The following is a 243,793-nucleotide window of genomic DNA, read 5'->3' on the forward strand; positions in this document are numbered from 1 at the left end:
GTGACACCTGGAGTAAGCCCTCAGAGGCCATGGTAAGTCTAGCAAGGCAAAGGACTGAAGTGCGCAGCAGCAGGTGCAGAAGAGAGGGAAATGAGAAATTTGTCAGGAAGAGAGCTCATAACTGCGGCGGGGAGCAGATGCAGGAACCAGTGATGGGGGAGAGGGTAGGCAGGCAGAAGCCCAGGCCAAGAGCTGAGAACACAGACTGGGTGTCCCAGAACCCACTACAGAGACTCTAGTACAGACCATGGGAGTTTTCTGGAAGCTGGAAGCTCATTGGTGACTTGTCAGCTGCCATGTCATAAGTTAACGGTGAGCCACTTTGGCCCTCCTGTCTGGATCAATCATCATGCTCCTCAGTTCCCAAGGAGTCTTAATTATGTTAAGGTTGCATGCAGCTTTGTCTTTCTGGCTCAGGTCATTGTCACCCAATAGGCCATCTCTTCTGAACCTCAGACACAGATGCTGTTTTTCACAATGTGTCATAATGTGTCTCCTCCAAACTCCCTCTCCAGTCCTGATGAGTTGAGCTGCAGCTGCCTTCCAGCTTCTGGCTCCTGCTGGTCCTACCAGTGTCCTGTAAACTCCCCAGGTCTCTATTGTCCTCTCTTCATCAGCTCTGCCCATCCCCCACCCCATCCCACCTGCTCCTATCATCTGTTCTTGAGCAATGTCGATTCTCTTATTTCAGACAAACATTCAGAGGGTTCAAAAACTGTGGGGTGTTTGTTCATTTTGGATCTATAGATTAAGATTCCAGCAATGAAGATCCAGGAGGTAATAAAAACTTCTAGCTTATCTCCAGAATGTTTAACTGTGTATGGATAGCTGCCCTCCTGACCACTTCTACAGGTTCATGCTGCAAATGCTAAAGAAAGCAAGGGGGAAATTCATCAGCCACCATCTGACTGCTGCTTGTACAACCACCCCAGACTCTGGGTACTCAGGGGAGCAAGAAAGTGCCAGAGATGATGTTGGGATCTCTTTCTGAACAATAACCTGCCAGCAGGGTAATTCACAGATTAATTATAATAAAATCTGTTATACACATGCTAAAATATTTTATCAAAAATTCTAAAAGCTGGAAGGACAGATCACTTGCCTAGCATACAGAAGGCCTTGAATCCTGTCTACAGTACTGAAAAACATATCCTGTGATGGCCTGTCATTGAGATGTATAATCGCAGCATGCAGAAAGGTGTGGCTATTTTCCATTGGGCAGGCCATGACTGTACCTGGAGCCCTTACCCCCAAGTCATAGACAGCCCTGTTGTCACTGAAGTGAGAGTCAAATCTTATTTTCTTTTTTCAAGTTTTTTTTTCTAAACCCCCTCCCCAGCAAGCCAGTGTGGCCTTCGTTCCCATCACTTTTTATCACATCATTATGGTTCATCTATCTTTCTAAAATCAATAGATGATAGACACACAGACAGATGAGAGAAAGATAAATGATAGGTAGGTTGCCTGATAGGTAGGCAGGCAGGAAGACAGGCAGACAGACAGACAAATAAAAGGCAGGTAGATATGTAGGTAGCTAGATAGGCAGGCAGGAAGACAGGCAGACGCAAAGATAGATCTTCTGACTTCACATGTTTGGTTTCTCCCTAGAACTGATCATCCCACAAGACCCAAGATTAGATTTTTTTTCTCCTATGTTCCCAGAACTGGGCTTTCACACATGTTCCACGAATGTTTGCTGGGGGAAGAGTTTGATTACCATAAGGACATAGTCTTAGCATTGGATTATGAAAATAAGAAAGAGAAGATATTTATTTGGCTCCCAGTTTGGCAGTTCAGGAATCTAAGGTCATGCACTAGCATCTAGTGAGGGTCTCCTGTTGCATCATAGCACAGCACAGAGAGAGCCAGTAGCCAGCTTGGGTCTCTCCTGTTAATAGCCAATAATGTCATCTCCCTCTTTGCAAATGAAATGACCCAGTAATTTGAGCATCCTAGAGACTCTCCCAGAAGACTCTTCCATATCATACATAAATTCAGCAAAGTAGCAGAATACAAAAACCAACATACAAAACTCAGTAGCTTTCCCATAAACCAAAAATAAAGGCCCAGAGGAAGGAACCAGGAAAACAATCCCATTCACAATAGCGTCAAACCGTAACAGGAAACAGAAGCAAGGACAGTCAAATGAGACTGTATCACTGTATCAGATGGAGCGCAGCCTTTTGGTTATATGGAGTGGACACTGGAATGTGCCATCTCTAGCATCTCCTCGAGCACACAAGTTCTGCCTCTGTGGTACCTGTGGGAGAGAGTGCTATGGATTCATTTGTTCCCCTGAAAGTTAAGGTGCTGGAACATCCATGAAGATCTTGGAGCCAAGTTTAATGAATACCCTTGAGTTGTGCATGGCTCAGCTATTTGAGTTTGACCCTCTTTTTTTCTTTTTTATGTACCTTGCTGCTCTTCCATTGAGTTGAAGCATCTCAAGGCCCCCACAAGAAGTCAAGCAGATGCCAGTGGCATTTTTCTTGTACTCCCCAGCCTCCAGAACCATGAGCCAAAACATCAAAACATTTTTTCTTCATAAATTATTCACCCTCAAGTAATTTGTTGTAGCAACAGGAAATGACCTAAGACAGACAAATCGTAGCATTTTTACTCCAATGCTCCATTCAAAAGCTCTGTCTCCCACAGGAGTCATACAGAGATCGCAATGGCAGCACAGCCAAGGAAGCCGCGTTTTAAAACCACACAGCTTTTTCCCTGTTGTGGCTGCTGAGTCAGGGAAATTTCTTTGCAGCACGCCACCAACAAACAGCAAAAAGCTGTGTTAATCTCTGTTTTTTCTGTGTTTAAAGTTAAGCTCTCTCAGGTTTTACATGGAACCAGTTCACAACGTTGAGGTGCCAATTGGAGTGATGAGGCGAGCAGGCCTGCTTTTCATCCCACCCAACTCCCACACAGCTAGCTTAGCCCCGGAAATAATAACAAAGAAACTGTATTCATTTAAACACTGCCTGGCCCATTAGCTCTAGCCTCTTATTGGCTAACTATCACATCTTAATTAACCCACTTCCATTAAATCTATATAGCACCACGAGGTAGTGGCTTACTGGGAAGATTCTAACCTACATCCATCTCGGGCTAGAGCTTCATGGCATCTGCCTGACTCTGCTTCTTCCTCCCAGCATTCTGTTCGGTCTACTCTGCCTAAGCTGCTGTGCTATCAAAAGGCCAAGGCAGTCCCTTTATTTAACCAATGAAATTAACACATAGACAGAAGACCCTCCTACATCAAGTAGGAACCTCAAAAAGTATTTGCTAATGTTGATCAGAAATACCAATTTGTTATCAGCTAGAATTAATGTATTCCATCCTGACAAAGAGAAGAGATGAGACAGTCACTATTCTGTGTGTGTTAAAGTTAAGAAATCTCACATTTAAAAGGCAATGTCCTTAACCAGAGGTTATGGGAACTTGTCCAGAGCCTGTCCCCAATGATATTCTTTGGCCTCCTGTGGCCTGTGCATCTCATGTAACACAAAACTTGTACCAGGTGCTGTCTACCCATGTGGCTTTGGGAGAGCCTTACCCATGTTTTCACTCTAATCCTCAGCCAACGTGGACCAAGCAGAGGTTGAGGCTGGAGGTAGAAACCGATCCCAGATCTCTTTTGTTTAAACAGAGTTGTTTTACTTGCATTTTAATGCTCTTGGCTAAATAAAAACGCTAAAAATTTAAAACTTCCTAGCTCACCCAACTGCCCACTTAGAATTTTCTGGACCTACAGAACTCTGTAGACATTCTTGTCCTTGCCCAGCCACACACACACACACACACACACACACACACAGAGAGAGAGAGAGAGAGAGAGAGAGAGAGAGAGAGAGAGAGAGAGAGAGAGAGAGAGAGAGAGAGAGAGATTGAGTTCTGTATGCATCAGCATCTTCCAGGCCTGGTCCCTAGACCCAACAAATTCCATGTTATAGTAGGAAGGTCTCATTAGCTGTGTCACTGTATGCAAAGTGTATTCTCAGTATTTTTAGGATAAGCATTCAAACATGTGTGGAGACCCTCAGGAAAAAAGGGGATAGATGCCTACAAAATAGCTCATATATTCGGGAAAAAAATTTAAACCATATGTTTCTGTTTCTTTTACTGATTTTTTTACAAGTAAACCATTAAAGTGTAGTCCTCTCAGAGCTGTTTGATGTCCCAAGAGCTCCCAAATATTTTACAAGCTGTTTTCCTTAGAACCAAGAGGATGTGTTTAAACTTACCTAAGAGGTATGGAAGGAGCCCAAATCTGGAGGATTCTTTCATGGCCTTTGAATTGGACCCAACAAATATTTGGCCTCTCGCTCTCCATGGTGGGTGAAATCTGTAACTGCCATGCTGAAATCAGGCTGACTTGGTTTCTGGACACTTGGGAAAGAATGCTTGTGAATGGGTTCAGGTTTGGGGAAGGTGTCATGTCTGTAAATGTGGCTTTTCTGTTGCTTGGCCTCATTCTCTGCACTAAGGGCCAAGAGAGAAACAATCGAAGGTTCCCAAAGAATGGTCTAGGCCCCATCTCAAGTTTTCTACTACAATTGCTATTGCAAAAAAACTGACATCTCTCTCATCCTTCTGACCCACAGGGAAGAGTCATCTCATCTCACTGTGTGGACCACTTCCTCCCGAAAGCATGGCCGCTCTGCAGTCCCTTGCCTGCACTATCATGGATATGCATGCATGATGTCAAGTCAGCTTGGGCAGCAGTGCTTCCCAGCTTCCCATCTCAGTTTGTGCTGCTCATAACAGATGGGCTTTCCTTCTGCCTTGTTATCTTTTTATTTTTGAGAAACTAAATAAGTGCACTTGTTTTTTTTAATATCTCTGTTTTGACATTAGCACACTCGTCACAAATTTAGACACAAACAATCTTGCTTAGGTCTGATTATTCTTAGGGAATCCTGGGAACAGCCTGCCCACCATCTTTGCCACCCAAAGACCAGTGATATTAGGGGGAGTAGGTAATGATGGACCTGGCATGGGTTCCTTGATTTAAAATTTAAAATAAAATTAATTAAGGCAATTTCCTTGCAGGGAGTTTCACTTTAGTGAACACCACAAGACAGTATATCCACTCCATGTGCTAGTGTGGCTGCCTTTCAGTGAACACCGCAGGACAGTATATCTACCCCGTATGCTAGTGTAGGAGCATGAACACGATAGGACAGTATATGCACCCCACATGCTAGTGTGGCAGCATTTCAGTGAACACCACAGGACAGCATTTCCACCCTGTGGGCTAGTGTGGTGATATTGTGGTAGGAACAAGTCGTCTCTAACCCTAAGAAAGATGAGGAGCAGTGTGAGCCTCCTGTGCTCACCAATCAGCTCCAAAGGCAGAAGCAACCTTCCCAGTGAGTTGATGGGAACTTTCTAGGTTGAGGACAACAGGGAGGGTCGGCCAGACTCACCATACTTTAAGAAAAACAAGCTAGTCAAATTAAGAGCCTTCTAGAACTCGGCTCTTATCCAGGGTGAAAATCACCTCAGGCACCTGGATCTTCTCAGAATGAAAGCACACAGCTCGGACAAAAACCAGGGCTTTGCCTAATTACCTGGAAAACTGATACTTTGTTAAGGGCCATGGAGTACCTGCTGAGCCGTCAGCACACACACACAGCACACGCTGTCCTTGTCTGACTCCAGGGACACTTCCAGCCTTCTCCTGTCTACAGAAAGCAGGTAACGCCACAGACTCCTCTAAGCCCTGAGAACCGGTCCTTCAGAGCCCAGAGCAAGAGCACACTAGAGCAGGGCTTTTAGCATTGGCTGTCCAGTGTCTCTTGACCAAGAGAGAGAATCCTTCCAGAGGCAAACCTGCCTTTCCTCTGTCACCCATCACAATCACTCTGGGACGCTGTAGCAGGCCTGTTGAAACAACTCATTTGTAGCCTGCTACTTTAGAAACAAATGGGAAGGACTTGGGCATCCTTAACATGGCCAGCACCTTGTCTGGTCAGAGTCTAATACTGTGGACACGGTTTGCACAGGTTGCCGTGCACATCACTCCTGTGACCGGCTCTAACTGGAAGATCTCCCGTGTTCACTCCTAGCCTCAACCTGGATGTCTCACCGTCATCACTTGACACTGTACTTCTCAACCAGCTGCTGTCTCATCATCCAATCACCAGCTTCCCCATATCTGATCTCTTCTGTGCCTTCACACCTAACATCCTGTATGCCCGCATCCCCATGCATAGGGCCCTGCCTGTACGCAACCCCATGCATAGGGTCCTGCCTGTATTTATGCATCCCCATGCATAGCTTCCTGCCTGTATGCACATATCCCCATGCCTAGTGTCCTGCTTGTATGCATGCATCCCCATGCATAGGCTCCTGCCTATATGCATACATCCCCACACATAGGTTTCTGCCTTATTCATGCATCCATATGCATAGGCTCCTGCCTGTATGCATGCATCTCTATGCATAGGGTCCTGTCCATATACATGCATCCCCATTCATAGGGTTCTACCTGTATTTATGCACCCCATGCATAGCATCCTGCCTGGATTTATGCACTCCCATGCATAGGGTCCTGCCTGGATTTATGCATCCCCATTCATAGAGTTCTGTCTATATGCACATATCCCCATGTATAACATCCTGCCTGGATTTATGCATCCCCATGCATAGGGTCCTGCCTGTATGCACGCACCCCATTCATAGGTAGCTTCCTGTGCCTTTTTCCTCTATGTTATCCTGATGACATTGACACTTGACACCTACTGACGAGAGGAAGTTATCAAAACTTCATTCTGACCTCAGATGCAAATCTTGGTCAGCGTGGTCATCTTGGTCAGGGCCTCTTTCTCCTGGGCTGTGTGCTCTTGAGGTTCCCCTTCTCCTTATCAGAGCTCTACCCTAAACTCTAAATGGTGCATGCTAATTGTTAAGTATGAGAGTCAGATAAATCTGTCTTCCAATCATTGGTCCGCCATCTAGAATCTGATAGACCTTGTTCAGGTTCTCAGTCACCTGGTCCACTTTTGACCTCACAGGGAAAACAGCATACTTACTTAAAATGATTTCTGATAAGGCTTGAATGAGAAGATCCATGTCAAGGCTTGACATTTCTTAGGCAGTGAGCAGCCTGTCTCTAGTTATTGTGTTTGCCATGTCTGTGTATTTAACCTTTCTTCTTATTGAAGGCTTTTAAACATCAGACAGGTCTGGGGCCGCTCCGCTTGCTACAGGCAAGGTAGTCCCATGTAATGCTGGACCACGTTAGAATCCACTCGTCACAGGCTATAGCTTGCAGAAACTAGTTCCTGATTCAGCCCCTTCTTCTTCCTCATGCCTTAGAGGTGTTCAAGGTAAACATATCTGCATTAGGTTTTCTGTCTGTCTGCCTGGAATTGCACCATGTGAAGCTCTCTGGGTCACACGGCCTAACTTTGGGTTCTGAAATGAACCCACGCTCAACCTGCCGTCACCACTTTAACTTTTGTGTGCAGAGACAAATAAAAGGACATTTCTAAAGTAGCTCAGAAAGCCATGCCTACTGATGGTGCCCAAGACAAAGCAAATATGTGAATCCTGCTAACTCGATTAAATTCTGTCACTTTACCTCCTATTACATGGCAGAGGAGGAGCCTGGACTTCTGTTAATTATTCAGTGTATTCCTGATTGCACACTCCCCTTCTCTGCTGGTACACTGGGCCTCTGGGACAGAGTGCTGCAGACGGAGAAATAGAGAAGCCTTGCAGCCTACATCAAGGTGATAGCAGACATGGCTCCTCCCAAGCCCTCTTGCCTTGTCACACAGATGGAGTCCCTCTGGGTCTCCATAAGTTCACCATTCTATGATTGTCTTTTTACGTGCAAAATCTCTCCTGTTTATAAGCAAGCTAGTAATATTGGGCTGTGTAACACCCAAATGACTTCTCTTATAAAATCCCTTCCTACAAATAAGTCCACAGCATGAAGTATTTGAGGTTAGAAGCCGGCCTAGCTCTTCTTCCAGTCAACTCATGCCTCCAGCGTAGCTCTGGAAAAGTTTATCCCATCTCTCAATCCGCACTTCCCGCTTCTCATTTTAGCACTTCCTACCCCATTTTCTACGTCATGCTCTATGTCACTAAAAGGCTAGAAGCAAGCCTTTAACAAAGATCAGGTCAAATCCATGCACGCAGACAGAGCCTGGCACAGAGGATTCTCGATGGAGCTGAGTTTGCAGATGCAGAGAGTACCCAAAGATGGTTTCATGGGCCTAGAGGTTGACTGTGTAGACTGGTTTTCTTGCCATTACAACCCCTAAACAATAAGTCAGACGCCATTTGCATAGAATTTACACTATATTGAGCATAAGTAGGCAAGGATGATTTAGAGTAAAAGGGCATGTGTGTTATTATGTAAACATTACTTTACATATGGACTCGAGTATCCACAAATTCTACCATCCTTCGGCGTCCTGGAGCCAGTCTCCATGAATATCAAGGACTGGCAGTATTGGAAAATTAAAGCGCTGCATTTCTAGTCAGAGCCTTGCCTCGAGAATATTCCAAAGTTGGAACCAAATAGGAACTTAGCACAATCTATGGTGGGAAACCTCTTCCTCTAAGATAACAGGGTGGCTGTCAGCTCATTTGCTGGACATAAGCCTCCTGCTTGGCCTTGACAAGGAGTGGAGAAGCCGGACTCACCAGAACTTTGTAGACCAGGCCAGCCTCTGGGTACCCGCCCCATTCAGTGTTCATCAGTATTGCTTCAGAAAGTTAAGGCTTCTGAAAACAAAGTATCAAAAGTGTTTGCTTTTTGGTTCCTGAGTCATTCCTCTGAATACACACACACACACACACACACACACACACACACACACACACAAAGAGAGAGAGAGAGAGAGAGAGAGAGAGAGAGAGAGAGAGAGAGAGAGAGAGAGAGAGAGAGAGAGAGAGAGGACCAAAGGAGAAAATATCAGCTTAATGCTGAAGACTTAACAGCAAACTAGTCCTCATCCAGCCAATGGGTAGATAAGAACTTGGCTTTAAGCTTATCCTGCAGAGTCCATTGTTGTCCCTAAACCAAGCAGAATTTCATGAACTCTCTGGGCAGGGCTATGGGGACACTATTTACATTTAATTCTCCCTCTGTCTCCAACCTTCAAGCTTCCTCACATTTTCTTCTTTCCAGGCTCCTCATCATCATTTCTGGGTCTATTCCCAAGACGCCCTCTGGCTTTTATCAATCTCTCCTAACAGGCTCCCTCTTACTAAATAAAAGGCAAGCTAAAACAGTCCCTGGCCCCAGAAGGCGCTGGCTTGGGATCACCTGCAATTTTTCAAGAATGGAAATAATAATAATAATAAAGCTTAGAACATTTTTTGAGAAATGAGTCAGAGCCATGAGCACAGCTCCCTGCACAGCGGCTGCGTCTCTGAGGACTTGATACCCTGGCTCTGCTTAAGACATTTTACACACCCAGGAAAAGTCTGAAACGTAAATGCCTGGAGACCCCGTGCAGTTTGTAGAACATACCTTCTCTTCAAAAGCTTCTGTGTTAATCAAAACTGATTAAAGCCAGGCCCTAGTGGGGGCAATCTTTCACAGTCAGAAACCAGTAGGGAATGACAGAGATGGTTATCTGACAGCTCAGCAGAGATTCACTCCTTTCTATAAAAATACACAGCCTGACAAAAGCTGGGCTACAGGTTTACAATTTGTCTGATCTCATCACCTTTTAGCCCAGGGAAGCCTGGCTTGTGTATTCAAACACGGGGGCTGCTGTGGGCTTCTTTATAGCAGGCCCTGCCCTGCCCAGACCCCAGATGAGAAACTTTGCTCTCAGAGCTGCCACCAAAGTTTCAGACCCGTGAAATAGTGCCCCCTGGTCTCAGTGAAATAGTGTCCCCTGTTCTCAGTGAAATAGTGTCCCCTGGTCTCAGTACTCCTGTAACCGCTGAGTTGTTTCCTCCTACACAGGCTTTGATGTGTTGTATGTACCTATTCTAGAACATGAGGTTCTGGAATCTTCACTGGGAGTCTGTGATGTCCACCCTGCATGCTGTGACCGTCTCCCTGGAAAGGGGGAACACCGCTTCTTCTAGAGAGATGTGAAGAATGAGGGTCATCATTTATGTCCAGGCAGCAGTCCCTGACAAGGTAACTCATTGTAAGACAGGTTCAACGGATGCTGTTTTCAGCCTATAACAAAATTAGAAATGTGTTAGGATGACTTTGGTAAAGCCTCACATGACAGTTGTTCTCAAATGCTATTTTATGTGTGTCTGAGGATGTTCACACAAAGATATGCATTTCAGGGTCAGGTAAAAACCTGCCACAGGGGAATCTCCCAGGAATCTCCAAGGATGACCACAACTAAGACTCCTAGCAGTAGGGGATATGTAGCCTGAACTGGCCATCTCCTCTATCAGGCAAGACTTCAAATGAGGGAGTGGGAAACCAACCAAACCACATCACCTTCGGCCTACAGTATGCCCTGCTGTAGTCAGGGTGCTGGGGTTAGGGTGGCCTAGAGATTGAAGGAGTGGCCAACCATGACTGGTCTAGCCTGAAACCCATGCCAGGAGAGTAAGCCCACCCCTGACACTGCCTGGAGCACCAGGACCCATAGACCTAGGATGGAACCAAACTCAACTGGAGGAAAAATTATGATACCTGATGATATTCTGCTTGGTGTCTAGCCCAATTGTTGTCAGAGAGGCTTCATCCAGACTGATGGAAGAAGACACAGACCAACAGCCAAACGTTAAGGCAGAGCTTGTGAAATTGTGCAGAGACTGAATGAAAGGATTATAGGAGCCAGAGAGGTCAACCACAAGAAAACTCACAGAATCAGCTAACCAGGGTTTGTAGAGGCTCACAGGGGCTGAACTGTCAACCAGGGTGTCTGCATGAGTCTCACCTAAGCCCTCTGCATGCATGTTAGTTGTGCACTTGGCCTTGTGGGTCTCCTAACAGTGTGAACAGGGGCTGTCTCTGACTCTTTTCCTGGCGTTTGGGACCCTACTCCTCATACTGGGTCACCTTGTTGAACCTTAACACATGGGGAGGTGCTTAGTCTTAATGCAACTCGATAAGCCATGCTTTGTTGATATTCATGGGAGACCTGCCCTTTCCTAAACAGAAACAGAGGAGGAATGGATTGGGGGTGGAAATAGAGGGGGTTGGGGGGAGGTACTCAGAGGAGAGGAGGGAGGGAACTGCCACTGGGATGTAAAGTAAAATTATTTTTGTTTAAAAAATAAAAGCAGAGAAAGTCGTTGACTGAAAGTGTGATCGGTGCTGATCTACCCGTGACAGCGAGACAAGCGATGAGGAGGTGTCTAGGAGACAGCTAGGGCTGTAAGTCCTTGTGCGGCAGACCTTAGACCAGAGTCCGAGGGCTTCGCAGAGGTGTCCGAGGCCCCCGAGAAGCCCTGCTGTTGTTATGGATGACAGTGTGTGTTTGTGGGACCGAGAAGTTTCAGAACGGACTGAGAGCTTGGTATCCAGGCCTGGAGTTGAACGCGTGTGCAAAACCCTGCTTCCAGAATGTGCTCGGAAGCTATCCAGTGATTAAAAGCAGCCCACACTCTGGGAATGAGCTGGACTAAGTCAAGATAAGCAGACTTTTTTATTGTCGGACTGATTTGAGCGGCAAATACACTAATATGTCACTTCAGTCTCAGAATCAGTTACAATCTGTAACACGCTCCACATGACTCCACCATCTAACTCCATAACCAGGGACATCCTGTAAGACCAGAACACTGCTAAGCAGCGTGGGAAAATGTCTGTTCACTGGGCTCTTTAATGAAAGACGTCTACAATTAAATCAGCTTTAGCCAAGCTCTGCTAGCTTGCATTGTTGGAGGTACTGCACAGCACTAGAAGGTCACATGACAGAGTCTCTGCTTTGTCCATTCTGTGATTTGGCCTCAGCATATCTAGAAGACTATGGAGATGGGTTGTTAAGGACATCTTCATGAAAGGTCATGGATCCTTCTGGAATAGCCTCATCCTAAGGAACAGATTGGGCACTAACAGGTAGGAGTGATCCAGAAAACACTACCTCCATCACTCTAAATGTTTCCATGATCTGGCTTGTCATTACCCGCAACCTGGCAGGTCACCACATCTTCTCCTGGGTTCACAGAGTAGCTTCTCTCCCAGACATCACCAGAATAAAACTTGCTAAAACCCAAATGAGTCATGTGGACCTCCGTATCACCAGAGTAAATTTGCTGAAACCCCGAGTGAGTTGTGGCACACCTCACTCGAGAGATTTCTGTGGCTCCGCACGAGGCCCTGTGTCAAGGCCCTCTCAATTCCTCATGAGGTCTCTGAAACCAGCTTGTTACACCACCCAGCCCCAAACCCCTACTGACCATTTCCCTGGCCATTTCCTTCTATGTGTTCCTGGCTCATGTTGCTCCATCCACTTTGGCCCTGTGTTAGTTACTTGTATGTGATAAGATACCACAACCAAGGCAACTCAGAGAAGAAAGAGTCTGCTTCTGGTTCTAGATAGGTAATAGCCCAATGATGGCAGGAAGAATAGCAACGAGCAGTAGGTGTGGTGACCGGAGCAGGATGCTGAGAGTTCATATCCTTTACTGTAAGCACAGAGCAGAGAGAGCAACCTGGAAGTAAGGAGGGGGTTAAGCTCGCAGAAGCAACTCCCGGTGACATTTGTCTTCCAGTACCATCTAACAACAGTGCCAACAACTGGGGACTAAGTGTTCAGATATTTGAGACCACAAGGGACACTTCTCATTCAGACCACCGCTCTCGGCTCCCTTGCCTCCACAGCCTCCTGGTTACATCATCATGCACAACACACTAAATCCAAGTTCAGAAGTCCCTAGTCTTTCAGACATAACGCTGTTTAAAAGTCCCAAGTCCTGAATTTCCTCTGAGACTCACGGCCATGTCTTAATTGTAATCCCCTGTAATCAAAAGCAAATTACACATTTCCAACATATAATAGCACAGAATGTACATTGCCGTTCCAAAAGGGAGAAATGGGGGCACAGTGAGGACAGACTATACCAAAGCGGGCCAGAAACTAACAGGACAGATTCCAAATCCTGTAGTCCTATAGCCCATGTCTGGGAGTTTAATTTCAAAGGGCTTTAAATGGCACTATCCCTCCAGGTTTGCTGCCTGCAACACACATCTCTATCCTGGGTGAGTCCTCTCCATCTATGCAGTTCTTCTTGGCAGATGTTCCATGGTTCTGGCATCTCCAACATCTTGGGGTCTCCACTGAAACCTGGGTTTTACTCTCACAGCTTCACACAATGGTCTTTCGTGGCCTCTTGCCCTGCCATGGCCTTATTCAGGAATTCCCTTGCTGCACACAGACTGTCTTGATTGAGTCTCCGAAACGGTGAGAGGAGAATCCAGAACCCTTCACAGTTGAATCTTTCCCGCTTCTAAAACCAGTGTACATGACACTGCCAAGCTCAACAGCCAGGTGGGATGGCCCTGCCTCCTTGGACCACATCAGCAGCCCCGTTTCCATTCCAATGTCCTCTGTATTCCTCCCCAAACCAACATGGCAAGGTTTTTCACAGCAGCAGCCACCAACCTTTCTGTTAATTGTTTTTGTGTTGCTGTGGCAACATAAAATAGATGAGTTTATTTGGGCTTATGGTTCCAGGGGATAAGAGTACACCATGGTGGGAAACCTTGTCAGCAAGCAGCAGGCGTGGTGGCTGGAGAAGGATGCTGAGGGCTCATACCCGATGTCCTATACATAAACACAGAGAGCAAAGTGAGCATTTGGGGAATTCTAAAGTTTCCCGAAAATCCGCCACAGTGACATACTTCTTCCAGCAAGGCTGCACCACCTAAACCTGCCCAGATAGCACTGGGACTGAGTGTTTAAATGTCCAAGACAATAGGGACATTTCTCATTGGAACCACACAGCCCCATTGCTGAGCCTATGGCATTCTCAGAGATTTCCAGCTCAAATTTAACACTTAGTGTTTCCCCAGCATGGACGCCTAGCCACTTTGTGATTTCTTCCAGGTTTAGATGTCATCTTCTCTATGAAGACGTCTGTGAGTACCCTATTTAAAATAACAGAGCCTCCATTGCTCCTTCTCCTATCTTCTTTCCTAAGTTACTTTTTTCTGCATCATTCTGCACTACTGGGCATACTTCACATCTCCTTTTTTTTTTTTTTTTTTTTTTTTTTTGCTCCTTGTCTCCCTAAATGGGAATCAATGAGCATTGGTATTGCTTCAGCCCTTGGAAACTAAAAATGACTTGAAGAAGGGAAAAAAATGAATGACCAGATGTTCAACAGGGTTTACAGAATTTCTGTAAAATGGGACAATGCATAAAGTTCTGCATAGACAAGCCATATTCTAAAATGAAGCTCAAAGGTGAAAGTGTAAGCAAAGAAAGCTAACTTTACTTTTCCAGATATGAAACATTTTCCTCATCCCCATCATGATTTTCCCTTTCGCAGATCTTTAACCAGCCAGATGGCATCAGAAGGCCAGAGCTCTCTGGTTGTAGAGGAAGGAGCTCTAGGCTGTAATTATATCTTTTTTGAACCCTCCTTGCTTGTTCTCCCTCATTGATTTTTTTTTGTTTCTGTAGACTGAAAATGATACTCACTGAATCAGTCACAGCAATGCTGCAGTTTAGATTTCCTTATACTATGCAGGTAAGTAGAATCTTACAATTGTTAGAAAACAGTTCTATCAGTAGTTAAAGTCAAATGTTAATGGGATGAATTGTCTTACTCAAAAGTGAAATCCAATAAACAGAACAAAAGTAAAATTGAGCAATAAGATGCTTAGAAAGAGTAGATTAAAAATCAAACGATAAAAGCTGTATACAGTGGTGCATACTTGTCGTCCCAGTATTCAGGAAGCTGAGACAAGAGGACTGGGAGTCAAAGCCAGCAAGTGGTACATTGACTTCTTGCCAACCAATCAACAATCAAGAAAGAAAAAGTCTGAGGCTCCAGAAAGATGTAATGGATGTACTGGAGACAAGTGGGGATGGGAACATGAGGGATCAGATTGTGTGTGGGAGAGTGGATGGAGGGGGAGAGTATTGAAAGAGATGACTGAAAGGGGGTACTTTTCAGGGTCAGGTAGAAACCTGGCGCAAGAGAAACTCCCAGGAATTTGCAAGGATGACCCCAGCTAAGACTCCTAGCAACAACAGATATGTAGCATAAACTGGTCATCTCCTGTGATAAGGCAAGACTTCCAGTGGACAGGTCGGAACACCAACCAAGCCACATAAAGTTTGCCCTGCCTATGGAATATCTTGTGGATAAGGGTGGTGTAGAGATTGTGGGAGTGACCAACGGATGACTGGTCCAGCCTGAGATCCATGCCACCAGATACTGTGCTATACTCATAGATTGTGGACAACTCCAATTGTCATCAGAGAGGCTTCATCTAGTAACTGTTAGAAACAGATGTAGAGACTCATAGCCAAAACTACACTGAGCTTGGGGAATCCTGCTGAAGAGAGAGGAAGGAGTGTAAGATCCAGAGGAGTCAAGGACATCATTAAAAAAATCCACAGAGTCAACTAACCTGGCACACAGGAACTTAAAAGTCTGAAATGATGTGGGATTCCCCTCTGTATGCTGTGAATATGTTTTATTACCATTGGTTAATAAAGAAGGGGCTTTGATCTATGGCAGGGCAGAATAGAGCTAGACAGGAAAACTAAACAGAATGCAGGGAGAAAGAGGGCAAAGTCAGGAAAATGCCATGTAGCTTCCCAACTAGAAGGATGCCAGAAACTTACCAGTAAGCAATGGCCTGTGGCAATACACAGACTAATAGAAATGGGTTAATTTGAGATGTAAAAGCTAGCTAGGAATATTCCTGAGTCATTGGCCAAGCATGTTGTAATTAATAAAGCTTCTGTGTGGAAAAAAAAAACGAGAAAGAAAGAAAGGGCCTCTAGATTCACAAAAAAAGAAGTCAAGTACAACTTTTGGTAGCCACATTTTTTCAGATAGGCTCTATTGGCTTCTTTTAGAGAAGGCTTTCTCGTTTGTACTAGTGGCACAGATGACTCTGATTCTTTTGGGAGTTTTTGCTACGGAGCATTTAAAAGGGGTTTGTGAGCAGAGTGCTACAAGCGACTTAATGGTGACATAGACCCACTGCGTCCCTGGAGTGGTGAGAATGGTTAGCAGAGCTGGCAGTGAACGTACCTCTACCATGTTGAACAAGGCAGAGCCAAAAGGCAACAAGACAGCATTAGTCCTCACCACACTGCTTAGCATTTTGAGAAGCACTCCTGATCAGAAAATGATTGCAGATACACAATATGACAGATTCAGACAGAAATGACCTCTAAATGGGTCACAGTGTTGGTTAAATATACATGGCTAAGGAAAGAGAGAAGAAAGAATACAAACAATCATAGAATAAAGGAGTAAAGATAATAAAATAAATATTAAAAACCAATAGAGTAATAAAAAGCCACATAAATATGGAAAATACATAGTCTGGATTATGTGCATTATTGTGCTTTCTTTGAATGTTTTGACTGTAGAGAGACATTTGATTCTGAGGGATGCTAAGCTAAACCAACACAAAAGTATCCCGACTTCAAAATTTGGGTCTAAGAATATGTTACTTTAGAAAAGGGGTTCTGTTTTTGTTTCTACAGAAGTTGAGAACCTGTAGATTTCTTCCAGGCTAATGTGGTTTGATGGAACAAGACCCTCTGAAAGGTCTCCATGAACCCTAAAAATACTCTATCCAATAAAAATTGGAAGCAGTTTGGAGAAACTACACCCAAATTCTCAAAATGATTGTTTATAAAAGTTTATTTTCATTTAAAACGGGTTGAGTATAAATGGTTAAATGGGCACAATCAGTCCCATAGATGATAGAATATTGTCTTTAATTTTGCCAGATACAAATAGACTAAATGTCATAACTGTAATTTTTGCTTGATACCTCTTTTGTTATATGTGATTTTACTATGTTAAAGTTAAAACTTTTTTTATTTAGTCAGAAAGGGGGAGATGATATGGGATTCCTCTCTGAATGTTGTAAATATGTTTTATTACCCCTGGTTAATAAAGAAGCTGCTTTGGCCTATAGTAGGGCAGAATAGATATAGGCAGAAAAACTGAACTGAATGCATGGGGAATGAGGGTGGAGTCGGGAGACATCACATAGCTGCTGAATGAGAAGGATGCCAGAACTTTATCAGTAAGCTATAGCCTCATGGCAATACACAGACTAATAGAAATGGGTTAATTTAAGACATAAAAGCTACCTAGGAATATGACTGAGTCATTGGCTAAGCAAGTGTTGTAATTAATATAGCTTTTGTGTGGTTAGTCAGGTCTGGGTGGCTAGGAAACAAAGGGCAGTCTCTGCCTACAACTGATGAAAACAGATGCAGAGACCCACAGTCAAATGTTAGGCCAAGTTTGGGGAATCCTGCTGAAGAGAGGAAGGAAGGAGTGTAGGAGCCAGAGTGGTTAAGGATATTATATAAAAAAAAAATTCCACAGAGTCAACTAACCTGGAACAAAGGAACTCAGAGTCTGAACTGACAACCAAGGATTCTCCATGGAACTGATATAGACCCTGTACATATATGTGACAGCTGTGTGCTTGGTCTACTTGGGGGACTCTTAACAGCAGGAGCAGGAACTGTCCCTAATGCTTTGACTGGCTGTTGGAAACCTAATCCTCATACTGGGTCACCTTGCCCAGCCTTAATTCAAGGGGAGGTACTTAGTCTTACTGCAACTTGATATGTTTTATTGATATACGTGGGAGACCTGCTCTTTCTGAACAGAAATGGAGGAGTGGATTGTGGAGGCAGAAGGGAGGTGGGGGAGGCAATGGTAGGAGAGGAGGGAGGAGAAACTGCAGTAGGGATGTAAAATAAATAAACTTAAAGAAAAAAGAAATCAAAGCACACACACAAAAGATGTAATGAATGTTTATGCTTTAATACTTGTGCTGAGTACAATTTAAAATGTGGAAATTAGATAACATACTTTAGAAGACTGAAAAGTAGAGACATTGGGGTAAATTGTCTAAGAAATGTACATCCCAACAGTTATTACAGTAATGAGCTCGTTTCCTTTTGATTTAATAGATACCAGCGTGGGAACTAGAAAAGTAATGAACCTAGAAATGCCAATAAGGACAGGTAATAGATTTTTAAAAAAATTCTCTTTCCAAAGCAAAAGCCAGAAAGAAGGACATAAAATTCCATTTTTTCCTAGCCTAGGGAACAAGAATGGAGCAATGTGCTCTAGCGGAAGTCCATAGAAGAAAACCACACCCACCTTCCTCCCAACAGCAAGGGCTAAAGGGGAAGCCTATATTGTCATTCTTTCAAAAGTACAGTGAGATCTCTCCAAACTCAAGGAAAGAGCAGCGAAGACGAGAGGGAAGCCTGAGTCTTCACCTTTGGCAAGCACCACCAGTGTGTCCCCACCTTCTCACAGGCTCTCAGAAGCATCAGTGGCCAGCAGTGGCCAGCAGTGGACACACCAGTGGCCAGCAATGGGCACATCAGTGGCCAGCAGTGGCCAGCAGTGGCCAGCAGTGGACACATCAGTGGCCAGCAGTGGGCATAGCAGTGGCCAGCAGTGGCCAGCAGTGGACACACCAGTGGCCAGCAGTGGCCAGCAGCGGGCACATCAGTGGCCAGCAGCGGGCACATCAGTGGCCAGCAGTGGGCACATCAGTGGCCAGCAGTGGGCATATCAGTGGCCAGCAGTGGCCAGCAGTGGACACACCAGTGGCCAGCAGTGGGCACATCAGTGGCCAGCAGCGGACAGCAGTGGACAGCAGCGGACGCATCAGTGGCCAGCAGTGGACAGCAGTGGCCAGGTCTCTGTCCATCTGAAGACAGAAGACTGTCAGAGGACAATGGCTAAAAGGCAAAAGTAGATTAGTACCCCGAGCCTCCAACATGGTGTCTAAAGTGCCCAGAGATCAATTAGATGCATTAAGACTAAGACCACTTTAGTGTGAACCAGAAAAGACAATCAACAAATGGTAAGGAGAGAGCACAGCAGTTGGAATAGTCTCCCAGGGTTTTAAAGCAGCCATTATAAAACTTCTTCAGTGAGCCGGGCAGTGGTGGCACACACCTTTAATCCCAGCACTCAGGAGGCAGAGGCAGGCGGATCTCTGAGTTCGAGGCCAGCCTGGTCTACAAGAGCTAGTTCCAGGAAAGGCTCTAGAAACTACAGGGAAACCCTGTCTCAAAAAACCAAAACAAACAAACAAACAAAAAAGTCTTCAGTGAGCAAATGTGAAAATAATTGAAACAAATTAAAAAATAGAATCTCAAAAAAACATTAGAAGGAACAAAACAGAAACATTACTATTTAAGAATGTGCAAAACTAGAAACAGATCGAATGAATGAATGGAGAAAAAAATGAAAGAACTCAAAATAGCAACTATGCAACTAAACAGCTGAGAGGAAAATATATCTGAACTGAGGGCTTGGCCTTTCCCAAACTTGGGAAATATCAACCTACATAATCTAAAAGCTGAGCAAACCCAAAATGGAATTAAAAAAAAGTAACACTGAAATTCCCTTATACACCAGCTTCCAAAGCTAAAGACAGCCAGAAAGAGCAGCTGATCCTGTAAGGAGAAAGAGTTCAAACCTACACAGACTTTCTCAAAACATGGGAGTCAGAGGAAAGTGACATGTTTTCTCAAATGCCAAAAGAAAATGACTCCCATCTCTGGATTCCACACTCAGTAAAATCTCTTTCCGGAAATGAGGACAAATGTAGGAACCCACAGATACCATTGCCTTCTTTTCTCAGAGTTCTTAAATTATGTTTGACAACAGAAGCAAGATTTCTACGTTTTTAATACTCTCAGTGTATGCAGAGGAACAGGACACTCACACTGTGAACAGGGAGAGACGGAGTAGGGAAAGGAAAACCATGGTGTGTGTATACGTGATGTCATGTCTAAGCAATTACTTTGGGTGCCTTGTACAAAATGAAACGCTAAAGAAAAATGTAGCTACATCTTGATGTAATTTGGAAATATGTTCAAATCAAGAAGTAAACACATAAAGAATTAAAAGCATGCCTTGTATTTAGGTATTTAGGAATATATACATATGTAACAATAATTGAAGACAAACAGGCCATGAATTTGAAAGAAAGCAAGAGGGGTTTAATGGTAGGGTTGGGAGCAAGAAGAGGGAAGAGGGAAATTATATTATAATATAAAAACTACTTTAAAAAGAAAAAAACATACTTAAGTGAGAAAATAAAATAAAATAGATATCAATTAATGTATAGATGAAATATGTTCATAATTATTGTGAACATAAATGGCTTCAATATGCCAAATAAAAACAGATATTAGCAAGTAGATTAAACAGAAACTGTGATCCAGCTTCAGTTATCTTCAAAAATTCACTGCTGATAATACCTCAAACATAGATAGGCAACCTGAGAGTAAAGAGATGGAAAGACATAACATTGTAAAATCTTAACAAAGTAAAATCAAGAATGATTCTGACAACAACATCACACAAATAATGATCAATGAAAATCCTCAGGTCAATGCAGATGCAAACATTCTCAAAATGTAAGTGCAGAGAATTTAGTAAGACATAGGAAAAGTTATATGCCATGACCAAGAACGTGCTTTGCCCAGGGAAATATTCAAAATCAAATTCATGTAACCTATCATATTAATAGACCAATGAGTAAAACTATGTTGTAATATTTTCAAATGCAGAAAAATCATTTGGAAAAACCACAATGTTCATTATTTATTAAAAACAAAACTATTGGTTAAGCATGAATATACAGTTCATTAAAAAATGCCTGCATGTTCTGTCCATCACAACAGAGTGTGAAAGGGTTAACAGATGATTCACAGCCAAGTCTAAATCCAACTCTGGGAGTCAGACACCCTCTTCTGATCACTGTGGGCACCCATACATGCACACACACAAATACAGGTAAATAATTATAATAAAAATTGCGAAAACCCAAATGAATACATTCCAGAATCCCCCAAAGCTATTCGGCAATAGAAAACAATGAACTGCTAATATATACCATTCAGAAGAATCTCAGGGGCTTTATGGAAAAAAACAATAAAAATACATGTGCGTGACTTCATATTTATGCTGAAATAGAAGCAGATTGGTAGTTGTCAGTTGCTGGAGATGTCATGAGAATGACGGTTATGGTGATAAGTCAGCTCTCACCTTGAACCTGGTGGCTTCATGAATCCACACATGAGGTAAAAGACATAGACAAAGAATAAACAAACACGCTTCTTTTCTAGTCTTCATTAAATAAGCAGTTACCTCTATGGGAAACTGGGTGAAATGTACTGTATTTGCAACTTCCAGTGTAACTAAAATTATTTAAAAATAAAATATTAAAATGCAGTAGCAGCAACAGTAAAATAAACAGATGAACTGAATTGCAAACATTTTAAAATATATTAGCACAAATTCCATGTAATATGACTGACAACATATAAAATAATTAATTTGTTTACACTAAGCACTCTAGGTGTAAAGTAAATAATAAAAAAAACTCTAGAAATATTCAGAATCCTTTAAAAGCAGCTCAATTATAGTAAATGTTAATGTGGTCTTTTTCTGCTCAAGTATAGAAAATTTTGTTTAATAAAGTGACCAATGAGTTTGATTTCACAAATAGAAAATTGATGTTTACTATAACCCTGAAGACTATTTGGGTACATTAATATAAAATTGATTACAAGAATATAACCATGAACTTTGACAAGGAAAATCCACGAATTTTCACAAGACTTTAACAAATTTAATTTATAATTATTGTTCAATAAAATCAAACACATCAAGAAAAGATTAAATATCCATTTTAAAGTACAAAAGTAGTCTATACACATTTTCAAAGCAGGAATTACATATAGACTAAAACCAACTTTAGCTCAGTGTCCATTGGGGCAGTAGTGGCAACTCTGTTAAGGGTAACCCAGCATTTTCTAAGTGTATTTGACACCTGACTCACAGAAAGGAACATAAATGGTACCACAAACCTGATCAGAAAGGTCGTAATACCTAGTGGTGAAGCTATGACAGTAGTTTCCTAAATTGACATGATGTGTTCATCAAATTCCCTTCTAAATAGTTATGTTGATGACATAGATCAGGGCTGCTTTCAGCACTGAGCAGAAAAGTTTCGTTGTGCAGTGGGCAGCAGTAACTACAGACACTCATAACTCATCAATGCTGGGGATAAATAACCACCGAGTAATTTACCTGTAAGTAGGAAATCTATTTTACCCCCTCCAAGGCTCAGGGAACATTTTTGAAGAGAAGGAAATAAAGCCCTATCACAGGAGAACACTAGACATTAGCAGTGATGTCTTGAAATCTCTGCCTGTTTGGGACAGACGTACCAAATGCTCACATCTTAACCGACCTGACAGTCTTCCTCTCCCTCTAGTCCCTATAGGCCACCTCCGTTGGAGGCAGAAGTACTCTGTGAGGCTGCGCTGCTCATAAGTCATCTCTTCAAATAAGCCCTAAGATTTTTTAATGCATCAATGTTCGGTCTTCCAACAGTGGTGAACCTGGTCCCTCTGGTCGTCCTCTGGACTGTAGTACCTCAGAGGATTGTGGGAATGCTCTCTCTGGTCTTCTTGTGTCCTCTGGACTGTAGTACCCCAGAGGATTGTGGGAATGCTCTCTCTGGTCTTCCCGTGTCCTCTGGACTGTAGTACCCTAGAGGATTGTGGGAATGCTCTCTCTGGTCTTCCTGTGTCCTCTGGACTGTAGTACCTCAGACCCTTCGAAATTCCAAGAAGTCACCCCTGTAGTCATCCTGCAATTGAGTCAGAGATGGTCTACATGTGAAGACACACTCTTGGGTCAGGACCAGGTGAGTAATATTGAGCTTGACACTGAGAATTGGCTTGTAAGATGTGGTGCATTTTGTTTCCCATAGCTGGTGCTTAGCCAGAGGCATTCATACTGCACTTTCTAAATACCTCAAAGACAGGCTGGGGCTGCAGCCAAATCAGGCAAGCTGTTGGCTTGATGCCAGTCGCCTGGGGTAATCCTGAGACCTCTGGCTGAGTGCTTAGAGCTGAGTATCCCTTGTGGTCCAGAACAAGAAAGGCACTACTGCCTTCCAATCCCCTGTTCCAACACAATCAGGAGTACGAAGAGGCTGAAGGAGATGCAAGGGGAGGGCAGCTGAGATCAGGTCCTCTGTAACCTTAAAACAAAAGCCACTTGTCTTTTTTGTATTCCCAGGGTCTAGCCCCTAACCCCCACTAGGGATCGCTTGTGATACAAGTAACACATGACTAAAATGCTCGTTATCGAGGCTTTTACATCAAATGCTCTTCAGTGGAGTGTAAATATCCCATGAAGAATTTAAGGACTCTTTTAGGCTACAGTGACGTAACAAGCAGACTGGTTGTGACACCTGAGAGACACACGGAGCTATAAGAGTCATGGATGGAGACCTGGAAATTTGTTCCTCAAAATATAGACTAGCAGGAAGCAAGACTCAGCCTTCTGCACAGCTGTCAGGGATGAACCATCATATGGCGAAATCTAGTCCTCCTTCCACAGTGATGGCAAATTATTGACATGAATACCCTATAAAAAGGAAGGGTTTACTAGGGCTTTGTGCTGCAGAGGGTTTGCTGTATAGGCAGCCATGTCTGTCGCTTTGGACCTGTGGTATAGCAGTACATAATGACAGGAATACATGACAGAGGAAAAGCTGCTTATTTCATGGAGACTGAAAGCAAAGAAATTAAGAAGGGGAAAGTCCCTACAGCTCCTTCAAAAGCACACCCCCAATGTGTAGGCCCTGCCTATCAGGTTCTTCTACAGCTGCTGGCATTATAGCTTAGGGCTCAGATCTTTAACATGTGGTACTAAGGGAGCATTCAAGACTTATAATCTATAGCACAAAGGTACATCTATAAGGCAACATCTGTATGGTAAAATCCACATAGACATTGGAAACCCACGTGAACTTGGAATAATCATCCTCCAAGGGTGTGTGTATCAGTGTCTGCCTGAGTCTGTGAGCATCTACATGCTTGGATATGTCTGCATACATATGTGTACAGTGTGTAAACATCATGTTTATGGCTCATTATTAGTGAGACTTTGTTCACCTTATCCACATGGACTCAGCCCCTCTCTCTTCTGCTGCTGGGGAAATTTGGGGTTTCTTCAATGCTAATCCAGCAGGGCTGGTTTTCTGCATTTCACTGAGACAGCTGTGGTTTGCTGTGCTCAGAACTATGGAGTACTTCTCAGCACAGAGACTGAACAATGGGTGTTACCACCATTCCCCAAGCCCCTCTGTCCAGGGTCCAGGCCCTCTCCAAGTGCCCCCAGCTTTGATGCTTCCAGTAAGGGATGGTTACAGAAGCCCTGGAAAAGCTCATCTTTCCCATTGCAGTGTGGAATCCTAGAAGTCGTTAGGTCTGATGTCATTGACATTTTGACCAAAACTCCTTTATGTCTCAAGACAACATTTAAGCCGTTTCGTCTTTGACTTATTCTTTTGTAGAATAATTTTAATTTTTTTAAGTTTACCATGAAACTGGAAAGTTGGGGGGCAGTAAAGAGAGTTCAAAGATGGAGACTGAGAGTAGAACATAATGTAATCAGAATCTTAAGAATCTAAGTAACAGCACTTCAGAGGCAGGGGCAGGCAGATCTCAGTGAGTTCGAGGCCAGCCCGGTCTACCAAGTGAGTTTCAGGATGACTAGAACTGTTACACAGAGAAACCTTGTCTCAAAAAAAAAAGAAAAGAAAAGAAAAGAAAAGAGAGTATAAGCAAAAGAAAGAGCAGAGCAATGGGGAAATGGGGATGGTGTCAGCAAGCATTCACAGGGCACTTCCAGACATCAGGAGAACACTGAGCTCTGGCTGCATGATGCCTCTTCTGTTTATGTAGAGTTCTGGAGCTATATGGCATGGTATTGGTCACATGACCATCTATGTTGCTGAGCAGAGCCACAGCAGTACTGGCAGTAGCTGCCACCCTCGCCTGGCTCCTCGGAGCTGATGGATTGGCCAGAGTGCGTAGCAGAAGAAAGAGCTCAGACAAACACAGACTTTCAGCAAGACTCGATCTTTAAATATGGCTATCAAATCAAAAGTCCAAACAGAGAGTACTTAAGAGCCAGAAGGTGCATAAAGGAAGAAAGTGCTATTCAGTGCTTTCTATCTGCATGGGTAAGAGTTGTGATCATTTGCTTTTAATGCCTAGCAATGGCTATAAATAGTGATGGAGCAGGGGACCTTTCAAGGTTTTTCCAGTCTGTTCCTTCATGTTTATATCCTCCTCCTCCCTTTTTTAAGTCCATATCCCCTCCTTCTCTCTTGAATTGTCAACTCTTTCCAAATCTACCAACAGGAGTTACTCAGACCAAAGGATTGAAGGTGCCAAATTTTCCTCAGCACTGATACAGCGCAGGAACTCAAGGCACAAAATTCAGAAACAACTTCAGGATACAAGCCACAGTTCTGAGCCTCAGAAAAGCCCTTTCCCCAGCATCCAAGAATCAAGAGCATGAGAAGAGAAAAGAAAAGAAAAAAAGAAAAGAAAAAGAAAAGAAAAGAAAGGAAAAGAAAAGAAAAGAAAAGAAAAGAAAAGAAAAGAAGAAACAGGAGACAAACAAATACACACTTAAGCAAGGCAGTGACAGGCGACAATGTAGATGTTATGTGGGAGAGGGAGAGCTATGGGTATGACAGTCACAAGGTTACAGAACCATCATAACATACGGAACTCTCCTTGTCTTCTTGGATACAGAGTGCCACTGTCCCCCGAGGCACCAAGAGGAGGCTACTAGACCCTCTTGGTCTCCAAACACAATTTGCCTTCTGAGGGCTTCCAGAACTCATGTCCAGCAACATGGCAGCCTTATGCTACTCTACACACGGAACTGCTGAGAAGCCCATGGTATGAAACTGGAGCATGCTTGATTTCCATCCAGAAAAAAATGCAGAATAGGTGTCCTTTCCAGTCAGCTGGTAAAATATCTGTGTTCAAAAGGTTAATTAAGTTGACTTTAAAATAGTCTTTAATAACTAGAATACAACTAAAGGGCTTCATTGTGGCATTTTTACAAGCACTTTGTTGGTTATCCTCCCCATCCACTCACCTCTCCCATCCCTGTCCCTTGGCTAGAATATTTCCCCCACAGTCCCCAGTCTGCTTTCACATCACATATATGCCATGGCCTCACTTTCCCTACTCCTCCCTTGAGGACTTTTCTGCCTCTCATGATATGCTCTAGCGTCAAGATCTGTAAGCACATCTCTCTATATACATATACAAAAATCAATCCAGGATCTACACGTAAAATAGGGAATAAAAAATAGTAAAATAAAATAGGGAATACTCTTTCCAAGTATGAATTACTTCCATCCATTTTCCTGCAAATTCAATGTTTTATTTTTCTTTATGGTTAAAGAAAATTACATTCTGTATCTGTGTTATATTCTTTTCATTCATCTCTTGGTGGACATCTTGGCCAGTCCACTGCCTAGCTAGTTGATAGTGCTACAGCAGCAAGCAGAAATGCAAGCATCTCATGGTAGGATCCAGAGAGCTTTGGGTCTATACTAAGGAGTGGTACAGGAGTCACATCTTAGTTCTTACAGTTAAGAGGCTCATCTCCGAGGATTATTTCTCCTTCTATTGATAGTCTAGAGTTAGATCTGTGTGATTTTCCCCTATCCCCATTGCCATATTATCCAGTGTTAGCTCCGTTCATGTCTTGTTTAGATGATGATACTGTTCAGAGTTCAAGGGGGCATCTACCCTGTCATACGTAAGTGACATAATCTCACAGACGATGTCTTGGTCCTATGGCTCTTAGAGCCTCTCCAGCATGTCTTCTGAGAGGATCCCTGAGCCCTAGGGGTGGGGTTGTGTAGATGCAGCAGCTGGAACTGGGCACTCCATGATCAGGGTTTCTCTGTGTTCTGACTGGTTGTGGCTTTCCGTAGTATTCTCCGTCTTCTACATTTGTATTAAGAGCGAGAGCTCCACTTAGCTAGGGGTCTAAGGATAAGTAAGTACTGACAATGCAGTGAAGGGTCTGCTGATTTGGGGAGTGGAAGGAGGAGGTTTTCCTAGGTTCCACGGTGAACCTGATGGAACCATTCCCACTTCTCCCCTGCGCTTCCCCTCCTCTCGTGGAAGGAATTTTCTCAGTTTTTGTAGATAAGACTTTTTCTTGTTCCTCTCTCTATGTATGGTATCCATTTAGGAACTGTCTGGAGTGCTGGCTTAGGTATCAACAAGTGTTTTGATTTTTGTTTAGCTCTCTTAATTTTAACACAAAACTTTTCTAGACACATCAGTCTTGATCAGCTTATGGCTGCTGAGAGATCTGCTGTTATTCTTATGTTCCTGACTTTGTAGATGAGTTGGCATTTTCCTCTACAATCTTTAATATTGATCTTTTGTCTTATATTCTTATACTAAAACTATGATATGTCATGGCAAGGTTCTTCTTTTGTCTACTTAAATTCTAGGGAACTAAGTGTCCTTAGTGTTTAGCTGTCCATTTCCTTCTCTGGGATTGGTATTTTTCTGTGGTGGTTTCATTCAATAAACTGTGCCCTTGGACTTTGTCTCACATCTTCTTAGAGCCCATAGATTTGTAGGTTTGTTCTGGTGAACATATCTTAGAGTTCCTGGAAGCTTTTGACATGTTCTTTATTCTTTCTTTATGCATTTCTGAATGTATTATCATCTCAACCCTTCCCCTCCATCCTGAAATTCATTCTTCTGCTTGGTCTTGGCCATCGATTTTATGTCTCACTGCATTCTTAAGCTATCCAATAACCATTTATCTAAGCCAAGGAAAATCATGATGCCTTGATACAAAAAGCCATTGCTATGTCGCAACAGCAAGAACAGATGTCAACATGGTAGGAACTCTCTGATATGAAGATCAAGTTCTACGTTACACTGTAACAGAAGGAAAATTTGAATAGACTCATTTTATAACAAAAACATAGGCTCATTTTTTAAATTTGGGATTCTAGGTCTAGTGAGTCTTATGCCTCCTGTGGTTTTATGCCTGCCAAAGCCATGATTTTTGGCGTGAAATGGTATTCTATGTTTTGTTGTGGAACTGGCACTCTGAGGCAGGCTCCTCAATCATCCTGACCCTACATTTATACTAGCTAAATTTGAAAATCTGAGGGACAAAAGAAGGAAGGGTTTAAAAGAATTTTTCTCAAGTTCCCATCCCCACCTTCCCCCAGCCCACCTAGGAGATCTCTTCTATTTTCCTTTCCCTGGGAGAGACAAGGGTCCTCCTTGGGCCCTCCTTGTTACCTAGCCTCTCTGGGTCTGTGGAGTATAGTATGGTTATCTTTAATTTACAGCTAATAGTCACCTATGAGTGGTTATACACCATGTTTGTCTTTCTGAGTCTGTGCTACCTCACTCAGGATGATTTGGGAGTGGGTTGAGGGGAGAGAACTAAAAGAGATGCCTGGAAAGGGGGGCATTTGGGAGCCAGGTAGAAACCTGGTACAAGGGAAAATCCCATGAATCTACCTTGTAGACCATGAATCTACCTTGATGACCTCAACTAAGACTCCTAGCAGTGGACACATAACCTGGACAGGCCATCTCCTGTGACTACCCCAACTGTCATCAGAGAGCCTTCATCCAGCCACTGATGCAAACAGATGCAGAGACCCACAGTCAAGCATTAGGCCAAGCTCTGGGAATCCTGCTGAAGACAGGGAGAAAAGATTGTACGAGCCCAATAGGTCAAAGGCATCACAAGAAAACCCACTGAAACAACCAAGCTGGCAAATAGGAACTCACAGAGTCTGAGCGAATAACCAGGGATCCTGCATGGGAACAATCTAGGCCCTCTACATATATGTGACAGTTGCATAGCTTGGCCTACTTGTGGAACTCCTAACTATGGGAAAAGGGGCTGGCCCTAACATTTCTTTCGTTGGTTCTTAGGAACCTATTCCTCATACTGGGTTGCCTTGTCCAGCCGTAATATAAGGGGAGGTGCATAGTCTTCTAGGCTTCCTGCAACTTGATGTGCCACGCTTTGTTGATACCCATGGGAGACCTGACCCTTTATGAACAGCAACAGAGAAGGAATGGACTGGGGGGGCAGAAGGGAGGTAGGGGAAAGGAATGGAAGGAAAGGAAGGGGGAACTTCAGTCGAGATGTAAAATAAATAAAAAATAAAATTTGAAAGCTATAATCTTATCTTTTAAATGCAACCTCTAAGTGCCCATGTTTTTCTTGCTACCTAAAGTACCTTATAACAGCAACCTATTCTTTCAAGCTTCATCATGATGATAGCAAGCCTGTCCTGCATGAGTGCCAAGTGTCATCAAGTATCATCAAGTACCTGCCTGCAGCATGACTCCTGACAGCCATTTTTGGATGGACTATTTTCAGCAGAATTGAAAACTTACCACACCATCGATTCCAAACTATAGGATGAGAATACATCTCCTTCCCAAAATAAATCACAGCCTGGACATTAGAAGTCAGTATCAGAAGCACCTCTCATCTCCCTCCCCCATATTTATTTTATGTGTATTGATCTTTTGCCTGCAGGTTTGAAAGCGTACTGCGTATATGCCTGGTGCCTGTAGAGGCCAGAAGGGGGCACCAGATCCCCTGAAACTGGAGTTACAGACAGCTGTGAGCTGCCATGTGGGTACTGGAAACTGAACCCGAGTCCTCTGCAAGAGTTGTCAGTGCTCATAACCACTGAGCCATATCTCCAGCCCCTTAAAAGCAGTTCTTAAAAATCAAAGAAAATATAAAGCTTTAAGAGCTGTAAAAGAGACAGTAAGAAGTGACAATAGATAGACGAGATGTCTATCCCTACCCCAAAAAGTGTGCCTACCACATTGAGATATGTGTGTCCCTAATATTTGCAGAATCTGCAACAGATAAAAAAGAAATGTACTTAAACAGTCAAAAGCAGCTGAACATTGAAAGAGTAGATAGCAACTGATCACACCTAGAAAAATAACATTTTAGAAACATTTTCAAAGATGCCTCCCTTACACAAGAGCTAGGTTTAGAGTGGTCAGTCAAAGATTCAGAGATGACAAAGGTGGTTAACACAGAGCCGTGGAAACCCACATGTAGCACCCTTAATGCCAACTGACATTCCAAGAACGTGGTCAAGCTTTGGAACATAGGTAAAATCGCTTAATAATGCTCATTAACTTATTTCAATGTGTGCTGTTTCAATTTCCCAAGTTAGACAGACTGAAAGACAAACGCCATTGCTACTGAGCCAATCTCCCTCACGTACCAAGAAAAGGGTGTTTTTCATATCAGTTAGCAGTTCCTGTAAAATTAAATAAATATGGAAATATATAAGATCGGTTTTAAAAGTCTATACATGAAAAGATAGGCTGGAATGCTCTACAAAAGTTTCCTTCCTCAGAAAGTCAAGTTTCCATCATTGTATATTCAGAGTCAGACTGGCTGAAGGGCTGTGTACAGTCGAGCGCCCCAGAGAGTCTGAACACACACTCAGGTGTCACCATGAGTCCTATGAAAGGGAATTCTGCTAATCTCCCTGGTGGCCAGTGTCAGGGCTGTAGTTGGACTTGGGATTGTGGTGTGCCAAGTCTTCCATTTGTTTATGAGTATTTATTTTGTGCTTCTTACAATCTAATCATTCTCTAAACATAGTCATGACACAAAAATTCCCATGTGGAGTTCATCTAGAAGGACATTAATGATACATGTGAACGTTTCCAGCAGATAACCCAACAATGAAAACAGAAAACCCTAGCGTACGAAGAATGGAATCCTCCATCGATTCCCAAGGGGGCTTGGTTCCAGGACCTCCCACGGACAGCAAGGTCCCAGGATGCTCATGCTCCCTATTTAACATGCCATAACCACGTATTGGCTTAGAACCCACGTACATTTTCCCATACATTTTAAACAATACCTTCTATAATGTAAGTGCATACATAAATGGCTGTTTTAATGCACTTGAAGACATAATGGCACTCCAGTTCTTCCCGCATTTTCTGAAATCCTGGAAGTGCAGCAGCAGGAGGAGATCTCTGTGAAGCATGCAGGAGAGGCTGCTAAGTTCTGTGGAGGCAGGCCCTGTCTGGTGGAGCACAAAACGTCTCGAACAGTTTTTATTTCTCTATCCTCAGATTTATCTTGAAAGAGAATTTGAGTTGTTCAAGTTACAGACTTGCTCTCTTAAAACAAAACAAAACAAAACAAACCTTATGTCTAATCACCATCGTTCTAGGTAGGAGCACTAACTTTGTTCTACCTGTGCTGAAGAAAAGAAAAAAGAAAAATCTAACATCAGTTAAATTGACCAAAATTTTCCTGAACAAAATGGTTCCAAAACCTGGTAGCACTCAGAGACCAAAGCCGGTTCTGACTGCCTCCACAAAGATGGGGATAAGCAAAATCATATCATTCAACATCTGTCTTATTGGGGTATAACTGGGCAGCCTTCACCCTAGGATTTGGGTGAGAATCCAGCTTTTATTGTGGGTTGAGTTTCAGTTGCTTGGTTACCAGAGATTATACATATATTGTATTTCCACATGCTTGCTTACCAAGCCAATTGTGGTATGTTATGTGGAGAGTGTTTTAGGGCAAATCTATCACTTGCATATCAATACTGGGTTATTTTAAATGTAACACCCAGTCTGGAACAATATTCCACATCCACACATCTCCACCACCACCCCATCCACCACACACATTTCCGTGAGGCTGAATGGCTCTATAGAACTCACACTTTACAACATGGATGAGGCTACGTATGGAGTTTGGATGAAGCCATGGGTGAATGTGTATTGTTGACATACAGTCATGTTATACACACAATCATATCGATGACCCCAGTGCCTCAGAACGGCAAAAACCGTTCCCTGGTTCAAGTACAAATGTTTACCAACAATTGACCAGTATATGCAGAAACCATCAACCACAGCATCGTCATCCTGGACGGCCACCTGAGACTACTCCCCTGCAGGGACCCGCTACTGAGGTGAGCTAACCTGTCTTCTTTTCCAGCTGTGTAGCAGAAGCCCCACCCCACCCCACACCTTTATCCAGCTGTATACAATAACTCTGCATCCTCAATTCAGATGTCTAAAAGCGAAAAAGTCTTTCCAGGTTGCTGTTGTTGGCACATCTCCAGCTCACCGTTTCTGTATGTGTCTGTGTGTCTGTCCTTTCTTCATTCCATCCATTCATTTCTTCCATCTCTCCAGTCAGGGTCCCAGGACCAAGCCCTGCAGTACTCAGCAGTATAGAACAGGCTCTTAACAGTCCTTTGACAGTGGCCAGTGAAACAGGTACCCAAAGCCAACAGGCATCTGCCACGGATTCCATCGTACTTAGTGGTTCTTAGGACATATTGGTTACTATGGCAATTGCTGCTTAGAAGTGGGAATCTCTCAAGTGGAAAAGGTGATGATGGTGGATGAAATAAAACCTGCGAACGTGACGTCGCTTGCTTGTTATTGCCTAGAGACAGGAAATGGAAACAAAGGGCTTATTTCTTTCTGTAAACCGTTTCTTACAATAATCAACCTGAATGAGCAGAGCCAGGTACAAATGCATGCGGCTCTCTGAGGGTACACAGACACCTGGGAGAAAGCCAAGGTCAGCTCCTATGTGACTGGAAACAGGCCTCCCCAAAAGTCCTAAAGAACTTCTCGGAATCCCTCCTCCGGCCTCAGCTGCTGTTCTTCGACCCTCGGCCTTTCTGTAATCCTTTGGCTGGAGATTCTGGAGGGAAAGCCCTTCCTTCTCTCAGCCCTGGAAACGCTCGAAGTCTGGTTCCTGTCATTCCCACAGCCCGACCTTTGCCCTAGAAGCTCCTGATTAAAGAGGGTGCCCAAGAGATTTATCTCGGGGCTGAAACCAGATAGGACAGGAGGGTCTAGAAAGGCCATGGAGCACAAGGAGCCACACAGCCGAGCTGAAAGTCACGTGTGTGCTTGGGAGGATGTTAACCCGTTTATCCCTGCTTCCCTCCAGCTGGGAAACCACACTGCATCCAGCCTGCCTGACTCCCCGGTGCTCGCGGGATATTCACTGCGCATCCAGGGACTCGGTAGCGTATTTCAGCCGTGAAACTAGTGGCATACGATCGCCAGCCATCTTAGCATCTGCTTTCTCTAAGTGTTTTCCAGAATCAGTACTTCTGTTCATAATCGTGGAGTCTATCTACCCAGTCCTGCCGAACTCAGATAAACTTGCCCAGGAAAGTGTCAAACGAGGTTTGGAGAGTAACAGAGGACAAGGCAGAGACGGCCTCTGCCTTCGGGAGCTCACAACCGAGAGAGAGCAGGCACGACCAGCTTAACGAGTCAGTGACAGCAAAATGCAGCGGTTCCTTGGAATCTGCACAGGGTTATTTAATACCCAATGGGTCAAATAAACAAGTCCTCAGATCCTGAAGTCCCTTATATGACGCAGTGTGGTATCTGCATGTAACTTATATGTATGCCACATGTATCTACGGTATCTCTGGATCGCTTATGAGCATGCAGTGCAAATGCCGTGTAGTTTTATATTGTATTATTTATTCAGAGAATAATGGCAAAGAAAATGCATGTGTTCGGTACAATTGCAGAAGTTGTTGGATTTTTTTTACTTGCTTAATTATCATTTGTCAGTGAAGTGGGGCTTATTTTTCAAAAGAATTGTGAACATAAAATATTGAGAGGAATAAAAATGCAACTGTCTTAGTGTTTCGATCTGAGTCTGGTGGAATCCATATATTTGGAACATGTGTCTGTGGAGGGCCAACCATAACCACATACTGTAATAAGTATCTTGAAGTAAATGTGTTAGATCTGAGATGGAAGAGACTATGCTAATAATTATATACTAAAAAACAACTGGATACAGCGTTCAAGTTAAAGGGCGAGAGAAGATATGAGGATGACCACTAAGTTCAAGGTTGAAAAGAGTGCAGAATGGGATAAAAGTGATAAAAATTATTTGGACAATTTTGTGAATGTTCTCAGTGCCGCTGAGTTTTTCCTTTTAGAAGGGCTAATTTCACATTATGGTTCTCTGTCCACAGGACTGAAGTCACCCATTAAACCATGTTCAAGTGTATTTACCTAAGCTTACAAACATATTTGTTACTGTAAGATCTATGTATACTGGACATTAACTTGAAATCTTCTACATAGATCATACGTTGTTCCCTTTGTCCCTGAAGGTATCTGTCAGCCCCGTGTGGGGACACACTGGCTCAAGTCTGGCCCCTCCTATAAGGTTACCTTACCTGATTCCTCTGGCACCCTGTATAGCATCCCTCCTATAAGGTTACCCTACCATATACATCTGTCTTCCTGTATAGCACCCCTCCTATAAAGTTACCCTACCTGATACCTCTGGCGCCCTGTATAGCATCCCTCCTATAAGGTTACCCTACCTGATACCTCTGGTGCCCCGTATAGCATCCCCACTTTGTGAATATGCTGCCTCGTGTCAGTCCTGCTTAAGCACAGCCGACTCCATGCTGAGCCTATTGTCCTGGCTCCTCCACCTCTAATGCCCACTCCTCTTCACTTGGCCAGATCTTGACATTGGTACTATGTTCCATTCAGATCCTCCAGGCCAGCCTAACACTTGGCTCTTAAGGACCTATAATCATGTTTTGTTTGTGTCTTTTTAAGCTGGATTATTTCTATCTTGTAGAAATGAATATTTTACTCAAACAGGTTTAGTCCATTTTTTTTTTTTTTGCTACCACAAAATCCCAAAGACTGGATACTTTGCAAAGCAAAGAGGTAACATCTGATTTGGTTCAATGTTCTGGAGGTCCATGAGCTTGGCGCTAGCATCTGCTCTGCTCTTGTGAGAGCCTCATGACAGATGGCTTTGCAATAGGAACACATGCAAGAGTGATGTGTGTCACACACAGTGAGGAGGTTTAGGGAAGATCCTCTTAGGACAAGTTCTCAAACAAATTAGCAAACTGGTGACCTTTATTAGTTCCTTTTAAGATTGGTTCCATGTAGCCATTCAAGCCTCCTGTCTTCCCATGGGGCAGCTCACTTGTGCACCATACTGCCTGGAGCTGGTCCCCAGCAGAAGCCCATGACTTAGACACCTACCCTGAGCCACCCTAGAGACCACCTTCCCTCTTGATGTCTCATCTCTCATCATCTTGGTTCCTGATATTTGCCCGGCTTGTGACTCACTGGCAATTTTCCCTGGCTGAAGGAATCTCCTTTCTACTTTGCACAGCCTGGGGGTCACCTGCTCCTCTAGTGTAGTAAGCCCTGTTCTTTTTTGGAACACGAGAAGTTAATGACTGGAATTTCCTCCCACAGGATGCTTTGCCTGACTGAAGAGAGGAAGCAAGCCAAGAAGTCAGTACTCTGTTCCAAGTGTGCGTCTACTTTCCTAGAAAACTGAGTTCCCAAAGGACAGGGATCTTGCAGAGCGTGAACTGCAATCTGACGTCCTACCTGGAATTTTAGTGCTCTTGTACCACTTGAATTTGCTGATGGCCTCAGATTCCCACAGGTGTGAGCTCTGCCTTGGCACACAGGATGCATCTGGATCATCCTAGAACCCCTCAGTCATGAACATTCTCATATGACCATCCTTTTTCACCGAGAAGAAACAAAAGTCTGAGGACGGAATACCGTGCCCTCTGCTACATAGAAATGTACTGTTCCCATGTGAACCCATGAGCTAAAAATGATTTTTCATACATGCAAAGCAGTTCCCCATTGGTCTCCAACTTCCACTGCTACACCCAAGCCATGACCCTGATAACCCTGAGTGTGAGCCACATCCTCTCTTTAAAACATTGTGATGATACCATTGATGGGTGTCTCCATCTTTTGTCTTGGTCTGGATTTGTGGTACTGTCTTCACCGAGAGCCATCTGAGCTCCCAAACCCACTGGACCTGAGGACTGATTCTTTTTTATGTACTTTTCTCAGCCTATTTTGTGGTCAGATGAGTGTTTCTGTGGGGTGACCCTGTATGAATCACCACTGCACCCTCTCATTCTCCACTCTGTTCTTCTGGATCTTTAACTCCTGCCTCTTGCTAAAATTTAAATGTACTTCTAATCACTATTCTTTTTAATTTCCAGAGTTTTTCTTATTTTCTCATTTGTCATTTTTTTAGCAATTTGACTGTTAAAAAAGGCGTGACCAAATTTCCTGAGAAACCGCCACACTGGTTTCCAAAGTGGTTGCACAAGTTTGCATTCCCACCAGCAATGGATGAGTGTGCCCCTTACCCCACAACCTCTCCAGCAAAGGTTATTATTGGTGTTTTGGATTTTAGCCAATCTGACAGGTGTAAGATGATATCTCAAAGTTGTTTTGATTTGCATTTCCCTGATAGCTAGGGAGGTTGAGCATGACCTTAAGTGTCTTTTTCGGGATCAACCTACCCCAGGACCCAGCAATTCCACTATTGGGAATCTACCCAAGAGATGCCCAATCATACAACAAAAGCATATGCTCATCTATGTTCATAGCAGCATTATTTGTAATAGCCAGATCCTGGAGACAGCCTAGATGCCCTTCAGTGGAAGAATGGATGAAGAAACTGTGGAATATATACATGCTAGAATACTACTCAGCGGTAAAAAACAATGACATCTTGAATTTTGCAGGCAAATGGATGGAAATAGAAAACACTATTCTGAGTGAGGTAACCCAGACCCATAAAGATGAACATGGGATGTACTCACTCATATTCGGTTTCTAGCCATGATTAAAGGACATCGAGCCTATAAGTTTGGGATCCTTGAGAAGATAATAAGAAGGTGAACTCCCAAAAAAGATATAGTAATCCTCCTGGATATTGGAAGTAGACACGATCGCCAGGCAAAATTGGGAACTTGAGGGTTGGGCAAGACTGGGCCAAGGGAAGATGGGGAGAGAAAAGTGTGAAGGGGAGAGCGGGGGGAGCTCGGAGGAATGGGGTGCTTGGGATATAGGAAGGGTGGATATGAGAGCAGGGAAGCATATATCTTAATTTAAGGAGCTACCTGAGGGTTGTCAAGAGACTTGACCCTAGAGGGGTTCCCAGGTTTCCAGGGAGACGCCCCCAGTTAGTTCCTTGGGCAGCTGAGGAGAGGGAGCCTGAAAAGGCCAGTTCCTATAGCCATACTGATGAATTTCTTGCATATCACCATAGAACCTCCATCTGACGATAGATGAAGAAAATGACAGAGCCCCACCTTGGAGCACCGGACTGAGCTCCCAAGGTCCTGATGAGGAGCAGAAGGAGAGAGAACATGAGAAAGAAAGTCAGGACCGTGAGGGAACCTCCAGCTGGCGACAGATGGGGAAGGTGACTGAGCCCCACATTGGAGCACTGGACTGAGCTCCCAAGGTCCCGATGAGGAGCAGAAGGAGCGAGAACATGAGGGAGAAAGTCAGGAACGAGAGGGGTGCGTTCACTCATGGAAACGGTGGGACAGAACTAATGGGAGATCACCAACTCCAGTTGGAATGGGACTGATGGATCATGCGACCAAACCCGTCTCTCTGAGTGTGGCCAACAGCGGGGGCTGACTGAGAAGCAAAGGACAATGGCTCTGGGCTCTGATTGTTCTTCATGGACGGGCTCTGTGGGAGCCTTCTCAGCTTGGTCGATCACCTTCCTGGACCTGGGGGGAGTTGGGAGGACCTTGGTCTTAGCATAGAGTGGGGAACCCTGATGGCTCCTTGGCCTTGAGAGGGAGGGAGGGGAGGTATGGGTGGAGGGGAGGGGAGGGAAGGGGGAGAAGGAGGGGAGAGAAGGGGGAGAAGGAGGGGAGAGAAGGGGGAGGAGGAGGGAAGGAGATGGAAATTTTTAAATATAAAAAAAATTAAAAAAAAAAAGGTGTGACCATTGGCCAAGAAGAATGCGCCCTCATTGTGTCTCAAGTCTCTAAATGGCCCACTGAGACCCTTGACCAAGAGGAAGGTGCCCTCATTGTGTCTCAAGTTTCTAAATGGTCCATTGAGACCTTTGACCAAGGGGATGAACCCTCATCGTGTCTCAAGTCTCTAAGTGGCCCATTCATCAGACTGGACAGCAAGGAGACCTGTGTCAGCAAAAACTGTTTTTAGATATGAAAACTAAAACCAAGTATTCAAGAACAATGTTTGAGACCACTGTTCTAGCATCTTTAGATCCATTTTTCATTTTATTCATTTCAAAAATAAACACCCACTTCTAATAAGAACTGTTTATTTAGCTAACCACTGTTTCTTATATACAAGTTTTCCTCACTTTTCAATATTTGGGCTTCATTTTGCTGGAACGGATTCTCCAGAAATTTCTTATATGACTTATGATTGTTAAACTTTCAAAGTACTCAGAATTTACATTGTTATTTTTTATATTGTATCTTTTGGCTTGATCTGGAATTCTAATTCAAAATCACATACCACAAACTTTAAGGATACAGTTGCCTCCATCATCCCTGCTAAGGTCCCCAGTGGACCCAAGAAAGCATGGGCTGACTGAACTCCATAACTCAATGCATGTAAACATCTATCAGGTGATGATAGCTTTGGCATTTTGAGGAGCAATGACACCACTAACATGAACTCTGTCTGCCTTTTTTCTTGATTCACAGACAGACTTGTTCTCGTAATGCATCTTAGGAACTGGAGCACAAATTTTATCCTATGGCTTCCGTTCCATAACTTGAGAGCCAGCAGCACCGCTCTGCACCCAGGACCGTGATTAGTGGAATAAAGGTCACTGAACACAATCGCTGTGGTATCACGCTTCAGTCACCAAGATAGCTAAGTTAGTAGTGGTCAGGGAGCACACACATGTGGATGTGCTGTGCGGAAGGTTGGAGCAAAACCCACGTGGTGTGAAGAGGGCTCTCAGAAGACACCGTGCAGGTTAGCCCTTAACATTCAGTTTGGGGACTTTCCTACTTTTAGGCCATGGTTGTAAAACTAAAACTATGAAAAGTTGAAGCACCAAAAAGGGGGGACCTCACAGAATCACCCCACTGCTTTCAGAAATCTCCTGTGTTCTTTAGTACTTGGTGCTTCTTTGTCTTTTGTGATTGTGTTTGGGAAGTTTGGTCACCACATGGCGGCCCACAGATTCAATCCTCAGCTCTAGCAATTATGCTCTTCAACTGCTGCTTCGACTCTGCTTGTCTTTTCTCTGACTCTCTTACTTTACAGAACATCCTCTCCCTCTGTGTGATAATATTCTACCACATGCTGACAACGCTTCCTCTGAAGAATTTCCTGTTGCTACAACCTGCGTCCTAAAGCAGGATCCGATTTGTGATTTGTAATTTCGGTAGATTTGCCTTGTCGCTCTGGTGAAGGGTTTTCCTCCTGTGTTTGAAGGTTTTTGGTTACATGTGTATTTTCATGTTTGTTTTATTGCTTTGGTTGGGAGGAGGTTGCAGAGGTGGATTTACATTTCTCACAGACAAGTTTGCCTGAAGTATCTATCTGCATGTTTATGTGCTGATGTGTTTCTATCTACAGTTATACATGCTGTGTGGGTAAAAAGTTGGTCCCTGCCCTTTCACTAAGTGATCATAACCTGTAGTATTAATTCATCTTTTCACTAAGTGATCATAACCTACAGTATTAGCTTGCCCAAGATGCCAGTCTATTCTGTCTGGTATTTAAATTATTTTTAGAGGTAGAATAAAAAGCACGGCAATTGCTAGTTTTTTGCTTTGGAAAAATTATTGAGCCCTTCTGAGCCTAATATTTCTAATCTGTTAAATGAACACAGAGGGAAGATTAAGGGTATCCTTGCACAACTGAGCACTAGCCCCTGGCACACAGAGCAACAGTACAGGTGTTAGCCGTGATCTTCGAGGTTCAGATCAGGATCCAGCAATGGAGAAAATAACACTCAAAGGAAGATCACTTGGGGTAGAATGGGCAATGTGTCCCATCACAGGAAATTTGCCAGTCTACCTGGATCCCACATCCTGAATGGTCAGATGGGAGGAAGCCTGAAAACCTGCCATGTAGCCCTGCCATGGGATTAGTACAAGAGATCAGGTCTGGACATGTTGTACCTCTCAGTAGGTAACTTGGTACTGAAGATGGGCACTCACAGTACCCCAGGGGAGGGGACACGTTTCATCTTGCAGACTCGTCTGTTCTGGTTTTGTTTTGTTTTTTATTTTAATTTCCCCTGATAACTCTTGAAAACAGCTAAACATTTTCTCTTTTCCCAAGAACCAAGCCAGGCTAACTGTAGCCAAAACCAAGACCTATTCATTTAATAAGTTTAAAAAAAAAAAACAAGAAGAAAAGCAGAAGATGAAAGAGAAATAAGAAGAAAAGAAGAAAAAGGAAGAAGAAGAAGAAGAAGAAGAAGAAGAAGAAGAAGAAGAAGAAGAAGAAGAAGAAGAAGAAGAAGAAGAATCTCATAGAACCACCAAGGCTACAAGATGCTCTAGGCTCTTTTAGGACACACGTGCACACATAAAATGTCTACACCACTCACAGGTCCTGAAAAACCCTAACTGGTTTTTCAGAGATGCCACCCACAAGCCTCAGACATTAGAATACTTGATCTCCATGGTTTGAATGGCATGTCTCCACAAATCTCAGGCATTAGAATACTTGGTTTTCAGTTGGTGTCTATTTGGAGGACAAGGAGATGTAGTGGTGCTGAAGGAAACATGTCACTGGGGCCAGCTTTAAGATTTCAAAGCTGAAAGCAAGAAGACCAGCTCTCGGCCTGGGCTATGTCCCTCCTAGTCTGGACATTATCCCTGCCTTTCCAGGCAGAACTGTGTTTTCCCAGCCTGGGACTTCTAGGGCTTCCAAACAAACAGAGGGGGGACCAGTTTGTGGTGCTGTTTTGGGAGAGATGCAGCCTTGCTGGAGGAAGCACATCACTGCGGTGGGGGTTTTGGGAGTTTATAAACTCTCACCCCCTTCTAGTTCACCCTGTGCTTTGAATTTGCATTTGAAGATATGATCTCTCAGTTTCCTTCCCCATGTCCCCGCTCCCAACCCCACCATTATGGACCCTCCCTCTGGAACCATATTCCAAAATAAATTCTTTTTTTATGAGTTGCTTTTGGCTACAGCTGTTATATCACAGCAAGAGAAAAGTAATTAATACAGTGCCTGCCTAATACTAAGGTGGTCCTTGCCTGTAGGCTCTCCATAGGAAGAACCGAGGACTGTGTGTCTGCATTATACCTTCTTGCTGTTTTGCAAACCCTCTGCTAGGTCACAGCAGTTAGAAGCATGATGCAAAGACAACAGCCCAGACTGGGTGTCAGGAGGAACCTTGCTCCACACACCAACTTTACTGAGTACCTATCATAATTAGCTTGACTTGCAAACTTGATACGACCTAGAACTACCTTGGAAGAGAGCCTCTCAGGGAGGGATTGTCAACACTGGGGCATGTCTGGATTAATGAATGGAACTGACATGGAAACATCTATCCCATTGTGGATGGTAGCATTTCCTAGGCAGGGAGTCCTTAACTATGAAAGAGTGGAGATATTGATATTGATTTGAGTACAAGCAAGCAAGTCAGTGTGCATGCTTTCATTTCTTCTATCCTTGACTCTGGATGTGATGTGACAACAAGCTTCCAGATCCCTCCACTCTGACTTCTTTGCTATGGCATATGAGATACAGAATTGTAGTCTCAAACAAACCCTGTCTACTCTAAGTTGATTTTTTGGTGAGGCTATTTTATCACAATGGCAGAAGCAAAGCTACAACAGTGCCCAAATGTGTCAGCATAAAAATAGCTTCAAAAATATTTTTCCTATTGCATCTTCTACCTTGGAGAATGGCACCAGCTTCTACCTGGCTCCAAACCCTGGCTTTCATCTGTCCTACTCTCCCATGTCATCATTTCCATCATCCTCTCCCTCTCCCTCCCCATCATCCTCGCCATCACCTTATTCTTTTCCCTCTCCATCATCCTCGCCATTACCATCTCGTTCATCCTCTCCATCAACTTCTCCAATACCCTCTCCACTGCCTTCTCCCTTCCCCTCTCCATCACCTTTTCCCTTCCCCTCTCCATCATCCTCTCCACCACCTTCTCCCTTTCCCTCTCCATCATCCTCCCCATCACCATCTCCAACACCTTCTCCCTTTCCCTCTCCATCGCCCTCTCCATCACCATCTCTTTCACCCTCCGCTCCATCAACTTCTCCCTTTTTCTCTCCATTATCGTCTTCCCCTTCCTCTCCATCTCTTCTCTGTTACTTTATCCATCATCTTCACTATCACTCTGTCCATCACCCTCTCCCTCAAACCCATCCACTATGTTGCTTCCACTTCCTCTATCAAGGGCCTGTCCACTTCCCTCCACACTCAACATAGTTGGGTCAACATAGTTTCTTGTGTGAATTTTTCTAATTAGTAATCTTGTCTCTGGGAATCCCCTATCTCCGAATCTCCACTTCCATGGTAAGACTTCAGCTAGAGACATTTTCTGAAAACACCGACCATCTAAAAATACTGGGTGGTTTTAAAAACACCCAGCGTCTTTCTCTGCAGTGTGCAGTGTGCCCTTGCTAGATGTCATAGCCATGTACAGTCCTCCGATCCCTGCCTGCCTCTCGCTTCGTGTCTCATTCCCAGTCAGGTGTGTGTTTCAGTTTGGTAGCCGAGCATGAGCTTTCATCCGCCATGGAGCTTTCATCGCTGCCGTCACTAGCAGCTGCATGACCTCGTGCCATCAGAGTCCAGAGACAATCATGGAACACTGGTGGGACGCCCGTAGTCTAGACTAGTGTTGTGTCTTGCTGGGTACATGATTTTGTTCACTGATGACCTAAAAATTAACATCCAGGAAATATAGTTTTTGGTAAGCTTAAATGTATATAAAATAAAAGTTTAAAAGGAAAAATATTAAAACGCATATTAATTTAAAAAATGTAAACTAATTTCAGAATTCCCAGGGAATGTGATGTTCTCAGCAAATTAAACAGCAGTTTTCCTTTGCTTGGGTCTTTTATTTTATATATAAATCAAGGTCTACAGAGTCTGTGGGCTAAGAGGTGGGGAAATATCCTCACACTGAGCGCCTGTACCAGACGGGTGCAGGATGTGAGGCCGCGCCTCTGGCATTCCACACAGCAGCATCAACCAATTGGCAGACAGGTTCCCTGTGGACCTGAATCAAAGCAGGCGGGCACTGGCCCAACCCCACAAGTCCAATCACCCCAGCCGACAGGCTGAAGCCAAAACACTCTGCCAAGCCTGGAAGAGAGCCGGAACTAATTCCTGCCATGTCTGTTTAGCTTCTTACTTTCTGAGGCCAGTGCTCGGATGCCCAGTAGAATAGATCAGATACAGAGGAAAGTGCCCCAAGAAGGTTGAGCTCAAACCAGACCTCAACCCCTGCTTTTCCTCCTTAGTCATTGGGGGTCAACCCTCACCTTGTCCTTGGGGTACTGACATGATTGGCTGAGTTCCAAGGCTAAGTCTTTCCTTCACATATCAGCAGTGTATACATGGAACTTGAGTCTAACTCATCAACTAAAGACACCGGCCATAATGTGGCTGAACCTTCTGCTCTCCTGCTAAATCTTGGAAGCTGTGAAAGTTACTATGTTCCTTGTTCCTTTGTTCTCAGAAGCAAGAGACCCAGAAGTGACCAATGCAAGCTCCGAAGAAGGGGGACTTAGCTTGGCCATTTAGGTCAACACAGTGACCATTTCCCACATAGTAGCCCCAATCATTGATAACAGTCTCTTTTTAGAATGAAATGAAATCCTCCCCGCTGCTGTGACTTCCTCCTAAGATCAAAGCTCTTCCCAAAGTGATGACAGAGAGTGCACTTGTTCTCGCTTGGTGTTGTAACCCTCGAACACCTGGAGACAACGCTCTCCTCCATCTCTTTCTGCCCCTGCGCTAGACAGGCCTTTTGATGATATTTCACCCATCTTCATAGATGACATGCTTTCCAGAACTATCCAGATGTAATCACTATCTCAAAGACTCACATTCCAAGTTCCTTCTGTAACACCACATACTGAATCCAAAGGTCAGTAGGAAGCCCCCAACCCGGGTGGCAGCAGAGCACCATGTTTTCCCCAGCACTCCTCCTTCCCAACACTCCTCCCCAGTACTCCTCCCCAGCACTGCCCCTCAGTACACCTCCCCAGCACTCCTACCCAGCACTCCTCCCCAGCACTCCTCCCCAGTACTCCTCACCAGTACTCTTCCCCAGGACTCCTCCACAGTACTCCTCCCCAGTACACCTCCCCAGCACTCCTCCACAGTACTCCTCCCCAGCACTCCTCCACAGTACTCCTCCCATTTCCTTAGTAACAAAGCCCAAGGTGCCTTATAATGTAATACATGACATTGTCGACCTCCACTAGAGCCAATGGGTATCAAAAACACTCTGACGTTTGTACAATTAACTGTCAGATGGCAAATGTTTGGTGTGGATCACTGATTATTCTTCACAATTAAGTTTGTCTCGGTGGGTAAATACACAGCTTAATAACTAATATTTGGTCCCCCCAATAACATTGCAACCCCTTTTAATGAAATGCACTGGCTTACTCTGGTCTGTGCTGCTGTGACTAGATACCAGCATATCTATGAAGAACAGAGATTTATTTCCCAGTTTAGGAGTTTGGAAAGAGACACGGCATTAAAACATTAAAATCACAGGTACCATGGGGCGGGGCAGGCACACTGCCTGGGATGGGAGGCAGGCGGAACACTCATAGGATTCCACTCACCTGAGAGGGTCTCTCCAGCTCCCGTGAAACAGTAAAGACTCTCAAAGCGCTGCAGAGTGGAGTCAGTAGAAATGAAGGCAGTGCCTGCCTGAAAGAAAACCTAAGGGGATGTGTGCGCCATGGAGACAGGCAGCCCGGGACACTTGACCTTGGAGGCAGTTTGGGACTATACATTTTTTTGGCCTTAAGGAGGGAGGTCAGCAACCAGACTTCCTTCCATCTCTGTGTACACTGAGTAAGACAAAGGAGCTACTTAGGCTCAGTCACGTCTAGAGGAAAGAGAGGCAGAGATTGAAGGATCCCTTCATGGAGAATCTGATCCACTGCTGCTAAAGAGCCTCTCCTAACTTTCAGACTCCCAGAAGACACCTCTTCACTTCAGCGAATACGACAGTCCCACTCTGAGACTGCCAAATCAAAGACCCCAAGCAGAAACTCCTCTTAGGGAATGAGCGCCGGGCAGGCACTTCTTACAAAGAATGCGGTCAGCTAACTACCCCGACATCTCACCTGGAGACACCATTGCCTCAGCACTCCATCAGAAGGAAGACAGTATGGTGCATTTTCATTCATCCTCTAAAGAAAGGCAGCAGTGATGAGAACTAGGGTTTTCCTAGCTAATGCAGCAGCAGCAGCTGGCACACAGACAACCTTGATTTGGGGAGGGTTCCATAGATTTCAGAGCGTGTGTATGAGCTGGGTTAGCTGTGGCCCGGTGCTTCCACAGTTAAGCCACGCGTGGATTAAACTATCAGCAGACTCAGGTTCACGGTAGGCAGTCTCTAGGCGACAGCACAGTCAGCTGAAGGGCTTGAGGAGTGACCTGTGTACGGACTTAGTCACTCTGCTGACTTGGGTCCAAAGGCACAGTGTTTGGCAACTGTTTTACATCATGTGTGCTTGGGAGTGGTAGCCATGTGTTGTTTCCTTTAAGATTTCCATGTCCTTCCTCTTTTCTGTTATGCTGAGTTGTTTGCCGTGCTGCTCACAGTTTCTGTGATTGCATCTCAGGGCCTTCACGTTAGTTTTCATTTAACAAAAGTCCCATAACACTTAACATAAAACAATTGCACTTTAATTAAAACTCAAAGCAGCCTAATTAGAAAGCTAAACTTTCAAATAAAACCACTCATAAAAAAATAAAAATTTCAGAAGTTGGCAACATTTAGAAAAAATGTAAACAACAATAATAGCAGTCTAAACACCATACATAGAAAATCACTTAAATTTTGCATAATTCCACGAGTTATGTATTCTAAAGATAGGAGAACTTGGGTGCAGAAAAATTAAATAGCTTTTTAAAACATCTCAAAATTTTAAATGTTTTCCTCTTTTTTATTTAATTTTCATACACTATATCTGAATATTATTCTTATACTTTCAGTGTCTTTAAAAGCCTGGTTATATAAGGCTCTACATGTTTCTCAGACTAATTCTTTGGACAAAATTTAAGATTTTATTTTATGTAGGCTTTTATGATCCTCTTTCAAGTTAATTAAAATTCTATTGTGAGTGAAGTAGACAGTGGATGTTTGTAAAATTTCAGTTCGTGTTTGAAAGTGGTGCTCCTTTTGCAGTGGTGGCATTTCTATACACTTGTTTTATACTCAACTCTACAAACTAATTTGTGAGTTTTGATTGAAAATCCTCTGACTTGTTTCCCAATCCTGCAGTGTCTTAATTAAGGTTTTTACATTCCCACTCTCTCTTTGCCTCGTAGAGAGAAGTAAACCAATCCCACTGGACCCTGATCAACTAAGGGCAGAGCTGCGGGAGTCTGGAGTTTGATGGTGGCTCTATGATGGAGACCCAGTCTCTCGAGCCATGCTGTCCCTTCCCTTCTTACCTGAGTTGGGGAATTGAGGTCCTGTAGACTGGGATGACCAGAGACTCAACCGACTAGAGACCAGAAAGCCGGTGACAAAAGAGTAGGGCATAATCCTGACTTCTCAGTAGTGGGAATGTGCCAAGCCCTGCAGACATACAGTGTAGGCTGACCCTGGAAGCCACAAGGGAAAGCAGAGCATGCCCTCCCTGGTTACACTCAAGTGCAGGGACTCATGAACACAGCCACTGAGGCACACCAGGAAGCATCCTCCTGCATTCCAGTGGTCAGAAAACCCCTCCTGGATAGAGACCTGCACATGGGAGGAACAACCAGGTGATGGGCACCACAGTCTCTAGGGATATGAGATGCAAGACTGCCAGGCCTCTGTGACAGCTTTGACACTGCTGTCCACCTTAAACTTAATCTTTTACATATATGCAAGTATATTTTTGTATTAAATAAACTAATAAAAGCCCATGAGTGATGGCAAGAACAGGGACATAGAATGTGGGATGTATGAATGGTAAATGAGGATAACGGGATAGGGTGGGGTAGGGGATGAGAAGGTCAGGTTAAGGAGGAAGTATGAAAAGAGGTAAGAACATTACAGATTTTTGAAAAAGCCATATGAAAAGCTAGTAACATATGCATAAACATAATATGAAATTAGTTTAGGAACTGGAGAGACGGCTCAATGGTTAAGAACACTGACTGCTCTTGCAGAGGACCTGGATTCAATTCCCAGCATTCACACGCAGTTCACAGCTACTTGTAATTTCAGTTCCAGGGAACCGACACACATGGCAAAACACCAATACACATAAAATAAAAATAAATAATTTTTTAAAAACTGCAATTTAAAAAAAAAGAAATTAATTTAAATGAAGTTGGCCTATAATGGGGACATTGACTCTCCCAGACTCTGTGGGCCATCAAATAAGAAGCTCAGGGTGAGGTAGGGTTCACTTCTTTTTGATTCGTTGGCCTGTAAGTTTCCATACCCTCTCCCCAACATCACAAGCTATTGCTATTGCTCCTAGGTAATCTGCAGAACTTGATGGTTAGACAGTGTTGCTTACAATGCGTCATGAGACACAGTGAAAGCAAGCTGATTCACACTTGGAAGCTTCAACCTTCCTAGCCAGATTTCAAAGTCCTGGAAGCTGTGCATATATGCTACCAGGAGAGAAAAGTAATCAGCAGCCTTACCCAGTGGCGTGTGCTTCAGGCTACAGTAGTGAGCTGTCTAGCAAGATGTGTTCACTGGGGCAATAGTGGCATGAATGTCACGGGACTAACTACTTTCTGCCGGGATTTAAACCCTACTCCATAAGACTGAACTCATGCCTGGTACCATTAACTGGGCCCAAAATTCTGGCTGACTAGGTTATTGGCCCTAGGGGAGAATCTAATGTTTTTATAATTACAAATGCTGTAGATGGTTATTAATACAGAGACCTACAACTGTTCAAGGTGCACCAGATGAGTCTGAGCCTTTTAACTTTTAAGAATTCTCAGGGGTGCCAGGTGGGTCTGAGGCCTCCAGAAAAGAGAGGACTCGTGTCATTTTATTACAGTTTTAATTGTCTTTCATTTTTATTTCATTTTATGTCATGTTATTCTTGTATTAACTTACATTCTAACTTCATGAACTGCTTCCATGGTCTTTATTAGTTTCTTGCTGTCTATGCGTACTCTAATTTAAACACACATAACCACAGAGTCAAAGCTAGCATCCACACAGATAGAATATGTAATATTTGTCTTTCCTAGTCTGAGCTACCTCACTCAAAATGGTTATTTTGGGTTCCATCCATTTCCCTGTGACTATCTTACTGCTTTGAGCACTTTATTGAACAGAAGTGGATGGAGTGGGCATCCTTGCCTTGTTAATTTTAGTGGAAAATCGCCATTCTTTTCTACATTTAGCAGAATGTTGGTTGTGTGCTCGCTGAATACTGCCTTTAGTTCATAGAAATAGTCCTCTGTGTTCTTAGATTCGCTAGGACTTTTATCACAAAGGAATGTTGGATTTTTCTCAACAACCTTTTCTGCATCGAATGAGATGATCAAGTAACTTCTGTCCTTGTGTCTACTTATATGAATTACATTTGATTTATGCATGCTCAGTCATCCCTACACTCCTGGGATGAAGCTAGGCTTAGTGTAGTGGATGAGCTTTTTGATGTGTTCTTGAATTCTGTTCTAAAGTATTTTATTGAGATGTTTGGCATGTACGTTCATCAGAGAGACTTAAAATTGGGTCTTTGTCTGATTTTAATATCAGAGTAATACAACTGGTTTCATATGGATATGTAAGTATTCCTTTCGTTGCTAGTGTATGGAATATTTTGAGGAGTGGGGGTGTTAGTTTTCCTTCGGAGGTCTGGTAGAATTCTGTGCTGAAACCATCTGGCCCTGAGCTTCTGTAGTTGGGAGATCTTAAATTACTACTGTTATCTCATTGGTTGTTATGGGTCTGTTTAAATTATTTACTGCACTATGTTTCAACTTTGAGGGCTCACATACATCTAGAAATGTATGCCTTTTAGGTTTTCTAGTTTAATAGAATAGGCATTATTAAAGTATGTCCTCTGATGCTCTGAATTTATTAACATCCTTCATAATGTCTTACTTGTTGTTTTTTTATCTTATTAATTTGTGTTTCTCGCTACCTCTTCTGGTTAAATTGGCTAAAGGTTTGTCTATCTCATTAATCTTTTTAAATCACCAACTCATTTGCACCAGAAGACGGACTGACGAAACAAAGGTTGAGTTTGGAAAGAGTGACCAGACATGGCTGTGAGCAAGGCTCAGAGGCCTGCGGGTGGAGCCTCTGACATCATTGCTATGTTAGTGGTCATAGGGCCCCTATAAAGAGGCTAAGACATGCTACGAAGGCTGAGTCCTTCTTCTAGAAGGAAAGCTGGCTTGGAGATCTACAGAGGAAATCCTGGTGAGGCTGCCTTCCCTTTGCGTGGTGGGAATGGCAGGTCTACTTGTTGAATGCAGTCTTGTGCATGCGCATAGACTCCCTAAAAGAAGCTAAAGGTTTAAAACAAATGTTCCTGCTATGAGAGGATAAGGACAAGGACAAGCACGTCATCAGGAGTTGCACAGCCGCTGCTAAGTGTAGTCAAAAGCACATCTAAGGCCGCAGGGCCATGTTTCCCATTTTGCTTTCACTCTGTCCTAATATTTTTAAATGTTTTTCCTCTTGACTTCTTCCTTGACCCAATTATTATTCAATAGTGTGCTTATGTAGTCTCCGTGATGCCTGCACTTCTGGAGTTCTATTGCTGTTGCTGTAGTTTTAGTGCATTGTGGTCACATAGAATACAGGATGCTATTTCAGTTTTCTCATATTTGCTGAGGTTTTGTGTCCTACTATGTGGTCAGTTTTGGAGAAAGTTCCATAGAATGCTGAGAATAATGTGTATTCTTTAATGTTTGGGGCAAATTTTCTATAGGTCTCTTTTAGGATCATTTGATCTATAATGCCATTTAACTCCGATGTTTCTGTTCATTTTGTTAATTTCATGCAGTCCCAAGACAGTGGGTGTGCGGTTCCACCATGGATGAGAACACGTGGGAGGGTGGGGTATGCAGGACTCTATATAGTTCTCAGGTAGCCAGGACTTCCATCCTCAATTTTTATTGATTAGTTCATTCAACAAGTGTTTGAGTTTGGCTGGGCAGTTATCTGATGGAAACTCTTGTGAAATGTATAAAAAATAAACACCAGGTGTGGGTCCCTTGAAACTGTGATATATAGAGATGATAGAGATAGAGATAGAGATAGAGAGATAGATAGAGAGATAGATAGATAGATAGATAGATAGATAGATAGATAGATAGATAGATTATAGATATAGATAGATATAGACATAGACATAGACAGATAGAGATAGAGATAGAGATAGAGATAGAGCATACATACAGAAAATCCACTGTGTTAATATTCAAAGACGCAGCAGTTCGTGTACTAAATTGTTAATGGGCTTATTTCCACAGAGCTGGGGAGGATGTGTAGACATAGAGGATGACAGTAACGACGGGTGTCCATCCCTCCAGAAGGGAAGCGAGGCTGCCAGGAGCTGGGATCCTGCAGTTCCTATGATCCCGCTGTCCCACCTGCTCTGCAGTCCTCTAGACAGCACCAAGGGGGCCGCAGACTTCTGTGAATCTCTGCTTTCCCTGCTCACCATCTCCACGGTGGGGCCGGGGCTGCACGCAGTGGCCGGAGCCTCTTCCTCTGTGAACTGAATATTAAAAGATGAAGTCCAGCTAGATAAATAAACCATGTCCCTGTGCCAGAGACGCTTGTCAGTGTCCACAGCCAAGAGAATTTTCCCATATACAACACCCTGCTGGGCAGCTGAGGGGGCTCCTCATGTTTCAGACTGGAGAGAAGGAGGGGACAAAGGGACAAAAGGCAATAGTCCGTCCTGTATCTCTCCCAAATCACCATTCCTGGCTGGGTTAAAACTGCTGAAGACCTGGGGATTTTCATTTGAAGGGGAGGACAGTAGTTTGTTCACAGCTGGCCGCATCCTGGCAAACAGCAGACGGAGAAGCAGGAGACCCATGAGGAGACTCTGGGAGGCTCCGGGAGGAGACACTGGAGGGCCAAAGCTCGGTCCTCTCATTAATGCTCTTGCAGAGCCACTTAGAGGAGACAGGCCTGTCTCACGAGGGACAGCATCTCAGCAAAGACAGAAATGCACTGTCTTTTCTGGCTCCTAACAGTCTGTGTGGGAATGGGACAGCAAGGGGAAGGGGCGGGTCATATCTTGATAAAAAGTTATGTCCACGTGGTTTTGTTATTGTCTGTGAAGATACCCATATTGTGGAGGCAGGTTTACAAGCATGAAGGTTTTTGTTTAATAGATTTACTTATAGTGTAAATGTGTGTGTGTGTATGTATGTGTCACAAAGCCATCCATGTGTGTGTGTGTTTGTATGCATGTTTCACAAAATTTTGTGTTCATGCATGTGTCACAAAGCTAGCCCTGTGTGTGTATGCATGTTTCACAAAGCTATGTGTGTTCGTGCATGTGTCACAAAGCCAGTTGTGTGTTCATATGCATGCTTCAAAAAGCTGTATGTGTCCATGCATGTGTCACAAAGCTGTGTGAGTTTGTGCATGTGTCATAAAGCCATACAGAGGTAAGAGAACAACTTACATGAGCCATTCCTCTCCTTCCCCCCATGTGTGACCTGGAAATCAAACTCAGGCTTCAGGTGTGGTAGTGCTTTTAACCCGCTAAGCCACTTGCTGATTCTACATGAAGTGTTTATTGGTGAGCCTCAAGCCGGGTTCTCACTGCTCTGCGGAGGGAGGTGGGGGGAGTGCTTGCCCTCTGTCCAGGGGCTAGCATAACAGGATTAAGCCACGGACCCCTGGGAAGGAGGCGATCTCTGGGCTTCCTAAGGACAGAAGAAAGCAAAAGAGCAGTGTCCCCACCTGTTAAAAATGATGGAGACTTCGATTTTATTTTAATTATGTGTTTAAGCATGAGCTGATCCCAATCTCTTTCACACATGACATTCTCATGGTAAGAGAGCCTCTGCATGGGGCAGCACTACCATGGTCATGATGTACACACACTAAGAGCTCCCTGTGAACCTGTGTTCTGGTGATACACAGGGGAGCGTATGCCAAAAGGAGTCGGTATTAGCTTCGGGCTCCTCAGAGGAGTCACCTGCTGTCCCAATGAGCTGCTTTGCCTTGTAGCACTGGTGGCCAGAGGCCGAGAGCCCTGGAGAAAGAACCTGACAAGAAACACGTGACCTGTGTGTAGCGCGCCTTCTCCAGAGGTCTACAATGTGAAAAGGGGTACACGGAGAGACGGTAAATTCTACAGCACTTCCTAGGACCCGGGACAACTCACAAATCAGGCAACTCAAAATCAGAGGTGGTGCGGAAGCTCCACTAGGAAGCCTTCTGAGGGAAGCAGCGGCGTGCCTGATCTTGCACTGGTGCACTGCTGTGTCATCTGTTCTCCCTCACTGAAAAGTCCGTACTCACACAGCTACGCCTTAGTTGGCTGCTACTGATGGGCGGGACTTTCATTCTGCTTTTCTTTAGCATGGGAAACAGCTCAAATGAAGTTTTGCTAATGTTTGTAAAGCAAGCAAGATTGAGATCACCTAACCTGACGTCATCGGCTAAGGGGTGCTTCAGGCCTGCTCCCTGTCTTCATTTCCTTTAACAAGAGGCTGTGAACTGTTCCGCTACCAACACCACTTTGAGGTAATCCACCTCCTGGCAATGGTTAGCTGAGCTTCCTCAGCTGGCAGGGAGGAGCCTACAGGAATAGGGCAGGGATAGTGAGCCTGGGCATGGAGTTACTCCTGTAAACCGACAGAGGGCACTAGGCCAGGTCACTGAAATTTGTTAGCCCAAAAAAACTCACTGTCCACTTCAGGTGAGAATATTCAGCAGCATAAGGCACACCGCTGCTTTGCCAGGAGAAGCAGAGGGTACAGAAGTGTGGGCAAGGCCAGCCCCACGCGCTGGTTATGGAAATAGATCCACCGTGCTGAAGGGAAATTCCCCCACTGGGGCACGTGTTAAGCAGAGGGAGCTGAACCTCGAAGGACCGTCACTATGTCACCCAGTGGGCTATACAGTCAGTGCTCTGAGTCTCAGCTGTTTGATTCTCAATGAGCTATCTCCTGTCATGATACCTTCAGCAGGTCACTCTGCCTCCTGATGCATCGAAGGTCACTGTAGCTTCCAGAGCATTTGTTTTGGCCATCTACCAAGTGAAAGCAAGGAAACTGAGTATATCCAAGCACCTAAATGCCGTTTACCACATGGCCCAGATCCTCTGAGGTCACCGTCCACATGACCCAGACCCTCTGAGGTCACTGTTCACATGGCCCAGATCCTCTGAGATCACTGCCCATGGCCCAGGTCCTCTGAGATCACTGCCCATGGCCCAGGTCCTCTGAGGTCACCGCCCACAGGGCCCAGGTTCTCTGAGTCCACTACCTATTGCGTTTTGAATTTCTCTCCATCTTCACTAAAACGCCATTCCTTTGCATTCCTTCTCCCACCTCTGGCTCTCACCCTCGGTCTTCTGGGCCGCCTTCTTTTTATTTCTTTCTCTAAACAAAGGTATAAATTACCACTTAGCTTGAGCAGCTCTGTGGATCCCTGCTCTTTACGCAGGCAGTGTGCTCTGTAATGGATCGCCTCTCAGCAAAGGCGCAGGCCCTGCAATCGGGGGTCTTTGATGGAGAGCCCTGGCTCCATAACTCAGGAGATCAGAAGCTTTTCTTCTCTGATGAAGTTCAGTTTAATGCAAAAGAAACATGTGTTTCCTGTCCATTTTCTAAATCGATTGAGTCATTTGTCTAATTTAAACACTCTATAAATTACACACATCTTCCCAAGACAGGGATGCGGCTGAGGTGCGTGATATATGTCTTTTCATATGGCTTGAATCCATCACTGTCTCCCTCAAGGCCCCTTGGCTTTCTCCTGAGTGGATGGAGGCCCCGTAACTCTCTGATCTACTCCATTTCCCTGTCACCCCTTAGTATCCTTGTTCAGACAATTTGCTCTGAGAATTATGGCTGACTTCTGAAGACACAGACTGAAGGCTAAATTGGTACTACATCATTCACTCCCTTAGTTTGTTAGCACAGCCATCAAACTCTGCAGCCTCCCACCATAGCCTGTCCGCTCTTGCATAAGTTCGTGGATATGCAAAAAAGGCAATGGAGGCCAATGGGTATGGGTATCTGAGGAAAGAGACTAAGTCACCAGACTTGCCAAGTTAGCACACTGAAAATTAGAGGACAGAAACTCACATTCTGCTCGTCAATTTGTCTGGTACATGAGCCTTCCAGAAGTGTAAAGGTCTCTCAAGATTTAGCATCTACAGATGGTAGGTTATTTGACTTCTCAAAGCTTGCTGGGAAATTGTAACTTAGCTTTCAATTAGACGTTGCTTTATTATCATTTAATTAGACTCCATTTTGTTTTTTAAAGCTACTCTTTGTCCTCATGTCCATTCATTAAATCACATCCTTAGAAATAGTTAACCTGCAAAGAAAAATAAGGGCTCGTGGATTTAAGCCTCTTATTTTATACACAGGATGAAAATGGCAAAGGGTACCAGTTAAGAGAAAAAGAGAACTAAGATTCTCAAATATTGGTTCTGACTTTAGAAAGTATAAAATTAAGAAGGACACAAGTCTCTAATCACTGTTATCAAGTGGTATTGCAGGTAAGTTTCATCTAAGGCAACAAGAGATGTTCAAAACTGATTTTGAAAGCAAAAGAGAAAACTTTGCATAGTTTCAAACTAAAAGTATAATGTACCTAGAATATAAATGTATAACTACATAGTTTTAAAATATGTGAGAAAACAGGAGAGGTGGCTTAGTTGTTTAAGAGCATTTTTTCCTTGCAAAAGTGAGAGGGCTTAGCTCAAAGAATAAAGTGTAAGAGCAATCAAGGAAGATTCCTGACATCAACCTCAGGTTATACACACACACACACACACACACGCACGCACGCACACACACACGCACGCACACACACACACACAATCATGTGAGCTGGCAAACACATAAATGAACACCACACATATACATTCATGAAACAGAAGAAAAAGAAAAAAAAGATAGACTCACGAAAATTTTATTTTAAAACGATTCACTAGATTTCTAAGAATTACTAAAAATAGATTCTTAGAAATGTGTAAGATTAGCTACAGTCCCCATAAGATTTCTAAAAGTTACAAGAATCATACACAGACTAGATAAATGAAACAATTGTGCGGCACTGGAAGCTGTTTATAGAAGTCCTAATCCCAGAAAGACTAAGCATGTTCCTGTTGCCACACTGCAGGAGCACATGCGAGCCTGCTTCAGTCTGCAGCTCTCATAGGTCCACTTGCCTGGGACTCCAACCCTGGCATCTGAGTGCCTAGACTTGGGCACCTCTTGTCTGAGGATTATTTGTTGCTAGTTAAATTCCAACTCTGGCTCTTCTTCTCCATTCTCTCAAGATGACATAGCGCTATCCTCCACCAGCCAATTTTCTAGGCCTGGAGCTTTGCTGCTTGTCCTGCTGAGCAATGCTCCAGATTTATTTTACAGTTTTATTAGTTCTTCAAGGATTTTATACAGTGTGTTTTGATTATATTTATCCTCTCATACAGCTCCTCCCAGGTTGAACCCCGCAATCTCTATCAATACAACTTTGTGTCTTTTGTTTTTTTTACGCCCATCAAGTTCAATTTGTACTCCACATAAACTAGTGGCTGTGTGGTCTTCTGTTAGAGCATTGTGGCCTTCCGTAGAGCGTTGCTGAGTTACTGGGGCCACACTCAGGAAACCAGCTCTCCCTCTACTGGCAGCTATCAATTACCAATAGCTCCTTGGCTAGGGCTGGGACCTCATGCCTACCTCCCTTCTCTGTGCTACAACTCGTCTGGCTTGAGTTCGCACATGCCTTGTGCATGCTGTGAATTCATATGTGCAGCTGCCTTGCTGTGTATTTGTGGTCATTCATCACTTCTGATTCTTGTACTCTTCCCATCCCTGATGAGGGACTCTCCTTTGTATGTGCATTGCTTTAATTGGTTCATGAATAAAGCTATTTGGGCCAATGGCTTAGCAGAGTACAGCCAGACAGGAAATCTGAAGAGAGAGAGAGAGAGAGAGAGAGAGAGAGAGAGAGAGTAGGAGTCAAGCAGACACCAACCAGTCACTGAGGAAACAAGACATGTAGAAAATGAGGTAATGTCATGGCCACATGGCAATACATACACTAATCAAAATGGGTTAATTTAAGGTGTAAGAGTTAGCTAAAAATATGCCTGAGTCTTCGGCCAAACAGTGTTGTGATTAATATAGTTTTTGTGTGACTCCTGCATTGCTGGTAGGAGTGAAAGATGGTACAACCCCTTTGGATATCAGTGTAGCGATTTCTCAGAAAATTAGGAAACAACCTTCCTCAAGACCCAGTAATACCACTTTTGGGTATATATCCAAAGGATGCTCAACCATGTCACAAGGACATGTGCTCAACTATGTTCACAATAGCATTATTTGTCATAGCCAGAACCTGGAAAGAGCCAAAATGCCCCTTTGCTGAAGAATGGATAAGAAAAATGTGGTACATTTACACAACAGAGTACTACACAGCAGAAAAAAAAAATAACGATATCTTGAATTTTGCAGGCAAATGGATGGAGCTAGAAAACATCATTTTGAGTGAGGTAACCCAGACTCAGAAAGGCAATTATCATATAAACTCAGTCATAAATGGTTTTTAAACATAAAGCAAAGAAAACCAGTCTACAAATCACAATCCCAGAGAAACCCACAATGTGGGCAATTGCATATGATGTTTGAGGTTCTCTGACAGTCATTCTCACCCTTCCTAATTCTGTGGCTCTTTAATAAGTTCCTCATGTTGTGATGACCCTCAACAATAAAATTATTTTTATTGCTACTTTAAACTGCATTTTTTTACTTTTATGAATAATAATTAAAATATCTAATATGCAGGAAATCTGTTGTGTGACCCCTGTGAAAGTCTTTTGGAGACTAGGTCAGTAAAAGCCTATAGAACAGAAGTTATCAACCTGTGAGCCACACCCCTTTGGTAGCTATTCAGTTTGATCAAAACCATTTGTTGAAGATGCTATCTTTTCTCTGACAAGTATTGTTGGTCATTTCATGGAGAGAGAGAGAGAGAGAGAAAGAGAGAGAGAGAGAGAGAGAGAGAGAGAGAGAGAGAGAGAGAGAGAGAGAGAGAGAGAGAAAAAATAGAAATGTGGGCTTACACATGGGTCCTCAGTTCTGGATTACTACATCTGTTTTTATGCTTTGTGCCATGCTGTTTTTATTACTATAATTCTATAGTATAACTTGACAACTTGCATGGTGATAACCTCCAACAGGTTGCTGTTGTTTTTTGCTTTATCATAAAAAACTTGCAAATAAATAAAAATATCACACACCAAAATTAACCAGGCCCAAATTCTATATAAATTAATCAACTTATATCCAATTATATAAACAGAAGTTGTGATGCTTCACAATGAATCTTACACTTTCAGTATCAAATGTATTGTATGCATTTGTTCACAACCAAAACAAGCAAAGAAAATCCATGTTAGACTAGCACTAGAGAAACAATCAGCTTTATATACTACTTCATAATTCATATTCATTACCTGTCCTCAGTCGTTACTTGCTCCTTAGCCTTTCTTGTTCCCCTTTCTTCATGTTACACATGCACATTGTTTATATATAAATATAGTATTGAATAGATTCTGTACATGAGAGAGATGTGTGGTTTCCTTCTAAGATTGTATGATTTTGTAAATAATATATGTCTAAAATACATCCATTTTCTGCAAATCTTTTATTAAACTTTATTTTCTTTAAAGCTAAATAGTGTTCCATTTACACATATACACCAAATTTTCATTATCCATTTATCTGTTGGTGGTCAATTAGGTTGAGTCCAATTCCTTATATAGTGAATAAAGCAGCAATAAACATGAGGGTGAAGATAACTCTCTTATAGGGTGTGAAGTTCTCTGGTTATGAGCTCAGCAGTGAAATAGCGGGGTCATATGGTAGTTCCAATTCCACATTTTTGAGAGGTCTCCACATTGATTTATACAATGACTATATTAACTTTCACCTCCACCAAGAGGGAGTGGGGATCCCATCCTCTCTATGTCACCTCTAACATTTGTTGTCAGATTTCTTATGGCGGCCATTCTGATGGGAGGGAAATGGCATTGCAAAGTAGTTTAATTTGCATTCCCTTGATGGCCAGGGATATCAAACACTTTTAAATATAGTGATTTGATATGGGATTTCCCCTCTGTATGCTGTGAATATGTTTTATTACCATTGCTGAATAAAGATTCTGCTTTGGCCTGTGGTAGGGCAGAACAGAGCTAGGCAGGAACACTAAACTGAAGGCAAGGATAAAGAAGGCAGAGTCAGGCAGATGCCATGTAGCTGCCAAAGGAGAAAGATGCCAGAACCTTATCAGTAAGCCACAAGCCTCATGATAAAATATAAAATAATAGAAATGGGTTAATTTAAGATGTAAGAGCTAGCTAGGAATATGCCTAAGCCATTGGCTAAGCAGCGTTGTAATTAATACAGTTTTGTGTGATTATTTGGGTCTGAGTGACCAGGAAATGCAAGCACAGTCTCTCTTTACAGTTATTGGCTCTTTGTGTTTCTTTTTCTAAAAATTGTTAATTCAGATCATTTGCCCATTTGTTGATTAGCAGTTTTACTTCATTGGTATTTAATTTCTGCAATTCTTTTAAATTTTGGACATGAGCCCCTTGTCTGAGGGGTAGCTGGTAAAGACTTCCTACCATTCTGTGGGATGTTTTTAATGCTCAGGATTGATTTAACTACCCTGTGTCATTTGTTTCCACGTGAAATTATGTGGATGAGGTAGTTGAGTGTTTAAGGCTACAGATTGCTTTGGAGTTCTCTGCCAAGTCTTCCTAGCTATGAGGCTAGCGACCGTCCACAGATGTACATTAGAACTGTTGCCTGCTAGAGAAAGAACCAACTTGAGAGTCAACTCTCTGGGCATCTCTCCATCTGAATTTGTCACTAGTACCACAAACTTAAAATTCTCAGAACTTTTCAGTATTGAATATTAACAAATGGATTTTTTCCTGTGCTTCTTTACTTTTACCTAAAAGGCAAAATGTGCCCCCAACCAATGGGGAACTAATAAAAGACTAATTTATCAGTCCTCCAAACCTCTGTGTATGGATGTTGTATTACCAAAGTACACCAATGATGAAAGCAGTGACAGTGGAGAAATGAACGACCACTGCAACAAAAGCCACCCACAATAGACATCTTTAAAGGCATTCAACACCATTACCCATCTGGGAAATGCAAATTAAAACTACCTTGAGATTCTGTCTCACCCAACCGGAATGGGTATTATCAAGAAGAGAAATGACAACAAATTCTGGCAAGGATGTGGGGAAGAGAGGGTCCTCACGAGCGGTTTGTTCAAAGGCATCAACATGCAAAACTGGTGTATCCACTGTGGAAGTTAGTGTGGAGGTTTCTCAAGAAGTTAACAATAGATCTACATATGGCCAGCTACAGTACTCCTGGGCATATACCCAGAGAACTCTGTACCCCCACAAAAAAAAGACCTGCATAGCCATGTTTATGGCTGCTGTTCACAATAGATAAGAAATGGACTTTGTATAAATGTCCATTAGCAATTGATGTTTGGATTATGAAAATATGGTACACACCCAATAGACATCCATTCAGTATCCAAGAAAAATGAAATTTGCAGGGAAATAGTTGACATGGGAAAAATATTATGTTAAGTTAGGTAGCAGAAAGGTCCAGAAAGACAGCTGCCATATGTTCTTTGTCATATGCAGATCCTAGCTTTGAATTTCAGATCTCTGTGTTTAAGTTTGGGTGAGCGTTTGCAGAGGCCAGGAAGCAAGAAGGGAACCATGAGAGGTGTTCAGGTGGGCGGAGGCAGGGAAGTAGAGCTGGGAAAGTCTTAAAATATGTAAAAATGGTAAAATACATGATATGAAGATAGAGTGGAAAGTATAAACAAAGATAAGGTGTGGGAGGAGGAAAAGTTGAGGAGGGTCAACTATAGCAAGATGTATGGAAAAGCTGCGTAGAAACCTAGTACTGCTTTATAAGTTAAGTAAAAAAATAACATTGTTGTTGTTTTTAGAGAGAGGCTAGAACGGTTTAATAAGCAAGGGCTCTTACTTTGCTAGCTTGAGAACCCCAGCAGCCATGTAAAAATCCAAGCATGGTTGGCTACACTGTTGGCACACATCTGTAACTCTGGAGCTCTGGAGACAGAGGCAGATAGGTCTCTCTTTGAGGCCAGCCTGATCTACACAGTGAGCTACAGGCCACCCAACTGTTTAGTGAGACTCTGGGTGGAGCTGTGCATGTAGCTTCAACATTGTAGGACAAATAGGCAAATCCCCAGAGCTCACTGGCCAGCCAGCCTGGTCGCAAAGGGAGCTTCCAGCTCAGTGAAAGACCCTGCCTTAGGCAAAACAGCAGAGAGTAATGAACACACCTGGTGTCCTGATCTGGTCTCTGTACACACACACACACACACACACACACACACACACACACACACACCCTGTGTGGATGATTAATGATGCTCTCAAAAATAAGAATAATTTTTCTCCAAAATCCCAATGCTAGACATGGAAAGCTTCAGGGAGCTCCATTCACATACCCCCAAGACTTCTGGAACAATCGGGTCATTGCCATTGCTCTTGTTTCCAGAATTTGATGGTAGGACTCCCTTGCTCGAGAGGATGGTAAGACTCTCTTGCTGAAGATACTGTATACTTTGGATAGGACACAGAAAAACCAAGCTATGCCTGATATAAAAATATGTTCTCTGTCTGATGCACATGGCGCCTGAAAGAGCCATGCATCTACTCCTGGAGAAGTCACCAATGTCTCACCCAGCTGTGGCGCATTCATGCTACAGTACCGATTTACCAGTCAGTGTGTGCCCACTGATGCAACTTTGGCATGACTCTTTTGAGAGTATCTGTCTTAGGGTTTCATTGCTATGAAAAGGCACCATGATCGTGGCAACTCTTACAAAAGAAAACACTTGATTGGGTGGCTTACAGTTCAGAGGTTTAGGCCAATATCATCCACAGTGAGATACGGCAACATGCAGGCAGACATGATGCTGGAGAGGGAGCTGAGAAGTCTACATTTTGATCTGAAGACAACAGGAAGTAGACTGGGACACTGGGCATGACATGATCATGAATGAGACCTCAAAGTCCACCCCCACAGTGACACACTTCCTCCAACTAGGCCATACCTACTGCAACAACGTCACACCTCTAATAGTGCCATGCCTTATGGGGGCCATTTTCTTTCAAACCACCACAGAGAATCCAAGTACTTTCTGACAGAAGTTAAAGCCCCTCTCTGAGAGAGGATCCATGCCTGGTACTGTGAATCTAGTCAAAAGCCTATTATTGGGTAGGTAACAGGTCTTAGTGGGGAATTTACTGTTTTACTAAATGGACATGTGGTCAAATTGCCTTCTAAATATTTATGTTCTCCTTTCAGCCTCCCTTGTCAGAGAAGTTTCTTTTTGGTGTACTCCTAACTGGTCACAGTGCTGAGAACAGACAGCTGTGGTGTTTTCTGCCATAAATGAGACACCCACATCACCTCCTTCAAGGCCCAGAACAAATTAAGGAAGGGGGTATGGAAAGATTGTGACGGTCAGAGGGCAGGGAGAAGTGCTCTGAAATGTTGTCTTCTGGATGTGATATGACTACTACAACTGTGAACACACAGTAGCGCACACTCCACATGCACGCACACACATGCATACACACACACACACATACACACACACGTGCATGCACACACACATACTCACACAGAGACACACTAGCAGGGGACTAGTTGGGGAAAAGAACAGGATGAGCAAGACGAAGAGGGGAAACAAGAGGATGTGTGAGGGGAACAAAATCACAATTCATCATATACACGTGTGAAAATGCCAAAATTCAAACAAAAAATCTAGTTGGAAAGGCAATAGGAAAAAAGAAAAGAAAGGCAGACTGACTCCCCAGAGGGAAACTGGGAAAGGTGACTAAGAAGAATTTAAGTGCCCAAGCTGAGGCCAACCAGGCATCCCTGAGCAGGAGGGGGATCGCCCCCAAACATGAGCAGATGTATTACTCGGCTGCCGTTTTCACTTTGCACACACCCGATTAGAAAGCAGATGTGTTCGTATCTGACACAAACATTCATCAAGAAAGCAAAAGTAAACTTCAGATAAAAATAATTATCAGTAATTGTCAAGATGACAATGACCATAGCTGTCAAATGGTAAAGAGCCGATCTCCCGAGAATGCAAACAGCACAGGATCCAGACAACATAGCTAGAGAACAGGGAAGGAAAGGCGTTGATAGAGGCAGGAATATAAAGCAGCCCTCTTTGAGTAACTGGGAGAAGCAGCTAGTCGTTATCAGCAGGGCAGTTTACCGTGCTTGTGTCAATAGAGAGGTCTCCAAGGAAATGTGCTGAGTGGAATCAGACAATCTCTAAATATTCTGTGCTACCCCATTTATACAGCAATATCAAAATTATAGACTAGGAAATTTACTGAATATGACTACAGTAGCCAAGAAAATAACAGCAAGAATTAAAAGATTGGGGTGATATGAAATTAAAAGGCTTCTGCACAACACAGAAAGCAACAGTGAAGAATGGGAGAAACTATTGACAGCTATCTATCTGACAGGATATTAATATTCAAAACTAAAAATACTAGACAGGCATGGTAGTACATACCTGTACTCTGAGCATTTGGGAGTTAGAGTCAGGAGGATCAGTCCTTCATGGCATTCTTAAAGAGTTTGATACCAGACTGAGCTTGAAACCCTGTCTCAAAAACAAACAAACAAAAACATTGAATCCCCCAAATCCTAAATTTTCCAATCAATAAATAGGAGGCAAATGAGTTGAACAAATAGCTTTCAAAATAAGTAAATATTGTTGAATATTATTTTAAGATGTGTTACATTTGTTTATACTGTGGAATATTTGTTTAATGATGCAGAAATGTGTTGTATTCTTTTATGTGGCATTTACTTAACTCTGAAGCTGTGTTACTGTGCCTGCCTTAACATCTGACTGTCTAATAAAGAGCGGAATGGCCAATAGCAGGGCAGGAGAAAGGATAAGCACGGTTGGCAGGCAGAGAGAATAAATAGGAGGAGAAATCTGGAAAGAAAAGATCAAAGAATGAGAGAAAGAGGAGGAGGAGCAGACTCCAGGAGCCAGCCATCCAGTTACACAGCAAGTCCCAGAGTAAGAAGTAAAGGAAGGTATGCAGAAACAGAGACGGGTAAAAACCCAGAGGCAAAAGATAGATGGGATAGTTTAAGAAAAGCAAGCTAAGTTCAGGCATTCAGAAGTAAGAATAAGACTCCATATCATTTATTTAGGAGTTGGGTGGGGGCCCCCAAAGAACAAAAGATTCAAAAGAGCTAATAAAACAACTACAGGTTAAAGTGTCCAAAGAATACATTAAAAACTGATCAACCATCTTACCCGTAAAAGGGAACTGCAAATAAAAACTGCTGTGAGATACTATCTCATCTCAGACTGTCACCACCACCCCCTCCCCGCCAAGAAAGAATGACAAGAAATGACAATAGAGATATGGAGATTGGTGTGGGGAGGAACCATGTGATGTCCGGCTAGTGGGGATAAACATTAATGTGGTCACTGTGGAAATTATTGTGGAGGTTCTTCAATAAACTACAGTCAGAACTACCAAATCGTACAGCTCTACCATTCCTGGGAGGACACCTGTGTTGGTTAGTTTTGGGCCAACTTAACACAAACTAGAGTCATTTGGGAAGCTGAGAAAACGGCTCTGGAAGGTTGGCCTATAGGTAACTCTGTTAGGCATTTTCGTAATTGACGATCGATGTGGGAAAGCTCAGCCCTCTGTGGATGGTGTCCAGGTTGGGCAAGCAGTCCTGAGTTCTATAAGAAAGTAGAGTGAGCAACCTGTGTGGAGCATGCCAGTGTGTAATGTTTCCCCATGCGCTGTGCTGGAGTTCCTGCCCTGACTTCCTTTAATGAGGGATTGTAGTTTGGGAGGAAAACCTTTTCTTTCCCAAGGTTTTTTTTTTTTTTTTTTTGGTTTTTTATTTGTTTGTTTTTTGCTTTTGTTGTTGTTTTTTTAATTTATTAATTAAAATTTTCCACCTCCTCCTCCCATCCTCCCATTTCCCTCCCACTCCCCCCACTTCCCCTCCCCCTCGCTCTCCAGTCCTAAGAGAAGTCAGAGTGCCCTGCCCCGTGGAAAGTCCAAGGCCCTCCCCCTCCACCCAGGGCTATTGTAGTGTTTTATTACAGCAACAGAAACCCTAACTAAGACAATACCTGGAGGAATCCAAGTCAGCTGTCAATGGTGCCACCTTCACACCCATGCATATTACAGAGTTCCACAGCAGTAAGCTGTAATGCCAGCCCAAGCGCCTGTGAACAGACAAGCAATGAAGAAAATACTCTCTCTTCTCTCTCTCCTCTCGTTTCTCTCTGTGAGAGACAGTGACAGAGGGATGCAGTTTTACTTAGTCATAAAGAAGAAATTATTTGCAATAAAAGTGAATGAAACTGAAGATCATCATGTGCAATGAAAACACGAGACTCATAAAGATCACATTTTTTCTCACATGTGGAGTTTGTGTGTGCATGCATGCGCGTGTGTGTACATGCGTGTGTGTCTGTGTATGCATATGTGCATTTGTGCATGCGTGTGTGCATTTGTGTGTGTGTGTGTGTGTGTGTGTGTGTGTGTGTGTGTGTGTGCCATGAAAGAAGAACAGGACTACTGGGTAGAGAATAGGGACCGACAGAAAGGGGACAGGGACACAAAAGAGAGAAATGGGGTAAATGTGGTGAAACTGAATATGCAAACATAAGTGAAAATATCAATATGAGAGCCATTATTGTAGAGCAAACATGGGATAATAAAACTGCAGAGTGGAGGAACAGAACAGTAGATTCCAAGGGGTAAGGCAGGATGGGGGCAAGAGAAAAAGTAAGGGTGGCAACCCTAGGGACCCCATGGTAAAGGAATGACTGAGTCTGTTGAATTATTGCCTTTTTCCTGATATTGATACAGTGCCCAAGTGACATTCTGAATATATCAGAACTTATTCAACTATAATAGTACCTGGCCACAGAATATATGAGATCTCAGTGTATTGTTCTTAACAATTGTATGTAAATCTCTATCAAATTTTTTTTTAAAGCTTGAACAGGAAAAACTATTCTAATGCAATTCTTTTTAGTGATTTAGACAGATGGAAATAGGAAAAACATGAATTCATGAATATTTTTATTACAAAATGTTTTCATAAACTTTTCAGAGTATATTCTAAAGGGAGAATTCTAATTCTCCCCAATAGTTAACTTTTTACCCTGAAAATAGAATCAAGGTGGAGTTGTCAGTCTCTGTGGCTTACACATTATCCAGCTCACCTACATCTACACCAAGGAGCTCAATGTTTATCTTAAACAATCTACGTCAACTTGAATCCAATAATTTCACTATTCTTTCGCAAAATAATCTGATTAAGCTCCGTGAAAATTGTATTAGAAAAATATTCATTATTTGGCAACGAGTGTTGAAATGTTTTACACCACATTGCCACATGATATTGAAAGGGAACGCCCTCTAGGCAACTTAGTTTTTAAATCTAAACTTAGAACTAGCCACTTCATTTCATTTGTGTGTAAACACAATGAGCTCAAAACCATTCAAAAAATCTCCCTCTGTGCTAAATATGTTCACCTGTGCTCCTTCCATCATTGTTCCCCAAACAGGAGCACATGACAGCCAACTACATGCCATTTACACTAAGAAGTATTGTAGGTCATTTAATAGATGTACTTCAGTCATACACAAATACAACTTAATCGATGTACTTTGGTCATACACAAATACTTCAGCACTCAGGTTTTTGTTGCTGTTGTTTTGTTTGTTTTGTTTGTTTTCTTTTTTATCTGTTTTTAATAAATAGTGCACCCTGCTGACAATCTTCCATGTCGCTGGGGCCAGGCCACTGATCAATGTGACTTATTTGGGGGCTGTTTAGGTTTTTAGCTATTGTCCTTATTTAGAGATTTTTTTGTTATTGTTTTGTGGTACAGGATATCAATTGTAAGCCTTTGAGAATACAAAGCAAGCTCCACACTACTGAGCTTCCTTTTCCTGCCCCATACAGGCTTTGGATAAGATGAATGTGTGCCATAGAAAACAGAAACCCTGGCCCTCGCCTCAGCTGATGACAGGATTGACATGCACAGTCCAGAAATTACAGAAACAGCTAGCCCCACACTAATAACGCTCGGAGGAAAGGGCAAGGAGGAAATCTGGCCAACCTTGTTATTACTCTTGGCAGACACAGCACAACATTTTCCTCAATGGATCAGTGAACTTCACAGCATCTACTTGGGGCACATCTGCAGTCCATATCACCTACCACAACCAGCCAAAGACAAAAAAAAAACAAATATCAGAAATCCTAGGGCCAAACAGCTGATGAATTAAATCTTAAAATTAAGGATTAACTTCATAGATTTTTCCATAATATCCATCGAATTCCTTGATCCTCACCTAAACTCTTGGCTGTCCTTTTGAGCTTGCCTCAGAGTGAGCTGCTAGGAATCAATCATCTTCCAGAATCTGGATGTCCGGCAATGGCCTGCTCCCCATGAAGAGATGGGTCCATCAGCTCTCATAATTTGTGTAATTAGACCAAAGAAGATGAAGACATCCAGTGTCTCCCTGGAGTCTGGCTCCAAGTCACTAGTGAGTATGCCCATTGACTCTGGGTTTCTGCTGACTCTGATTCAGTATTCTAGTTCTCTCTCGGGGGATGGTTCAGCTTTTCAGCCCTGTCCACACCTTCCTTTCTAGGCCCAAATCTGATCCCTTTACCTCCCAGATTCTGACAACTCAAGACGTTATCCCTCACCCTGGGCTCTGCCAGTTCTCAAAGATCTGAGATCGTGTTTCTAGGCTGCCGTGAGACAGAGACTCATGTTCATTTGTCCTTAATCAAATAACCAGACCCATCCAAAAGAGCAGGAGGGAGCAACTCTGATCAGACACATCTGGACAACCAGGATATTCAAGTCAATTCTGTTCAATGAAAAGGTCTCAAGCTCCTGCAAGTGTCTGGCACTCTTCAAGTTGTTGTAATTACAGATTAGTGTAACATGGTTCTTACTTGCCCAGAGCTTGCTGTCACACTGGAAAACACATGTAAATGTAGCTCTTCATTCGAACGCAATTGTAAGTGATATAGTTAGGAGCTAAGAAACAATGTAAATCTATGGCCCCCGAGAATAGCATATAGGTGGCCCCAGAGGAGGCAAGAAGAGGAGTGAAGGAGAGAAGGCAAGTAGCAGAGAAAGTCTCAACACTGGAGAGCACCTAGCAGGTAAGACAGGGCAGACTGCACCAACCTGCACTGCCCCTCCTGTGGCACCTGAGAAAATATAATGTCTTTAGGGGAGCTGTCTGCACCCAGGTACAGCAAGGAGTCTCCACCCAAGCCTAGGGTGGACACATAACTCTACCCACTAAGGGACACGCTAAAGCCCATGAAGAATTGGACAAATGAAACAAAGGTGATCAGTACAGCTATGGAAAGTGTCCTCTCATATAGCCTGTGCAAAGTAATACACACACACACACACACACACACACACACACTGAGCTGACAGACTCTTAGGCTAAGTGAGACACATGTCAGTGGTAGAAATGATGAATATTTCCCCAGCAGAGAGAAATATTTCTATCAGGAATGAGGCTCAATAGTAATTAGAGTTGACTTTTTTTCTCCTTCTAAAATATAAGTATTGTTACATGTCTGCATCCATATAAATACATTAACACAAGCCTGTTGACTCATATGTCTATGTTTTAGAGCAGATGAGTTGGTATTGGATAAGCAATTAGGGGGCTCATTCCTGGGGAAGGCTCTTCTCCCTCTCTTGGAGCCATTAATTGCCTATAACCCTTCACCTACGGTGGCCTTGTGAGATTGCCCCTATTCGTGCTGCCATTTCAACTGGTGCCGTTGCTCGGGTTTTGTTAGGCAGCCGTAAAATGGAGAGCTCATCCACGCAGCTTCCCTGTCATATGTAGAACACACATTTTCATAGGAGCTGTCCTGGCTCTTACAGTCATTCCATCCCCTTCTTCATGATGGTGGTCCCTGAGCCTTAGGTGTAGGTGCTGCATTGTATCAGTTTGGGTTTGGCACCCACGGTTGCTTGTTCTCTGCATTCTGATCAGTCGCTTTCTGCAAAACTCCATCTGCAGCAGAAAGAAGCTTCTGCAAGGATTCGATTTTTATGTATATCATAATTTTAGGCAAATAGAGTATGATTTCTTACTGCTTTTCCAAACATCCTTAATGTTCCTTACCCCCACCTCTGTATTGCTTTCCCTCCCCCCTTCCCAGTTAAAGCCTCCTCCCCATCTTTCCCATGTCCCCCTTCATAGTTCCTGTATCCTGTTTTCCCCTGTCCGAGCTCATCCTCCACATCCCTATTTCCTGATTTCTGTAATGACTCCAGGTTACATGTTTCAAAGTTAGGAGTCACAAATGAGAGAAGACATGTGATGTTTGTCTTTATGGGTCTGGCATAGTTCACTTCAGTGTGTTTTCTATTTATTTACCTGCAGGTTTCCTGATTTTATTTTTTTTTTTACAGCTGAATTGAATCCCCCGTGTACATATGTACCATAGTTTCTTGAGGAGTATCCCTTTACACTGTGTGAACATATGTCACTGTAATTGGTTTAATAAAGAAGCTGGCTGGCCAATAGCTGAACAGGATAAAGTTAAGCAGGAGGGCCAAACCAAGAATGATGGGACGCCGAATGGTAGGGTCTGGAGTCAGGAGCAAATACAGAGAGACAAGATAGGCATACCATACTGAAAAAAGGTACCAAGACACGTGGCAAAACATAGATAAAAAATATGGGTTAATTTAAAATGTAAGAGTTTACTCCTAACAAGCCTGAGCCATTGGTGGAGCATTTATAATTTTATTAATTCTCCATGTTGTTTATTTGGGAACTGGTGAATGGGGAGGAAATATTCTTCTACATTTTCTTTATCCATTCATCAATTAAAGGCCATTATGATTGTTTCCTCTTCCTAGTTATTGTGAATAAAAAGACAATGAACATGGCTGAGCAAGTATCTTTGTAGTAGAATCTCAAGGAAGATACCCAAGAGGCCAATGTGCCTTGGGCCTCCACATGCACATTCACGTGTACACACACACACACACACACACACATAGGTGTGCAAACACCAATGCAAATAGGCATACATGAGCACACACTGCACACATATGTATGGAGAACATACCTGACACTCCCGTCAGAAGGTGGAGTCTAGTTCTCCTCCCCTCCAGATGTAGTAACTTGATCCTGGTCAACAGAATGTACTGCAAGCATGGGAAGCCTGTACATGAAGCTGATAGATGTACTTTCCTGCTGCAGCCCCTTCTCCCATTCCCTTTCTCCCCTCCCTCTCCATGAATATGTAAGCACTTGACACTATGCCACCATCTTGTGAGAAAGGTTAGGGCCCGCTTAAATTACCTCATTTTGACTTAATTAGCCCTTTTAAGACCCTCACATTCAAAGAATCACATTCTTTGTTGATGAGTAAGAATCTGGGGAAAGACCAAAATCCAGCCTATACTTCCACTGCTCTGATGCCCGAACAGCGGGCTGGGGGAGACCTAGGAGCCAGAACATCAGGATCTGTCCGGTGATATCTACTGGGGCCGGGATCCTACTGACCACACAAGCCCAGCCGATTCAGAGCAGCTCTCCTGTCCCACCACATCTAGCCTGGATGCAGAGAATACAGTTGGGCCACGTCTGGGACATAAAAAGTCACGGACTAAAGTCCAGTGTCTTTCAGAAAGGTACCCTTGAGTTCCAGGCATAATGGGCAGGACAAAAGATGTGAGGGAATTGCTGAGTGAATTTCCTGGGATGTACCTGGACCTGTGTTCTCCTGTGTAACATGGCCAGCTCATCAAAAGTTGGTTCTGCACTTTTTCTTGGTTGGGGTTCCTAGAAGCCAAAAAAAAATAAAAAAAAAAATAAAAAAAAAGAAAAAAGAAAAAAAAATCCAGAAACCAGGCAGCCAGAGTACTGGGGCATAAATTACAGAAGAAGCTGTTAGCACCCCACTATGGAAGTCAAGTTTATCCCAGGAAACTCACAGAAGGGACAGCAGATAGGGAGTGGTCGAGCCCCCAGGCTGCAGCTGCTCTTACAAAGGGAGCATTGAAGCTTGTGTGGGCAGAAGAGAAGCAGAGAGAAGAGCTGGGAAGGGAAGCGCTGCAGGGAGTCAGTGCCAGCCAGAAAGCCTGAAGAGTAGTCTGACGTCCAGGACCAAGAGCTGGAAGGAGGAGCCTTGACTTTTGAACTGAGCCCTTAGTGCCAGGAAGAAGAAGCATATTGGCTGGGCTGCAGATAGAAGCCGGGGCTCAGGCTTCCCTCTCAGTACCTGCCCTGCCCCAGGCGCATGCTCAGATTCCCTGCCCTCCTGACTTTGCTGAAATGGTGAAAGAAGAGGCAAAGCCCGAGGGTACCCCACCTCTTCTTGCTTTGTCGGCTCTTCCTCACTTTCTCCACCCCTTCCAAGAGTCTTGGGTCTCCAACTTCACTAGAAACTGGAGATCTGGGAACTCTCCTCTCTTCTCTCCCGAGCAAGCCGCAGTACCCCTGAACTTGGCAGGCTGTCCACCAATGAGTGCTGTCCAGAGTGCACGCTGTGTTTTCTCCAATGTTCAGGACTACATCAGCATTGGAATGCGGGAGCCAATGAGAGGTCACTGGGCCTCTGAGATTGGGTTCGGATCCTTAATGAGGGATAGGATTGTTGCACAAACAAGTAGAAGTTTGGAAAGATGGTTAAGAGCACTGCTGCTTTTCCAGAAGATTTGGGGTCAATTCCCAGCACCCACATGGTGGCTCACAACTGTCTCCAACTCCAGGAGATAGACCCAGTGTCCTATGCTCTCCTTGCCTCAACAGGTACCAGACATACATGCGGTGCATATACATACATGCAGGCAAAACGCTCATACACATAGAATAAAAATAAACATTTTCAGCAAGCTGAGCCTCTCTTGTCCTCTCCCTTATGGAGTTCATCTCCTTCCGCTGCCTGTCAACAGATGACGCAGCAAGAAGCCACTCTTCTTTAGATGCCAAAATTTATGCTTTTGACTTTCCAGCCTTTGGAACCACAAGTCAAACAAATGATCATTGCTTATAAATTACCCACTTTAGCCTTCTGGTCTAAGAACACAAAAAGGAATAGGGGCAGGCCCCAGTGTTGTTCTCAAGAGGCCTAAGGAATCTTGGCTCTGCCTCTCATCATCCATGTTACCTGGCGTCTTCAGGACTCACTGGTGTAACGGCAGGGTTGGAATGAATGCCCAGAGCCAGCATAAGAGGCTGCTTATTCACACTCAGTGGGAAGTTGAACAGGTACTCTGAGGGACAGGTTTGCACCCTAGCCTCCAGGGCTGTCCTCCAGGGCTGTCCCCCAAGGGTCTTCTTCCAGGGGTCTCTGCCAGGGCTCTCCTCCAGGCTCCAGCCTTCAGGGTTTTCCTTTATCTGCCACTCTGTTCTCAACTTCACCATCTACATTTTATTGCTTTGATTACACTTGCCAGTATCAGCATCCTCCCTGCCTCCAGCCTCCATAAGCCTTCTAACTCATCCACTTGACAGCATAAGCAAGTCTCCGTTGTTTCCTAAAATCCCTTCCACAATGTTGCCAATGCTTTGGAATTGAAGCTCTGAGGCCAGAAGGCCTTGCCTGGCTTCACCCCATCTCTCGTGTCTTGGACCTGTTCTCAAAACAGACAGAAAGTTCCTAGGTCAAGGCCGTATCTGGGTTTGCTCCTCAGACCATCTTCAGTTTGGTCATCACCCTGGACTTAACCGATAGCACTGGATGGACAGATGGAGGCAGGACAAGCGAGCCAAAAAGAAAACTGTGTGATCCTCTGGGAGATGCAGAGGACAGCGTCCTCCCCCCATAGTCCCCTCGGCCTGTGTCTGGAGCTCCTGCCCCAGAAGGCAGACTACATCCCTAAGCCTCTCGGGTCCTTCAGCATTGAAGGCCCATGCATTCTCACACTGGCATTGTGATCCAGTTTCCTTTCATTCAATGTCTGGACCGCGACAAGCGCCCATGTGTGAGGCGGGTGTCCTTGAAAATTCATCTTCATGTCCAGGCATGCAGAACTGGGCAGCGGCCTGACTCCAAGCTGCCCAAGAACAACTGGGAATACGTAATTGTTTGTCTTGCGGTAAACAGAATTATAAGGAGTCTCAGGCTTTCAGATAAGATGGTCAGCAAGTTTCCTACAGCCAAGAAGAGAGTCAGCAGCTCATGTATGCCCAGTGAGTTCTTGGTGCCCCAACTGTAATGCTGAATCTGGGCAGCAGTCTGGGCATGTGGAACCTCCAAAGCTAATGCTGAAACCTAATTCTTCAGACTTAGAGGTATTTATGGATGGGTCGTAGGAGGATGGGTGGAACCTGGTAAATTCCTGAAGGTGGGGTCCTCTCTGACGGCATCAGTAGCTTGACAAGAAGCAGAGAGATCTGAGGTGAGACCCTTGCTCTGTCTTTCCCTCCCTAGGAAGCAGGAGGAGCCTTTGCCATCAGACCCAGAAAGATAAATAAACTTCCATCCTGTCTGCATTCTGCAGCATTCAGGTATCACGGAGGATAATAAAAACAAAGAGTGGAGTGCCTTAGTATACGAGAGCCCTTCTCTCTGGAGCCCATGCCAGTCATGGCCATTAGCAGGAGGGCAGGAGTTTATCTGTGGCCCCGTAGGAGAACAGTTCAAGTCCAAACACCTATGACCCTTGTCACAGTGAGCTAGGGGACCAGCCAGTACCCGCTCTGAGATGGGTAGACATGCTGGCTGGCACATGGTGGCATGCAAGAGCAGTTATAGGTGCCTCTCAGATAATCTCAGAGCCACATGCAGCATTGAAGACCAAGGCCCCACCACGGGTGTGTGCCAAAGCCCTTCCTCCATATGGATGAACTCTGATGCCCCCGGGCTAGACAAGCACAGACTAGGAAGTGATGGCACACTGTCTTAAGTGCACACTAAGTGAGAAGCAGTGCCTTTGTGTGTCCTTTCAAAGATAAACTGTCTTTATTCTCGAGAATGTCATACATGTGGCAATGAGATGTGATCACATCCACCCCCATTGCCCCTCTGACTCCTCCCATAGTCCCCACAACACATCCCCTCCCTCCTTCGTGGCTTCTTATTTGACAACCACTTAGTTCAATCAGTGGCTTACTGAGGAGTTATTGGCAGGGAACTGATAAGGAGGAAGAATTTATCTTTCTGAGAGTGCATGTATTTTTTTTTATTGATTTTTATTGAGCTCTACGGTTTTCTCTCAAAAGAGGAATCTAAAATGGCTGAAAGACACTTAAGGAAATGCTCAACATCCTTAGTCATCAGAGAAATGCATGTACTTTTTTTTATAGCCAGCTCCACGGCCACATCTTCGCAGCCTCTCAGTAGACAGGGCTGCTCCCTTGCTGATGAGAAGTCATGGGACAACAACAGACTCAGTCTCCTAAGCTGTGTTTGTTCAGCTCTCTGGGCCTTGACACATATTGACCCACATAATAGACTCATGAGTCAAATGTCCTGCCCTCATCCTGGAGCTAACCGTGTGGTCCTAATGTTACGGCTAATCTTCAAGACACCCTGGCTGGTTTTAAGTCACCTAGCAGATGTTAAGTACACCAATGGGTATACCTGTGAGGGTATTTCCAGAGAGGACTAACTTAAGGGAGAAGATGTGCCCTAGTGTAAGTGACACAGTCTTATTGGGGGCAGGGTGAGAAGGGAGAAAAGGGGAACAGAGGGAGCCAGTTGAGTGCTACTTTCTGTCCTTTCTGGCTTGTCATGAACTGCTCTTCTCTACTGTGATCTCCCCACCATGATGGTGTGAACCCTCTGAAACCATGAGCCAAAATAGATCCCCCCAAAAATTGTTTCTGTTAGCTATTCGGTCATCATCACATCCAAAAGTAACAAATGCTTTTCTATCTGAAATATATTTTCCTCTCCTGTGAAGTAGATAAAACTGCCCTCCCTAGGATTATTAGACGAAGTAGTCAGAGTCACAAGACAACCAGCATAGATAGGACTTACAAACAGCAGGTGACCAATAAATGCTCACCCTTCCCATGCCTCTGTCCTTGGGACACAGTCGACTTCTGTACAACAGTCCACTGGACTCGATGGTCTGTCTGAGCGCTTTTCATTCTGACCCTTCACACATTTGTAAGAAAGTCAGGCTGTGGCCCAACGGGGTACGGACAGTGAGGCCAATGTCCAGCCAGTGGGCACAGAAGCGTCTTTATTCAGGGGGACACTTGATCTCTTGCTCTGACTAGATCCATTGGTGCATCTGAGGCAAAGCAGGGGGGATAAGAAGAAAGGTCAGAAGGAATGAAGGGGAAGGAGGAGAAGCCAAATGTCTGGACCGCATGACCTCAGGCTGCAGCACGAAAGAGACTGCAAACATTCGCCTTGATCAGGAAATAGGAATGCGTCTCAGACACTGTGTCTGCCCTGGGGCTTCTCTGCTGACTTACGCTGCAAATTGCTCAGCTAATTAGGCTGCATTCTGACTTCAGACTCAGTTGTGAGCTGACCTTCTGCTTGGACCCCAGGACTGAGGTGGGATCTGAAGGGGCTACTGCCACCTAGAGTCAGGATTATGAACTGCAGAGGGCTGGCAAAGAGAAGGAAGACAAAGGGAAAGCTCCCACTGTCTCCTGGAGGGAAGAAAAGCTCATAACCATGAATAAAGAGTTATTGGTATCTCAGATCTGGAGGACCAACTACATGGGAAGCTAAGGCAAGAAGGTCCCCAAATTTGATAATTGTCTGGGCTACAGCATGAATTCAAGGCTAAGCTGGACCCTAGCTCAAAATAAAAAATACAAAGACTTCTGGGGGAATATGTCAGTGGTCGTGTGCTTGCCTAACATGGGCACAAACCTGGGTCAGTCCCAGCACTGTGCAAGTTACAAAGAACTTTTCATTGCCCTCTCTGGATTTTTGAAGGAGTCAGGGCAGTTCTGCAGAAGCTGACTCCTGGCTGTCTGTGCACTGATAACAGGTGACAGAACTGGGGACAGGGGCTACGGAATGGTGAACTCAGTGGTAGTGGGAGAAGTTTGGGACCGGTGGTAGGAGCATTAGTGGGAGCTTCTAAAAGCTGTAACTGGTCTAAGTTACTGGAATAATTTGAATGAGCAATGAGACCCACAGACTCAAGTATTCGAACACTTGGTCCGTGGTTAGCGGTGTTGTCTGGGAGGTTACTGGACCTTGAGGAGAGGGAGCTTTGCTGGAGGAAGTACATCACTGGTAGTTATCCCTGAAAGTTTACAGCATCCTGTCACTTCCAGGCTGCTTTCTCTACTTTGTATTCATGGTTGAAGATGTGATCTCTTAGCTTTTTGCTCTGGCTACCATTCATCCTGCCTCTTCCACCATCATGGTGTCTCCTTTTGGAACCATAAACCAAAACCAACTCCTTTTTCCATGAGTTGCTGTTGGTTGTGGTATCTTATCACAGTCATGGGACATATCTCATCAGTGAATTTGTAACTTCCCTGGGGAAGACGGGAAGCAGACAAGTTGTGGGGTTGTGAGCACTGAGCTCAGCTCACACTGAGACCAAATGAGGTCAGGGAATTAAGGCCTGATGCAGGGACACTGGTCAAGCCCCACCTTCCTCGAGCCAGCCTGTGATTGACAGCCTGTGAAAACGGTATGGAGGGAGGAAGGCAATCAACAAGAGGAGGGATATGGAGTAAGCAGTGGGTGTGAACAAGAAGAATGTGTGTGTGTGTGTGTGTGTGTGTGTGTGTGTGAGAGAGAGAGAGAGAGAGAGAGAGAGAGAGAGAGAGAGAGAGAGAGAGAGAGAGGGGAGGGGAGGGGAGGGAGGAAGGGAGGGGAGGAAGGGGAGGAAGGGAGAGAGACTCTAGTAACTAAACTCACTGCTTCCTCAGATGTGTGAGAAGGGCAGGGCGGGACGGGGGCTGGCCCATCTCCATAAGCAGCAGCTCATGTGCATCCCGCAGCCTTTGGGCTACCCTGATCCTCAACAGAGAAGGGTAACTCATTCTTACCTATGGCTTCAACACAGATCACTTCCAGACTCACCTCAGCAACATCACCCAGAAATCATAGTCCACCAATCTCTGGGTTGTATGTACAGACATGCATATAATAATAGTTAATGAAACGAGACCATGCATCTGAAGGGAAGAAGGGGAAGGTACGAGGGAAGGTTTGGAGAGAGGAAAGGGAAGGGAGAAATGTTGTAATTATAATATCAAAAATTAAAGTTAAATGTTAAAAAGCCAGAAAGACCCCAAAACTCCAAAGTCCTTTCTAAGTATCTTGCTTCAGGGACAGTGTTGCCTCTGTTATAACAGCTGAGACCAAATGAACAAGCAGTACAAATGTCTGTGTGTCTGTGTGTGCATACTTGACTTTTAGTCCCTGACAAAGGAGCTTGTCTTTCCCGGACGTGCACGCACACGTGCACACACAAGACAGCGTTTACTCAGCTAATTCTTTTCAATGGCATTCTTTCCTACTGAGCCATTCCCCCACACCCTTCAGGCTGATTATCTCCTGTGGTGTTGGATGGTTCAAGGCCCGCGACTTCTGAAGACAGACCTTTGTAGACAGACAGTGAGCTATCTATCACGCAACTGGCCTCGGATGAGATGCAGCGTGTGTGAATAAGAAATTGCCAGAAACACCTGCAGGACCTCCACGGATTTTGTTTTTTTAGGTACCAGCCCCCTGCATCACCAAGGATGCAGCCGTCTGCCCCCTTTCCTTGGGCAGGTGTCCTTTCTGGGCCTGCATTCTGACATTTGTTACTAACTAGAGCTAATGCTTCCTAGACTCGTGTGGAGAGTCGACAGCTCAGATGGGAACGGTGTTTAGAACAGCACCTTTGGCACTGGCAAGCCAGGAACTGTGGGCCCCATGGGACCCTCAGACCCTCAATGTGCAATCAGGTACAGTTCCCAGCTTCAGCCCCACCGTGGCCGCGCGGCGGGCTGGTCTATGCCCTGGAGCTTCCGTTTCCGTCCAGTCGGGCTCCAGGCACTGGTACCTTTTCCGGGTTTTCAAGTGACAGTTCTTGTCACATCTACTCCAAACTCTTGCCTTGTGTTCCTGACTCCAAACTGCTCAGGAGGAGTTGCCCTGCTATTTTTACCTTCACTGGGAAGTTGTTTTCCACCACACCCACACTCCCAGAATTTCTCTGTTACCATCTGCTTGACGAGGGGTACAAGCCATCAGAGGTCTCTGGGCCACACACCACCCCAAAGACTGAGAAAAGAGTAAAATGAGCCCAGTCACTTCCTGGACCAGCCAGAACCTGGCAGAATCCACCACTGCATCTGCATGAGGCACTCCCGCCCTCCAGGGAGGGGTCGGTCCCACTCTGCCCTGCTCTCTCCATGCGGCTGCTGGAATGGGTTGAGATTCACAAAAACTTGGTCAGGATCTTGAGGCTCATGGTCCCAGAAGGCTACCTCTGAGCATGACCCTGACCCTGTCCGGGTGGTCTCGGCCACAGAGCCAGTCAACTTGGTGCCACATGACTCTGTTCCTGGTGACACCCAATGCTACTGCAATTTGTTTAAGAGATGAGTACAATTATGTGTTTCCAAATCCTTTAATGAGTTTTCTGTTTATTTTTAATACATAACAAAAACATCACTACCCGTGTTATGACAACCAGAAATCATGGGACCTACGTAAAACAGACTGGTTAAGAATGCTGCCGATGTTCCTATGATCCTTGGGGCTTAGACTGTTGTCAGCCCTGCTTTGCAAGAGACAAAGCTGAGACCTGGAGGTAAGCTTGAACCAGGAAGCAGCTGCGACGAGACATAGTAACTTTCCCAAAGCATAATTGTCAAGACTGCCCGTTGTCACCATCACGCTGTCCCCTGCAACTCAGGGATGATCCTGAAGCACAAATCCACCACTTAGGGTCAAGTGAGATCCCTCTGTGATGACCCATCCTTGGATACAGAGGAAGTTAAAGGAGAAACTGCTACCTGTCTTGCCTCAGTGGCCATTGTGAGCTCTCTCTGGCCTCCTGAGAGCTGGTACTGCTACGGTTGAGTAGTGAGTGACCATCTTCCTTGGATTTCTGTCGCGAGTGTCCTGTCTCCCAGAGCAGTCATTCTTAGGCTTAAAAAAGGCCCCAGGCTCCCACATGAACACCAAGTCCCGACATCACAGCCCTGTAGCTTCGGCTCTCAGGTTCCTGAGAACCGCAGACTCTTCAGGCCACCACATGTCCCTCCACACTCTTCTGTGGGCATCTGCTCGCAGCAGGCTTCCATCTTCCCACTAAAAGCCCATTTCTCTAGAAAGGGTTTCCTGGCCCCACAACCCAGCTAAGTTTCCTGGCTTCTGCCCCTACATTTTGTGTACCAGTCTTTCTGAAAACATGGAGTTCTGTGAACAGAGTTGTGTCTGTTTTGTGCACTGTGGGACCTCACAAGGACCACAATATAATTTTTGCATAAATTGGATTTCCACACACAGAAGAGTGAAACTAGATCTCTATCTCTTACTCTGTGCAAAATAAAATCCAAATGGGTCAAAGATCTTAACATGCAACATAAAACTCAATTTTGAACTGTTTCTTTACTTTTTCCTCTAAGGGTTGCAGAGTTTTATATTTTATGCTAAAGCCATTTGGGAAATAATGCCAATAATTAATAAATGGAATTTCATAAAATTAAAAATCTTCTTGCATGGCAGAGGAAACGATTGCGCAAACAGGCAGCCTATAGTATGGGAGCAAACCTTTGCTAACTATAGAACTGACAGAAGATTAATATCCACAAATTAAATACTGTATCAAACAAAGCAATAAACAGTTGGTCCAGGGAAATGAGTGAACAATTCTCAACAAAAGTAAAACAGAAAATTGCCAATCAACACAAAGCGTTTGATATCACTAACTAGCAGTGAAATGCAGGCTAAAATACAGTGAGAGTCTACTAGACTCTCCTCCCACTGGGAATGGAACTCATTATGAAACCAGCTAACAAATGCTGGCAAGGATGCAGACATAGGGCTCCTCTTGGGCACTCCTGGTCAGAATGTAAATAATCTAGTCACAGTGGAAATCTGTACAGGAGATTCTCAAAAAGCTCAAAGTGGATCTTCCATGTGACTCTACCATCCCTTGGGGCTTCTCAGAGGACTGCAAGCAAGCACATCATAGAGACAGTGGCGTGTCAGCATCTGCTGTAGCTGTAGTCACAGTAGCTGAACTAGGAAGCCAAATTCTGGGTCCATCACCAGAGGAACAATTAAGGAAAATGTGGTGTGGTGTACACACTGGAATTATTTTAGCTCTGAAAAGGAATGAGGTTGCATTGTTGGCAAAATTGGATGGCACTGAAGATGATCTTATTAAGTGAAACAATTCAGGTTTAAGCAAATATTTTGCTTTTTCTCATCTATGATTTCTACATTTCAAACAGACACATGCAATAAGATATTAAAGTAGAACCAAAAGTGCCTATGGAGACAAAAAAGACTAATGGGAGGAGAGAGGGGGAGTAAAGGGAGGGCAGTGGGCTGCGGAGGAAAATATGCTCTGAGTGCATCGCATACTTAGGTGAGTATGCCCTTATGTAAATCGGAATTATATACAATAAGAAACAGAGCAGAGCAATAAAATACAGCTTTTCATAAATGAATGAATGAAAATAAGTGTTGGAAAGTGTTTGAGATCACAATGCCAGGGATGTAGAAGGAAAGAACATTCAATCCCCTTGGCATCCATGCAGGAGCCTCTCTAGGATGTCCGGGTGTCACAGGATTTCACACATCCTAGCAATCCTCGCATGCACTTTGCATCACCTTTGTATAACTTATAATCGCTAATGCAATGTAAATGCTATGTTATAGCTATTATATTCCATTGTTCACAAGATCATGATAAGGGAGAAGATCTACATATGCTCGGTACAGGTTCATTTTTTTCCCAAAATATTTTCAGTCTGTAGTAGTTGATTTCTTCAAAGGAACCCAAAGACACAAAAGATCAACTATATAAAGTTTAACTCACTAAGCGGAAACAAGAATATGCATCCATGATGGCTCCGAGCTAAACAGGCTCCATGGGACACAAAGAAGACCTCGGGTGTGCTCGTGAAGACAGCACATGTATCAGGACTCCGTTGTCCTCAGGCAGCTGCATTCCACGAGGGCTGCAGAGGTGCCATGGTCTGAGTCTGAAATGTCCCCACAGGCTGGTGTCTTGAACACTTGCTGCACAGTTTTTCTCACAATGGTGCCTTTAGACGGGTGTGGCTGACAGAGCAATCCACTGGACCCTTAGGACAGAGCTTTCGAAGGTTATAAGTGGTCCCTTTATTCAGTCCCATCCTCACTACCTCCTGGTGCACCCCAGTGTCGCCAGCTGTCCTCCACAGACAGTCCTGCTGGCATGCTGCTCTCCTCCAGTGCATGGGGCCAGGCATGGCGTGACTGTCAGTGCAGACTGCCATCTGCAACCATCAGCCAAAAGACCCGCCCTTCCTTAAGATGTTTCTATGGGATATTGTGGTCACGGCAACACCAAGGTAAATTATGTAGGTGGCTTCTACTGTGCTTTGGCCCTTGAGGGTCTGTCCTTGTGCTTGACCAAAAGCTGTGGCGAAAAGGAGGCAATTTTAGGAGCTCAGAGAGCTTGTCCCCGTGGGTGGCACTGCAGGAATCCCCCTGCAGGGGTCTCCCACCAAGCAGCCAGTCGATAAGTTCTCTGTGCCACTTAGAGACAGGGTTTATAACATGGAACCCTGTGCGTGTACTTCACTAGGCTGTGGAAACAATCTCCCACCTTTGTAGAACAACCGGTCTACCTTTAGAAGCCATGAACTTGGAATTCTGGGGAGCCAGAAATCATCCACCTGATTGCCAAGTCAGCAAAGGGAAACGGAGCTTTCCTGCAATGCTTGAGACATGCCGTTGCCCCACCCCACCCAACTCCATCCCACCCCACCCCACCCAACTCCATCCCACCCCACCCAACCCAACTCCATCCCCTGTGCCTGGGGACCCAGTATCTAAAGCCTTCATCAGAGACAGGGACGAGTCGGGGTTTTATTTGTTTCGGTTTTTTGTGAGTTTTAGAGAATTTCGTTTATTTGTTACCATTTCGGCATTTTAGGATTTGAAACTATCAAGTAACATCAATGAATCCATACATGTTTTAGAGACAAAGGACTTCCTCTTCCTGCCTTCCTGGTGTTTGGTTCAGATTTCCTCCAATCACTATCAGACCCTTTTTCCCATGCCTGATCCCTCAAATCATGAAGATGTGTTCTCTCTCTCTCTCTCTCTCTCTCTCTCTCTCTCTCTCTCTCTCTCCCTCCCTCCCTCTTTCTCTGTCACTTTGTGTTCCTTAAGTCTCCTGTGTTGTGTGTCTCTCCCACCGGCACTTTAATCCTGGGCTGTAACCATCGGCTTTCCTCCCTCCCTAGTAAACAGTACGTTCTCTGAAGACCTTTTGGAACTTCCTCAGTCTTAGCACTATGCCTGGTGGACAATTAATCTATTTTGAGACAGCACATGAACCAGACAACAAATAGGCCAGATCTCAGCCCCCACCTCACTGACTTTGCAGAACAGGAACTGCAACCCCCCTGCAGCTGTGCACTGCTTCTGCATCTGTGCAGTGTGCCCTGTGGTACAAGCTCACAGGGAGAATGCTTGTTAGGGTCTGGGGTCTGATCCTGACCTTCTGTGGACTCTGAGATCCTCCGCACTGAATATCTGTAAAAGCTCACGGGCCAGCTTCAGTTGTTCCTACAGTCTGCCACTGGTGTGCTTAGACAGGGTTAGCCTCCAATCCCAGCCCCTAAGACAGTTCTCATTAGCTTGAGATAATTGAGACTCATACACTGTTTGGCACAGACATTGACCATGGAACACATCTGACCCAAGACAAGGCTTGCTGCACTAAGTGGCTGTGGGCTGGGTTTGAGGGAAGTCTGTGTACCCCGTTGTTGATTTCATCAAGAAGAACCAAGACTTTTTGAAGGTATTTTTTCTTCTGCATGTTTGATGGGAGGATAGAACAGCAGCAGGCAGCTGGTATACTAAGAGGAATACAGTCTGAAAACAATCCAAGCCATAGAGAAGACAGCCAGAAAAGTAGAGAGCGCCCTGACCCAGCTGCCAGTCTTTGCACGTCTTCATTGCCAAGCCATCCTGACTTCTGTTCCCTGTTTACTTGCAGCAAAAAGCTGTGAGGAGTGTTATCAGCCCAAGTCCAAGAAGTGAAACTGTGGAGCCACCACGCTGAGCTTGGAAATCGCAGGAGTAATAGGCAACTTGTAAGAATTAGCATCAGAGGGAAAAGAAAAAACTGCAGGGACAAACCAGAGCACACTGAGCCTCTGCCGCCCCCTAGTGGACACTGTTGATGCCATCGGTTTGCAGCCCTGCCTCAAAAAAGGACCAAAGCCACGTCCCTGCCCAAGCTCATCAACTTTCCTAAGGAATTAGTAAAGCAGCCCGTTGGGGTATTTCCCATTTGTACAGCAGGAAAAATAACAGTCCTCGTCACCTGTAAGATTGTCATTAGACTAAAGAACCAAGATACGGTTAAAAAAAAAAAAAAGGACTTTCCCATATGAAAGGAGAAAAAAGAATTACTAAAATAAGAATTTTTGAATCATAACGCGGACAAAGAGCTGCGTTAGTGAGCCATGTCACTAACCAGAGACATATGATCCATGGCTCAGAGAGCGTGACTGTGACAGAGTTTATGTCTGCCTGCGACAGAGCACCCACCAGGGCAAGGCAGGGAACCTGGAGAGAGGGTTCCAAGCAAACACCTGGAGATGCAGAAACCCTGGTAAGTCCCAGCACAGGCTCCGTAGGTGCAGGAGAGGGGATGACCTGAAGGGCGACCAGAAAGAACTAGAGGGAAAGAGAATCCACGCTCAGACTCAGAAAGCCAGGGCAGAACGAAGACCATCGCCACCAACCTGGGCCCCTGGAGCATCCGGGAACTCGTGTTTCAGCCAAGGATGTAATTCATAAAGTAAACACAGGATTCTCTAATTCGGTGATTCTCAATCTTCTCAATGATATGACCTTTCAATATAGTTCCTCTTGTTGTGGTGACCATAAAATTATTTTTGTTGCCACTTCATAACTGTAATTTTGTTACTGTTATGGACCGTAACATAAATATCTGATATTCAGGATATCTGATATGTGACCCCTGTGAAATGATCGATCAACCCTAAAAGGGTCTTGACCTACAGGTTGAGAACCACTGCCCTAAGGAATCCTACAGACAGGACCTCAATGGAATTATCTGTGGCCAGGACATGAGTGAAGCTCACAGGGAGCTCAGAGGTATATATAAGAAAACAAAAACTGTCAAAAAATAAGGTAAAAAACCAATAATGTATAATACCCAATAAAAATCACCCATACCCTCCAAGGGGCAAAATGAGCAGAAAGCTCAGTAAACTGATTGCCAAAGCACAGAATAACAATTGTGTCAAGAACAAATCTTGGAAAGAAAACTATATTCCCTAATTAAAAGCAAGAGTGGTCTCCAGTCTATGATCTCCCCTTCATTCAACTGTAGAGTCTGGGACAAAGAGCAAATTAGGTAAAAAATCAGGAGGGAAAGAGGAAATGAAATCAGATCATAAATCAGAGGAGTATTGATATGGGATTCCCCTCTATATGCTGTGAATATCATTAGTTAATAAGAAGCTGTTTTGGGCCTGTGATAGGGTAAAGCAGAGGTAGATGGAGAAAACTAAACTGAATGCTGGGAGAAAGGAGGCAGAATCAGGAGAAACCATGTAGCCCCTCTGGAGACAGAAGCCTGAAAGAACATTACCGGTAAGCCACAGTCATGTGGTGATACACAGATTAATAGAAATGGGTTAAATTAAGATGTAAGAGCTAGCCAATAAGAAACTAGAGCTAATAGGCCAGTGACTTAATTAATACGGTTTCTGTGTGGTTATTTTGGGGCTGAGCAGCCAGGAACAAACAAGCAGCTTCCCACAACAGAGTATAAGACAGAAAAATGAGAAATTAATAACTGGAGGCTTGTTTTTAGACAGTCAATAAAATTAGACAGTCAATAAATACCACAGGTAACGGGGTGAATGCCCTTAATCCCAGTGTTTGGAAGGTAGAGGCAGGAGGATCTCTGTAAGACCAGGCCAGCCTGATCTACATAGCAAGTTTCAAGATATTCATGGCTACATAGGAAGACCATGTCTCAGAAAGAAAGAAAGAAAGAAAGAAAGAAAGAAAGAAAGAAAGAAAGAAAGAAAGAAAGAAGCAAACAAAACCTGATAACCTTCTGGTGAGATTGTTGGAGAGGGGGTGAAGGGTAGGAAGAGAAGGAAACGGAGGAAAAGGTAAGGAAAGGATGAGAGGGAAGAGTGGTCCAGTTGCTAACAGTAGGAAGAAGTAACTGTAGATGCTAGAGATGTACAAAGGAAAACAAGGGAATGCTACAAAAAACTTAATACATTGATAAATTAAACTGCCTAATACTTGAAAAAAATCTGTACTTAAAATAAAATACACCACATTAAATTATCCTCTCTCACTCACCTGGGATGGTGGTACATGTCTTTAATCCCAACACTCAGGAGGCGGAGGCAGGCAGATCTCCATGAGTTTGAGGTCGGAACCAAGTTCCAGTACAGCTAGAGCTGCTACACAGAGAAACTCTGTCTCAAAAATAAATAAATGAATGAATAAACAAATAAATAATCTTATCTCTATTCTTATACATTATACATTTTTAAAAGCCCCACAAAAAATTCTCAGCATCAGATGACCTAGCCACCTGACATTTAAAGGATTATTAATATTGAGTCCACACCAATTTTTCCAGGAATGTGTACAGGACAGACTACTTCTCAGATCATTAGAAGAGATCGTCTCATTGTAAATACAACCCAAAGCATTACAAGCAACAAAAACTGCTGACAGACATCCCTGCAAGCATAGACATAAATGCATGTGCACACACATATGCATGTAAAGCTTCACTGTAGCGAGTCAAATCCAACAAAAGACAGTGCATCATGACGAGGTAGGGTGCATTCAAAGAACGCAAGGCCGATCCGTTAATAACCTGAAAACCCACCTGCACTTTTCATTGTGTTCTTCTAATTAAAGAAAAATCACGGCTATCACAGTAACACAGGAGAGCATCTTCAAAATGCTAACGACTTTTCTGATGTGAAAAAAACAACTAGAACTAAAGCTTTCTGAACCTAATAAAAAGATTTCTAAAAAAGATTTACTCAAATTATAATTATTTGTAAAAACTTGAGTACTTTTGCTCTAAGTAAAAGAATAAGATGCGAATGTCACACATGATTTCTATTTAGTCTTGCTGAAGGTTCTAGGAAATCAGCTTGGACTCTTAGTCCAAATTTTTATATATTACACTTATATTTCAAATACATTAGAAATTACAGTAAGTCAGTGTTAAGTAGTTAGAAGGGGCCAGTGCCAGCGACTTTGTTAACCCTCTGCTCTGCTTACCTGAGTAGGAAGCTTTCTGCCCATCAGTTAACAGGAAACCACAGCTTGACCACTCTTTCTAATATCCCTAGAACTACACATAGCTACAAGACTCCAGCTGACTGTGAAGCCTCTATGTTCCCTTGACAGTCTTCCCTCCTTCCTCCCTTCCTCCTTCCCTCTCTTCCTCTCTTCCTTCTTTGCTTCCTCCCTCCCTCCCTTCCTTTCTTTCTTCTTTCTTCTCTGCCTCCCTCTCCTGCTTCCTCCCTTTCTTTTTCCCTCCCTCCCTTCTTTCCTTCCTTCCTTCCTTCCTTCCTTCCTTCCTTCCTTCCTTCCTCCTTCCTTTTCTTCCTCCTTTCCCTCCTTCCTTCTACCCTCCCTTCCTTTCTGGCTATCACCTGCAGTCTGTACTTAGCTCCACCCTAGAATAATCAAACTGACATATTGACTGCAGTTGATTGTGTTATCAGTTGGTTGTGTTATCTCTGTGACATTACCATAAATTCAAAGTAATCAGAAAGTAGCCATCCAAATAACAGTTAGCAATATTATCTTCCCTGCATACCCATGACTCAGTAGCACCTCAGTGATAATAGCTCCTACTTGCTCAGCACCTACCACAAGCCTCATGCGAATTGGCACTTCAGATGTGCCACCTAGAAATATGGGCATGGTGTCACACACCTGTGGTACCTGTACTCAGGAGGTAGAAGAAGGAAGATTCCAAGTTCAAGGCCAACCTGAACAAGCAGTAAGATGCTCTCTGAAGCAAAGCTGGGGGGAAAAAAATCACAGCTTCGGCAACAGGGGAAGTATAGTTTGTGAGGGCTAAGTGACTTCCCCGAAGTCATACAGAGGATAACAACACGAGGATTTACATTAAAGCCCACCTGGTTTCTCCCTGCCCACTGAAAGCTAGAAGTTTTCAATAAAGAGGCTTTCATGTAAAGAAATAATCTACATCCAAATGACTGCTGAAAATTAGTTGTATCTATAAGACGCCAAATCCCCCATTAATTCTCTAAGCCCTAGGCTGGGATTAATTTTCATGTGTGCACTAATACCCGCCTGTGCACAGCAGCCAGCTAAGGCCCAGTGGGAGTCAGGTCATGCAGCTAAGCTTAGGCAAGTGAGGAGACCTCAGAGACCAGAATCTCATGGTCCCCCCACGGGTCTCCAGGGAAACAGCTCCTGGGAAATATTTGTACACATGAGAAGGAAAAAGAAGGGTGGCTTAGACAGGGTGGGGACTGGCAAGTCCGACCTTGCAAAGCAGACTAGGGGACTGCGAGCTTTAGTAGGAAGTAATCCTGCAGTCTTGACCTTCAGGGCAATCTGAAGGCAGAAGCTCTCCCCAGAGGACCACCTCTCTTCAGTTAAGTCCTTCAATGGTCTAGATGAGGCCACCACATTATAAAAGTAGTCTGCTTTAATTCTTTAATACTATGCTTTCCAAACAACCTGTAGATCACTGTTTGGCCAATCACTAGCCCAAGCCTTGATCTCCTTAAAAGATTATATTTTTAAAAATATAGTCTTATACGTTTGTTATATCCCAATGTAGTGGAGGCATGGCACCCTGCTCTGCCTAGGAATGGATAAATATAGTGAACAACACTTGGAACTGGGCTATCTGGGTTGGGAGAGTTCACAATTCTCATAATTTGTACAAGATCCCTTCATTCCTGTATTCCCATCCTTCGGTCCTCAGTTCCACACCTGTGAGATGGGGGCATTGTCTTGGGTGGTTTCCTACTAGTTTCTCTTCTGCTCGGGTCTTTCTTCGCCTGATTCAGTTCCACACAGAACAGTAGACACTGCTTCCTAACTGTGCCATTAAAGTCATTTTGTAGCTTCAGAAAATAAATGAAGGGATAAATCAACAAACAATAAAATTGAATGTCTCTTCATCTTCAGCAAAACTGTGCCCATGTCAGTTAACCTAGAACTGAATGTCACCTTGAATCCTCCCAGGCCTGGCAGGGCCCCAGCAAGGGAATGGTTTGCATTCCATTGAGAAAAGCAGCTTTGAGTACTGGAGAATCAGTCATCTGAGAGCAGAGATCACATTCTGTGTGAGCTCAGATGGTGCAGGTGAGACGAGAGTCACCTGACCAGAAGCCCAAAAGCCCTGTTCTTCCTTCCCTCACTAGGAAATACCACCAGTTTGGTACCAAAGCAAATCACATTATTATGCCGTAAAACTGTGGTTTGCGTTGGACCAGTCAGGACCTAGAGATCAACATCAATACTCAGTTCTTATCCGAGAGTTAAAGAGCATAACCTTCAACTTGAAGCCAGGAAAGAAAAGTAGGGGAGACCTCTCTACTATACCACAAGGGCTCTATCATAGGGGATCTCTCTACTATATCCTGAGGACTCTGTGATAAGGTGGCAGTTTCTCTACTATACCCTGAGGACTCTATGCTGGGGCTGTCTCTCTACTATACCCTGTGAGATCTATGCTAAAGCAGTCTCTGTACTCTATCCTGAGGACTCTGTGGTGGGGGGAGTCTCTCTACTATACCCTGAGGTCTCTATGATTTGGACAGATCAAATTCTTTCCAGAATCTTGTCTCCTCCTCAGTAAATGAGATTAAAATTCCCAGCCTTGTGTCACAAAGAATGTTAACAGACAATTTCTCATGGTGTTCAACACTTTCAGCGCATACGGTCCAAATGGTGCTTTATGGACTTTGCGGTATGTACCAAAAACACTAAACACAGGACAAACCATTCATCACCTTTCTCCTACTTCATTTCAGTAGGAACTTGACCCTGAGTGTTTCTGACGCTCAAGGAGGTCTCCAAGCTAGGGTGGGAGCACGCAGAGGAGAGCTGTAAGAGGGAGGATGTGCTCATCAAACCAGCAGGCTTGGGAAGTTAAGAAAAGGGATGTTGTCCCTGAATTCAAGAGAACGAGGAGGCCATACCAATGAGAACCACAGTGGCCATTCCTAAGGAGGGTTGGAGAGCTTTCGTTGTGCGCTATGTTCCCTATATGCCAGCCTTCCAAAAGGCTTAATTAAAGTTCTGCATGAAGTATGGCAATTCTGCCACTGTAATTCTCCTTCCTTTTTATATCTCAGTGCTGAGACAGGTCTTAAAGCTGATGTAGTTAGGACCAGGTAAATTCTGATTACATGTACTTAGAGTGAGTACATTAAAAATGAAGGATAACGCACACGCACACACATAATCATATAATCAAAGTACAGCATTTTATACAATGAACCATTTTCAAAACATCTTCTTATGTTCAAAGCAATTTCAGGTGTTAAGCAAACAGAGCTTGTTTCACCCTCAGAATATTGAATGTGGAGGCCATTGTTTAAGCGGGCTGTGGTTGCTCTTATTGCAGTTTTATTTGTGGAGTTTTTCATACTTGAAGTCAATCATGGTTTGAAATAGTGCATGGAAGATTCTAAAAATATGCAAGTCATAAATTCCTCTGAGAAGCAGGATGAAACCATGTGCCACTATGACCATCCTAGCCATGATCATCACTTGATTCTGTGGATCCATCTACCCAGTAGGTCACTCAGTATCCATCTCAGATATTAGACTGACTACAATAGTATCACAGCATCTAATATCTATTTCCTCAAATTGAAGCATTCCTTCTTTGAGGGAATTGAGTATCTTATAGGGAGCTAATGAAACTCACAAGGCTTAGAAAGCTCATAAAACTTACAAGACATAGCAAGTTTCCAAAGAATACCAAAGGCAGTAGGTTTCCTTCTCCAGAAATAAACACTATTGTTGTAATATTTTCTGAGAAAAGCAACTTAGCTAATCCACAAGACAATTATTCCAAAACATCAATTATAAATATTTCAAAGTGACTCAAAGAGGATATGAACAAAGCCCTGAATGTGGACAGTGAAAACATAAACAACTGAATGAAATAATTAAAACAATTAAAGATGGAAAGATGGAAATTTTGATAAAGAGATGGATTCTCTGAAGAAAAGCCATAATGACATAAAACTTGAAATGAAAAACTCACTCAGGAAGTAAATAAAACAAAAACCTCAGAGGAAAGTCTCACCAAAAGACTGGATCAAAGGGAAGAAATATCAAGTGTTGTCTTGAAGGCATGTTAGAGATAGATCATCCCAAAAAAGAAAATGTTAAATGTAAAACAAAAATACTACAGGCATGCCCTCCCACAGCCTCCCAACAGTTTGACCTTGACCAAAGAGAACTTCTATCACAGCACTCCAGCCTGTTTCCTATTCAAGGGGATTCAGGATGCTTGTCATATGTGGTGGAGTTTTCCCAGTTGACTGCTGGCTTAAGGCAGTGTGGCCATTCTCTTCCTAAGACATCTCAACTTTCATTTCTTTGCAAAATGTAGGCAAGTGTGAGTGTTAAAGATCTGGAGCCGCAAAGCTGTCCTGACTGATAGGGAAGCCAGGCTATACCTAGATCTGCAACATGACAGCTCAGCCCCGGAGGGAACAGTGTCTTGTCGGGGAGCCAGGCTACTTGAAGTTGGGGTATGGTGGGGGATGGTCTTCCCGCAGGATATAGCAATCCTGCTTTTCTCCTAGAGAGCCACTACAGCTGAGCTCTGTCTGCTTCCCCAAGGAAATATCCTAACATGTAGCGAGGGGCGAGCAGGCAGGCCTGCTTTTCATCCCACCCGGATTCCACATGGCTAGCTTTACACCCGAAATAACAACACACAAACTGTATTCATTTAAACACTGCCTGGCCCATTAGTTTCAGCCTCTTACTCACATCTTGACTAACCCATATCTAATAATCTGTGTAACACCACGAGTGGTGTCTTACCGGGAAAGATTGGTTGATTGGCAGTTATGATTAACCAGACTAGCTTTAATATATAATATTCAGCTTTAATAAAGGAAAGAAAAGGGAACTTACAAAAGCCAAGGTTCCAGCAAGGAGCGCAGAAAAACAAAGAGAAGGCGGGCCGCACACCCGCAAGATTTTATAAGTAAATATTAGCCTAAGAGGGACACGCCTTGACAAACAAGGTGATTGGCTGGGTTTCCCCTTCACTAACAGAGCTACCAGCTGCTTGTTCTCCAGTTCAAGATGTCACTTCTTCTGCTAACACTCTGCTAAAGAGAAGCCCCTACGTAAGTGCAGCAATCTCCTCTGGCTCCACAAAAAGTTATTACTTTTTCTGCTCAGCCTTGCTCAGTCCCCCTAAGGAACATCTCATCAGGCTTTTCTTCTCTGTCCCCTAAGGGACAACCCAGGAAGGTTCTTCTATACTGCACCCAAGCCTCTTTTGGGAAAGAGGTTTATTTGGGAAGGGAAGAGTCCAGGAGAGTGGCTGCCTCTGCCAGGGTAGTGATGTCCCCAACTGAACAGACAGAGGATCTTATATAGTGCTTCTTAGAGGCAGAGTTTTCCCAGGGAGATGTTTTTTCTCTTCGGGGATTGGTTAGTTTTCCATGCTCAAGGATTGGTTAGTATAGTTGGTCAGGGGCAGAGATGGCTCTGATTTCAGGACCAAACTGTGTTTCTTTCACATGTCCTTTTTAGCCTTTTGACTCTAATCCTAGGACCAGGGCATATTTCTTTCACTGACTCTGATTCTAGAGACAAAGTATGTTTCTTTGGCACTGGTTTCAGGGTCAGGGCAAGTTTCTTTGATTCTGGGTTCATGGATAAAGTGTTTCTTTCCCTGGCTCAGTTCTCAGATCAAGGGTGTGTTTCTTTGACTGGCTCTGGGCTCAGGGTCAAGGTACTCAGTGATTGGTTGGTTTCCTGTCCAGGGATTGGTTGGTTTCATTGGTCAGTTGGTGATGTTTACACTACAGCTTTTGTCCCAGGTTGCAGCAAATCCTCAAGGAGATGTGGTTCTCATACTTCTACTGGAGATCAGGTTACCTTGTACAAGGACTTAAGCTAAAAACTCAGCCTCTCATCTGCCAAGAGGTGAGACAGATGGTGTGGAGAGACACTTCTTACAAATTCTGCAGAACTGGATGCCCAGCCTCTAGCACTTCCCAAGAGGTACTGGTATTTCTGAGCAGACTCAATGCACTGGAGTCCTCAATACTGCTTTCAGGGGCAGATAATTTGGGGGTGGGGGGGAGAAAGGATTGATAGCTCAGCGTCCCTGATAATGTCAGCTGGAGGTTCTGCCATTCATAGGCCTCAGGCCCAGCAACTCAGCACGGTGGAGGGAAACTGACATAACCCTAGAAAACATACGCAAAATTTCCACATGACCATAATGGATATGTTTATCCTGCCTAAATAATTAGACCAAAATAGAGACTCTGCTCTCGTTAGTCATATTTAGAATGTACAAACAAAACTCATTGAATGTCATCAATTATTGCTCCAGGAACATTCAGTATTGCTCATTTATGATATTTACATATCCACTAAAGTCTTTGTTCAGGACTTCTCCGATGTTATAGCTTTCTGCTCATAGTTGGCAACATGTATCTTCTGCTTTGGCTCATTGACTCTGTGACACATTTTGGAATGTAGACTCTGTACGTGTCCTAAGAAGATTTATAGAAGTTTTGGCAAACCCACAGACTCCGGGCTCACATCCTGAGGCTGTTACATTCACGCGAGCACCAGCACATCTCATGTAGTCTCTAAAGTTCTAATTCTGGTTGGTTTGGCTATGTAAAGGACAACTCAGTTATGGTCCCACAGGAACAAAATGGGAGAGGAACCTATAGCTCAGAGTCAATTCATGTGGTTTTCCCTGACACAAACACCAGTTCTCTGACACCGCATGAGTGTCTTTACAATTGCATGCTGACACTATTTGTCCAGGGACTGAACACAAATCATGAGATGAACAGGCAAGACTGCCCCCACTTCAGACACAAAGCCTGTTCCCAGGCTGCCTGCTCTTCTGCTCGGCTAACTACAAATTTAGGCGTTCACACTGTTACTAAGTTTCACAGTTTGCTAGAATGACTGACAAAATTATTCAATACATTAACTACAATTAATTATAATAGTTTTACTCTTGTGGATGCAAATTAACAAACAATTGGGAGAGGGCTCTTAGCCAGGCCCAGAGAAAACTCTGATAGGCAATCCAAATATGATGCAGAAATGAGCTCAACCTGGACCATAGAGGATTTCTGGTGGTGAAATAAAAGCCAGCATTCCTCAGGAACTTGTGAAACTGGTTCCCCTCTACTAAAAGAAGTCATTTCCCTTACTTTTGGCTACAGAAGTAGGAACATATGGCTACTTGTTGTGTCTATTAGCATATCAAAGCTCATTCTGGTCTCCAGTCACCCTCAGTATTAAACATTCAAAGTCCACACTAGCATCCTAGCCCTGCCCTCCACCTTCCCTACCCTTAACTACCTCTGATGGGGAAATTTTTGTCAGCCAATGATCTTTAAGAGGTGGGATCAGGTTAGGGTGTGACTTTTGGGTACCCAGAGAAAAACACCAGGCCAGGGTGTTCTCTTGCGCTCTCTCTCTCTCTCTCTCTCTCTCTCTCTCTCTCTCTCTCTCTCTCTCATTCCTGTGCTACACAGCTGAGCTTGGACTTCTCATCCCTGTTTTGTGAGTTTGTCCCTTATAATAAACAAAAATAGAATTAGTTTATTGTAGGAGGAGGGCCTGGGGTCGCTTGTTTGTCCTGACTGCCCAGAACTGAAATAACCACACAGAAACTATATTAATTAAAACACTGCTTGGTCCATTAGCTCTAGCTTCTTATTGGCTAACTCTTATATTAATTTAACCCATTTCCATTAATTTTTATATTGCCACGTGGCAGTGGCTTACCAGCAAAGATACTAACCAGCATCTGTCTCAGTCAGAGGATCCATGGCATTTCTCTGACTCCACCCTTCTTTCTCCCAGCATTCAGTTCTGTCTCCCTGCCTGCCTAAGTTCTGCCCTATCAACACGCCAAGGCAGTTTCTTTATTCATTAACCAAGAAAAGCAACACACAGACAGATGGACCTCCCAAACCAGTTTATCTTGTAGTTAGCCTAGTATTTTTCGACCCATATTAATTCAACATCCCTCCAGTTCATGGACTGCCCTCCCTCAGCTACTCATTCCCCTTTAAAACCCTGCTATTCTATGTTCGTTCTCCCCCTTCTGCTCTGCACCTGCTCCTCTCGCTATGCTTCTTTCATTCTCTGTCTCCTGCCATTCTCCCCTCTCTCACAGATAACCATGGCCATGTTCAGTGTACTTCTTCCTCTCTCAGATCTGGACTCTTCCAGATGTCTCTGGCTATTCTAGCTCTCCCATATCGTCAATAAGTGCCTTCAGTTTATATATACATAGTGAGTTATGAGAAATTGATCTTTTCACAGAGCTTTAATGCCCTCTATAGGCAGCACAGCCTTTCCAGGAAGGGCCTTCTACACATGGGTGTGTTCACCAACCCATATGCTCCATTGTCTCAGAGCTTTATGGCATAGACAAGGCTGATGAGATCACTGTGATTGATGAAATCACTATGATGGGTGAGATCACTATCTCATATGCTTGAAATATGCATTTCACAGTTGGTTTTTCTAAAATTCATTGACTCCTTGCTTGAGCCTGAAGTCACTGCATTTATTTTGTATCTTTCTGCCTCCTTTATTTTTAGCTAAAGGCACAGACATAAGTTATTGCCCTTAACCTTCCCTGTTGGGTCACTTTAAATTATTGGAACAGTACAATTGCAAAGGACATATCTTATTTTCCAGGTAAAGGCAATTAGCCATAAGGGTAAGGCTGTACCCTAGAAGAGAAGTGATAATCTCTGAGAACTATTTTGTCTCTTAAAGCAACAAGAACTTTTTCAGACCACCTTCAAAACCTTACAGGACCCAAATATGGTACAGCCATCAACAGACAGAAGGCAGGACAGGAATGCAATTATGGATGATCTCTTGCCCCTTTGCCCCAGTTCTCCCTTAAGTCCATGTTAGTGCCACAATGATGGATTTGAGGCACTAGACTGTTTTATTGGTTCCTCTTCCCAACATGGCCACATTGAATAAATCTCTCTGCTTCTCATCATTATTTGTTTCTGTAATTAGCATACTGGGGACGAATGGCTGAGCCTAACTCTTGGGAGCTGCTGTAGTACAAGCTTTTGCCTTGATAACTCTAGTTATGAAGAAGCCTCAAAGGTGCCAAGTACATGCTATTGTCATGTCTAGTCACTACCGACCAGAACTAGATGGTAAATGCTATTGTTTAAGATGCTACATACATTGGTAATAGAACACAAAGCAGTGAAGCTGTAACTGAGCTGAAAGTGTTGGCTAGTGTTCTTAGGGTCTGAAAATGCTATACAAGTAGCTGGAAGAAAGAAACTGTCAATGGTTCTGCCTAGCTATGAATCCTGCATGCTACCACCTAGAACTGCAGGATAAGATGTACTCTCTGCTGCAATCTTGACATGACTGCTTGGGAAAATAACAACCATTTTCTTATTGGATTTAAGGCCCACTTCCTAACCTCTTAGGATTCCTTGGTAAAGCAAACCTGACCAAAAGCCTACATCTGGAGATGTAACCAACCATGGAGGGAATTTCTCCTGATGCATGTAAGCGGAGATTGCTATTTCATTTCCCGACTGCCAAGACCCAAAGAATCATACAGAAACTGTATTAATTACAACACTGTTTGACCTATTAGCTCAGGCTTCCTATTAACTAACTCTTACATCTTAAACAAAACCATTTCTATTAATCTGTGCATCGTCACGAGGCTATGGCTTATTGGGTAAGGTTCTGGCATCTGTCTCCTTCAGCAGCTACATAGCATCTCCCTGATTCTGTCGACTATCTATATATATCCCTTCCAGTCTGGCTATATTCTGTCCTGCTATAGGCCAAAGCAGCTCCTTTATTAACCAATGGTAATAAAACATATTGATAGCATACATAGGGGAATCCCACATCAGATGCATTACAAAATGGACATGTAGTCAGCCAACCCATCTTTAAATGTTTATGTTTACATACATAGACTAGTGCCTCTCTCAGCCTTTATTCAATAAACTTCTTTTTATAGTGGGCAGTGGTTAATATAGAGACTCATAATTGGTCAAAGCACTAAAAATAAGTGACTGTTGAATGCTCAGTCCTAAATAGGACATATATAGCATATCTTCTAAGATCCAGGGAATATAGAGCAAGAAGGATTTGAAAAGAATGTAGTAAGAGACCAAGGAAGGAAAGGAGTGTTGCAAGATGCTGTTTTCTAGATATGAACACATAGCAGCTATGGATACCTGCACAAGATTGGGCCCCTAACATTCCATCCCATATAGGGGAGGGGATCACAAGACCACACCCACACTTCTCTAAGGAGTTTTTGACAGTTAATAGGTACCTGCAAGAGGAGTCATTTTGTGGCCACTGGTAAGTTGCCCATACCCTAATAAATGGCCCCTCACCCATACTCATGCAAACGCCACATTTAAGCTCAGTGGGTCATGAAGAAAAAGGAGGAAGAGGAGAAAGGAGAAGACATAAAAGTAAAAACGGATAACTGGGAAAGAAGAAGGGAGACAGCAGAAATGGGGAGAAAATAAGAGATAATGAAGGATGAATGTGTTCAAAAATGTGTATACACATATAACATTGTAAACATTTAAATTTATCATTTAAAAATTGTTAACCCCTTGGGTTATGTACCCACCTGAAAGGTCAGTGGGTAGGACAATATGGCCAGTTCCCATCTTGATGTTTTCTGGAGTCTACCTAGACACAACTCATTAGCATACCTGGAAAGGTGAAAGGGAGTTCCGAATGCATGATTAGGACAGTCCAGCACCCCAGGAAATTCCACAGGTGTCACCAAAAAGACAAAGACCAAGTGCACACCTTCTTTATAGCACAGCCACAGCCAGGTGCACACTGACGGACTATGCTGCCCACCTGACCCTGACCCTGACCCACGGCTGTCGCTCTGTAACATAAACAGCACACGGCATCAGCGAGTCCCAAACATGTGAAAGGCACTTGTGAGGTGCTAAACAAGTGTGAGTTTAAACTGGTTGAACAAACTGCTCTCAGAACAAACACTCATTCACACTCAAGATAGGACTCAGCTCCAAGTTCCATGGTTTTTCCATTTCAGAGCGTTGGGGTTAACTTCTGCGAAGTTGAGCACACATTTATCCAGCAACGTGTGTATGTGTGTGTATGTGTGTGTGTGTGTGTGTGTGTGTGTTTATCTGTAGGCACATACATGAGGGTTACACAAAAATTCAAGACAGGGTTCCCCACCAGAGTTCAAGGAGTAACAGAGGCCTGACTGAAGGAGAAGGTGGGGTGGGTGAGATAGTAAAGAACCACCTAGAAAGCTCCTAGGGGAATCTGGAGCAGCTGCAGGGCTACAGGACTAAGCTGGAGCCATGACACAAGGAACAGACCCACCGAGGGTGAAATCCAGGACTGGAACAGATAAACCAACACAGAAGTAGGTTATATCAGCAGCGGAGAGCAAGCTGTGCCGAAACCCTGAGGGAAACAAGAAGTCCTCCAACTGTCCTTCTCTCGACTGTACCCCAGGTAGTCAGGTGACAGATCACTGTGAGGATGTTGGTCTGCCTCAGTTTGCAATGCTCCCTGGCTTCTCACACCTGTTCATTTGTTTTCTGACATGTTTATAATATGCCCTTACATTTACTGACAGAATTACATGTGTGTTTTGTTTTGTTTCATTTTGTTTCCTTTGCGGAACTGGTTGTTGTCTGTCAGTGCCTAGTGGTTGGTACTCCCCAGGCAGTGGTGTTAACATATACAGTGAGATACAGCACCATCCTCTCTCCAAATTTATACTCAAAATGGGGCCAAGTGGTACTTTGTGAGATGGAGTTAACAAAGGCAGCACACAGCCTCAAAGCCACTGTCTTACACAATATGGGGTCATTGGGATATAGTCCGCATTCAGGTCTCCATGGACCTAAAACCTTGCCACCATAAATAACACTATACTTGGATACCCATAGTACCCTTTTTCATATTAGTAAACAAACAAAATATTCTAAAAGTGACCCTGAAATGATTGAACATATTTTTATGCCAAAATAAATAAATAAATAACTACCAAAATGAGCAAATCTTAAGTTTTTAAGAAGCCTGACACAGAAGTCCATCCCCATCCAGACACCTAATGAGTACACAATCTGCATCAGCTATGAGTCTATGGTTGATCTGTGGATACAGGAGTAAGATGATTGATTGTCTGGTGCCTCACTAGAAAGAGATGAAAGAGAGCTCTGCATCTCTCCTGAAACTTTAAGGTGTTTTATGCCTTGTTTCTAATAGAGCTTCTACAGATAAACGTGATTAGCAAGATTCTCCAAATGGATAGCTTAACCCTTTGATTTTACCAGTAGCAGAGGTATCTTAATTTAATCAGTCAGTTCAAACTTCTAGTCAGTGAAGATCATAGACCTTAGACCTACAGAGAGGGTGTAAGGACATTCCTGAGCTAAAACAAACCAAAAGCCGGGCGGTGGTGGCGCACGCCTTTAATCCCAGCACTTGGGAGGCAGAGGCAGGCGGATCTCTGTGAGTTCGAGACCAGCCTGGTCTACAAGAGCTAGTTCCAGGACAGGCTCTAAAGCTGCAGAGAAACCCTGTCTCGAAAAACCAAAAAAAAAAAAAAAAAACAACAACAACAACAAACCAAATACAACCCCTGTCCCAACCCTATAGGCTGATCCAGAACTCCTGAGTTGAGTTAGTTGCCTGTTACTTGTTGAGGGAGCTCTCAAACCTATGTGGGCACAGCTGTAACTTCAATTCTGAAGTCTGTCGGGGACTGTCTATGGACTACCTCCTCTAAACCATCACTCTCCCCTGCCTCTCATTAGTTCAGACTCACAAATGAACACTTCCCAGATAAAGCAAACCCCACCACACCTGGCCAAGGCAGACATACTGTGAGCACTCTACAAAGAAGTTCTACTGAGAACACCAAAGGCATCTGAAGATGACCCAGAAGACCCAATAAGCAGCAAGGCACTCCCGTGGTTAGTCAGCATGTGTTGACTACATGGAGCACATTATTATACAGTGGCGGTGTGAGAGAAAGGGATTTCTCTTATGACACACCAAAGAGAAAACATACCTAAAGCCCTCTCAGAGGATGTGACAATTATAGAAATGGGTAATATGGCAGAATGATCAATTCTGCCCCCCCCCCCTCTCTCCATCTCCATCTCTTCATCCCTCTCATTTTCCCCTTGTCCTTCTGTAAGAAATTACAATCATGTATAAAATTATTGAAATTCCTTACTTAAAAACCCACATAAAGGTCTCTATCATCCATCATTCTTTTGCTTTCTCCAAATTTCTCCAAAACTTCTTTCATAGTGAAGCCAGGGAAGAGAGAGAGATGGGAAGTTTGTAACTCCTGCTTCAAAGACATGTGTCCAAAGACTTGCTCAGCAGACCCTGTAAAGTCTCTAATATAGGTCAGAGCAGAAGACACCTGCGTGATTCCCAGCTGTTTTAACAACTTGAAGGTGACCCTTTGGGGGCGAGCAAAGCACCAATGACAGGCGTCCTCCAACTTTTTTTATGGTTTGAATGTGTTCCTTCCAACACTATTATGTTGGAAACGAGGCAAAATGTACTGGGAGGCGGGGCCTTTGAGGAGGAGCTTAGATCATCAGTGTTCCAGCCCCATGAAGGGCTTGTGAGACTGGATTCTACTCTGCCATGAGAACATGGCATCCCTCCTCCAGAGAACCCAGACACAAGGCACCACTGTGCAAGCAGAGACTGTGTTTTAACTTGCTGTCATATTTATCTTGGACTTCTCAATCTCTGTATGTACGAGAAATAAAGTTCTGCTCTTGATAACAGTCTGGAGTAATCTATAATAGCAGTACAAAGTGGCTCCGGCTCTCTGAGAATCGGAAACATACACGAGAACTTTGAAAACGTGATAGAGTTACTTAGAGCTGGAGGGGTTAGTGACAGGAGTGCATTTTCAGCCAGCAAGGGAAAGATTATTTCTTCCACATGGATTGTAAAGAAATATGGAAGTAATTTTTTAAAAAATTTGGATTTAAACTTAGTCTCTGCAGTTTGGGTACTTACTTATGACATCCAACAGTATGATATGAACGCTTGTATCCTTCCAATATCAGGTTGGAACTTAATGCTGAAGGCAATAAAATAAAGAAGGGAACTTGGGGGGTAATTGGATCACGAGATTGCCACCCTCATGAATGGGATTAAAAATATTATCGAGATATTTGAGGGACTTTGTTTGTACCCTTTGTTAACTTTGCCATGTGAGGAGACATGGTGCAGCCCTTCCTTTTTTCCATGTGAGGATGAAGACAAAAGGTATCATTTGGAAGCAGCCTTTTCCAGACAGCGAACCTGCCAGCATCTTGATATTGTACTTCACAGCTTGTGGGACTATGAGAAATAAAGTTGTGTTTTCTATTAATTGCCCGATCCAAGATATTTTGTTATGGCAATAGGAACAGATCAGATGACCACTTAACATAGTGATTATAGAAGGGTAATCTCTGGGCTTCTTGAAGAAGAGCCTATAGGAGCAGGAGAAAGACCCAAAGACAGTTAGTTCCCTGGGCCAGGAAGGTCACTGCACACAAAGGAGCTCTGGTCACAACTGTCCAGTATGTCCTCAAATCTTAGCCCAACAGAAAAGCAGAAACTGAGTTGAAGACCTAGCAAGTGTCCTATAGGTGCTTTTCATTTTTTCTGGGAGTGTAGAACTCCAGCAGAAAGATAAGCATGCAAAAGATAAACAACTAAAGCTTCTTAATCAAATAGTAATAAAAATGAAGTTGATTTTGTAAATATCATGATAACAGATTAATCGTGCAACTTCTTCTAACAAGTATTTTCAGAGCTCTAATTACAAATCAAACTTCTTCTGTTTACCTGAATGCAACAAACAATGAGATTAATGTATATTAAGCAGGGTTCCGGCCATGTGCTCAGAGAACAAAAGAAAGGCACTCCAAAGTCTGGACCTGTGCTCCTTGTATCTAGAGATATTAGTGTCTCTACTACTACTGCCCTATGGGAGACATCAGCTACTGTGCTAGTTTGTTTTCTATTGCTGTGCTAAATACAATAACTAGAAGAAATCTATGGAAGAAAGTCTTTATTTGGCTCGCATGTTACAGTCGCAGTTGATCACTGAGGGAAGTCAGTGCAGGAACTGAAGCAGGAGCAGGAGCCATGGAGGAACCCTGTTGATTGGTTTGCTCCCAGACCATGTGTAGTAATGAGCTGCGGGCTGAGTTCCTGCCGCCCGGCTCCTGGCCACCCGGCTAGCTTTACCCGAAATAATTACACAGAAACTGTATTCTTTTAAACACTGCCTGGCCCATTATTTTCAGCCTCTTATTCACATCTTGACTAACCCATATCTAATAATATATGTAACACCATGAGCGGTGTTTTACCGGGAAGTTTCTAGCGTACGTCCATCTAGGGCTGGAGCTTCATCGCATCTGGTTGCAGAGGCAGGGCAATTGTCTGAGCCATCTACCTCACTTCCTTCTTCCTGTTCTGTCTACTCCACCCACCTATTTTCTAACCTATTAGGCCAAGCAGTTTTCTTTATTAATTAACCAATGAAATCAACAGATTGATAGAAGACCCACCTCCATCAACCATGCTCAGATACCTTTCTTATAACGACCAAAAAGTGGCATCACCCACGGGGACTGGACCTCCCACATCAATCAACATTCCAGAAAATGCCATACAGACTTGCTTAAGGCCAATCTAATAGACATTTCCTCCACTGAGATCCCCTCCTCCTAGTTTGTGCCAAGTTGACCCAAAAAGCTAGCCAGCATACCTACCATGAGATATTGTAATCACATGACTCTGGACAAGGTCCTCTGGCAACACAGAAGATAAACATCCTTGCCTCTAGAGTGCCCTGGGAGGGCTTCAAAAGTGTGGGGATGTGTAAGTTAGTGGGCAAATATACAAAATACAGAGACAGTAGGGAAATGTGTACTAATGCGAAGAGCCTTCACAGTGTCCCAAGGTCAGAATCATTCTGGAGCACCGAGGGGATGTACCAAGGACTCAAGCCTGGCCCCAAGGTCAAGCCAAGTCACTGGCTTAAACTGGCATCCTCACTCTTAAAAAAAACTTTGCTCCAGCAAAATACTCTGTTCCCATTTCAACTCTATCTTTGAAATGAATAACAGAGACAGCCAATTGATTACATAGAAAAATTCTTTGGCAATGATCTTCATATTGTTTACCATAAATCCTGGCAATTCCTTGGATTTCTCATAATGGGAAACCAGAGAGCGATCATTGAGTGACATTTTATCAGACTCCAGGAGCTCTCTAAAGCCATCTGTGCTCTGATTTCCATAAATGAAAAAAGATGCCTGAGTCTAGGACTCAATGCTGAGTGCGTGATGCTCTGAATTTCAACTCCATGGATAGCTATCTTCACTCTGCTGTTAGATGGTCTCTTCCGAATTCTCAGACTCTGGGATGTTCCCCTGCTCTTTCTGTATCCTTAATCCACATTAGAGTGTGACTTTCCCGCTTGTGCACAAGTATGATATAGATCAAGAAGCCACGCGTTTGAGACTTTAATCTGCTTTACTTAAACAGGATAGGTGTCACTGGCACCTATCTATCCTAATTCCACAAATAAGTACTGCTTTCTTCCAAGAAACTGACAGTAGAAGCAGGTGCAGTGGTGGGAATGGACCTCTCCTTCCTTCTTCCTTTCTCCAGTCGTCCAACTTCCCAGCTTCCTGGATGGCATCCTGTCCTGTTGTGCCAAGCTCAGTGCTTCTATTCTTTGGGTAGGTTGGGCTTTGTTTCAGGTGTCCTTTTCCTGTTTCTTCTGAGAAATAAGTTCAGTGAGGTCAGGTTTTACATGTGCCACACTGCAAGATGCCTTGAGACACTGAGCGCAGGCCCCAGCTTTCCTGACCATGCCATGCTGCTGGATACAGGACAGAGCTCCTTCCCTCCAACTCTGAAGGAGCAGAAAGCAGGAGAGATGCTAGGTCGGGTGGGACAGAGCCCTGGATGTGTACATACATAGCGCTCCTTGCAGAAGCTTACTCACAACAATACCTCGTGCTGGGAAAGTGAGTGAGAAAGGGAGGTGAAATATGGGTCCCGGGCACGATGTATTTTGTATCTGGGGCCTTGAGTACCAGTCTCGGTATCCCTTCAGGGTTCAGAGTAAGGTGTCTATGGCAAGAGAAAATCTGAGGGTAAAATAATTAACTCAAGCACATTGCCTCTGCATGGTCTTTATTTTTCAGGTGAGGGGGAAAAGTGTAGTAAAGGGGATCAGATTAAGAGGAGGAGGAGGAGGAAGAGAAGGAGGAGGAGGAGGAGGAGGAGGAGGAGGAGGAGGAGGAGGAGGAGGAAGAGGAAGAGAAGGAGGAGGAGAAGGAGGAGGAGGAGAAGGAGGAGGAAGAGGAGGAGGAGGAGGAGGAGGAGGAGGAGGAGGAGGAGGAGGAGGAGGAGAAAGAAGGGGTGATCTCCATGAGGTTTCTAGTTTTTACAGTCATGGTTCGAAATTTTCATAGGCAAGGACAATGATAATGTTATGGGAAAAATAAAATGGCACCAGCCTGAGGTGCCCATGGGCCACAACGGACAGCAGGTTTCCTGGCAGGGTGTTGGTCACATCCTGGGGCAGCTGGTCTCTTTGCTCCTGTCTGGCAGGGTGCTGGTCATATCCTGGGGCAGCTGGTCTCTTTGCTCCTGTCTGGTGTTTGTGGTTGGGAATGTCTGGTGTCTCTTATATCTGTTTAAGGTATTGGCAGAACAGAGGATAAAATTATGTTTAGGAAAAAAATAGGACCAGGGAGCTTAGAGGGGCGTATGTGACCTGTTTAAGGTGTATCCTTCAATAAGGCTCCCTGGAACTCACAAGAATTTTTTGGGTTGATGAAAACATAAGTTTTAGCATATTTATGTCAGAATGATTGTGACAGGCTGTAGCTGGGAGCAATTCCCTGTTTTTAGGAAAACCAGAAGATTATTGGGAGCTTAACGGTCATGGCTATGGTTGAGCCCTTCACTGACATTCATCTGTGGCTGCTTCCCACAGCTAAAAATGTGATCAGACAACCCAGGATAGTTATCCATGCTAGCACTGAACACACTGAGCAATGTGAGGGGTTCCTCAGATTTTTCTTTTTCTTTTTCTTTTTTTCCCACCACTCATAAGTGGTCCATACCATGAGAGACTATCCAGAGTAGCCTTTAGCCTCTTTGGCTTCTGAGTCACCCAGACCAGAACCAGTCAGGCTTCAACACCCACAGATAAACAGGAAGCAGACTTGAGAATCTGCTGCCCCAAATCCTTTAACCTGTTGTGCCTTTTTATTATAAAAAAAGAGATGGGAATTAATGATCTATCCTGCCCCTTTAAGATACAAGCCCTGCCCACCCTACCCCACTCTCCCCCCGCCCACCCTGTCCACTGAGGCAAGCACATCTTCCTTCCGCTTCTATCCTAAGACCTTTTTTCTTTCCATCTGTCTTCTGAAGAGGTAGGTGCTGCCATAGCTCTTCTCCTCTCCCCCCTCCTCCCTCTCTCTCTCTCTCTCTCTCTCTGCCTCTTTCTTCTTGTCCCCCTTTTCCCTTCCTCTCCCCTTTCCCTTTCCCTTCCATAACCCACTAAATAAATATCCAATCTCATTCTTCATGGCGTGCCTATCCATCTCTGTCTCTCACCTACTGCTCAGCTCCCTGCCTGGGACCCACTGTCCCTCATGGCCAGCTGTGCTGCACATTGCTGCCCCTTGGGGATCTGCAGCATTTTATTTTTACCATAACAGATAATATGCATATCAAAATCACAGAAAGGGCAGGTAGAACCTGACAAAGCAGTACTCTGGAACAGGTGACACAACCCAGGAAAGAACCAGCATCCAAGGGGAAGCACCTGACATTCCAAACCATTAGATAAAGTTGCTAAATGTCCCTGAGTCCTGGATTCACCCATTCTCCTCATTCAATCTCTTTTGTGACAACCAGTTTTGGGGACACCCAGATTTGTTTGTTAGCAAAGGTGGGGCATGCTACCTTCTTGTTCAGTGCCTGTTTTCTTTAGACATTTCTATGTGATCTATTAGCAGGTGATTTTGTGGGACTGACTCTATGTAAATTTGACTGTTAGGACAAAGAGTGACCATTGTTGCTCTAAGACCTCATGGTGTGGGGGAATGAAAAGGTTATTCTGTTGCCCGTGCAAAAGTCACACTGCTGAGGCATTTTGGGAATGATTCCATTTTAAAAGTAGAATCATGGCCCGATAAGATTTCCACAGATATGACAGTGACTTTTCCAAAAGACAAGGGTTTCCCACAGCTCTGCAAAATGGGGAGCCCCATAGGTTGCACACTTGTGGGTCTGCCTTCACGAATTTGTCAACTATCAATTTACTGTATAGTCTTGTGGGCCCCAATACTTTTGGGGAAATCCTACATGCCCAGGTTTACCTGCTGTCTCTGTGGTAAGGGTTAAGACAGGGTAAGGTGAGATGCAGGTGAGATGCTTGGAGGAGTTCTGGCCAGAAACATAGGGTGACCTCTAGGAGCATGAAGGACCCTCCCATTCATGGGATTACCCACCCCTCTGAGCACTGATGAAGACACAGAGCAAGGGATGACTCAGAACAATATCTGCTCTTTGCCAGCTCAAAGACAAACTGGGTGAAGAAGGTCATCTGTTCTCAATCAGTATAAATATTTTGTGTGTGCCACTCCTTAGGAATACTGACAGGAATTGGCCCCCACAAGTCTTTGCCTTGAAAAAACTGTGTATGCCAATGGAAGATAAGTGATAGCAGACAAATTAAAGACAATTCTTATGTATACAACACAAAGAAAGTAATTGGGGGTGAGAGACTAAGGGGCAGAGTCCCTGTACCTTTATTTACCTATCTCTAAAATGAAGCCAATGTTATCACCAAGCATTATTTACCCAAAGATATCATGGGGAAGCCCAAATGAAATGAGCTAGAAAGAAGGCCGGGTGGATGATCCCATGCACTTTGACTTCTCATGTGTAAATTCAGTGGCAAACTTGCCATCTAATGTGTCATCTCAACTGCACAGTCAAGCAGCATTTAACATGTACAGTTGTGTGGCATGTACCTGTTCATACCGTGTGCAACCATCACACCACCTGTCTCCAAGACTCTCCTCACAGAGGATCTCTGCCCACTGAACACAAACTCTCAAATTTCCAGCACTCTTTCATTTCCTGTTTCTGCGGATGTCCCCGTTTAGATCTCTCCAGTGGCATTGTGCAGCGCTTGCCTCTCTGTATCCACAGCATTTCCCACCCAGCTCTTCCTGAAAGTAAAGCTGCTGGGGGACGTGGCAGTTCTACGGTTAGCTTTTGGGGGAGCAACCCTACCCCTCCATAGTGACTGTGCCACTTTCCAGTCCTACCCACAATTTACAAGAGCCCTGACTTCTCCGCATTCCCATTCACAATTATTTCCCATTTCTCTGATAGTAACCGTATTGCTGACTTACATCTTACACATGTATTCTTTTAATTTGTACTTCGCTGTGCTGGTTAGTTTTTTTGTCAACTTGACGCAAGCTTGAGTCATTAGGAAGAGGGAATCTCAACTGAGAAAAAATGCCTTCACCAGGTTGGTTTGAAGGCAAATTTGTGAGGCATTTTCTTGAATATTGTTGATATGAGAGGGCTCAACTTTCTATGGGTGATGCCACCTCTGGGAAGGTGGTCCTGATTCATAGAAAAAAAAAAAAGCCCAGTGTTCCTTCATGTCTCTACATCAGTTCCTGCCTCAAGGTTCCTGCTTCAGTTCCTGTCCTGACTTCCTTCACTGATGGACCATGACATGGAAATATAAGCCAAACAACAGCCAAACAAAACAACAGCCAAACAAAACAACAGCCAAACAAAACAACAGCCAAACAAAACAGCAGTCAAACAAAAGCCCAAGTTGCTTTTGGTCATGGTGTATCATCACAGCCATAGAAAACAACTAGGACAAGTGTCCTATGTCATTGTCGTACTTGAGACTTGTCATGAAGTAGAAAGGCCTGTCTCAGTATTCAGGTGGCTGGAATGCCCAACAGTACAGCACTGTCCTCCTGTTGAGAGTCCCTGGCTGTATCACAGAGATGCACTGGTAAAAACAGGCACATACAGGAGAGACAAGGCCTTGCAGTTTGATTACTGACTCTCTTCTTATTTATTTTCAAGACAGGGTTTCTCTTTGTAGCTCCCTGGCTGTCCTGGAATTCGCTCTGTAGCCCAGACTGGCTTCATCTGCTTCTGCCTCCCGAGTGCTGGGATTAAAGGCATGTGCCACAACTGCCTGGCTTATAACTAGCTCTTATAAGACCATATCAGGCGATTTAACGGGTAGAGCCCCATGATCTGACTGTTTGCTAGTGTTACTCACATACTAAAGTTCCACCACCTCAATGCCACATTGGAGACTCAGCTTCTCTAGCAAATGGACCTCTAGGGGGAAATCATATCCAAACCATAGCACTCTCTCCGTTGCCTAGGTATAATACACACTGTGTGCTGTGCATATTTCTGTACTGTACACCAGATTGTATTCTATATACATTATGGAAAATTGTAGACGTTGCCAAATATAGTGTCAACAAATCTTTTAATTGTTTATGGCTCCTTCCACAGAAACAGGACATGGAAAGCTACCAGCCCATCTACAAACCTTCATTATTATTTGCCAGTAAAGTCTGTCAGTGAGTTGCAACACTATGCCAACTACTATATCCCTGCCTATCCTAACCTATTATACTCATGCACCCAGACCAGAATGCCCTAACCAGAACAAAGGAGGATAGCAAGGCCAAGAACGCTGAGTTCTGTAAAATGTCCCCAACCAGACTCATAGTCCCCCACATCTGATCCTCCATGTAGCATAACCTCAAACTATAAATTACCCAACTCCTGGAGCAGGACATACTCAAAAGTGTAATTTACAACGTGAAATCCAAGCAAGGGCCAAACAGCGGTCAATGCTGTGGACATAAATCCCATGCTTGCTCTTATGTTGACAGTCTACCATCTGAGGAGAATAAGCAAGAAGGTGTTTTCCTTGGCTAATGAGTTACATGCCAACAGATCTCAAAACATTGTGAATAAGCTTCAGAGGCACTCCAGCAAAGGCTCAGAGGGGATTCAGGGAAGTTTCTAGAGCTTTGCTATAGGGTTATTTGTCCTTACCAGTGTGTTCACCTTAATTTTATAACTGAGAGGGGTCAGGGCTACAGGACACTTGGAAGCTCCACTGCACAGTGATCTCAGGGCCCCTGGATCTCACCTTTCCGTGCTCAGGACTGCACCTGCCCTTCCTCAGATGTGGGACTCTTGGGGGGATTTCAATTGACAAGTCTGCTCACAGCCTGCTATCTGAATCCCAGCTTATTGACTTGGCAGAAACAAAACAGCAGTCTGCCAATACAGGGGCTCATATGCAATAGCCCTCCAGCAGAAATAGGAAATATACCGTTGTGTCCCAGAAGTCTCAAAGAGGGAAACCAAACATGATGAACTCAACAGAAAGGCGAGCAGGATTAGCAAGGCATGAGAAACTTCTTTTGCAAAAGTCCTCCCAGCCAGAGCATACAAACCCTGCTCACCCACGCACACACATATGCACGCATAAACTTGTTTCACGTGGGAAGTGAAATGATCCCTGAGGAGGTCCACAGCAACACAAACATTCTGTCTCTGCTCCAAGTCCACTCCGTTTCACTCATGTTAGGAAAGTCTGAAGAGAGCTGCTGGTGAGGCCCATGGTCTTGGGGAACCAGGTCTGTCACTCCATGAAACTCTGCCACATATGAGGAAGTCAGGTGGGGCTAACTCACCATCACCCTAATACAAGGCCACTTAGACCCTATGATCTCCCCTTACCAAGCTGTGGGCTCCTAGAGGCAGCTCCACTTTCTGTGGTTTCAGTAACTGATAATCAATCACAGCCCAAAATAGTAAATGGAAAATTCCAGAAATGAATAGCTCCTAGCCAGTAAGTCGTGTGCTATTCTGAGTAACATCCTAAAGTCATAGCCATCCCTCTTAGTCCCCCTGAGGACATGAAACTCAACCTCTTGCCCTGTGTGGACACATTTATACACTACTGCCCATAAATCATTTAGCAGCCTTCTCAGTGATCAGATTGACTTTGTGGTATTAGGATTTTTGTTCAAGAAATTTTGCCTGCTAATACTTCCAGATCACAAAAAGATGCTGTGCTAGCAATTTTCTTACAGTATATTGCGATTAATGTTTTTTCTTTCACTGTTTATAATAATTGTAAATTAAACATGTATAAATAATTACGTGTTTATGAAAAAACATAGCGTGCATTGGAGTCAGTACTGTCTGAAGGTTGAGAGATAAGCTGGGGTCTTGATAGTCCCTCCACCCCCAATGAGAAGGGGTGCACTCCAGTTTGTCTAGAGGTGATAGAGAATTTTTTTGGAACCAGTGAGAATAGACAAGCGCTTAACTCCTGCAGAATCTAGGGACCCTCCTGTAGGGGGTAAATGTGGAGCTAGCCTCATTCCCCAGGTGGGCAGGAGTCCTTGAATCCTTCTCATTCTTATCAGTCTCTGCCACTGAGACATTAGGCAGGGTTTCTGGGAAATCTTGTGGGACAGAGCAATTGCAAGGAGGACAAAAGCCCAGTCACCCGCCACCCGCAGAATCACTCTGTACTCACCAATCCCAGACAGGCGCATGTCTTGCTTTATCTGTGGCAGCTGGGTATTATCTCACACAGTGGGGACTATAGAGTTTGAGCAATTAATGTCCCTTACCCTGAGAGGTACCCTGACAATGCAACAAAAAAGTTCCATTACATCCAGAACAAAGAGAGCTCCTCTCGACTCTAGTTTGGTAACAGCAGCCTAGACTGAGAGTGAACAAAGAGCCCTGGGAAGGAGAGAATAGGGGGTACTCCTGTTTCTGCAGGAAGATGGGCTTTCTCTCTAAAAGCTAGGAATCTTTCCTATGCAGAGACTGGAGAGGCAGGAGTCCTTGTGCCTGTCTGGCCTGAATAACAATCAATCTAAAGGTGATATGACTTAAAACACAGTTGTAATTAGTGGCCTGTATCCTCAGGTTCCACATTTTCACACTAAACAGAAGTATGCGTCCCTTCAGAGGACTGCAGTGTATGCTGAGCCCGTATCTTTCCTGCTGCTACTCCCTAAATGACAAAGTATAAGACTACATCATCTGTGAATTGCAAAGAACCTAGACATGATGTAAAAACACAGGCGGATGTGAGAGACAAACACGTCACCATGCTATATAGTACTTTAGCCTCCAGAGATTTGGAGATTGTTGGGCATTCTGAGTTTTAGAGCCAGTTCCCCACAGAAACCAAGGGACAATTTTGTTCACAATTCTGCAATTGATGACCTCAGCTGGGCACAGCTATGCCATGGCTCCTGAATATCTGCTGTTGTATCAGCATGGGTAGAAGCCTAGAGAGTCTTGGATAAGCTCACAGATGGGACAGGTCATGGCTTCCTCTTATGCTATATTTTGTGTATTAAATAAGCCTTCCAAATCCCACAGGTTTGAAGGCTTTGTCCCTATGCTATGTAAGTTTGGGAAGTAGTGGCATACTTCAGAGGCAGGGACTACTGGGAGAAAGTTAACTTATTTGGGCCATATCTTTAAAAGAGATCTTGAAACTCCAGCTTCCTCCACTCTCATTTTGTTTCCTGGATGCTGTGGGGGTAAACAGACTTCCTCCAACATACATCTCCACCATGATGCTCTGTGTTGCCACAGGAACAGGAGTCAAGTGACCATGGACTGAAATTTCTACAGTTGTGAACCAAAATAAACCTTCCTTCCTTTTAAGCTGCTATCTCAGGTATTTTGTTGCAGTGATAAAAGGGTATTTCCTCAAGCAGCCAAGCTGGGATTTACTACAGTAGCTGAGCAAAGCTTGAGAGTAAGAAAGCGCCAGGTATCTTCCATCAGCTTACAAGAGAACAAGGGGCCACTTTGCTATACCAGCATCATTCCTTACTACATTCTAAGCTGTATCCTTACGTCCACAGATAAATGTAGTTCTCGCCCCTCATCAAAGATGCCTGTCTTTATGGGAAGTGAAGACCATGACAGAAAACCACAACTGGACACAAGGCAGAGACCAGCAGATCATGAGGATCTAAGGCCCAATGGATACATCTATATCTCAGCTCCTGTATCCAAGGCTCAGGAGCATCAAGGAAGAAGGAGCAGAAAGATGCTAACAGCCAGATACCAGGAAGTCTGCTAGTATCATAGAAATGGCTGCATAATTAAGATCTGAACCATGGCAATATAAATAGACATGCTAAGTTCAGAGGAGGGAAATCTCATAGGGTTCCACCCCTAGACAAAGAACGACAAGTGTCTAATGATTTCAGAGAGAGGAGAAATAGAATCTCCCAGGGATGAATGCCTCATTGGATGTGCAATGAGGAGAAGTTGTCCACAATGTGTGGCCTTGTCACAGGGCCACGAGCAATGACTCCAGAGCAGAATAAAGCCTCCAGAACTGTGAGCAAAAACAAAGACTTCTGAGTTATTCTATCAGATTCTATCACTGCAATGATAGAAGGATGACTAGCAAAGCTACTCAGTAGAAAAAGTCATCTTTTAGGCCAGCCAAGGACTAACAACCCTTCAGGAAAGACATCCTACTATTTAAGCACAATTAACCAGAAACCTGCAAGCAGGGACTTTCTGCTGGGATGTTCTAAATGAAGCTACTGCTTCACTTCAAACAACCATGTCATTTCTTTGCCAGGTCTCCTCCTCCTCCCTTATCAGGACCCCTGGCTATTGTCAGCTTGGTGCTTGCCCAGTTCCTAAGTCGCTATTCACTTAGAGCCTTTAATATGTCAATCAATATGCCTCGGCTCCTCTCTAGACCCCTGGCCATCATTTCCTCTGTGTGGGCCATACAGAGCAACCTGAGTGGAAAGAGAAAAGGACACTGGGACAATCATTTTGCAATCTATTAAACTACGAGTGCTAGACTTTCCTCTTCAGGAGATCTCCAGGAATGCAGAGAGCACACAGCAGCTCAGTAGAACAGAGCACTTTCCTAGAGTGTACAAAGTCCTGGGGCTTGGCCTCCAGCATTGCAAGAAAAACAAAATAGAAAAACAAAACCTTCTTGTGGAATGTGGTGGCCCAGATCTAGGATACTAGCATGTGGGATTCTGATACCAGGAAACCTCAACTGTAAGGCCAGCCTAGACTTCACAGTAACTTCTGGGTGAACTGGGCTATATAACGAAATCTGTCTCAAATTAAATGTCCAGAGGCACGCTCAGCAACCAGGCCACCTGTGGGGTGACTCGTGGGGATTATACTGGGGGCCAACCCTTCTGTTTCAGGCTTCATTGCTGGATAAAATTTAAGATCCCATTTGTAGAGGGATAAGGCAAGTATTGCCCGGTATTGGAATTTAAAGCTGACTGGCCCACTCTGCATGGTGGGGGCTCTACCCAATCACGTGAGACAGCCTCTTATCCTCTTAGCCTGGGAGTTTCAAGGCTGTCTTGGCCTCAGTAGAAGCACCTGGGGGCAGGGCTGTAAGCTTCAGACCTCCTTCTTCTCGACTCTGACTCATGGACTGGGAAAGCTCCTCATTTTATTTTCTTTTTCAGTGTTTCCTGTTAACTTTAACATGTAGTCAGGATTAGGAACCATTGTTAGAAAAATCATTTGTGATGTTGCCTTGGCATTGCGTGTATCCCGAAACACCTAGAGAAAGTGAAAAATAGTCCCGAACTGGGCCCCACCCCAACACTGATTGAAATGTACGCCATGGGACCTGGACATCAGGATTTGTGAGAGGTCACCCAGGTGAGAGCAAAAGAATAAGAGCCATGTTTGAGGTGACATTTGAGGAAAGAGTGAGCCTCCAGAAGGTTAAAGGACCAAAGTGCTTGCTAGCCCAGCATAAGTCCGTGCATACCGTTCCAGAGTCAAGACTTCTGCCCTGCAGGATGGAGCCCATGAAGAGAGGTCCTGTATCTTACCCTGAAGAAATCTACTACTTGATCTCCACTGCAGCTGTCTTTGGTGCCTTCTCTTCATCCATGCTTTCCAGGGGCCCCCCGCCAGCTTCTCAGGGGGGCTAGCCTCTAGGCCGGTCAGTTCTTGCTCGACCCTTGGGTCCTGATTGCTGGGGGTGCTGGTCCTCTGAAGATTACCACAGACCAGGCATACAAGCAAAAGTCAAAATTCAGAGTCACTTATACTGAATGTGTGTCTGATTTTCACACCACTGCAGAGGTGGAAACCATAAATCAACATCTGAAGTAAGAGCGATTATCCAGACGCTCGGCCGTCACCCCTTTTAGCCCCCATGTGTCATCTTTGCTCCTGGCTTCTTGCCGTCCCTATTGCTGAACCCTGTGGGATGCATGCAGGCATGTTCAGCTTACGCGACTCACAGACACCACCCCTGCAGGCCAGGTGAAGGAACCTCCTGGGTTTTGCATAGTCTGGAGTTATTCTGCCATCCTCATTTTCCAGTATTACTTCCTCCATCTTTAGTGCCCCTTGAATGCACCTTGCTCCAACCCTCGCATACCTCTCCACTGAGGAGGGGCCAACATGCTTTCCAATCACCGGCCACATTTATCTAGACAGTCCTGCGGTTTCAAAAGATGCTTGATTTTGACTTTGTTTTTAGTTATGTTCGGAGGTATAGTTTCTCAGATGTGGGCTAGCAATGGACATTTGTGGCTGGATGAACTTAGAGGAACGTGCTTTTAACACTTATGCTGACTTCTTTCCAAAATTTCCTAACAGAATTCTCATTTTCCTTTAGATATAGCTTGAGAATTATTTTGGGGTTAATTTAAACCAAAAGTGAGACTAATCAGAATTACCATCGAGGAAATGTTGGCGTAGAATATCTGCTGCCTATCTTGACTTTCCATTAGTCCTCGAGTCCAGGGCACAAGCCTTCCTGGAGTCTACCCAAGACTCTCGTGCAGCACCCTGGGTTTTTTTCTGAGTCAGGATCCTGTACCCTTCAAGGCTCTGATGAATGAAGAGATTCATAGCAGCAACAGAGGGGCATCCTATCCAAAGTGACTTGCTATCTGTCGCTGAAACATTGCTTCCTCCCGATCTTGGAAGCTATTCCTGAGCTTTGAGGATTTAATTTACATGCTACAGACCTGTGTAGCTATTTAGTTTCGTATGTCCCCCTGAAGGCCCGTGTTCAGACACAAATTGCTAGATGCCTACCTTCATCCAAGGGTCAGGCCTTTAGAAAGCTGAAAATCTCCCATGGGCACACAGCGCAAATCTGTGCCTTGACACTCCTGGCAGGAGACTAAGCTGCTGGGCAGGAATGTCTGGTGGGGCTGGCTCAGCAAAGAGCTGGTCTCCTGCTGACCCCTGCGTTGCCTGGCCATCTCTCACCCTGTCTGTCTTCTCTGTCAAGACAGCTTAACTGAAATCTAATATATGGTGGTAGAGACCTCGGCTTCTGTGATTTGCATGGATACAACAGGTCCAACTGTCCTCTATAAACTCAGAAAGAGACACCTGAAAGCCGTGGTGGTCCAATCGCACGCTGACAGCTAGCATCAACTGGAACATGGCTAGATGACCGCTGTGCCATCAGTCTGCTGGCACCAAGGTGGCAAATGACAGCTCCATGGCTCTCCTGGCCCAGCTGAAGAACAGAATTTCATCAAATCCAACTCCATACAGACCAACACTGGGAGACATGGGGCGATCCCAATGCCCCGAGAAGCAGAGAGCGCTAATGGTCCAGTTATTGTTGTCACCACTTTTTCTGGGAACACAAGTCTTGTGCAAACCTTAGATTTAGCCTTCACTATATGAAGAAATGTGGATTGCATCTACCTCAGGCGAGGAGGAAAAGAGAGTTTAACTGAAATAGAGTATACGGTGACGAGGGACAAAGGCAATCAGCCTGGAAATGTGCCTTTTTCACCTGTCCCATTACTGAGCATATGGCCTGCCTACTCTGCAAATCAACTGAATTCATTCTATAGGCCTAAAATAGAAAAGGGTCCCAAGTTCCCTTCATTTATTCAATCATCCACAGTCCCTGGGCCTAGGAAGCCCAACAGCTGGTGGGAGACGCTAACACGAATGCAGGGAATTCAGATGTCATGAGCTGAATGCTGGAGGCTGGAGGGAGGGAACACGGGTATAAACAAATGATCAGAGAGAGAGAGAGAGTCTAAGCTGGATTTTGAATAATGAATAAAGCAAGAACGAGAAGAGACTATGAAAGATAAAAGATATAACCAAGAGAACCTGAACAAGAGCAGGAAGCCATGCTTGAGGCTGAGCGCTCTGAGGGTTGGAGCGGGAAGACAGTGAAGAGGTGACCTGCGCAGCGACTAAGGCCTGGAATTCTAGACTAAGAAATTTGAGCTTTATTCTGCAGGAAATGGAGATCATTCAAAAGAGTTCAGCTAAGAGGTAACTTACAAAGATCTGCATTCCGCAGTGTAGCTTGAGGTGGCGGGTGACGGGAGAGGAATGCCATCAGAGACTAGAGGACGATGGGCGTTTGCAAACAAAAGAAGATGGCCAACAAGAAATGGAACGGACAGAACCGGAAAAGATGAGGAGCTGCGATCCTGATTCAAGTGTTTCCAGATTATTAATGAGGCTGGGCTCTAAGAACAGAGAGGAAATAGAAAGGAATTGAGAGGGACAGCTGAGTTTGTTTGGTACATGCTGGTGTTGACACAGAAGTGACCAAAAGACAGGTGAAATTTTAGTGCCATAGAGAAGGAAAGGGAAGTCTGAGTCTTTCGCTGGAATTACCTTCATATTTGTAATGTTCACACTGTGGAAAAGGAAACCACCAGAGAGGAGAGCCGAAGGGAAAAGGGAGGATTGCCCACAATGTACTAGTCAGTAGCTGGTGTGTAACAGATCACTCTAAAACTTAGAAACTGGAACACCAAATATTTACTCTCTCACGATTTGGGGGGATTGGGTGTGTCTGTGAGCCACTTACCTGGCTGGCCCAGTCTCAGAGTCTTCAGAGAGATGGCTGTTGGCAAGGGTTGGACTCTCTGAGCCTTGACAAGGACCAGAGTTTTCATCTGAAGCTATTCAAGAGGCTTCTGTAGGCTTCTGTGGACAAAAGACTTCTAATTTTTCTCATGCTGTTACACTGCATCTGTCTTCCTTCTGAGAAGATAGCTCCTCCTTTCATCTCTACAGCTTATGAAAATAGCGGTGATGTGTGCTTGTTCAACATGGCCCACACTCCAGGGAGTCAGTACTGCGCACATATGCACCCTTATCCTTGCTCATGGGGTGAGGGGGTGAGGGCATTTCTAACCTATCAGAGTTCATGAACTATTACTTCTATCATACGGGTTACACAGCACAACCTTGATACAGTCTAAGAGAGGGGACTGCTGAAGGAAATTTAGAGATAACTAACTACAAAGCACCAGACAGGGACACAACAAAGAAAGAAGACGTCATAATAAACACAGATAAGACCAAATGCAAAACACAAAAGGACAGTACGCAGGGGTGACTTTCCAGAAAGAGAGGAAACATTTATATGCTAATAAGCCTAAAAGTGGGAGGAGCCAAATGAACTTGTGGTGGGCGCAGCCATTTTCTTCTACCGACACCCAGCTGAGGGTCACGGAAATAAAACCTAAGGAAGGACATAAAACAGCAAGGGGTCATCTAAATCAGCCCAGACACCACTCCAGGGACAGCTCTGGTTTTGAGTTATGCCCCTGCTCTTTCTACCGCTCTCTGGCATCTTCCTCAAGCCCAGTGGCTAAAGAGCGGCAGGTACTCACATTTCATGTTCTCCTCACTCGAGATCCCCAGAGCCGTCCCTGGCATCTGGGAAGTCTCTGCTCCTGTCAGTGATGTTCAATTTACATCCGCCCCCAGATGGCTGGGGTGTCTGAAAAACACCCCTGTACGGTAACAAACAGAAGCTCCAGACAAAGCCGAGAGGGAGCCCCAGCTTGACGGCTGGTGCACTACTAGTCCCGTGGACCATCTCCAGAGAAGACGCGCCTTAGCCTCCAGCCCCTCAGATCTAGAAGCACAGATGCTGATTTCAGAAAGAATCTTTCTAAATCATCTCCACAGTTCCTAGAAGAGTCTCTCTCACAGGGCAGCTTCTTGATGAAAGCGTCTATAAATCAAAACCTGAGAGAGCAGCAGAGGGTCTGAGCCAGAGGCTGGACCAGACTCACTGGCCCCTCGTTTCTTTCCTTTGTGATATTGAATCCGTTCACCTAGGTGGACCTGAGAGTAAGATCTGGGCTGTGTGTGTACACAGCACTGACTCAGGAACACAAGTGTGTTGAGCAAGCGTCAGCCCTCGCTGTGAAAGTCAACCCCACACCTGCTCTCACAAGCCCTGGAGGCAGAACAGCTGTTTGTTAAACGCTTCGATTTCAATACTAGGGTGACTTTAAATCTGTATCCACCCCTCAACTTCCCCACATCACTTTTTTGTGGCCTGGCATCCGGGCACCATTGCAGGTCAGAAGAGGAGTTAGTTAAGACAGACATCCCTAGATCTCTTTTCTGGAGTATTACAAGGGTCCTGGAAAAGTGTCTCCTGGAAGTCCTCCTCACAGCGTTCCCCTGGGTTCAGGAAACAGTCACTAAGAAGCCCAGATTTCTCCCTCTGATCCGGGGATTGTGAACCATCCAAATGCCCCTACCCCAGCATTCATGGGCTTCGGGCTGCTTATCACCTCCCAGTGCTTGTTCTCCCCGTTCTGATCTGGAACTAGAGCACGTTTCTCTACTGGGAGCTTAGTGCTTCCTGTTTCACCTTCCACTCTCTGCACTCCATGGGACAAAATCAAAATTGACTTTATCCACTTTTTTTAACCCACTTGCCACCACTGTCCTGAGCAATGAGGTCCCTGCCTGGTATACTCTATAAGTATACTCTATAAGACTTCCTGCTATAATGAGACTTTCTGTCACCTGAAGGACTTTTCCAGGCTCCACACGGGTTCCTGAATCCCTCTCTACTTCAGGTTCTGTCCTTCCTTCTGTCCCTCCCTCCTCTGCTTCTCACTGACCTATGAAAGTGAAACTCCCACCAGCAATGCAGGAGTGCTCCCTTTCCCCACAACATCTCCAGCATAAGTTGGCATCAGTATTTTTGATCTTGGCCATTCTTACAGGTATAAGATAGAATCTTAGAGTTGTTTTAATTTGCATTTCTCTGATGACTAAGGATGTTGAACATTTCCTTAAGTGTCTTTCAGCCATTTTAGATTCCTCTGCTGAGAGTTCTCTGTTTAGGTCTGTACTCCATTTTTTTATTGGATTATTTGATTTGTTTTGTTTTTGATGACCAATTTCTTGAGTTCTTTGTATATTTTGGAGATCAGACCTCTGTCTGATGTGGGGTTAGTGAAGATCTTTTCCCATTCTGTAGGCTGTCGTTTTGTCTTGTTGACCATGTCCTTTGCTTTACAGAAGTTTTCAGTTTCAAGAGGTCATTTATCAATTGTTTCAGTGTCTGTGCTGCTGGGGTTCTATTTAGCAAGTGGTCTTCTGTGCCAACGCGTTCAAGTGTACTTCCCACTTTCTCTTCTATAAAGTTCAGTGTGGCTGGCTTTATGTTGAGGTCTTTGGTCCATTTGGACTTGAGTTTTGTGCAAGAATGCAAGCTGGTATAGCCCCTTTGGATATCAGTGTGGCGATTTCTCAGAAAATTAGGAAACAACCTTCCTCAAGACCCAGTAATACCACTTTTGGGTATATATCCAAAGGATGCTCAATCGTGCCACAAGGACATGTGCTCAACTATGTTCATAGCAGCATTGTTTATCATAGCCAGAACCTGGAAACAACCTAAATGCCCCTCGACTGAAGAATAGATAAGGAGAATGTGGTACATTTACACAATGAAGTATTACACAGCAGGAAAAAAATAGTGACATCTTGAATTTTGCAGGAAAATGGGTGGAACTATAAAACATTATTTTGAGTGACACAGAAAGACAACTATCATATGTACTCACTCGTATAGGTGATTTTTAAACATAAAGCAAAGCCAGCCAGCCTACAAACCACAATCCCAGGGAATTTAGATAACAATGCAGACACTAAGAGAGACTTACATAGATCTAATCTACATGGAAAGTAGAAAAAGACAAGATCTTCTAAGTAAATTGGGAGCATGGGGAACTTGGGGGAGGGTTGAAGTGGGAGGAAAGAGGCAGGGAGGGGAGCAGAGGAAAAATGTAGAGCTCAATAAAAATCAATAAAAAAAACTAGTAATAAAAAAAAAAGAAAGTGAAACTCCCAGGCCTTCCGGTAAGTGCTCTATTTTCTCACCGGGTACATTAGTGTTGCAAGGTCAGACTTGCATGTCTAGGGCCTCACTTCCTTCCCATCCAAGTCCTATTTTAGGGTCTAGCCACTGCTTCCCTGAGACTTCACTTCCCAAGACTCCACTGCTTCTTCTAAAAGACTGTTAGAGTCTTTTCTCTGAACTGAAAGCGATCTGGGGAACTGTGCCAAGACAGACTTCTCTCCGCCCCAGGGGGCTCCACAAATGGATTACTGGTCTTATGCCCACTTTGTGGTTTCTTCTAACAGGCTCACACTGGGATTCCTCTTTGGTTTTGTTTCTGAAATGGCCTCTGCTTTTCTCACACCACCAGCTGGGTGCCGTTGTCCAGAGCACTGGAGGGGCATCTCAGTGAACAGGGCACCTCCGGGTTTTGAGGAATGCCTTAACTTCATAACCTTCAGTTTTCTACCTGTCCCACTGTGAGCTTAGAGCACCGAGAAAATCCTACTTAGGAAAAGCTGAGCTGAGCCAGTTCAGGAACAAGCCATCCTGTCAGGCAATGTGCATTGTGTGGGGACCTGACGCCTTCTGTGACTACTGGAAGCCTCCTGTCACCACGTGACAAAGCAGACCCCAAAGCCAGCCCGCTGCTATTTGTTGTCTCACGGGACAGACCCCCACCCTTGCCATGCCTTGTCCTGACTAGGAGATCCACAGAGGTATAGTGCAGCCTGACCTTGAGCCCCATGTTAGAAGTAAGTGACTTCCCCCAGAGCCCCAAAGCACGTGACCCTTCTCGGCCATTGGCCCAGAACTGGGTCACCTCCTCATTCCTAAAGTATTGACTGGGAAGGGGAGGCCATGGTCATGGTCAGTGGACGAAACTGTCCTCACCAACAGAGGCCAGGAAGAAATTCTTGTCTTCTGAGCATAGGGGCATGAGACCCAAAGCAAAATAAGCCATTATGGATGGTGGAAGGCAAGTGACAGCTGCTGTGTGACAAAGGCTTTCCAGTCCCCGTAGGGACAAGGAGTTCTGGAAGAAGACTGTAAGTCACAGATCTACTGTGGCCCAGGCCCCAGCTCCTTCCTCAGATCAGCTCAGTGTGTGCCACAGAGACACCCTACCCTGCATCTGACATAGAGCATGCTGGCTGATAAGATATACCACATTTCAAAAAGGTTGGAATAGAAAAATACTCAACTAATACACAAATAATCTGATAATAAACAGTCTGTTCAGAGGAGAAGCAAGCCATACACGGGAAGTGCTCCCCCACCTGTCTCTCTCTCCGTGTGTGTGTGTGTGTGTGTGTGTGTGTGTTACTAGAGATGGGACCCAGGGTCTCACACACGATGAGACTGAATGATAGATTTCTACACCTTCGTTTAAGCGTCATATGAGCACAGAGGTTCTTACAAGACAGGGTGGGTTGTGAAATGGAATACAAGTTAATGATCCAACTATAATAATCTTAATAATAAAATATGTCCATTCATTAAACAGCAGAGAAGGATGCAGAATCATACACCAAGGTTTCTGCTATTATTAGGGCCAGTTAGTTTGCCCGTTGGTTTTTGTCTTTCATCCCACATGAGCAGACAAAGAATAGGTTTCAGAAAACAGCTGGCCGGAAGATCAAAATATACCGTTCAATCCACTAGATCAATTACAAAGTAAGAACCAGCGAAGGCCACCAGGGGCCATTCTTAGAGGCTGAGCTTGTCAGTGGGGCTCTCGGGTCTTTTTTCTTTTGAGGACACCAGGTCAGTTATATTTCTTCTTTACTTTCTGCCGCAGTTACCAAGGCCACACCCAGTTAATTATTCACACAGAATACACAGTGATTTCTCACATCTCATATCCCAGATGCCTGTAAGAAATCGAAGAGGATCTCTACATGTTGTGGTCTGAGCTAAGAGGGTCTTATCAGAGTTCAAATCTACCAGATTAGGAAATATTATCAGCCCATCTACATATAGACGGAAAAACCTAGAATTCATTCCAAAACTTCTTCCCATTGGTGATTTAGAAACATATCCATTCTCTCTCATGTGTGCACCCCCAGATCTGCAGGTGCCCAGTCTCCTGGAGGACCCCAGCAGGTGTGAGGTGTGTGACTTTCTTGGCATGGCTGGATAAGGAAGGGCGAGGGCTCTAGCTCTCCTGTTCCCTCCTCCCAGCCAGAAACAGTTAATTGCTGCTCCGGGCTGCCTCCAGCCCAACCCTAATCGGCATGATCTCAGGCTTCTGCACTGGGGCTGAAGCAGCTCCAGGCCCATGCCAGGGCTGTGTGGAGCAAGCAGAGCATTCTTCCAAGATAATGATTAAGCTGAGCAGCACTTGGCAAGGGCACAGGCTGCTAAGCTAGGAAGGTGAGCCCTGTTCACACCTCAGCCAGGCTGAGGCAGCAAGAACTAGATCGGGAAGGCAGAAGCCAGAGGGCCAGAGGGCCAGAGGGCCCCAGATATCCCCTACAGCCTCCTGCTTGTGAGGGGAATCGGAGCATCTCCGATCCAGAGAAATCATTGCAGTCTGCCCTTCTGTGACTCTGCTCACGCCTCGAGTACCATGAAGCTCCAGGTGTTCTGGACTGGGCTGGAATATACCTGCCGGCTCTTGGGCATCACCACTGCTGCAGGTAAGATCCTACCTTATTTACCACCGCCTTGGTCAGAGAGGCACAACAGAGAAGGCTGCTGGAGAAGTGGTATCAAGCCAGGAGATGGTGGGCACATCTGGACACATCTGTCCTTCAGTTTCCCTTTTACCCCTGTACTGTGGATAAGCAGCTGCAGAGTAAGCCCTGGCAGGTGAAGAAGAGTGAGCCTGAGTTCTGGTACTGAGACTCAATGGCAGCCTACTCTCGTGAGACCTTGGGAACCTTCAGCATCCAGGAATGAGCTAAGGGGTCTGCTCCCTGCCCTCAGAGGATTTTGAGGATAGCAGGTTGAGGTCGGGACTGGAGGTGAAGGTATAAAGGGATAGGAAACTATGAGAATTGTGCCATTATGTAGTTATGAAAATGGTCACCTGAGTTCACCTTTCTGGGTCCCTATCCAATCAGAGAGTATCACATTGACAAGGCAGCTCTGTCCTTGGGAGATGCACAGGGCATGAATATGGCAGGCTTCCATGGGCCCTCCCACACCCTACTGGCATAGGCACTATTGAAAACCAGCCCCTTTGCTATGAGCCATCTACAGGAGCATTGATATGGAACTCGGGGGACCGGAAATCACCTGAGCTGCTCAGCTAACTGGGATGACAGGTGGTTAGCAAAGAACTGACTTCTGATCCTAACATTGATCCAGAAGAGGGAGAATCTATGCTGAGGAACTGAATAGCAGTGTTCTGAGCCCTTAGCTCAGTGTACCAAGTCCCTTGGGGAAAAAGAGGAGATACGCATTAAATCCTTCTTTGCATCTGGATGAAACCTTTCTCGAGATTCTCTCCCAATTGAAAGGCTCCTCCAGTTCAAACCAAAGCCACATGAGTAAGGCCTCAGGCCTCTCATGCATGTACATGAGCTTTGAAGCCTGCTTCCTGATCATGGTGATGGATGGATCTGCTGAGTTCTGGCAGATGCAGTGCTTAGCGAAACATGTGGACAGAGGTTCTGGGTAGATGCCCTTACGATATGTTGCGATATGTGGGGATTCAGATCATTCTTGGGGTACTAGGTTGGGCTCTTCTGGCACCAGAGCTATGAGTCAGAACAGGCAAGGTCAAATTCCTGCCCTCCTGCTATGTGATAGAGCAAATGAACTCAGATTGGAACTGTGACCTTGCTAAGGTCACACAAGAAGCTTGCATGTTGGTTCTTGGATTTTCCCAACAGCACTGGGCAGAGCTCTCCCTGAGTCCCTAGGCAAAAGAATTGATCTACCCAGACCTGTGTAGACAGGCCTGGTGGAAACGGCAGTTCTAGCCTCCCTCAGAACCACAACACATCTTACGTATAGGCAATGATCACAAAGACCCCCAGGTAACCCTAAATACATCTCTGTGATGAGAATGTGTGTTATCGTCTGCTGTGTTCCCTCTGCACCCTGAGTATTAAATACAGACACTGTACCCTTCAGGCTACCAGGAACCTCACAACTAAAACACAGCCATACCCCACACAGAGCTATCTCCATCCTTCCAGGAAGCTGCTTAAGATGCACATATCTGTCCTTCTAATGGACTACTGGGCCTAATGTGTCTCAACCTAAGGGCAGCCTTTCACCCCACAACCCCAGCCCACATGCACACCAAGGCATAGTGCACATCTTAACCGCAGCCTTCATCTCTGCAAAGAGACTGCTGCTAACGCTGAAGATGGACCTCCTGCTTGGCTTTGATGCAAGATCCAGGCTAAAAATAGGTTGCAGTTGCTTTTAGGGACATGCTTTCAAAGAATAGCCCTTGGACTCTCCAGAGTGCTGGAGCAAGTGAGACACTAGAGAGAGGCTCTGGGGCTCTCTGGCAGACCTCAGGTTTCTCCTGACATCCCTGGCCTTCGGGCCTCTGTCCAGTACATAAGATTTTCAAATTCTTTATTCCCTTAAGCCTCTTTTGCTGAAATCCTCTGTTGAAAAATCCAGGCCCCCATTGTAGGAACATTGCTGTTAAATTGGAAATGAGACTTGAAATAGAGACCTGAAATACGGACCAGCATTTTGCAGAACTCCAGGGGAGTGGGACATATGAAGTGCCTTTGTATATAGACAGCTTGGACTGCCCAGCTGTTAGGCAGGGATGTGAGTAAAAGCCTCCTGGGGTGTCACCTCCAGGGTCTGTGCAGATCTGGGAGTTGGCAGCCTCTGCCCCAGAAGCCTCTTCTGTGGATCCTGGAGAGGCTCCAGGTGCTCTCCCTATGCAGCAGTTTCCTGTGGCTCTGATTGAAGCATGCCCTGCAGAGAGGTCTGCTCACTACACGGCTTCCTCTACCCAACTCCCTTCATGAAACCTTGTGGGTTTTGCTGCTGACACGGAGCTCAAACCCCATACTCCAAGTGGTTTTCAAGACAGACACTTCAGCCAAGCCAGGGGCCACAGTAGACAGATGGTACCTACCAAGAGTATTTCCCAAATGAGAAAATCTTGCCCTTTGGCACAGTCACGTGTTTCTTGATCATCACACACACCCTACTCTAACACAATCTTACAAAGCCCTTCCCTGGCCTTTGAAGGCATAAGGGCTATATGCACAGTGTGTGAGTGTGACCTCAAAGTGTCCCTGTTGCTAAGATGTGCTGCAAGACCCTGCCCACAGAGCAGACACACTAAAAACTGTGCACAGGCCAAGAGGCCCTGCCCACCCTGTGCAGATGTGGGAACATCTGTGTATCCATCGGTGAAAGCGGACTCTCACTACATTCCCCTGAAACATGGCAAGCATGAGAACCTGAGACTCAGTGGAGGTGATATGCTATTAACAGGTGTTTTGCTTGGGTGAGTTTTTGTTCTGAGGCCGGCTCGACACTTAGCTTAGGCTGGCCTCAAATTTGTCACCTTCCTATCTGAGTCTCTGGGATTATAGACATGGACCTATCACACCCATTGTGTAACTGCTTTTAATACAATCTGGGCATCAGAAAAGACCTGGTAAATAGAGACCAAGTGGACAGGACCCAGCAGGGCAGGACACCCTTCTACCACACGAAAAACGGCTCATACGATTAGTCCCCTGCGTTTGGACAGAAAGGCAGTCCTATTCTCCTTTGAACTTCTGTAACACTTATTCTCAGGGGCATCTCCACTGACCCTTCACCAACTCCCAGCCCTGCACAGGCCAGAGAAGGAGAAGCGTTCCCAAGGCAACACACAGATGCTTTGCCCAGTCCCTAGGGCCTGGGATTCAGGGAAGGGGTGGGGAGGAATATGTCTTTGGGTCTTTGTCTGGGAAGGAAACCCTTTTCTTGACTGTCAGTACACACAAATAGGCACGGGCTTACCCAAGAATGATCTGTCCCCTAGGGGAGGGGAGACCAAGAGTGATCTGTCCCCTAGGGGAGGGGAGATGTCATCATCAATACTTGCTAGGGCCTTCCAGCCTAACTCAGAACAGAAGGTTTATGCTAAAAGTCTATCCACTGGCCCCCACCTCTATCCCCAACCATACCTCCCCACCCACCTTACCCCTCCCCACCCTGACCTCAAAGTGCACGTGTTCCCTCGTTCCTACTCCAATTGATTCCTCCAGTCTCTGGGTAGTGGCAACTGGGGTCTTCACCATGGTCAAGCCTTGTGCTACTTGTCTTTAATGCAAAATCTCTTTCTACCCTCTGGGGCCCCGCTGTGTTCATCACCACAGCCATCATACAGGTAGGGAAACTGAGGCATGGTCAACTGAAGCACTCTGCTCAAGGTCTCCTCCAAGAAAGCAGGGAGGCAGAGTCCAGCTGATGGGTTTCTATTCTTGAGACCCCACTTTTAATCAGGGTCCTCTGCCTAAACCAGGGTCAGAGTGTTATGTGGGAAATGGAATGGCACCTGAGATGGAGTGGAGAACCAGAAGAATGTGTGCAGACTGGCAGACTCAGGGGAGTGACCTCCAGAAAGCCCAGCTGTCCCGCTGCAGTTGCCTGGGATACAGCTAAGCTGCGCAGCACCTTTCCTGACTTCTCTCTTCATTGGTAGATCTGGGTTTTAGAAGTAGTTGCATTCTAGATAAGATACTGTGGCTTTATTCCCCAGCCAATTTCAGACTTATATCTAAAAGGGGCATGTTTCTTTGTATTTTAATGACTCTAAGAGGTAGGATTAAAAAAAAGAAAGAACAGTAGAGAGGCCCAGTCAGAGCCCCCCCCCCCACTTCACTATCTACCTTGGGTCAGTCCTGACTGCACGGACTCAGTCTGGGAGTAGGGCTGTGTTGCAGGCATGACTATATTGCAGCAAATAATACAGTCAAGTATACCAAGTACTCTCTGAAGCTGAAGATCCTGGTATTGAAGCTATCTCCTTGTTCTCTGCTCTGAATAACCTGCATGCCTAATTCATCTGGCTACCCCAAAGATCTCCAGCTGAGTCCATTCTTGGGCCCTGTGTGCACATCTTTCCAGAAAGGCAGATCACAGTAGAGCCTCCCCTTAGACATCCAGAGGAACACATTATCCGTATTTCAAGTTACTGTCTTGCCTACCCCCATGAATGCCTGAAGTCCATCATGCTGAATTTAGTGGGGAAACTGACACTTACTGTTCTGTTAGCTTGTCAGGGGTTCAGTCTACCCAGGCACACAGCAACAAAGCAGGGCCTGCTAAGGACTGGACACAGCAGACCAGCCTAAGGAACGAGATGATATCTAAGCAAAGCTGTTGTGGGCAACTTGCTTGTCAAATGAAAGTCCTGTTTCTCCCAAAATCAGGTGCTATGGGTCACTCTGGGGCTCACTTAAAGCTTGTTTTGATTGTTTGTTTGTTTGTTTGTTTTTGTTATGACCCATTAACCTGTTTCTCTATTTAGTAGACACAACCACATTCTAAGCAGCAACATTCCTTACTATATATTCTTCACATATACAAAAGACTCACAAATATAGATCAGGATAAAAGCAGCATTTAAGTCCCAGGTGGTCTCATCTCTTAATGGGTACAAAGTTTATGCTAAAAATCTATCTACCCAGTCTTGGTCAAAGCATTCAAAAAAAAGTAAATGTTTTCAAAGTATCTGTCTAGGGCCCTGCATATATTTTTGCTAATTTTGCATATTTATTTACTTTTATTGTATGAATATTGTGCTTTGCATGTATGTCTGGTCACCAAATGTGTGTCTGGTCCCTGTGGAGGTCAGAAGAGGGTTTCACATCCCTCGAACAGGAATTACAGAGGCTGAAGGCACTGTATGTGTGCTGAGAATCCGACCCCTGGTCCCCTGCAAGAGCTTCAGTGTTCCTGGCTGCTGAGCCATCTCTCCAGCCTCCCCACCTCCACCGCATACTAATTTCAAGCATCTTTAAAAGCAGATCCGCATGACCACCTCCTGCCATTGAAGAAATCATGTACTCCAACATGTCTGCAGGGGATTTTTGTCCCAGTGAGGTTAAAATGTGTTTCTGATTTTTTCCCAAATGAACCCCTTTCTTTTCTGGTCTGATTATCTTGATGAATATTCTCCCTGCCTCTTTTCCTCTCTCCTGCCTCACAACAGGACTTGGGTCAAATGTTTCTTTCTTTATTCTTCATACTTGGGTCTTCCTTTTTAGATTTAGAATTGGACTATGGAAAGCTGCTCATGATTCATTTCCTCTGCAAAAGTTTGCTCTTTTTCCATCTTATGCACATTGTACCCATACATGAAGGAGCCAAGACCTCCACCCCAGGGCACTGCATGTGATCTGACCAGGGAGGCAGCTAGTAAACACATTCCACCACCTCGTGCTTCTGTGACCTGCACCACCCGTCCCACGTAAACTCTTTAAACTCCAGTTCCCTGTCTACAGAACAGCGACAGTCATTGGCTCTACCCTGGGACTTCGGTGAAGCAATGACTCAGAAAGAAAACCGCTGCCATGGTCTGGAACTCAGAGAAGGCCACCTCCAGAAGCCTGCTCAGGAAACACGGTCTGTGAACAATGAGCCCCTCTTGACAGAGGAGGACGAATCAAAGGAAAGGAACAGGCAACAAGGGACCCAGGAGACTACGTCGGAGGGGTTGGATGGGCTTTAAAAGCCCTGGTCCAGCTGTATCCATCCCATAGTATGTGAGCTGAGGCGGTGGCTGGATTGGAGAAAGGATCTCACTCTGTAATCCTGAATGTCCTGAAACTCACTGTAGCTTGAACTGGACTTGAATTTCTGGCAATCACCTGACTCAGTCCTCCCCTCCCCTAGTGCTGGGATTACAGGCATGTGTGCCACCTGCTCCTTCCCCCTCCATAGCTATTTCTATTCCATGTGCAGTGCACACACCAGAAAGAAGAGGGTAGTTCTGATTCATGTTTCATGGGCTTACAGTTCTTTTTATCTCCTTTGTATATACTCATTGCAAAAAATGGTTGTTTCATCATAACATTTATACATACATACTTACATATATACACACATATTTATATATCATATACTTTGTCCATATCCATCTGCATATTAGTCTCTCTTGTTTTCTCTTCTCTGTCCTAGATCCCTACCTTTTCCCATATAGTCCTCTTTCTATTTTCATACTGTGCATGTACATATGAGTGCATGCATGTGTGTTCATGTGTGTGTGTCTATATTATCCCCATATGAAAGATAATCTAGTTCTCTTTTTAAGCCTGGCTTATTAAACTTAACATAACAGTCACCAACAAATGACACGTAATTCTTCTTTGAGACTAAAAAAAATCCATTGTGTATTTGTATCAAATTTTCTTTATTTCTTCATCTATGGTGGACATCTAGGTTGACTTCTTATCTTGGCTTCTGTGAATAGTTCAGTAATAAGCTTGTGTGGACACGAACTTCTGTGATATGTTAACTTAGTTTCTCTGAGTGTCCTAGCGTGTAGACCCAGCAGTGGTGTATCTGAATAGATCGTATGGTATTCTATTTTGTGTTTTAGAAGAACTTCCGCACTAATCTTGACAGTGGCTCTCCTGGGTTACATCCCTGTGGTAGTTTGAATAGCAATGACACCCATGGATTCATGTGCTTGAATGTTTGGCCCCTAGAAAGTGCACTGGTAGGAAGTATAGCCTTATTGGAGAAAGTGTATCACTGTGGGGGCAGGCTTTGAGGTCTCATATGCTCAAGCTATGCCCAGTGTGGTAGACTGGTCACTTCCTATTGCCTGCATACTAAGATGTAGAACTCTCAGCTCCTTCTCCAGCACCATGTCTGGCTACATGCTGCCATGTTTCCTGCCATGATGACAATGGACTAAACCACTGAAACTTTAAGCCAGCCCCAATTAAATGTTTTCCTTCATAAGAGCTGCTGTGCGCATGGCATTTCTTCACAGCAATATGAACCCTAACTAAGACAGTCCCCATTAGTAGTATGTAAACGTTCCTCTTTCCCCACATCCTCATCAACATTTACTTATTTCCTCGATGCTGGACATTCTCTCCGGGGTGAGATAGAATCTTCGTGTGGTTTGGATTTGCATTTGCTAAGTTGCCGGTTCTTTCAGCTGTATGAAGAAAACAGGTGTGCACCTACACGCCAGCACCCAAGGTGGAGGAGGGAGTGTAGAAAGCCTTATGATAGACAAGGCGAAGGTCAGATGAAGACGCATGGCATCTCTGCTGTGGACCCACGATCGTCGTTTTGTAGCACCGAGAGAATTGTCATTCAAGGGAGCAAATGGACACATTTAATTTTAACGCTGAGAATAAATGGGAAGTGTATATACCTTGGGTATTCCTAGCCAAGGCCAAGAAGAAAATGCCTTCTGAGTCCTCACAAGGAAGATGGTGTTCTAGCGGAAGACAGTTTCCTCAGGAGTACTGAGGAATCACAGGATCTCACACAGCAGTCTCATCTCCAAAAACCAATACATCAGCCCAGATACCTTCACGGGAGAACTCTGCCAACATTTAATGAAGACATACAGATTCCAGGTAAACTCCTACAGAAATTTGAAAGGCGGGAGTGATTTCCAACTCATATTATAGAATTGCCATTTACAATGTGACAACTAATCTCAGCTGTTATCGTGACACACCTGGAAAGAGGGAGTGAGACAGAGCCTCCGCCAGATGGGCCTGTGGACATATCTGCGGGGCCATTTTGGTTTGTTTACTTTGTTTTTTTTTGTTTGTTTGTTTGTCTTTTTTTTGAGGCAGGGTTTCTCTGTGTATCCTTGGTTGTCCTAGAACTCACTCTTTAAAGCAGGCTAGCTCGAACGTCACCTGTCTCTTCCTCCCTCCTGAGTGCTGCATTAGTTTTGTAATTAACTTTGCTGAATGTATTTTTCACTATAATGGACTTCTGGTGGAATATTTAGGGTCATTTATTTATAGAATCATGGCATTTGCAAATAAAGATTATTTAACTTCTTTTTTTCTAGTTATACCACTTTTATCTCCTTTATTTGTTCTTAATGCTTTTGCTAATGTTTCAAGTACTGTACTGAACAGAGCAGGGTGAGTGGACATCTATGTCTTTTCCTAATTTTGTGAAATACTTGAGATTTTTTTATTTAAGATAATGTTGATAGTGGGCTTCCTATATGTTGCCTTTGTTATGTTGAGACATGTCTCTTGTATCCTTGTTTTCTCCAAGACTTTTATCATGAAGGGTTGTTGGATTTCATCAGGGACATTTTCTGCATCAAAGAAGAGATCATGTGGTTACTATCCTTTAGTGTCTGTATGTGATGGGCTATATTTATTGATTTATGTATATTTATCCATCCCTGAGTGTTTGAAATTAGTCAGACTTGACCACTGTGGATAATCTTTTTTATGTGTACTTGACTTCAGTTTGCAAGCATTTTGTTGAGAATTTTTGCATCTATGCTCATCAAAAATACAGGCCTATAATTTTCTTGGCAGTTGTCTAATTTTGATATCAGGGTAATATTGGTTTCCTAAAAAGAATTTGGAAATTTTCCTTCTTTTTATATTTTGTGAGATAGTTTGCAAAATATTGGTGTTTGAAAGTCTGGTAGAATTCTACATTGAGTCCTTCTGGCCCTGGACATTTTTTTTTAATTTGGAAGGCTTTCAATTACTTCTTGTAGCTCACTGGATATTATAAATTCATTTAGATTATTAGCTTCATCTTGGTTTAATGTTTGAAGCACGATTAATAAAACCTCAAAGACTGAAATTGGGGTTCAACCTGAAGATCTGAAAAGAAAAACAGGCAGCCACTAGCTTTTACCTCCACCTCAGTCTGAAATGGTGATCCTGCCTCCAGGAACTTCAGAATGAGACTGTGTCTGAGAGCTGTCTCCTCTCATCTTGTAATCTTTTCTGGGGCTGGGATTAAAGGTGTGCACCACTGGGATTAAAGTCGTGCACCACCCGGTTTCTATAGCAACTAGTGTGGCTACTGGGATTAAATGTATATGTCATTGCTGGCTGGTCCCTAAGGCTGGTCAGCATGGCTGCTCTACCTTCCTGATCCCCAGGAAAGCTTTATGTATTAAAATACAAGTGAAATTCCACTACAAACTTTGGTGCATCATATATATCTAGAAACTCGTCCATTTTTAAAGATTTTGCTCAGTTTGGTAAAATATAAATTTTTAAAGTATGTCTTTTATAAGTGTTAATTTCCTCAGTTCTGTTGTAATATCTCCATTTTTCTCTAACTTGATTAATTTAGCCCTCCTCTTTCTTTTGGTTAGTTTTGTTAGTTTCTTTTCTTTTAGTTAGTTTGGCCAAAGATTTGTCAAACTCTTCATTTCATTGATTCTTTGTATTACTTTAATCATTTGTTATATTAATTTCATTCCTGGTTTTGATTATCTCTTCCAACCTATTGTTTTGGAATATTAATTGTTCTTGTTTTTCAAAGGCTTCAGGTGCATTATTAAGTTAATAATTTGAGATCCCTCTAAAATTGTTATGTAGACACATGATGCTATAAACGGTCTTATGATTGCCTGCATTGTGCCCCACAGATTTTTATATGTTGCTTTTTCATTTTCATTAAGTCCTAGGCATTTTTAATTTTCCTCTAGCTGCCTTCCTTAGCCCAGTTTTGATTCAGTAGTGTGTTATTTAGCTTAAACAAGTTTGTGTACTTCCTGTCATTTCTTCTCTTTTTAGTATCCAGCAACCATGGTTGTCAGATAATAACCAGGATGTAATTTCAGTTTTCCTGTATTTGTTGAGACTTGTTTTGTGGCCTAATGGGTAGTCTATTTTGTAGAAAATTCCTTGGTCTACTGAGGGGATTCTATAATGTTAAAGCTTTAGATGGGATCTTCTATAGAGAGAGATTATGTCCTTTTGGTTTATCAAGCCACTTGCTCCCCAAATTCTTTATTCTCTATTCTCTATTTATTATTTATTTAGTTTTTTTCCCAGATGACTTGTCTATTTGTGAAACTGAGATACTGAAATCACCTACTATCATTCTGTTGGAGTCAAATTGTGATTTTTAAATTGAATAGCCTTTCTTTTATGAAATTGAGAAAAATGTTATTCAGGGCATATTTGTTTCATATCATAATATCCTGTTGTTGGGGTTTTTCCTTTAAAAAGTATAAACTATCTATCCCTCCTTATCTCTTATGATTAGTTTGGGTTCAAAGTCCATTTTGTCAGATAGTGTAATAGCCTGCTTGTTTCTGAGTTCCGTTTCCTGGGAATGCCCTTTTCCATCCTTTAAAAATAAAGGGCTGCTTTTCTGTAGTCATAAGGTAGTTTCTTGAAGGCTGAACAAAAGGCATCTAAAAGCAGACACACAAAAGCCATGTAGTGCTCTGAAAGCTTTAGACTAGGAACTTTTCTCCCAAGGTCAGAACAAGCCAAGGATGTCCAGCCTCACTACACAGAGTAAGCGCTGGGACAGATTTCTAGCCAGCACAGTCAAGCCTTGAAGAGAAGCAGAGTGTGAGGCTTGCCAAGGACAAGTGAACAAACACAAAAGCAACTCGTATATTAGAGGTACCTCTTTAATGCATGATAAACAATTAAATACCCATTCTACAAAATCACCTATCTATACTTTATATCTAATTTTTTAAAGAGCGCAAAAAATTCATAGACTAAAGTGTACATCTTAAAACAATAAAACTCTTACTAGACAATAGGATAAAATCTCTGTATTGAGTTAGGCTGAGATTGTCTAGTTCAATATCAAAAGTTTAGTCCATAGTAAAAGAATTAATATAATTCTTCTGATTAGATCCTATCAAAATTTTAAAACATTTCCCTTTAAAATTTAGTATTGGAAGCCAACACAAAATACAACTGATATGAAACATGAAAAGACATTCCACATCATTAGTCCTTGGAGAAATGTAAATCCATATCGCAGTGAGAAACCATGCATGTATATTAGGTTGACTAGAATTAAAAAAGACTGGATCATTGGCAAGGCTGCCAAATTCTCATGCACTAGTGGGAATGCAAACAGTGCGCTCACTTTGAAACAGTTTGACAGTTTCTTCAAAACCTGTACATGCAGCTGCCATATGATCTGGTTATTCTGCTCCCAAGCATCCATCTACCCAAGAGAAGCAAAAGCACATAGCCATGCAAAGACTATATGGCAATGCTCATAGCAGCTCAGTTCATAATACCTAAAGACTAGAAGCAACCATATCGTCTATCGGTGTGTGAAGTATAAAGAAAGTGAGGTGTATCCCCACTCATCTGCAATACCAGTCAGGCATAGATTGGCCCGAACTGCCTATGCACACTACAACAAAAATGAATCTGGAAATAACTCTGGGAATGTAACAATAGCCAAACATGAGGACATACTATCCAATGTTATTTTTCTTAACTCATGGGAAATATAAATTTATCTCTAGTGATAGATCACTAGCTGCTTATGGGTGGACCAAGGAAAGAGAAGCTAAGATTTCATTGATGTGATACCTGGAGTCTTTCAGGAATAATGATGCCCATTTTCTTCATGTAGTAATGCTTTCATGAGTGGAGACATATGTCAGTGCTTATCAGACTGTACTATAAAAATGTGCGATTTGTTGGAGGCCAAGTATGAATCACTAGATCTGTCACTGAAAGTGCACATGTTGTCTTGCATAAATGATGTCCTCAAATATCTGAATATCTCAGCAGCATACAATAGTTAGCTTTAGGTGTTTTCACATCCTGGTGAGTAGGCTAGGCAGCTCTGTTAGTATTGGCTATCTGTGCTTGACTGCCTGGAGACCAGACAGCCAATGGCCTTATCTATTCTGGCCTTGACTGGGATGATAAGGCAGTTCTGTTCCCTAGGTCTCTCACATTCCATTGCTCAAAGAAAGTCACATTGTTAAGCTCAGAGTCAGAGAGACGCAACCCTCTGCTACAGACAAGAGATGGCTAAATCATGTAACGAGGGGTGTGGATACCAAGAGGTGCACAGGGCCAGGGGTATGACTGCCATCTGCTCACAGGAACTGTTAATGAGCCAAAACCAAAGCAGACTCCTCAAATGTGTCTTTCACCTGTGGGTCATATTTAAAGAATCTGCTAGGGATCTGGTACTTCAGGCCAGTTTCAGAGAGTTTGCCTAGCACATGCGAGGCCCTAGATTTACTCTAGAATTAATCAATAAATATCAAGGTTTCCTTGAAATCTCTTCCAACTGAGTGTCCAGAAGTTTCTACCACCAGAAACCATGCTGTTTCTCAATTCTGGCTCATCTGTGTCTATTGCATGGACCCGAGCCCACAGGAAACCTCCAGGTCATGCTTGGAATCTTTTGCAACTTCCTCTATGTTAGCAAACCTTATTATCTGGTTGAATGTATGCCAACTGGTTCAACACCTGTGCCCTGTTATGGAAAAAGCAAGCAGCAGGCGTCATGGTGGCGACAGAGTGTGGTGAGGACGTTGACAGTGGCTAATGGAACTATGATGAGGGCTAGGCTATCCTTATCAGCCCTCTTAAGAGGAAAGAACGTGACTGTTTTCATCGTTTACTTCATTAATGCAGATGCTCACTGTGGACAAAGAGCCCTTTGCCATTCACTGGCATTGCTCATTGATTTTTCCTATCTCAGGTCCTTCTTGAAGCTTTGTCAGTATGAAGTAGCCCAAAGCCCCCATCCTTCTCAATATGTGTTGTGCATTACCCTCTGTCACTCTGTAGGGGTTCAGAGGGCTCATGGGAGTAAATATCACCCTAAATTCACAGTGAGCATCCTCTTAAATTCTGAGTGGGTACTTTCTTGATTTTAAGAGCCACCTTCAGAACGAACACTTTCTTAACTCTAGACTGAACACCTTCTGAATTTTAGGTGACAATGTTATGTTTGTGGATGCCACATACCAACCACAAGCTCAGTGATCACAGCAAGAGGGAGGAATTTAGGCAACTTTCACCCATGGCAAGGCACAAAACACATACCCTGGTCTGGACCAGAATGGCAAGAGTATTGGAAGTCATTACAGAGAATAGCCATGGACCTGAAGGGCTGCTGCCCTTAGTCCAGGCAGCCTCTGGAGCACACGGACAGTGACTTCTATGGTATAGGGTGGAGAGTTCTCCATGTTCTTCCTGGAGTTTTCAGGGATCACCCAGAAATCGTCCTGCTCTCTTTGCCTAGTCACAGCTGTCAGCACACATGGAAGGGGACTATTCTGGTCCTGAGACTTCAGGAGGAAACTCATGTCTCAGTCAAGAACACCCAAAGGACAATGCCATGGAGTGGTAAACCCAGACCCACACTCCCTTGTCTCTTCCCCTGCAGTGTTGATCGGAGTGGGCACCGAGACCTTCCTCCGGGGGCAGTTCAAGAGCCTGGCCTTCTATCTGCTGTGAGTATGCACACCTGTGCTCTCCCTGCCTGCATGTTCTGTTCCAGCTCACCCCATGTCTGTCTACTGCTCAGAGAAACACAGAGTAATCCACTGCCCGTGCTAACACCACCCCATCCCAAAGATGGAGCCACCAAAGTTTCTAAGTCCTAGTTTGGGAAGACCCCATAAACTGGCCAACATCCTCCCATACACTCACTCACGCATCTGCCTGCCCTACCACACATCCACCTGTCCATCACCCATGAATCTATATCATCCATACACCCTACCCACTAATGGTACCCAGCCATGTACCAGTGCACCTATCCCTCACCAAATCACTCATCCATCTATCCATCCATCCAACCACCCACCAACCTTTCCCCCTACCCATTCATTCATCTACAGGCTTATAACACGAAGGCCGGCTTGTTTGGGTTTTCTATCCCGCCCAGTTCCCACAGTCAGTAAGCCCCAAAGAAAATCACACAGAGAGTCTACATTAAGTTATAAACTGATTGGCCCATTAGCTCTGGCTTCGTATTATCTCTTATAACTTATATTAACCCATTGTTCTGATCTATGTTAGCCACATGGTTCAGTACCTTTTTCAGTGGAGCAGGACTGTTTCTTTGGTGGTCTGGGCAGGACTCGGAGGAATGGGCTTCCTCCTTCTCAAAAGTCTCCTGTTCTCATCACCCCTCACTCACTCACCCAACTAACCACTTATTCCCCCATCTATTCATCTATCTATCCATCCATCCAACCATCCATCCATCTGTCCACCCATCCACCCATCCATCCATCTATCCATCCCACTCATCTAGCCACACACCCATCCATCTATCCATTATCCACCAACTCTGTGCATCATTTACCCATCTATCCACACATTCACACATCCAAGCATCTCTATAATCACTTTCTTATTCAACAAACACCAATACATTCATGCATGCATACATACTTACACATATACATATACATTCCCTAGTCATAGATATACATTAGGGTATATATATATATATATATGTGTGTGTGTGTGTGTGTGTGTGTGTGTGTGTGTGTGTATGGTGTGTATGGTGTGTATGTATATATATATATGCATGATAAGCACAGTTCACTGTCTTATTTGTATGCTGTCATTTAGCATTATAAGTGATGTGCACATTGGCCTAGTTGTAGAGGTGGTCAAACTCAGGTCTAAGCAGTCAACCTATCACTGGGCTAGTGAGCAGTGGGTCCCTTGTTCAGACACTAGACTGCCTGCCAAGCTGACCCTACCTCTCCACCACCAGCTGTGCCTACCAATAACCCTAGCAGGAAAGAAATGGCTGTGCAGTGGTCACAAGTGGTGAGGAAGTTGGGGGGGAGGGGTCTTTGGGTATATGACTCAGCATCTCTGCAATCCCTGGCTGTTAGCAGTTCCCTCCAGTGCCAGAGGATACATCTGTGTCCCAGCAGTCCCAGAACAAATCCATAGCCTCTCTCTGCCCACACCATCTCAGACTGCATCTTCTGCCCTTTCCTTCCCCTCCCTGACCTGTGCTTCTTAGTCTCATGGTCTCCAAAGTTTGGGGGTTTCCCATCTCGCACCTGCACCGGTGAGATGTGTAGCCCTGGGCAAGGGTCTTACCCTCAGTTTCATCATTCATAACTGATGTTAATATAACTTCTGGTTTCTATAAAGCTTCTAGGAGTATGATTGGCACATTTTGATCATTATGTCCCTATCACTTCAAAACTAAGGGATAGGAATTGGGTAGACACTGGGAGCATTTGGAGAGCAGGAGAAAGGAGAGATCAATTACCATAATCAGAGAGAGAAGGGAAAACAGTAAGCTGCAGTCCAAGCACAACTCCACAGGGCTTGTAGACATCCACACATTCAATTCATAACTGTTTGATTGATGAAGCCTTATAGTTACCCCCAGTTTACAGATGAGAAACTGAGTCACGAGAAGGCCAAGTTTCTACCTACATTCACACAGCTGATCAGTAACAGAAGCAGGACTTGTGATCCTAAGGAGACAGAGGTTCTAAGCTCCCTGTCACATCTACTCTCACTAGCTTTCACTGTGGTGAGTATTCACAGAGCACTGTCCTGTAAGTCCTACCCGGGGTGGGCCAGGTCTCACATGGTAATCATGCAGAGAAACTCTTTAGAAGTTCATAAACTAGCGACTCTGGCCACTGTGATAATAAGAGTTCACGAAACAGACGTCAGAGGGAGGAGGGGGCTTCCAAGAAGGGCTAGCTTATGCAAACGCCCCATGGTACGTGCTAACTTTCTGTATACTCAGGACAGTGTAGGTATTACTTACAAAGAAATTTAAATGATATGCCATTTCAATTCTATGGGCTAGGAATGCTCTTTCAAATAAAAATTGAAATTCTATTCACAAGAATACTGATACATAAAATTAAGAAGCTAGGCAGAAACCTGTGATTTCACATATGCCCCAGGAGATTCTGGTTTTAGAATGTCTGCAGCAGGGCAAACATCTTCAGATCAGTGTGTCCCAGAACCCTTGGCAGCCTGGTGATGGTGGAGGAAGAGGAGAAGCAGACCAGTGAGTCAGGAAGGCCAAGGGCAAAGCCCTTGAAGCTGCATGAGGTCAGAGAGAGTGGAAGTCAACATAAAGGTATTTAAGGAAGGCTCCCAGCTGCTCTTGGTGGGTGGGCAGTTGGGGAAAAAAAGACAGAAAAGAGGACTCTTCATGTGGACTACCCTAGTTTGCTTTCTCATGCTGTGATAAAAGCCATAGCCAAAACAGCTTGCGGAGGAAAGGGTGTATCTAGCTTACACTTCACATTGAAATCCATCATGAAGGGAAGTCAAGGCAGGAACTGAAGCAGAGGCCATGGAGGGGCGCTGCTTGCTGGCTTGTTCTCCATGGCTTGCTCAGTTTGCTCTCTTACACGACCTAAGACCACCTGCCCTGGGAGTGACACCACCCACACTGGGCTGGGCCCTCCCCTGTCAATCACTAATCTAGAAAATGCCCACAGACTTGCCTACAGGCCAATCTGATGGAGGCATCATCTCAGTTGAGGTCCCCTCTTCCTAGACGGCTGTAGCTTGAGTCAGGTCGACAAACTGAGAACAGTGCTCAACTTCAAGGCTAGGCCTCCAGGCTGATATGCCTTCCGATGTCCACTCAAAATACTGGACACAAGCCACCTTACCTGCTGGCCTCTGCTTCTTCCTCCCCTCTACCCACTAGCTTCAGTCACTCCGGGACAGACCCACATGCTATCCAGGCAGCACTTGGGATGTTTGGTAAAGATGAATATATGGGGGTGAGGTCACGGTCACTGTGTCAGTGGAGATGTCTGGCGTCAGAGGAGCCGCCACAGACAACCTTGATAAATCCACTTCTCTTCCTTCTCATCTTGTTTCTTTAATCCACAGGCTTACGGGAGTCACCATCTCTGTGTGTGAAGGGACCTACTTTGTGGCTCAACTGTTGGCCATCTGCTTTAAGTAAGTCACCTCCAGAAGTGGCCCTTGCAACCCTTCCTGCCCCCGCCCCAGACAGATACCTCACCTACGGAGTCACGGCTGAGGTTGCCCTGCTTCTGAGGCCACTGTGGACTGGTTATCCTTCCAGAAGCAGCAAGCCCCACAGTCACCAGCTTTCTGCTGTGTTCAGCTGGACAGATCCGGTCAGGGTCTGCTTCTCACCAGACTCCCTGATCAAGTCAGCTTTCCCTACTGCAGGGCATTCCGTTTTTGGGCTGTGCCCATGGTGTCCACTGCAGGTTAAGGGCCCTGCAGGAGGCTCAGCTTCTGGGGAACAGAGCAATGTGCAAGGACTGGCTTTTCCGTCACTCACACCACAAAGACTCCATTGTTGTCCAGCCGGTGCTCAGTGTGCAACACTGGCTTCAGGGTGGTAAGGGCTCAGAACCTGGACTGTGGATAGCAGAGCCCACATAGTCTGGTCTCCAAATGGTCAGTGAAAGCCAGACCTCAGAGAGAGCTAGCCAGACCTAGGACTTTGGGGGGGGAGGGAGCCACTAGCTGCTTCCCAGGCTTAGCCCGTCGGTGATAGTGCCCCCGTTCTGATTTCTACCTCAAAAAATTCTTGACATTGCAGGCATGTTTTAGTCCCAGAATCCTCTCTGTACCATCTCCCACTACACAAGGACAGGACTGTTTGTATGTATGTGAACACATGGTCACATACACCCACAGACAGACACCAGAGGGCACCAAAGAGCTGTTCTAGCCATGGTCCTAGTGAGAAGGACCATGTGAGAAGACAGGCATTGTCTTTGAAACCTGAGAACAGGGCCCCTGAAACATCTGCTCAGTCTATCGGGGCTCTGCTTTCACCCTGGGTGGTTCCTGGGTGTCAGAAAAAAAATGACGCTTTTCCAGGCCAATTCTGTCCAGGGCCTGGCAAGGTGCAGCAAGCATGGTGCAGCTCAACCCCAGTCTGCCTGTTCTCTGTGTAGTGTTCCGTCCCCACAGTGGTGCCAGGAGTGTAGTTCTTGTAGTACACACCATTACCGTCCGCTGAAGACTTTCAAAACAGCCCTGAGACTTCCATCAGCTTTACCTCCCTGTTGGCCAAAACCACAGCTAAAAACAAGGGCCAGGGAAGCCTTCTAGAAACCCCATGGACTCTCTGGAGTGACTGAAGCTCTCTAACCACAGACCCCACAGTGAAGACCCTGGGCTTCTGTGGCTCCTACCCCTTGGATACTCAGGCAAGAGCCACATAAAGGTTGTAGACAATGAAAGGATTGCCCCCTCCCAAGGCTCCCATAGCCTTCTGTGGGACTAGATACTGCAGGACTCAGCCACCCGCCCCGCAACCCCTCCCCAGTCCCAGGCTCCCACAGCCTTCTGTGGGGCTGGACACTGCAGGGCTCAGTCCCAGGCTTCTACAGCCTTCTGTGGGGCTGGATACTGCAAAGCTCAGCCAGCACCCCACCCCCAGGCTTGCACAGCCTTCTGTGAAGCCAGAACTTTCCTAGAATAGTTTCTACTAACCTTGCTAACCCTGATCCCCTTCCCCAGGTGTCAGCCGGGGTCTCTGGCACACAGAGCAAGGGAGAAGGCCCACTGGCTGGGCTGCTTCCAGAAGTTCCTAGCCTACACGCTGTTGTCTGTGGCCTGCTTTCTCCACCCTGTTCTGGTCTGGCATGTGACTATTCCAGGTAGGAGCACCAAGGGTAATGGAAGCAGGTGGGCCCTTGACAGAGGTGATCTAAGCAGGAGGATCAGGTCCTGTCTCCCAGAGCCCCCACCAGCCCCTCTGCCCTCTCTGACCTGGGATGTGAGAACAGCTTTCAGATGTCCACTGTGCTGACCAAGCAGCAAGGACATCCTGGGGTTCAGCCCTCCTATACACAGCCATCTGAGCTTGGATATTTGATGGGACCCTGGGTTCTCTTCTCACTGACCACTTTCAAAGAATGGATGGTTACTCCTCGGCCCAGTCCCTTCCACATCTCCCGAGGACTGACCCATTCAGCTCTAAACTCCAAACTTGGTCTGGGAAGTCACTCTGTGTGGGACCCCCAAACAGCATGTCAGCCTTATCTCCTGCTCCTCCTCCTAGTGCCTTGCATGGTGACACAGTTTCTAACCCCAGACCTGGCATCCTCACCTCTGCACCTGTCTCTTGCCTTCTTTCCTACAACCTTCCGCTTCATTCCTCCTTATTTATAGAAGCACTGTGCCCCTCCCACAGCCCATCTGAAATATTGAAAACCTCCCTAGACTAAATCAGAGGAGATTGAACTGTCTTCTTCTTAAGCATGTGTGCCATGGCCCCTGAAGAAAGTCGTTGAAGGATTCACCCTGACATTGAGAGAGCCCCAAGCCCTGCTCCCTGAAGAGGCAGACTTAGGAGTTCTAGGAGTTCCGGGGACTGATGGGCACTGGCAGTCAGGTTCCTGGATTCCCATAGGTGGGCTGCTATGTTCCTTGCAGGAGAACATTGCAGAGAATCCTCAGGGTAGCATGAGTGAGCTATACCCAGTATTCTCTGTGCCAGTGCAGATGAGAGATTCACATCTCTCCAAGATTGCTGGGTGGGAATTGGGGAATCTCCACATCCCTAGGAGTGAGAAGAAAACCAACAGATTCAGTATCCACACGAGCATCTGTATATGTATCTAGCAAAGTCTTTGCATGCCTTGTCCCGTTAATTCCCAAGTGGGAAGCTGAGAGCAGTGATATTATTCAGGCAGTGAGTATCAAGACCAGCTCTCCATATGAAGGGAACTTGGGGCACAGAGATCAGAGGATCCCTCACGAGGAAAACAGAGCCCTCTTTGGTACCCTGGCCCCAAAGCACCGGACCTATTTTAAGCTTTTAACCTTGCCATGCCATCATGCCAGCCTGAGTCTGATGTGGCTGTGTGAAGGCTGGACTTACTGGGGTACTGATCATGGCTGTACAACACGGTACCGCGGTGGCACTGTGGAGAGAAAGGCTTCCCCGGCCTCTAGTTTCCCTCCATGGCATGTATGTACAGTATCTTGACCTTGCAGATCTCTTCCAGGCTCCATGCTAATCATCACTGGCCTGGCCTACTTCCTGCTGAGCAAACGGAAGAAAAGAAAGGCTTCCCCAGAGGCGCTGGCCCCCACAGAGCAGTACACAGACCCCTCCAGCAGCACCGTGAGCACCACAGGCTCTGGGGACACCGAGCAAACTTACACTTTCCATGGGGCTCTCAAGGAGGGGCCTGGCTCATTCTTCATCCACATGAAGAGCATCCTGAAAGGCACCAAGAAGCCCCATGTCCTACAACCCCAAGGTACCCTAATGGAACTGGCGCTGGAGCCAACTGACTCCTTGGCCAAGAAGAAGCAGGTTCACTTTGAAGACAGTGTGGTCAGAATCATCCCGTCCCTCACTGAAGGTTTGGGTGACGACAGTGACAGTGGGCCAGAGGAAACTGCCTCTGACACGACCCCCATCATCCCTCCCTCCCAGACCCCACACTTTCTGCCTCCTCTCATGGCCACTGACCTGTTCTGAGCTTCTCAGCTAGAGAACTACAGATGGATGGACCTGCCAGAGGACTCCTAACAGCCATGATCTTTGTAGGTATCAGGGTATCCGCTGGTCAGCTGTTCTACACTTCTCAGTGATGACTGGAGTTTCAGAACTATGAGCTAGCGTACCACCCCAGATCTGTGGAGACCTCCAGGGTGGCACAAAGGGGGCTTTACCATATGGAATCAACACAGTCTCCTCCTTCTCGACCAGGGGAGGGAACATAGATCATGGTGGTTCCATTCTCCACAAGGCTGAAGACCCAACTTGCTAAGTCCCAAAGGAACGAAAGATACCAACTCAGTTTCCCTTGCACCCAGCAAAGGGTTCAGCCTTCAGCAAGGCCCCTATGTTGCATTTTGCATGTGATGCAGCCTACTAGTGCTGAAGGCCCGAGGGTACATCAGCAGCGTGAGTACCTCAGCAGAAGGTATTGGATGAAGTGGCCATGAATCCTGAGCAAGACTGCTCAGGATAGATATTGGAAAGGATGCTTCAGACCTCAAGTGGGAATAGCCTGGCAATGGGCTGCATTCTCTGCATATACTCTGGGCCTGGGCTGGGCATCAGGCATTTCAGAATCACCCATGGAAACAATGCCACTCTGTGCTGACTGCCGGGAAAACTGGCAAGAAGAGCATCTCTCATTCCAGAAGGATAGCTAAAGGCTTCTTCCCACCCCACCCCACCCCCACTCTATGGGCAGTGTTCAGATTCCAAGTAGATGGTGTAGGCTACAAAGAGTCTGAGAGCCTGCAACAGGAATAAACAGGACGTAGCATAGAGTGTTCACTGGAGGCCAGGACTCAGGGGCTGTTCTCAGAGAGTTGCCAAGTACAGGGAAGTATGTCTGCCAAGCTTAGGCACCTAGGAGTAGGATGAGTGAATGATTAACAAATGTTTGTTCCAAATAGGGAGGAAGGAAGGAAGGAAGAAGAGGGAAGAAGGGCACGTGGGGGGGGGGGAGAGCAAGCAGGCATGCTCTCCATCCAGGGGCTACAGAGGTGACGGTGAATTCAAGTTAGATACTTCTCAGTAAAAAGATTTGCAACACATCTCTTAGTTCTAAATAGCATGTTTGGTCTGCAGGACGATTGCCAGGGGGAACAGACACGTTATCCCTCATAGCTGACCACAGGACACAAGCAGCAGGAAGGAAGAGCCCCGTAGTTTGTGTCTGGGGAAGGGACTCACATCAGGGTTCTCTGAGGGGTGGGCCTCGAAGTACACATGTTAGAGTCTAGATAAGCAACATGTTCGTTGTATAATTTTACCCACTTATGAGGTATTCTTTTGGGGAAGGGGGTGTGTGGAAATGAGGTGGTATCAGCCTGGTACTTAGCCCGGCCGAGGTTCCAGACAGGCAGAAGGCTGCTTGCAATAGAGGATGTGTCTGCTCAGACTGTGGTAGTGGAGGCAGAAAGCAAGCTAGGAGGGCTGGAGCAGGCCGGCGAGATCTACTCAACCCATCGCTCAAGTCAAAACCTAGAAGCCTAATGGAGGACTAGAAGCTCTGACCACAGGGGCATTAAAGCCGTTTTGGCTTTCACCAATGAGGGATGTTAGTGCAGTCAGGGGAGAATAAAATATATGGACTATGGGTGTGGGTGGGTGTGCCCCTTTACTACAGTGACCTCATGGTGAGGGAAGAACCAGGAAGCACCATCATGACACCCTGAATTAGTCTGAGGCAAGGGCAGTTAAGAGACCACCTTAACTCTAGATTTCAGGGCTAGAGCCCCAGGAACAGATCATCCAGCTGACACAAGACAGAGGCCAGAGGCAACAGACCCCATAACCAGGAGGAGCAGGGTCTTGGTGCCCTCTTTCTGTGCCTCTGTTTTAGTTAATGTTCTGTTGCTGCAATAGAATACCATGGCCAAAGGCAACTTAAGGATGTGGATGTGGCCTATGATTCCAGAGAGCTAGAGTAAAGGTCTGGCAAGTAGTAGGAGCTGGAAGTCAACTGGTGAAACTTCATCCACACACAGGAAATGTGTGTGTGTGTGTGTGTGTGTGTGTGTGTGTGTGTGTGTGTGTGTGTGACAAGAAGCCACATGAGGCTAAGAACCCTCAAAACCCACCCCAGTGATGCCCTTCCTCCAGCAAGGCTGCACCTCCTAAAGGTTCCATAACTCCCCCAAACAGCGCCACCATCCGAAGAACAGATGTTCAGACACATAAGCCTATGGGCAACATTTCATCAGCTCTTACATAGTTTTAAAAATCTTTGATACTTGGTTAGCTGGTTTCACTTTTCTTAAACATCTTTATTAAAATATAATTCACTGTCATTAAACTGACCAACTTAAACGGGTTTTAGCATATTTATAAATTGAGCTCATTACACACACCACTATTTTATTTCATAATATCCTCATCACCCGTCCCCCCACAATGAAATCCAACAAAGTAACCATTGGGTCCCACTCCTCGCCTCCCAATTGCCCTATGAGACCACTGATCTGCCTGTGTCTTTGTGACTTTAACCTTTCCAAACGCTCCTAATTTACATCACATAACACCCTCCAGCACTGTGCTTTGCTTTCCCAGCATCTTCATCGGCTTTCTCACTCTGCACCATCCTTTATTCTAGTCTTTAAATATGATTATTTTTGTTCCTTGGACAAATGTAGAATGGCAGCTTTGGAGTCTTGGTCAACTCTAGCCCACATCTGGGGGCTTCTTAAAAGCTGTGCTGCTTACCCTCTTCTTTTGATTCTGCATCACATTTTCTTGTTTCTTTGTGTCCCCAGAAATTCTTTCTTAGCACCTGGACCTCTTGGCTACCACATGCACGCACGCACGCACGCACGCACACATGCATGCACGCTGCTGCTCTGAGGGCTGGTTCTGCCTTCCTCCCCACCTGGACTCTGGTTTCTTTATCCATTTGTTTACGAACTTGACTGGACTAGTTCTGTGAAGTCAATCTGTTTTTTTCTACAGTGTTCAACCTTTTGAACCTTTTTTTAGCATGGTTACTTAGGCATTTCTCCTGGGTCTGCAACAGTCATTTTTTTGGTCAATAGTTATGGTTAATCCTTGAACCAATTAGATGCCCTTTGTCACTGAAAAACGGGGAGGGAAGGGGGGTTTGGAGTCATCTAATAAATCAGGTTTATGGTTGCCCCTGCCTTTAGTCAGGGACAAATAACTCCATAGCCTCTGTCTGGCTCCTAAGAGGACATGACCTTGTGTGCTGAACTGTTGGGCAGTGCTTGGTTTAGGTTTAAGGTCTGTATTTTTAGGAGTTGTTCCTAATCAGTATTTGGGCAGAGGCTGTGCTTAGTCTTTTTTGAGTTCAAGGATCATGGACCCTTTGTAAAAGGATCTGCATACAGATGGAATAATTTTATAATAAAGCAAATGGATGCCTACACACATACTTGACCTGATAGCTCCAGAATGAGCACAGACTTCCATATTAACGGCAGTGTCCCCAACTCTCAAGACCGGCTGAACCCAAGAGGGTTCCCCTGGGCTCTTTGTCTTCAGTTCTCTATTAAGTGAGGGTTCAGCATTTTGTTTATCTATCGCTACTGGAACCATGGAGTTCTGAACACCCTTGTATTTATACTCCCCAGGATGTGTTTACAATGTTTCTGAGAACTCAGTGTGAATGGAATTCTTCACATCCTGTTCTGAATGAGGTCATTCCCCCAGGCAGCGCTCTGAGCTTTTCATTCTTTTTTCCTGGGCAACCCCTCCACAGTCACGCAGAGGAATGACGGCTGTCTGTTTCCCAGGGGGATACCTTTCCTGGATGGGTAAGCATAGGAGGAAGCAGGCCCAGTAGTCTTGATTTGTCCTTCCCAGTGTGGAGCCTCCCTACCCTAGGAGTCAGATGAGGTGGAGCCATCAAGGCTGTCATATTGTAAGTCTGTCGAGCTCGCAGTGGCATTTCCTGGAGATGACATCACACACTAGGTGACACACTCAGCATCAGAGGAAAATTCCTATAGTAAGATATGCTCTGCACAAAAATGGTCTTTTCCTTATTCCCAACTAAAACTTGATGATCCAAGCTGAGTTTACCCTGAAGTATTTCTGTTCCTATCATTTAAACCCTTTCAGCAGGTGCTCCAGTGGCAGGCAGGGAGGCTGCAACTCAGAGCTTTAGTAGGTGGCCTAATAGCTCCCTCCCTTGAGGGCTTCCATTCAGGTAAAGCCAGAACATTGACTCCGCTGCAGTAGAGAATCTCAGGGTAAATCAGAGTGGAGCAAAGTAACCAGGCTCATTAAATAAAGACAAGGACAGAGCACACTCGCACTTCATGGTTACATTAAGTGCTGACGGGGGGGGGGGGGGGGGGGGCACGACTCTTAGGAGAAGGACATTATGTAACTGATAAGGAAGAGCTCCGCTCCCCACTTGAGGTTTTTGCAACGGCTGGATGCAGGACTCCGCACTCTCTAAGACACATGGGTATCATTTACAGCAACACTTAATGGTAAAGCAGAGTTTAAAAATTAAGCAGTTCAAATTTTAAATAAAAGCATATGAAGTTGTTGACTTATTTAACTTATGTTAAAGGATTTCCTTATGTAGGTGAAGTAACAAGGTGAATTTATGGGGTGTATCATTCGGGTTTAGGAATGAGAGAGGAATGCTAATGGGGCCAAACTCAAGGTTACAAAGGTCTTGACCCTAAGCAACCATGCTTTATTTGTTCCTTTATAGTATTCTTGTCTGGGATGTCTTTTAGGAAACCAGCATTTCTGAAAGCTATTTTAGTGTTATCATTTGTTTTGGAGTTTCTTTAAACACCAACTAGGTCTCCAGGTGAGAACCAACTTTCCCTTCCCTTGTTCCCTGAGATTTTTCTTATCTTTCTATCCCACATTACCATGGCCTTGAAATAAACATGCTCTAAAAATAGATCTACTATTTTTCCTTCTGAAATCATGACCTTAAGTAAGCATGCTCAGGAATGAATCCACCACTATGTAAATGGATATATGTTTCCTGGGTGAGATCCTGAACTCCCTCAGTTTAAGAAGGACGTTGATTTTGAAATACTCGGATGCTCTCCTTCTTGCTGAATATAGCAAATCTTTCTCTACTCTGTGTCTTGGCTGTGTTTGTCTGGCTTTATACTCACCAGTATGGGAACCCCTTACCCTGGGTTTCGAGGGAGGCTCTCCTATCCTGCTTGGCCTCCAGGAATGGAACTTCAGAAGCACAGAAACAAGAGGCATGGGAGACACCATATCTTGTTCCTCTCAGAGTGGGATCCCGGCTCAGAGAAGAAACTGGGGAGTTGAGAGTGTAGCTCAATTGACAGACTACTTGCTTAGCATGCATGGAGTTCTGGGTTCAGTCCCCAGTGCCTCATAAAATCCGGACCTTTGCTTTATGCTTATAATACAGCAGTAGAGAGGCAGGAAACCGGGAGTTCAAAGTCATCCTTGTCTGTATATAATTTCCAGTCTAGCTGGATATGGGATACATGAGACCTTGTCTCAGGAAAGAAGAGGAGGGGGCAATAGAAGCCCCTCCGATCGTGAGAGAGTCAGGGTTCTACGGTCATTGACCTTTGATGACTATTTCTCCATTTGCAGTCCAACCTTACCTTTCTCAGAGATTTAAGTGATTGATACTTTGGGTTTTCTCCAAGATCAAAGCATATAATACTAAATGGTTATTTTTGCTGGGAAGAGGGTGCTCTGAGCAGCTCTGCGTCCAGGAGAGCGGCTCCATTCATCCATCCACTCGTTTCTGTGACTGTGAGAACATGGAGCGTGTTGATGAAGATTTTCCCACCATGTGCACATGCCCTACACGTGAGCTCTTTGTCTGTTCTTCCCCGCGGGCGTAGCCAGAGCCTGTGGGGCTTCTCTAAGCCTCCACTTCCCTGTTTGTAAAGAGGGGTCAATTGTAGCATCTCCCCACGGGATTGGCAGAGGCTTAGATGCAATGACATCAGTAAGTCTTTACAGGATCCCTCTGTCCTCGACTGCTGATGTGGGAGAGTCTTCTGTTTGAGTTGATTTCATTGGCAGTGTTTATAAGAATACAGTTTCCGTGTAATTATTTTGGGGCATAAGCTAGTCAGGAGGCTGAAAGCAGGGTGGCGGGAAGCTGGCCCACAGCTCCACACTACAGAATGGCACTCAACGTGGATAACTGAATCCACAGAAAGCTTGAGAAAGCTTGGGAAAGAATAGAGTAAAGCATGTTTTCTTGGTCGCAGCAGTTTCTCGGGTTTGGCTAGCAAGCACTCTCATCTAAGAGAGGCTTCCTGACTCAGCTTTAGCTGCAAAACCGTGCAGCTCTTTTAAGAGGTCCTGCCACAAAAAACTTAAATGGTATTGATGAAAAGCTGAACGTGTGTTTTTCGGTTTTCAGCCATAGCAAAAAAAAAAAAAAAAAAAAAAAAAAAAAAAAAAAAAAAAAAAAAAAAAAAAAAAAAAAAGCTGTGCTGTTTTAAAATGCGAGCTTTTTGGGCCATCCTGCCAGGGCAAACTCTGACTCTTTCAAGCAGGCGGTCCTGACTATGGAGCTTTTGGTTGTTGTTTAACACTGTTGCAGCTTGCTTGCTGGCAGGGACCTTGAACGGCCACAGAGCTGTGGTGATAAACATGGCTACAGCAGGTACCTCTGCCATGAGGCTGGAAAGCTAAGGAATGGGCTGGATCTAGCTGTCAAAGTCACGGCTTTAGTCCTACCGATATTGTTTGGTAAATTAAAGACTCATGTGGTCAGAAAAAGAGAGAGATACAGTAAAAGAAAGATTCAAAGTCGAAGAAAACGGCTAAATGTTTTACTATGTGTTAAAAATATATGCAGGCTAAAGGTTAAAGTTCTTAAAAATAAAAAAGAAAAAAAAAGGAAGTAGTTTGTTGTGGTAGTACACACCTTTAATCCCAACACTTGGGAGGCAGAGGTAGATTGACCTCTGTGACTTCAAGGTGTGGCAGCACACACCTTTAATCCCAATGCCTGGGAGGCAGAGACAGAAAGATCTCTGTGAGTTCAAGGTGTGGTAGCACACACCTTTAATCCAAGGCTGAGGCAAGTAGACCTCTGAGTTCAAGGACAGCCTGGTCTATAGAGTTATTCCAGGACAAAGATATACAGAGAACCTGTCTCAAAAAGTAAAAGTAAAAAGTAAACGAAATAGAGGTTAAAATAAAGCTGCATAAAGATGGAAAATACACAGAGAATCTTGATACTGTATACTATTATGCTCTTTTTTAATTGTTTGAATGCTGAGGATGAAGCAACAGCTGCTAAAAGATATTTGTTTATAAATGCTCCTGAACTAATCCAAGATAGATATTTTGAAAATACCTTGACTTCAGAATTTGGATCTAAGGATATGATACTTTGGAAAAGAGATTCTTCTTTTGTTTTTACAGAAAATGAGACCATATGGATTGCTTCTATCCCAATATGGTATGATAGACCACGTCCTCCTGAAAGGTTGCTGTGAACACCCTCAAAAAATTATTTCGCTCAACTGCCGACTGAGATGAACCTGGCACACAGGTTACACCATGAAAGATCTGATTAACAGCGTCCCCATTCAGCAGGAAGCAGTTTGGAGAGAAATAACTGCGCCCATTTTCCCAAATATTGTTTATAAATGTTCTTTTACATTTAAAGGGGGATATGATATAGATATGAATAATTTGCATTGGTATGGATTTTAAGGTCAATTTTGTTATATGTATATGTATTTCTAATCTTGATTAAGGTATTGTGATTGTGTAGTTCATTTTAAGAATATAATGTATAATTAGGAAATATAGGTTGCTAATGGATAATCATTGATAATAGTAAAGCTTATAGTCATGTTAGTTAGATTTTCTAGATATATAGAGATATTTTAAGTTACATAGGCATTCTTCATATCTTTCAAAGACTACAGAATATTGCATTTTAGATGTTTTAATAACTTAGGACTGTTCATGACAATGAGACATGTCTGCTCCTGGCAGCACCAATCTACTTCAAGAGGAAGATGGGCATCGAAGAGGCTCCTTATTGAGTTTGATAGCCATTTGGGCAAGAAACTACTCTTGCCTGGACTGTTGCAGAAACTGGACACAAAGAACCCACAGAGAGAAGACTGCTGAACTTGCCTAAAAGTGAGATGATCTTTTGGGATTCCTGATTCATGAAAGAGTCTGCAAGACATTCTGCAGGACACAGCAGAAAGTGACTGAACTGTCTTTGAAATTTCTTGCTTTATGGAAATGTCTGCTGGAAACTATGGGCCTGAAGGCCGAAGATGGATGCCCCAACGGTACAGAGGAACTTTGGGTGACTGTCCAGGCAGCGAGATGTCTCTGTCATTTCTAGAGTTTTGTAAGTTGCTTACTTCTTATTTACTTAGGTAATATTATATCCTTCTGGAGTCTTTGATGGAGTTGAAGAATGGATAGATAGTTAAAGTTTTCCTTTGTTATGATAAAAGATAAAATGGATATAATATTGTAACTAATTCTTACTTGATAACTATTTTGTTATATGTAATTTTACTATGTTAAAGTTAAAGCCTTTCTTTTATTGTTTAAACAGAAAAAGGGGAAATGATGTGGGAGAGTCTTCTGTTTGAGTTGATTTCATTGGCTAATAAAGAAACTGCCTGGCCCATTTGATAGACCGCCCCTTAGGTGGGTGGAGTAGACAGAACAGGAAGAGGAAGTGAGGTAGAAGGATCAGTAAGATGCCACACCTCTCCTAAGTTAGGCAGACCACCGTGCCTCTCCTCAGAGAGAAGCCAGACGCGATGAAGCTCCAGCCCAAGATGGACGTATGCTAGAATCTACCTGGTAAGGCACCACTTTGTGGTGCTACACAGTTTATTAGATATGGGTTAGTCAAGATGTGAGTAAGAGGCTGAAAATAATGGGCCAGGCAGTATTTAAAAGAATACAATTTGTGTGTTGTTATTTTGGGTTTTAAGCTAGCCGGTGGCCGGGAGCTGGGCAGGACGAAAAGCAGCCCTGCCCGCAGCTCATCACTACAGACTGCCACTTTCCTGGGATGTAGCCTGTAGCTACTCTGAGACAATACGCTCCCTTCTGGTCACCTGGCCGGTCATCTCTCTGGCCCATAGCTACCCTCTCTAGGCTCCAAGGTCTATCAAGTTCCAAGTACTGCTTTTATACCAGCCATGGGCATGTTTGTCTGAGAGTAGCCGGGCCTCTATTCCTGGGTTCTCTCCCACCCTGTACGTCGCTGAAATCTCAAATTAAGAAAAACCTTCCATCCCATACCCTCTGTACAGAGAATCGCAAGCCGTCTGAGTAGACAGCTTCACCTATCACCCGACTCTCTAAGCCTTGGGCCAGCTGCTAGCCTGCTGTTAGACAGTCGGGTATTTTATAGGCTGGAAGCGGAAGAAAGGATGAAATCTCAAGGGTAAAGGACTCCCGTGATGGCTGGAATGAGGTTTCTCATGGCTACCTAAGTGGCCAAATGTCTTGTCATTGTAGAAAAGAGGGAAGATTACTAAGCCACCCCTGGACCCAAGAAGCGGAGTTTCAGTTAAGTGGGATTTCGGTTAAGTAGATGTTATAGTCTGGGTTCCGTGGTTTGACAAGTGAGAAACAGCTGTGGGGAGACTGGGCCACCCAAAGGCAAAAGGCTAAGAGTAGCGCAGACCTGCTAAGATTTGAGGCCTTAGGTCATTCCTCATGTGAGACCGTCCCGAAGGGTCCTGCCACTCCAGGGCTTGAGGCGTCCACCTATGGGTGTTAATAAGGGACTTGTGACAGGGCAACAGAGCAAGCCCAGGTGGCACCCAGGTCTAGAATAAGCTGTGATTTCTTTTTCAATAGCAAGAACTCCTGGGACTTTGGGTAATCTCCTAAGACATCCTGTGTGAGCAGAGACTATTCTAAGGCTGACTCTGGAGTCTTGGGAAAGAAATGTTCACCAGTTCACATATATGGAAGCCCCCCCGCCCCCCGCAAGGAGTCTCAGGTCAAACTGTCCCTCAAAGAGCAGATAAGTGAAGAATGACTCATTTGTCCCCGAGCAGCTGCTCTGTCTGAGGCTACACTCCACCTCCAGGCCCTATCACTGGAGAGTTCGGCTTCCGGGAAACTGGACAAGATATTTTCAGGCCCCAAGTGCTGGTTCCTCTTTCCAGAGTGGAACAAGCATGTTCCTTTATTTTATTCTACCAGTGTCGGTGTGAGCTCTGAGAACAGTGTTAAAGAGACAAGTCAGTTTAGCTTGGCAAGAATCATTAAGTATTTACTGTGTGGACTGGGTAGCCCATGAGGCACTGGGGCGAAAGAGCTAAATCTAACAACACTCTGCCAGATCCCATAGACGCATGCTAAGTGTGGCTAATGGGAGGCCGAAAGGACCTCCCATTGAGTTCCAAGTGCGGGGTTGAGTGATCAGTTTGGGCAGAGTTTGGAAATGGGCAAGGAGAGCTGGGCTGAACCAATTGTGTGACTGCCTTGGGGAGACATGAACAAGCCCCTCCCGCCTCGCGCCTCTTTGCTCCTGTTAGGCCACCAACAAAAGACAAACAAATCAACCCCACACAGGTCTAGCCTCGTGAGTCAGTGGGTTTATTGGGTTTAGTTACAGGGGCGGGGAAGAGTTGCTTGCAGGAGCACAGATGATTCAGAAGTGGGCGGCATCACTCCAAAGCCACCCTAGCATGGGTGCAAAAGCTGCATCTCATGGGGACCCGATCACAGATGCAGGCAGTTTGGCTTGCCAGGGCTGTTTTCTCCCCAGCAACTGGAAACTGCTTATGTAACCTTGAAGTGGAGCCCTGAGGATCTCCTGAGCTCTAGCTTCCCTGGACCTGGAAAAATTTCGTTCCCTTCATGCATTTCATTGGCCTTCCTCCAATGTAAGAGAAGGGGATTCTGGTCAGATACACCAGTCTTGAGGTGCGGAACGTCTGGCCACAGGCAATAGTCTGAAGCAATCAGATTACTCTTGGCCACAGGCAATAGTCTGAAGCAATCAGATTACTCTTCCACAGAAATCAAAGACAGTTTCTTGTGCAGTGGACCAAACATAAGATAAATCACGAGGACTGTCACCACCGACAGAACCAACCCTGTGTGCTCCGCTTTGAAGATTTCATCTCCTTCAGTCCCTGTACCCTAGAAGGTCCTGGCTTGTGACAGCCCCGCCATGTGGGCAGGAAACCAAAGCATGAAGATCTTAGTTACCCACACATCGGCCTGCCACTGAAACAGCACAGTGTCATCCCTACTGGGCCCTGGGCACTAACATCAGCAGGAGATCAAAGGCTAAGGCTCGCCATAGACTCCACCTGCCTGTGACTCCAGAGCCTGCTCAGAAATCCCTCCTGCTGTGACAGTGTCTCCTCAGAGTTGAAACATCCCCTTCTAGCTGGGAGGCTAGGGGTTCCTAAGGCCCAGAGGCTGAGGAAAAGTAGAAGACCCAGAAAGCCTGAGTTACAGGACCACAGAACCCTCCCCAGTGCGGAGGAAGCAGTGGTGATCAGTGGGAGATTCAGCCTCAGAGTTCTACAACGAGCCCAGGAATGCAACTTTTGTGAGTCATCACCAATGCTAGCCTGGGCTTTCAGGCTGCCTTTGAGCCCACACTCCAGTAAGTCACCCCTACAAACTTGCTGCTTCACTAGGTCAAACTTGGTGGAACTGTTTCTGAGGTCTGCCGTTGATATCCTACCCGGGGTGGACAGACATTTGTTCTCATCTCCCTTTGTCTCCAAGAGAGGAGAGTTTTGATCTAATGTCCCGTCTTGGCTTGGGCAGCAGAGACAAACCAACAGTATGCACCAGGCTTAAGCAGCACACACTCGAGTCTTGCCATTCTGACTGCTCAGGACTCCAGCAAGGGAAGGGGCTGAGGAGGGTCTGTTTTTTAGTTCCTGCAGCTTCCAAGGTAGAAATCATCTCTTTGTGTCTCTCCTTTGTGACACCACTCTTTCCGTGCATGCGGGCGGGCTCCATTCAACTAATCCAGTCACTTTCCAATGCTCCCCCGCCCCACAACACCATCACACTGGGGACCAGGACTTCAATTGATAAATGTTGGAGGGTGAAAACACAGATATTCAGTCCAGAGTAGACACTTTCACTTCTACTTAAGTTGCCTGTGGCCCCATTTTTCTCAAGGAGTAAAAAGAGAAGAGAACAGGAAATGGTTAATAAAGAGGACAAGAGAAGGGAGAAGTTAGGGTGGCCAGCTTGGGTGGAACTAGGCATGCCAAAAGCTCTCAGAACAGGCCTTAACTTCAATCTAGTTTTCACTTCTGTGGGCTATACACACAGGTAGCTCTCACAGGAAGGCAGTGAGTGATGGTAAGCCAGATACAGAGGTGGGAAATGAACTGGAGACTATGAACAGCCCAGGATAACTTTGGCTCTGGTTCTGCCACATCCAAACTCTGCAGTCATAGAGTTCTGTCTAGTCAGTCTGCAGAATCTTCAACATAGGCGTGGCATTTTGGAGAACTTGGTTCACAGCCCTTTGTGTTTCTGCCTTGCTCAGGACCTGTGAGCCCACACCCAGATGAGCAGAACCAGACCAGACCTCCATCCCCTGTCATCATGAGCCTCCTTGTGCTCACATGCTTGGAGTGCCCTTCCCCCATCTCTGATGGGCAGAAAGTGTGGTACCAACTACCCCAGGCCTTGTTCCTGCCATCTCCAAGCCTGGGAGAAGATCCTAGCCTCAGCAAGGCTTCTTCAACCCCAGGCCTATAAGAAACAAACTCCCAGACCTGGGATCTCTAGCAGAAGTGACAGACACACCAACCCAAACAGCTGTCTCCAAGACCCTGTGCTCTTGCCCCAAAACTTGCAGGCTAGCCCCACCCCCACCCCAACAACCTCCCCTTAACCCCAGTAGTTGTTCCTCATTCCCCAGTAGGCATTTTCAGTTCCTAATGCTGTGGTTGTGGGTGGCTCTCAGTGCCCCCTGTTCGTACTGCCTTTCTCTAGTGAGGAGTCTCTCAGTTCCCTAGAGCCGTGGTCCTTGGGCTTGGTGATCTCCAAAGGGAGTACCTTTGGAGACTTCTGTCCATCCGACCAGTTCCTTTCTCTCCTTACCACCTCCTTGCTCAGCACAACATGATTCCCAGCCTTGCCTCCAGCTGGGCTTCTTCCTTTGAACTGCTTTTGCTACCTGTGGAATCTCAAGTTTCACTATGCACCTATCCGCCCCTTGGACAGATATGGCCTTCACCCAGCCTTGGCGAGCCATCATCCCTCACTCTGACCAATGACAATGAGAGAAAAATGTCCTGAGCGCTAACAGGAACACTGCTATGGCATTCCCCTGCTTGTCTCCAGCCCTCCAAAATGTGAATGCATCTTCTGGAAGTTCAGAAGCCTTTGGCAAGCAGCAGGAGTCGCTGAACCAAAACACTGAAGATGTCGGACAACAGACTATGGTCTCCAAAGATGACTTTGAGATACTGAATAAGCCAGGCTTCAGACCGCAATGTCTGGGCTTTTCATTAATTGAGATAATGAAGTTTTCTTTGTTTTGTTTCTTTAGGCCAAAAGAGTCTTAAGCCACAGTGCAGCTTATGTGTCCCTTCCAAAGGTTTGGTGGAGAGGAAAAATGGAAAGAATCTGTCTTTCTGCTTGTTTTATAAAGTTTTATTGTCAAAGCAACACCCATTCATTGCCTTGTGATCTATGGTTGCTTATGCTTGAGTGGTTGCAATAGGTATGCGGTGCCTTGAAAATGGGAACAGTTCTATTGCCCCTTCACAGAAAACATTTGGCAACCCCTAGTACAGACTCATGAGGCTGAGGAGGAGCAGAAGTCTTCTGAATTGCCTGCCACTGGCAACACAGGTACATGAAAGCATGAAATCCCAGCTGCATGTGGTTACCTAATTGTGAGTTCAAGGACAACCTGAACTTCATAGTGAGACTCTAGCCAACATACAAGAAAAAGAGGCTGGAGGATGGAGCTCCAGGATGGAGCCCAGGAAGGCCTGTTATGGGCTCACACTCTACATGGAGACTGTCCTCATGAGGACACGAGGCAATGTGGACTATTGGTCACATGCCAGCATTGATCATCACTGCCTACGATGGCTAATGTCAGGTAGCAGCTTGGCTAGCCAATGGACCCAGAGGCCCACCTGTTGGATCAAATACCAAGCTAGTGCTATAGTAAGGGTATTTTAAGTGATATTAACATATAACTTAATAGACCCTTGGATAGGGAGGCTGGCCTCTGCGATGTGGGTGGGGCCTCACTTGATCAGTTTGTGGTCTTCAGAGGAAAGTCTGACTGAGGTTTTACAGCACAAACACATATCCGTCAGCCATTTTTCTCCACAGTCTGCTAAATTCTCAGCTCACTGGAGGGCAGACTTCAGACTGCAATATCTACCCTTACCTTAATCTCCAGACTGTGGGTCCTGCCTAACATCAACTCATAATCTCCTGAGCCACTTTCTTGGGCAACTGGTTCCAGTCCACTATGGCTGCCCAAATATGCAGATACTCAAGACCTGTAATGAAATGGCGTGGTGTAAGTCACATGTATGCTTCCATATCCTTTGAATGATCTCATCCCCTAGAACAGTGTGAACACAGTATGAGTAATTCTCACACTGTAAAGCACAGGGACTAATAACAGAGGAAATCCTATAGAGTTCAATACACATAGCTGCAATGCATCTCCTGTTATATTTGAACTCCAGATGGTCAGTGTGGAGGACACAGACACCCACCGGCCATCAGCCGTATACATGTCTTATCGGTTCTGTTTCTCTGGGGAATCCTCATGAACACCCTGGTCATTCTGCTCTCACAACTGTAATAACAAGGGTTATCCTTTTAGCCGAGAGTACTTCTGGGATGAAAAGCCAGTGCCCGTTCCAAAACAGAGACAAAGCATTAGAAGTCTAGCAAGTCTATGACTCCCGTCTTCTCCCAAGACGCAAGTCTTTGGAATCCAAAGACTCAAAAGGCAACTTGTGGGGTGGGCTTCAGCGCCAGCGAGGGGAGCTCAGCTCAACTGAAGCATCTTTTATTTCTTTTGGTCACAAGACTCCCATGTCAAGGCCACAGACTAGAGGCCAGCCTGCCCCTGGCCCCAGGAATGTTTTGCATTCCTCAGATGACTCTTAATTTTAGTGAATTCCCCAGGACGCTCTGTGTTCGAAGACACTCAGAGCTGGACAGATGGCCCTTGTGTGTGTGAGTGCTCCCTGAGGCTCTGTGTCTCTCCCTCTGGGAGGTCTCTGCTTCCTCTGGCGGCTTCACATCCTGATTTGAGGGAAGACCTGTGTCCCTCTGGCAGCAGCTCCCCGTTCTCAGGAACTAGGGCTCCTAGGCAGCCCCAGGCTCTTTGTGGGGTGCTGGTCAACCCTCTCTGAAGATGTCTGTGAGGAGCAGCATCCTTCTATAAACCTACCTGCCCTTGAACTGTTTCCTGAGGCTCCCTGAGCCCAGTGGTTTGTAGAAGGAATAGGAATACGGAACTACATGAAGTCACTTTCTGCAGCCACTCAAATGATAGTTCAGCTGAAATGCAGCATGTTGGGGAGCCATGCAGGGCTGCGCTATTGCATTTTCTTTTCATAATACAGCAGTTCACAGCAATAGCAATGTAGATAATAGTACTCAGTAGCTCCCCAATGCCTGAGCCATCCAGGAACACAGTCAGGGGGTTGAAGGGGCGGAAGTGTGGATGCCTCGTGATGTAGCCCAAGTGTGAGGAGGTGGTCAGGAGGGGAGGTCGCAGGTGGTTTGGGGCAAGGGCTTCTAAGGCAGGGAAACCTCGGAAAACTATGGTATCCTTCCTCAACCTTCTACTTTGTACTCTTGCATGGAGCCACTCTCTCCCTGGATGTGCTGCATTTCCAGTATCAGGAAGATCAGAAGGCGAGAAAGGTGAGCAGCTGATAAGGTGGCATCTGAAGGTGACTTTAGGCCAGCCCATCCTCCACAGGTTTTGGGAGCAGCTGTTAGTTCCAGACTTGCTCCCTTCCCCCAGGACTACATGGGGGAAGGGCTCAAACCACCCAGTTCTTTCTGCTCTAAAGCAAGTCTCAGCAGCGTTTCCGGCCACGTGCCCTAGTAAAGACTCCTGGGAAACCCTGTGCTAGCACTTAGGGGTTACGCAGCTTGGGGTACAAAGGCATTCCCAAAGCATTATGGTAAGGAAAAAAGCATCATCAAGTCAAGCACATGAGCATTTAATGAGAAGACAGTTGTGCAGAGATGCCATTAAAATTTATGTTCATTCCCAGCCTGGTTCTGATGTGGGGCAAGAGTCTCTTATATTAGCCCGGAGTTGTCATCCGCACTTTAACAAATGGAGCTGGTGAGAGCCATGTGTCACAGAAAAGGCGGGCGGTGTGCAGAGTTTTGGAGCATTACCTGAAACTGAAGGAAAGCCCTCACAAAGGCTCCTGCACGTTCAGAGCTTACGATGCCCTCATTACTGAGGGGCCACTCCCAAGCACAGAACACCAACGGTGTGTGACTGGTTCTCCAGCAGATCAGGCACTGTCATCAGCCACAGAAGTCCCTTTGGAATCACGCTAAGTTCTTGAGCAAGTGCTCAGAAAAGGCATTTGTTCGGAATCTCGTGCTGGAGATGATGAAGCAGTGAAGGTCACACAAAGCCATGCGGAGGGCCCTCGGGAATCAGTCACTAATTTTAATACAAAAATCCAACTTATTTTTCTAAGGGAATGGCCTTGAAAACAGTTCTCAGAGCCAAGAACAGTGGTACACACCTGTCATCCCAGCACGTGGGAGGTGGAGGCAAGAGGACCATACTCTGCTACATCATCAAAATGAGTCCAGGCCAGCCTGGGCTACCTTGTCTCACCAAAGGAGGATGAGTGGGCAAGAGGGTTCAGAAGGGAAGGGGCCTGCCACTAAGCCTCATGACCTACGTTCTGAGACCCATGTGATGGAGAGAACCAACTCTCATCTGTTGTCCTCTGACCTCCATGGGTGTGTGGTGGACCATGCATGTTTATGAGTGAACACCTACACCCACACCCTCACACTCAATAAATGTAGAATTAAATGCCTAAAAGAAATGATAAAGTGATTTTCATCTAAATATTATTTATATGAAAGACCTATTAGCCTGTTTTAGAATCCACGTGTCTATCTAAACTCTATCTCAGCACGTGAGCTCCTCCTGCTCAAAGGACAAAGATGATTCCCCAATGACTTCAGAACAGAGCCTGCTGCCAAGATGTCTCCAGCCAGCCTAGAGCAGGGGAGGCTCTGGGGGAGGGGGGCAGCCTCATCTTATACCATGCTGGGGGTTTTAACCCTTCCCTGGTGGCTTAAATGTGCCACTTGCAAATCAAGTTCTTTCTTCCTGGCTCCTGTGTGAAAAACTGGGCCATTTGCCTTTTCACGGGTCCTACAAATCAACCTGGATTGTTAAGAAAATCTTCACACTTCCTAAAGATATCCTGATGGCATTCCATTATCAACAGGGCTCAGTTCCCTAGAGAAACGCCTCAAAGGCCCCTTGGCTGTGTTGCTGAAGATTTCTGTAAGGGCTCGGCCCCTGAGACTGGAAGAGGTCCTTCTAGCCTCACTCCTGGAGGCACAAATGCACCCCTCAATATAGGGCCACCAGAAGTTGGACCCCAATCCCACATTATTCATGTCTCACCTGGAAATGAGGCTAGGTCCTCTGAGAGTCTGTATCTTTCCTGAATCTGGCTAAGGGAGAGAAACCCAATAGCACATTGGGTACCATGACAGCCCAGCGTTCACCAGCTGAGGGAAGAGTGTTCCTCAGTTAAGGAACACAAAATGAAGACATGGAACACAAAGAGGGGTGATTAATGGGTTGAGAGGGACGTATTAGGGGCAGGAAAGATCTAGAAAAGACAACGAGTTAAAACCCAAAGGACACTGTGAGGAGTCAGCCTGGCAGTGTCCAGAGAAGAGACTTAGGAACACCAAGTGCAAAGTCTGAGAGGCACGTTCAGTGTGACCAGACCAGACAGAGGAGGGATAGGATGAAACTAAGGAAGCAAGATCGACTGGGAAAGAATTGTCACACCGGCCCATGTGTCACACAGATTGCACCATCGTTGCTGTGAAGCCTTATTGAAGACAGTACAGAAACTCCAAGACCTTTAATAAAGACCAAGGCTCCTTTTTCCTTTATAACCCACTAGCTTTAGCATGTGGACATATGGTGTCACGATCTCAAATTGGCTGCCAGGGTTCCAGACATTGCATATTGCATCCACATGAGTCAAGGAGGGAGACAGCTCTTCTTTCCACTAAGAAAACTAAAGTTTCTCCACCCTCCCCTCTAATCCCTTCTTCCATGAATTCTTTCTCCTCTCTGTGCCCAGAAGTGAGTGTGAGGGCCACTTCTCAAAAAAGCCATAAGAAAGCCATGGCGAGGATTGTCAAGATGGATAGAGACCTGCTATTTTCATTTTTTCCCACTCTTATGTATTTTATATCTCAGTCTAATACATACTGCTGAAGCATACAGAACGAAGCAAAAGTTCTACAAAATAGAGCTTACAATGTGTACTGTACTCTAATAACTTATCAGTTACCTGTTTAAATTCTAGACTTATCAGTTACCTGTTTAAATTCTAGGCATACCATCCTCTTGTGAGTTGTGAGCATAGCATGAAAAATACAGGCAGCCATGATCAATAAGCAGGCTTCTCTCTACTGTCTCTCCTTCCCTCCCCCTTTCTCCTTCCCTTCTTCCCTCTCTTTTTCAAACAAGACCGTGGGAGTTTAGTAAGGCAACTTGTCAGGAATCACAGTGCTCATCAGAAGTGAGAGACAGCCAACACTGGGCAGCAGGGCAGCCCCTCCTACTCTGGGTGAATAGAGGCAGTGGTCAGTGTCGTTGAGGGGCGAGGCACCGCAGGAGACCAGACCCACAGCACGCATCAAACGTATAAGGAGTGCTGTGGACACCTCAGGCCTATGTCCCCAATCAGGTGAGACAGCAGCAGGCACTGGGGTAGAGAACGTGATTCACATGACTCACGCTAGAGAGCCCCAGGGACATCTACCTTCACTGGTGCTGTTTACTTCCTCATGTGGGCGGGAACGGACTGGAAAAGTTAGGAGTTACGGTGGAATTTTGTGCATTTGGTTTGCAAAAGCTTTTAGAAGCACCCAAATATCGGTCTCAGTTCTAATGATGCCCAGCATTCAGACTGTGGAAAGAAATGTGTATTCCAAAAGGCCAGCAACCATAGGAACCCTGAGCTGGAGCATGACTTGGGCTGGTCACCCTGCAGGTAGGGGCGTATACAGGGAGAGTCCGCCAAGCAGGAAAAAAAGGACAAAGTGCAGTCACTATGCTCACAGTCCCAGCCATAATCAGCAAAATCCGCTGAATCTGGGTCCCGGGACTCAAATCCCGGGCTTTTCAAACACCTTATACTTTTAGATGATCCACATCGTACCCTAAAATGCCCATGTGACCCTAAGAGGATTAGAAGCCAAGGGCTGAGCTTAGCTGATTTACATTGCACGGGCAGTCAAGAGGTCCTGAGGTCAGGACTGGCAATAGTGACATAAAACAGAGCCTACAAAGCTCCCCTGCCCCACAGGCCTGCACCCCAGTCACCCGGTCCCCTTAAGATCCCACAGCGGCCTATAGTTTGAGGCTCTTGCCTCAGCTTTGGCAAATCCGTGCTCAGAAGACAGCGCAGGGGTCAGGAAGTAACTTTTTAGATTCACCAGCTCGGATTTCTTAATGGAGCTTTCTGAGAAGCCACGCCTTTGCTTACAGGTGCCATCTGGACAATAAATGTGGGCTTCACACATGCACGCAAACACACACACACAAACACACACACACACACACACACACACACGCACGCATGCACACACACCATCCTCCCTAGGATGCACACAGTTGTAATTGCAGCGCCTGTGTAGAGGCCTTTGTTGAAACCCAAGGGTATGCGTTACCCAGGATCCCTGGCCTCCTCCTGTAGATCTGCTAGCCCCTAGGGCTCAATCCGGCTGCTTTCTCTTTGCCTTCTGAGGTGCCCCCCGAGGACTGGGAACTTAAGTGACTTGCGGGAGCGCTTGCTAGTGTCTATGGAAATCAAGCACACGGGCAAATGCCTGGAGTGTTCTTGAGGGGTAACAGTAGCAAGCCCTCAGGAGGGAGGAGATGGATTGAGGCACTATTGACCAGGGAGCAGGGGCGTGCCCAGGGCGAAGAGGGGCGTGTCCAGGGGCGGGAAGAGGTGTGTCTAGGGCGCACAGGGGCGGACCTGACTCCCGGCAACAGAGGCCGGGCTCTGGAGCCGGGTGCAGGCACAACTCTGGTGCAGGCGTAAGGACATCCTTGCTGGTGGCCGCTGGACCGCGCGATGACTGGACGGTGAGTGATGCCCAGGCTGCAGAGGTAATGGATGTCCTCAGTCCACTTCACCCTCGACTCGGGCGGCGATCAGGCAGAGCGCGCCGGAGCCTAAGCACTTGTGCCCTTCGGCCGCGGTGCGCGAGTCTCCTCCCCCTGCCAGGCTGGCGCACTGCGGGCTTCCAGCTAGGTCTGAGAGTGACACTGAGCCTAACATCTCCTAAGATAGCACTTTAGGGGCTAAATCTTAGCAGAACACGTGAACCAAACTGCCGGCTACAGCTGTGCTCACGTCTTCCCTCCTCTCAGCCAGTCTCCTAGAGACGTGGTCTTAGAGGCGGGAAGAGGGCTTCCAGCCGGACTATCTGATTTCACAGATGGAAAGCCAAGGATAGATAGGATGATAGCTCACCAAGGCACTTGTTCCTCAGTTGCTGTTTGAGACGGTTGAGCGTGAGCAAAGGGTTTTAACACAATATGCCATTCACTCCTCACTGTGCGGCCACAGTATTGATTTCTTTATCCCCCTTTCAAATGTGAAACCGAGGGTAGACGCGTTCCAGAGGCTGGGGCTCCTGCTCAGATGGTAGAGTGGTTTTGTAGCACTCATGAAGCCTGTATTCCATCCCAAGCCTTGTATAAATCAAGCGGCGGCGGCGGCGGGGGGGGGGGGGGGGGGAGGGGGAAGGAGGGGAACGGGGGGGGGGGGGGGGGGGGGGCGGGGACAGGCGCTGTGGGGTAGAAAGGTAGGGAACTGTACCTGCAAGTCTCCTTAACTTCACTCCTTGGACTGTAATTCGTCTGTGTTCCCAACTCGTAGACTGTCAGTGCCAAGACAGTCAAAACCTTAAAAAAAACTGTAAGGGGGCGGGTGGTGGTGGTGCGTGCCTTTAAATCTAGCACTTAGGAGGCAGAGGCAGGCTGATCTACAAGAGCGAATGTTCCGGGATAGGTTCCAAAGCTACAGAGAAACCCTGTTCGAAAAATCAAAAAATAAAATAAAATAAACAATAAAAACCCCATAAGGGAGCTTAGAAAGCCCACCTCATAGGGAAGTAAAGAGTGTCAATAATAGGTAAGGGTTGGACTTCAGGAATTGAACCCATGCAGCTTGTTCATCAAAGTGACACGATAAGCTGGCAGGAGAGATTCTTGTTACCCTTGCTGCAGTTTGCCTGCAAGGTCCTAGGGTATCACTCAGGATTCAATGCCAGAAGCTATGGAAAACAAACCGTACTACAAGGCACAGTGGAACAGGTAAACAGACCTGCCTGCAGCTTCCTGCTCCCCCAGGAGGCGGGAGGTTGGGAGAGTGATTGGCTGAGGGAGAGAGGAAGGGAGAAAAGAGAAGATGAAACTCATCTTGGATCAAAATATCGTTTGTTGGAAATTACACGAGAGTGTGTTTAGCACGTTGTTGTGTTTGTTCGACTTTTTATCAGCTTGAGTCGTAACTCAAGTGTCTCTCTGAAACTCAGAAGAGTCTGGTGGGTGAGACTGAGAACAGCATTAAAGGCCAGGTCTCCCTGAGTCAGAGCCAACGGGCCTCTGAAACAGAGAACAAGAACACCGCCGTAGAAGCAGAAGTTCAGCGCCTATGCAAGCCTCAGAGGAGACAGCCTGACTACAGGCTCCAGGGGAAGCCCTCTGCCTGTGCCGCTAAGGATCTGAGTCCTGGTTTCAGGGCTAAATTCCCCGTCTCCTGATTTTTAGGAGCCCTTTCTTCTCTTTGAGATCCACATTCCCTTCTTAAAACCTTGCTATCACCCTGAAGCCTGCGGCCCAGTGTCAACAATGTTTATCACAAATGAACCCTTAGGATCATAATTGTTTAACTGCTGAGGAATTCTAGTTCAAAAGTAGAAAGCATTTGACAAGATCATACAATGGGGCAGGGTAAGGTTTGGGCCTGCCCTGGAAGGGCTGAGTTGTTTAAACTCTTAAAAGTACACTGAAGAAAATATTCTGAAGTTATTGTTGTTGTTTGTTGTGTGTGAATGAGTTCACGTGCATGCTGTTGGTCACATCCAATGCCATGCTGCACGTGTGGAGGTCAGAGGACAACTTTGTGGGGTCATTTATCTCCATCCACTTTCCATGAGTTCTGAGAACTGAACTTGGGTCCTCCGGCTTGGGTGACAAGTGCCTTTACACACAGAGCCACCTTGCTGGCCCTTGAAACCCTCTAAAAGTTAGCGCTCAACAACTAGTGGCTGCTTGCCCAAACCTTTGCAGTTTCCCCAAACTTGTAGTTCCCTGAATCTCCTTCCTGCCTAAAGGGACTTCCTCTGGGACATACCCTGAGATAAAATTGGAGTCCTGTCCATCCCCTTGCCTGACCTTTAGTGTCAGAGATGTGGGCTGTGGTATAATAATCCCCTAGCTTCAGTTCTGAGAAGAGCCCGAGAATCACTCCAGCCCAGTTGCCATTACAACTGGCTAGCAAACCCAAGACCTAGTGATGGCAGAGCAGTTGAGGTCACATACCAGCCCAACTGTCAAAGAAAAGCTCAGCCAGAATGTTTTCTGGGATACAGCAGATACTCTCAGCCAGGGATCTGGGGGTAAGATCTGGAATCTCAGCAGGCATCCTGACTGGCCGTATGACAATCCATGTGTGTACCATGAGCACAACCACACTCACACATTTTTCTTGGTCTGAGATGAAGGTGTTATGTTCTCAGAACTCACATCCCAAAGTATTGTAAAACCTAGTATCTTGTCTCCAGAGAAACCTCTCCGAGCAACTGCACATGGCACAGAGGCCAGGGCAAAGGTAGCATGGGTATAGCAGATACTAGAATACCGAGGACAACCGGGCAGCAGCTAGCACCTAGTAGTCAGGGGGGCACTCAGCTGTGCTGCACCACTGGACCCAGGCCACCTGAGTTCTTGTTTGGCCCCCAAACCAGAGCTGTGTAGAGAATAGTTTTCATGAATCCTCCCTCCCACAGGTAGGGAGCGAACCTGAACTGGAGTGGGGGGGGGCAGACACAGCCAGGAGGTGTGAGGATATTGCATGTGGAAGAGTGGGAAGGTTGGAAATGATTTTGTTGCCTCAGCTTACAGGAAAGAACACTGGAGGGCAAGGGCAGAAACCAGCATCTGTCCTACAGGTGTGGCAGTGAGACACAGCCTCTGGGCTACAGTTTATGTCAGGAAGTCACAGGGAGGGTAGATGGCTGGCCTACGGTCCACACAGGAACCAAGAGCAAGGATCAGTTTATTCTGAGGAAGGGGAGCGTTGTCAAGGAGGCCTAAATGGCAGAACAGGTTCCTGTAACATCACCAGGATCATAGGGGACATAGGTGGCCTGGCGAGGGTGGTCACCCACGGTCAGGTGGGAATGAAGATGGTGATGACTGTTTATCAGCTCTCTCTGCCTTCCTTGGACCCCCATCACCTCCAACTGGCAGTGTGCTTACTCTCTCAGGGATTCTAAGCTGGTGGGACTGAGCAGCCTAGGACTGGGGTAGGAAGGATATGGCTGGGCCAGAGGTGGGTAAGGGCAGGGGAGGGGCAGGGGGGCATTAGAACTGGACAGCAGGAGAGGGCAGCAGCTGCTAAGTGACTGCCTGCTGTTTATGCCAAAGTAGCTGGCTATCTAGGTGGCTGTACTGCTGAGGGCCTGTGTCCAGTCAGATCCCCTCAGCAGACAGCTGGCTTCTCTCTGGGGAAGTTCTGCCCTGTGAGGGCTGACAGGTGCTGGAAGGGCCTTTTAGAGGCTCATTGTTTTCAGAGCCTGGGCTCCTGTCCCCGGCATTAAGAGCCAGTTGTGCAGGGCAACGTAGCCTGCACCTGCCTCCCTTCTAGCCTGGCAGCCCTGCTGGAGTCTCTTGGCTGTGCTTGGGCTGTGTCCTCTTTGTCTTGTGGGTCAAGCCACTCCATTTCTTATTTTAAATGTGAATCACGCCAGGAAGGTTAAAACAGTGGCAGCCAAGCTCTTTGGTCTCACTGATCAGCTTCCATTTTACTTTAGATGTTGACCCACTGTCCATATGGCCAAGTAAGGACAGTGCCATCTTCAATCACCAGTATGGGAAGGGCCCTCTGAGACTGAACAGCAGGCCACTCATAAGCTTACAGTAAAAGGCTGTTAGATGCGCTCACGTTCACTTCCTGAATACCCCACCACAGTGGCGTCTCCCCTTGCTCCTTCTGCAACCCATCCACAGTGACCAGGTCCTGCAGTGGCCTAAAGAACCAGAATTGGCCTTCTGCAAACAGAAAAAGACAAAAGCCTAGACCCCGGGGTTGTAAAAGCTCCTGTGGCCTTTGTCACTCCACAGCAGCAGGCTGTGTGCCAGCTGTCGCTGCCTCCAGATGCCTGGCAGAACAGAGCAGTCACTGAAGTGGAAAGTGGGGACGACTCACTCATTGTCCGTTCACCCAGGGAAGGTAGTCAGGTGTGCTATCTCCTGAGGTTCCTCTGAGGAGCAGAAAAAGCATCTATCAGCCTGAGGAGTGAGTTTGGAGGCCTGAGCTTTGAGTGCTGGGAGGTGGGGTGCAGGACCAGGACAAAGGTTGCTGGGGTCGGCGGGGGGGGAGCAGCCCTGCTGACACTGGCTGTCCAGTTAGATCTGGGGTTGCTTTGCGGACTTGCCTGGGTGGTAGGCCAGGCCAGTTTTACAGCTGTATCCTCTCCCCATCAATTTCTCCCAAGGAGCATCTATCTGCACATTGAGTCTCTGCCTCAGACTCAGTACCAGCTAAGAGTATGATCATAGTTTTTTTTTTAATTGCCAAAGATTGAAAGTAGGCCATTGAAGATGCTTGTGTTTGGATACCCTGCCCAGGGCACAGGGAGATTCACACTAGGGAAACAGTCACAGGAAAATGACCCACATAGAGAAACACTCTACTTTGCTTCCTGACAAGGTGAATATGCTCTCTCTTCAAGCTCTCCCTGTCAGCAGTTGCTAGAACACCCCTCATGTACCCTGCACAACTAAGACACTGTGAGCGTCAGACTTAGTCACAGCCGGCTCAGATCAACCCAGTAAAGGAGAACTGGGCAAATCAATGTGGTAGTCACAACGCGTGTCCCAACTCAGGTCTGGCCACCCGTCTTCAGCAAGCTAATTAAAAGAGCAGAACCGAAAGTGGAAAACAGAAGCCGGGCGTGGTGATGCACACCTTTAATCCCAGCACTAGGGAAAGGGAGACTCGTAGATCTCTGTCAATTCAAGGCCAGTCAGGTATACTAAGGAAGTTCCAGATGGCCAGGGCTGTTTCACCGAGAAATCCTGCTTCGAAACCCACCCCCTACAAAAGAAAGCGGGAAACAAAGGAGATGTCTTCAGTGTGGTCACACCGGAAAGAGGGACAAAGAAAGCCAGCGAACCACACAAGTCCATCCTACCTCCAGTGGAGCAGGCTTTCTTTTAGGCCACTAACCAGCTCCCAAATCACAGCATGGAGACTTTTTAGCTGTGAGTGCTCAGCCTTAGCTTCGCGCTTATTTCTTTGTAGCTCGTATAACTTAACCCGTTTCTCTTCATCTACATTTTGCCCCAAGGCTTTTACCTTTCTTTCCTTCTGTGTATTTTATTTTCACTGCTTCTCATGTCTGGCTGACTGGCAGCTCCCTGGCTTCTGGCCCAGGGGTGTCCCTCTCCTCCCTCATTCCCTCTCTGGAGTCTGCTTTCTACGTATTCTCTCTGCCCACCAGCCCTGCCTACCCCTCTCCCACCTAGCTATGGGCTGTTCAACTTTTTTTTAGACCTATCAGGTATCTTAGGCAGGCAAGGTGCAAAAACTGCAACACATCTTTACATAGTTAAACAAATGCAGCATAAAGAACCCTGGCACGTCTTTACATTGTCAACAAAGGCAGCAGAAACAAATGGAACACACCTTCACATAGTTAAAGTATTATTCCACGGCATCAGCAAAGGTAACATGTCTTTGCCTAGCTAAAATAATATTCCTCAACACCTCCAGGGCCCTAAAGTGCAGTGGATGCTTAAATAGAGGGTCAGGGCTGTGCATTATCTAGTCAGGACTGGTTAAGGTGTGAGCCCGCCCACTTTGACCCAACCAAGTCTGGGCTTCAGTCTGATCTTGTGAGGTTGTGTGACATGTTATTAGGACCGTGTGAAATCTCTTTCCTGAAGAAAAGTTCCCCTCTGCTTGTCTTTTCCTTCTCCCACCATGAGATTTCTGGGGAAATTTCCATTTATTTGGGGTCTATTGTTTCAATAGTCCTATAGTCCGATTGGAAGACACAAAGTATCTGTAGAATAGCTTCATTTCTGCAAAACTGATTAAACACGCCCGAGGCTCCTCCCTCATGAGACCTATGGCCTATGGAAAATGGAAGAGCCTCTTTGGCCAAAATGGCCCCCTCTCCCTCCAGCCACCAACACCCCAATGATTACTGCTCCCTTGCCCTCCCATGGATGCTAAGGGCATACTCCCTCCCCCTTCCACCCTTTCTCCTCTGAGTACCTAATGCTACCTCACTGTAAGAGACACTACCAGCTACTGGGGCACGTCCTCAGGGACCGGCTGAGGGGAAACAAGGGAAGGCAGTGTCTTCACTAAAACATCACTTGACTCTCTAGTGGACTGGCTCGCTGCCAACTGCCTTACTGTCTACCAAAGCAGTCCTCTTAAATGTTGCTTGCGTAAATTTCCCACTTGAATAAAGAGTTCTGCAGCTGAGGAAATGTCAAAGCCATTGGAGGGCAACATTTTTATTGCATAGATAGGAACATCAAGGCTCAAAAGACAAGGCTTGCATATGGAGCCACCCAGGTCTTAGTAGCTCCCAGCCCAGACCTCCTCAGAAAGGCCTTTCTGTTAGTAAGCAACCACTGCTTGACTTAAAGGAAATTCCACTTATTGGTGCACCTACTACATAGTAAAAGAAAGGGAGTATTATTATTCTGAGGGAAAATAAAGATATTGTAAACTAAGCCAGGCCTGAGTCTGAAGCCACAAACAAGTCTCATACCCAAGCGTGGCTATCTTGCAAGTGTGTGCTCTGCTTCCTCTCTTCTTCTTATCTTTATTTATTTATGTTTTTAAATTCACTACGCAGCCACAACTGCTGCAGTAAGAGAGGCCTGAGGCACCAGTGTCTTAGCCCAGGAGAAACTGCTTCTCTTTCCAAGTGCAGATCCACTGTGTACGGGTCTCGGACACAGAGCCACAGAAGCACTCAGCATCACTGCAGCACACAGCTTTCTAGTTACCTTTGTCAACAGACAGGCACTGATGCTTTTTCTTTAAAAAAAAAAAAAAAAGAATTCGGGGGGGGGGTGGTGCTGGAGAGAAGGTTCAGTAGCTTAGAGAACTGGCTGATTTTCCGGGGAACCCAGGTTTGATTCCCAGCATCCACATGGTGGCTCACAACCAGCTGTTAACCCCACTTCCATTCAGAGGATCTGACACCCTCTTCTGGCCTCCATGGATACTAGGCATGTGGTGCACATACATACATGCAGACAAATCATTCATACATATCAAATTAAGTAAATAAGTCAAAAACTTGTTTAAAGATATATTTAGCATCATAGGGAGGCTGGGTAGAGGCCACGGTGGTAAGAGTGTGTGCTGCTCTTGCAGAGGATTTGAGTTCTGTCTGCAGAACCCATAGTGGACAGCTCACAACTCTTTGTACTCCAACTTGATAAGATTTGATGCTTTCCAGCCTCCTCTTGTGCACACACACACACACACACACACACACACACACACTTTAAAATAAAAGTTTAAATTAATTTTACGTTAGCACATCAGGTAATGGGTTTCACTGTGGCATCTCTATACACATAGCCATTGTACTTTGTTCTGACTCTTCCTCACCCCCAGCTCATCCTCCCTTTGTTTGCTTCCCGCCCCCTGCCCACCTCTGTTTCCTTTCTTCTTCCAGAAAGTTCCCCCTTTTCTTCGTTTTCATGAGACATCATTCCATCACCCTATCTTTTGTACACCCACTCCCTTGTGATTTCTTTCTCCACCCTATGATCCCTGTTGTAGTTACACATACACACACACACACGGGGTGGGAGAGAGAGAGAGAGAGAGAGAGAGAGAGAGAGAGAGAGAGAGAGAGAGAGAATTTAAATCTAGGCTCCCTATTCTTTCAGTCTGGCTTCGTTTGCTCTATACAATGGTCTCCAGCTCCACACATTGTCTTGCACATGTCACGATTCATCTTTTTCTTACAGCTGAATAAAATTCCATTGCATGGGCCCCTGAGTCCATGGTCCATGGTAATAGACAGCAACTAGTTCCTTTTTTCTAAAGACAACAACAGCAGCGTTCATGGGTATGTGACTTAGAACCCTTCAGGCATATACACAGGAGAGGCATAGCTGCACCATATGCTAGTTCTTTTTTATTTTGACCTTATTATTTTAGGAATCTTCACATTGATTTTCATTGTGAATGCACACATTTACATTTCCGCCAGTGGTGTATTTCTCCACGTCCTTGCCAGCATTTGTTTTCTTGGTGACAGACACTCTAACTGGGGCGAGGTGGACTTAGACATTCTAACTGGGGAGAGACAGACTCAGACATTCTAACTGGGGAGAGACAGACTCAAACACTCTAATGGGGGTGAGGTGGACTCAGACACTCTAACTGGGGTGAGATAGACTCAGACACTCTAACTGGGGTGAAATGAACCCTAAAACAGTTTTAATTTTTATTTTTTTTCCAATGGTCCATGATACTGAATACTTTTCAAGTACTTTTTGGCCATTCGTATTTCTTCTTTTAAGTAGCTATCTAGTTGGTTTTTGGTGCTTTGTGTATCCTAGGTATCAGTCTATGGTGTGTAGCTGGAAAGGTTTTCCCACGTTCTGTAGGTGGTACCTTCACACTGACATTTGAACCTTTTACACATAGCATCCCTCAATTCTTCGGATTATTTCATAAGTGTTTTGGAAGACTCTTCAGGAAGCCCTTGTTTATGCCTGGGATGGGTGTTTTCCTCTAGCAGTTCAGTTCCAGGCTCCCCTTCAGGTCTAGTTTCATTCTTCCACACGTGAGAATTTGGTTTCACCAGCACATTTGTGAGTCAGGCAGTCTTTTCTGCATTGTGGTTTTGACAGACACCTTTGTCAAAATTCAGGTGGCCGTAGCTGTGTGTCATTTATTTCTGGGTTATTTATTCCACTCACTGATGGAACATCTGCTCTGCTATTTTTGTTTCGATGAAGGTATGATCTACTGTGATCTACTGTGAGCAGGGCAGTGGCCGTGTGATACACTGTGATCAGGGGCAGTGTGATCTACTGTGATCAGGGCAGTGACCGTGCGATACACTGTCAGCAGGGGCAGTTACATTACCAGCATTGCTCGTTCTGCTGAGGACTGCTTTGGCTATTTTGGTCTATATCAATGTTAAAATTGTTTTTTTTTCTAATTTTGTTAAGAATGTCATTGAAATTTGAGTGAAGATTGTGTTGAATCTGTCCATCATATTTTATAATATAATCATTTTCACAACATTAATGATTGTGAAAAAAATGTGAATCATAGGTTGCCCAATACTTGGTGGCCAACCTATGCCCAACATTGTACTAAACAGGAGGAAATTGAGAGCATTTCCAGTAAAATCTGGAGCAAGACAAGGGTACCAACGAACATTCAGAAAAAAAAAAAAAAAGAAAAACAGGTATATGAATTAGAAAGGAAGAAGTCAATTAGGTTCCAGTTGCTGACAATGTGACTCTGTCCCTGAAGGACACTGAAGACTCTTCAGAAAAGTCTCAAAACTGATGAACACTCTCAGCAAAGTATAAAAAGCCAATGGTTTTTCTCTCTAACCATAACAGACTTGCAAAGGAAGAAACCAGAGAAGAAAGAGTACCCACCACTCATGAGAGCCTCTAAAAGCCAAAATATGTAGGGATTCTCATGACAAGGGGTGGAACTGGAAAACGTTACATTCAGGGAGGAAGCCCAGGTTCGGAGGGACAAATGCCCCGTGCTTGCTCTCCTGCGCAGAGCCCCATTCTACTTTTTACGTGTATGGCTCACACTGGAGTGACTCTGGGTTGAACTGGTTGCTAATGCCATCAGGAGGGTGATCCACACATGCCTTTTGTAGCAGAAAAGACAGAGCTGGTAGTGTGGCCCCACATTCAGGGAGGTGGAAAGATTGCTAATCGTTTTGGGGGCAGCCAGTGTTTCTGCCCGAAGCCCCCAGCTTTAAGTAGCGGTGCACAAACTCATAAAATCCCAGATTTCTGGTTTCCTATGAATAAACCGGAAGATCTACCCTTCGAAAAGAGGAATGTGTCCCCAATTCCTGTCCCTTAGTCCCCATGTTACATTTTTTTGAGACATACTCTGGCGCCCAACCTGCACCTCAGTTTGCAGTAATCCTCCTGTCTCAGCTTGGGATTACAGGAATGGGCCTGACTTACATACTGCTGTGTATTGAACTCTTGTAGAAGGAACGGCGGGGCTGTGTCCCGCCACCCGGCCGCCGGCTAGCTTTACACCCAAAATAATTACACGGAAACTGTATTCTTTTAAAACACTGCCTGGCCCATTATCTGTAGCCTCTTATTGGTTAATTCTCACATCTTCCTTTAACCCATATTTAGTAATCCATGTAGCACCACGAGGTGTAGCTTACCAGGAGAGATTTTAACCTGCGTCCATCTCGGAGAGGAGAAGCATGGAGACTGCATATGGCGACTGCCTGAAGCGTCTCCCCACTCCTGCTACCCAGCATTCTGTTCTGTCTACTCCGCCTACCTAACTTTCTGTTCTCTTAAAGGGCCAAGACAGTTTTCTTTATTAATTAACCAATGAAAGTAACATAGACAGATAGCTCTCCTCCATCAAACTCTGAAAGAACTGACCTGTGTGGGAGCCTATGAATCCTGTACTCACATCACCCCCATGAAGTTCTGAGCTATTCTTGGTACCAGAGACAAGGGGTGAAACAGAAAAGCATTGGCAACCACCCTACTGTGCCCTGGTGCCCCTGAGGGCATCACTTAATCACGTGGGATTATAGATATTGTAGAGGCCCAGGTGATAGGCTCCACCCCATCCTGACCAAGGCTTGCCCTGCTCCTGGTGTGCTGGGGTAGCTAAGGATAGGCCGGGAGGAAGACTCCTCTGGAACACAGCAAAAGCCATATGAGAGAAAAGAGCGTAAAACTCGGCCAAAAGCTGGGGTTTCATGCAGGAAATGGGCAAAAGCTGGCTGAAGATGCAGAGGAAAGCAAGGGAAAACCCCGTTTCCTATCATTCCAGAGTTACTGCAGCACTTCCTGTAACGAGCTTGCTCAAAATTTTACATTGTTCTGCCCTATGCCTGCGGAACCAGTGCTGTCCCGGAAACCCCATCGCAGGGCATTCCCTTGGGCGGAACACTTCTGCTCTGGCAAGTTTGAGGAACTAGCAAGACACAGAGGACATCCATTCTTTTCACTAGCCAAGCATGGAGGAACCTAGTCCTGTTTTGAAAACCCTGTTGCTGGGCCAACAAGAATACACAGGGAGTCCCCAGCTCTGATCCCGAGCGGCAGTGCTGCGTCACTATGTAGGTCAAAGTCTGCCCTTCAAGGGGCCTGACGTCTCTGCAGGCTATAACTGGTCTTGCCTTAGAGTGGGCAAAGCTGGATCGATGGGATACTTCTAAGGTTGCCATTGAGCCCATCTTCCCCACATCCTCCCACTTCTCCCGGCCAACAGTATTTTCCCTGCTTCTGTAATCGAATGCCTGTCTAGTGGGGACATCTGTCTTGTGGATATCAGGCAGGGAGAACAGAGGCGTGTGTACATTGGGCTGGTCAGAGGGCTGAAAAGTAGAGCTTACATCAGTACTGAGGGTGTACCAGGCTTCATCTTGTTGCCCAGAAAATAGGAAGGACCCTCAGGGAGGGGCCTCAGTCAGGAAGCAGTCGCTCTAGCCTATCTCTGCTTTCTGTAACGGGGGGCAACCTTGATCTGAAATTATTAAGTGGGAAATTCTGGAAATAGATAGCTGGTAAGTTTTAAATTGAATGCCATTCTGAGGAGCACAGTGAATTCTCCCTGTCTGGACACAAAGCATCCCTGTGTCCCTCATCTGCACACTCCATGCATGACCTGGCCTGTAGCCATCACTTTCCTCAGGCTGACGATCAAAGAATCAGGGCTTGAGCTAAGGAGCCCTTGTTTTGCTTGTTTGCTTTACTGATGTGGTTATTAAATGCTCTGCAGACAGTCATGCGGCCTAGTCAGACACACCAAAGAGAAGCGAACGGGAGCAAATTCTCACTCAATAAGAAAGAGCAATGTGTTGCACTGCTAGGATCTAGTGAAAATGAGTCTTTTGCCCATGAATTTTCTGAGAGAAAAAGAACTCCTGTGAGTTTTGTTTTCACCTAAAATTCTACAAGTTGTAGCCACAGCCCAGACGGGTGCACAGCTAAGCTGGGCAGGCCTCCAATCACAGGGTGTGGCCCCTTCGCAGTCTCAGGAACCCACATACCTCTGCACGTGCTAGGGAATAACTATAATTCAGAAGATGCCGAAGAATAGAAAGAGGTTCTTGTACATTATCTTCCGTGAAAGCAATATGAGCAGGCCCTCATTTTGAGTGTAGAGAGAGACAGAGAGCTTCAAATGTTGAGTCCGCCACAGACACCGTATGCTGGATGCAGCCCCACATGGCTTATAGGTTTGAGAACTCGCCAAGAGCATACAGAGTAGAGGATCGAGAGGCCAGAATCAGGACCCAGACTCTTGTGTCTGAAGAGTGCCCTACTCCTGTTCTTTCATTGGTCTGGGGCTTCACCTCTGGCCTTTTTTCTCACTGTAAAAGTGGGAATGTTGATTAGTGCCTCCTGGTGTTGTTGTAAGGACAATTCCTAGAAGTGCTCTGTAGTCCAGGAATAAGAATGATACAGATGAATCCCCACTGGGAGAGCTGGCCCAGAAGAGTAGACCCCAAAGTCATTGATGGGTCACTGCTCCAGCTCAGTGGGAAAGGAAGATGGAGGACCACAGCAGCGGAAAACTCTAGAAAAGTCAAGAAGAAGCCATCATCTGGATGATGTTCATCCAAGAGAAAAGAGTATGTGGCTTAAAATGCTTAGGAACTGATCCAGAATCTTGGAGACCCTGTAGAACTTTCCAGAGGGAAAGGTGAGTGAGCTCCTTGACCTGACACTTCCAACGTTAACCACCCTGAACTTGGACAAGTATGACCCTCCAGTGGATAAATGAAATGCCAGGGCTATAAGTACTGGACAATCCTGGCTAGGGCTCCTCCTGGCTCCCCCATCAACCCACCTGTGCTAGATAGTTTTCTGTCACCAAGCCAGGACACAACATACCTCCGTGGCCTCTGCATCAGCTCCTGCCTCCAGTTTCTTGCCCCGCTTGAAGTCTTCTCCTGATTTCTTTCAGTGACAAACAATGATACGGAGGTTTAAGCTGAATGAAGCTTTTCCTCCCCAAGTCCCTTTGGTCATGGTGTTTCATCACGGCAGGTGACCCTAAGACAACACCGTTTGTTGTCTTCTGACAGGTGACTTCTGGGGCTGAAGACAAGAGTTGAAGATGAAGGAAGATTGCTCATCCAGCTCCCATGTGCCCATCAGCGATAGCAAATCCATTCTGAAGTAAGTCTAAGTGTGCAATGTCGGGGTGTGGGGGGCGCTCTGCCATCCCCTGTGGCCTTCCCCTGCGTGGAGGCCAGGATGCAGGAGTTAGAACTCTGTAGATGTGACACTATGGCCTGAGGACAGTGGTGGGTGCTTTTGTTGGGGGTTCTATCCCTCTTTGAAGATGAAGGTATTCTTCAGGATATGGGTTTGAGCAAGAAGGGGGTGCCCATAGGTCTCTGCAATGACATGATTTAATTTGTGTAAAGATCAGAATTGTATGAAAACTCTTACTGTATGAAACACTTTAAAAACATGGTTGTGAGTTTTAATGAAAAGGTGTACTTTTTTGATACATTTTAACTTTGCTTATTTTTTATTATTATTACTCTGACTCAAAACTGCTTGGAATATTTTCTCTGAAGTAAAGAAAAGCATCTTTTATTATACTTTTGTGTGTGTGTGTGTGTGTGTGTGTGTGTGTGTGTGTGTCCCCGTCTGATTGTCTGTCTGTCTGTCTGTCTGCTTGCCTGCCTCTGAGGTGGAGGGTGATTGCCACAGGAACTATATGGAGGCCAAAAGGCAACTTTTGAGAATGATTCTATTCTTCCACCATGTGGATCTCAGGGATCAAACTCAGTTCACCAGACTTGGCAATAAGTACCTTTATCTGCTGAGCCAGCTTGTCAGCCCAAGAGTGTACATTTTATTTTTAAAGTTTTTTTTTTTCCAAATTTAATCTAGCATTTTGAGTCCCAAGTGTGAATGCTTTCTACAACTGGGCATGATTAACTTCACATACCTGTGTATTTCCCAATAATTTTGTGTCCGACCTTTAGATATTTGTGGGCACAGGACAAATGCAAAATGGGATCCTCCCTGGCTTGTCGCCGTGACTGGTTTGCACTTTGTTGCCCCTGTTCTACGTCATACACAGGCCACACATCCGCCTGAACCCCAGAATATCACTGTTCTCTTGTTGTGCTGTGTGTGTGTGGGGGGAGGGGAACAATTTGGAAAGGTGATAGAGCCCTGGGGTCCAGCAGGGGACCATGGCCAGGAAGACAGAACATACACTAGGTAACAGCTCCTTCACACACAGTGATGTACCAGCCCTCACTGATGTACCTCTTGGTACTGAGTTCAGTAAGTATGCCATGTTAGTCTTAACCTGATTTTTTCCCTTTCAACCTACTGGAAGGTTGAAAATCACCTGCATGCCTCACATCCCATCATACCCTGGCCTGTACCAAGGCTACACTGATTTTTCTTTTCCTGACCGTCCCTAGGGCACTATGGTGTCTCAATGTTCTAGGAGACAGTGTTTGGGCAGAGTGGCCTCCTTGGGCCCTGCCACTCCCATCCCAGGATTGTACCTCTGGACAGTTAAGACAGGAACCAGGCAGCCCCTACCTCTCCTGTGACCCCACAGCAGCTGCTAATCTAAGCCACTGAGGCTTTTGTAAGCCACGGGTCAGAGGAGAGCAAAGGGAGGCCATCAGGTCTGCTCGTGTGCAATGGTGAAGGTGTTTCCCTAGGTGCTGCCTGTGGGATGGGAACCTCCCTGGGAGTTTTGCTTACTTCCCAGAGCCCCACCTAGACTGCTCTCCTCCTCCAGCTCATACAAAAGCCCAGATGCAGAGGCTGCTGGAGGATCATGTGTCATGACGGGACGATCAGGTCTCTTGGTTGATTAGATGTGGCTGGCATCTAACGCATGCTTCTGCACTTATTGAAGGAGGAAGAAAGTAAAATCAGTGGTGGCAATGCCTTGCCCAAGTCCCCACGCCCTCCCCCAAGTGCACACACGTGTCTGTCTTTTCAGGTCAGAACTCTTAAGCCTGCTCAAAACCTACAACTGCTACCACGAGGGCAGGAGCTTCCAGCTGCGGCACCGCGAGGTAAGACCTCTAACCCTTTGTGTTCGAAGCATCATCTTCTGGCTCGGCTTACGTGGACTGCTGAGGTGCGCCTGTTGTTTCCAGGGTTGTCGTGCAGCCTGGCCTTCTCTCTCCGAGTGTACCAGTTTGTCTCTTGTCAAACTTCCTGGTCAGGAACCAGGTTTACCAGCAGGCAGGGTTGGGGGTGTCCCTGTGAGGGTTTCTAACAAGAAAGCTACCTCCACCCACATGTGTAGTGCTGGTCTCGTGGGTGTGACGTCTTGGCGTCTGTCCAGCCCCTTCTCTGTCTGCCCTTCACACTGCTCAGTGAGAAGATGGAGGGAGGTTGGTCCCTCTGTGCTCTTCTTACATTTCACCAACAGCAAGGTACCAGTGCCCACTGGGTCCACGCTGGCACTCAGTGCAATGAGTACCCCACACTCTAGTTTTGCCTATCCAACCCAGCCAGGAGTTCTGGGCCCTCTCACCTGTGCCCGTTCACTGTGGCACCCTCTCCTGAGAAGTTGTGTCTTCACTAATCTTGGGGTGCAAGCTCACAGGACAAGGGGCATATGGGGAGTGGGTCCTAATTAAATGTGACAGCCACCCGTTGGAACCCAAGGCTACAATGTGTAAATGTGGCCCTAGTGAGGACTGATTTTTTTTTTTCAAAAAAGTCTGGATATCTGGAATTTTGTGAGGATTTTATGAAGTCTCGAAATACCCCGGAGGGGTGTCTAGCAGGGTCCAGGCTAGGATCTACTTGAGAGCAAATCAAGCCATGCCTGGACTTCCACCATCCATAACCTCTCAAGGACACCTCAGTTGTGGCTTTGTACCCCCAGTTGTGTCTAGCCCTGTACATTTTAGTCTGATGAGGAGGCTCACAATGTAAGGTTTTATTTGGAGGGTTCCCATGGTTGAGATCCCATGGCTGCTGGGTATGCCCCATTTCACAGTGTCTGAAAAGGGCTAGAGGAAGCTCACAGAGGCCTCTGCTGGGTGGCAGCTGCTGGGTCCCTGAACCTCCCTCATCCTGCTTGTTCATCCACTCATAACCTCCCGTGGAACTGGACTAGAGCCCACCAAGTAGTGTCAAGCAGGCACCATGGCCAGGACAGTGGGGTTTGGTACCTCCACTCATGCAGAGTGGGAGAGGCTGCAGGTTCCTAGTCCAGGCAGAGCTGGGGCCACCTATGCCATCTTTAACAGAAACCCTGTGCTTTGACTTTTCTTCTTACGCCCTCCTGACTCCTCAGCTTGGGGCTTTGGCACCAGTGCGATCTCTCATCCCCCTCTGTCAGCTCCTTTCAGTACCTTGTGGTTACTTCTCATCCTCTTCCCTTCGAGCAGCTGTCTCCAGCGCTCTCCCACTCTGTTGACTCCCAGCCCCCCTGGCTCCACATTGCGTCTGATGCTCTGGCCTGACTCCGGTCCTATCATCCTGCCATCTTAGGCTCCGCTGGTTCTTTTCTCACCTGGGTGATAAACTGCTGGAAGCCGGAACCGGGCCCCACTTGGTTCTGCATATGCCTGCTCAAGCTCTGTACATAGCTGGGCACGTGTAGGCTTGAGCCGTTCTGGAGGAAAGAATCCTGAGTCACAAGCTCCGGTGTGATGGGCAGCAAGGGAGGGGGGCAGACAAATGGGGTTAGAGAGATTTGGGTCTTTGACCTGTGCCACTAAGTGAGGAATTTGGGCCCACCCCAGACCCCTGGCACAGGCACAACAGGGTGTGGTGGGTGGGTCTTGGCTGGGTTTTCCCTTCCTTGGCTTTGGGTGTTTCTGGGACTGATACTACTCAGGCTGGGGTGGCTCTCTGCTGTGGGCCTGTGGCAGCATCCTTAGTATCACTAGGGAACTGACTGGAAACAGAAACCTTCCATGTGTGCCTGCCCATTCATGTCCAACACCACACACACACACACACACACACACACACACACACACACACACACACACAGACACACACACAGACACACACCGACACACACACACAGACAGACAGACACACACACAGACACACACAGACACACACACACAGACATACACAGACACACACACACAGACACACACACAGACAGACACACAAACACACACACAGAGACAGACAGACAGACAGACAGACAGACACACACACACGATAAAAACTTTTCCTTCTTCTACCAGTGTTTTGGCAACATTTTCAGGGCATTCTGATAGAAGATTAAGTTTGAGAACAATTAACACACACACATCTAATCCTGGCATTCAGAAGCTGATGCAGGAGGTTTGTCATGAGTTCATAGCCAGCCTTTGTCACTTAGTAAATTTCAAGTCAGCCTGAACTACATGATAAGACCTTGATCCTGTCATTTGGGATTCCCCAAGACCATCCTTTCTGTGGGAGTGGCTGTGGGGGATGGGGCTAGGTAGCCAGGAGCATGCCTGGGTTTTCATGAGGGACAGTCTACTCTGAAACTCGGCGAGCTTTTCAGCCAGCAAAACTCGTCCCTGATTGCCTCTCATGGCAGAGAGCTAACCATGGTAGGGGATTTGCCTTTCTAATTCTAAACCCAGAGGTCAAACTGACCTGGCTTCCATAGAACCAGGAAATACCTTTCAGGAGTCTTCTGCAGTGTTAACAGACTCAGGGAGTGAGCAGGCTGAGAAAGTGTGCACATGTTCAAGGTAACAAGGACCACAGAAGCAAGCCCAAAGATCCAGACTCTCAGAGTTCTGGCAGGCAGAAATGATTGGTTCCTGAGGTGCCACGCCCACTGTCATCTGTCTCACTGAGTCCCTGTGACTCAGCTACCACCCCAGTGCAAGGATCTCAGACCTGCAGCTGGCCATGCAGAATCCCATGCCCCAAGCACTCGCTAAAGGACAATCCCAGAATGGCCTGTCTTTGGGCATTACGAGGACAGACAGATGGAGGAAGTTGCAGTTCCCAGGAGGAATCTGGTACACTGACCACTTGGCCTTTCTTCTAATTATTACCATGGACCCTTTCCTGCCCCGCTCCCACTCCAAAATTGAGGGTCTCAGAAGCTAAGCCCCTAGTTGTATTGTTTCAGCGACTTTTCCTGGGGAGATACAGCACATACTCACGCCCACTCACTCCAGAAAAGGAACCCACTATAGACCAAAGTAACAATGGACCCGTGTCCAGTTTGGTGAACGTGGGGGATACTCACAGGAGTATAGGGGAGGGGTTACCTACAGGAGCAGGGAGAACTCAAAAGCAGTGAAAGCCCACCCCAGCATGGGTGACAACTCAGGAAAACTGTACCCTTAGAAGCTCCGCACATCGTACAGGGAGAGAAAGCTCCCCCTCGGCAGCTGGGTCTCCTCCCCAGCAGCTGTTTCTGCAGCTAGAGCTCTGGGGAAGGGCCCTGGTGAATCTTAAGTTTCAGCTTTCCCAGTCATGCACAGTTTGTTTACTTCCAGAATCTTTGTGCCTCCTCTCCTTCTCCTTCCCGGAGGGGATAGTTCAATTCACAGGACTCTGCGGTAAATGAAGCAGGTTGGCATAGCTCCAGAGCCCAACCGAGTGCCACTGTTAGGGAGAGCAATGCCATGGCTGGCACTAAGGTTTAGAATTCACTGAAGGCCTGGATTGGGTCTCACTGACTAAGTCTCAGACACCCAGAAGTTTGTTGCTCTAAATACCCGGGCTGGGCTGTAAGGTACCTTCAAGTTGCTGAAGCATTCACCAGTGGGTGTGCTCTGGAAGGGACCTTCCTAGTTGTCATAAGCCTTTCTGGAAGCAACCACAGACTAAGTGTACAGCTTGGGGACAAACTCCCTCACTGCACGTAAGATATCTGTATAGAGATGAAGTACCTCTCTGGCCAGGGCCACACCCTAGGACAACTGGTTTCCAATGACCTTTCTCCCAGTTACTAAGAACAAGGGGGAGCAATTCCTCTCTGGAAGAAGGTCAGTCAGTTTATTGTAAAACTGCCTTTGGGATAATTTCACCTCTGTCACAATGAAAAGCGCAACTTCTAAGAAAAATCAGTACCTTTTAAAGTTGGCAGTTTTCTGGAAATGCTGATGTGTAAACCTGACCGTGTGAGCAGAGGTGTACTGTCCCCACCCAGGGTGTCTGAACGGGTTTTTGCAACCAGCCTTGATACTAAACCTTTAGTGGTTTACAGTCGCCCCCTGGTGGCCACATATCACACTGCACCCAGTTCTGTTGTATGTGAAATCTACCGTGTGTGAAACACTCTACTAAAAAGAATATTTCACAGCTTCCCTGGAAGGGTTGGGCTGATCCCTCTCTTGGAACCCTGGAGTGAGTAGTTGATACTTTGCACATTTGTCTCCTGAGAACTGAAAAGTATCTATGAGACCGCCCTGGTCTCGTAGCTTGGAGGGCACTGCCTTCCCAGGATGGTTAGTGGACTTGAGAGTGTGGTGGGGTGGGGTAGCACACCTTCTAAAGTCAACATTGAGCCTCCTTCACACCACAGAACATTTGAGTAAGTTCTGCAGCAGCTTGACTTCTGCGCATGTGGGACACCCACTAGTGCCATGCCAATCGCCAAGTGTCTCCCTCCCGCCCAGTTTTATGCTGATTTGCAGAATGGAATATAAAGGGGCTGGGCAAAGCAAGCCTTGCCAGCCTCATCTCCAGACAGGCACCCAGTCTGCATTAGGTCAGTCTTCCTATCTCACGTGGGACATTTGCCTAAAGGCTGCCTTATGGGAGGCCAGTTTGAGGTCAATGAGAAGACACAGCAGGCTGACGATGCAAACTGCCTCTCTATGTGTGTCTACCTAGCCAGCATTCCCAGTCCTGTTCAGGGTGTCCTGTATTTTATGAATAAGAAAGCTTAAGAAATTGCTTGTCTGGAACATTTTTTGTATGTGGTTTACATTTTGTTTCTGAGAAAATAGATACAAAAGAGGCCAGCAAAATGGTTAAAATCACACACATACACATGTACATACACACAGACACACATGCATCTGTATACACACACACACATACACACACATACACACACACACACACACACACAGTTTGGCAGTGCATTGAGCAAATCCTGAAACAGCCCCAGCTTTGTCCTTCTCTCCTGGAGCCTTCCATCCTGAGTGTAGTCAGATGGCTCCGGCCCAGTAAAGGGAACAGATGCTGGGCCTTGAGTCCTGACCCTTATCTGCTCTCTGAGAACACACCTGCCTCTCTGAGAAAGGAAATCCTCCCTTATCTGGCTCCCCATCTTCACCCTCTTGCTTGGTAGATGCCCCAGGAGCTGGCATTCTCAGTGCTGGATTTCCAAAGCCTTAGGACATCCAGGCTTAGCTAAAACAAGGTAGTTGAGCAACTTCCTGCTGGGAGCCCCTTCCTGTAACAGGGGCTCAGGTGAAGATGGTGGGTACACTACAGGACAAGCAGCTACCAGGCCACCAGATTCAGGTGTGTGGCACCCTTCAGACTGTGTGCTGAGGATTCTGTTTGGGCCCTGAGTGTGTCTCTGGTACCACAGTGAGATATGTGCACAGGAATCAAGACAGCAGGCTCCCTGGGTCCCTACGTGACAGTCCCTCAGAAACACAGTGGTACATCTGCTGAGACCTCAGGAGATATGTGCCCCAGGGTGGAGGGTGGAGCTCAGGCCCTTACTTGGAAGACTTTTGGTGGTTCTCAGTCTATGGGCTGCAACCCCTCTGGGGGTCAAATAACCCTTTCACGGGGTCACCTAAGACCATCAGAAAACACAGTAGCAAAATTACAATAACAACAAAATTAATTTTATGGTTGGGGTCATCACAACATGAGGAACTGTATTAACGGGTCACAGCATTAGAAAGGTTGAAACCACAGGGAGCTGAGACCCCCCTACTTTAACCCTTGACCCTTGGTTTCACATGAGACTGTGTCAGCCACCCAGAGTACAGCACACATTTCCACATTAGAGCAATCTGGGATTTGGTCACTCTGCTCACAGTCATTTAAACCATGATAAAAACTAAGGAACAGAGACACAAAGTCACTCTTTCAAGGTCACCAGCCAGCCACTCAGAGGCAGATGGTACCAGTCAGGTTGCATTGTGGGAACCAGACTGTCATCATCCTTTAGATGATGAGTCTCACTAGGTGCCCAGTCCCCGCAGACCTGCCAGGAGGGTTAGAGTTCATGGATCACTGGGAGGTGCAAGTACAGGGTGCTGAGGATGCCGCTGGGGCGGGAGCCGGAGACGGAGGCTAAGGCCTGGTGAGACTTTCTAGAAGTCCAGCTTTTCAGGTTGGAGGTCTGCCTGTGCCCCGATTTTCTTCCCAGAGAGCACTCAGGTACCCTGGACTCACAGAGCCTCCCCGTGTCCTTGTCCATCTGTCTGTGCATACCCCAGTGATCCGAAGAGCTGGTCCCATTGGGTAGGTCTCTCCTCTCAGTCTGTTGTTCCTGGGACTTCCCGAAGAGCCAGTCCAGAGGGTTGTCATTGCCAGGAGAGGGCAGCGAGGGCTGTCGGCTGCTGAAGCAAGGAGAGCAGCCCCCTTGAGACTCAACCTGGCATCTCTTCTCTCTAGTCCAGACTGGCCGGTAGGGTCTCTGGGGTTGGTTCTGGACTGTGACCTTGTCCAACACTGAGGTGGGCTGTGCCAGCTGACAGATGGACCTAACATAATCATCCAGGCTGGGAGAAGTTGGGGGTTCTTGCCCAGGTGCCCCATGTGATAACTCTTCTGAAGTTTCCCGAATTGTTGGCAAGTGGGGCACAGGCAGCAGAAGCCGGGACCTCATTGCTGCTAACAAAGCAAAAACAAACTGTTGGCCAAGAGAAAATAAGTCGCCTGCCATGCCACCCTGACACCCTCCTACGTCTTCCCCTTCACTGTAGAAGCTACGCAAGACTCGGGTACCCAGAAAGCAATACGAAGCCTGTGGATGGGAGACCAAGGCTCATCTCCCGGCTCCCCCTTCCTGCTGACATCAAAACCCAAATGCTAAGACTTCATCGCTAGTGTAGTTTAAGGATATCCAGATAACGGGGATGGAGAGATGGCTCCGCAGTTAAGAGTACTTATTCTTACAGAAGACCTGAGTTCAATTCTTATCACACGTGGTGGCTCAAACCATCTGTAAATCCAGTCCCAGGGGCTCCAATGGGCATGTATGTAGTAGGAAAAACACTCATACATATAAAGTAAAATAAATGAATAAAAAAATTAAAACAAAGAATGAACAAATAAGAGAACTGAGGGTGTTCATGTGGGGTCCGAGGACACCCAGGTTTTAAATCCATCTCTGTCTCTTAATGACCTGGAGTCTTTTGGCAAAGTCGCCTCTCCAAATCTCTGCTTACCCATCTGCAAACAGGATTATAAACAGACCATTGTCAGGGATAGTCTGGAAAATGCATGAAATCTTCGCTTTTGCATCACAGCTCTTGAGTTCTTTGTAAACTTGAAAGCCTTGGAGAGCACCATATTATCATAGCCGTCAGTGCACCCGCCACCCTGGTCTCTAACCAGTAGCCAGGCTGTAAAACTCAGGGTGAGAAATGCCCTCAGATATAACCAAGCCCCTGTGTTTTAAAGCGGCAAGCCAGAAGGCAATTGTTCCTCTTACCTGTGGATCAGCAGGCAGGATGGCGGGAGTCTGGATGAGAAAAGATTGTCTGATCCAAAGGAAACACCCAGAGGTGGACAGTCACTGCCCGGTCTCTGGCTCTCAGTCAGTGGGGAGAGGACAACCGGGTGATGCGCTGTCGATTCTTCCCCTGTGCTGCCTGGCAAACCCAGACACCCGCTGCTGTTTTTAAATGTTTCCTCCCGTCATCAATCACTGTCAGGAAAGCTCAAAATAGCAACGCTTAGGAAGGTTCTCAGAGGAAAACAGCGAGGAGGGTGGGGCTTGGTCCAGCTGCCAGCCTGGCCTTTGTGTGTTTGCCTGTGGGAGACTGGGAAATGTTTACACTGCCGGGTGAGGAATGGGGCAGCCACCTCGCCTTGACCTAGACAGTTTCATTATAGGTAGAGACCAAAGCCAGATTAGGGGTTGCTGGGAGAGCCCAGCAACACCCAGGTGCTGGGAATGAAGGCTGGCTTCTCTTCGAGTGTAGGAAATATTCTTAACTGCTGCGCCATCTCTCCAGCCCTTTGCCCATCTGTTAAGGCAAACACTGCATATCGGAAAGCTGTGTGTGTGTGTGTGTGTGTGTGTGTGTGTGTGTGTGTGTGTGTGTGTGTGTGGTGTGTGTGTGTGTGTGTGTGTGGTGTGTGTATGTGTGTGTGTGGTGTGTGTGTGTGTGTGTGTGTGTGTGTGTTTGCTAGCCTTAGTTGTTCTCTCTGTGGGCAGTGGAGCCTTTGGAACTGGATGAAACTAGAAATGACTGTTAACAGACCATGAGATCCACACCGTTAAGAATGGCTGATGCATGAGTTAGTAGTCATGGCTTCATTGTTCTCCCCGTGTCTTTCCATGACAACGAAGGAGAGAAGCAGAATTTGTTGGGGGAAGAGGGTCGCATGATTTCACTTAAGTGTTGTGTGGCAATCCAAAATAAACCAAGCTCACAGAAGCAGAAAGAATGGTGGCTGTCTAGAATGGTGGAGATAGAGATGTGGGAATTGTTGATAAATGGGTGAAAGCTTGCAGTTCTTCAGGCTGAACGAGTCTTAGAGATCCACAGGGCAATGAGTGCTCGTTGCAACCAATCCTGCCCTGTGCATTTAAGCAGTCATGAATTATGTGAGTCTTCAGCCCTCACTCAGTGGGCCAACCATGCCCTTCACCACCGTGTCTTAGAATCACTCTTTGATGGACCCTTTGTAACAGAGGAGAAAACTAAACCAGACCTTGCTTAGGACTCATGGATTAGGAAGCCCGACAGCACTCTGAAACCTTCATCAGGACCTGCAGGGTCACCATCATCCTCTGTGTTCACAAGCATCTTCAGAGTGTATGTCAGTCGTCATGAATCGTAGTTTGCAGGTCAATAACTGGTGACTTCGAAATCCAAGATGGGAACCATGTTACAAATAGATATGGAAAGAGGTTAAGTATGGCTTAAGTGGTCACAAGATACAGAATACCGCTTAATAAAATACCTAAAAACAGGAGAGAATAAAAGAAAAGAGGTAGGGGGAGAATAGGGGCATAAGGGGAGGGACTCTTATGTTAAATGTTCTTTTTTTTAATATTTATTTATTTATTATGTATACAATATTCTGTCTGTGTGTATGCCTGAAGGGCAGAAGAGGGCACCAGATCTCATTACCAATGGTTGTGAGCCACCATGTGGTTGCTGGGAATTGAACTCAGGACCTTTGGAAGAGCAGGCAATGCTCTTAACCACTAAGCCATCTCTCCAGCCCATGTTAAGTGTTCTTAGCACAGAACATATAAGTAAAGAAATAAAGTACTGGGTGAGACGGCTGTGGGAGAGTGAGGTTGGAGCTCTGCAGAGGTGCTGGAGGTTTCTGGTGGGTCTCTGTCAGTACAGTTCCTCAGTGAGTGATTGTAAGGGTACAGAGAGCCAGTCCTATCCGTGGAGACAGAGGCAAGGGCTATATGCAAAGACAAACAGCCAGTGATGAGCAGAGTCAGGCGGGTGCCTGTGGCATGGAGTACTGTGGGTTGGGGTTGTCTGGCAGTTGTTAGGTGGGGTGCCTGTGGCGTGGAGTACTGTGGGTTGGGGTTGTCTGGCAGTTGTTAGGTGGGGTGCCTGTGGCGTGGAGTACTGTGGGTTGGGATTGTCTGGCAGTTGTTAGGTGGGGTGCCTGTGGCGTGGAGTACTGTGGGTTGGGGTTGTCTGGCAGTCCTTTCATCTGTGAACCTAAGGAAGTCAAAGCAGGTCTGGGTCTCAGTATGAAAACCATCAATAGATTGGTGATAGGCCATAGAAATGTCCCAGAAGTGTTGAACCAACCAGCACCCACCAGCAGGGGAAACATTCGGGGGCAATGTAACTGAGGATGAGCTCAAGCCAGGTCAGTTGGTGTCACCACTGTCTGGATGTGTGGCCAGAAGGACAACACAGGGCACACGGGCCATGATGTCCAGCAGGACCCGGTAAACGTGGGATCTTCTGTCCCGGTACAGTTTGAGCCAGGGAGCCTCGCCCAGCATGAGTGGCCGGGCTGTGCTTCCTCCAGGTTGTGTGGACGTGCTTGCCAGACACTTGCCGTGTCCTGGGGGACTCCTGACTCAGCAGCTCCGTGCTGCCTCCAGCTCCAAATGTGGCCAGGCTTGGGCTTAGCAGCGGAAAGAACAGCTCCTGCTTCCTCCTGCAGGCCCCTGTCCTCATGCCCTGAAGCATGTGCGCACTGCTCTCTCTTCTCTGGGTAGGAATGTATTGGGGGGGGGGGGAAGGCTCAGTCTCCTGTTTCTGAGGGGGTCACAGAGAGGAAGAACAGCAACCTCTGGGCAGCTGCTGTTTGTGAAGTGACTGACCCGCGTGGACCCCACAGGAAGAAGGGGCTCTCATCATCGAAGGACTCCTCAACATCGCCTGGGGACTCAGACGACCCATCCGGCTCCAGATGCAGGATGATCGGGAGCGAGTGCACCTACCCTCTGCCTCGTGGATGCCTGACCGGCCCAGCTACCTCCAGTGAGTGCCTGGCAGGTGGGGCAGAGCCAGGGGCCTCCTGACATCCATTATCATGAACACCATGGATCTTATATGAGGAGCATCCTCAGCCTTGGGGTAGATGCCCCGCTGCTGTATGGGGCTTAGGCGTGGGAGCATAGATCAATCTCCCTCTCATATCCAGTGGCTACCTTGGTCCTTTCTAAGCTTGCCCACCCCAACAGGCAATCCTTCGGGTGCCCTCCCTGGTGACGGTTCTATGACTGTTCTCGCTCTGTAATAGTCATGCTCCCCACATGTTTTCCATGCAGGGGACTGAACCCAGAGCTAAGTGCTCTACCGATGAGCTATGTCCTCAGCCCACTGGGATTCGCACAGAAGGGAATAGGAGGTATCCATACAAATTCATCTTCCTGCTGCTACCATTTTACATCAGCGATATATTCTGTTCGGATAAACATAATGAATTCAAGCTGAGATTTATTTTACCACCAGGAGAAAGACAGTTAGTTTGAGTTTTGCTTTTTTGTGTAATGACTTTTCGGAGGCAAACATTCAAAATGTTGTTCCTTTCAAATATGCAGGTCAAATACGCCTGGTGACACACGTGTGCCTGAGATTATAGCCCTCAGCACACTGAGTCAGGGAGACTGTGAGTCTGAACCCAGGCTAGGCTACAAACTGGGGCACTATTTTAAAAAATAATGTATGAAGGAGCCGGAAAGATGGCTCAGTGGTTATGAGCCTTTACTGCTCTTGCAGAGGACCCGGGTTATGTTTCCAGCATGCATGTGGTGGTTCCGAGCTGCCTGTTACTCCAGCCCCAGGGGATCGAGTGCTCTTTTTTATGGCCTCCATGGGCTCCTGCAACATGTGGTGCACACAAGCACATAGCCAAATACACATGCACATTAAATAAATAAATAGACCTTACGAGATACACACGCAGAGGAAATAAGCACTTCAGGAGTATGGGGCTATTGACACATCAGCTCTTATCACCAGGTGTCTCTGGTCACTGGTACAAATCTTGAGACACCAACACTTAAAGCATAAGGGCTCTTTAGAAAGGTTGCGAGTGTGACCCACGTCCTTCCCCCACGTAAGGTAAAAGTAGTACAGTCAGCAATTGCACCCACCAGGCTGTCCAGGGTACTCCTTTCTCATTCTGTGTGCTCCCTCTGTGCTGAATGCTACCTACCTCTCATTACACCTGTTCCTTCTCTGGCTTGATGCTACCTTCTTTGGCTTGGGCTTGGAATCTGTCCTGGCAAGAGGCCTGGAGATTTGATCTCCAAGGTTAACCTTGCTTTTTTAGACCACAATACCATCAATAAACCCAGCAAGCTCTTTCGGCATACATCTGTGCAGGCCCTAACCTGGTGAGCCTGCATCCCAGGAACACATCAGTACGGGCTTTGCACCTGGTCTGTGATGCAGGCCAGAATAGTTATTCTTTCTAAGGCCCAGATTCCAGCTCCTTCCAATAGATGCTGAGGGGAGCTTTCTATTCTACCTATCCCGATACAATACCCCACTCAGCCTCTGCTCCCCACCTGGGCTCTGCCTATAAAAGCAGTGGGCAGGCTCTTCTCTATCCACAGCCACTGGGAAACTGCGCTTCTCTCTTTGCAGAAAGGAGGCTTCACCCCAGGACAGCAAGGTCACTGCGAAGGAGCCTGGCGCTCAGCATACAAACAAGGCTGAGGTTTCCAGGGATAGCTCAGGTAAGCAAAGCCTGTCTCGGTGGGTGCGCACAGTCTCAGAAGAACAGCCATGTGGGAAAAATTGCCACGCCGTCTAGTAAGAAACCCTTGCGAAGCGTCTGTCAGCAGGATATAGGAGCCACACACTCTTCTTCGTTCCTTTTATGGAAAAGGAAGCGAGGGCATGTGTAGAAGGAATGGTGGGCTGTGTCCCACCACCTGGCTAGCTTTACCCAAAATAATTACATGGAAACTGTATTCATTTAAACACTGCCTGGCACATTAGTTTTAGCCTCTTATTAGCTAATTTTCACATCTTGCTTTAACCCATATTTAGTAATGTGTGTAGCACCACGAGGTGTGGCTTACCAGGAGAGATCTTAACCTGCATCTGTCTTGGAGAGGAGAGGCATGGCAACTGCCTATGGTGACTGCCTGAAGTATCTCCCTTCTCTCTCCCAGAATTCTGTTCTGTCTACTCCACCCACCTATGTTCTGACCTATTGGGCCAAGCAGTTTCTTTATTAATTAACCAATGAAAGTCCTCCATCAGGCATGTGGAAATGTCACCTATGTTCTTGGCCTGAGTCTCCTGCAACGGGCTGTGATATAAAAAGGAAGGGGCGCAATAGTGAGTGCTGTTTCCTTTTGTCCCAGGCCTCTAAGCCCTCATTCTCATGCCCAAGATCAGTGATCATTCATTTGTGCCCTCTGTCCCATTAGCACCTAGTAAAGGATTTATCCATGACTGAGTGCTCAGAGGACAAAGCCAGAGTGACCACATACCTCAGCGGTTACCATGAGATGCACTGTGGCACTGACAGAACCCTTGCCCCAGTGGCCAACCAAGGATCAGTATTACCAGGACAGTGCATTGCAGTATGCTGTGATTACAAGGTTCCAGGGAGCCATGAACCCAATAATGTCACAGCTGGAGCCATGACATTTGCTGTCACCGCCCTCCACCCTCCCACCTTTCCGTCTACTTCTTTCTGCAGCACCCCTGGAGGAGGAGGAGGTCCCACAGCTCATGCGGACCAAGAGCGATGCCAGCTGTATAATCCAGAGGAGGCCCAAGTCCCGGGCACCCGGCGAAGCCCAGAAGATACGACGTCACCGGTTCTCCATCAATGGACACTTTTATAACCACAAGGTAATATCTCTATCTGCTCTTTCCTGGGCCCTGAACCTGAGAGAACAGGAATTATTCCCCAGCACAGAAGAGCAGGCCCCGTAAAATTAGGCATTGGTCCCAATCCTCCAACAGCCTTCAAGGTAACTGCTGTTGGCCCGTGCTGACAGCTCAAGAGGATGACCCAAAGCCACAACAGCATAACACTCCCATCCACATGCAGGGCTTCCCCACATAGCCACTATCTAAATTCTCTAAGTTGCATGGTTTTGGGGTCAAGGAAGCCATAAGCAGACAATAATGCCGTTTATCTTTAATGAGCCCGTTCTTATGAGGCTGCCACTTGGGGTCATTTGGTCATTCCACGGGAACATCAGGTACCAAGCAGTCCCTCTCCCTGGGTAATTAAACTGACATGCTAACCTGTGTCCAGGGCATGTGTGTCTTTTCCCAGAGAACCTGGGGATCTCTGAGTTCCCAGCTCTTCTCCTTTTGTACAAGTAGGCATTGTACTGACCTTCCCCTAATTACATCATTCTGTTAACACACGAGCTATAAAAGGAACAGTTGACTGTTACTAAAATTGGAAAGAGTGGCCATCTGGGTGAGGCCCCGCCTAGAGTGTACCTTTACAGGCCGACTCCTGCAATGCCAGGGAGGAAGAGGGACGAGTCCAGTTGAAGCGGTTGCGCTTCTCAAAGGGTGATTCATTGGAAGGAAGCACAGGCTGCAGACAGCAGTCTTTAACCAAAATAACAGTTTTCACCTCCTTTGGCCTCTATTCACAATTATTGTTCTTAGGAACTGGGGTACAGATCCCTTAAGCTACACACAACAGTGAGAAATAATTCCCAGCATTGATTTTCCGGGGTGCTTGTTCAAGGTCGTATTTCTGAGGACGTTCAGGCTGTGCTCTGATCAGTTCATCATAAGTTGAAAGCAGAAGGTGAAAATGTGTCTCCCTCCCAAGCCACAGTGCCTCACAGCTCAGAAGCAGCACAGTCCCCTACAGAGCTTGGGTTCCTTTTCACATGTTTATGTGGCTAACTGGGAGCTGCAGACACTGTTGCTGCCTGGCATCGAGAGTAGGCACTGTATTCCCTAATGCTGGTGGAGGGGTGGAAGGATCCACACTTAAATTTCAAGATACGGTTTTATGAATGTGCGTATGTTTTGCACTGTCCTAAAGTTAAAAACTGTGAGTCAGACCATCCTAAACTAGGGGCTATCCGTGCGATGTGTTACAGGAAAAGGCAAGGTACTTGGCAAAAGTCTAACATGCCTCCCATGCCAAAAAAATATTGTAAATAACCAGGCATGGTGATAAAATACTGTAATCCTGTTTTGAGGCCAGTTTGAGCTGTGTCACTGGTTCAAGGCCACATAGTGAGACCTTATCTAAGGATAAACTAAAAATAAATAAATATAAAAAAGAATTCTGGCGGTGTGCTTTACGTTGGCCGAGTACTTGTAGATGATTAGTATGTGCAAGGCCCTGGGTTCAATTTCCAGGACCACAAAAGAATAAAAGTTATTTGCTTGGCATGATGATACCCACTTGGAATCCTGGCCCTCAGGAGGTTAAAGCAAGAAGGTCTTCAGTTCCAAGCCAGTCTGGCCTGTCAGGTCAGAACCTGTTTCAAAAAGTATGAACAGATACTTAAATAAATAACTATGAAGAGATCCATGTAGTTGGGGCGTGGAGTGCTGGGGGAGAGGGTCTTGGTATTATCTGTGCCTAAGAGTGAAAGCTGATGCTTGAGGCATTATACAAGCCATGGGAAGCCTTCACACATTTTATAAAGGGGGATTCTGGTATTGTAGTACACAGGTTGAAGGCCTGGCATTCTTCTCCAAAGGTAGTTTCTGAACCAGCAAGTCGCTTTTGGAGTGAGAGATGTAGGAAGATCAAGGTGGGGCTGCAGGAAGCTGGGCCAGACCACACTTCGTTATTTGGGGGATTTTAAAAGGTGGCCCCATGAGCAGCAATGTGGAGAAGATGCTAGAAGGTGAGAGGGAAGGGCCCGCTGGCAAACCTGGAGGCCTCTGCTGGAACAACACTTGGAGATGAGTGTGTAGACTCTGATGCTGATGCGGTCAGCAGGAAGAGTGAAGGAGAGCCCCGTGCTCCATCCCAATGACCTACTTCCGGGGTCCTGGTTTCCAAGATCCAAAGCGCTGCTATGGACGGATGTATAGAGTGTTAAGCATCTTCTTCAGAGTGCTCTAGGGACAAACACTGTAATTGCTCCCTGAGTATCCCCAGGTCTAGGAACAACCCTCATGGTCATGGGTAGGAACAGGGGTTCTGAGAAGTAGCTTCCCGACATTGCTTAGGTCTCTTCAGAGCTTTAACACCAACCTGTGTCTCTTCTGGACCTGCCCTGAGCTATCTGTCTGCTCTACACAGACCTCCGTGTTCACTCCTGCCTATGGGTCCGTGACCAATGTCCGGGTTAACAGCACCATGACCACCCAGCAGGTGCTCACCCTGCTGCTCAACAAGTTCCGGGTAAGTGTGACCACAGGGAAGCAACCTTGCCCAGAAGCAGGAAGTGCTTTGATGAGAGGTGGGAGAATTGGGATTGCTGTGAATGGCTGCCTTGATACTTGAGGAAAAGTCTAGCAAGATTTCCTCTGAAATTCCCAGTATCCCCGGGGTTTTAGGCAAGGGAGGGTATGGGGTGGTCTGTTCCCTTTCATTAAAAATGCTGCCGTCTGATTTCTTTTGCCTGCCTGTGTAGGTAGAAGATGGTCCCAGTGAGTTTGCACTCTACATTGTCCATGAGTCTGGGGGTGAGTGACGCCTTCCGGTGTTCATTTGGCAAACTTGTCATCTTCCTTCCACACTGTCCTCTTCACCATCAAACTTGGTTCCATTCTGAGACTCCCTCTCAAACAGTGAGGATGAGCCTCCTCAGGGCTCTTCCCATTAGTGGAGCATTATGTAGCTCAGTTAGGGAGGTAGGGCTTGTGTGCCAGTGGATGCAAGTTGTATCTGCACTTGTAGAACCTCAGGGTCCCTCTGCAGTCCCATGGGCAGCTTCTTGTCACTGGACAGCTCTTGTATTCCCAAGTCTATGGTCACCCCTGTCTACTCTGCCCCTCTTTGCTCTGAGCTGAGCCTTCATTAAGTGATACTATAGGACAGAAATTTCCCCCCTCTACTGACACTCATTGAATGGACCTATGAAGCACACGAACCAAATGCAGGTTTACAAGAGGAACACATAACCATGGGAAAGATGAATTACTCAAAGAAGTGCCCGGAACTCTTTTGCCATAGCAAGGACATCAGCTTTTAGAGAAATGAGAAAATGAAGAGGGGCAGGCGGGTCTTTGAGCCAGGATGGTAAACAAGAGGAAGGCCAAGGATCTGGAACTACTCTCTCTTTTTTTTTGCAGCATTCACTGCGTGGATTTCTCTGTTGCTGCCTCTAGGTTAACAGGGTCTAGAGTCGAGTCTGGTATTAACTTCTGTCCTTGGTAGGAAGTAGATGAGAGGCCTCAGCAGATTTAGGTCTTGCTGTCAGACAAGTGAGGGGAGGCATCTGGTTCTTGTCACTTGCCTCAGCTGGACACAACCCTGAGTCCAGGTAGCTGACCTAGGGTGGCTGCTTCTTCTGCCCTTCAACGAGATCACATGTCTCCCAAGATGCAGACCCGCGGAGGTCTGAGAAACAGTCCCTGAACATCTGCTTTCTATCATACCCTTGTCCTGGTAAAGTAAATAAACGAGGGGGTGGGTAATCCTAACAGTTCATAAATTCTGTAAAACGCCCTCTGTTTCAGAGCAGACAAAATTAAAAGATTGTGAGTACCCGCTGATATCCAGAATCCTGCATGGGCCTTGTGAGAAAATCGTCAAGATCTTTTTGATGGAAGCCGACTTGAGCGAGGAAGTACCCCATGATGTGAGTGGGGCCAGAGCTGAAAGCCCGCTCTATGGGAAGGGGCTAGAGATAAAGAGAGGACCCCTCAGGGCCCCGAAGGAGCTCTGGGCCAGAGTCCGACCAGGCAATGTATTTTAGGTTCCCACAGCTGACCTGTCACTTAGGGGACAGAAGAACTGGAGTCCTAGGAGATCCCAGCCCTGCCCTTTTCCTCAAAAGGAAAACCCTTTACTTCATCACAGCATGCTTTTGTTGTTATCACGTTAAAGATCCACAAAGAGCTCCTTAACTCTAGGGCCAACTCAAGGGCAGCAGACATTAAATCCCAGTGGTCAAACTATAAGCATATGTCCAGACCCTAAACAAAAGGGCCTGTGGGGTATGGGTCCCCAAGAAGAATTTGTGGCTGTCTCCCTCATCTTCCCAGGGCTGGTACAGCTTCGTTCCATTGTTAAACACAATGACGTTCCCACTCCCCACCCATGCCAAGAACACTCAGTGTGACAATGCCAAGGGACTGAATGCTTTTCCTAATATTCAGCTCGGCGTTTCCTCCGATGGATGATCATTGCCTTTGTGAAAAGAGCAGCTCCCATTCTCCCACCAGACAGAGCAGGGCAGTGGCAGCAGCAGGGCGGGAAGGGAGACAGCTCCTGTAGATACCAGACTTTGGCCTCAACCACTACAAAAAAACACATCTTAGACTTCTCATCTAAAGCAAGTTTTTAATGTTCTTGCATTTTCTAGGTGGCCCAGTACATTAAGTTCGAAATGCCGGAGCTGGACAGTTTTGTTGAAAAATTAAAAGAAGAGGAGGAAAGAGAAATAATCAAACTGACCATGAAGTAAGCATCTCTTCATCAGCCAGACATGGTCCTAGTCATTAGAGGGTGTCTGCAGGGCATACCTCTGTCCAAGCAGGCAGGATTCTCCCTTCTGTGGACACCAAGTACAGTGGGGAAGCCTGCTGATGGTCCCTAGTACTTCCTCCCTACCCACCTACTCAGTACTAATAGCATTCTGGGGTGGTAGCCTTCTGAATTAAAGAACACACCCATTCAGCCTGGGCCTCTTCTCCAATGAGAGGCTTGGGACATAAGAAACTGGGAAGGAAAGGCAGAGGCAGGAGCATGGTGAGTCCAGGGTTGACTTTCTAGTTCTACTAATGACCAAGTTCTGGAAAAGCAACCACATTGAGCCTGCTGGGTAGAACCTCAGCCTAGTCTAAGGTTTTTGTACTGGCAGGAAATCTCAACCCGGTGGGAAGCAGAGATTATTGACAGCAGTGACTGAAGTAAAGCTCTGGTTGCTGTTTGTAAGAGCAAGAGTCAACAGTGAAGCTAGCATCAATCAGGACAGGCTGGGTCAGTAATGATGCTTTGGGTCCCGGTGATCTGTTTGTGCCTCAGAGATGTGTGGCACAGGGCAGGGTGTGTAGAGAACATTCATGAGGGTTGGGCAGGGAAGGACACGGTGTTCTACTCTGGGACGTGCCTGGGAGCAGGGAGCAGTTCGAATTCTGGCTTCGCACTAATGATCCCTGGAAAGCCATATCTACCCACGGACTTCCTTCCGTGCAGTTGGACTCACTCAGAGTCAGTAAAGACTCTAGAGTGAATGACCATTGGTGATGTCGCTAGAGGGTTTTAAATATAGACAGGACCTAGGAATCACCTGGCCAGTAGTTTCAGTGTGGGGCGGCCCAGGATAAGGATGCAGCTCAGGTTATTTGCGTGGCCCTGGCCAGGACACTGTCTTCTTGAAACCTAATCTATATCCCTGATGGCATCCCAGCACACCCCTGTCCCTAGCTGAGAGTCTGGGATGGATATTCCAGCACTTGTCTTTAAGGCCCTGGATAGTCTGCAGCCCTGTTGCATATCCATGATGAAGGACAGAGATGGCAGCTTCTGACCAGCCAGCTAGGAGCAGTGGTCTCAGCTCTTTCTGCCTCCACTCTCCTGGCCCGCCATCCTTCACGAGACCCCTTAACTTTTGTCTCTCTCCAGGTTCCAAGCCTTGCGTCTGACGATGCTGCAGCGCCTGGAGCAGCTGGTGGAGGCCAAGTAACTAGCTGCTGCTTTCCTTTAGGGATTGTGGGAGCAAGCGTGCATGGAGCTCCAGGGACCCAGCCCTAACTGATTGCTGACCATTGGCTGCTGCCCAAGGAGTCCAGTATCCATGCTTCTTCTAACCTGTCCATAGACTTCACAGCATCCTGCATCTCTAGTCTTGGCACTGTAGTGAGCATGCGCGGGGACCCCTATGAACTTGCTAGCTAGGATTTATGTGCAAAGCTAGTCTAGGTAGTAGAGAGTCTTGGAACTGTGGTACCAGCCATGTTGCATGGTTCATAGCATGGCCAGCCTTGATGATGCATGTCTGCAGCTTGAGAGAGAAGTATTACACCTAGCCTCTGGAGAATAAGCTTCACCTGCATGCCCAGGGCCTATCCCAGAGCTTCTGCATGGCCACAAGTCCCCTGGCCTTCTCATCCATTTGAACCTTGAAACCCCCATCATCCCTTGCTTCTCATTTGCCACACAGGAACTCTGCTGGAGGAGGAGCTTCCAACAGCCTTGAGACGTGTCCTGATTCTAACCACCATTATACTATGGGGTCTTGGCCTCCAAGCCTCATTTCATAGCCAACATTCCTGGCCCAGAGGTTAGATCAGGACTAAAACTACCAAGATCCCGTCAGCTCTTGGCAGAAATCAGCCTTAACTTCTGAATGTGATCCAAAGAAATCCTTGAAAGGCGCTGCCTTCAAGAACTATGTCAAAGTTGGGGAGCTGATTCATGCAGCGTGGAAACAATACTGGCTGGCGGTGGCCCCAGAAGACAGTATTGTTGCCGTCACTGCCATCTTGTGGATGCTTCTTGCCTTCTTTGGAACTGAGCTTCCCTCTACTTCCCGTCAAAGCCTGGCAATAAGGGAATATGTCTGTCTGGGGACAAAAGACTTCTAATTCCCCAGGCCAGATACAGAGCAATTTTGTGCTGACTGATGGAAATTTCTGGAATGAATGAGAAAACTTCATCTGTAAAACTATGCAATGGTTCACATCAAGTCATGGAAGTGTTTGTCCAACGATAGCAAACTAAAGCCAGCCTCTTCCCCTAAGGTCCGCGGCCAGTGAATTTAAAGAGAAGTGTGATGAAGGCCTGCAGAGATGGAGTTCCATCTTCAATGCAGCGCACATGGAAGGTGCTCAGGGAACCCTGAACAGTAGCGCTTGAGAACGGCTGTGCAGTGTGCAGCCGCTGGGCAGGGAAGAGGGCACGTCTGGATCTTCCAGATCCAGCTCTGTCTTCATGGAGCTGCCAAGGGAGGCTTGGCTAAGTTCTCCCGCCTCCTCTCTCCCTTTCGGCCCTGCCTCTTAGGTGCTTAATAAAGATCTGCTGTGTTTAACAGAAACTGCAAGGACCACGCTTTCCTGTGCTTTTTTTCCTTTTGTGTTTATTGCCCCGACCCACTCTCCTACTCTCCGAAGCTCTTAGACCACCATGAAGAGCCAAAGTTGGCAGGAAAACCGTCCACCCTTGGCATTGCCGGGGCTCCTTCACTGCACGCATGGACTGAGCACTGGTGTGAGGCCTGAGGCAAGGCTGCCCTGCCTGAGAACACAGGAAAGGTCTCACTGTGGGTCTGTGGGTGGCCCGAGCAACAGAGTGATCGTGTCAGAAAGTGTACCAGGCATCTTTCAAGCAGGGGCTCAGGAGTCAAGAGAAGGAATGTAGCAAGAGTCCCAGGTGGTTTTGCTGCCTTGATTTATGGCCTCGGGGGTCTAGGACAGGTGCTGTCCTTGTGTTATGCCAGGCTGGATCCTGGAGGAACAAAGATAGAGCCATGGTGATTCCTCCTCCGGAGAAGCAGAGTCTGGGGAAACAGTTGTACCTGAGAAGGAGGCCAGATAGTGAGCAGATAGTTAAGACTGAGTGCTGCTGCTGAAGACTAGAGACACCTTCCATGCCTGAGGCAAGAGAGGGACTCTGGGGGGGGGGGGGAGCCACTGGAGACAGGAAACTCTGGGAGCAGCAGTCAACTCGGTGGCATTTCACAGCTGTCAAAGTATTATTTAAGACTTCCTTATATGTGTCACTTTTGAAATATTATCAACACCAATCTCTGAATAGCATAGGGAAAACTCTAGCAAGTTGTAAAGACAAGGAGAAATGCCCTGCGCTGCATCCTATGAAATAGTCACCAATGTTAGACGGACAGGACCACACTTGCTCTTCGGAGGCAGCTGGAAAACCTGTCTTTGCAGGGCATGGCTACAGGAGAACTTGAGACCGTGGAGGCTGTGGTTTCACGGTACACTCAGGGTGTCATCTGCTATGGACTTCGCAGCCTTTCTCCTGCATCCCTCTGTCGCTCAGACAGTAACGGTATCTAGAGAGAAAGTGAAGATTCCAGGCAGAAATTCCAAATTAGGGCTGTCCTCAGAACTCAGAATAAAAACAGCATGAGGTGGAATTAGCAAGATTACGTGATTTCAAAAGTCCCGAGCTCAGGATAAACAGGATTTGTTTGTCCAGAACAAATGACCGAACCTATAAAAGCAAGGGGGTGGGTATGGGGCGGGGGGATGACTTGTTTTTCTGAAGCGATAACCTTTAGACTTTCTCAGTGACAAAACAAAGCGTTTGTCCCAGGACACATCTGGCTCCTTGGTCCCAGGAACTATGCCAACTGTGCTGTGCGGGCACAGATGCAGCTAGAGCAGGCCATGGGCTGTCCCTGTCAGGGGTAGTGTGATTACCAGGTCCTCAGTCCATCTGCCCCTCATCAGTGGCAAGCAGGAAGCGTGGACCGGCAGTAGCAAGCATAAAAACAACCAGGTACATGTACTATATTTAGACCCCGAGAACTGCTCTTGGGTATTAGCCAGCTGCTGACGTGCTAGGAGCCTCACAGAGTCTGAGGTGGGGCTCTGTGCCCTCCAGCAGGGCTGTAACAGAAGTTTTCTGCAGGTCTGGGAGTGGGGAATTCCCAGAGTTTCCTTTTCCATCCAACCCGAAGGAAACAAAACAACGCCTCCGCCTTATCTGACAAAGTCATTGTTTAGAGTTCTATGTGAAAAGACCTGCTTTGGGATAAACGGACACTTGTTCCTAGACTCGGCCTTCCAAGTGAGCAGCTCCGCTGCACCTGGACTGTGGATTAGTCCCACCAATGACAGCAGCACCTCCATTTTAATACAGTGCTTATTTGTGTGCGTGCATGTGCAGGTCCAAGGAACAAAACCTCAGGAAAGGGAAGTTGCCTTGCGAGGCTGTTTCTCAGCTTGTGTTGTTGTTGTTGTTGTTGGTGGTGGTGGTGGTGCTACTGTAGATTTTTTGTTCTAGAATAAACTATTCGAAGAGCCAGTCCACTCTGGATGAGTAGCCCCTGCCGTGTAGCTCTCCAGAGGACCTACAGCCACCGAAGGAGTCCGGTTTCTCACACCTAAGACTCCCTAGAAAGAAGATCTGCAGGGAGCTGGGGCTGTGGCCTCTCCTCTTACCATTTGTCCCCTTCTCTTTACACACGTGATTTAATTTAGTTAAACATACATGGCTCTAAAGTCTGTTTTGGTAAATGCGTACATTTGGGTTTTTCACCAAATCCGTTCCTTGTGTATGAGAACTGGCTGGCCACAGCAGGAAGTGCCATGAAACTAAAGAAAGGCACAGATAAACCCAAGAGTGCACAGTGGAACTTGTCACAGACTTACAGGCTTGCATGGCCTGGCAGCAACAAGGTGGAAGGAGTCTATCTCAATCAGGAGTAAGATGTTTAAACACTGCTCTAGACAAGCTTGGGCTGCAGCCAGTCAGTGTAGACCAGGACTTTCTCCAAAGCTGTTGACATGGCCGATATCAGCTAAGAAAAATATTGGGTGTTAGGCACCAGCACATAAAGTTGGATTTTTCTTTGTATCACCAGCTCACAAAAAATGACACGATTTATTATTAATTATGAAAATTTGGCCTATAGCTTAGGCTTGTCCCACTAGCTCTTATAACTTAAATTAACCCCTTTATATTCATCTATATTTTGTCTCATGGCTTTTTACCTCTCTTCCATCTTGCATCTCCTGTTTCTTCTCTGTGTCTTCTTGTCTCTCCTCTTCTCTTTCTTTGCCCAGAAGTCCCACCTAACCTCTTCCTGCCTAGCTATTGGCCATTCAGCTCTTTATTAAACCAATCAGAAGACACTTTGGCAAGGACACATCTTCACAGTGTACAGGAAGATTATCCCACAACAAGCACAGAATGCCCGAGAGCGTCTTAACAGGTTTGATTGTCTTTCAGGGCTGGCGGTGTATGCCAAGGTCAGCTGGTAAGCAACATGGTGGTTCTAGTGAACCTGCCTATGGTTATGTGAACTGAATCCTATACTGGAAACTAGAAACATTACTTGCCTTAATTTCCTCATCAATAAAATTTGGGTAATCATAGTTTCTACCTCAAGGGTGATGATAGTCATAGCTTACTGCAGTACAAGCAAGGCCAGAAATCTCAGCAAGACAGGAGACCTTGCTTCTCTCAAAAGTTGTGGGTCTACATAGTAGCCATGGTGTGTTCGTGTGATGCAGTTCCACACGTGTTCTCATCCTGTGTCCCAGGCTCCTTGGGGCATGTCATTATTGAAGAAGAAGGAATGAGGAGGGATATGTATCTCAAGGCTGCTTGTGGGCCACTGTGCACCTTGCATCCACTCTTGCTCTTGGCCAGTGTAAGTCTCCTCAAATATGTAGATGAACACACCCCTCACTAGGTTCTCAACGTTCCAGATGCTGTGACCCTTTAATGCAGTTCCTCATGTGGCAGCACACAATAAATTATGTTACACTAACATGTGACTTGAGGGGAAGGAACCTTGGGGGTTCAAGCCCTTTCTCTTTTTCCCTTTTCCCTTGTCTACCCTAGGCCTCTCTCCTTGCTTACCTCCCATTCTACCTGCTTGCAGTGACTTTGCTCTTTTCTAACCTGACATTTTCTCCTTTAAAAAAATCCATTATCCTTTGGCTGACTCCCCAGTCTGAATATCTTTGGACCTTCTACAGCTGTTTTTTTTTCTATACAGGAAAAGGGAATAACCTACCTTTAAGTAGGACATCAAAAGAGTTATAATTCATGACTGGTAGTTCCAGTGTAGTTTTGCTCTTGAATGTTTCCCACCCCAGCATCACCCACTGCTATTGTAATGGCAGTTTGGCAATAAAATGAACAACAGACCATGTTTCTCATGTGTAATGCAAAGTTCCTGGCCCAGTTTCATATCTAGTGATAAAACACTAACTGCAAACAACTTAGGGGAGAAATGAACTTATTTCAGCCAACAGGACACAGTCCATCATTGAAGGGAGTCAGGGCAGGATCTTAAAGAAGAAATCACGGAGGAATTCTGCTGCTGACTCCCTCACTGGCCTATTCTTCGCTAGCTTTCTTGTATAGATCAGGATCATTGCCCAGCGAATGATGCTACTCCCCGTAGTCTGCATCTTCTACAGCAGTGAATAATCAAGACAGTCCCCTACAGATGTGCTCAGTCTGGTGTGGTAACGCCCTTAGTCAAGTCTTTCCTCTCAGATGACTCTAAGCTGGGTCAATTTGACAATTAAAGCTAATGAAGACAAAGCCATACATTATTTCATATCATCTTTAAGAAAGTCCAGATGGTGTCTGGCTTATTGAGTTGGTGTCCATGATGCAAACGTCATTAAGCTCAGTTGTCTATCATCTGCAGAGGCAGTGCCCCCTGCTGAGCAGAACTCTTTAACCAGAGATAAGAACTGAAGTGACTGTCTGGCCTCCATGGCGACATCTGCCCTGACGTGGTGATCCCAGCTTTGTGGACTGTAGCTAGAAGATGAAAGAAAAAAACAAGGGAGTAAAGGCATTTTGTAAGCGAAGAAGCATCTTCCTGGCTCGTTCATGGGATGAATGTGTATCGAGAACCTGCTGCCTGCTGAGCACAGGTCTTAGAGCTGGGGCTATAAAGAAGATTGCTATGCACCATGTCAAACTGTGTATGCTACAATCAGGTCGTTGGCTTTTGCTGTGAGATGGGAAGACTTTGGAAGGCTTTGGCCAAGGAAGGGCAGGATCTACCTTGGTTTTTAGGGATTCACACTGAGCTGTGAAAGGAAACTTGCCCAGAAGCAAATGCAGTAATCTAGACACGGGGAACGAGGCTCTGTGGAGGCTGTAGGAGTAGAGCATCGAAAGGGGCTTGATGCTGAACATACTGTGAAGATGGACCCAACAGAATGTGATCTGGAGAAGTGAGGAATGAGGAACGAGAGAGACCCCTGGCAGTCAGGAAGATAGAGAAAGGGGTCTGTCTTAGTCAGGGTTGCTGCTGCTGTGAAGAGACCCATGGCCATGACAACTCTGATAGATGAAAAACATTTAATTGGGGTGACTTACATTTTCATAGGTTTATTTTCACAGATTCATTATCATCAGAGTGTGACATAATGGCATGAAGGCAAAGTGCTGGAAAAGAGCTGAGAGTCCTGCATCTTGACCTATAGGCAACAAGAAGTAGTCTGAGATAATGGACATAGCTTGAGCATATAAGACCTTAAAGCCTACAGTGGCACAGTTCCTCCAACAAGGCCAGACCTACTCCAACAAATCCATACCTACTAATAGTGTCACTCCCAATGAGCTTATGGAGGCCAATTACATTCAAACTAGCCCAGAATCTGTGGTGGTTTTAATAGGAATGGCCTCCATAGACGCATGTGTTTGAATACTTAGTCCATTAGGAGGTGTGGCCTTGTTGGAGTGGATGTGGCTTTGTTGGAGAAGGTGTGTCACTAAGGGGTGGGCTTTGAGGTCTCAGAAGCTCCAGCCAGTTCTCTTCCTGCTGCCTGTAGATCTAGACGTAGAACTCTCAGCTCCTCCAGAGCCATGTCACCATGTTTTCTGCCATGACAATACACTAAACCTCGGAAACTATAAGACAGCCTCAATTAAATGTTTTTCCTTTATAAGATTTGCCATGGTCATGGTGACTCTTCATAGCAATAGAAACCCTAACTAAGATAGGGCCACAGATAAATAATAAAGTTGGTAGACTCCTGGCCTCTTTTGTACCATTCTGACCTGAGACAGAGGCAGGCCTGGTGGAATTTTCTTCTACCAGCAGGAACCCCCTTCTGGTTGACCAGTCCAGGCTGTTCAGATGGGTTCAAAACCAATTCTGAGTGTGTTTACCTAAAGCTATGGTTCTGTCAGCTATTCCTGCAATAAACACCATAATAAAAAGCAACTTGGGAAGGAAAGGGTTTATTTCATCTTATACTTTCAGATAACACCCATTACCGAGGAAAGTCATGACAGGAACTCAAGCAGGGCAGGAAGTGATGGAGCAGTGCTGGCTTCCTCCCCACAGCTCTCTCAGCCTGTGCTCTTATATACTTTAGAGCCATCTTCCCAGGGGTGCCATTACCTGCAGTGATCTGAGCCCACCCACATCAACCATTATCAAAACAATGCCCCACAGACCTGCCTACAGGTAGATCTTAAGGTGGAGGGTGTTTCTCAATTGAGAATCCCTCTTTGCAAATGACTCTAGCTTGTGTCAAGTTGTATGATGAGAGGAGAACCCAGCCCAGGAAACCCAAAACACTTAAAAATCCCAGTCATACATGAGAAAAATGGATTTTGGTTTCTACCTCTTCTACCTTGTGGAGAATCTTTCTCTATATATACCTTTCCTCCCTCCCTCCCTTCGTCCCTTCTCCCTCCCTCCCTCCGTCTCTCTCTCTCTCTCTCTCTCTCTCTCTCTCTCTCTCTCTCTCTCTCACACACACACACACACACACACACACACACTCACTCTCACACATACACAATAGCTTTTTAACCTTTTTGTTGTTTCCTGTTGTATCTGAGATTTTTTTGCTGCCTTCTAATTCTTTAATTGGCAAGAAAAATGAATCCAACCAAGCCCCCTAGATGGTAATAGAAGGGTTGTATGTAAGCTTGGAGTGGGGGAAAGTGACAGTAACGATACTGAGTGAGGATTTTAGCTTAAGCAGCTGAGACATTCGCGTGGCTGAAGACTATTGAGGATGGGTGTGTTAGGTCTGGCATACCCATCAAACATTCAAATGGGGCCCCAAGCTGTTAACCAACTGGGTGGATGAGCCTGGAGTTCTGGGTTGTTGCAATCTGCTAATGCAAAAACACAGCTCTCACCTCAAAGGGGACAAGAGAGTTTATTCTGGAGATAAATATAAATGACCATGACCTGGAAACACAGATTTAAGGTTACTCCAAATCTCATGTTCCAACATGGGAGCAGTTCCATGAAGTTTTTGTAGTAACAGAACAAAGAAAGTCATAACTCAAGGCACTCTGAAAGAAACTGGTGGAAACATGGGGTGGGAGTTACAGGAATGTGGAGAAACCTCAGCTGCAGGCCTCAGTGCCACCGAAGACTCTTGGAAGTTTGGTTGTTGAAAATATGGTTTTGTTAAATTAATATATCCTATAACATTTTATCTGTTAGTTACAGGATGTTACTCTGACAGAGGTGGGTAGAGGAATCATGTGGGATTCCCCTCTGTATGCTGTGAATACCATTGGTGAATAAAGAAACTGTCTTGGCCTGTTGATAGGGCAGAACTTAGGTAGGGGAGGGACACGACACTAAACTGACTGGTGAGAGAAAGGAGGCGGAGTCAGAGAGAAGCCGTGTAGCCCCACCAGAAACAGACGCCAGAACTTTAGCCGGTAAGGTACAGCAACATGGCAATACATAGATTAATGGAGATAGGTTAAATTAAGATATAAATGTTAGTCAATATGAAGTTAGAGCTAATGAACCAAGCAGTGTTTTAAAAAATATAGTTTCTGTGTGATTATTTCTGAGCTGCAGAGCAGTTGGAAACAAACAAGCAGCTCCTTACAATGGAGGAATAGTTATTTAGAGGGCCGAATATATTCCCCAAAATGTTATAACTGGGCTCTGGACCTGCAACATTGCAATCTCTCCACAACTATTAAAGCCCACATATCTCACCAGCCCTACAGCAGGTGCGGTAGAAGGTGTAACTTCTTTGTGAGAACTTGCATTTATAGACACAGGATCTGAAGGGACTCCAGCCAGCTTGAGCATGGCAAGCATTGCTCTGACAAGCCTACCCTTCTTCCCCATTCCCTCTGACTTGAAAAAAAAGAACAAAAAAAGAAAATAAAAAAAAACAAAAACAACAACAACAAAAAACCCTGTTGTATTATATTCCTAAAGCTAGATTCCAAGGTTTATTCAGAAGGGGAACACCCTCCCCTGCAGTCAGTGGGGGACTTCCTCCTGGATTAGGCACAAGCCATACCCAAACATCTGTTTTCAGAGAGAGATCCTGTATTAAGGGGAGAAAAAAAGTTTTTCTGACTCAGACAGAAAACAGCAGCAAATAACCTTGCAGGTGTAATTTTTCTTTCTTTCTCTTTCCCCCCCTGGTTTGTTGAGACAGGGTTTCTCTGTGAAATTTTAGAGCCTCTCCTGGAACTAGCTCTTGCAGACCAGGCTGGCCTCGAACTCACAGAGATCCGCCTGCCTCTGCCTCTGCCTCCTGAGTGCTGGGATTAAAGGCATGCGCCACCACCGTCTGGTTGCAGGTGTAACTTTTAAGAGGCGAAGAAGGGGAGGCCTGTGCTAGAATGTGCTAGGGTGTGGTGGTAAAGGAGATAAGGGACAGGGAGAAGGGGAAGGGGACCAGGGAAAGAGAGAGAGAGGGACAAAGGTCTGCCTCTGCAAAGAGAGGAGACAGACATGGCACATAGGCAAATGGAGATATATAAACGTAAAGGGTAAATCCTGTGTTAGGATGAGGTGTTTAATTTTAATTAGGCATGTTAATTAGGTGAACCAAAACGGGCTTCTAATTGCTGGACTTTTGTAGTCAGCCTCAGGAGGAAGAAGTGGCCAAATAAGGGAAGAGACCTTGGTGACTAGCTTTAGGAATGTAGTCTAATGGTTTTTAGCAAGGCAGAGGAAATTGGGGAGGAAGGCAAGGCTTGCCAGAACCACAAGTTCCAGTGAGCTAGTGTCCCTTCATATTCCTTATTTGGCCGCTTCCACCTCCTGAGGCTGACTACCAAAATCCAGCTATCAAAGTACTGAAGTCCAGCAATCAAAGGCCAGCTTTGGCACATCTAATTAACATGCCCAATCAAAATTAAATACCTCATCCTAACATGGGGTTTCCCCCTTTACCTTTATAAACTGCCATTTTCCTATGTGTTCATCTATCTCCCCTCTATCCAGAGGAAGTCCTTTGTTTAAATACCCCTTTCCCCTCTCCCTCGTTCCCTTCCCCTTCTCCCTTGTCTTTGTCTCTTACTGCCTGCCCTCTGTCCTTCTGGGGCAAATCAATCTCCTTTGTGCTGAGAACTTGGTCTTGGGGGTCCTGAGCGCATACCGACCCTTACAGGACCCGAGTGTGGGAGTCTGCAGCACGTGGATGGGATGAGTCTGAAGTCTTTACTCGGAAGGACTCCTCAGGGGAGGAGGTAAACCAGCGCCTTTCCAAACTAGGCTGCCACTCACAGTGTGAACTTGAACAAACTTCCTCTCCAGGTGGAGGTTCCTGCCTAGTAAGCTGAATGTGTGTTTCCTTCTGATAGGAGGGGCTCATGCAAAACCGCATCTCTCACTTCAAAGACCTAACAGTTTACCCTGGAGTCAAACACGAGTGACCATGGCCCAAAGAACACCGATTTAAATTACCCAAATTCCACGTTCCAACCTGCAACTAGTTCCCTGACGGTTTTACATGACCAGAACAAAGAATTTCATACATCAAGACACTTTTAAATACATCTGTGGAAACCTCAGAGAGATAGGTTAAAGCCCAGGAGAGACATCTCAGTTGTAGATCTTATCGGATAGCATTCTTAGCCTTCTGATTGGAGAAAGGGATTTTGTGTAATACATTCCAAAGGTGTTTTATCTGTCAGGATGTTACCCACACGTCTACAGAGGTGGGCAAGGTACAGACATGTAAGGGGCTAGGGGCTAAAGGCAGTCCAAGATAAACAAGAATTATGCTCTGGACCTGCAACATCCCAATCGGCCTTCATCACTGCGGTGTTAATCTGTCAATCAGCCTCTGCAGACAGTGTCTTCCATAAGTTCTCGACTTTAACACCTTAGGCGGACATTATTTCTTTATACCAGATATTTTGTACTAAGAATGCAATTTACAAGTTGGACAGGTTGGTCTGGGAAAAAAAATAACAAATGCCAGGTTTTGTGTAGGTCGACTGGACTACAACTACAAAGAGAGCAGATGACAGGCCTGGCGATCGGCCCTGGAGCCGGCCTTCCGAGTGGAGAAGAGGAATACAAAAAAAAAAAAAAAAAAAAAAAAAAAAAAAAAAAAAAAAAAAAGGACCGCCGGAAAAATCGGCAGAACTCGGTGGTGCGGGCCGAGGACCATAGAGGATCTCTCCGCCTCTTCCTAGAGCGGCCAGAAGCTCTGCAAACAGCCCGCACTTCCGGCGGGCGAGGCGCGAGGCGAGCTCCGTGGCGGCCTGCGCGGTGAGTGCGCCCCGGGCTGTGGGTCGACCTGGGCGGGTGTCGGGTGGGACTGCGCTGGCCACGGAGCCGAGCTGAGCGGCCGGGGCGAGCGTCCTCGGCCTGGGCGCCTCCGCTTGTTGCGGAGAAGGACTCCATTGTAGGAATGCTTAGGCTGTACCGGGCCATTGTGAGCGACTTACAAGGAGCCGGTGGACGCTTTGTTGCTCTCGTAAATGGGTGAGAAAGCAGGTGCACGCCAATAAGACGAGTTCCCGGCACCGGGGCTCCATCCCCCAGCTTTACCGAGCCTCTCTCCTACTGGGGAACTCAGAACACCGGACTTGGTATTAAAGGAGGGGGCGATGGGCTCCCAGTTCTGGCCAGTGAGAAATCTGGCCAGGCGGCTGGCTCCTAGGTTGGGATGGGCGTGCTAACTAGCATTGTGTCTGTCTTTACAAACCCACAAACGGAGATGATGGCATAAAACTGAATAAAACCCTTAAAAATAAAATAGCGCACATAGGCAGCCTGCAAGTATGATTACTTCATTCATAGGTAGATTTCATAATCCATCAGTATCCAATCAGTTGTGGCTTCCTCGATATTTAAAAAGACGTACTTAAAAATGTATGATTACCATTATAACTATTTATTGAGTACCATGTACCCCACACAGTGTCTGCTTTATATTATAGGGGATCTGTCATAACTGAGACAGTTAACGGGCTGTGATTACTCTCGCTTTGTGTTATTTGCAATTTGCTCTTTTTATTCCTGTAAGTACAACAGATAAAATTATTAAATACCCAGAAAAAGTCCCGAGCACTGCTAACGCTTGCAGAGGTATTACACGACAAAATGAAGAGGAAGGGAAAAAAAAAAAAAAACAGGGGAAAATGTCATTTGTGTTTTTATTTACTTACTTTATATGCTTATATGCAAGGAAACTCAGGACAATTGCTGACTTGCAAGTAGGCTTTCTAACCCAAGACACCCATAAAGGTTTTCCTATGCTGCTCTGTTTCCTCCCATATTGTCATCTATTTGAAAGTGTGTGTGTGTGTGTGTGTGTGTAGAGGGGGTTGTTTTGACATTTTAAACAACTTCCAGACAACCTTAAATGTAAACAAATAAAATTAATTTAAAGCTTAGAATTGTGCCTTCTTTCTTGGCTCAGCGCAGTCTCGGGAAGGAAGACTAAAGCATTCCTTCAGATTTTTCTCACCTGGTACTTCTAATTCTTTTTACAGAGTAGCTTCCATCTTCAACACAGTTTGCTAGGTTATGATCAACAGCAATAGCCAAGCAAGTAAGAATAGATAGGAATCTATGGTAGAGTATTATAATCTTTCATTTCTTTCAAAATTGAGCATCTTAGGTAGCTGCTGTTAAATGAGAAATTTAGCAGTCCACACTGAAGTGAAATACTCTACGGCAGAAAGTCTGATGGTCTTTTGCAGTTATTTTTCTGTTCCCACTGAAACTGTATCTTGTTTTTACTTTTCATTCCTTCAAAATACTCTCTGTTGCTGCTCCCTAACACGTTCATGTTTCTCTCCACCCTTTCTTTTGCCTGCCCAAGCATAGTAAAATTGCAAATTGATGGTGATAATATTGAGTTTAACTTGTGGAGTTAGAGTTAACTGGCATGTGTTTGCCGCTTGAAATGGCGTTTGTTTTGTTTCATGTGTGCTTTGACTTAAATTTGGATGCAGTTTTGATAGACTGAAGAGCTGTGTTAATGTTGAATAACAGTTGATCTATGTTTTTTTTCTTTTTCTTTTTCTTCTACATGCAGAAAATTCTGAGTTGCATTCCTCTAGGCTGTGAGACCTTAGTTCAAAAGACAGTAGAATCTTCGACAATACATTTGGTTATTCACCATGAGGTTAGCAAAGCCTAAAGGTGCTATTTCTCGAAGCTCAAACCAAGGCAAAACCTACGAGACCAAGCGTAAGACAGGCCGCCAGCGGCAGAAATGGGGGATGACCATTCGATTCGACTCCGGCTTAAGTCGGCGGAGAAGGAACGTGGATGAGAAGCCCTACAAATGTAGTAGATGTTCAAAGAGTTTCGGTCAGAGCTCCACTCTCTTTCAGCACCAGAAGATCCATACAGGGAAGAAGTCCCATAAATGTGCTGATTGTGGGAAGAGTTTCTTCCAGAGCTCAAACCTCATTCAGCACCGGCGGATCCACACTGGGGAAAAGCCCTATAAGTGTGACGAGTGTGGAGAGAGGTTTAAGCAGAGCTCCAATCTCATTCAGCACCAGAGGGTTCACACTGGAGAGAAGCCCTACTGCTGTGGCGAGTGTGGCCGCTGCTTCAGCCAGAGCTCGCACCTCATTCAGCACCAGAGAACCCACACCGGGGAGAAGCCCTACCAGTGCGAGGAGTGTGACAAGTGCTTCAGCCAGAGCTCGCACCTGCGGCAGCACATGAAGGTGCACAAAGACAAGAAGCCAGGCAAGAGGGGCAAGAACGCCAGGGCCAAAGCTCACCCGGTGTCCTGGAAAGCTGGTAAAGGGAGGAAGGCTGTGGCCGGGCTCCGCCAGGTGAAGGGTACTGCTTCGGGCCTTTTTAAAAAGAAAAAGTGAAAGAATGAAGCTGCTTTATAGTAGAGCACTTAGATTTCGGATCCTTCCCTAGCATGGAGACGTCAGGAGTCTCGTGACATTGGGCTAAAACTCAGTCCAGCTGCCCTCACTTCTTTAGAAAAATAATGCATTTATGTGACATGGAGCACAAAGAACTAAAAAAAAAAAAATGTTTGGTGAGGATATAATATCCTTGGCCTCAGCTGAAATTTCTCCCCTTTGTTTTGATAAAAAGCATCAGGTTTTCATGATTCACAGGTGTGCCAATGATTACTCTGATTTTAGGAATTTCTGTAGATGGAATCATTAAAGAAGAAGGAATGAATTCTCAAGTTCTGGAACAGACTATATGTTTTTTTTTTAATGTTCTGTAGTTTATTAACATTAGATCAAGTGTTGACTCGGCATTTGACATAAAATGCATTTAAGTTGTAGACGTTTTTCTTTTTTGTTAGGATATATGAAGTAATGAGTTTCATTTTCTCCATTGTGTGTGATGTAGCTGTGTGATGTACTTTGCTTGTATCCAGCCTTCTTACCCTCACCTCACCTCCCAGATGGCTCCCTCCACTTACAATGTTTACTCTGGCTTCTGTGATGAGAGATGTATTCGGTTATTTTCTTGAGTCTGGCTTACTTTGCTTAACGTAATGATCTCCAGTTCTTCCCACTTTTCTCCACACATGATTTTTTTGTTTTTGGATAAATAATAGTTTATTGTAGCATTCCAAGGTTTTAATGTCAGCCCATTTGTTTGTTTGTTTCCTTCTACTGTGTGATTAAAAGGGCTAAAAGGTCCCCATGTCGCTTTTTTAAAAAAAAAAAAAAATTTGTTTTATTTTGCTTACCACTTTCTTAGAGATTCTAAGGAACACAAAACGAGAGAGCACAGACTTCCTCTCGCTGACACCATTTGCAATTGTGTCGTTGCCATGGCACTTGCTTTCTTGAACTTGGATTGGGTTTACGTTGAATCATGCCAGTGGCCTCTTGGCATGCTCTGTTCTCTTCCACACAGCTCCTGCATGAATAAACTGTATTTTACCAAGAAGGCCTCAGTTTGCTCCTGCCTGAAGAACTGCAGTGTCATAGGCTGCGCTTTGAATATCTCTGACTGTCTGAAAAGGGATGTTTGTCCATGAGTTTGTCCAGCACACTGTAGCCCTGTCAGAATTTACCTGTTTTACTTCATAGCACTGTTTAAGACTCACATACGTCCGTCTTCCATCAGAACAATACCAAACTGCATTCCCGATCAGCCTTGAGTTTGAAGTTTTGTTTATTGAATGGTAATGTTTTTCTGATTTTTATAATATCAGTTCTTCCTGTATTAATGACAGTTATCCTTAAAAATAAAGAATGAGATATTTTTGCATACTGCTATCATCTATTTTCCTTGTGCGAATTTGTTTCCAGTGAGTCTGAAACAAATCACAGCTTTTAGGAGACTCTTCTTTTTCTGCTCTTTTTGATTTCCTCAGATCTGATGTCACCTTCCTCCTGCCCCTGTGCATGTACATGGAGAGCCATTGCATGTGGCCTGTTGACAATAGTTACCTCCAACAGGATATCCAAAATGTCCTGTAAGTGTAAGGCTGTTTTAGTCATCCTTGACATCCTGTTATGGCCAAATCACTATACCAGGGACACGCATGGGATCCTATTGAGCATCTGTCAGCGTTAGGTTTGTATCTGAGATAGCTTCTGTGGGGGAAGTTAACCCCATTTGCTTAGGTTCTGTGAATTTCTTATTCTGGTGCCAGCCATGGGGTTTCTACCACAATAAGGCCTTTCAATTAGTTTTGATAGCTTACACTCTTATCTAATAGATCTACCTATGTTCCTATTCAAACAAGCTCCCAAGGTTTTAGTATAGTTTGTTTTGTATGTATTCTGAAAACTCTAAAGCTAGTGGGCATCAAAGAGGTGATTTACATGAGTCTTCTCTGGTAACCAGTGTGTCTTGTGTTTCTTTTTAGAAACTAAAAATTGAAAAATAACAGCTGTGTAAAGTTAATAAGGAAATATGCTAATAGAAATTTTTCCAGTGTCAGATGCTGACCAACACAGTTCTTGTTAAACTGAAGACATCTTCCTCATCTAACCCACAGTCTGGGGTGTGTTAGGGGTGTGTTTTATCACTGAGCCATATCCCAGCTCCACCAGACTCATTAGCCTCGTGTTTTATTGAGAAAACAAGAAAAGCTCCACAGGTTTTGTTTTTTTTCTGTGGTGTTTATACTCAAAATGTTTTCTGCCCAGTGAGTAAGATGAGAAGTTAAGAGTAGCTTGGCCTGAAACAAGTGGCAAGCTGAATAGAAATAGGAAGGCAGTTTAGAACCTGAGGTAAGGGTGCATCGGGGCTGTCTTCATAACAGCACTGCCAACTCCTTTTCTTTTGGTGCTGTGATTGGGTCTTGCTCTGAAGTCCAGGCCTTGAATTCATTCCCTTCCTGGAGCCCTCCAGATGCCAAAAGTACACCTAAGTGCTGCCAGACTTGGTGCAGCTTCCATTTTGATTCTACACCACCATTCCCAAACCCTTTACTCTGAAGACATCAATGATTAATCATCTCATCATTTGAGCTTCGTGTTCCCTTGTCATGAGGGTAAGATCCACCTTGGTGCATCTGTCTGGTCACAGATGCTAAGGAATTAATGACAAATTCAAGCAGTTAGAGATACGCAAATGTTAGGTGTGCAGACAGAACTGCTGGACCAAGTCTACCTGGAGTGCGTGGTTAATTCTGTCCTGTTTGTGATATCCGACGACTCTAATAGTAATATCATTGAGTTCTTTTAGTAGAAGTTGTACATGTGCAGAATATTAGCAGACAGCAGTTACAAAGTTTTGCAGGTAGCTTATATAACACAAGAGAAATATTTAAGAACACTAGTTTGAATTAACCTATGGACAGAGATGTGGGTGGTATTACTAACAGGTCCAATTCAGAGGACACCAGCTTGGGAAAGAGTCTTAAGCTTTGTACCAAGAAGGCTTGTAGAATGCACGAGCATGTAAGGGGGCTACAGCATCACTGCACTGAACTACACAGAACCCTTATGTATTTACTTTCTACTTTTGAAGCAAAACTTAGTCTTTGACTTAGTAGGATAATACATCTATAGCACTGATGAAAACCAAAACCTTAGGACTCTTACACATTAGGGAACAGTGCTAGTGACACAAACATTAGCATATGTACAGGTGGCCTCATATACAAGACCAAAATAAGACAAATAGATGTGGGCCAGGTTTTCAAATAGCAGGACTATCCAAATGGCAGGTTCTCCCCTTCTCTCTCCCTTCCCCCCTCCCCTCCCCCAAATGGAACTAATTAAAAAAGAGCAACATCTTAAACAAGTACTGGTCCTACACCTGTAATCTCATGGAAGCAAGAGAATAGAAGATTAAGGTCACCCTCTGATACATGACACTTGAAGCTAGCCTAGTATATGTGAAATCCTGCTTCTAAAAATAAAACAAAACAAAACAATTCCATTGCCTGTTTTATGTGTTGAAAAAACAGACAGGCCTGTTATAAAATGGAGCATGGGTCACTGCTTTCACTATATATCTTTAACTCTGCAAACTCCCATATAATATCAAGCTCAGATATTCATCTCTACATATTTCCACTACAGATACATACAGTATCAGATGGCATTAAATGTACTAAAATGGTTGTAAGTAGCCATCTAGAAGACTTAATCAAGTAACTTAAGTGAACTTGATTTTTGTTTCTTTGTTTGTTTGTTTTTTGAGGCAGGGATTCTCTGTAGCCTTGACTGTCCTGGAATTCACTCTGTAGACCAGGCTGCCCTTTCAAACTCACAGAGATTCACCTGCCTCTGACTCCTGAGTGCTGGAATTAAAGGTGACTGCCTCCATCACCCAGCAGAATTTAGACTTTTAAGATAAGCTTACTAAGTCATCAAAACTCTGGCAAATTTTCATAAAACAGCAATTACTTTAATAAGTAATAAAGTCTTTTCTAAGATAATTCACTTGTATAAATGTTTCTAAGAACAGAATAATGTTTTAATGTTTTAAAGGCTACTTGCTTGAGATACAGAGTGAGTAGCTAGTTACACTGTACATGGAATCTTAACCTTAGAAAGTCTTTACAGGGTTGAGAGAGAGAGACCAGTTGTTGAAGTAGTCATTCCCCTGCATCACACAAATGGTAAAAAGTGCCACATGTCTATAATCCTAGCACTGTAATCCCAGCAGGAAGCTCAAGGTCATTTTTGGCTACTTAGCAAGTTTGAGATCAGCCTGTTTTGTTGTTTCTGTTTGTTTGTTTTTAAAACCATAGATAAATTTGCATTTTGAAACATTTTACAAAAATGTTAGGGGACTGGCATGGTAAATATGCTTACCCCAACACCTGACCCCCTGAGTTTTGTCCTTAGAGCCCACATAATGGAAGGAGGGAACTGACTCCCACAATTGTCTTCTTTACACATGGCCTCCATACACAAATAAGAGTAAGACTTTTATTTTTTAAAGTAACAGTGGGTCCCTCAGCAGAAGAATGGATAAGGAAAATGTGGTTCATTCATACAATGGAGTTTCAGTAGTTAAAAAAATACATCATGAAATAAGCAGGCAAATGGATAGAACTAGAAAACAATCATCCTGAGTGAGATAATGTAGACCCAGAAAGACAAACATGGTATGCACTCACTCATAAGTGGATATTAGCTGTTAAGTAAATGATAATCATACTACAAACCACTGCTCCAGAGAGACTAGGTAAAAAGAGGGCTCTCAGGAGGCATGTGGATCTCTCTGGGAAGGGAAAATAGAATAGATTTTGCAGGTGGACTGGGGGTGGGTGGGGATGTGAACAAAAGAGGTCAGGTTGTCTGGGTTGGAGGAAGAGAGTACTGGGAGAGAGGACTGGAACTGGATGGCATTTGAGGAGTGATGAGAAAACTCCATGGAATCTATGAGGGCTACACTGCTGAGGTGATGTGGGATTCCCCTCTGTATGCTGTGATTACCATTAATGAATAAAGAAACTGCTTTGGGCCTATAGCAGAACTATAAGGGAACAGAGCTAGGTGGGGAAAACTAAGCTGAATGCTGGGAGAGAGAAGGCAGAATTGGAGAAAATCCATGTAGCCCCACTGCAGCCAGATGGAACTTTAGCCAGTAAGCCATAGCCATATGGCAATACACAGATTAATAGAAATGGGTTAAATTAATATGTAAGAGTTAGCCAATAAGAAGCTAGAGCTAATAGGCCAAGCAGTTATTTAATTAATACAGTTTCTGTGTGATTACTTCAGTTTCTGGGCAGCCGGGAAACAAACAGGTGGCCTTCCTCCAACAAATTGGTGCCAATGTGGTTGATTAAAATCCATTTAAAACCTGAGAGGGCTTGAAAAAAAATTCTAGACACAAAAATACAGAGTTTAACACAGCTTCTTGCTGTTTTCTGGCAGCATGCCGCAGCTCCTTTAAGAAAGGTTTTCCTGACTCAGCAGCAGCAGAAAAGAAGCTGTGCCATTTTGAAATGCCAGCTTTCTGGGCTATGCTGCTAGTGCAACCTCTGGCTCTTTCAGGAGACTGAACATTTGAATGGGGTTTGTGAGCAACATGTTCCGGCTTGCTAGGTAGCAACATGGACCAACTGTATGCCTAGAGATGTGGCACTGTGCCTATGTCTCAGAGGCAGCAAACAACTCTGCCATGCTGAACTGGGCGATGCAAGAAGGTGGTACCATATATACCTTAATAATGCTGCAGCTTAAATTTTTAAGAAGCGCTTAGCATTTTAAGAAGCATTCCTGGACAGTAAAGAATTACAGATTCAGACATAAAAGGCCTCTAAATGAGTCACAGTGTTAGATGAATGTACATAGGCTTGGGGGAGAGAAGAAAAAGAATATAGAGAATTATAAAAGGAAATAAATGATTTATAAAAAATTGAAACAAAGTCTTTAAAGACACAAAGTACAGACAGTCATAGGTTAAAGAAGTGAAGAAAAACAAGTCACGCAAAGATAGAAAATTCACAGAGAGTCTGGATTATGGATATTATTGTGTCTTCTTTGAATTTTTTGACTGTGTAGGAGCTAAGTACAGAGAGACATTTCATTGTATGAACTGCTAAGCTAAACCAGCATGTATATTATAAATATATCTTGACTTCAGAATTTGAGTCTAAGGATATGTTGCTTTGGAAAAGAGGTTCTTCTTTTGTTTACACAGAAAATGAGAACCTGTGGATTAATTCCAGACTAATATGGTTTGATGGACCAAGACCTCCTGAAAGGTCACCTTAGACACCCTTCAAAAAATTACTTCACCCAATAAACAGCAGGAAGCAATTTGGAGAAAAACTATACCCATATTCCCAAATATTGTATATAAATGTTTGTTTACATTTAAAGGGGGATATTCCATGAAGATTTGCTTTGTTATGGATCTTGGTTTGTTGATACAAATTTAAGGTCAATCTTGTTATATGTATATTTCTGCTCTTGATTAAGGTATTGTGTTTGTGCATCTCATTTAAAAATGTAATGTGTAATTAAGAAATACAGGTTAATAGATAATCATCTACAATAGTCAAGACTGTAGTCATATTAGTTACATCTCTAGATGTACAGAGATGTATTTCAGATAGATCAGTATTCTTCAAACCTTTCAAAGACTACAGAATATGACATTTAAAATGTTTTAAGAACTTAGGTCTTTTCATGACAGAGACATGTCTGTTCCTGGCAGCACCAGTTACTTCTAGAGGAAGTTAGACATCGAAGAGGCTCCTTATAGAGTTTGCTAGCCATTTGGGCAAAAAAATGCTCTTGCCTGGACTGCTTAACTGGACATGCAGGTTCCATAGAGAAATGACTGCTAAAACTTTCTTAAAGGTGAGGCAATCCTTCAGGGTTCCTGCTTTATGAAAGAGTCTGCCAGACATTCTGCAGGATACAAAAGAAAGTGACTGACAAACTGCCAATATAGGTGGACCTGTCTATGAAATTTCCTGCTTCATGGAAAAGTCTACCAGATGCTATGGGCCTGTAGGCTGAAGATGGATGCCCCAACATTACAGAACTTTGGGTGACTGTCCAGGTAGTGAAATATATCTGTCAATTCTAGAGTTTTGGAAGTTGCTTACAATGTACCTCCTGTTTACTTAGGTAATATTATATCCTTCTGGGGACTTTGATAGAGTTGAGGAATTATAGTTGTAGTTATACTTTTCCTTAGTTATGATAAAAGATAAAGTAGACATAAATATTATAACTATAATTCTTGCTTGATAACTGATTTATATAATTTTACTATGTTAAAGTTAAAACCTTCCTTTTTATTTAAACAGAAAAGGGGAGGTGATGTGGGATTCCCCTCTGTATGCTTTGATTATCATTAATGAATAAAGAAATTGCTTTAGGCCTATAGCAGAGCTATAGGGGAACAGAGCTAGGTGGGGAAAACTAAGCTGAATGCTGGGAGAGAAAAGGTAGAGTTGGAGAGAAGCCATGTAGCTCTGTTGGAGCCAGATGGAACTTTAGCCAGTAAGTCACAGCCATGTAGTGATACACAGATTAATAGAAATGGGTTAAATTAATATGTAAGAGTTAGCCAATAAGAAGCTAGAGCTAATAGGCCAAGCAGTGATTTAATTAATACAGTTTCTGTGTGATTACTTCAGTTTCTGGGCACCTGGAAAACAAACATGCAGACTTCCTCTAACACTGAGGCCTCTTAGTAATGGAGGATACAGAGACTGAACTGGTCATCTTCTGTAACCAGGCAAGCCTTTCAGTGGTGGGACTGATACACCAACCCAGCCATAAAACCCTCGACCTTCAATTTGTCCTGCCTGTAAGATATACTAGGGCAATGGTGGTGCAGAACTTGTGGGGAGGGGCCAACAATGACTGATCCAATTTGAGACAGCCCATGCCATGAGAGGGAGCCCATGCCTCACACTACCTGAATAACCAGGAGCTGGAGTCTGGACAGCCCAGAGACCTAGGATAGAACCAAACACAACTGGCATAGATAGATAGATAGATAGATAGATAGATAGATAGATAGATAGATAGATAGATAGAATATTAGTAAGTCTTTGACAAATGCATAACAGGATTAAAATATTAGAAATTCTTTTTTTTTACCATTTTCTGGTACTTTAAAATATTTACTTATTTATGTATTTGTTTGTTTGTTTGTTTGTTTATATATGTGTGTGCTTGTGTCCAAGTGCCCAGGGGCCAAAAGATGTTGAATAATGAATTTAATATTTGGGACATTATAGACCAGTTGTCTATATTAGATATGTAAAAGTGACATATGTCTTGTAGTACTAAAATATCACAATTTCTATTAAATAATAGAAGTTATTTTTTGTTATTCTGCAAGAGAGAAGCTAATGTCCAAAGTTCAGCAGTATTGGCTTCTAGTGAATCCTGCCTTCCTGCTTTGCAAGAGGTCCCTCCCACTGTTTCCTTACATGGATTTCTTCTATGTGCACATGCACCCACACACAGACACATACATGTGGTAGTATTTAACATACACAACAGTGCACTTGCTCATAAAAACTCACAGTAGTTGTGAAAGCATGCACAAAACCTGAGCAAGATCAAGTCAGAATATATTCCCAGTGAAGGAGGGAGATGGTCAGAAGTCCCACACTTAGCTGAAGGCTTTGTCAGTTGATATTTTTGGAGAGAGAGAGTCAAATTTCTTAAAGGATTTAGCCTCCTGCAAGGATGCTCATGCTCCAATAGATGGCCCTGCACACACACTGGCATATCTAAGTGGGCTCTGTGCTTTAAGAAGGAGTAGAAGAAAGAGGAAGAAGACATAAAATTAGGGAATGGAGGTGGTAGTATAGGGAGAAAGTGGAGGGGAGATATTAGATGTGCATTTGATCAAAGCACATTATGTGCATATATGAAATTCTGAAACACCAATTAAAGTGCTTTAGATGGAGGGCAGGGATATATGCATCTAAGCAGCCCTGGTCAAACTGTGGTCCCATCCTCCACTCTCCATCATCTTCTAGACTTCAGTCAAACCCTGCTATGTGGTCTGAAAAGTTATTAGAACTATGTGAAATCTTTTCTGAGAGGCATATTCACCCTCCAGGGATACCTTTCCCTTCTCCCAGCAGGAGATTCCTTGAGCAATTCCTATTTCTTGGGCTCCATTGTTTTAATAACCAGACTGGGAACACATGTGTCTTCAGACTACCTTCATTTCTGTCAAGCCAGTTACAGGTCTCTACTATGTCTTAATGCCTTAGTCTTGAGATGAAACATGTCTGTATCTGAAACATATAATAGAAGGCAAGGAGGGACCAAATGCAAGGAGGGACCAAGGTTTGAGAATTTAGTTGGTGTCAGGTAATCACATATAAGAACCATTTTCTTTTACCTCTTGAGTTTTTCTTTTGGAAGAACTGGCATAATCAACCCCATCTTGCTGGTTTGAGACAGGGTCTCATCGTGAAACCTAGTCCCTCCCCAGTCCTTAAACTTATAACTCTGTGCTTCAGCTTCCCAAGTACAGGGAAGAGCTTCCATGCCCAGCATGGCCTTGTTTCAATTCTGATGGCTTCTCCCCTTGTCTCTGAAGAATATTCTCTGAAGATAGCAATGATTAGTCATATTCTATGATTTGTTGTCCATTGTCCCACAGTGCCAGGATGGGATCCATCTCAGTTGATCTAATTTGATTCCATATTCGAAGGGTGTGGGAAGAGAGTAAATAACAGACATCTAGAAATTAGTACCAATAAACTCTTTAGGGCCAGTTTTAAACAACTTCTGAGATTCAGAAGTGTCTCTTAAGCCAGACAATCCTGAAGTGCATTCTTGTTATAGCTGAGACCTAGTTGACCTAGAGGAAAGAGTAATAATACTGGTTATATCTTAATCCCATAGTTCTCACTGGCTTTGGCCTCTATTCAATCATGCATGGATGAACTATTTACAGATTTTAATGTGGTCTCTTTCCTGAGGCATTATCTCATCACTGGTTCTCAGCACATAAACTCCCTGGTGTTCCTCCTTACCATAGCATAGCAACAGGTCTCAGTTTTCTCTTCCTGCTGTTTGTGCTCACTTCCAGTCCTTGGGCAGGATGAAACCATAGTCAACTTACAGCTGAGTTGATAATGTTTCTGATTCTGGTATTTTCCCAAACCCTCGGCTACTGTTGTTTTTTCAAAATCTTTAGTAGCCACCATACATTCCATTTTATATCTGTATCCAGAAATGGGGTAGAATGAATTTTTTTTCTATATTTCCTGATAACAAGTCCTCCAATTACTCACCTATTCTTTATTTACACCCTTTGTTGTATCTGATATTGGAACTTACATTTTTTACACCTCTGGTGTTCTCTTTATCTCCTTCCTTATTGAAGGCCTAACCTTCAATGTACACCATACAGAAAGTATCCATCATATGTGGAACAGTAATAGCATGTATATATTATACTAGGTGTTACTAATAGTGTACTGTCAAATACTTATATCTGTCTCAGATGGTCCTACCTGAGGCCAAAGGGCAGATTCACTAAGACAGTTTAGGAAATATCTAGTAACCACATCTCCTCTCTAATTACTTAGGGTATAGGCAAGAAGATGAGGGCAAAATGTTACAATTTCCCAAAGGTGTGAGTTTTGCAGAAAACATTTTCAAGTCAAACTAAGTAATGAAAAATTAGCTCCCATGGGAATAATTATCCACTGAGTTACCACACTGTAGTGACTAGTTGGTGAAACACTGTGTGTTGGGATTTGGGGGAGCCCCAGAGAATGGCACTGCCTCTCTAAAATGGTCTGTCGCAATTACTGAAAACTGTTCATGATTTTCAGAAGCAATTGGCATGAAACAGACAAAAATAAGTTGTCTCCTTCCTCTCTTCTCTCTCATGCTTTCAAGCCCACACTTTCTGCAAGCATCCCCATGTGAATAAGGGCTCGGTTCCACGCTTCACTTGTGGCACTAATTTGTTTATTCACTGCCTTGTCCCTTAACATAAGACTTTTATTAATTCTTCAACCTCGCTTCCCTCATGGCTAATCTTCTTGAAAGGCTAATTTATACTTAAGAGAACTGAAATGGGTGCCAAAGGAATACGAAATTGAGCCCAGGCTTTCTATGGCCAGTAACTACTTCTCACATAGGAAATAGTTTTAAATGGACTTTCTCGGGGGGGCATCTATAGGCAAATGCACTCTTGGGTTTTAACCAAGAAACCTGTGACTTCACAAGTCTCCAGGTGATATTTGATGCCCAAAATTTAGAGGCGCTACAAGTGGGAAGTTAGTAATTGGCTAAAAGTGGTATAATGAGCAAGAAGTATGTGTTGTTAGTGTCTATTAAATTATTATTTTCCTTTATGTTTGGAAGACAGCTTATCACTGCACCAAGTTGCAGGACAAAGTAGATAAGATAAGCAAAATAGATGCTCTGTGTGTGATGGGTGACAGTGATAAAAACCTCCATTTCCCTCTCTACCTTCTGCTTCTAGCAGCATGAATCTCGTAGTTGTTACCTCAGAAAGCATCCTTGACTGCTACCCCAAATAACATATTCCTAGTAAAACTCCATTTTTCTCTATAAGTAGTGCTAAAAAGCACTTCACAAATGCATCTTTTTTGCAAAAAAAATGTATTATTTGGTCCGATGTATAGTCCCACTTTCTCATTAGTCCTGAGAGGATTTTGTATAATGTATTTTTCATCATATTCATCTCCTACTCCTCTTCCTCTCTGATCCACCTCCCTTCCCTACTCTTCTAATATTGTCTTAAAAAAACACCAGGTATAATTTGTACTATCCATATGTTATGGATCTGTGACTTTCTCCTGGAGCTTGGTGAACCTACCATTTATTAATTATTTGTAATAATTCAAACCAGATGTAATGGTTTGAATGAGAAGGGTCCCCTTAGACTCATATATTTTAGGACTTGGTCCCCAGTTGGTGTAACCCTTTGGGAAGGATTTAGAAGTGTGACCTTGTTGGAAAAGATGTATCACTGGGGATGGGCTTGAGACTTCAACAGACTACTGCCATTCCCATTGCATTCTCTGTTCCCTGTTTATGGCTCTGGATGTGAGCTCTCCAGCACCTTGTCTGCCTGCATACTGTCATGCTACCTGCCATGATGGCCCTGGGTTCTTATTCCTCTGGAATGGTAAGCCCCAAATAAACCCTTCCTTTTATAAGTCGTCTTGGCCATGGTGTTTTATCACAGCGATAGAAGAGTAACAAGCATAGCAGGTCTCATTCAGAAAGTTCTTTCTTGTGCCAATGAGTTCAAGCATATTCCCTACTTTCTCCACTACCAGATTCAGGGTTTCATGTCTTTACCTTGAAGTTCTTGATCTATTTGGAGTTGAGTTTTGTGCTGGGCGTTAGATATGGATCTTCTTTATTTTTCTACATATTACTACCCAATTTAGCCAGTGCCATTTCTTGAAGATGCTGTCTTTCCTCTGTGATGTAGGTGGGTCTTCTGTCTATGTGTTACTTTCATTGGTTAATAAAGAAACTGCCTTGGCCCTTTGATAGGACAGAAAACTAGGTAGGTGGAGTAAACAGAACAGAATGCTGGGAAGAAGGCAGTGAGGCAGACGCCATGATTCCCTGACCGGAGAAGGACACAGGTTAGGATCTTTCCCGGCAAGCTACCACCTCATGGTGCTACACAGATTACTAAATATGGGTTAAAGCAAGACGTGAGAATTACCCAATAAGAGGCTGAAACTTAATGGGCCAGGCAGTGTTTAAATGAATACAATTTGTGTGTTGTTACTTTGGGTGTAAAGCTAGGAGTACGGGAGCCAGGCAGGATGAAAAGCAGGCCTGCTTGCCTCATAACTACATCTCTGGGTGTATTTTGGATGTTTTTGGTCAAGAGTCAGGTACATGGAGTTATACACTAGTCTTCCATTCTATTCCTTTGATCAATGTTTCATGCCAATACCATGCTGTTTTTTTTTTATTGCTATAACTCTCTAGCACATCTTGATATCTAGGATGGTGATTTCTCTGCAGTTCCTCTACTATTCAGGGTTGTTTTAGCTAGCCTGGCTTTTCACATTTCCATGAGAAGTTTAAGATGTGTTTTTCCAATTTGTGTGACTTGTGTTGGAATTTTCATGGAGATTGCACTGAATCTTCAGACTGCTTATGGTAAGCCAGCCATTTTCACACTAGTAATTTTACTGATCTGTGAGTGTGGGTAGTCTTCCCATCTTTTGAAGTCCTCTTCAATTTCTTTCTTTAATGACTTGGAAGTTTTTATTATATCAGTCTTTCACTTGCTTGGTTAGAGTCCTTGAAATGTAATTTTGAAGGTGTCATGAAATGCAACCCCCCCACACACTTTTTTTTGAGACAGTGTTTCTCTGTGAAACCTGGCTGTCTGGCTTTCCTGGAACTTGCACTGTAGACCATGCTGGCCTCGTGAGATTAAAGGTGTGTGCCACCACCACTTGGCCAGTTTCCCTTCTGTATTTCTCAATATGTTTGTCAGCTGAGTGTAGGAAGGCTACTGATTTTTGTGTGTTGATTTTATATTCTGCTACTTTGCTGAAAGTATTTATCTTGTGTAGAAGTTTCCTGGTGGAATCTTTCGAATCTTCTATGTATAAAACCATAATATCTGTGCTAAGAGTTCTTTGACTTCTTCCTTTCCTATTTGTATCTCTTTTATTTCCTTCAATGTCTTATTGACCTAGTTAAGATTTAAAGCACTATACTGAACAGGTATAAGAGAGTAGGCAACATTGTTTTGTTAGATTAGTGGAAATGCTTTGAGTTTCTCTACACTTAGAATGATGTTGGCTCTGGGTTGTAAATTTCTTTCATTATGTTGAGATGTCATATCCACAGTGTCTTTAGGATTTTTATTATGAAGGGATGCTGGATTTTTTCAAAGGCCTTTTCTGCATCTAATGAGATAATTATGGGTTTGGTCTTTTAGTATTTTAGGTTGAAGATAATGCTTATTAAATTACATGTGAGGGGTGCGTTCACCCATTGAGACAGTGGGACAGAACTAACGGGAGACCACCAAGTCCAGTTGGAATGGGACTGATGGAACAGGCGACCAAACCAGACTCCCTGAATGTGGCTGACAGTGGAGGAGGACTGAGAAACCAAGGACAACGGTGATGGGCTTGGACTCTTCAGCATGGACGGGCTCACTGTGAGCCTTGTCAGCTTGGTTGCTTACCTTCCTGGACTTAGGGGGAGTTGGGAGGACCTTGGACTTAACATAGTGAAGGGAACCCTGATGGCTCTTTGACTTGGAGAGGGAGGGAGTGGGGGTATGGGTGGAAGGGAGGGGAGGGAAGGGGGAGGAGGAGGGGAGGAGATGGAAATTTTTAAAATAAATTTTAAAAAAGAAAAAAAACAAATAAAATAATTTTAGATGGATAGAATTCATTGATGCTATTCCTAATAGAGCTTGAGACCAAGTGGAACTCTGAACTAATGCCTCTTTCTTTCTAATTTATTGAATTGCTGGAGCTATTTTATGGATCATGTCGATAATCACTGTCTTGTCTTTCCAAAACATTTGGTATGTGGTAGAATAACTGAATATTATTTAACTAGGACTTTTGAGAGAAGAAAGCTTAATAGTTATGCCAGCTAACAGCCATTAAGTAGATCAAACTGTGTAGTCTTCCTCTTTATCCAGATGTCACTCCTAGTGGTTTGTAATAGTGTATGCTGACTATGTATGTCTACATCAATGTGTGGGGTCCCTATTTTTAGGGGTTACACCAACATTCTAGTTCCCATCAACAGTAGTAACTACACATCCAAAGGTGAATAGTATCCTAATTTCTAGTGTCATAAATTGCTTTTGGAATTTTTGAAATTTGTATAATTTCTAAAATATGAATGGTTTTATATGTTTGGCTTCTTTTTCTCAACTTTATTTTTTGTGAAGTTTTTATTTTCTTTTATGTCTGAGAATTTCAAATTTGCATGTAATGTGTCCTAATCAAATCTATATCCCCAATCCATCTCCTCCAATCTGTTCCTTATCCCTCCACCAGTTTACTCTCTCATCTTTTTTAAGCCCATGGAGTCCACTGAGTTCTGCTAGTATGTGCACTGATGTAAAACCATCCCCTAGAACACGAGTAGTCCCTGTTGTCCTCATTGCTGAAGAAAATGGACCTTTCCTCCCCCAGCAGCTGCCAGTTACCAAAAATTTCTCAGATAGGGATAGGACTTCATGAGTCCTGATCTTGTGTAAGTTTTGAGCATGAAGTCACATCTGTTGGTTTTTGTGTGTGATATAGCCAGCATACTGAAGAGGTCCACTACATGTGCATCTTACAATATTCTGCCCCCTTTCTGGATGATCCCTGAGACTAGAACTAAGCATTCCACACACTCTTATTCTGTTTGTTAACCAATGTGGTTCACCATCTACTACTGAGAGTGTAAAACTCTAGGATAACTCTGAAGCCATTTCTGACAACTCTGAGGCCATTTCTGAGGCCTCTCAACAGTAGTGTCCCCCCATCACCTAGGAACTAAGGATCTAACAACTATACATGCACATACTGAAATGTTGGGTACTTTCCATCTCCCTGAGTCCTTGTGAATGTTCTCCAAATAGAACTCAGTTATTGGAATAGGGGCAAGATAACCCTTAGGTGATGACTCAGTTCCTGATGTTTTGACTTAGTCCCTGGGAAGGGGGTCAAAGTAACCCTCAAATGTTTCCTCTTACCTCACCTGATCTGGCAACCGCCCTCCAGCCCTGGCTTAGACCAATAACATTGCTAGTAGCCCTTTGAATAAGCCAATCCTAATAGTTGAAGAACAACCCCCAAGTTTCTCCCCCCACGTTTCTATGTTTTTTTTTTGCTTTAAAAATGGCTTGTGACATTTGGGGTCTTTTGTTTCCTGAATGCTGAAAGACCCTGTCATGACTGAATTAATTAAATCCTCTTGCTTTTACATCAACTGTGGTATGAGAGTGGTCTCTTGGGGCGACTCCTCCTTGGTGATTGGACTTCAGGATACAACAAGAGATTTTTCGAAAAGGATTGAGAGATGCAGAAATATAAAGCTATTGAGGTAAGAATTCAGGGGAAAGTTTATTACTCATTCCATTTGTCAGAAAACTAACACTAGGTTTCCTACTAGGGCCTATGACCAGATACTGGTACAAAATATGCATTCTGTCTTATGGAGTGGACTTTAAAGGCAATAAGAAAGTAGTTGGTTACTTCCATAATATTTGTGTCTCATTTGCACCAATGGGCACATCTTATCAGGTAGGCTGTTATTGTAGCTCATATAATCCATAATTGGGTAAGAGCAGCAATGATTTTTCTCTTCCAGTAGCATGCACAGAACCTTCTAGTACTATGAAAGTTATTCATCAGGGATGAAGTTTCCAAGTAATTAACAGCTGAATTTTTCTGTGGTCTATGACTCAGGTATGTGGTGATTTGAATAGGAATGGCCCCCATAGACTCATATTCGAATTTTTAGTTAAGGAGTGAAACTATTTGAAAGGATTGCCTTGTTGGAACAGATATGGACAGGTTGGAGGAAGCATGTCACTGGATGTGGGCTTTGAAGTTTTTAAAAGCCCATGCTGGGCCTAGCCCCTCTCCCTCTCTTGGCCTGTAGATCAGAATGTAGCTTTCAGCTACTATTCCAGCTCCCTGTGTGTTGCAATGCTCCCTATGATGATGACCATGACCAATAATAGATTAAACTTCTGGATTTAATCAAGATGTGAGAGTTAGCCAATAAAAGGCTAGAGATAATGAGTCAGGCAGTGATTTAATTAATACAGTTTCTGTGTGAATATTTTGGGTGCAAGCTATCTGGGCAGCCGGAATAAAGGGACCTTCTCCTTTCAACAACAACAAAACAAACCCTGGAAAATGGAGAATGGTGACAGATCTAAGAGCTATTAATAAGGTGATTCAACCTATGGGCCCTCTACAATCTAGAATTCCTTTGCCTTCCCTGTTGCCTAAAGGATGACCTCTTTTTTTCTTTTCTTTTTTTAATTTACTAAATTAAAAAAAAACAATCCAAATTCCCACTCCCTCCCCTTCTCTCATTCCCTCCACACACCCTCCCACCCCACCCCCATTTAATCCTCAGAGAGGGTAAGGCACATTGCCTTGTGGAAGGTCCAAGGTACTCCCTAATATATCTAAGCTAAGCAAGGTATACATCCAAAGAGAATAGAATCCCCAAAAGCCAGTACATGCAGTAAGGATGAATCCTGGTGCTACTTCCAGTGGCCCCTCAACAGCCCCAGCCATGCAACTGTCAACCACATTCAGAGAAACTAGTTTGGTCCCATGCTTGTTCCTTCCCACTACTTATGAAGTTGGTGAGCTCCCATTAGCTCAGGCAAACTGCTACAGTGGGTGAACCCATCATGGTCTTGACCTCCTTGTTCATACTTTCTTCCTTCTACTCTTCAACTGTACTTTGGGAGCACAGTCTAATGCTCTGATGTGGGTCTCTGCCTTTGCCTCCATCATTTGCTGAATAAAGGCCCTATGGTAATATTTAAGATATTTATTAGTCTGACAACAGGGCAAGTCAAGATAGGGCCCTCTCTCCTCTATTGCCTAGGGTCCTAGGTGGGGTTATACTTTTGGATTCCTGGGAATTTCTCTAGAGCCAGGTTTCTTGCTAGCACCATAAAGGCTCCTTCAATCAAAATAGCTCTCCTTACTCTCATGTCTGTCCTTCCTCCATCTTGAACATCCCATTCCCTCAAGTTCTCCTCTACCCTCCTCCTCTTCTCCTATCCTCTCCTCAATCAATCCTGTCCATTTCCAGTTTCCAGGTAGGTCTCTATATATTTTTCTTTGGGCTCACCTTATTGCTTAGCTTCTCTAGGATCATGAACTAAAGACTCAATGTCCTTTCTTTAAAGCTAGTATCCACTTATGAGTGAGTATATACTATATTCATCTTTTTGGGTCTGAGTTACCTCACTCAGGATAGTGTTTTCTATCTCCATCCATTCGCATTCAAGATGTGATTTTTTTTTCCGCTGAGTAGTACTCTAATGTGTAGATGTGCCACACTTTCTTTATCCATTCTTCCATTAAGGGGCATCTAGGTTGTTTCCAGGTTCTGGCTATTACAAATAATGCTGCTATAACCATAGTTGAACAAATGTTTTTGCAGTATGAGTGAGCATCTTTGGTATATATGTCAAAGAATGGTATTGCTGGATCCTGAGGCATGTTGATTCCCAATTCTCTGAGAAACCACCATACTGATTTCCATAGTGGTTGTACAAGTTTGCATTCCCATCAGCAATGAATGAGTGTTCACCTTATTCCACATCCCCTCCAGCATAAGCTATCATTAGTATTTTTAATCTTAGCCATTCTGACAGGTATGAGATGATATCTCAGAGTTGCTTTGATTTGCATTTCCCTGATAGCTAAGGATGTTGAACATTTCCTTAAGTATCTTTTGGCCATTTGAGATTTTTCTTTTGAGAATTCTCTGTTTAGTTCAGTACTCCATTTTTTAATTGTGTTATTTAGAATTTTAATGTCTAATCCCTTGAGTTCTTTATATATTTTGGAGATCAGTCATTTGTCTGATGTGGGGTTGGTGAAGATCTTTTCCCATTCAGTAGGTTGCCTTTTTGTCTTATTGACTGTGCCCTTTGCTTTACAGAACTGTCTCAGTTTCAGGAGGTCCCATTTATTTATTGGTGCTCTCAGTGTCTGTGATACTGGGGTATATTTAGGAAGTGGTCTCCTGTGCCCATGCATTGAAGACAACTTCCCACATTTTCTTCTATCAGGTTCAGTGTGGTCAGATTACATTGAGGTCTTTAATCCATTTGGACTTGAGTTTGTGCATGGTGATAGATATGGATCTATTTTCACTCTTCTACATGTTGACATCCAGTTATGCCAGCACCATTTGCTGAATATGCTTTCTTTTTTCCATTGTATATTTCTAGCTTCTTTGTCAAAAATCAGGTGTTCATAGGTGTGTGCATTAATATTTGGCTCTTTGATTCAATTTTATTGGTCAACCTCTCTGCTTTTAAGCCAATACCAAGCTGTTTTCATTACTGTAGCTCCGTAATAAGAGCTTGATGTCAGGGATGGTGATGCCTCCAGAAGTTCCTTTATTGTACAGGATTGTTTTGGCTATCCTGGGTTATTTTTCCATATGAAGTTAATTATTGGTCTTTCAAGGTCTGTGAAGAATTGTGTTGGGATTTTGATGGGGATTGCACTGAATCTATACATTGTTTTTGGTAGTACTGCTGTTTTTACTATGTTGATTCCACCTATCTAAGAGCATGGGAGATCTTTCCATATTCTGGTATCTTCTTCAATTTCTTTCTTCAATGATTTAAAGTTCTTATTAAATAGGTCTTTCATTTTTTTGGTTAGTGTTACCCCAAGATATTTTATGTTATTTGTGGCTATTGTGAAAGGCAATGTTTCTCTGATTTCCATCTCAGCTTCTTTATCATTTGTATATAGGAGGGTTACTGTTTTTTTTAGTTGATCTTATATCCTGCCATATCACTGAAGGTATTAATCAGCTGTAAAAGTTCTCTGGTAGAGTTTTTGAGGTCCCTTATATTCACTATGATATCATCTGCAAATAATGAAAGTTTGACTTCTTCCTTTCCAATTTAAATCCCCTTGATCTCCTTTTGTTGTTTTATTGCTATTGCTAAAACTTGAAGGACTATGTTGAATAAATATGGATAGACTGCACAGCTTTGTCTTGTTCCTGATTTTAGTGGAATCACTTTAATTTCTCTCCATTTAATTTGATGTTGGCTGTCAGCTTGCTGTATATTGCTTTTATTATATTTAGATATGTTTTTGTATCCCTGATCTCTCCAAGATCTTTATCATGAATGTTGTTGGATTTTGTCAAATACTTTTCAGCATCTAATATTATTTATATGATTGATTGCATTGATAGATTTTTAAAATTTATTTATTTATTATGCATACAATGTTCTGTCTGCATGTATGCCTGCCCACCAGGAGAGGGCATCAGATCTCATAGATGGTTGTGAGCCACTATGTGGTTGCTGGGAATTGAACTCAGGACCTCTGGAAGAGCAGCTAGTGCTTTTAACCTCTGAGCCATCTCTCCAGCCCCCAGCACTGATAGATTTTTGTATGTTAAACCAGCCCTGCATCTCTGGGATGGAGCTGACTTGACCATGGTAGACGGTTTTTTTTCGATGTGTTATTGGATTCCATTTGCCAATATTCTATTGAGTTTTTTTGTAAGGTATGACCTCTTATAGTTATTGATTTAAATTTTTTTCTTCACTAGAGCTTTGCAAGGAAAAGACAAAAATTTGCCTTCACAGTGCCTACGTATAATAATTCTCAGCCTACTAAAAGATATCAGTGGGGGATTCTCCTACAGCAAATGTTAAATAGCCCCACCCTTTTCCAATATTTTGAAGTCAATTTCCTGAAGCTATAGTTTTTTATTACATGGAAAACATTTTGCTCTCTGATTCAAATGTAGATACTTTAGAAAGAATGATTAAAGAAGTAAAGAAAGTTTTGCCCAGTCAAGGATTACAGTTGTTCCTGAAAAATACAAAGAAGAGATTCTATCAATTATCTAGGTTATAAAATAGGTTTACAGAAAATTAGAACACAGAAAAGCACAAATTAGGAGAGAAAGATTGTAGATTCTTAACGACTTCCAAAGATTGTTAGGAGATATTTCCAATCTACAGACCACTTCTGGAATAAAATCTGATCAAATAATTCATTTAAACAAAACCTTAGATGTTCACAAAGAATTAAATATTCCCAGGGAATTAACAACTGAAGCTGAGAAGGAATTGACTTTTATTGAAGAGAAATTACAGGAGGCACATGTGGATCCTGTAGATCAGAATCTTAACTGCATTCTGGTCATATTACCCTCAAAATATTCCCCTACAGGAATTTTAATGCAGATGGAAGATATTATCTTAGAATTGATCTTTTTACCACATAAACTGAGTAAAAAATTAAAATTTCATATGGAAAATATCTCTGAATTAATTATAAAAGGAAAATTGAGACTTTGTCAATTAGCAGGAATAAACCCAGCAGTCTATTTTGCTAGTGATGAAATTGACAAATTATCAGAAGACAATGAACCCTGGCAAAAAGCTTGTACTAATTTTTTGGGAAGAGATTAATAACAACAATCCCAAAAGCAATAGCATTAAACTTATAAAGAGAGCAAACTGGATTCTTCCTCGCATTGTACATGACACACTAATAACTGGAGCCCCTACATTCTATACTGATGCAAATAAATCAGGAAAGACAGGTTACAAATCAGAAGATTTAAGTAAAGTGAAATAAAGCCCTTCAAATTCTGTCCAAAAGTAGAATTATATGCTCTTCTTGTGGCATTTTTTCTCATGGATTTTAAAGAATCTCTCAGTATAGTTACTGATTTGCAATATGCAGAAAGAGTTGTTTTGCATATTGAAAACACTGAATTTATACCAGATGATACAGATTTGACATCATTATTTATTCAGATTCAAGGTAAAATCAGGAATATGTTTGTCCCATATACATAACACACATCTGATCCCATATGGTTCTGTCAGGTCCTCTAGACAAGGTAATGCAGAAATTGATTTATTATTGATTGGATATGTTCTGAAGACCTCAGAATTTCATAAAAACATCATTTCAATATCAAAGTTTTAAAAAAGGACTTTTCTATTACATAACAACAATCTAAGGAGATTATAAGGAGAGGTCCTAGTTGTTCTTTATATAACCAAACACCACTACCTGCAGTAAGTAACCCGAAGGGTATTCAAAGGAATAAAACCTGGCAGATGGGTGTCTTCCACTTTCTAGAGATTGGAAAGTTAAAATATATACACCACACCACTGATACCTATTCAGGTTTCCAATGGCAACTACTTTGAGCTCGGAAAAGGCTGATTGGGTTTTCACACATTTATTAGAAGCTATGGTCATCATGGGTATACCTGTACAAATAAAGATAATGGTCCAGCATATATCTGTAAAAAATGAAACCCTTTTTTTAATTTATTATAATATAAAGCATATTGCAGGAATACCACACAATAGGTCAGACAGTTATAGAAAGATCAAATCAAACTATAAAGGATATGTTAAACAAACAGAAAGGGATGAAAAAATACCTCCAGAAATAGATTGCATAACATAATGCTTTATTAACCTTGCATTTTCTTAATGCTAATGAGAAAGGAACAACAGCTGCAGAGAGACATTGGATAATAGAAAAAAACTTCTGAATTAAATCAGCTGTTGTATTTCAAGGACATGTTGACCTCAGAATAGAAACCAGGAGATGTGCTATGTTGGAGAACGGGTTTTGCCCTTGTTTCCACAGAAGAAGAAAAGCTATGGATACCATCAAAATTAATAAATATTCGGTTTGAAAAGGAGTAACCTCTTGATAAAGAGAAATAACAGCTCATCCACAGAGATGACAATCCCATGGGTTTTAAGGAAACCTCAAAAGAGTAGGGGCAAGGTTCTGTTCTTGTCTGTACAGGAAAATACCTATCTTTCAAAAGTCAAGAGACCTTGGGCATCTAGATTTTTAAAGAAGAAAATATAGCTATCCAGAAAGAATCACCAAGCAAAGAGAAATCTGACTTATTATATTAATATCTTCTGCAGGGTTAAAGTCTATTGACATACATAAAATAGTTGTCATTTATTAAAAATCAAAGTTGGCTTTGGAATTGGATGGTGGCTATTATTCTCTAAATTAGGCATGTTGTTAAAAGAAAAATTCAGAGTTTATGTCTCATATCAGGAGCCACTTGATGTGGGACAGAAGGAAGATAAAATTGAGGGACTACTGTTAAAGAGAGAGGGACTGCTTGTTTGTCCCAGCCACCTGGCTAGCTTACATCTGAAATAACAACACAGAAACTGTATTAATTAAAATACTGCTTGGCCATTAGCTCTAACTTCTTATTGGCTAACTCTTATATATTAGTTTAACCCATCTCCATTAATCTGGGTATCACCACATGACAGTGGCTTACCAGAGATTCTAACTGGAGTCCATGTCCAGTGGAGGATCCATGGCTTCTCTGACTCTGCCCTTCTTCCTCCCAGCATTCAGTTCTATCTCCCTGCCTGCCTAAGTTCTGCCCTATCACCAGGCCCAAAGCAGTTTCTTTATTCATTAACCAGTGTAAACAACACATAGAAAGAAGGACCTCCTACACCAGACTACTATTATCAAAACTCTGTTTTCACAAAATTTTACTTCTCCCTATACCTATTTTTGTCTCTGTGGTACCTTTCACTGAATATATGTCTATATGAATAATATTTAAAATTTCCACAATGGACAATAAGTTTTCCTACTGTAATCTTTGAAGTCTCCAGAAAGAAGATTGGGCCCCACAATAATTACACCTGATTTATATGATGTAATTATGCTGATAGCACCACTTTAAAATCAATTTGGGGTTACAAACTGCTCAAGGTGATTCCAACTTGGATAGCTGAAATGGTGTACCTTCTTATAACATTCTGGCCAGAACTTCAAATAAGAACTTCAGAAAACCCTAGCAACTACTCAGAGACTATCTGCAGTTGTACCAGACAGTAATCGTGGAACTTAACCATCATTTTAATTTTTACAGGATCCCACAAAAATAACATCTCCCCCATGAGAACTGGAAGTAATTCTAAAAAATAATATCCCCTCTCCCAAAAATTTGTCCTCATGGTTAGAGACATCTTTTATGGGTTGGTAATAAGTGGTATAGGATTGGGGATGGAAATGAAGTAGGCTCGGGGATCTCTTTATTTTAAAAAAGGGGGAATGAATGGGATGGGATAAGAGGTAGATTATTACTTGTGAGCTATTATTTGTTGACAATTTATAGTGGTCTAAATTCTTGTATATTCATACAAATTCAAATTATATTTATTATATTGTACAAGCTCCTATTTCTGCTTACAATATTTGTACACCTATGTGAATTTATTTTGTCACATTGTATGTGTGCCTGTTTCTACCTCTGCTTAAGATATTTTGTATAATAATGCAATTTTAAGATTTATTTATCATATTGCACTATGTTTCTACCTCTAATCAAGATACACATATATCTTTTTAATAATTTTAAATAATTTTTAAATTTGAAGCCTTAGTCTTTAATTTATATAGTTGTTAATAATTACATGTCAAAAGTCACCCATGTTTGTCATACTTATAGTTAGACTAATCATGTTCTATAGATGCATAAAGATTGTATTCCACATAGACAGGTAATCTTCAACCACATCAAAGAACTGTAAAATATGGCATTTAAATAACTTAGGATTCTGTTGATGTGAAACATGATTGCTCCTGGCAGCACTGATCTATTCCTGAGAGAATGTTGGGCACTTAAAGCTTGTTTTCTTTTTGACAAAACTGGTGTTTTGGCAAAGAACTGCCCCTGCCTCAACTACTGACAAAATTCATGGTGTCCAAACTGTATAAGCAGGATTCAAGAAAAAAGAATGACAAACCTTGCCAAGATTGGGTAAGATAGTTTTTCAAATTTTCCTGTCTCTTAAAATGCTCTGTCAGATATTGTGGGCCTTACCTAAGTTGGTTGCCCCAAAGTTACAAATGATACTCTGGATGATTTTCCAGTTAGCTTGTTGTCTCTGTCATTTCATACACCTTTTGGAAGTTGCCTGATTGTACTTCCTGTTTACTCAGGTAATATTATTTCCCTTCTCAGGTCTTTGATGGGGTCGAATACTAGATAGACATAGTTACTTTCCTCTCATGACTTAGCGAAGTCATTTTAAATGTAAGACTTAGACTCCTTAGGATAGAATAACTATTGAAACATTTAGCATATGTTTCCTGTTTAATGTTGTTCATGCTAGTTATAATTCTAATTTTTATGTATGTTCTTGCCTTTTCTTTTCCCTAGATAATACTTGATATTTGTTCTTATTGTATATAGTTTTGTATTAGGCTTAGAACTCTCTTATTTAGACAAAAGGGAGAGGTGTTGTGGGAACTCCTTCAACAAATAGCCTTTGAGGTACTGGCCCACTTTGGGTGTGATCTCATGTGTTATAAATTCAGACCTGCATGTGCGGCCCTCTTTGCTCCTGGTTTTGGTTCCATGCCGAGAATGTGGGTCACTACCCTTGTTGTGACTTTATTCCCAAATAAATAAACCTTTGTTATGTTCCATTCTGGGTTGTTGTGGAACTCTTTGGTAATACAACAGAGCTCAGTCCTGTGCTCAAGGATATGAAAACATTAAAGAGAAGCCTGATGATAAATGTAGTAAAGGAAGCAGTGATGCCATGCAGCTAAGCTTCCAAATTGTGTGAATGAATTAAAGAGAAGTTTAAGCAGTGAAGGAAACCATCAACAACAGAAATTTAATACAAATGTAACTAAACAATGAGCCCAAGTTTCAGCCCCTCAAGCAGTAGAATTTGGCAGCTTTAGCCATATGGCTCTGACTTTAGAGTCAAGGATACAAGAAGCAGTTGTAGAATCTCTCTCTATGGCTAAAGAAAGATGCTGAAGCCAGGCATGTGTCAGAATTGTCTATACATAGAGGCTTAGAGAGTCCATTATGTGAAGCAGTCAAGGTGAAGTCTGAATTTCCTTGGAGACCTCAAGATGTTGGAGATGCCAGAGTCATAGTTGTCTACCAAAGAAATCGTCAGGCCAGGTATGGAACTAGCCCAAGAGAGAGAAGATGTTGTAGTCAATAAAGCAGGAAAGAGTTGGAATCTGGAGTCATTTGACATCAGATGGAGATGCAGAATTTGGAGCTTGCCCTGCTAGATTTCAGTCCAGTATTTTCTCACTGTTCTTACTTTTATCCCTTTTGGAATGATAAGGTATAACCATTGTTAGAAGTATGCAATCTGATTTTGGGTTTTGATCTCACAGGGGGTTATAGTTAAGAGATTGCTGTGAGTCTCAGAAGAGTCTATGAACTGTGGACTTTTAAATAGTATTGAGGCTAAAAAACTGTGGGGACTTTTGAAGTTGTACTGAATATATTTTTCATTATAATATGACTGCAAGCCTATGATGACCAGGAAGTAGAGTGTGGTGGTTTGATTAAAAATTGCCCCATAGGCTCATATATTTGAATGTTTCATCACCAGAGAATGGAACTGTTTGAGAGGATTACAAGGGTTAGGAGGTGTGGCCTTGTTGGAGGAAGTGTGTCACTGGGAGTTGGATATGAGATTTTCAAAAGCCCATGCCAGCCAAGCTCAGCCCGCCTCACTCTCTCTGCCTTTGAATCAAGATGTAGCTCTTGGCTACTACTCCAGTGCCATGCATGCTGCCATGCTTCCTGACATGATGATAATGCACTAAACCTCTGAAACTGTAAGCAAGACCTCAATTACTTTCTTGAGAGTTGCTTTGGTCATGATGTCTCTTCATTGTAGTGGGGAGCAGCAGGCAGACCTGCTTTTCGCTCCGCCCGGCTCTTGGCCACCTGGCTAGCTTATAACCCGAAATAACAACACACAAACTGTATTCATTTAAACACTGCCTGGCCCATTAGTTTCAGCCTCTTACTCACATCTTGATTAACCAATATCTAATAATCTGTGTAGCGCCACAAAGTGGTGCCTTACCAGGAAGATTCTAGCGTACGCCCATCTTGGGCTGGAGCTTCATCGTGTCTGTCTCAGAGAGGAGAGACATGGCATCTGCCCCAGAGAGGCGAGGCATGGCGATTGTCTCTGAGAGGAGAGGCAGGGCAATTGTCTGAGCCATCTACCTCACTTCCTTCTTCCTGTTCTGTCTACTCCACCCACCTAAGGGCTGGCCAAGGCAGTTTCTTTATTAAAGAATGAAATCAACAGATAGATAGAAGACACACCTACATCACTTCATGGCAATAGAACAGTGACTAAGACATGGGTCTTTCCATCATGTTCTGCTGGGGAAACCAAGAGCAAAGGCAATATTCTGTAACATTTGAGTGGTTCATGGGACCCAACTGACCAACAAATTTAAATGAAAAGGGTGACTTGTACCTCACACTGAACTTTTCATTTGAGAGCATACAGTTTAAACTCAATTTATATATTTACATGCATCTATTTTACAAAAATTCTACAGTAGTAGATTTTTATTGGCTTTTTAAAAAAGATTTTTAATATTAGTTATCCCTCCTCATAATCCTTCTTCTACACTTTGTTCCCATTCCTCACCCCACTTAATTTTTCCTATTCAATTTTTCCTCTTTCTCCATTTTTACCACATGTGTTTTACTCCCTTTTTCTTGAAATCTGCCCCTCCATACTTCTTAGTATGCTTTTTTAAAAAATGTATGTAAGTACTCTATTTTAAACACACGTGTGCTGGTTAGTCAACTTGAGGTAAGCTAGGATCATATGGAAAAAGAGAACCTCAGTTGAGAAAACGCATCCATAAGACTGGCCTGTTGATACATCTGTGGGGTGTTTTATGGCTTAAATATTGATATAGGAGATCCCAGGTCACTATGGGTAGTGCAACATTGCGGAGGTAGTTCATAGTTGTATAAGAAAGCAAACTGAGGGAGCCATGGAAAACAAGCCAACATTCTTTTATGACTTCATGCCTTAGCTCCTGCCTTCTGTTTGAGTTCATGCTCTGAATGAACTCAATGATAGACTGTGATCAAGATGTGTAAACCAAATATGCCTGTTCCTCTCCAAGTTCACCTTGGCCAGTGTTTTTACCACCACAGTAGAGAGAAAACTAAGACAGAAGCTGGTACTACATTGATGGGGAATTGCTGTGGCATACCTGCCCAGGTTTTTCCTTTTAATTTAGTTAAAATATAATTGTATCATTTCCCTGCCTCTTTCTCATGCCTCCCGCAACACCTATGTCTTCCTTTACCCTTTCCAACTCATGGCCTCTTTTTCTTTAATTATTATAATTATTATTGTTACATGTATGTGCATGTGTGTGCGTGCATGTGTGTGTGTGAATAAATATCTAAATGCAACCTACTGAGTCCATTTTGTGTTGATTTTATATATTTATTAAGATTGTCCACTTATCGAATCTTCTTTGAAGAAGACTAACTCTCCAAGTCTCAGTGGTTTTTAATAGCCTGTAGTTCTTTATCTAAGAGTAGGGCCCCAGGTACGTTCCCCTATCCACATTAAACATAGTTGTTATTGGTCAGCTCTTGTTTAAGCAGCCATAATATTGAGATTTCATGGGTGTAGTTGTCATATTTAGAAAACACAATCTTAAAGCAGCCTTCTTGGTCTTCTGGTTCTTTACAATCTTTCCATCCCCTCTCTTCCACAAGGTTCCCTGAGCCACACACTCAAGAGTTGTGTTGTAGATACATCCATTTGCTGCTGGACTCTATGTGATCTATTGCTCTCTGCATTATGAGCTGTTGTGGTCTTCTAGAATGGTCTCTGTTTGCTATAAATAGAAGCTTCTTCGATGAGCGGGGATAGAAACACTTACTTGTGGGTATGGGGCTAAGTTTTTAGGAGACAGAAATTTATACTGGTTTAGGAAAATGTCAGTACTGCACTCTCCTCTAAGATCCGTGACCTCACTGTCCATGGATAGTTAACGAGATTTCCAGTATCTGGCATGATTTCCTTCCTGTTGAACAGGACTCAAGTTCAAATAGACAACTGTAGGTTACCACCAAATATGTGGCATTATTGCACCATTTGGGGTATCTTGTCATGCTGGTCACACTTACGGTTTCTAGAAGTCACAACTGTGTATGGCTATTGATTGCTTTCCTCCTTCAGTGGGTTGCATGGCACCTTCCAGTACTATGAAAGCTAGTCCTCGAGGAGGAGGCTTTCAGGTAACATCCAGCAATAGGGACTCACCTTCAACTTTTAAGAGGCAATCGAGGGCAAAAGCAACAGCCTATAGTGCTCGGGGAGTCTCTTAAATTCCTATGACTGACAGCTTCAAAGGGAGTTTCTCGTGCCTACTAGAATTTTTTTCTGGGCAGTCTATGGCTCATGCAGGGAACAATTTTTTTAGCTCAAGTTGAATAACTTCATTCAAAATACATATGTGTAGATGTACACATGCATTAACATTCATTATGTATAATTTTAAGTAAATGAAAAATAATAAGATTCTTTATGTATATCTCAATATTTCAAATATCTTTAGTGTTAATTATCCCTCCCCCTTTCTTACTTTCTTCCATCCCCCTGTCTAGTTAAAGCCTTTGGTGTTCCCCTGCAAGTTTTACAGAAGATATGGAAAAGATGATCCATAAAGAGACAAGAATAAAACTTGATTCAGCCTGATTTTATCATAACTGGTGCTGAACCAGGACTTATAGAGTCTGATCCAGATAATTTTACTTTAGCCATATTTAAACACAGTATAATTTTTGAAAAAACGTATTTAGATCACAATTAACTTAGTCCCAAGTGTACAATTTAAGACATGCTTACATTGTGATTCCTTAAAAAGTATATCTGGCTTCTCTCACAAGAATGGGTACTGTTGACATAGAGATAGTGCCCAACATTTAGGGTCTAGGGAGTCTGATTGAGGTAGGCATAGGCTGTGGGTGTTGGGATTGACATGGCCCTAAGATAACACAGAAGTCATTTAGGCTGTTGTAAAGCATAGGTGACCTCATTCATAAGAGCATAAGAGTGGTTTTATGGTCTAAAACAATGCTCAAGATTAGGGGAAAGGGTCTTGGATAAGTAAGAACATAAATTTTGGGAGATGCAGACAGAGCCCGTCTCATCAGACAGCAAAGGACCACCAGGCTGTAAAACAACATCATTCCTCAAATTCCAGGAAGAGCAGCTTTGCGCCTCATTCCATTGAAAAGTTAAGCTTCGTGTTAACTTTTCTTCTCCAGGGCTAATCTGTGTGCACAAGGCATTTTGGCTCTCTATCAAAGCTCTCCTTTTCCCCATTCTTCCTTTACATCATTTTTCCTGCTATTTCCCTCTCTAGCACCCCCACCCTTGCACCTTTTTACTTTCCTGGTTCTGCAGTTACTCCAGATGACAGATGCTTACTGGATGATTTGGAGCTAGGAAGAACAAATGAGAAGGGACATGTGGAATTTGCTTTTCTGGTCCTGTGTTACTTCACGCTGTAAAATTTTCTAGTCCCACCCACTTACCTACAAGTTTCATGATATCATTATTCTTTGTTGTTGTTGTTTGGGTTTTTTGAGACAGGGTTTTTCTGTGTTGCCCTGGCTTTCCTGGAACTTGCTCTGTAGACCAGGATGGCCTCAAATTCATAGAGTTCTGCCCATCTCTGCCTCCTAAGTGCAGGAATTATGGCATGTTCCACCTCTGCCTGGTGTTTTCATTATTGTTGGGGGAGAGAGGCTTGTTGGTTCCTTGCCACCCAGTTGCTCAGCCCCGAAATAATCACACAGAAACTGTATTAATTAAAACACTGCTTGGCTCTTTAGCTCTATCTTCTTATTGGCTAATTTTACCGGATAAAATTCCCAGCGTCTGTCTCCCATGGCTTCTCCCTGACTCTGCTCTTTTTTTCCTTTTTTTTTTCTGCATCTTTGATCAGGTTTTTATTCAAATAGGCTGTCTCTATTTGCTCAATGGAATGAAAGAAATTTTAATAGATTAAGCAGCAGGCTTTTTCTCTTCTTTAGTTGGTTTCTTCCCTATTGGCTTTTTCTCAGCTGCTGGTTTCTTGGTAGCTGCAGCCTTTTTTCCTGCAGGCTTCTTCTGCTTCTTGACATCCACAGGCTTGTTTTCTTTCTTACTTTCTGCAGGCTTCTTGTCTGCAGGCCCCTTCTCTGATTTGGCAGCCAGAGCTGCTGCTGCTGCTGCTTCCATTTTCTTTACCTGGAGTTTGTGATTTCTGGCCTGGCGAAGAATGGTATTCCTGAGCATAGTCTTTGCATATGGGTTCAGCTTCAACATGATTCTCAGGTTCTTCAGTGGATTCTTCTTTAAGATTCCACGCTGAATCTTCTTGTGTGGTGCTTGGAGGGCTCTTTGGATCTCTGGACTTTTCAAGATTCTGCTAAGGTCTGTGTTCATCATTGTGCATGGGAAGGTTTATAGTTACTCTTGAGGGGTAGTAGCCTTATGCCAAGTGCCACACAACTCATCCAAGTTGCGGAAAGCACTTTCAGTCCAGATGCAGAAATGCCCCACATGCCCACCAGGAGCAAGTTTCAAAATTTTCAGCTTGCTGACATTAAGCAGAGTAATACCAGGGATGTTTCTGAAGGCTTTGATGATACCATTATCTTCATTATAGATGATGCAGGGCCCCCTGTGCTGGATACATCGTCTGTTTCTCATTTTGCCTTTGCCAGCTCCCATTCTCTGAGAGGCATAGACCTTTTTGATGTCATTCCAAGCTTTAAGTTTCTTAAGCAGCTGAACAGCCTCCTTGGTCTTCTTGTAACCTTCAACCTTATCTTCAACTACCAAAGGAAGTTCAGGAACTTCCTCAATACGATGAACTTTAGACATCACCAAAACTGGTAAGGCTGAGGCAGCCAGGGCAGAACAGATGGCATATTACTTTTGGGTTGTGTTCACTCAGCGGTGCCAACAACGCCAGGTTTTGGTTGGTGCAAACATGCAGCCTCCACGACACATATTTCCAAAGACACCCTGGCCAGAACAGTGGGTACCACCACCTCGAACTCTGGGAATTCGAGTCACAGCTCTGCCAGTACCCCAAGACTCAGCACTGGTCTGATGATGGCATAGGGCTGCCTGTTGTTTTTCCTCAAGTTGGTGTGAACAAAGTTCACAATATCCGGTCAAATGGGAGTTTTGAAGACAGCTGGCAAAGTGACATTCTTGCCAGATGACTCCCCCTTTTCAGAGTACACCAATATGAGGGGACGGGCACAAGCCATGACAGGGAGAGGAGAGAGCCATGTTCCTCTCCTCTGCCCTTCTTTCTACCAGCATTCAACTCTATCTTCCCCACCTACCTACATTCTGCCCTATCAACAGGCCAAGGCAGTTTTTTTTATTCATTAATGGTAATTACAGCACACAGAGGGGACTCCCACATTACATTATTCTTTAGAGTTAAGCAGTATTCCATAGTGGATATGCACCTCATTTTCAATATCCACTCATCAGTTGGAGGTGTTTT

General features: G+C 44.7%; 4 protein-coding genes, 1 long non-coding RNA gene and 1 pseudogene across 11 annotated transcripts; 3 read left to right on the forward strand and 3 right to left on the reverse strand.

The window, feature by feature from the left end:
- Positions 1 to 64,518: 64,518 nt before the first annotated feature.
- LOC119808245 lies at positions 64,519 to 70,875 on the reverse strand. 2 transcript variants are annotated; one of them, XR_005284407.1, is made up of 6 exons: positions 70,767 to 70,875; positions 70,169 to 70,237; positions 69,519 to 69,614; positions 66,743 to 66,830; positions 66,508 to 66,604; positions 64,519 to 64,596 (listed from the first exon to the last, which is right to left on the reverse strand). It is a non-coding gene; the product is annotated as an uncharacterized LOC119808245 (long non-coding RNA). The 2 variants fall into 2 exon arrangements; XR_005284408.1 differs by lacking the exon at positions 70,767 to 70,875 and adding an exon at positions 70,390 to 70,493.
- Positions 70,876 to 121,560: 50,685 nt separating this feature from the next.
- Tmem72 (transmembrane protein 72) lies at positions 121,561 to 146,750 on the forward strand. 2 transcript variants are annotated; one of them, XM_038319584.1, is made up of 5 exons: positions 121,561 to 121,772; positions 135,424 to 135,490; positions 138,888 to 138,959; positions 140,505 to 140,644; positions 141,998 to 146,750. In XM_038319584.1, exons 1-5 carry the CDS (start codon positions 121,703 to 121,705, stop codon positions 142,477 to 142,479), a joined length of 831 nt encoding a protein of 276 aa, XP_038175512.1. In that variant the 5' UTR covers positions 121,561 to 121,702; the 3' UTR covers positions 142,480 to 146,750. The 2 variants fall into 2 exon arrangements, with proteins under 2 accessions (XP_038175512.1, XP_038175513.1); XM_038319585.1 differs by lacking the exons at positions 121,561 to 121,772; positions 135,424 to 135,490; positions 138,888 to 138,959 and having other exon boundaries at positions 140,513 to 140,644; positions 141,987 to 146,750.
- A 15,950-nt stretch (positions 146,751 to 162,700) lies between these two features.
- Rassf4 (Ras association domain family member 4) lies at positions 162,701 to 198,412 on the forward strand. Of its 2 annotated transcripts, XM_038320646.1 has the most exons (12): positions 162,701 to 162,811; positions 176,287 to 176,380; positions 178,188 to 178,263; positions 188,654 to 188,796; positions 190,411 to 190,502; positions 191,480 to 191,634; positions 194,024 to 194,125; positions 194,358 to 194,409; positions 195,406 to 195,527; positions 196,254 to 196,351; positions 197,516 to 197,572; positions 198,054 to 198,412. In XM_038320646.1, the coding sequence occupies exons 2-12, from the start codon at positions 176,319 to 176,321 to the stop codon at positions 198,151 to 198,153; spliced, it is 1,059 nt and encodes a 352-aa protein (XP_038176574.1). In that variant the 5' UTR covers positions 162,701 to 162,811; positions 176,287 to 176,318; the 3' UTR covers positions 198,154 to 198,412. The 2 variants fall into 2 exon arrangements, with proteins under 2 accessions (XP_038176574.1, XP_038176575.1); XM_038320647.1 differs by having other exon boundaries at positions 197,516 to 198,412.
- On the reverse strand, positions 183,969 to 186,088 carry Depp1 (DEPP1 autophagy regulator). Of its 2 annotated transcripts, none has more exons than XM_038320649.1 (2): positions 185,811 to 186,088; positions 183,969 to 184,984 (listed from the first exon to the last, which is right to left on the reverse strand). In XM_038320649.1, exon 2 carries the CDS (start codon positions 184,980 to 184,982, stop codon positions 184,368 to 184,370), a length of 615 nt encoding a protein of 204 aa, XP_038176577.1. In that variant the 5' UTR covers positions 184,983 to 184,984; positions 185,811 to 186,088; the 3' UTR covers positions 183,969 to 184,367. The 2 variants fall into 2 exon arrangements, with proteins under 2 accessions (XP_038176577.1, XP_038176576.1); XM_038320648.1 differs by having other exon boundaries at positions 183,969 to 184,987.
- Positions 198,413 to 208,949: 10,537 nt separating the features above from the next.
- On the forward strand, positions 208,950 to 213,011 carry Znf22 (zinc finger protein 22). Of its 3 annotated transcripts, none has more exons than XM_038319095.2 (2): positions 208,950 to 209,060; positions 210,838 to 213,011. In XM_038319095.2, the coding sequence occupies exon 2, from the start codon at positions 210,923 to 210,925 to the stop codon at positions 211,634 to 211,636; it is 714 nt and encodes a 237-aa protein (XP_038175023.1). In that variant the 5' UTR covers positions 208,950 to 209,060; positions 210,838 to 210,922; the 3' UTR covers positions 211,637 to 213,011. The 3 variants fall into 3 exon arrangements, with proteins under 3 accessions (XP_038175023.1, XP_038175025.1, XP_038175024.1); XM_038319097.2 differs by lacking the exon at positions 208,950 to 209,060 and adding an exon at positions 209,085 to 209,383; XM_038319096.2 differs by lacking the exon at positions 208,950 to 209,060 and adding an exon at positions 209,085 to 209,276.
- Positions 213,012 to 242,289: 29,278 nt separating this feature from the next.
- Positions 242,290 to 243,572, reverse strand: LOC119808141 (annotated as a pseudogene).
- Between the last annotated feature and the right edge of the window lie 221 nt (positions 243,573 to 243,793).

This window comes from Arvicola amphibius, chromosome 2 (assembly GCF_903992535.2).
Source record: "Arvicola amphibius chromosome 2, mArvAmp1.2, whole genome shotgun sequence".
Taxonomy (NCBI): Eukaryota; Metazoa; Chordata; class Mammalia; order Rodentia; family Cricetidae; genus Arvicola; species Arvicola amphibius.

Coding starts and splice junctions, on each gene's coding strand:
- Tmem72 (XM_038319584.1), top strand. CDS start 121,703: ATGAAGCTCCAGGTGTTCTGGACTGGGCTGGAATATACCTGCCGGCTC. Junction 121,773..135,423: donor GGGCATCACCACTGCTGCAG/GTAAGATCCTAC, acceptor CTTCCCCTGCAG/TGTTGATCGGAGTGGGCACC. Junction 140,645..141,997: donor CTGGCATGTGACTATTCCAG/GTAGGAGCACCA, acceptor GATCTCTTCCAG/GCTCCATGCTAATCATCACT.
- Rassf4 (XM_038320646.1), top strand. CDS start 176,319: ATGAAGGAAGATTGCTCATCCAGCTCCCATGTGCCCATCAGCGATAGC. Junction 178,264..188,653: donor TCCAGCTGCGGCACCGCGAG/GTAAGACCTCTA, acceptor TGGACCCCACAG/GAAGAAGGGGCTCTCATCAT. Junction 195,528..196,253: donor GCGAGGAAGTACCCCATGAT/GTGAGTGGGGCC, acceptor TGCATTTTCTAG/GTGGCCCAGTACATTAAGTT.
- Depp1 (XM_038320649.1), bottom strand. CDS start 184,982: ATGAGGTCCCGGCTTCTGCTGCCTGTGCCCCACTTGCCAACAATTCGG.
- Znf22 (XM_038319095.2), top strand. CDS start 210,923: ATGAGGTTAGCAAAGCCTAAAGGTGCTATTTCTCGAAGCTCAAACCAA.